The sequence below is a fragment of the Ambystoma mexicanum genome, chromosome 12, assembly GCF_040938575.1.
Source record: "Ambystoma mexicanum isolate Mex_15411 chromosome 12, UKY_AmexF1_1, whole genome shotgun sequence".
Taxonomy (NCBI): domain Eukaryota; kingdom Metazoa; phylum Chordata; class Amphibia; order Caudata; family Ambystomatidae; genus Ambystoma; species Ambystoma mexicanum.
Genome location: NC_090936.1, coordinates 757,235,762 through 757,524,119, shown reverse-complemented (window position 1 = coordinate 757,524,119; position 288,358 = coordinate 757,235,762).

Below are 288,358 nucleotides of genomic sequence, written 5' to 3'. Positions count from 1 at the left end.
ACAATGAAGGGTAACATATCTCCCGCCGGGGACAACATACATCTTTTTAAGTACACATTTCAAGGATTTATGTATAAGCTTCATGACCCCCCTAAATTGCGTTGAGTAAGAGGTAAAGTACCTATTTCCACCCCAGGATGGGGCTATACTCCAGCATACACCCTCTTTAGCATGCATCTCCTGTAGGAGAAGAACATTCACTTTATGTCTATTCACATAAGCCATCACCTTCTGTGATTTGGTGAAGTTCCCCAGCCCTCTAATAGACCAGCACATAACTTTTAACCCCATTGTGGTAGTTGTTTGGTATTAATAGACACTCCATAGTCACCTCAATGTCTATTCCACCTGTATAGCACGAGCCAACAGCACCTTTGTACTCTATTGCCAAAACTTTTTCTAGGTTTTCAACCCCTCACATATGACATGCGCAACATGTGCTCATATAGTAGACAAAGATATCTGGCAGATAGCTAGGACCAGGGTAGTCAACCTGGTGGTTGCTCAATAGCATTGTCCTACTCATGGTCAGGAATCGTGATCTGGGCTTTGATTCATTTTAGTGCTTCATTTAGGACTGTAAAAAAAGAAGGTTTGTCCTGGAATTTGAGTCTTAGGAGTGCCGGGAACAGCATTGTGTATTGTTTATTCTGGTCATGCAGCATTTTCTTGACCCCTGTGAATTGGCAATGCTCCTATTGTACTGGGAGTGAGAAATCTGGAAAGATCTGGATGGCCTGGAATCCCAGACACAGTTCCTTCTTGTCACGGGCCAGGCGCAGGATATGATCCCTGGCTCGATAGCTTAAGATTTTTGCGATAATGGGCTGAGGAAAGTTGCTGTGCTTTGGCTTGAGGGTGAGGGCACGATGGGCCCTTTCCACTGCAATAAAGGGAGATTGCTGCATGTCTCCTAGTAGGTCTTTGAGGAGCCTCCCCACTGCTAGCTTCATATCCCCAGACAGTGCATCCTCCGGGACCCCTATGATGCAGATGTTGTTTCTCCGTGAGCGTGACTCCAGGTCATCACATTTGTTTTTTTTACCTGTTTCATGTCCTTTACAAGGGCGGCCACTGTAGCCTGGATCCCCTGTATCAAATCCTCTATTGCCCCTCGATTGCCCCTATCCTCACCTCTGCCTCAGTTATGCACACGCTTCCTTTTCCAGATGTGAGCGCATAGATGCAACGTTGGTCTAGATGTTATCTAGTTTTTCACGAACCGTTTCAAAGCCTTTTGCCATGGCTTCCATAATGTGTGTGAGACCTGCAGATGGCGCTAAAGCTTGTTAATCCTGATCAGGGTGGGGCAAGCGTGACACCCTGGCCTACCCCCGGGGGGCCATCTTGGCATATTTGTCCATGGCCCCTGTTTTTTTCCCACCTCCGGCACCTCTGGCATAGCAGATAGGTATGTGGGTCCCACAGATGGGCAGTGGAGGCCAGTACGCAGTGCCACCTCCGGCACCGCCCAAGCATTATATTTAAGACTCAGTCCAGCCTCACACACTCAGCTTGGTCGTAATGTAGACCCAGGGTCACACCCCAGCACCACCGCGGGGTGGGTTGTCCACCAATATATGCAATATCAGACTCACGCGGCCCTTTACCTAGGCCACTCTTGAATTCTGGGGAACACCAGTATCATCCGAGGAGAGAGGGCCAGTCCCAGGGTCGATTTTTGTTCCAAACCTCTCTCCACCACACTGTTCGTTGGCTCAGATTCCCAGTTAGGGCGTTGTGTGGCCAGGGAGGCAGGCAACATTGAGTGTGCCTCGCAAGCCGATATATGAAAGGATGATGGGGAGAGAGTTCTCAGTTTGGGGCGAGTATGTCCACACCTACCAGTTTTCAGGGCTGCAAATGCCCTTGTTGGTCTTTCAGGGATTAAGCCACTCACCGTGAGAATCTGTATGAGGGCCCCACTCCTTCCTCTAGCCACTGTATAGATGTGTGCACCACCTCACACGCACCCCAAGGCAGTCATTGGTAGCAGGGCCGCTGCTGTGCGAAATGGGTCCTCACTCTGGCAGGAAAGACCTGACAAGCTGCCGATGCCCGCGCCAGCTTAAGTAGGACAGCGCGGGAGGAGGCGATGCTCCCTCACCGTACATGCACCACGTCACTCCGACGGGGATGGTGCGGCCACACTCGATCACCACTGCTGGTTGGCTCTGGGACGCTGCAGCAGACATTCCAACTCACACCGGACGCTCCATATCGCTAGGGACAATCACTCTCCATTTCATTTCATGACATGTATGGATGCTGATTACTGCCGCCACTAGCAGAATTGTTGGCCCAAATGCAGAGCTTTAACACTAAGCAGCCATCTTGTCGGCTGCTCAACAGCGCCACCACACATACCCTTTCTGCCTCTGAAATGGGCCTACGGGTCTTACACATGCAAGATATCAGTTTGATCTGGCTGCAATTGTTATGCACAGTGCCATGTGCCATACACCAGGCCCTAATTTAGGAATGGTTTATTTTTAGAGTTTACCCTGTCACCAGCATGGGCTACTTATAATCATCATTGTTTTTTACAGGGGTGCATATCCTGATTTCAGCCCTTGCGCTGCAGGGACGTGTTTCTCAAACCACCTGTCAAAGAGTCACCTGTGACTTCCGACTCAGAATTTGCTCTGCGCCACTCGAAGGGCTTGCACTGCATATCAGGATACTGCTGTAGATGCGCACATGTACACACTATGCCTTTGGTATGAAGCTTAAACATGGGGAATATGATCAGCAGATTACCATTTCAGAGATGGAATTACCCACATAATTGTATTAAGTTTATAAAAATAAAAACATGTCTGGGTTTCTACACACTTGCCCCATGGCAATATGTCACTTGGTTCTGCTGTGATTGTCATAAGTTGTATGTGACAGTTGCACCAATTACCATGAACATTACAACATTTGTATTGACCCATAACCACATGAGCTGTCTTTGCTCCGCACACAGCATATTGATGGCAATCCTTGATAAGTCTGTTGGTGGGGGTAGGGGACACATGGCACATGCATTTGGTGTGGCTCCACTACATCCATTGAGTGTCACAGTCATCACACTGAGACGTCCATATTCCCTTTATATTCTCAAAAGATATTGATATTTTCCATGTGTTTTCTGTGATGTGTAGGGCTTGAGACGCTTCCCATTTGCTGGTCACTGTCCACAAGCCACAAATTACATCATGTGCCCCATGATATGTCGGTACCACAACAGACCTCCCTGTGTTCTCCACATCCAGTGTCCATGATCAACAAACTTCTAGCATAACACCATCAGCTCATCTATGTTTCATTAAATGGTCTCCATGCAGGGCCAGAGGATTAAAGGTTGTATAATGCACAGTACACATGACTCACGTGGCCATGGTTTCATGGGGTTCTCATTAATCTTGCTTTCATGCACCTTTGCATGTAGCGTACCATACACAGTTTCTAACATATTGGTCTCCACATTTGGTTTGTCACAGCTTTCCCTCCGCATGAATATGTACATCTTTGCTATACCTTTGTGAGCTCATGTGCTTTGTCCTGTGTCGTCCGTATGTAGGTTTTGGGCATGTTGAACATTAATAATCATATCAAACATTGATACACCCCTTTCTTGTAGGCAATTGAAATAACTATAACTATAATTCGTTATTTGTAAGCGCTTAATACTCAGAGTTTTCTAAGCGCGGACCCGTGGATCAAACCTGTGTTGCTCCGGGTCGTGGCAAGCGCGTTGCTCCTGGCTATCCTACCGAGACAAATGATCTATACAAAGCCCTCGATAATGTACAATGGGGGAGTGCTATGAAGCAAGCAACAACAAGGGGATGAAACTGATGGTGTGAGATGATCCAAACTCAGCTTGGGTTAGGATTGGAAGGTGTGTTTAAGTAGGTGTTGGGGAGGAGATATTCCTGGAAGAAGAGAGCCTTGTGGTTGATTCTGCAATTCAGAAGTGTGGTTGAAAGTCAGATGATGAGGGTTTTCCAGAGTCTAGGTGCATAGACAAAGAAGGCCATTATTCTTGCTCTTTCCCTCCTTCCCAGAAGTGTTGTAGTCCATGTATTTCCGTAGTTCTGGTGCATTAAAATCCTAAAGAGTTGCAGATGTTATGTGCAAGGTCACTTTGGGACTTGGGGGCGACAGTCACGTAGATGCTGTTGGCAGATTTGAAAGTGAATGGTACTTTATGTGGGAGCTGAAGTTTTTCAATGAGGGGGTTTATCTGATCTGAATTTCATAGTTCTTTGAAATAAAATGCTGCAACATGTGGGACACATTTCAGCGGCACCAGGGAAGTTGCCAGAAGCTCTTCCAAGTGGACATTGGCACCATCCAGGTAGGAGTTGAAAAAGGCTAGGGCCGCATATCTGAGGTCCTTGTCCCAGACCCCACTTCCATCCTTTTGCCTCTCCAAGTCTGCCAAAGCAATGATACCCTGCCTGGAGGCAGTCCCTGCTAGGATGGCCACCACCACGATGTTGAGTAAACCTCAGAAGCCTACAGAAGAGAAAACAAAGCTTTTCAATTAGGCAACAGTGGATGAAAAACAAATGCCGCCATGAAGCCGGGAGGCGCAGCTGGCTGTTTCCGAAGGCTGGATCATAGGGCAAATGCCTTTGCTGCTTTGCCAACTGGAAACTACCAGCATGACTTCACTGCACGCAAAGGTAACCATGCATCTGGTCCATGCCTTAATGCTGCTGCTCGCAATGTAATGCCCAATGCAACTTCCGTAGTGCATCCATCTGCTCTGCAGTCAAATGCACACAGACCCTGTGACCTGCATTTCCCCACACTCCCGTCGGCATCTAGCCGGTTCAGGCAGGCAATGCCATGATTCGCACATTATTGCCCACCCACTTCCCTCCCATTGCTAATGTTTCTCGCAACTCCCCAGAGCAAACAAAACACTGGCAATACTAACAACATTGATAATAATGCGCACCAGGTAGACATACTCTCCGCTACTCTGCAATATGCTGCTCATGGTGCCTTAATTACAGGATTACCGCTAGCAGCCCCACGCAAGAGCGCTTAACCTCCAACAGCTCCAGCATAACCTTGGCATGCCTGCCTTCTGTAACAGGCCCCTGGCCCACACACCCACTGACTGTCTCTGCAAGGAACGCAAGGCTCATGTCCCACCCCACAATGCGCACACTCCCCACGCATCCCCAAACCACCCCCAACCGAAACTCCAGGCTGAAAGATCGCACGTTGGCCTACTCAGCTCACACACTAGCCTTTCCACAACGGTGTGGCTTTGAAAACCCCACTGTTCACCACCCAGCTTTCCCATGCAAGCCAGCCTCGTCCACAGACCTCCACGCGCCTAGAAGTGCCCAAGCTATTGACAGCACACATGTCAACAACCAATGCCCTCTACAACACCCAAACCAACCTTGCCCCCCAGACCCACTTCAAAGGAGCCCTGATTAATGCCAGATGTCTCCACGCCCACACCCTGGATATCCACTATATCAACTCTTTACAGAATCTCGACTTCCTCAACATCACTGAGTACTGGCTGCAAGCCACCTCTGGCCTGGCTGTATCTCTAGCCATCCCTCCATGCTTCACTATACTAAGAGCTGATAGACAGAACACCTGAGGAGGTGGCATTGCACTGATTTTCAAAGACAACCTCAAAATCAGACAATGTCCATCCAAAATGAATTGAAACTGCGACTTGCTCTCCCTAAAACTTACCACCTCCCATACCAGTACCATACTAATCAATCTAGTGTATAGACTGTCTGGCCCCCAGGCACATTCGATGAAGACCCCCTATACCTCCTCAAGGCCAACCTGAAACCCACCTCCAATGTCATCCTACTAGGAGACTTCAACCTAAGCCTTAGCGACCCCACAGATGGTAACGCTTCCGCCCTAGCAAATACACTGAATGCCCTAGGATTTACTCACCGAATAAATGCCCTTACCCATGCAAAGCGCCACAACCTTGAATGTCTTGAGGACCTCAACTGCAAGGTCCTTGTCAACACAATCTCCCCATGCCCACGGTCCATCTACTTTATCATGACCTTCGCTATTCCACTGCCCCTTGACAGCCCACCTACCAGCACCCATATGCCACCCACTTGGGGCCAAAGCACCCATAAAATCACTAAAGACAGCACCTCTTCTTTGCTTTCTGACCTCAAACTGGACCACTTCACTTCACTCACATGCGAACACCTACCTAAATACTCTGGCAAAAGCAGTGGACATGGTCGGCCCCTTAGCACTCTGTAAAGCCAAAAACTCTCCCACATCTACTCCTGGTTCACCAGTGACCACGCTAATCTGAGAACTAAAAAACATCAGACAGAAGCCACCTGGAAGAAATTGCATTCAGATGCCAACAGGACACTATTTAAATCCCCTGCATGGGCTAACAAACAAGCCATGACTCAGGCCAAAGCATCCTCCTACAGAAATCGGATCGCTGAGGCCCAGTCTAGTACCAAGAAACTTTTCTGTATCCTTAGAGAATTGGAAACTCTGGCCATGCCACCACCAGACATCAACAAAGATGCAAACACAAAAGGGGTTCCGGGTGTCCCTCTGCCGGCCATTAGTTCCGGTTTTGAGAGTTTTAGCCAGATTCTTTGGTATATTTGGTATACACCAAATTTTCGTTTACAATTGTTCGAATGAACAGTTGAGCGATTTTAAAGGGTCACAATTGACCTTTTCACAATTGGCTGCATATATATATATATATATATATATATGTGTATATATTGGGTTTCGGGGGGGTTTTAGGTTGGGTGGCGGTTTGGGGGGGGTTTCCCCCCGCATATATGTTACAATTGACCTTCACAATTCGGTCAATTGTGAAAAGGGCAATTGTAATTCGAATAGTTGTAAAACGAACAATTTGTATACAACCAGATTCTTTAGCTCCCTATCCAGCGGTTGAAGTGTACAAAAAGAAGTAGTGGAGCTATGTTCCCTGCCGGTCTGCCCCACTCTTCTCAAACCCCATTGCTACGCACCCTACCACACACAATCCATACCCCCAAACAAACACACCTATTATTTAAGGGAATGTTCAGTGCAGTGTGCAAGCTTCAACTTCTTACTACACTTTTATTTTAAAACTATACCGTTCCAGAACGGTTGCTTTTAAAAATAAAAGTATAGGAGCAGTGAAACTTAAAAATAAAAAGTATAGGAGCACCGCTTCCGACCGCTCCTGCCCACTTCGACCTCTGTCTCTATCTGTTTCAGTGCTGGACTGGAGCAGACCAGCACTGAAAAGCTAGGCAATTCTCCTCTGAACAAGAGTACAGGCAGCAACCCCAGACACGTGTTTCGGCCTGGCTGTTCCTCATCAGTAGGGTGGTAGCTGTGTCTCTCTTAAGAGCAGTGAGCAAGGGGTCCATGTCTGGATTACCCTAGTAAGTCAGGGTGAGTTACTTTAATTATGCAAACACAATGGGGCTTCTGGGAGTACCTCTGCCGGCCATTGGTCCCGGTTTTGAAAGTCTTAGCCAGATTCTTTTGCTCACTATCTCTTTCACAGAGGAGAAATATCCATAAAATATCACACTTTGTCAAGATGCCTTACACGTCCAACAGGTTGCAGAAGTTGAAGTTGAAGCCATTCTTAAAAGCCTTACAAATCCTAGACAGGGCCGCCAAATCACAAATCCAGCACTACCTGCAAATAAACCAAATCTTAGGTCTACGCCAGATGGGCTTTATACCGGGCAATGGAAAGGAATCAGCCCTGTTGGGCCTAAAAAAACAACCTGACTGCTTTAGAGATGACGGCATGCCTGCCCTCCTGCTCCTATAAGATTGCTCTGCTGCATTCGATCTGGTGGACCACAACATTCTATGACACCACCTAACCTCTACGTGAACTTCTCGCCGGAAGCCATGTCCTGGGTAGCCTCTTTCCTGGAAGGCAGATCAATAAGAGTCTTTTCTGAAACTGCCAGCACACCTCCTCCCCCATCACTTATGAAGTGGCCCAGGGCTTATGCGTGTCCCCCACCCTGTACAACATATTCACTGAGCCCTTCTCCGATCTGCTGGATGCCCTCGGCATCTCTTACACAAACTATACCAACGACATGCAAATCCTGTTACCCCTCACAGGCAACTACATGGAAGACTCCCATGCAGTAAGTACCATCCAACTTTCCATTCAAGCATGGATGGCAGCAAATGGCCTCTGTCTAAATGACGAAAAGATCGAGATCCTGGTGGTTGGGCCGTCATCGGTCACCAATAACCTCTGCCCCCAAAACACCAAATTCACCATAGATGGGCTGTACATACCTGTGTCCACCTCAGTGAAGACCCTGGGTGTATACCCTGACTCTTCACTCTCTTTAACATGCCAGGTAAATGCCATTGCCACCACAGTCGCTGACATGACTAAGTTAATCAATGCCGCCAGACCTTTCCTAACCCCTGACAACTGTCTCACTATTGCTAGAGACATCATTGGAGCCAGGGTAGACTACTGCAATGCCCTCTTTGCTAGCAACTCGGTGCACAGCATCTCCAGACTCCATGTGATCCAGAACAATGCGATCTGTGCGCCTCTCAACATCCCTCGAAGGGAGCACATATCAGAGGCACGAAGAAACGCCCACTGGCTGCCCATAAAGGAAAGGATCATCTTGAAATCACTCTCTATCACTCACAGATGCCTTTCCAATTGTGCCCCTTCCCACCTATCGCAGTGCTTCATGAGGGCCCAATCCTCCAGACCTGTGAGAAGTGCCTACACACACAGACTTGTCCCTCCCATATCCAGGTGAGCGAAAAGTGGAGATGCCAGCTTCCCCTGTGTGGCCACACACCAATGGAACTCGCTCCCTCTGCACCTAAAAATGGAACAATCATATTAAGTCTTCATAAAGGCATTGAAAACCTGGATGTTCACCTAGACCTCTGCTTTTGTTTGCTTGTACTGTCTCCATGAATGCCCTCCCATAACCTGAACACACCTGGTTGTAACATATATTTTTTTGTCTGGATGATGGGACTTGATTGTCATTGCAACTGAAAGTTGTCACAATCCATTATTTCCAATCTTTTCTAAATGCTCCTTGAAAGAGAGATGTCTGTCATTGTTGCACCCAATGTGCTTTGTGTAGGTGGTCAGCTGATGCAGGTGGCTGTCGGCCATGAGTCCTCTTCCACACCCACCTTCTTAGCCCCGTCCCTTGTATTCCTTTTTTTTTCAATATTTGATAACTGGGAATCTCTCAGCCGGGCCTCCAAAGGGAAATACAGTAGTGGTAAAATCCAGTTCCTGTGTGGATCACTTGGAGTCTGGAGGACCCACTACCAGATTACACTCTCCTCAAACATCAACTGTGCTGCCTGTAATTGTTTGAAAACACCTCTCTCTCCATTAATCCTAGACACATCACCTCCACTCATTGCCAACAAGAGTGGCCTCCCTTGCATCCAAAAGGTTGGTCCTTGCTGTATTTCTAACCCAGTAATGATGGTTATGAAAGATGTGAAGAAGTGGTCTAAGACACTCAGCGGCATTGACAGTGGAGGCAGTTGAACCATTGCTGTGGATTTGGTGTTCCGAAGCAACACGCTCTGCACATAAGGTCATCATCCAGCATGGAGAATGGCGCAGAGTCAAGTGCAGCGTGTTCTGAAGCAGTCAGTGGCATTGGCAGTGGATGAATTGTAACCCTTGCTGTGGATTTGTTGTTCCCTGGGGACACGTTGGGAAGCAACACACTCTGCACATTAGGTCTTCCGCCAGCGTGGAGTGAAGTGCATAGTGATCTGAAGCAGTACCAGTATTGGCAGTGAAGGCAATTGGTGTAGATTGGGTATTCCCCAAGGACATCTTGGGAAGCAACACGCTCTGTATATAACGTCATCCTGCAGTGGAAAGTGCGACGCAGAGTAGAAGAGAAGAGTGGTTTGAGGCAGTCATTGGCATTGGCAGTGGATTTGGTGTTCCTGGAGGACGTATTAGGAAGCAACATGCTCTGCACATAATTTATTTATTTTTATTTATTTATTCAGCATTTATAGAGCGCTCCAAACCTGGGGGCATCTGTGCGCTAGATACATCAAGGACATAATATCACAGCAGACGGTCAGGTAATTTCAACATTCAACATTGGTCTGGTGGCTGGTTACATGGGAGCATGGGAGCATGCCCTGACTCAAAGTGCTAGCAGATACACAGAAGAAGATGAACATTGGTTCCACATTCAAGGTGTTGTCCCAGGAATGTGATTGGTGTTGTGCGAATAGCCATGTCTTGAGTTTTTTCTTTGGAAGGACCAGATGGATGGCTCGGATCTTAATGCTAGCAGCAGTGCGTTCCAGTGTTTAGCTGCTGTCACTGGGAAGCTGCTGCAGCCAGACTTTTTTTGTTTGAATCTAGGGATGGAGAGGAGGTGCGAGTGGTCTAATGGATTGAGATTTGGAGAATTTGTTGGAAAGGTATAGAGGGGCTGTTTTGGCCAGGCATGTATGTGTTAGTGTAAAGGTTTTAAACACAATACGTTCACAAACCAGCAGTTAATGGGATGTACGTCCGGCAGATGACATGTGTTCTTTTTTGGGTATGTTCAAGTCTGCTCTTAGGGCATTGTTCTGTATTACTTGCAGTTGTTTGATACTGCGGGTGGTTGAGCCTGCAAAGAGGGCATTACAGTAGTCAATTTTAGAAAGATCAATGCTCTAGCTATCGCGAAGCAGCTCTCTGAGGTGAGGAAGGGACAGCTAGCATTGAAAGGTTTTTTCATGTATGCTGCCGCAGCGGCGATTGTGTTCACATGTCTTGTTAGAGAGAGCTAGGAGTCCAGGGAGACCCCCAAAGTTTTTACTTCTCTGGAGACTGGGATAGGGTTACCGTCTATGATGAAGGATTTATAGTCATTATGCAATGTATTTAGTCGTGTTTGAGTTTCTAGAAGGAGTAGCTCTGTTTTCTCATTGTTTAAGCATAGTCTATGTTGCGCCATGATTTGGTAACTTTTACTCAGAGCATCGGTGTCGGCATTGTAGTTACCAGAGATGGGCAGGAGGATTTGGGTGTCATCCACGTAGCTAATGTAGGAGATGCCCTGCTCATCCACTAGGTTGAAGGGAGGCTTCTTTAAAATGGAATTCAATGTCATGGAGACACAGGATCCCTGGGGGACTCTGCAAGTGATGAGTGCTGGTGGGGCCGCAGCAGTCTTGGAGAAAGCCCTCATTGTTTGGTTGGACAGGAAGGATTCTTTCCAGGTTGTGGCTTTGGAGGAAAAGTAGGCTGCTATTGCAAGATGTTGGTATAGTATTTTATGGCCCTCTAAGTTGAAAGTTGCTGAGAGGTCGAGTAAGAGGAGGATGGCCAGATTCCTCTTGTCTATAATTTCATCCATTCGGATTTTAAGGTCCAAGAGTTCTGATTCAGTTCTGTGTCCGGGTTGTAAGCCAAGGAGGTTGTTGGATTCAACATATTTTTGTATTTGCAGATAAGCTGCTGTCTAAAATTTTGAGTAGTAAGGGCATTGTTGAAATGGGGTGGGAGTTTGTGGGAATATTAGGGTCTAGTGTGGGCTGGGCTTCTCCAGGAGTGGGGGGACCCACGCATCTTTGAGGTTGGTAGGGATGTTGCCTGCAGAGAAGAAGTGGTTAATGAGTGATGCATTGAAGGAGGCGTACTCCACTGCACAGTACCTAATGACTGAAGCTGGGCAAATATTGCCTTCACATTTGGATGGCTTCAGGCTTCTGATGATTTTAGTGACTTCTGGCATGGAGACTGGGTAGAAGTCGAAGGGAAAGAGGGAGAGTGGAGGTGGAGGACAAGGTGTGGACAGTATTTCTGTTCATGATAGTCTATTTTTTTATTTCTCAATTTCGGTTTGGAGGAGGGCAATTTTACCAAGTAGTACCTTTTGAAGATTGGAGCACCAGGCAGTGTCTTTAAGACAGTTATCTGGGGGAGCAAAGGGTGATTTGAGTTCCCGCAAGATGGAGAAGTGTTCTCTTGGGTCAGAATTCTCATTTTGTATTTGCTCATTATAAGTTGAGCTTTTGGCTATTAGGATGGCCTATTTGCATGACTTGGCTGTTGAGATGAAGCGTTCTTTGTTGGCCGCTGTTAGGGAATTATTCCACAGGATCCTGGTGGCTCATTTGGTGGTGCGTAAGACTTTGAGATTAGTGGTGTACCACGAGTTTAGTTGGGCTAGCTGTCTGGGTTTCCATGTCTTCAGCAAAGCTATCTTATTGATGGCTAGTTGGAGAGCTTGGTTGTATAATTCTACCATGGGCATATGGTCACTGAATGAGTGTTTGTAATTTAGTATGCATTTCAGCAGTGGGAGTATTTTTGCAGGGGTGATGTTGCAATAGTTTCTGTAGAGTGAGGCTGGCACAGTTTGCGGCACCATGCAAATTTGGATTTCTTTGGCGATAAGATCATCCTCCAGCACAGAGCAGAGCGCGGAATGAAGTGCAGATTGGTCTGAGGCAGTCAGCAACAGTCTGCCAAAAGACATGTCTTTCAGGGCTGCCATGTGACCGTTGCAATGAAAATTGTGAGTATTACCACTGTATTAGATTTGCTACTTATCTTTTCATATGCCCGGATCCACATTTGACCTCCAAAGTGAATCAAACACTGATGGCCTCTCCCCCTGAGAGTTGTTGGATGTGGTTCTGCTGTCAACCACTGCCCCTCAATTCCATGTTGTGACTCCCTTAAACCTGCTTCTGAATTACTTGGAGGTGCACATGTAAGAAATTAACGATAAATCACTGCTTAATATATTATTACTTGGTTCCGATAATTTGTCTGATCATCCGGTTTCACTGGGGATGTACTAATGTTGAAACAGGAGCGGGCGCAGCTGCTGCCCAATTTTGATAATGAAATCTCACATACTAGCCATTCAAGCTCTCCTTTGTTATTTGCCTCATATTCTTCAAAATTGTGTTGTCCCTCAGCCTAATTTTACTAGCCCTCTCTACCTCCTTCTTCCGATATTCATCGTTCTACACTGGGGGATTCTATCAATGTGCTGGGTTTGACATTTCATGCCTTGAAATTGACCTTGCCTTCATTGGTGAAGGTTTATGAAGAGTTTAAGGAGCAAAAACATCTCATGGCTACCATGGTTAGTAAGTTAACATTGGTGGAATTATATATATTTGGTGCCATGAATATAAAACTGAATGTGTTAGATTCTCCCCATGTGGGCAACTTGAAGGGCTCATTGTGCAGAGAAGAAATATTGCTTGCTGATTGAAATGATATACTAAGCACTTCAGAATCAATATTGTTGAATGATCTAGGACACATTCCTGAGAGGTCTACTGACATGAGGTGGCGAAAATTATAAGTATGTTTGATGCTAATGTCCCCCAGTTTAATTCAAAAGAGGTGACATGGCTAGGTTAGCTAGACAATCTGATGACACTTTAGGGTGTGTGGCCATGATTGAGGCCTTCTGCACCACTATTATCTGACCTGACACAACGACTAGGGATGCTATTAAAATATTAACAAGGGATCCTTGTATGAAAAAAAACACTTAAAAAAGTGTATTACAAATTTACCTAAACAGTAAAACAAGGGATTTAGTACATGTTTACATAAACTAAAGTCTCATCTGATTTATAGCAATGCTGAACAAGTATGCAAGGTGGCTAACCTGAGTTTAATTCAGGAGTCCATAGCTTCTGTTGCATCTGCAACACTGACTCCTCTGCTGGATGATCCCCTGCATAAGAGATCAGAGGCAACAGTGCGATCAAAATCAAATACAAATAAAAAAAATTAGAAAGCCCAGCAGTTTGTAGAAATGCCATTACTCACTTTCTAAAACCAATTCAAGAGGATTCGGACCTACCAAATGTAAGTATTATAACAATTCCCTCTGATTCTGAATGTGAACATGTGACAGTTAACACAGGGAATGTAGTAACATACTCTGATTAGGTGATGCAGCTCCAAAAATAGTGTAGGAACATTATTACTAACTGCCCCAAATGTTCTTAAATTAGAACAAAAACGGTCAAGAGCGATGTTCTTATATTGTCAAGAGTCAGACTTTGATAGGGATGACAATTAAATAGATCACATTGATCCTTCAATGTCTAATGTCGCCTTTAATCAGTCTTCATCCAGTCATACTGGCTTTGGCTTGCATAAGTTGGAGCCAAGTCCACAATTGCAAGTTTTTCCAATATTTTTGACATTAGAGGAAAAAAGACTAAAACTGATGGAGAAAGTCCGTAACAGTAAGCAAGTGGATCAACTGCAATAGGACGTCCATAAATGGAGTTTGGATCTCATAGGTGGTATCCAAAACAGGGTTTCTAAAGCACTGTCACATTCTGTTGTTAAAAAGCGCTGTCCACCTCCTATGTTGGGCTACTATACTTTATACATGGAACATTTGTTCGCTGATCAAGGATGTAGTCGACTTAATAGACAGCAAGTTGTAGCTTAACTATTTAACTATTAACTATTTATTAATGTATTATTAATAATTAATTAATTAATAATGTATTAATATTTAAATATTAACTATGAGGGTGGAAGTCGAGTATCGCTCCTTTGTTTAATGAATGGGTTGAGGGGATGCACAGACTTTTAAAAATGGAAAAGATGAACTATAAATAGAAGAATAAGTTGACTGTATGAATTTTGGGAAAGTTTAATGATTTGTTATAATTTCATTTTTTTCTTCTTCTCTGCTGTGGGCGAGGCTATTGTTTTTATGTGATGTATTATTACATTTGTAACATCCTGTTGTAGTTTATTTGCTTATCTTGTATCTTGTTTCTGTTTCCTTATGTATTTAAAAGATAATACATTTATATTTATTTTAAAAAGATGTAGCTTAACTATTTGAAATTCCAAAGCTAAGATTCATTAGCACAAGTGATATAGCTCAGGTGGAATTGGTTGTTATTGATCGTGTGGATTTAGTGCAATTTTATTTTCACATCAAATTGATTAAAAATGCCCTGTTGGTGTAATCTCTGCACCCCTGCTGTCTTTATACTATGATGTGTTTGAATCGCTGGGGCCAGACAGTATTGCTATGCAAGGAGGCCAGTCAAAGAGTTGGCAAGGTGAGGAAGCTTTAAAATCTATTGAACCCCTGAAAATGAATATGAAATTATCTGAGAGTGACACTCACACAGTGAGTAACCTACTTGCTAGCAGTCATAACAGGAATCCCAATTATGACTAGGTGCACATTGTTAGTGCATTACATGGGGTGGTTAGTCCCAACATGGGAAATGGGATACATATATATCCCTTGCCTCATGAAACATCAGGGCTTAACATCCTTTATTCCTACAAAGAAGCCTGTTTAATAAATACCCCATAATCTGTCTACACAAGACTTGGATAGAGGATCTGCCCACTATAGATGGCTTTACCATGTTTTACGAAAAAGTAAGGCATGGTATCCTGGGAAGACTCTACATTGGTTTATTATGTGCAGTCAAAAATGATTTGGGTATGTCAATGGTATAACTATTCACAAATAGGCAGGATATATTGTTGGTTAAGTTACAATGGTGGGCATCTGTATTGAAGAAGCATCAATCTTGCTTACTGATAAATATATATCTTAACCCTGGGAATGTTGATCTAGATCTTCTTTTTAGTAGGTATATCAGATCTTGTAATACATGGGATCAAGGTTGAGGGGGACTATATAAAAGTGGTGGGTGATTTGAACAGTGAATGGTTGGACTCTATTAATTATTGTTGTGGGGATCGGAAACAGGTTGTGGACAGATCTAAAAAACTGAGGTGTTAGGATTCGCAATAACATGGAGTCTTGGGAGTTGCTCCTTTTGAATGGTGATATTTGTGGTGATTGTCCACCTCACCATACTTGGCACAATGCACTTTCGGCATCTAACTAAGATGATGTGTTTACCTCTAGGGATTTGAATGATTGCTTGCTGAAACTTAGCATCTATGAATTATCAGAGTGTGATCACTGCATGATGTCTTTAGATATTGCTATTCTACTGCAACATTCCCTGGATTACCTACTAAAATGTAAACTTGAGATAAGACCTAAAGACTGTTCAATAACCTGGAGACCTACAGTTGCTAGACGTTTTAATCATTCTGTCTATGATCAGTTCTGCAATAATAAATATGATTTAACCGATCCTCAAGAGTATGCGGATAACGTCCAGGAATTACTCAGAGGTTCTTAAACTGGTAAGCATATAATTAATAGGGCTAATTGTAACGCGCATACTCACACTTTTGAGGCTATGATCCACATTTTATAAAAGGAATTGCATAGAAAAATGAATACACAAAAAAAGTTGGATCTCCTGTAGGGATGATTAGTACACACATTTCAACCGTGCACTGATTTTAGCAGCGTCACAGACTTCAATAGTGATAATGTGCACCATGCACATATGATGCTAATGTTACAGCACATGCTAGTTGTGTGACCTAGTGTTGTTGTGAGGCACTAAAGAAGGGCTGATGTGGGATTTAGCTTAGCACAGTGTAGCATAAGATGCTAAAAACTAACATGACTAAATACTAACCCTACTAATGACTAATCTTAACAAGACTTCTAATTATTTATCTTAACAAGACTAATACCAGTGATTATTAGTAATTACAATGGGGTTGCTTAGGCCATAGTCCACACTGCAGGCTGTGGGTGCAGGGGGGCAATGCAATGTTGGCATAGAAAATACATGAAAAGATTGAAAGCTGAACTGCAGTGTAGTGGAGTTCAGAGTGAAATGAGACAGCAGAATGTATTGTTGCAAAGACAGCTTCGTTGTTCAAACAGGAAAAACACAAAGGATGTAAGGATGCTATGTCGCACAGTCATCCTGGTTGGAGAAAAAGTGCTCTGCAAGTGTCATTGAGAAAGGATAATCACAAGAACTGGAAAGTTACTGGGTGTTGGCTTAAGGGGGAGGATGGTTGACTGACGAAACCATGGCAGAAGGCACAAGAATGGGCAGTGAAACAATATGGATATTGATGAAAATATATGTAAATGTGGAGGAAGCAGATAAAGGCTTATAAACCAGAGGAGGAGGAGAGAAAGGGGCGGGTCACAGTGAAGAGAAGGAAAGAGGGAGAAATCTAAAAAGAAGAAGTCAGATGGGGTGCTGGACAGTGGGAGGACAAATGTAGCTGAGCTGGGATGTGCAGATTGGGGGGACGCATGCCAGTCGACCTCCCTGGGCTATGCAAGGCAGCTGGGAGTAGAACAGATTGTGCATTTGAGATGGAAGAGATCCCTTGTGTTGGTGGCTGAATCCCCTCTCCTGGTGAGTATGAGTTTAACACAAGAAGCAGAAATGAACCAATTAATTAGGATAACCCCTGGCCTGATCTGGGAAGTGCCAAATCGGGATAAAACAAATACAAGGGGACACAAACACATTTGTTCTTAGTTACCGAAGATCAGGTGTGTTCACCCGTGTAGAAAGATAGATTCATGAGAAAGTAGTATTCTGCAGGAGAGCTAAAGGCTGTCAGTTTTACTTCCAAGGTTACAGATAAATCAAATGCACCTCTTCTGCCAAGTGCTGTTGTATAAATTGTTATGTTTGAAGAAAAGATAAATCATTGCATGGGGTGGCAGTGTATAACCTGCAATGGATAGAGTTGCTTTCTTTCCCAATGGTAAAATATGAAATTGCATATTGTGTTTTGCTTTCTCCAAGCATATGTGGGTGAATCTTTTGGTTGTTGTGACCTTATCTGAGGACGGGGAACCAATGGAGTTGGTGGGCCAGTTCTTCACACATGGACAAGATACTAGAAGGGGGTCTGATAATGTGTTCCCATACAAACAATATTATTATCTCCCAAGGGAAAGTGTTCTTTCTGTTTCTTTTGCACATATTCAATGTGAATGTAACTGCTTTCTCTGCATATTTTCATGGTTTGATGAAAGTTTAGATAGTGATTCAGGGCATAGCTGTAGAAACCGTGTGTGTTTTTATTATTACAAAAGGCACATCCAGGCTGATGTTTTCCTAATGTTTTCTCATGGCTTGTGCATGTAAATTTCTCATTGTGTGCCTGAGTTTTCAAGTCAGCATATAAAGGTACGTGATCATGAACGCCTGTTTCCTGGTCTATTTTTTGGTGTGATTTGTTTATTTGGCAATCAGTATTACGAAGGTGAAATATTAGTGTGTCTGGCATTGTACCATGCCTGGTACTTCCCTAGTCAAGGGCCCCATGTATAAAAAAAGGTATAATTGTGAGCTAGTTCCCCATACTTTAGCAACCGAAAATCGGGAAACACATATCCCTGTACAGAGTGAGAGTGGCCAGGATATATATTTCACTAAACTCGTATCTTACAAAGTCGTAGATTCTAATTGTCATATAAAATTGGCTGACATCCCATAGGACTGTGATGGTTCATAGGGACTCGGAACATATGCTCTGTAGTATAATTCAGAAGGATGCAGATTGTTCTAGTCCATAATAAAATCACTGGGCACTCAAGATTATTTGCAGTCACAACCCATTTCCGAAGCCAGATGGACTGAGCACTTCTCGTTATTGATATTGATATTTTAGTTGTATCGCGCTCATTCACAAGTGTTTCAGAGCGCCACGTCGAAAGGGAGGGGCACAGGGGAGAACAAAAACAACAATCATACTAGGCCCAGTGACATTGAGAACGCACATGTGCAGGGGAGAAGGAAAGGGGAAGAGCAGGGGTGGAGGGGATGAAGTGGAAAGTGCTGAGCAAAGGAATAAAAAACAACAACAGTGGTAGTGCAGCCAGCAAGTTCTAGGTTTAACGCACAGACAAGGGTGTCTGACAAGTGCAGAAAAAGGGGGGGGGGGCTGTAGGGTTACAGATACAGAACCAGCTGCAGGGGTTGCCAGGAGGAAGTGCGGGTGCGTGGAAGGGTGAGCAAATGCCTGGGCACGAAATTAGAGGGTAACCAGGTGCACAATGCTGAGGCAGAAGAGAGCAGCAGGGAAGAGGAGGAGCGAAGGCAGAAGCAAAGAGCAAGGTCTGGAGGTGCTTCCGGAACCAGAGATGGTTCTGTTCAAGATTCAGAGTGGCAGGGAGGCTGTTCCAGAGGGAAGCCCCAGGCAAAGACAGAGATTTAACACCAGCTCTTGTCTTTGAGAAAGGACTGACCCTGAGGGAGTTGGAATTGGGTGAGTGAAGAGCTTGAGAGGGAAGGTGTTTACGGAGGGAGAGTTGAAGATGTTTTGGACCCAGGCCACAGAAAGCCTTGTGTACAATGAAAAGGGTCTTGAATTTAATCCTTGGAGCCACTGGGAGCCAATGAAAACATTTCAGGGCTGGAGAGATACGATCCCAGGGCTTGAGGCCAAGGACAAGTCTTGCAGGACTGTTCCCGATGAGTTGCAAAGGTCAGAGATTAGAAGCAGGTAGATTTAGAAAGAGGCTGTTGCAGTAATCCAACAAAGAGAGAACCAGGGCTCGAGAGACAGTGAGCTTCTGGGGGAAAGAGAGGAAAGGCAGACTACCTGTGAGGAGGTGCAGTTGGAAGTTTGACTTTTTACAGAAATCAGTGATGTGGGCAGAAAAGGAAAGTGTGGAGTCAGGGATGAAACTGAGGTTCTTAGACTTGCAGGTGGGAGGGTCAATGGAGACCGGCCAGAAAGTGACAAGAAAGGAGGGTGAAGGTGTGCCGATGAGGAGGATCTCTGTCCTGCCAGCATTCAGGCAGAGATCGTTGTCGGCACACCACTCCTGAATAACAGAGAGGCAATCAGAGATGACAGAAGGAGAAGAGGTGGCAGAGGAATGCCTGAAAATGAGTTGAGTGTCATCCGCATAGCACTGAAAACTGGAGCAGAAAATGGCAATGCTATAGGCGAGAGTTGCCAGGTATTGGTTGAAAGGCCACAGTGAGGGGTTAGACTCCTGGGGAACACCATAGGTAGAGAGGGAGATAGAGGAAAGGAAGGACCCAATTTGAACCTGGGAGGATTGATCAGAGAGGAAAGAGGTCAGCCAGGTGAGAGCCTGATCAGTGATACCCAGGTTTTCACAGAGACAGTTGAGCAGGATGGTATGGTTGACCGTGTTGAAGGAAGAAGAGAGATCGAGTAGGATGAGGAAAGAGGGGATGCCAGAGTCAAGGTTGGAGAGTAGATCTTCACGGATGTTCAAGAGAGCAGTTTCTGTTCTTCTGGCAGCTCTCAAGCCAGACTGATGGTCGTAGAGACAACCAACAGAATCGGACTGAAGGTTAAGCTGTGACATGGCCAGCTTTTCCAGGAGCTTGCCCAGAAGAGGAGTGATGGAGATCGGGCAATAGTTTGCCAGGCAAGAAGGGTCAGCTGTGGATTTCTTGAGGAGAGGGTGCAAAAGAGAGTGCAGAGGGGAGGAGAAGGCTCCCGAGGTGAAGGCGAGGTTGCAGAAATTGGTCAGGGCAGGACCAAGTGTATCATTGTGGTCCTTGATGGTTTTGGAGGAACAGGGAAGAACCTGTTTTGATGAGACTTTCATAGATCAGACTTGTCTAGAGACCTCATCAGGGGAGAAAACGAGAAAGGACGAAACGGATGGTGAAGGGGCAGTTGCAGGAGGGCCAGAGTTCACAGAAGGAGAAGGGGAATAGGGGGAGCTGACGCAGGCTCTCTTCTTAGTATGGACAGAGTGTCTGTATTGTCTTTGGAGCAGGCGGCAGGCCAGTTTGTCAGAGGATGAACAAAAAGCCATCCATTTCCTCTCAGCCACACTGCACTTACGTTTGAGGGTAGCTAGGTCAGAGTCATACGAAGAATTGCACTTGGCTTTGACCTTCAAACGGATCCTCATAACAGGGGCAAGAGCATCAAGAGAATCAGAGATAGAAGAGTAAAACATGAAAAGGGTTGTGTCAGGATGTGAGCCAGCCAGCAGAGGCAGAGGGGGGGGTGGGGGTAGCAGGGAAAGCCTCACTGACACACGCTTCATGGGTCGGATGTCCAAGAAGGTAGGTGGCAGAGTTGGGGTTGGCTTGGCTTAGAGGGTAGAGATGGAGAGATATCAGAGGATGAACAAGAAGCCCCCCATTTCCTCTTGTGTAGTCTGATTCATCTGCAGGGGTAAGATATAGAGGACATTCTAACAAGTATTCAGAAAAGTAAACTATCAAAAGCCCCAGACGTCGCTGGGCTATCTAATGCAATCTTGAAATCAAATCCACTTTTGTGGGTGGAAGTGCTGCTGGATTTATTTATAATATCATCTTAAAACACACACTACCCTCTTCGTACAAGGGAGCTTTCATAATTCTTGTGTACAAACATGGAGATAGATTGAATGCTACAAATTATTGACCAATCTACTTACTGGATGCCTATACTAAGATATTTTCAGGTTTACTCCTAAAAGAAATGCAAGACTGGGCCATCTCCTTGGATCAATATCAATCAGGATTCAAGAAGGGTGTGGGTACCTACCTGAATTGTCTGTTGCTTCAACTGTTGACCTGTTGACAGATCAAGCTATAGCTAAGTAAAGACTGATATATGTGGCTTTTCTGGATACATCCCAAGTTTTTTATTGTGTGAACAGAGCTAAATTATGTAATAAACTACAATTTTTATGTTGTCTTTTTGCTATGTTTAATATTTTGATAGTCCTGTATGCTTAAACCAAAATAAAAGTTAGGTTGGACCAACAAGGTACTTATTCGAAATTGATCAAAATGTTCTGGGGTCTCTGCCAGGGATGTGTTCTGGCTCTGTTCTTATTTAATGCCTATGTCAGGGACTTGGATAATGCTTTGTAGCAAGTTTGGGGACATCCCACCAGCATGGGGTGTTTACAACTCCAGCATTTAGCGTATGCCAAAAATATTACTTTGTGTGATCTCACGCCCATCGGGCACTAAAGATCTCTGACTTCATTAAATAATGATCTAGTTAAATTGGACCTTAAAGTGAATGTCGCGAAAACTAAAATATTGGTTACGAAACCGGTAAGGTACTCCACGAAGAAGATTACATTCAATTGGTCCCTTAATGACACTAAAGTGGAGGTGGTGAATAATTTTAAATACTTGGGGGTAATCTGTTACTGTGAAAAGGTGAAACAGTTGTTTAGTAACACATTTTTTGCGACTGCCATTACTGCAGCTGCTCAACTGCGGTTACTTGACAAGCGGTATGGTCGTTTTTCAATCTCCCCCATACTACGCTATTATCACAAGAATGTTCTACCAAAAATTACTTATGGAGTGGAAACCATGGGTTCTTCCCCGGATTGGGGCAATGTTGAAGCACTAATTCGGAACAAAACATTATCCCTCCCTCAGGGTGTTCCTATGGGGGTGATTCGCCATGAACTTGCCTTATTATTAATGCAAGCACGTAACAACCGGAAACTCCTACAACATTATGGTAAAGTGCTGTATCCTCCACCGGAAAGTTTGTTTTTAAACATACAGAAAGAGCTGGTATATAACTCTTGTAAGGTGTTACAGGCTTGGAGGGCTAAATGCAAGGCTAAACTATTGCTTATTGATTCATTAACTGAGGACAGTACAAAATAAGCTATTTGAGAATGACTGGATACTGAATAGACAATCATTAAGAAAGTACTATTTATTTTATCACTGTTGGAAGGACATTAAATATTTTAATTGATGCCCTTTTACCTGTTAAAACACCATTTGCAGGAATTTAGGAAAGATGTTTTAAGAATGAAACTTAATTTATTCTTAACTAAAGAGGTTTTAGGTTCTAGAAACAACATTCCACGAAGAAAGAGACTTGTTGTCGTAATTGCTTATCTGAGGTGGAGACCTTACAGCATCTTTTTATAGAGTGTGTATCATTAAGTGGATTGCACACTCAATTGTTGAATAGATGTGTGCACTGTTATGTTATGTTATGTTATTATTAAGCGCACAAACAGCCGAAGGCAACTTGGCGCTAGAAGCAGAGGCACAGTTTCTTTAGAGGCAATTAGAAGAGAAAAGTTTTCAGTAGCTGCCATAATCTAAAATGGTCAACCGTTACACGAAGCGAGAAAGGCAAGGTGTTCCAGGCCTTAGCGGCACCCACCAAAAAAACCTGATCGCCCATCCGAGACAGTGTAACACTGTGAAGAGACATGAACTGCAGTGCATTTCTGGTATCGAATTTTGAGCGCCGAAGAGATTTCATTATGTAGTGCTGCTGTTAAATTTTTAAAACTGATTGTAACTTGAGTAATATATGCTGACTGTTAACTATGTATATCGACATGTTTTACTGTTCTGTGCTGTGTGAACAGATTTTTTTAAACTGTTACACACAATGAATAAATAATAGTTATGAAACATTTGTCATTCTGGGTGCATTGTTTCACATTCCAATTGTGCCTGATGGTGATTGCAACAGTGGTGCTTACTTCTTTGAGAAATGGATGACATTCCTGATTCTTCAAAGGTACAATGGCCCATGTGCAGTTGATGTAGGCAGCGTCTTCCATGAGAACTTCCTCATGAGCTATATGGACACATCTGGATTGTTCTTTGTTGGGTTTGCAATGTGTGTATGTTTGGCTGAGGTGGTGTGTGATGTCATAGGGGATTGACAAGGGTTCTAAAATTCCAGCAAGATTGTGGAAGTGGGATGGAAGGAGTGAAGGTGTGTGATGATGACCACGTGGATGTGAGTTTTCCTGTGCATTGTGCCTTTTGTGTGGTGTCTGAGGTTCAGTTTATGGAGAAGGCAGTGGAGTTCTTCCTTCATAGTATTTGTGTTTTTTTCTGTGGTTGTTGTTTGGGTGGGTTTGTACCTTCATGAGCACAGCGGTTGGGTGAAGGAAAGTGACTATGGCAACTGCCAAATGGATGTTCTCTGTGTTATGGCTCGGTGCGTATCAAGATGTGGAAATGGGTGCTTTGGGGAAATGTATGTTGCTTGTGCTTGTTGTGTTTTGTGATGTAAATGAATTTCAGTTACATGGGATATATATGAGGGTCAATCACATTTGGGTATCCATATTTCAGGCCAGCTACCTTTCAGTAGTGAGCCATTGCCTATGATAGCGACACTACATGACTGTGCTAGCCTGGTGAGGGCAGTTTGATTTGTGAGGGGGGGGGGGGGCGGGCACTAAGTGGCAATGTTAGCCTGGTGGGAGAAAGTTGTTTAGTAAGAGGTAAGAGATTGTCTATTGTAATGCCATCCACTCACTGCCGTTGCTTGTTTAGCACTGTCTATGATAGCATCATTTTTTCACTGCATTTGCCCGTTTAGTGCTTGCTGCATTCGTCTATTTTGCGCCTCTTTTGTGGCACAACGTGAATTCAAGGTACAGTGCTAGGCTTCTCTGAAGGAGCGTTGCGGGCATGTACGGTGCTACAATTTTTACTTTATGCTGTTTTGAATCAACTCGCTCGCAATCGTTTTTAGTGGCTGTAAGGAATTGCCATCTGTCATGGGTGCAAAGCTCTGTTTTTGTCATTTTTAGTAGATATTATGATGCAGGTGATTCCTTCTACAAAGAGTTAATCTGCTAACCATGTCCCCCTGTGTCCCAACTCCATGCCAAAAGCATAGTGCACATGTATTTGTATTTATTTTATATTTATACAGCATTTTAATCCAAAACGCTTTACAGTAAAACAACAAAAATACATCCAACATGAAACAGTGGAAGCAAACAACAATATGTATGATCAAACCCATAAACAGTTAGTAGGACAATTTAAATATGAGGATGAAGAAGACAGGAGGAAGAGGGGAAGGAAAGGAAGAGGGAGAGAGAGTAAGGAGTAAAGTGAGTCAGTAGTAGGAGAGATGGACTTCGGAGAGAAGAGGAAAGGTAGGGAGAACTATGAGGGGGTACTAGAGGGAGGTAGAGAAAGGTGAAAGGGAAAAAGGTGTCAGGGTGGGGAATGACAAAGGAGTGATTTCAAGGAGGTGCGGAAGGAGGAGTAGGTGGGGATGGAGTGGATAGGAAGAGGTAGGGAGTTCCAGTGTATGAGGGCAAGAAGTTGAAAGGAGCAGAAGCGAGAAGAGGCACAAGGGGGGAAGGGGAAAAGAATGAAAGAAGAGGTCCACAGAACGAAGGGAGTGAGAGGGGGTATAGAATGAGAGAAGAGAGTAGAGATAAGGGGGAACAAGGTCATGAAGAGATTTAAAGACAAGGCATAGAAAGTTAAATTTAAGTTGAGAATTGAAGGGAAGCCAGCCTAGGTAAGAGAGTGAGTTGGAGAGTCATGAGGAGAGAGAAGGCAGAGGGTGCGGATGGCAGAGTGGTAGAGGGATTTGAGGGGGGCAAGATGGGAAGTGGGGAGACCGAAGAAGAGTGAAGAACAATAGAAAAGGCAAGAAAAGATGAGGGAGGAGATTAAAAGTTTGGTGGCATGGAAGGTGAGAGAAGAGCAGACTTTATAGATATTGAAGAGATGGTAGTGACATCACTAGCTAGATCTCCTTGTGGTGCAGGACAGGTTCAAAGATCACAAGATGCCAATTCGACTGTTGCAGCAATGGCAATGTCACTACAGGACAGGGGCAGCAAACTGGTATCTAATTACTGTTGGAGGGGTGCACTAACAAAAAGTTAAATCAGATACTTTCTTTGACATTTGCATTCCAAGTTACGTTCTCTGTGCAACTGCTAACGATATCCCTGTCTAAAGGGGTACACAGTAACAAAAGTCCAAAAATGTGTCATCTGAACACAATAAGGTGAATAGCAGTACACTCTAATAGGAGAACTAATTCTCTCAAGGTATTTTAAAAAAAATAAGAATGATACCACACATGTGTAAGTAAAATAAATGTTATTAGTTGTAGACAAAAATCAAAACACTTACATAAATTCCTCTAAATTACACATTCCTTTTGAAACCGATGTTTTTAAATTGTGGAATCTCACAAATAACCAAATTTCAACATTATTTCACGCTATATTAGTCAATCAGAATTTGAACAATGTTAGACCTTCTCCTCATGTCTTATTACAACAAAATATACTTGTTGAAAAATGTAAGCCCGATTTCATATTTTCATATTCTCATACATACAGCCTAATAACTCCTGTTATTGATTTTATTCAGGGGAGAACTTGGCACTAGCCGTTTTGAGTTCCCCCAAGCTGGTGACAGGGTAATCTCTAAGAATAAACCATGCCTGAGTTTAGACACGGTGGGTAACAATACTTAGGATCATGGCTGCAACATCCCAATTAATATTGCACATTTGTCAGCTCCTGTGAGTCAGCTCTGCTGTGGAAGGGAATGTGTATTTGGGTTAGATGGGCCGATACTGCCACTTGGCAGGACAGAATTCCAGAGGATCCAGCCTCTGTTTGATTCTTTATCAGAGAGCCGATGACCCCCTCCCCCAGAGACAGACACAGAGAAGGCAGCTGTCCTGGTCTCATGTACCAAAGAAGATTACCCATTCAGGAGCAATAGCCTCACACCAGCGTGCTGCATATCCAAAGGTATTTGTTGTCAGTAGGAGGGAAGGGGCGCAAGTAGGATAGGCAGGAGTGCTCTGGACACCAAAGGAAGCCTTCCACCACCTTGTTCTCACTGTCTTTCTTTCATTTTGCTGTCTCCTCTGGAGCAAACACTTTGTGTGTAAGATCAATAGGGCAAAGTCCACTCCAGCCAGGAGCAGGGATTGGTGCCCTAAACCAGGCTGGCTTTAGACCAATCACCTGAAGACATGTGCCATTAAAAGAAGGATTCTTGCACCCCTTTGGGGGGATACTTTAAGGCCGAAGCTGGATTTCCTTTGAGACCGCTGCACTGTCCAAAGCCCTCTGCCGGAGGCAAAGAAGGAGCCGTCCAAGACATAAGTAAGATCTGTCCCCTAACCACTCCCAGGGATGACCAGGAGTGACCGTGGACAAGGATAACAAATTCTGCAACAGATCGTGTGTGCCAAAATAGCAGAGCCTGAACTGTATCATCCTGTCCTCGATTCCTTTGCAGAGCTCCCTACTCTCCTACACCAAAACGGCTGCTCCATGCAGGGCCATCTTAAGCAATTTTGGGGCCCTGGGCACAGACATCTTTGGGGCCCCCCTCCACCAAACCAAAGGAATTAAGTGATCAAGAATATGTGCCCCCCTCTCGCCGAAATCACAACCCATAGGTTGATATGCTGCCTCACAGCATTAAATATAAGGATGTTTACTCCCTTTAAGTACCCTTACCCTCTTCATTCTTGCTCTAATCAGAATGATGAACAAGTACAATTTGAAGGCCAACATTATCAGTTTACAAAGAGGTTACTTCTGTTCTACCATAGATTCAGGAGACCTTTGATCAGTAGAATCCGGGAAGGTATGCAGCCTGTAGTATTAATGCAGGACTGTATGTAAAAGGTACATGTAACCCAGAATAGACAGGGAACTCACATTTTCTGCCTCACAGAACACAGACATGCTCAAGCATGGATAGAGGAGACCAATTGATAGGAAGGAGAAAGCTACACATATCATGGATAGAGGATGCAGATTAGAAGCTACCAGGAAGGTGTCTGTATCCAGACAGACTGAGATTATAAATGGGACATGGTTTTCAAATAGTGTTGCCATTAGAAATCAAAAGAATAAAGTGCCTGTGGTGTGCAATATATCAATGCTAAGAATTATAGTAGAAGGAACACTATAGCCAGTGAAACCATGAGTGGGGCTGTTTTGAAGATCAAACCCTGAGAAGGAAATCTCTTTGATGGGCTGTCAATTTTGAAAAGTTTAGGGCCTGGCAATTTCGAGAGGCTAGGCAATACACGATCGAATTAGATACACAGCATCATACACACTGGTGAAGGGGTGAATCTGGGATTTTGGCCAACTCTGCAATTTCTGCATTTGAACACTTTCATTACCAGTTCTTCCCATCAACTAAAATAATCACATTTTATAAAACTCACTTGGAAAGTACACCAAACACATTACAAAACATGAACATTTTTTAAAACAAAATATTATAGACGGGTGTAACACAGAATGATTCTAGATTCATTCTCCTTATCACCAAGAGAAGTATATAAGTACCAGCATACCAATCAGTGTGATTTAACAGATTTAATCTGGGTTGGTCTTTTGTATTTTAAAGCTTTACATAGCTTTTTCTTTAGTCAAACGAGCAGACTTTAAAATATGCTTGCCCGTATCCAGCACCATCAGTTCCACTCCCTTCTGCCACCTCTTCCACTCAAATGGCCTATGAAAGAAGAAAGATCAAGTAATGGGCTAAACGATGCCACCAGTATGCGAGGAGACAAACTTCACAGAAGACAGTACAGTCATGTACGAGATATTAGATGATTTGACCAGGATCACTGTATTGTCTGCTGGTAAAGCCAGGATACAAGCATGAAGGCTTTGGTTCCAAATTTGGATACGTATTCATCTCTTGTGCTAAAATGTATTGTCATTGTTGGAGGTGATTGCCTAGGTTTTACAACACCCCATCTCAAAAAACCAATTTCTAGACCTTCATCATAAGCATGACATGTTCTTTTTTTTATAACAACCCCTATCTGGTGCAGGTACATTGCTGATAATAGCACCTGTTGTTCTGCAAGACCAAGTGCATACGCAAGCAGGTTTATAAACTTCAGACATAGGAAAGGCTCAGCCAGCCTTACAGGAATGTGCTAGTTTAGTTTAGCATAAGAGCACATATCTCTCCAATGAGTGCTTAACACACTGAGCTAACTTCTGAACCATTGTCAAACTCAATTTAATAATATGCATTTCAAATGTGGCTATTGCATATGATCAACATAATTCCCACAGGAAGGAAAGAATGCTACAGGAATTGTGCTGCAAGCAACAAACAAACATCTATAGCACAGTGAACACAGAAAGCATTACACGATGAATAGATCGAGGCAGAATGTGCTTGCTAAAACAGACAGGCAATAGGTTTAGAGACTCAACACCATGCCATAAAATATCCTGAAGTGTGCTAGAACAAAGGAATCTTACGTCTTTAGATCATGCAGGCTTGTGGGGCCCCCTCCAAGGTGGGGGCCCTGGGCTAGTGCCCCCTTTGCCCTCCCATAAAGACGTCTCTGGCTCCATGTTCCCTGTGTCGTGAACAGTAGAAACAATATTGCAGTGCATTACTCCAACCAGCCAAACAGTTCCACTGCCTCTAATCCAGTCCATCACTGCATCGTGTCCTAGCAAAACACATAACTTGTTATGCCCAAAGCACCAAACTGAATCTCTGGAGTGTCATTCGCTGACTTTAAGCAGGGGTTACAACCATGGCTTGGCCCAGCTAGTCCAAGAACCGCTGCATCATTGATTGCACATTGATGCACCCTCGATCTTCACTTCAACGACCGTCAGCTGCCGACTCGAACCACTGAAGCATCACTCGTTGACCTCACCCATTGGCCAAATCCCGACTTGGCCCGACAAACTGTGAAGGGTTCTTAGTACCACCCCGACCTGCATCATTGAACTGCTGCCATTCAACCACACAGAGCACCCGCATTCAACCATACTCAACGTTGCCTGCGGCCAGGGCCTTCGCGACCCTACATGCCCAACTGAGCGTAATCAGCTCACATCAACGTTCAAACCAGGGTCTGATGCCTCAGACTACTAAGAACTGAATAAGGTACTGTGACACTGAACTGCCCTCATGGTCCACTGGACCCTAGAGACTGGTTAGGTCATGATCGATTCTGCTTACAACCCTATTTCCTTTGTATAATAGTACCTTACCTACCACCTTGGAACTACACTTAGAGTGCTACTTTGTCCAGTCTGTCACATCTTCTCTGTTCTTTTCATTGGGGTGGGGTTTTCTACAGTAATCTCGTATCGTTCCACATGCAGAGGGTGTGTTCTTTTAAAGTGTTTATATTTTTATACAACCTCGATTGGACATTCCCTTTATTTTGCACTACGATACAATGTGGTGTGGGTCACTACTGGTTCACCTTCACACCCCTCTTTAGAATATAGCCTTCCCTCAGCCTGCGTTATCAAAACAATTGAAAGAGGTATATTTCTTGATTGTCCTTGTTTTACCTTTTTGATTACATTGTGTTTTGGTTCGTAGAAGTGTGAGGGATGAGTAGGCCATTTTACCCCTAATTGTCCTTGGACTCCAGTGAGGCAGAATAAAATTCATCACAGTGGCACATTCTTATTGGCGATGATAAGATTGCACTATGTTTGCAGAATTTTTGTAATCAGGCCCATTATGTGCAAGGGTGGTTTATATGCAAATTGGCCGCCAGGGAAGATATGTGAGACTGTTTGCAGATAATTTGATCTTGTCTGATTCTTTTGAATATTCCCTCACCTCACTACCAGCTCTCTGTTCTTTTTAAATCATGCCTAATGTGCTACTAGTTTAACCTATCGTTATTTAAATGTTTGGCTAAATCACACAAAAGAGCCCATAAGGAGAATATCATATTAAATGAAATGTACACGTAAAGGAAGCTGTGGTAACTAAATCGTTTACAACAGATGGAATAACTCTGTAAGCTCATGCTCCAGCCCCAAACCTTCACTTCTCCCCTTTCAATCTATTTCTACCCAACATGACTTCTTTGGTCATTTCGTCTTACTTATAAGTAATTATGCCTTATAACATATTATAACATAGTCACACACTGTCATATCTCTTTGGTCTTCTGGTAGTGGTTAGGTGTTTGGAGAATGACATTTATGCATTATTGAAAAAGAAAAATGTTGTTCCTTGCTGAGGAAAATGCGAGCTCAGTGGCTCCAAGTGTCCGTTGTTTCTTAAATGATGGCATTCGGTTATGAGACTGCCAGCTCACAACTACAATACCTACATATTGTAATGATGAATGTGGGCACCAACCCAACCGTTATATAAGTCTTATATGGACGCATGTGTACTTTGTTCATTATAAATCATTAAAACCGTTAAAAAGTCACATTGTAAACAAAATATTACACTTCCGAATTGGTTCTCCTTCCTTCAACACGCCTAGCCTTATTCTCCGATTAATTGAAACAAAATAATTCAAAACAGTTAAATTAGGAGGCGGATAGATAACATTTGTTGTGAAAGTGCACTTCAAATTCAAATTCAAAACCATAAACATATACAATGAAAGATCGATGGTGTACGTGCTGCAGGCCATTAGCTTCATTGTGACAGTTTAGAGAAATGTGATTACATCCGAAATAAACCACTGACGCATGGATTTTGCAGATTTCCTCATTTTACTGTGTTGCTCGCAATCTAATCCTCCATGCTTTTGGTGAAAGGTTTTTACAACAGAAAACCTGAGAGTTTTTGGGGTAATTGTACGTGGATTACACGAGTAGCTGCTTGCCAGAGAATCTGTTTTGCTCATGATAAAACGTGCTCTTACTGACGTCGTTGTTTAATCGTATTCGTGATAAAAAAAAAAGACAATGGAGGGTAAGCACCAGCTGGTGCGCGGCAATGAAAAGCTCTTGGGAAAATGGCTTCTCCCTTGACAAAGAAAGTCTGCACGGTTACGCTCAAAAGCTACTGCTATTTACATATCCCAATAAAGGGCAGCCATCTTGCAATTAGCCATATAAGCGCAGAGCATAAGAATGCACATCAAACAGCCTTCAATTTCACCCACGGATAGAGAAAGTTGTAGGGAGTCATTCATTGAAAATAAATTACGGAATTTTTGGTTATGACTATAATTCTCTTTGGCTTAATAAAGGTGGGATTTAAAAGATTTGGATCTGCCCTTAAAGAAAATGTCTGGAAGAATTTCATCTGTTGCAAGTCTTTGGTTGAATAAAAACTATTGATCAATTATCACTTTAAAAAACAATAATCCAGCACATGCCCTCAAGCGTGAGAATCATTCAATAAGTGTTTAGAGGCATTATGGATGTGACGCCATTTGCAAGAATGTTTTGCTTAAAGTGAATGAAAATAGGATGTAGTTATCACAAGCAGGTGGAATGGGTTTACAATAAATACCACTGGATATTCGAAGTCCTGTCATTTTAAGAGGGGAAAGCATCTATTTGCACAACTGTTTATATGCTCCCATTTGCTGAATTTTTTATTGTATTATGAGGTTATAATCTTGCACAGAAATGTGTGCTCTGGGATTTCTGTGCATGATCACCAAGTGGTGATGCATGCAATGTAAACGCCCTCCACCGTGTACATGCATGGTGAAAGGGCATTTAAATGGTGCAATGCCTGACCCTGGAGTGAAGGGTGGGCTAGCTATGGGGCCAGGACGCTCTAGCCGCTAAGACATGTTGGGCGATGGGGGGTAGGTATGTTCCCCTGGCTTACCCAATATTACCCCAGTCATGTGACAGGGGTTGTCAAAACAGCATGCCCCTGCACATTTTAGAGAAGCTCATGTTGTGAATGGATCCTATAATCCATCATTCCACCACCTGTATAGTAGTGCACAAGTCATGCTTTGCCTAGAATTTGGAAGAACACTAGCCCCTCCTCAATTTCCATGTTGGACAATCAAGACAGTTGGTATGGGAATGTCAAGGAAATTGTCAGAGTAGCAAACTCAACGAACCCAACTTCAGAGTGCAAAACTATAATCACCTGACAATGAGCAATGGCAATCTCAGGTGCTTTCAGGAGTGATTGGGTGTTTATTTATTTACATCAGTGGAGCAGTATTGGATAATGATGGTAGTATAAGAAAATAAAGGAGGTGGAGATGGAGATGAGGGAAGGAGGCTGGTGAAATGATTCCAGACAAACAAAAAGCATGAGGCAAAAGGTGGTGCAAACTAAGTAGGAGGTAGAGAGTAGAAGGTGGGGAACATCCAGAGGAGATGCGGAGAATGAAGGGGGAGGGGCAGAGTAAAGAGACAGAGCAAGACACAAGGGTAGAGTGGGAGACAGGTGGGAAAAGTCTGTTGAGAAGACAAATACAGAGTGTTGGGGTTGAAGAGAACCCTCAGGTGAATACAGACGAGAGATATAAGGATGAGGGTGAAAACAAAGAGAAGGATGAAATGTAGGAAAAGAGATGCAGCCAAGAAATTTCCGACAAAGGCAGGGAGAACAAGCAATCATGATACAATCCTGATAGACACACATTGAGGAGTGGTAGAGGTTCAAGATCCAGTGACCCTATCCATTTATTGTCATTAAGGTATTTAGAGAGGCCTGCTATGTTTCAGGAAATTATCTTTATTTGGGGTGGCCTTGTAATGTTATGAGGATCTGCTGTCCTTGGTGGTCAATCTACATCCTCTAGATTTGGGCCAGCAACCATTAGTCCTCCCCTTGCACCCCAAGATGGGGGGCATAGTGGGCACCTAGGTCACTGAGCCCCCATGCCGCGACACTACTCGAGCCATTCTCTATATTTCTCGGGTCAGAGGGTAGGTTCTAGCTTCAATGCTAAGCAATCCCTGTACTAACCAATCATTCCTCAGGTAAACCTGGATATAATCCATTCTTTCCCATGAGTAGCTACTCGATTAGACTACATTATATCTTCTCTTATCATTGAGATACACCATCTCCTATGGCATATCCAATGGCATATCCAATGAATAACTTCACGCAGCAGCATATTTTGGCTTTCATAGCCACCCTCCAGAAACTTCAGGACAGTGATCATAACTACAAAATGTTTATGCTGGCTTAAATTATTCTTCCACTTAACCGGGCCTCCAGATGTTGCCTGCAAAGGTTCTTGCCTATTGGCATCAGTGGGTCTCAGGGCTGTGTAGATATTCTGGCTATTCCATGGGATGGGAGCAAAGGAGGTTTTACACCAGCATTGTTTCCCCCACCTTGGCAAATCCCCCTTGGCAACTTGATTTTGGATAACTTCCAATAATGGATTGGCCCAACAGGTACCCTCTCCCCCTCCCTGAGCAGGGCCATGTAAGGTATTGGGGCTATCTTATTATGAGCTCGGATTTTGCTGGGTGGAGTATAGTGCCCAGCTCCCAGCCTTTTACCACACTATACTTTCCTGTGTGCCCCTAAGCAATGAGAGCACTTCTGCGCAATGGTGGTCGTCAGGCACCCTAGTTCGAACAGCAGGTTTTCCATTGTTTCTCTCATCCTTTCCACCCCCTGCATCAGTGCATCAATTACTCCCACATGTTCATCCAGGCTCTGTCCTTTGCAACCTTTTGCCTTCCGTTTATTACCCAGGGCCACTCTGAGGGGAGTTACAAGCTTTCCGGTCAAGGTCTTCGCACACTTTGCTTGTGCCTTGGCCTGCACTCTCCCTAAGGGGGGTTGGTCTTTCCCCATGCCGCCAACCTTCCTTACCCTCTGCCCTCGGTGAGCTGTTAATATTGTGTCCTGGGCAGCTAAATGAGCAAACCTTATATTTTTATAGGGTTGGGGCAGTGGTCAGTGAGGCACTGGGGGGAGAGCAGACTAGCAGGTGGTACCTGGGGTTGGGGCACAAGTCACTGGGGATACTGGAAGGAAGGCAGAATAGTGGGTGCTGCCTTGGGTTGTGACAGTGGTCAGTGGTGTGCTTGCAGGATGGTGGACTAGCAGATGCTTCCTTGGGTTGGGGCAGAGGTCAGTGGGGATACTGGGATGAGGACGGACTAGCATGTGGCACCTTAGGTTGGGAGTTGGGGCAGTGATAAGTGGGGTACTGGGAGGATGATGGACTAGCGGGCACTGCCTTTGGGTGGGACAGTGGTCAGTGGGGTATTGGGAGGATGGTGGAGTAGTGGGTGCTGCCTTCGGTTGGGGCACACATCAGCGGGGCTACTGTGGGGAGGGCGGATAAGTAGATGCTGCCTTGGCTTGGAGGGTTGGGGAAGTGGTCAGTAGGGTACTGGGAGGAGTGGGAATAGCGTTTGCAGCCTTGGGTTGGGGTGTTGGGAAGGTAGTCAATGGGGTAATGGGAGGATGACAGAAGAGCAGGTGCTGACTTGGGTTGGGTTTTAGGGCAGTGTCAGGGGGATACTGGGAGGAGGGTGACTAGGAGTGCTGCCTTGGTTTAGTGGGAAAAAACACAGTTTCACCGGGGTTTACAGTTGCTACTTTGGGTTAGTAGGACCAGGTGCAGTTTTGCCAGAGTTTTTGGGTGCTGCTTTGAGTTAGGGGGACCAGGCACAATTTCGCTGGGGTTTGTGGGTGCTGCTTTGAGCGAGGGGGGCGAGGCACAGTTCCACCAGGTTTAGTGGGTGCTGCTTTGAGTTAGGTAGCCAAGGAAAGGTTTTGCTGGGGTTTGTGGATGCTGCCTTGGTTTAGGGGGTTGGGCAGAGGTCAGTGGGGGTACTGGGACGAGGCTAGACTAGTAGATTCTGCCTTGGGTTGGAGCAGTGAGGTACTGTAGTGGTCAGTGAGGTACTGTGAGGAGGGTGGACTAGTGGGTTCTGCATTGGGTTGAGGACAGTGGTCAGTGAGGCACTGGAGCAGGACAGACTAGGGAAGGCTGCCTTGGGTTGGGGCAGTGGTCAGTGGGGTACTGGGAGGATGGCGGACTAGCGGGTTCTCTCTTGGGGGGGGTGGGGAATAGTTCAGTGGGGTATTGGGAGAAAGGCAGACTAGCGAGTGCTGCCTTGGGTTGGCAGGGTTGAGGCATAGGTCATTGGGAGTATTGGGATATGGGCGCACTAGTGGGTGCTGCCTTGGGTTGGGGGTTGGGGCAGTGACCATTGGGGGACTCGGAGGATGGTGGACTAGCTGGTGCTGTTTTGGGTTGGGACAGTGGTCATTGAGATACAGGGAGGATGGCAGACTAGCCAGTGCTACCTTGGGATGGGGAGTCCAGCAGTGGTCAGTGGTACTGGGAGGATGGCAGACTAGCAGGTGCTGCCTTGGGTTGGGGGTTGGGGCACAGGTCAGCAGGGGTACTGGGATGAGAGCGACTAGCGGGTGCCCGCTCTTTTGTTGGGGCAGTGGTCAGTGGGGTACTGGGAGGAGGCTGACTGGGGGTATGGACTTGGTTTAGGGGGACAAAGAGCAGTTTCTCCAGGGGATGCTGACACTGGTTTCAGTTAGGGGATGAGGTGCAGTTTCAATGGGGTTCGCCGGTCCTGGTTTGAGTTAGGGGACCAGGTACAGCTCTGCCGGGGTTCACGAGTGCTACTTTAAGTTAGGGTGATGAAGTGCAGTGTCTCCGGGGTTTGCAGGTGCTACATTGATTTAGGGGGCTGAGGTGCAGTTTTGCAGGGGTTCACGGCTGCTTCTTTAACTTAGAGTGTTGCGATGCAGTTTCATAGGGGTACTGGGACACGGCCTTGTGAGACTCAGGAGAGGAGTGGATTCAATGGTGATTGCTTGTAAGTAATCCTTTATTCGTTTTTTAGATGTCCACACAAAGGTTATTTGACAGCGCTAATTTATACTTGCCATAGGGGAGTGTAGTGGGTGTTCTGGGCACAAATCATTATTGCTTATACGCTTTTGATTCTATGAATTTGATCCCGCATTATTCTTTTCGTTCACAGAATGTTCTTTCTCGCACAAAGTAATTAGCTTAGACTTTGCACTTTTTTTGTAAATGAGGCTCATAGTTGCTTCAGGAAATGGGGATATTCTTTCCGAAGGGGAAATATAATAATAATAATAATAATAATAATGATATTAATAATAACCATACTTTGTCAGCAGTAATATTGAGCTTTGCTTCTGTCAGAGTTCTCCCTCCTCTACTCATTTCTAGAAGGTGCATACAAAAGCAAGTGTTCCATTCCTTCTCTGGATAGTGAAAATGATCCTCAAATGTGCATATGGCAAGTGTTGTGGACAAACCAGGTGGCTGAAATATCCAATTCACAGTCAATTCTATACCCGTTCTTGATTTGCTTTCCAGGAACTGCCATCAAAGTAGTGTCCAGACAAAGATGCATTGCATGACGCTGACTAATATTATTTTATTCTTTTGGAGACCGTATTTTCTTCATATGCTGTATTTTAACTTGAAAATGTCACTTCAAAAGCTTACTTACAAATGATTTAAACTATAAAGGCGCATTGTGCTTTAATGTACCATGTTGCTGTTTTCATATTGTTCACGGTTGCTGTAGAGCTATGAAGCTAGCAGATGGTGACTGAAGAAAGGACACTTCCAGGTTATTGTGTTGACCCCTAGCTATGCAGCATCTTGTTATGTCCCCGTCGGCGTAAGCAATATCATCTTACCAAACTTCCAGCGTGTTTTCTGCTGCTGCAGTTGAATTCATTTCACAGAACATACATTCTAGCGTGAAACTAATATCCTGGAAAGCTGTTGGTGCGCTCGCATGGCGTCCTTGATACGCTGCTGAAATTCTTCTTCCAACTACCCAAGAACAGTACCTCAAACAACCGGATGTTTTATCATTTGAAAGCACAAATATTATGTGTTTTGTTTTCTTATTTGATTTTTTAAATTATTCGTATTATTATTATAATTATTATTTGTATTATTATTACTATTTTTACCATTGTTTTTTGTATGCTTTTTGTATAACTTTTGCCTGATTAATATGATGTAATGTTTTTATTTTTATTTTTTATTTTTTTACTTCTAACCAATCTATAACTGTTTAAACAGGCAAGGTGAGTGCTTCCAAATTTCTATATCACAATTTGTGTTTTTGAAGCTCTGTTGTTTTTGCTGAACATTAATATTAAATGGGCTCTCTAGCGAAAAAGTCAACGCAGCTCTCAAAACGCAACCAGGTATCATCAATCAAAGTTACTATTTGACTTTTTTTGTCTTTTTGTCATTGCTGATGTTGCTTAAACAGGTAAGAGAAATTCTGTTGTTTCTTTCCACTGGATTGACCCTTTGATGATCATGTACATAGGCATTTCGATTTCCCTTAAAATATATGATATCAAAGTATAACATCTGACGAGGTTATTAAGGAAATGGTGATGTGGAACTAAAACAAATAAATATTGAATCTCATTTGTAAACACCTGGAATCTATTTAAAAATGTAGCATTTGTAGACACGCAAACTATTTGATGTAACCTCAGTGACAAAACATTTCTTGGTAAGTTACATATATTTTCTTAAGCCTGTATTCCTTAACTTTTTAAAAATATATATATTTTATTGGCTTGCAAAACCACTTAGTTATATTTCATGACTAGAACATTGTAGATTTGGCTTTCCATGCCTCGTGCTCTGTGCACAGGACATCCTGCTTGGAAGGGTTCTGAGGCAGAGTCCTGTGAGCAGAGAGACGGTTGCAGCGGAGTAACTGAGCCAGAGTTAGCAGAGCTCCTTCCCTGACATGTATATTCAATATATATTCTTAGCTTACCTTCAGTCTGGTGTTCCTCCTGTTTCTGTACAATACAGATTGGCGCGAGCGATGAACGTCCACAGAGTGTAAGCGCCGCTGCAAGGAGCCCTGTTATGTTATGTTCATTTATAAAGCGCACTTACATCCATAGGCCACATGGCGCTAAAAGGATTGATTTTAACTTAGGAGCAGCATAAGGACCTGACAGCAGAATTTAGTTGAACAAAAGAGTTTGGAGTTGGTGCCAAAAAGCCAGATGGTTAGGGATTTTGCGAATGTCCAGCGGAAGTCTGTTCCAGGTTAGCCGCAGAGACAGAGAAGGCTCAGCCACCAATTTCTGCTCGATAAACTCTAGGCACTAGAAGCAGAAAATCTGATGATCGGAGCTGACGAAGATAGACATATCGCAGAACCTTTCCTGTAAATAATCAGCCACTAGTATATTAAAAGCTTGATGGACTAAGCATAATGCTTTAAAGTCCACTTGGCGATAGATTGGCAGCCAATGGAGGCTGCAAAGTGAAGATGAGATGTGATCACAAGAATAGAGCCGAAAAATGGCACGCTCCACAGTGTTTTACAATACTTGAAGTCGATGCAACAGATAAGCTTGCTGTGAAAGATACAGTCCATTGCAGTAATCTAGAGTGCTAAGAGATTAAAGATGCTACCACTGGGGCATGTACGGGAGATGGCAGAGACTGTAATATCTTGCGTAAGGTTTTAAGCTTAAAATGTCCCTGCTGACAGATTGAGCTTACCTGGGCTTCCATAGAAAGAGAAGCCGTGATTTTGATGCCTAAATTATTTTTCACTGGGAAAGGCCGTGGAAATGCACCTGGGGGGAGATCAGGCGTCTACAGGGAAACAGCGGCTGGTGGCCCGATAGTTAAAACCTCAGTTTTTCACCATTAAGTTTGAGCTAATTTTGGCCCATCCAGTCCCCAACAGCCTTTAAACAATTATTTAGGTTGGAAGCACCAGCTGGGTTGTTAAAGGTGAGGGGTTGAAGGACCTGTGTATCATCAGCATACATATAAAACCACAGACCGAAAGATTGGATCAGATGAGCAAGAGGTTGGACATAGTGTGGGATGCATTGACCCACCAGGCTCTGCCCTGCGACACCACTATGTGCTGGTGGCACCGGAACCAACAAAATGGCCACAAAAAGCCCTATGCGCTAAAACTCTGCTAAAATCTGTCATTGGGCTGCCCACAGATTGAAAATGGAAACTACATGAAAGGCAGTGCTTCATTGCAAGGAAACCCAGAAGTGCACTGACATCTGTTTTTCCTTGGTTGCTGAAATTACAAAATAATGGTTCCCAAACATCAGAAAAGATCCAACATCCTTGCTGGGTGTTACCCGTCACTTTATTTAAAGAATCCACATATGCAAATAATGTCAGGAGAAGCAGATTTCATCACAAGAATATCCACATTAAAAAAGGTGCCTGTCTGCGAAAATCTGTAAAATATGGGTGCAGTACCGTCGGACGCCTGTATGAAAGCTGTCATTTAATTACACTGGAAGCTTAAACTTGTACAGTAAAATCGAATGGTTGAAATTAAGTGACTTGCTATCAAAAACAATATAGGTTGGCACCATTTAATTTCATTGTTTAAAAAGACTGGAATTGGAGATATGTTTGCCTGTTTTAAAAATTGTAACTTTAATTTCAACAAACAGCAATGTAACAATTTACTTTAAAGTAACCTGATTCAGCAAAACTTCAAAGAAGCTTCCCCCACTGGGAAACCCACCACCCTTCTGCTTCCCACCAAAAGGACAGGAACTCCTATTTAGGTGTTAATGAAGGGGGAGGAGATTTTGCTCTGCTGCTCTGGGGAGAGACAAAAGACTCCCTTGATTGAAAAGATATGCAGATGCAACTGTCAACAGAAACTCCTGCCAGGGGAAAGAGGCAGGTATTGCTCTTGAACCACCAAAACATTGGAGGCGGGACAGACAGGTGTATTCTTAAAGCACAAGAAAGTATATTTTTGAAAAGGACTGAGAGGACTGTGCCAAATTGTAAAAATGTGTAAAATGACAGTATTGTTAATATGAAAATTCTGGTCAAGGTTTAAAACTACTTAGAACTCTGTGCGATGTTCAGGGACATGACTACAGAATGTGTGGTTTTGTAGCAATTGTGGTGATGCCAGAAACATGAAACTTCACATGATTATGCCCAGATGTCATGCACACATATGTGTAAAAATGTGGACAAATCTGACATTGGGTACCAGACCAAAGTGTGAAAAATTGCCAAATCTAGACCCAAGCTCTCACTGTGATGGGGCTCGGATGAATACTTGCTCCAAAAAATATCAGATATAAATATGCTATTGGTATGAAGGTTGCAAAATTGTAAATATGCCTTGTATGAAAAATAGATTTTATGTGCAGAAACAAAGGGGAGGTTCTCCCTGGATTATAAAATACAGCGTCATCATAACACCAGGTTTTCTTCTCAAATCAGGGGAGAGGAAAGACCCTAACCAATAGAATCCCTAGGGGTGTGCCTAGTAGAAGTCAGCATACCAACCCTTTTAGAAAATATATAAATAGAGATAGTTTAGGACCTAGACACACATTCATCCACCATTTGATTGCTGGCGAAGCACTTTTCAAGAGAAATCCATATTCCAGACTCCAGAACTTTGAAAGCAGAAAGGCCCATTTCCAAAGCCAAACCATTCACAGCTTGGCCTTTAATAAATCCTGAAACCAGATTTTACCCCAGACCTCTAAGGCGAACAACCAAAAGAACAGCCTGGCTGAGCAGTGCTGCTGTATTGCTAAGAATTCTTGCCAGAATCCAGAGATCCGGCACAGTAGGGCAGAGCAGTGACCAGATAGTAGCGAACCAGAACCGACCCATCAGATCCAGTCCAATTTCACTGTGCAGTGTCCAGAATGCCGTGCTGAGTGCAGAACCAGAGCACCTTGAGTCCAGTTCGGTGTGCTAGCAGAATTCCATTCCAGAAAGTATCCCCGACCAGATCTCTGATGGGTCCATTCCAAACAGTGGTAGTGAGTATCCATAGCATAGGATTGTCTCTAGCATATGTAATATCCATAAGTCATCCCTATCCAAACCCGCTCTCTTATATACAGAAATGCATTGTAGAAAATCTTTGGTCTTACCTGAATCTTTCTCTCATCCCTATAGTCCTTTGGTAATAGTAGTGTTAAAATCATCTTTGCGCTAATATATTTGCTGAAGAAAGACAAGCGTCTCGGCAGGCAAAAACCAGCCAGAGGCGTTGATGGTCTGGTGGCTCTGCTGTTGAGTAGTTTGTGGCTTCATAGTCTCCCTAGTATAAGAAACCTTGTTTGTAATTTTAAAAAACGCAACCTTGTATTACAAACTTACTCTTTCTGAAAAAAAACACCTCTACAAAAACCTTCATAACTTCTTCACTGTGTATGATAGAAATCCTGAGCTTTCCAACGAACCTAAAACTGCATCCTTCTAGTTTTTCGCAATCGCGCTTACTGCGCATGGAAAAGTTTGCCGCAAATGTTTCGTTTGGCTCAAATCTATCATGTGTGAAACAGCTGTACACAGCATCCGACCTCAGAATTAAGTTTGCAATCCGCTAATTACTCAATAATCATTGCTAGTGTTTATCTGAAACTATACAAAGTGGCTCCCACTAGTATTGAATCCATTTTAGTGAATTAAATCCATTTCAGTGTTTTTACCGTTCCATTCAAAGCCACATTCAAAACCATTTTGACAAGTTGCAATCATTCTTTTTTTTCTCTGTGTTTGCTGGGGGGAAATTGGGATTGATACTGTATTTGTTGAGTGTGTATTCCTGAAACCTGATTTCTCTCCTTCCATCTCTTTATACTGCATATTGGGGGGATTGAGTAGTGTGCAGGGGGAAAGAGTGTCACATTGCATTTTTGATTGAACCCACACAAAAGTATAATTTCTATGCTACATAATTTTTTCTACCAATACTCTGTGTGATTAAAGAGATTTATTGTGACATCACCCCATTGGTGATCATTGTATAACCATTAAAATAGTGATATATATATATTGTGCAAATCCATAAATAAATATTTTTAACTTTGCAAAACAGCCTGCTTCCTGGTTCAGTGTGACCGGAGGGGATTCAAATAGAGGGGCGTGATATAAGGGTTCATCATTCAGAAATAAACAAACTTATAGACAGAAATAAATAATTAAGGGTTCCATCTGTGTATCACACGCTAGGCATTGACTTAGGTGGAGTGCCGGGTTGAAATCACTTACAAGATTGGGGGCTCGTCCGGGATTTCTGAATTAGACATACCGCTTGTGACAGTCTAATACAGTGTGCTAACTAACGGGGAACATAATCCCTGTTGGGCTACCACACTGTGTTACACTGTGAAAAACACCCCTCAATAGGAATGCTCAAAGGAATTGGTCTGTTTTGCAAAAATAAAATAAACTCCTGTAAGTCAGAAAGGAAATAAATATTTCCAGAATGGCGACCTTGGTAGACATCTTTATGGCTAAAGAACATCTACTGCATACATTATTTGTAAGGAGTGAATGGACAGAGCAGGACGAGAATGTGTGGTTGCAGGATATCACAAAACAGACCACTGCAATAGGATTAGACATATAGCAAGATCAGGGTCCATTACATGTGGCCCTGAGTGAACTGTATATGGCCCCTAAGGCAAAGGAAGAGCAAAGCAAGATTGCCAAAATAGCGGCATATCTGTACCTCCACATTGGAGCCATACAGGACAAATATGCCGAGGGCCAAGATCGGGCAAACAAGAAACTGCAGACATTAGAAAAGGCCCAAACTGATCTGGACTCTGTAGAGCAGAGGCTGCAGAGAAGCCATGAATCAGAAAATGAAATTAGGCAGTATCTAACAAAAACAAAATACGACATGGGTATCCTGCAGCAGGAGAAGGTAGAACAGGATACCAGAATGCTGACCTTGCAGAAGGTGTACCAAGAAAGTTTGGACCCTCTACTGCAGAGCCAGAAAAAGCTGGAACAGCAAATACATTTTAACAGGGCATGCGCAGAGCAGGTAGTCACCCTGCAAAGCTGCCTAGACAAAGAAAAAGAAGAGAATAATAAACTAATTCTGAAAGACCTGGACACCCAGGCAGAATTTGATGAAAAAGAGTGCCAGAAAGCTGGCGCGCTCCAAAGACAGAGGGAGGACCTGGCAACACAGAGGCATACTCTTGTTCAGGAAAGGACCACCTTAGGCCAGGAGGTCAGTTACTTAAAAGAGAAGATAGAAGAAAATCACCTGGCCCTTCAGGGACTGGGTGACCTCCAAAAAGACCATGAAAATTTGCTAGAGAACACCAGGAGGGTGGAAGATGCTCTAGCAAGGAAGGACCCGGCCAGTATGGACAGAACTCAGGAGGTAAACCTCCTGAAGCAGAAACTGGCCCAGTACTCTAAATTGACACAGGAAGCACAGAGGGACAATGAGGCTCTCTGTGAGAAAAATGACATGCTCCACAGACAGGTAGCTATGCAAGAGCAATTGATAGAAACTAGCAAAGCCTTGATAGAGGAACAGAAAGCTCAGGTTCTTGCATGGCAACAGGGAGCAGGGGCTGAGAGGGATGAGGTCCGTTGGGAAAGGGAAACACCTGAGCATAACCTCAGGAACCCTAGTACCAGAGGCCTTCATCTCTTCCTATCACTGGACTCTGCCACCCCCATGTCCACATGGCGCACATGAGTCAAGGGCCACAGGGATGGCAGACTTCAATCCAATGAGGAATATAGGGCTCATAGACCAGCACCACCCAGGAATGGATGGGCGGGCATCTGGGTATGAGTTCCCAAGTACTGTCAAATTTAGTGGGGAACTCCATGAGAGTAGGCCCACTAAGGGCATCCTGAAAACCTCTGCCCAGCTGGGACAGTGGGGGGGTACTTCAAATCCTGGGAGCAAGGAGGAATCAGAAGACCCCTCTGAGTGCCCCAGGACACAGGAGACTAGGTCCCCACATTCTGCCAGCCATTGCCAGGCTCGCAGAATCAGGGAGAGCCTAGAAGACCATACGGGCACCTCTGGGAGCAGTGCCTCTGAGTCAGAGGAGGAGTGGACCAGGGTTACCCGAACCAAAAAGGCCAATAAGGTAAAAAGGGCCTTGCTCAAGGATCCCCTCAAGGATCCCCTAAAACAAATCAAAGCGATAAGGAGCGTCATAACGCACTATCATAAGAACGCAAAATATTCTATTTGGGAGCACCTAGAGCTCTTTGAACAGATGATGGACACTTTCCATTTGAAGGACAGCAAAAGCTGTATTCAGTATGTGAAATGGACCTTCTGTCCAGAGTACTCCAGCTTCTTTGCGGGGCTGGAGGACCAAAATCATTCTAGATGCTCCACCTATAGGGTGGCCATCTTGAAATATTTTTCTGTGCACAGAAATCCTCAGGAGGCTCGCAAGGCAGCCTACGACTTGCAATGTGGGGAAGATCAGGCCCCACAAGAATTTGTTCATGAATTAAAGCGTGCCTTTGTGCAGACCACCAGAAGGGTGCGCACTAACAGCAAAGAGTTTGTGAATACTTTCTTCCACGCTCTCCCCAAGTACACCATGATCCAGCTAGTGAGAGATTTTCACAAAAAAAGATCACTAGACTGGGTCATTGAACAGGACACACAAATGTATGAGGTGCAAAAGCCCATAGAAAACAAAAATACTCCAAAAAGCCCCAAAACAACCAACACCCCTGCTGCTGCTAAGGTGGCAGAGGTGAAGCTTGCCCCCATTTTAGATTTGGAGATGGGGGGGCGTAAAAACCTGCCTGCACAGAATCAGAATAATCCCAAACCCAGAAGGCCCTTGGGCCAGTTACAAACAGGGAGCCAGGGAGGCAATCCCACCAATGGGACCCCTAACTCTCCTGACTACATCAGCCACAAGGTGAATAGTCTCATCCCGGGTTATCTGTGGACTCCTCCAGCCCAAGGGGCGGATCCAACCAAACAGCAGCTAACCCAGGGAACTTCCCTCCTCACTTCCCCCAGGAGAGCAGTAATTCCCCAAATACTGGACAGAATTTCTTCCCCAGGTACCAGCAAAACCTTCAGCCCCAGAACAATCCATCCTTCTTTCCCCAATTTCCTGAGCCCAGACAACCTAATCCGGGAGAGGGGAGGCCAAGGGTGGAGGGGTATGCACATTTTCCAAACCTGGGGTATTTTCAGAGAAGGGATAGCTACCCTACCCCGGATCAGCCCAGGGGAGACAACCCTGTATCAGCCTGAGTGGGTGTCACAACTGGAGCGCTAGGTCCAAAGCATGGCACAGGATCTGGGTCGCATGATGAGGGCTCAACAGAACCCTCAGATGAGCATGCTGGCCTAGAATGCCTCAAACTCCGGACCTGGTGTTCCAGAGCAATGACGGGGGAAGAACCCCGACAACCCACCGGTTCCCAGGGAGGAGGCACAAGGGGAAGGGGGGTGTAAAGCCTTGGAGGAAGCTTCCTTCCCCACTTGTAAAAAGCGCCTGGAAACCCAGGAACCGGAACTAAAATCTCTTGCCCCTGAAAGTCTGCAACCCAAGGAGCAGAGGGTGGTAGGAGAAACAAAGAGCCCGAACAGACCCATTTTGAGGAGGAGGTACAAATATTCCAATTTGAAGGAGAGGGATCCTCAGAGGATTCGGGGAAAAGGATATTCTCCTTCAGAGATGAGGGAACTCCTCCCAAAGAAAAATGGGTCCCAAAAGATCCAAATCCAGACTGGGTAGATGTGGGGATTGAGTTAGCACCGCCCATCATCCATCCCCACATTCATCTGCAGGAAAATCCCTGGTTCAAACCCATCCTGGCAACTGCCTCCAAAAAGGAGGGGGCAGCCCAGAACCAGAACCAGGGGAACCAAAACTTCTCCCATATCTAGCTGTCACCTTTTCTTTTCAGATTCCTAAGACTCCAATTCTGCCCAAATCTCTTCTCTATCAGTGTCCAAAACCAAGAAATTAACCCACCAGTTTTCCAAAAATGTACATTATCTGTGCCCCCTTGAGGAGAAGGAGGGAAGATTCTATTCCCAGGTCCAAATACAGGGGCAGTGTACAATTTTGGCACTTGTGGACACTAGATCCCAAGCTACCCTTCTGTCAAAAAGGGCCTTTGATAAACTGAATTCAGGAAGGGGGGACAAATACCAAATTCCTCTCACGCCTCTTCCTGAACAACTTCAGAACTTCGACAGGAAGGAAATTCCTGTCGAGGGGACTGCGGATTTAGATATTAAAATTGGGCAACACAAGGTGAAGCACCCGGTCATAGTTGTAACTCCAGGGGGCACCCCTTGTTTACTAGGGAATGACCTCCTGCGAAGGCTGTCACCCCTAATAGATTGTGTAAACTTGGTCCTCTGGACCCAGACTAGCCGACCAATAAAATTAAAACAGAGTGTCAACCATGTTAGTTTAAACGGCACCTGCCACATGGTTGAACAAAAATCTGTCCAAGTAGAATTTCACTTCAGAACAACCAAATCTCAGACGTGACAGTAATAGCAATAGGACAACAAACTGGTGATGGGGGTCCTCTCTATTTCTGAAAATCAACCTTCCTTCCAGTCTAATGTGGCATTCCACACTGGAAGGAAACCCTCTGAAATTCTTTACAAATTCACAATCAGAAAATCCCACTCCTATAGTCCAGAAAGATGTGAAATCTGCTCAAATCCTGTTTGATATTCAGAAAATTGGAGAACAGTTGTTCATCCCTATTCAGTTAAATGAAGGGAAGGACTTGGTTTCCGCCCAAGTGTGTGTGAACAACGGTAAGAGCTTCATCAGCGAAGCCATGTTCCACAAACTCCCAAAAGATCCAGCCATTCCCACATTTAAACTGATAAACAAATGGGAAATGGATCTGGAAACACCCAATTCCAAACATCTCCTGCCAAGCAGGTGTATGCTCAAAATCTTCATAGGCAACGAGAGCATATTCCATAATTGTTGGGTCGTGCGAGACGTCACTGCCGCCTTTTACTTAGGCAGGGACATTCTCAATCACTTTGCCATTAGTTTGGACCTGATAAACTTCAAAGCTTGGTCCTGATTAGCGGATAACCCCATGGGCTTTGATGACCCAGAGAAAGCATTCAGGTCAGCACAATTGCTGCCTTATGCAGTTGAAATTCAGATTGGAGAGGAAGTCACCATCCCAGAAAGGACCCGGCAATTCTCCCTGGAAGTGAAAGTTAAAAGAGGACAGAAATTGAAAAACCCTGACGCCTATATTCATCTAAATGCTTACTTCCAACAGCAAGGGTTGGGGGTAAACCCAACACCACTAGTCAACATACAACATGACACCATTCCAATAGAGGTGAATAATAGCGACTTAAAGAGTATCACTCTAGCCACAGGTACCATTATTGGAATGGCGCTTGATGAGCGACATTTTGCCATAGATTTAGGTAGTGAACTGTTAGGATCAATCCCCAAGGACTGTTTTGACAGTGATAGTGATGATAACACAACACCAGACAGGATCATTACCCGGCATGGGGGGAATTTCCTAGTGTACACTTCCTGCCCTTATGCTAAGGAGGATGTGACCTGTGACTTCAGGAGGGATGAGGTGATTTTCCAGGTCCGCGAGGACTGCCTTCCCCACCTGAAGCCATCCGTCCAAATCAGCACTTTGACCAGGGACTTTTCCACCCAGCTGAAGGAGGCCGCTGAGATAGCAAAAACAGAAGTCTTTCCAGGCTTCCGGGAGATGGTTGAAGAGAGAGTCAACCTAGCTGATGCATGTGAGACTCTGGAGCAGAAGCAACAATTGAAACAAGTTTTCTTAGATTTTCAGGATCTCTTAGCGGTGGACTCATATGACTGTGGTAGCACCGACATCCACACAACAAACATTCCCACAGACCTTGGCATGACTCCAGTGTTTGTGAAGCAATATTGCTTGCCTCTCGCATCAATGAAGACCCTTACCAAAATAATTAAGATCCTTGAGTCCCGTGGGATAATCCGTCCAGTCCACAGCACCTTCAACAATCTGGTGCTGGGGATGTTGAAGCCAAATGGCCAGTGGATACTCTGCGACGACATAAGGGAGCTCAACAAACGGGTACATACTTCCCGATGGCCTCTTCCCTACATAGACCCAGGGCTGGCCCAGATCCAGGGGTCAAGGGTATTCACTGCTATTGACCTGACCAATGGGTACTGGACTGTACCTGTCAGTAGGGAGGACCAATACAAGCTGGCCTTCACCTTCTGCAGGCAGAAGTACACATGGACCCGTACTCCCTTCGGATACATCAACTCCGGCAATGAATTCAACATCTTTCTACATAAGGCCATGCCCGAACTGGGTGAAAGGGGTAACCTGGCCTATGTAGATGATGTTTTCATCAAAAGCTCAACTGTGGAGGAACACAAAGCGGAGATCCGTTATGTGCTGACACAATTGAGGGCTGCCAGAGCAACACTTTCCTTTCAAAAGGCACAGTGGTGCAGGACCCATGTCAATTTCTTGGGGCATGAGATTACTCCTAAGGGTCTCTGTCCCCAGGAAAATAAAGCAGAAGCACGCCAGAAATTAAAAGACCCCACAACTCTGCGGGAACTAAGGAGCCTCCTTGGACTGACTAATTACAGCAGAAAGTTCATTGAGGACTACGCAGAGATCACAAGACCCCTGATCCATCTTTTGAAGGGGGGGGGTCAAGTGGGAGTGGGGTCCAGAACAAGCTGAGGCAGTAAGATAACTCAAAAGAAGCGTCTCACAAGCGCCTTGCCTAGCTTACCCTGTCAAAAACAAGGAGTTCTTCTTGGCGACAGGGTTCTTAAATACATGCTTGACTGCCGTATGATACCAAAAGCATGACAAGGTCAATAAAGTAATCTCCTATGCGAGTAAAACTTTATCCTCTGTAGAGGAAAAATTCAACGATTGTGAGAAGGCACTCCTGACAACGGTGTGGGCATTGAGGAATTACCACCCGTTTATCCAGGGGGAACACATCATAGTGGAGACTCAACACCAGCCTCTGCAATATATCCAAAGTGACAGAATCCGGGCTGGAAATGTGAGTAATTCCCGAATTACTTCCTGGATACTGTCAATGCAAGGCTTTCCTGTAGAGGTCAGATACGGCCAAAACAAGAAGAGTCCCCTTGCGCAAGGTCTGGCTGACTTGCATGATTGTGCCAGAGAAAACTGATTCGAGGACGAAAGTCTTAAAATCAAGGACAACATGGAGGCATACCTTAATTCCTCACACAAAGTCTTTGAAGAAGACAAGTGTGAGGGAATGCCCACTGTCTATGTGGATGGATGCTCCTACCATGTTGACAACAACGGGGAAAAAGAACTTGTAGCCGGCGTAGGGAATGCATGGATGAATGATGCCCCAGAACCCTCTGCTGGGTACAAGATTGGTCCCCAAAGTAGTCAAGTGGCAGAGTTGATGGCTGTGCATCAAGCCATCCTCACTGCTGTCCAACACCAACTCCACGAATTGGTCATAATCACAGACTCGGATTATGTACGGAATGGGTTCGTGGAGCACGTGGTTAACTGGAAAACCAAAGGCATGCTATGTGCTAACAACAAACCATTGAAACATGGAAAATTAATTCAAAATATTTATGATCTGGTCACCTCAAATGGGATGACCATCTACTGGAAAAAGATCAAGGGTCATTCTAAAGTAGAGGGACCAGACAAAACTGGAAATGACCTGGCTGATCAGCTGGCCAAAACCGGAGCCATCCAAGGGGATCTACTTGAGATCAAGTCCCTGTTGGGGGAAATCCAGGTCACTGCTATCACTAGGTCCCACACAAATGCTCACAATGAACTCTTAACTGCACAATGGAGTAAGGAGACCCCAGATGCTGATTTGATTATTGCTCCAAAAGGGGATACAATAATTGGTAAGTTTTATCAACACATCGAGGACCCTGAGAACTTTCCCCTGACGGATACCGATTACATTGGGAAAGAGGACCTCAGAGTGTTGATGAAATGTCCCAAATGTTCCGAATCCAAGACGGTTTGTTGGTAAGGAGATCCCTAGCTGGCCATGATCAGTGGGTGGTCCCTACCTCATTCCGAAGCCTGATGTTAAGTCACGCCCATGATGTGGCCACAGCCGGTCATAGGGGGTTTCATACACTTGAAATCTTAAAAGAGGTTGCATACTGGCCACACATGCGGCAGGACCTCGACCAATACTTGAAGGGGTGTCTTGTGTGTGCACAATTTCAGCCATCAACCCTCACACACCGTGCACCTCTCCAAAAGAGGGGGATGACACTGCCATCGTCAGATTTGCAAGTCGATTTAATCGGGCCCATGATTCGCTCCTCTATGGGGAACAAGTACATGTTGATCGTGACATGCTTGTTTACTAAATGGGTGGAATGTCTCCTGGCCCCAAATTGCAAGGCAGAAACAGCAGCTGCCCTGATGAACAACCACATCTTCTCACGTTTTGGACTAACACAAAGGATCGAGTCAGACCGAGGTAGCCACTTCACTAGCGAAGTAATGACAGAGATGTGAGAGATACTTGGGGTCAAAAGGAAATTACACATTGCCTACCGGGAGCCTCTAGTGGTGCAGTAGAGAGATACAACAAGACAACTGTGAGCATATTAAAAGGGTTTGTGGCAGATTCTGGGCCAAGTTGGGATATTCGATTACCCCTTGTCCTGATGGCCATCAGATCTACCCCTTCATCTGCAACTAAAATGTCACCATTTGAGCTGATGACTGGACGCAGGATGGTGCATCCCCAGCATCTGATCTACAGAACCCAAGAGCGGACATTGATCAATGCCTCCACAACTCATGAATATGTTGAAAATCTGAGAAAACACCTTCAACATGCTTTTGCCTATGTTCAGCGAAATCTAGAAAGATATGCAGACAGCATGAAGACCCACTATGACTTAAAGACAACTAGAAAAGAATACCATGTAGGAGACCGGGTCTACTTATACAGTTTCTAGAGGAACCAGGCCAAACAGCGCAAACATTTGCCTGGCTGGAGGGGTCCTTTTGAAATTGTAGACAAAATCTCACCAGTCGCCTACAAAATCCGCATCCCCAAAGGCTGTTTGGCAGAGGGGGAAGATAAGTGGGTCCATATCAACCAACTGAAGTGTTGCCATCCTAGGCACACTCTGCAGCAACTAGGAGATTCTCCTGGAACCCCAGAGGGGTTCACTCCAGCTCCCTAGAATTCCAACCATTAATATTCCATCTATGTAATCAATAAATTGCCGATAGAAAAAAATTGTCCTGATTTGTCAAAATATGTGTCCGCCCCACTACATAAATAGTGGTGGGGAAATGTCTACAAATATGCTTTTGCTTTGTCATCCTAGAATTGGAAACCATGGAGACTAAAACAAGGAAGACTACCCAGGGACTGGAAGGAAAGATCCAAGGGGCCCGGGGTATCGCTCAAACTCACTTCAGGAATCGGCGAGGAGAACCGGTCGATCCACCACTGATGGGAGAAGCTGATGAATTTTGCCCTTTGGACCAGAAAGAAAAGAAACTGATCATCCCAATCTCGCGACTTCCCATTGATGGGCGGTCAAGCCAAATCGCGAGGGGGGGCTTGTAGGATGCATTGACCCACTAGGCTCTGCCCTGCAACACCACTGTGTGCTGGTGGCATGGGAACCAACAAAATGGCCGCAAAAAGCCCTATGCTCACTAAATCTATGAAAATTGCGCTGTGAAACCTGAAAGTTGGCTGCCAATCTACTTTGCCTGTGTCAGTAGTGGAACAGGAGACCGCACTGCTAACATCTGTCATTGGGCTGCCCACAGAGTGAAAATGGAAACTACATGAAAGGCAGTGCTTCATTGCAAGGAAACCCAGAAGTGCTCTGACATCCGTTTTTCCTTGGTTGCTGAAATTACAAAATAATGGTTCCCAAACATCAGAAAAGATCCAACATCCTTGCTGGGTGTTACCTGTCACTTTATTTAAAGAATCTACATAAGCACACAATGGCCCTCATTACGACCCTGGCGGAATTCGGAAAACGATGGCGGAAATGCAATACCGCCATCGAATATCGCTCGGTGCGACTATGACCCGTCACCGCAAAGTACGAAGCCATTAGCGACACCGTAGTGAACGCCAACGCTAACTGCACCAAGCACGCGTGCGCGCGCCATGCCAAACCGCAAACACCACCATGGCGCAAGGGTACGCCAATTCCGACCCTAGCGGACATGTACCTAACGCCATCAAGCATGGCGGAATGTACCATTCCGCCATGGTGAGAAGTACGGCATCGCGAATCAACCGTAAACGGCCCCACTGAGTGCCTGTACACCGCTCCCTGCCCACAAAGTACAACTCCCCGTAGGTGCAATGAAGTCACAATGCAACCAGTGAAATGTACAAGTCACCCATGCATGCCAACGAACAAAAGAAACACAAGAGGGGCCAATGGGAGCTGCAGGGCACAGATGGCACGAATACAGAAGCCATCCCAATGGACATGACCACAGTCCCCCACCAAGAAACGCACGCAAACACAGGCACCTGTGACCAGCAATATTCCGAGAATCACATCATTCCACCAGTCCACCTGGCTGGCCGGCATCTGTTACACAAAACCCAATCCCCCGCCCCTGAGCATGACAACATTCAAACTGTCATATTGGCAGCCCCCATCCCTGACCACACGGGCTTCGTAGGCAAACGCGCCCAGTACAGTACCACGCAACTAAACTCCGAAGCTGGAACCCAATGCAGATCTCCTCACAATACATCGCCCCCCAAATAGGCATATGCCACATCACTTGCAAAGAAAAACGCTACACGGGCCAAATCAGAATAGAAATTTAATGCACATCAAAATCACCAAGCCCATACAGCCATCAGGCCATGAACTCCAAAACACTTTTCACCATTGTGGGCTGCATCCGCAAGAAATGACCAGCCACTACTTGTGTGACGCCCTGTTCCATCATGGTACACAGAGCCACATTCACGTACGAAAAGGCAACATGGAAGCGCACAGAACCGCAGGGCCGTCCCAATGGGGAGGCACTAGTCCAGCTGAAAGGCCGAAATGTTGCTCCGAGCCACCAGTACTGCGTAAGGGCATGTGGGCCATTGGCGATCGTCCCATAAGATCGTAATGCTGCTCCACTGATTAACACGAAGCAGCAGGTGTCGGGAGTAAAACCCATCTGCAGGAGTGGCATACAGATGGCAGTGGCAAAAGGGGAGGAGATACCTGTCAACCAAAAGAAAAGAAAAAGAACAGAATGGCCATCAGAACTACATTCCAACAACTCACTCCAATGATCACACTAAATCCACAGCCATATGCATGCTAGCCCACTCCAAAGGATCATCACCACCCCAAAACCACTTGCGACTCATAACCATCTATATCGAGGTGCAAACACCATCACAAACGAGTGTACCTGTGCATGCGTCTGTCAAAACAGAATCCATCAGATGGGAATGTCAACGTGCATGGACACAAGTGTCTGAGGGCGCGTCGAGACAGGGAGGGCTCAACAAGGCCAGATAGACGATGGTCCCACTATGGCAGCCCTGCATCACATAGCGTAGGGGAGGCGGATAGATCCCAAGAAGCCCTGTACATGGCAAACTCTGTATCAAATCACCTGCCCATGCATCCATTCATCATTCCCTCATCCCGGGATTAAAACGCCTGAATATTTAGTCACATAACATTAGAAATATCCATTGAGTCTGTGCGTTATGCAGCCTGCAAAATCCACAGTGCCCCAGCCCGTAATTCCAGTGTAGTGAAGTAACATGTATTTGGGAACGTCCGGCCTCATCGCCCACGTCGCAATTGCGCATCCCAAACTATTCATATCAATCATTGCATCCTCGCCATGGCCCCTGTCTCAAGGACATTGAACAATAGTATGTTATATTTGCAGTCAGACCTGTGGGCATTTCCTCGCCGCTAGCTGAAAACCGAAAGCGCCGCCCTTCGAATTCCTCATTTGCAACATCACGTCGAAGAGGCATCTGTGGCCGTTTGAAATCACTAATTATTCCATCGAGTGCGGCTGTGTGTGAAAATGGCAACTGCCTTCACCCACAAATGGGACGCCCCGCCCGTCGTTGCAACTCGGTACAGTGATGCATGAGGGCCCACCGTTACTCGAGTACTACGTTCCACTGACCCTTCACAAGTCTGTTTGCGACTGCACAGATAGTATGTGAAACAATGGGACCACAGCAGAATGAACATATCAACCAATCTTACACGGCCATCGGGTACAAATACATGATTGCAATAGCAAGATGCCATTCCCCGAATTGCAGCGTTGTGCGCGGGACGTGCTCGGCCAAAGGGGAGAGCAGTTTGCACAGGTGGAATGAATCACCACAGGTGGAGGCCATACAGCCTGAAAACACATAAATTGCACAGCCAGTCTCCTCCCACAACCACACCGAAATGCTACCGGCAGGACTCGCGATGTTGGCCCTGGGGGACCTGATAGCACTGCAAGTACTCCAACTCCAAGAAGAAGACGAACACCAACTACAACCGGCCGCACGGAGGAGACGCAGGAGGAGGAGGAGGCCAAGGCAGGGCCAGCAAGGGCCGCCAGCACAGCCACTACCACCACGCAGGCAGCCCGCAATCCCACGCCTCCGAGCACATCCGTTCAACCTCACTGATGAGCAGATCCACACCCTCTACCGCCTGGACCGGGACACCATAGCCGCCATTGTGGACATGACACAGGCTGACCTTGTCAGCATGATAGATAGCCCAACCGCCATCCCACCCCTACTGAAGGTGGTGTCTGTACTCCACTTCCTGGCCACAGGCACCTACCAGCACACAGTCGGACAGTTGCATGGCATTTCTCAGCCACTGTTCTCACGGACACTATTTCAAGTGCTCGATGCCCTCCTGCAGCACGCAGACGACTACATCTCTCTACCACGCTCGGAGCAGGAAATTACCAACACAAAAGTGGGATTCCATGCACTTGCCGGCATACCGGGTTGCATTGGTGCCATCGACTGCACCCATGTGGAATTGGTCGTCCCACATGCCATGGAGGCCCAGTACCGCAACCGAAAACAATTTCATTCCCTGAATGTACAAATGGTGTGTGACTCCAACAGGATCATTACACATTGTTGTGCCCGATTCCCTGGATCAACCCATGATTCTATGGTCTTGAGGAACTCTACAATACCACGCTACATGGAGCGACACGCAGGGAACAGATCCTGGCTACTCGGTGAGTCTCATTACATGCATGATGATGTGGGGTATGTGATGCGCCAATGACCTGGCAGGAAGGGGGGGGGGTGTGCGTACGTAGCAATGGCATTCCACATCATACGTTTCTCGTCCACATACAGGTGATGCTGGATATCCACTGAAGAGATGGCTCCTCACACCAGTCCGGAACCCACGGGACCAGCATGAGGAGGACTACAACCATGCCCACTCACGTACCCGTGTAGTCATTGAACAGGCATTCGGCCTACTGAAGGGTCGTTTCCGCTGCCTCAGCAGGTCTGGCGGGGCACTCCTGTACCGCCATGTGAAGGTTGCAAAGATGGTCATGGCATGTGTCATGCTCCACAACATGTGCGTACGTAGAAATGTGCCCATGCCCCCTGACGCAGAACTGCAAGCACCTGATGATGGTCATGATGAGGGTGGGGATGTGGCAGCACCTCATGGAGTCTGCGAGGCACCGGAGGCCCGTGACATTCGTCAGCATCTCATTGATGCATGCTTCTAGCACTCACGCCTGGTGGCTGATACATGGACACGGGACTCGTGGCACTGTGTGTGTCTGGGACATGCACAATATGGACTGTACGCCTATGATGGCCTAGTACACAAAGATCAATGTCCACACATCTCATTGGTTGATCGTGCACTGTTTATGGCATATGTGATATCATGTTAAACACCCTATCGACCCGCCACCCAAGTGAGCCCAACACACCCCCTCCACCCTCCTACCTCCCCCCCGAACACCAGTGTCCAAAGATGCTCATTGTCAGTGGGCTGTCGCTATTGCAAGCCCCCTCTGCGGGTGTCAGGGGCACCCCTGCCTGTGGAGCGCAGGTTCCTCCCAGATCTACGTTGGGGGCTGCCCTGGACGGAACTTGCAACGGATGATGTGTCTGCCTGCTCACGTCCATGCATGTCCCTAAGGGTTTGCGAGAGCTCAGTGAGCACACGGCGCACTGCGGCAAGTTCGGCACATACGTCTTTGGACGTCGCATGCAGTTCCCCCCTCAGACTCTCGGTGCTTCTCTCCATTTGGACTCTCAGGCTCTCGGTGCTACTCTCCATTTGGACTCTCAGGCTCTCGGTGCTACTCTCCATTTGTGCCCTTAGCGTCTCTGTACCTCTCTCCATTTCTGCCCTAAGTGTCTCAGTTGATGTTTCTATGTCTGCCTTAGTGCCCCCACATTCATCGGCATGGTCCTTGAGGAGCGTGGCCAGTTGCTGCTGTTGTACGATTAACTGGTCGAGGGACTGTTGCCTCTGCTGGGCCATGGCCATTTGCGGGGGTGTCACAGAGGGGCTGTTGTCCTCATGTTGCCTTGCCACAGGGCTTGTGGGGGATGGCCAGTCGTCGTCTTGTGGGTGCCCCTGCGTGGTATCCTCATGTTGTACGGGATGGGACAGACAGGGGGATTGGGACAGGTCATGGATGGATCTGACTTCGACATCCCTGTTTTCTGTGTCCGAGCATGCTGCCATCAATGGGGTGTCACCTATGGTGCTGCTGCCACCAGAGGCAGTGCCTTCTGTGGCATCCATTGGGGGGACCTGTGGTGGTGGTGTTGTGGGCATGCTGGCTGCTGGGGTGCCTGTTGATGTTCCCTCCTCTGTGCTGCCACCTGATTTGTGCTGCTGCCGTGTCTTGATGCGTGCAGCTGAGGTGGAGGGTCTCTGGCCGTTGGTCTTGGCCCTCTTTGCAGGTGTGCTGGTAGGGGTGTCCTGTAGCTCGTCGTTTGGATCGGACCCTGTGGTGGAGTAAAGGAGGGCGAGGGTTATTGATGGGTCTGTGGGAATTGGAATGGCATTGTATCACATGCATTGGGGTGGTACCTGAGGGTGATTTGGGTCGGGGCCTTGGAGGTGCTTTCATTTGTGTGTGGAGTGAGGGTGCAGTTGTTTGGCAGCCTGCAGTTAGGGTGTGCCTGCTGCACGTGTAGTGCGTGTTTTAGGGGTTTTTAATTATTTATGTATTTATTGTGGGTTTTAACGTGCGCTATCAGGCCGATGTGTGTGGACGTTCTCCTGGACATGTGTTTCTGTTGCACTATGTGGACGCATGGTACTTCACATGGATGGACTGTGTGGATTTGGCATTGTTTTATTTGGCCCACCTACCTGAATCTTCGGATGTCTGCACTCCTTTCTCCATCCCTCCGACTCCCTCTATGCTCTCCATTCCGATGGTGGAGGCACAGATTTCTTCCCAGGGGGTCAACTTGATGGGTGATTCAGGACCTCCCCCGGTGGCTGTGGCAATGTTGCGGTTGGCAGAGAGTATGCTGCGGACGCGTATCCGCAGGTCGTCCCATCGCTTGCGGCATTGCTGTGGGGTGCGGGGTGCGGTCCCCACCGCACTTACCCGCTGTGCCACCAGAGCCCATATGGCCTTCTTGTTTGCAAGTGCCGTTCTGGTCATTTGCGTGGAGAAGACGACGGCAGCATTCTCCTGGAGGGTCTCTGTTAGCACGGTGAGTTCCTCACGGGAGAAGTGGACCTGCCGCTTGCGGTCGCACGCTTTCTTCGCTACTTTTCCCATTTTTCTTGGTTTCGCTAGGGTGGATGACGGGTTGGGGTGTGTTTCAGGGTAGTGATTTTAGTGGTTGTGTGGTTTTAGTGGTTTTATAGGTGTACGGCGGGATGTTTCCCGTTCCGGGCCCATGTTATTGCTTCCGTTTCCGTATATTTCCGGTCACCGTACTTTCCGGTAGGCGCACACTGCGGTGACCGCTAAGAGGGGTGGCGGTATTGCACCTAGGGCGCCGTACGGCGGCGGTGTGGGCCGTTTTGGGGTCATTTCCGCCATCGCGGACTTTGCACTTCCGCCATGGCGTGGTGCTCGTGCCCGATGGGTCGGAATGGGCCGCACTTTGCTCCTTCGTGCAATGGCGGAAACGCTATTTACGCTGTGGCGGTCCGGTCAGTCACTTTCCGCCAGGGTCGTAATGAGGGCCAATGTCAGGAGAAGCAGATTTCATCACAAAAATATCCACATTAAAAAAGGTGCTTGCCTGTGAAAATCTGTAAAATATGGGCGCAGTACAGTTGGCCGCCTGTATGAAAGCTGTCATTTAATTACACTGGAAGCTTTAACTTGTACAGTAAAATCAAATGGTTGAAATGAAGTGACTTGCTATCAAAAACAATATAGGTTGCCACTATTTAATTTCTATGTTTAAAAAGACTGGAATTGGAGATCTACTTGGAGATATGTTTACCTGTTTTAAAAATTGTAACTTTAATTTCAACAAAGAACAATGTAACAATTTACTTTAAATTAACCGGATTCGGCAAAACTACAAAGATGCTTCCCCCACTGGGAAACACACCACCCTTCTGCTTCCCACCAAAAGGACAGAAAGTCCTATTTAGGTGTTAATGAAGGGGGGAGGAGATTTTGCCCTGCTGCTCTGGGGAGAGACAAAAGACTCCCTTGATTGAAAAGATATGCAGATGCAACTGTCAACAGAAACTCCTGCTAGGGGAAAGAGGCAGGGATTGCTCTTGAGCCACCAAAACTTTTGAGGCGGGACAGACAATTATGTGTATTCTTAAAGCACAAGAAAGTATATTTTTGAAAAGGACTGCTAGAGGACTGTGCAAAATTGTAAACATTTGTAAAATGACAATATTGTTAATATGAAAATTCTAGTCAAGGTTTAAAACTATTCAGAACTCTGTGCGATGTTCAGGGACATGACTACAGAATTTGTGGTTTTGTAGCAATTGTGGTGATGCCAGAAACATGAACTTCACATGATTAGGCCCAGATGTCATGCGCAAATATGTGTAAAAATGTGGACAAATCTGACATTGGGTACCAGACCAAAAGTGCGAAAAATTGCCAAATCTAGACCCAAGCTCTCACCGTAATGGGGCTTGGATGAATACTTGCTCCAACAAATATCAGATATAAATATGCTGTTGGTATTAAGGTTGTAAAATTGTAAATATGTCTTGTATGAAAAATAGATTTCATGTGCAGAAACAAAGGGGAGGTTCTCCCTGGATTAATAAATACAGCGTCATCATAACACCAGGTTTTCTTCTCAAATCAGGGGAGAGGAAAGACCCTAACCAAAAGAATCCCTAGGGGCATGCCTAGTAGAAGTCAGCATACCCACCCTTTTAGAAAATACATAAATAGAGATAGCTTAGGACCTAGAAACACATTCATCCACCATTTGATTGCTGGCGAAGCACTTTGCAAGAGAAATCCACATTCCAGACTTCAGAACTTTGAAAGCAGAAAGGCCCATTTCCAAAGCTGAACCATTTTCAGCTTGGCCTTTTATAAATCCTGAAACCAGATTTTACCCCAGACCTCTAAGGGGGACAACAAAAAGAACAGCCTGGCTGAGCTGTGCTGCTTTCTTGCTAAGAATTCTTGCCAGAGTCCAGAGATCCGGCACAGTAGAGCAGAGCGGTGACCAGATAGCAGCGAACCAGAACCAACCCATCAGATCTAGTCCAATTTAGCCGTGCAGTGTCCAGAGTGCCGTGCTGAGTGCAGAACCAGAGGGCCTTGAGTCCAATCCCCGGTGTGCTAGCAGAATTCCAGTCCAGAAAGTATCCCTGACCAGATCTCTGACGAGTCCATTCCAAACAGTGGTAGTGAGTATCCATAGCATAGGATTGTCTCTAGCATGTGTGTTATCCATAAGTCATCCCTATCCAAACCCACTCTATATTATCCAGAACTGCATTGTAGAAAATCTTTGGTCTTACCTGAATCTTTCTCTCATCCCTATAGTCCTTTGTTAATAGTAGTGTTAAAATCATCTTTGCGCTAATATATTTGCTGAAGAAAGAAAAGCGTGTTGGCGGGCAAAAACCAGCCAGAGGCGTCGCTGGACTGGTGGCTGTGCTGTCGTGTAGTTTGTGTCTTCATAGTCTCCCTAGTATAAGAAACCTTGTTTGTAATTTTAAAAAGCGCAACCTTGTATTACAAATTTTGACTCTTTCTGAAAAAAACGACCTCTACAAAATCCTTCATAACTTCTTCACTGTGTATGCTAGAAACGAGTCTTAAGTGTCAAATTGAAGCTAACATCCACATCCTTCTAGTTTTTCTGCAATTGCACTTACCGCGTGCGGAAAAGTTTGCCGCAAATTTTTTGTTTGGCTGAAATCTATCATGTGTGAAACAGCTGGACATTGCGTCTGACCTCAGAATTAAGTTTTCAATCTTCTAATTACTCAATAATCATTGCTAGTGTTTATCTGAAACTATACAAAGCGGCTCCAACTAGTATTGAATCCATTTTTGTGAATTAAATCAATTTTCAGTGTTTTTACCGTTCCATTCAAAGCCACATTGAAAACCATTTCGACAAGTTGCAATCATTCCTGTTTTTCTCTGTGTTTGCTGGAGGGAAATTGGGATTGATACTGTATTTGTTGAGTGTGTATTCCTGAAACCTGTTTTCTCTCCTTCCATCTCTTTATACTGCATATTGGGGGGATTGAGTAGTGTGCAGGGGGAAAGAGTGTCACATTGCATTTTTGATTGAACCCACACAAAAGTATTATTTCTATGCTGCATTATTTTTTCTACCAATACTTTGTTTGATTAAAGAGATTTATTGCGACATCACCCCATTGGTGATCATTGTATAACCATTAAAATAGTGTGATATATATATATTACTTGTGCAAATCCATAAATAAATATTTTTAACTTTGCAAAACAGCCTGCTTCCTGGCTCAGTGTGACCGGGTGGGATTCAAAGAGAGGGACGTTATATAAGGGAACATCATTCTGAAATAAAAGAACTTATAGACAAAAATAAATAATTAAGGGTTCCAGCTGTGCATCACAGTCTACGCATTGACTTAGGTGGAGTGCCGGGTTGAAATCACTTACAAAAGACATTGAACAGAATGGGTGAATGAGCAGAGCCTTGAGGCACACCCCAAGTGACAGAACTGGGAGACAAAGTGAAAGGCTGGAGAAAGAGAGTTTGAGAGCGTTCAGCATGAAAGGAGTCAAACCATTTCAGAACCGAGCCAGAAATGTCAACCGCTGATCAATGGTGTCAAAGGTGGCCGACAGATCTAATAAAATCAGCACGCCTCCTCCACCCCGTTCTGCCAGCCTCGCCAGATCATCCATGACTGACACTAACACTGACTACGTGCCCCTGCCGGTCATGAAACCAGATTGGAACAGGTTGAAAAAAGACAGGATTTCTAGAAAGGAGCTTACATCGGTGTGACCAAGGATTCCAATAGCTTCATTGAATATGGAAGCAGCGAAATAGGGTAATAGTTAGCTGGAAGAAGGGGGTCAAGACTAGCTTTTTTCAACAGAGGAATCACCAGAGCATGCTTGAGAGTGGCAGGGATTGAACTAGAAGAAAGAGAGTGATTTACCACAGCTCCAAACAAGGGTGTCATTTCCACAATAATTAGTTTCAAGACAGAGGGAGGAATAGGGTCCAATGGGAAGAGGATTTAAGTTTGAGTGTAGCCTGAATTATGATCAGTGCCTATGGGAGGAAAAACCTGTCATAATAGCATCTAAGTATGAACAGTCGGAGGAGCATATTTACCAGCCAATTGATTTGGAGAGCTAGGCGTAGAAGATGCCACAATGATTTAACGAATCGGGCAAATTGTTATCAATAAAGCAGTTGGACAATGAATCACATAGAGATTGAATTGGAGCAGTAGAGCTGGGAGGAGCATGTCTGACTGCCAGAGATCTCACAATTGCAAAAAAGATCTTTCGGTTGATTTATTGCCTGTTGAATTTGGCCAGAAAAATAGGAGCATTTAGCTTCAACTATTGCTTGTTTATAAATACGTGTAGCAGTCCGAAAAGAGGACTTAGCAGAAGTGGAATGGTTAATTCTCAATTTCCATTCTGCTTGCCTTCAGCACAAGCGCAGCTTGGCCAAATCAGTGGAAAACCATGGCTGTGAAGTGTGGGCTCTAGACATGGATGGCTTAAGGGGGGGGGGGGGGCAGGAGATCTGCTGTATTACCGAAAGCAGAGGACCGCTGAGATAAAATGTGTAATCCTGCAATGTGATTGGCGGCTGTTGGGGACAGGATTCAGCTGCATGTGGGTCCTGTATTAGCAAGGTTAGGGAAAGCTGTGGGCTGAGGATGATCCCCCTCTTCACACTGTCCTATAAATTGAAAAAGATTTAGAGGACACTGAGCAGTGTTTTAAAGTGCTGGAGACCAGATTAAAGGAGTCAGCCATAAGGACTGAGTTATCCAAATAGACAGTTACTGCAGTGATTTCCACTGATGTGATCACGACCGTGGGTGTCAGTAATTCCTAAGAGAGGAAGAAGTCCTCCAATGACAGTCCATACAGGGGCAGAAGGATCTTTGACGCCAGAGGGAGTTTCAACGCTCGAGGGAGAGGTTGTGGTAACACAAGGAGGAGTTTCAGGTGTGACAGTGCGTCACACTGGGTAAAAAATCTGGATTGCCCGGCTCTAAGGATCATTTTCAAACTTTTCAAAGGTAAAGAACAGCTAGCAAGTTGCTGCCATGGCAGGAGAGCCACGACCAACTGGATTGGCAGAGACTATAATGAAGGAGAAGAAGAAGAGTGTGTGTCATTGGTAGTCGATGAGGATGAATATCTGGATAGCCTGAAGGCTCCAGTTTCTGTCAATGGAGTCAACACAATGATGATGAATGACTCAGGCACTAGGTACACACTAATGCCTTAGAGAATTTGGGAGAATATGGGGCACGAATATATGAATGAAGTGGATATATGCTCCAAGGCTTATGGGTGCATGACCATAGAACTCTTAGGATGGTTCAATACGACATTGGGCCTCATTACAAGTATGGTAGTAAGGCAACAATGGTGCCGGTAGGGCTACCGGCACCAATGCTACCGTACTGCCATACTACGAGTTCTGCTCGTGGGTGCCCTTGCAGCCACCAGGTCTGACCTTGTGGCCGTACCGGCACCCGCAAGCAGAACACAACTGTAGCAGCGGTACCGTTATTAACAGTACCAGTGCTACCACCATCTCCATTCCCATTGAGCCCTACGGGGCTCAAATGGGAATGTGTATGAACGGGGCCCGGCACCCGCGAAAGGGCAATTACCGAGTCCCACTGGACCGGGATAGCCCAGTAATTGCCCATTCGCGGCTGCCGGACCTGGATGCAAGTTTGGAGGTAGCCTTGCTGGTTTTACCGGCAAGGCTATTTCCATCCTCGCAATGAGGCCCATTGTGTTTCAAGGGCAGAGTTACTACCAGCAAAGTATTTGTCTTGAGGAAAGGAGCTGTGCCCATACTAAGTTAGTTGCACCAAAAGATGCTGCTTGTCAAACTTGATCCCAATGCAGAAAATGTGGTACTGTTGGTGGGGGGATTGTTCGATGGGAAGAATTTGATTAAAGTAATTTTCCAGGACAGAGTTGGATGTCTTCAGGGATTTGTCCACCAGATAATGTTCAGAAAAAAACAGCCCACCTGTAGTGCAGAAAATGCAGAACATACCCGTATCAATGAGAGACGAAGTAAAAGCGGAGACAAAGAGGTTGTTAGAACAAAAGATAATTGAGAGCATTGATACTTCAGAGTGGGTCTCCCCTTTTTCGTTGTGAGGAAAAGCTCTGGGAAGATAAAAATGTGTGTGGACATGAGAGAATTAAATACATGCATTTGCCAAAGAGGCATCCATTACCCAACATCCAGGAAATCATCTCGACCATGGGGCCAGCAGGTTTTTTCTCCACTCTAGACCACACCTCAGTCTATCATCAGGTGAAACTGCATGAGAAGTACAGACACTTAACTGCCTTTATAACCCCAGAGGGTCTATTTCAGCATCAGCACATACCCTTTGACCTCATCTCTGTGGCTTCTGTCTTCCAGAATATTATGTAAAAGATCTTTGATAGGGATCTGGGTGTTCTTTACTTTCAGGGTGACATCCTGCTCTATGCTGACAACTTGGAAGAATACAGCAAAAGACTTGAGGGTGTGTTTCAGAACCTACATGAGGAAGGAATGACACTTAGCATTAAGAAGTGCAAAATGAATGGAGGTGAAATTGAGTACCCTGGGCAAGCCACCGCCCGAAGGGGAATTTGCCAGTTACGAACAAAGGGATGCCTGCACCAAGTGGCTGAGAGCAGCTACGGACATTTTTGGGAATGGCTGAATATTATTCGAAATGTATTACTAATTTTACTATACACGCTGCAAGCATGAGGGAGTTACTATAGAGCAAAGGTGCATTTATTTTGAACGATGCCTGTAGGAAGGAATTTGTGCTTATAAAAGGTGCCCTAGCAAGAGCTCTGACTTTGCAAATCTATAAAAGAGGAAGGGCCACCATCATCACGACTGATGCTAGCAACTTGGGCCTGGGGGCAGTGATGACCCAAATGGAAGGCAGTAAAGAATACTTAATAGTCTTTGTCTCCAGATTGTTGAAAGTAGCTGAGAAGAATAATGCCATGATTGAAAGGAAGCTTTGGCCATTAAGTGGGTGGCAGAAAAGGTTTTTGAACCTTTGTGTGGGGAACAAATTCGAATCAAAAGGATTAGAGAAGTTATTGGGCAGGATTAGGAGATGAGTCTCTCAACTTCAGGAATATGACTGTGTCATTAAATACATACCAGATGTGGAGAATTACACTGTCGACTATTTGTCAAGAATGTCGTACATTGAAGGAAAAGAAAGCAAGGAGGACCAAGAGGTGGTTCTGGAGATCAGTGACAGCAGAATCATGAGTGCAGTGTTGGAAGAGAGGCTCAAAAGAAACAAGGCAGATGATCTGGGCTTCTGTGTTTATGGGATGTGAAGGATGAGCTGTCTATCCAGAATGGATGGCTGTGGAGAGGTGGAATGGAGATCAGGTGGGCACCACGGATGATCCTGTTTTCTTCTTTTTTTCTTTTTTGCAAATAAATCTTGGTTTTATATTATTCCGCAAAGTATTTGCTTTTATGTGGAGCTTACTAGGTCAAAAAGGTCCAATGACACCCGGGCCTTAAAACAACTGTAATGACTTGAAAAACGGAGTGGAAACCACCCCGTAGCACCCAGTGCTCACTGATTGCCTCCTGCCTGGAGGCTAAATTCAATATTTAAAGATGTTTTTAATAATTAAATGAGTTTATTAAATCCTGTGAATACGTATGGTCATTTAGCTTGATTAGTTCAAAGATGCGACTTAAGCCATTTCAGTTTTCAAAGCTTTACTTAGATAATTGTGTTTGAGTCACACAATTCATTAGACGTTTTCCCAATCCTTCTACAGAACATCACAGCTCATGCCAATGCATTCTGGTGACTCGCACCATCTTCAGGGCTACTTTTCAACATAAATGATTGCAACAACATATATAAATAAGTTATAAATGTCCAATCATGGACGTCGGGCGGTGCCGTTAGCTCCTTGGTTACGTGGTTACTAAGCCACACACAAGCAAGCACAGCTGCTGCCCGTTCTATGAGCAGTCTGTTTGAGAGCAGCGTCAAGGTAAGAAGCTTTGCCGAGTCACGGCATTCCACTCGTATGGTTTCCAAATTAGTTAGTAAGCTTATTACATCTCTCTCTCTCTTCTGACAGAGACACTGAATTGAAGTATCCATACATATGAGGGATTCACATGTATCTGAGTCAGCTAAGGTAACGGAGTATGTGCATGGCTGAAAGTAAAAGTGCATTAGATACGAACTGCAACCTATGACTTTTTGCAATAATGAGATCACTAACGTTGATGTTGCATCATTCTTTTTTGTATTCCTTTTATGCGATGAAACTTAACTTCTTGCTGGTATGTACATTTACCATTTATAACTTATTTATAAATGTTGTTGCAATCATTTATGTTGAAATGTAGCCCTGAAGATGGTGTGAGTCACCGAAATGCATTTGCATGAGCTGTGATGTTCTGTAGAGGAATTGGGAAAACGCCTAATGAATTGTGTGACTCAAACACAATTATCTAAGTAAAGCTTTGAAAACTGAAATGGCTAAAGTCGCATCTTTGAACTAATCAAGCTAAATGACCATGCGTATTCGCAAGATTTAATCAACTCATTTAATTATTAAAAACATCTTTAAGTATTGAATTTAGCCTCCAGGCAGGAGGCAATCAGTGAGCACTGGGTGCTACGGGGTGGTTTCCACTCCGTTTTTCAAGTCATTACTGCTGTGGAGAGGTGACAAGATTATTCCACCGGAGGGCATCAGAAAATGCCTGGTGGAACTTGGCCATGAAGTACATCAGGGCATTGTGAAACCCAAACAAAGGATCTGAAATTACTACTGGTGGTCGGCCTGCAATCTCCAGATTGAGAGAGCTGTCAGGGATTGTATTCTTTGTCATAAAAGTAATAAGGTGTGTGTCGGTATTAAGTGTCCTATGGTGGTGATGGACATCCCTACGCAGCCGTGGGGCATGATTGGGATGGATGAAAATGGTTTAATCTGGTGTGATGGGGTTCAATCATTCTGTCTTGTGGTGCTAGATCTGCTCACTACATGGGCAGAGGTATTGGTGATGAACATTATGACCTCGAGGAGGATGGTTGAATTCCTGGAGGAATTATTGGGTAGGGAAGGTTACTCCTGAGATAATGGTATTCAATTCAGATCTAAGGAAATTAATGACTATTGCTGCATGAACTCCATCAGGGATAAGACCAGTGCCATCTATCACCCAGAGACCAATGGGTGGTGTAGCGCTTTAACAGAGTGTTGAAGGAAGCAATAAGGTGGGCATGGACAAATGGGCACAACTAGAAGGCTGCAGTGAGGGAGCCTGTGGTAGCTCACTGATTCACCCCACAGAGCAGCAAAGGTGTGTCGCCCTTTGAGCTCAATAGGGGGTGAAAGGCAAAAACAAAGCTGTTTCCCCCGTGGATGGGTCGACCTGTTTGGCGGAAGGAAAGTTGGACAGTGTGAGAGAGGATATTACAAGGAGTCATTTGAGAAACAAGGATATGTATGACCAGAGTGAAGTCAGAGTGAGGGCGCCCCCGAATGTAGGGGACATGGTGAGGATCAAGCTTCCCCTAGCTCTTTGGGACTGGGTGTGTTAGTGGTTGAGTCAAGTCAGAGTAAAGGATGTGTTCAGGTTTGCTGTTAGGATTGAGGACAACAGGGTACAGAACTATGAGCAAGTGATGGTTGAGAGAAGTGGCAACTCTGACCCGTCTGGTGTATCTTCCTTTGTAGGCAGCACAGATGGGGAGCCGTTCAGCTCTGCAAGTGGAAGGAGGTTCCACAGATCAGGTTACATCATAGACTATGTACAATGAAGTTCTGAACCAGAGGAAATTTCTTTGAGGGTCTTTGAGGAGGGGATGTGTGGGGTCTGCTTCCCACATCTTGTGCTACCTGCATGAAACATCCTGCTTGGAGGGGTTCTGAGAGAGAATCCTGTGAGCAGGAAGACGGTTACAGTGGAGTAACAGAGACAGTTTTATCAGGGCTCCATCCCTGACATGTATACTCAATAAATGTATCTAGTTTACCTTCCCTCCGGTGTCTGTCCTGTTTCCGGACATTACAAACATACTATTTAATTGAATTCTTGTAATGCACATGCAACGGGTGAGGATGGATTTACTAGGCATCCCAGCATTCATCAGTACTCTTCTATGAGCATTTTTCAACCTTGGATAAGAATGACACCACACAAGGGCTTAGCATCACCCGACTGGTCTGGTGCTGGGCGCTGCATGACAGCACATGTTGTCAGGAGCATCATTGTTGCATTCACCACTTTTATAATCTTGTCAACATAGAGCACTGAGATGTGCTTAACACCTGGATGTATATGGGCTATAATGAATTTAAGAAGCATCTGGTCCAGGATGAAGGTGTGTGGAACTGGTGATGTTTCACTCACTATACAGTTTGTTGGTTTTTGTGTCCCTGTGTGAGATTTGGTCCTAGAAAACAGGTTTGCCCAATGTTGAAGCAATGGAACACCTACATTTGTTTTTTAAACTTATTCAGAAATTGCCGGCATGGTGCTGTACACTGAGCTAATTCCATTGGATTCTCGCAGAGAAATTATCCACTCGCTATTCTAGTCACACAAGATTTTAAGTCACCTGTGCAGTGATGATGGTGAATTATCACAGCTCTTCCACTTTGCATGGATGCTAGAATTATTAGCACTGATGAAGATTACATAGGGCCAAAAAATGATGTGAGAATCATTTGCAAAGATAGGGCTAAAAGGCTTCACAGAAAGGAAGAAGGGCATCAATTGAGCACAGGTTATTCAGAAGTGAATTCCAAGGGTGAGATCTGAAGAAAGAAAAACGCCTGTCCCCCCCCATACGCAAAATGAGATCTTGGGAAAATCAGCAGATGTTGTCAAGCAGAATGCAGAGTATGTGAGGGCTGATAATCATAGATCAATTTTGAGAGTTGAGGTGATTCTAGGCCATGCAGTTATTTAAAGACAAGCCACGCCATTTTGAATGCTGTCCTTGCTTCACCATCAACCAATACAAGGTTCTATCAACTGAGAGATGGAAGAATGTTTAGGTACAGGAAGGTCCTCAGCTTCACAGCCCAACTTCATTTGCCAATAGCAACAAAGGTTCCTAGCCTTAAGAGCAAAACTGGGTAGAAGTCTAAGTAGAACAGTTGGCAATGGTAGTCTAGATTGGTCATTAAGTATATACTTGGGAACGAATAAAATAATCTCAGTTTTTAATGGATTAAACTTTAGTCTTTTGAGGGCAATTCACTGTTTAACTTCATTCATACCATTGCAGATGTTCTCTAAGGAATCTTTGGCATTAATGACACATAGGTAAATATGAGTGTAACCAGCGTATGAATTATAATGAAGACCAAATTTAGAGAAGAGGAACATCAGGGGCTGATGTCCATCCGAAGTTCATAAATAAGTACCCATTTTGGTTAGGAGATCATTTTATGTAACTATTTTCTATGTGCAATAAATAAGGCATACTTATTCCTTCTGTTCACATCCTTGGTTGCAATACAGGACCACTGGATGCTTGTTCTGCCAACAAGTCTACATTGTCATGAATCCCTTCAATCCCAGTAGTAACTCTTGTGCTGAAATATATCTTCCTAATGCCTGGAAATCCAGAGGTTAGAATATTTTGTTTGCCAAAGAGCAAAAGTCTGCACTACATTGAATCCTTTTAAAATAACGTTCTGATTCTTTTGCTTTCAACTGCATGGAAAACCTCATAATCACAAAGCTAAACCGTAATTACTCTTTCCATCCCCCAGTTTTGACAGTTTTTCGTTCGTCCCCATGGAACACAGGAGTTCCCAGTATATGCCTTGCCAAAAATCACAGCTATAGAATATTCTGAGTGTTCATATCTCTTGTGTTTTTGACTTTCCTCTTTATTGAACTCACAGGCTAAGGATCTATAGGTGACTGCTCTACATCACCCGTCTCCCCTGCTGTGAATCCCTTGATCTGCAGGTGCTGACTCGTTCCATTCATCTCCATTAATACAAGAGCTATGAATACATGATTTTTTCAAGATCACTAGGGGATACACTCAAATGTTAAGAGTCAATCTTCTTTTCAGACACCTTGCATTGGAAAACCGTCAATCCATGACTTAAATGCAACACCAAATAATACTTTTGATTGTAAACACCAGTTGTATAATATGAGTACTGTTCTCATGTAAACATTATCTCTTAATTGTTAATATGTTGGGGAGGATTTATGACTAATCACTGGTTTACATTGTATTGTATTGTACTGTATTGTATCATATTTGTCATTTGTATAGTGCTAATGTTACCATTATTATAGTCTCAATATGCAGGTAGTGGAAACACACTTGGCGGATCGAAGTTCTGCATGTTGGAGGTCCTGGGGCATGAATATGATGCATGTGCACATTTGGCCGAAAAAGGCTAAGCTGAACTGGCCAGGCTCCGGTAGAAAAAAAGCAACGCATGTAGTCAGGCATGTGAATGATTGCTGAGAAGAGTAGGGGTGGCATCAGTGATAGAGAATCGCTGTGTGTTCAGCGTGCCTGAATTTATCATAGGACTGTGCCACATTCTGCTGTCAGAGGTGTTGAGGGGTAGTGAAGTGTAAGTAGGCGGATTTATGTGAAAGGTACAAACAAACGTATGTCATAGTCCTTGCTGTGTACTGATGTGTGTGGTTAGCCATGCCTGCGGCCAGTGGAGTGGTGTATTAAACATACCTTGCCGCCATTAGAGGTCCTTTGATATTAGGGCATCCGCTAAGGTATTAGCATCTTCTTTTGGTTCTTGCAGCTGTAATAAAAACATCTAGCAGTAACAACAGTCTATGCTCCAACTAATCAGTGAAGCCACAAACGCAATCAGCACCACCTGGGCAGACAGTTCATATCCTTGGGATTTATTGGGGTTTCACGATAATGCAGTAAAAAGCCAGGTTTTTAGGACTTTTTGGAAGGAGAGGTAGTTTTTGGTCCAGTGGATGAGCAAAGGAAGAGTGCTCCCGATGGTGGGTGCTAGGATAGAGAAAGCCGAGCCGCCACCTCTGGTGGAGTGGTGCAGTGGAATAGCCAGGAGGAGAGCTGAGCTTGATCAGAGATTTCTGAGTGGCTGTTAGTGGATGATTTTGTTCTGAAGGAACTCGTGACCAGAATGATGGAGTACTCAGTATGTGATGCACATGGCTTTGAAGGTTACTTTTGGGTATTAACCTAACCAATACCATATTCCAAGTAAAGCCTTTGTTAAGCAGCTTCATAACTATATAATCAAAAGTAATTGCTAAAGTTATGAACAATGTGTATATGTCGACAGCTTGTTCCCATTAACATAACATACACCTACTGTAGTTTTATGTTCTATTTTAAGTACTGCTTCCTTTCAAAGAAATGTTTAGTATGTTTTAAGTTACTTTTTGTCTTCTTCTATGTATTTTAAACACATACTTGATGATTTGCAAACCTGTTAAAATTACTGTCTTGCTTTGATTGCTCTATTAAAGGTATAGATCAAACTACGAGCAGACATCTCCTTATGGTAAAACGTTGGGGAACATGAGTTGGAATCTGGCCCGCGGATATGCGTTGTAAAGCATTGAATTACACTGTCTTGCAAAAACAATCTTTAACCAAACAATTATCCTATACATGTGGAGGATAACTAAACTATATTACTAGATTACATGCAACAGACATCAATGTTAAAACTAACACAGCAATGAGGATCTCCAATAATATGATGTGACGATTCATTCAATAGAACATCATTACATGCTTCAGCTGCAATTCATTACACACGAGGAATTATGTAATATGTAGTATTCTGCGTACATGTATTAGTTGGTGTAGAAAACTGCCTTTTTCATTGGTCATGGAGGTCACTATTTTATTCTGATGTCATTCAAATGTTAGTAATTAATCCACGTTTTCAATGTACTGACATTGTTTATTATAAAAACAAACAATTGTGAACCAACATTTGATTGGGACTGAAAATGCAAAGCATTCATAAAATAGTGTTCCCTATTTTTCTTAATATATGTTTTTCAGATCTGTCAATAGATCTCACTGCAGACAATATGCACACAAGTAACTATGCACATACCCACATTAACACTAAAACCTTGAATCACTTGATTTTCAGGTGGTTCTACAAGGCCAAACTTCAGACGAACCTTTTATAAAACCATTACTGAAGTTTTACTATATAACTGGAAGGTGATTATGTTCAGTAATAGGACACCTTCAGAGAGGCTGGAGGTTAGGATGGAGTCAGGATAGGAACATTTAGGGAAAAGGGACAAAACTGAAGTGGAGGTAGGGTAGTTGATTAGGGAGTAGGGTGTAGGGTGATGGTGAATATCTGAGTACTACATTTTGCTTCTCCACTGCTCACGAGGCACATTAAGTGATTTGAAGTGGGTGAAAATACAAGTGCCATCTCATGTGAGTTTAGGGATTTGGAATGCATGTGAGGGAGAGCAGCTGAAATGACTATGAGAGACACCCCCTTGTGACTCTTGATTGCCTGAGGGGAGCTTGTGTGAGAGTTATGCACACTAGATTTAAGTGTGGGCAAGAGCAGAGATTTAAGGAGACCAGTGACAGGCCAGACAGTCTTTGGCTATTGAAGTCCCTCACCATTGGGTGACACCTGAAAGGCAGAACGGGAGAAGCTGGAAATACCTCAGGGAAAGCTTTGAGAGAGTCATTCCCGATCATTGTGGCTGGAAGGAGCGGCAGAGATTAGAGGAGATGAGTGGCACACCAGTCAGTGTACATCCCAGGAAGTGTATTTATGATACACATGCCATTGGGTGACACCTGGGAGGAGGAAGAGGAGAAGCTGGGCAGATTGTGGGAGATGCATGCATGAGTCATTTTATTGGGAGTAAATAGCAGAGATTTCTAGAGTGAGGTGATACATCACTCAATATTCATCTCTTGAAGTGAGTGGATGAGACATGTGACATCAGTGTCATCTGGGAGGAAGGAAAGTGAATTGTGAGGGCTGAATTTTGGAAGAGTCATGCTCATGTGATTTTTGTGGAAGGAAGTATCAAAGATTCGGAGTAGCACTGGGGCAACATCGAAGTACCCAAATGAGCCAGAGTTGTAGCTATTGGCCACTTTGCACCTTCAGTAGCAGTATCTGTATGGAATAGGGAATCCAAAATTGTATATGGTTAACTGAAGCTATTATCCAACTCATATTCCACTCCATCGCAGGTATCAATGCGTTATATGCCAGGACAATTACATGCACAAGTATTTCACCACAGTGATGAACATCCTATAAAACTAACATAGGAGGCTGCTCTTTCAATTCACGCACTTTGGTTGAGTGGTGAAGTTGAGGCCGAGCTCAGTCTGCAATGTTGTCACTTGGCACAATATATTCCAATTCTAGTCAAGTAGGATGATACTGTTGTTTGTTTGTTTTGTAGATGCAACGTTGGAAGTAAATAAATCACCTGATAAACCAGCATGGCAATATTTAACATAAATTCACGTAGGAACATGCAAAAGGATAATTATTGTACCTGTATGTGTTTATTATTGCTTATAAATGAATGTCTACACATACCAAAATAGTAATTGATGTGAGCATGAAATATCCAAGGTTTACTACTGGGTTTAAAATGTTTAAATACACCCCAAAAAAGAAACTGTGTGATAAGGTAACCCATGTGTAGTCATTGTTCCAACAACCTGCAACTTGCTATTCAGGAGATAAAGAATATTTGAAATTGTTAAAAGAAACATAGTGTCCTTTGTGTCACGTAAGCAGGCCTAGAGATAAGCCTGTCAGAGGCCTGTGACATTTGGTCAGATAGATCTTTCTTGTCTCCTACTCAAGTAGCTCACGTGAAAACAAAACTAGGCAATGTGCCTAATAATGTCACCATTAAATCATCTATAGGTAGATTGCCACCTTCATAGATTTGAAGATCATAATTTACATCTTCTGGGTGACCCGCAATGTTGACATTTGTAAATGCCCATTCAGCTGCTGAGTAGGCATTTACAGGTTTTGGGTGTGCCTTGCCTGCCCAGGCCCTGCCCTGTCTACGTTTCTGGTCAAGAGATCAATGAAGAGGAAATGTCTTCTCTTTGGTCTATGAACAACCTCTTAAACACTGTGATAGAGAGACCAATCACCAAACTCCATTATTTGTATTTGCAGCCTCAAAACAATTACAAATAAGCATTGATTCATGAAAAGCAAATGAATGGCCAAGATGTTAAATCATATATATTGGATTCTACATGGGTTCCTGTCAACAACAGGAATTTAGTCCAATGAGGGATTCCAATTGTTAGCCTACAGGCAATGAGAGTGGCAATTGAGTTATTTATGATGTGACTCGGGTTTCAAAGATATTATTTATGCCTCCCATGCAACTCTTGTCTACCTATCCTGTCCCCATGGCCTAAAATTGCAGGGAGCTGTGGGAGGCATGCATGTACTGTATGAAACATACAACATATGAGTTTCTCTCTAACTGCACCCCCACAGAAACCTAAACATGAAAAATAATGACTGAATTCCTTAATCATTTCACATTATATCAATGCAGTAGATTTCCACTTTAAGAAGGGAACTAGTTGCTAATGGATTTCCATGTCAGCCTTACACACAGAGCTTGTTCCTCACAGCATTGTTCTGGACAGAAATCTAATTTTAAATCAATGAACTTTGGGCTCAGCTTACAGATAATGTAGCCATAAATTAAAACGAACTGATTCATGTGTTGGCATTCCCATAAACAGATTTGTGTTACCTCCATGGACAAAGAAAGTAATTATCAGCAGCCCAAGCCATCACTGTTCCTTTACTTCTGTAACAAAGTCAGGACTGAACTGGTTGCAATTTGTTAGTCAAATAAATGTATTACATATAATCAGATGGATACTTAAATAGAAATATTTTTCACTGATTGAAATTGCTGACATGTGGCATAGCACACTCTGAAGTAAAAGCTTAAGGAGAGGGCTGTGCTCTTTTTCTCCACTGAGGAAATTGACACAATCACTGCTGAGGGGAGCCGTTTGTCACTAGAGTGGAATATGCTTAGTTGGACTGTATCAAAATTGTCCAGACATTCCACTGTAAAACTGTACATTGTTCCTGTGTTTTTACTTCTTTGTCTTTACATAATGATCCCCATAGACCCTGATGTATGCATGTTGTGGTCTAGAATATTTGGGTTTGAATCCAGACCCAGGATATTTCTCTATTTTCAAGATAGGAATCCCAATCCTCTGCTGTTTCATCCTCACTTATTCTGACATGTTGTAATGTGCATTATAAAATTCAGCGCAGATTGATAAACTGATTGCAATAAAGATGTTGGCTATGCTATCATTCGTCTGGTTATTTGATATTTCTAAAAATGATAATGTCTTTATTCATCTGTTAAACGTGTAGCACTTAAGGCACTATTTGACCAAATGGACCTTAAACACTTCTAAGTAATATTATTTCCTGTACAAGTGGAGTAAACAATGCAATCTCATCAGCTTCGAGGCATGATCCTCATGGCTCTCTGGGAACCCTTCAAAAGAAAGATGAATATAGACAAAATAGTTAAAGGCATTTATTGAAATACATTGCTCCTGACCTCTGGTAAATGTTTTGTCGTGGGGATGGCCAGAGTTGGTCAAAATGAATGTCTTTTTCCAGAGGTTTTCTTCATTTATTTTTAATGTAATCCTGCATGAGTTTTGAAAGGCTGTTTTTAGGCATTCCCAGCTCATCGACTGCCAAGCCAACAATGTATCCTACTGCTATCAAAGGGGAAATGGCTGAGTGGCTGCTTAGCATAAAATTAATTTGTAATGAGACCAGTTTTAACACAAACCCAACTGTTGTTTTTAAATGGTATTCAAGAGTATAAACCTCCTCACTGCCACCTCCCTTGACTCAGGTTCCTTTTTGGAACATATTCATGTGTGTTTCCAGAATCATTCTCTTGGGTACTTACAAGCAGTATTCCACAACTCTAGTCCAAGCCTACACAGTGGCACAGGCTTTCACAAAATGGTGGATCCAGTGGAAAACTGTTTTGCTAACTTTAGAGGGATTTGCAATCTTCCTCATAGTGTATATCTCCCTTGTTAACACCATGAGTTGGTTTAGCATGGGACAAGGTAGGACAATGACACATTGTTGTTCTTGTCACAGAGGATACACAAGGCACAGCTGGGGGTGAGCGTGGGGAATGTGTAATGGCCTCTGCTTCTGGCTGATATGCTATACAAACCATACAAAAGCTGCATAGTTATAGGGAAAACATATACACTAATTCCCCTCCTTATTTTCACGTTATTCAATCGCGTTCCTCTGTTATATAGCCCATGCTTGATGGGGCGCCTTTCTGTCTCTCTGTGATCTGATATGGTGCAAGGATAAACCCAATTCAAATCAAGGCCTTCTTTCTTTACTTTCCAGCTTGAACACACCTCAGGCCCATCAAACACCCAATCATGCTGGGCCTCAACTGGTTTTTCATGGTAACTGCCAATCATTCCACCAATTGTTTGCACTACTCATAGAGACACCAGTTTCCTCATGTGATTACATCGGGCCCTCCAGTAGACCACACGAAAACACATTGTCACAAACATACATCTTCCTGGGTACATCACCCCTCCTGACACCTGTCAAAATGTGTGTACACTTTACCATCCCTTTTTCTTTTCCCCAATCCTCTTGTTTCCTCAGACTAAGATCCAGCAACTTGGTGGGGACAAAATAGGCGCAAATCCCAAACAAGCTAAGTCATCTGACATTGCTTCTGTGGGAAGTTGGTGCAGTATAAAAGCTTAATAAGTTAACATGACATGCTTGAACAAAAAGCATTAAAGATATTTCTGGGACAGCATTGCAGTTTCACTGGAGCTGAGACACGAATATCTGACATTTATTCAAATTCCCCAAAAAATTACAGGACTGTAAAGTTTTATTATGTCAAAAAGTAAAAACTATTGAGTTGAACTAAGGGTGCAGCCCTTGAATCTGATTTGGTGCAGTATAAATGCTTCAAAACCATACATAACATTACATGCTTGAGCAAAAAGCACCAAAGACACATTTGGGAAGGCATTACAATGGCCAATGATTTGGTGATGGAGTTGAGATATGAAGATGTGATATTTATTCAAATTCCTCCAAAAATTATGGAATTCAAATAATTCATTATGGTGCAGTGTGTTCCGTGTGAGGAGAGTCAAGCAGAGCCAGTGGATTTCTTTCTGGAGTCTTTCTTTATTCTTTACTGCCAGGAGGCAGACCATAATGGCCCTATTCTACGCAGAGAGCTCAGTGTGTGCAGTCTGTTCCGTGTGAACAAAGCCAGTGATTTCTTTCTGGAATCTTTATTTACTCTTTACTGCCAGAAGGTAGACCGTAAAAGCCCTTTTCTACACAGAACGTGTGGTGTGCGCAGTGTGTTCTGTGGTCCCGTGGGCTCTTGGGCGCCGAACGGGTGACTGACTCCGGCTGATTTTTTATTGCTGCTTAACATCAGCTTTTAAGTAGGTGTGAACTGCTTAGTGGTAATCGCTTGGGATCAAATCATGATCTGTCGGGGGTGCCGAACGAAGAAAGTCATATTGCTTCTTTTCCATAAAAACGGGTACTCATACGGCCACGCCAGTTCTTGAAAAGCCGGGCCAAACTTGTGACTCCCACCATCCGTGGCCAACTCAAACTCCATCTAAGGGACCGAGTGGACCCCTTGTCTCCAAATCCTCTGTAAATCCTAGTGCACAGATTCCTCATGAGGGCTCTTGTTCTGTCACCCATGTGGATGCTGAATACCTGCTGGACTGCGCTGATTCCAACTTCGTCTCTGATGTCTCAATCTTTTACAACTGGCTAAAATGGTCTGTCTCTCTTTGGGCATTTGCACACAGTACCAACAGGGTAGCCCAAGCTGTGCTGATTGAGAATTGAGGGAGGTCCTGCTTTACAGATCTACCCGGAGCTTTAAGCCAGTTCCCCTTTTCCATGATGTTGACTCTGCTATGGTCTCCCGAAACTCTCCAAATCATGTAGAGGTAGAAAGGTTTTCTGGCCAGCCGGGTCCAAACTCTTCACGCTGCCTGTCCCCTATGTCTCATGATACTCCAATACATCAACACAAAGAGTCAACTTCTCCCCTGACGCTTTCGCATGCCTCTCAGAGCCCATGATCTAACCCTATTTGAACTGCAAGAGGTTTGTTCCATATTGAAAGGTTTATGTGAGAAAATCCATGTCATCGAAGGTTGTACAACCATGTTGGGAATGTCTCAATCTATTTGTAACAAATGTGGTGGAGTGTCTGTCCAGAAAGTTGTAACCTCCGCTTCTGCTGCTTGTCAAACATCTTTTGTAGTCCCACCCATTGAGCGTGGGCTTGAGGACATCTTAGAAGTATTATCTGTTAAAACAGCCCTTATGATACAGGTGGGGGTTCAACCAATGTAATTAGATGGTGATAATTGTCCACCTGCAATGAGTAATTGTGATGGTCTGATTTCAAGTGTTAACACTTTTGAGGTTGTTGCAGGCATTGAACTGGCCCCTGCTGGGTCCCCTTTGCCTTTTCAAGAAATGGGTGCTAAAAAGAAAAAAAAGTCCAAAAACGCTAATAAAGCAAATTCATTGCTTTCTCAGAACAAAAAAAGCTCCTTAAAATGTCTACATTCAATTAAAGCCCAGACAAAAGTCTTCCCTGAAGATTGTGATGTTTCGGATTTGTCTGCTGTTCAGAAAACTGCCCCAGTTACTACTGATAAACTGAAAGTGGTAGTTAAGAGTAAGAATGGGAATGGCATTAACAACTTTGCTGTGATTGGGAGCAAGCAGAACTATCCTACTCTTTTTGTAAATAAGAGCAAACCACTAATCACGGCATATTTAAAACCTAATCCTAAAGTCACTACTGTTGAATCCTTATACCTAACCTCTATTTCTACCTATTCAGCTGGTTGTGAGGATGACAAGTTTGATCCTTCCCACGAGACAACAATTTATGCCATGGTTGTGATGGATGCTTTTGGGAAGGGACTTGAGAGAGTGGTATGTAATTCCTCTACTTCTGTGCCTTCCGCAGCTTCGGTGGCCTTACAACCAACATCAACTTGTATTCCATCTAATCAAAAATTCCCAGTGGCATTGGAGGAATTCTCATACGTTTGTACACTCCAAGGAACTTGACCAACAGTTTGTTTTGCCTGAGTCAGGGGCACACACAGGGAATGATTTGTTTTATTTATGTTTGAAGTGCACTTTTAAGATTCAGGAGTTTTATCCTCTTAATCACCAATATATTTTAGCCTCGTTTAGAGAAATTCATACTTGACATTCATTAAAATCCAAAGATATTGCCAGAATTTTCTTCCTTGTCTTTAGATGAAGGACATGGTAAAAGTGGGCTTTTACTCCCTGCTAACTAAAAATCTAGTGGTCGCCGAATCGGCAAGTGTATTAGACTTAGGATATCAGTTGACTGATGATTGGGTGGACAAAACACTAAATGCACCAGTTGCAGGTAGAGGTGCTGGGCCCGAATGTGATCCCTGTGTACTCCTGATCATTAATTTAAAATTGGATACATCAAATACAGAGTGTATATGCTGTGCCCACTCTGAGAAGTGCTCAGTGGCCTACAATCGGTCTCACAATATAAACTCTCTCCATTAACACAAATGTGTTCCAAGGGGTTCCAATTGGATTCATTCTGTCAGGTTACTCTCATGGAACACACACAGGTTCAACCACCTCTGTGGCAATGATGCCACATGGAAATCAGCGGACTTGATCTGCCTGCATGTAACCTTTATGTTAGATACTCCTCTTATAGATGTAGATGGTTTCCAATCATGTACGAGCCCGGGAGAAAATGCCCAAGTCGAAGGCGCTTCGGGGGCCTGATTAGTGCCTGGTTCTAATGTTGAAAATGTGTTCCTGGGCCTGTCTGACATCTTCGGTATTAAAATTACATGGTGGGATTTGGGTGGACGTTCTTGGAGGTCTCCAATGGTGTTCAATGTTTACTTCAATCCCGCTGTGCAAGCTTATAGAAATTGGCTAAAGGGTTGCCAACATGTATTGTTCCAAAAGGAAGTAGAGATTCTGTGCATTTCTGAAAACCAATAAGAGGGCTCATTTTCAAACTTCTATGCATCGACAGTTTATACCTGGCTCCCTCTGGGAGACTTATTTTAGAAATCTGTATGCTGCTAAGCCATTGGTGGCAACTGGTCGGTGGAGGGCAGATTTACACCTAATGAGATACCACCTTGGGAGATTTTGGAAATTGATATTGAGGGTATTTTGATGGCCATTGATAGGGCAAAGTCTTCTAATGTCCTATAGTTGTTGTGATCTTCAAAAAGGGAGACTGATCAGAACCTGCAAGCTACCACCCAATATCCTTTCTTGATGCCTCCTACAAGGTTTTTTCACATTTTATATTGCACACCCTCGAATGTTGGGCTGAGAACTCTGGCATATTTGACCAAAACCAGTCAGGTTTCCGTAAGGGCACAGGCACTTCCTTGAATTGCTTGCTTATACAACAGCTTTTGTCAAATCAGGTGGTACCAAACTTAGCTTATACCGGGTCTTTCTGGATATCTCAAAGGCGTTTGACTATGTAGACCACTTAGGGTTGTGGGAGATATTGATGCGTGGGGCTTCCCAGAGCCTCTTGTTAGCATTTTGGAACATCTACATTAAGATATCAGACTTAAAGTTAGGCTGGATCAAGGGGGTTTGTACTCGGTTTGGACCTATGTCGAACGTGGCCTATAACAGGGGTGTGTGTTGGCCCCATTTGTACTCAATCTTTAGATTCTCAGCATAGGGGCAGCTCTAGCCGGTATTGTGGTCATCCCCTTCCCCCCAGACTGGGCTCCTTGAAGTTACACAAACTCTTATATGCAGACGTTCTTGTCCTGATGGACTACACCGCCATGGGCCTCCACAGATTGATTGTGGCTGATTAGTTTGGGGATCTGGGCTTGGACATAAACGTGCCCAAGTCAAACATCCTCATCATGAATCGATGTAGGCTTCTCTCAGGTAGGCCTAAGGGGTCATTTCGAGGTTGGAGGTAAGGGAAAAACGATGCCGGTAAAGGATTACCGGCATCGCTTACCGCTACGGGCTATTCTGACCAGCCAGGCCGCTATTTACGGTACCGTAAAGTACGATACAGCAAATAGCAGTCTTGGGTCGCGCGCACGACACACCATGCCAATATTAGCGGCATGGCGTAAACCGGAGCTGATCACAAGTAACGCGCACATGTAAATAACGGCCTCCTCAAGGCTGTAAAGTACCTTACCGGCATGGAGTACATACAGGCATCCCAGAGAAGGTGTAAAGAACCCTGAGCAGTGATTCCCAGAGCCACAGGTGCACACAATCAGCACAGGTGTAGGCAATGGAGTCTGCCGCAGCAGAAAAGGATCACACCCACACACCACACCCTCTCCCACACCAAGATGATACCAATAGTGGTAGCAGTACATGAAGCAGGAGGCGCTACTTGCAAGGCCACAACTACAATAACAACACCAACAACACCAGGCCCCACCACAGAGGAGACACAGGAGGAGAAGAATGGTGAGACTGGCCCAGCATGCAGCACCAGTGCAGCCACCGTCACCACCCCGGCAGCCCCCAATCCCACGCATCAGGTCCGGCCCCTCAAGCTAACCCCTGAGCAGATCAACACCCTGTACCAGCTTGACTGTGACACCATCACCACCATAGTTGACCTGAGAAATGACGAGATAGTGAGCATCATAGAAATACGCACCACTATCCCCCCTCAACTGAAGGTGGTGTCTGTGCCCCATTCCATGCCACAGGCACCTACCAGCAGACAGTGGGGCCCATGCATGGCATATCACAACTGTACATTTCACGGACACAGAACCAATAGCTGGATCACCTCCTCAAGCACACAAGGGACTACAAATCCCTACCATGGACTACCCATGAGATATACGGCACAAAAGTTGCCTCCCATGCATTAGCAGGCATGCCAAATTGCATAGGTGCCCTTGACTGCACCCACGTGGAGTTGGCGGACCCGCATGGCATGGAGGTGGCGTATTGCAACCGAAAGCAATACCACTCCACCAATGTGCAGACTGTATACAACGCAAGCAAGATCATCACACATGGCTGGGTCCGACATCCAGGATCAACTCATGACCCAATGGCCCAGCTGAACTCCAGGCTACCCCACCACATGGGGCGACATGCAGGACGACGTGCCTGGCTTCTTGGTGAGTTGTCTGACTGTGCCATGCCAGTGCATCGGTGTCATGAGGTGGGTGCCTGCATACTCAAACTGGGTTGAAATGTTGACGCCAGTGCACGATGTGCGCCCCACCAAACACTGTGCCACAGAGCCAGTGTAACGGCACATGAGTACAGAATCCCACATTGATGAAGTAAGGCACACACCTAACACTACATGACCAACATGTGACAAGGCCACATCCCACAACACATGCACCACTCATCGGCAGCCCTCACACACCGTAAGGGCATATAGGAAGACACACTGCATATGCACTATGTGGCTGCCTCCAGCATATCACCACACCGGAGAGTCATCCCTAGGAGCGGATCGAACTGAGGCCAGCAGGGATACCACACCCGCATCACCGGTTCGGCACACCCATAGGAGTGCTGGAAGTCACCATAGTACGGATCTGTGCAGTATGATGAATATGCCATTGACTACAGCCAACACACCCTACTACGGATTCTCACAGTACACAGCACTTCATGGATCTAACACCAAGACTGCTGCATGCATAAACGATGCTTGCACTACAAGATGTGCGTGTCATAGTTCATAGACCATCTCGAAGACGCTACCCCCTACATAATTCCATTGCACAGGACACAAAGCGGGGCCAGGAATGGGGTAAATGCATCCATGGACATGTGCGTATGGGCATACATGACCTGCTGCCATGTAAGACTAGTTCAGTTCTCCACCATGACAGTCCAAACACTTACCTTCATTGCCTACACATGCAGGTGATGGTGGCTGTCCCTTGACACCGTGGCTCAGGACCCCAGTCAGAAACCCACAGAACAGGCCCGAGGAGGCCTACAATACTGGCCATACCCGTGCACGTGTGGTTATGAAGCAGGCACTTGGCTTGTAGAAGGCACAAATGAGTTGCGTAAGCTGGTCGGGTGGGGCACCCATCTACTGCAATGTGAAGGTGTCCAAGACCCGCATGTCATGTGCAATGCTGCACAAAATGTGCATCCCTTGGAACGTGGCCCTGTCCCCTGACATGGGACTGCTAACACCAGATGATGATGAAGTGTAGGAGGCGGAGGAAGGGGCAGGACAGCATCATGGTGCTGGTGCACAGGAGGGACATGTCGTGTGGCAAACAATGATTGGACATTGAAACCGAAACACAAGTCAGGAGAGGGTGGCATGACATGGGGACATAGGGCACTGTGTGTGGGGATACTTGTACACCATGCACTGTCAGATATCATAATACAACGCTCAATGATGAATGTCCACACAGGTTTAACTTTGCAACACAAACGGTGTATTGACATTTAAAGTGCATAAGTGTAAAACATACCCTCCACCACACCACCCCCCTCCCCCCAACTCCCCAACACACCCTCACCCCCCTCACCCTCCCCCCAACTCCCCAACACACCCTCACCCCCCTCACCCTCCCCCCAACACACCCTCACCCCCTCACCCTCCCTCCAACTCCCCAACAGTAGTCCCATGGTGTCCATCAAGGCCACATGTGGCAGCTATGCTAACTACTCCGTGCTCCTGGGGCCCGGGGGTGGTATGTCGTGGCGGCGCTGTGAATGTAGTGAACGTCGCAGTGGGCTTGCCGGGGGTGAGCGACTAGTTGAGGGGGTGTCCTCTTGCTGAGCCGGCTTAGTAGGACGCGCAGCCTCAAGGGCATCAGGAATGCGTCCGAGGACTTCGCAAAGGCGGTTTGTACTGTCCGTCACCACCTGACGCATTGCCCTTACTTTCTCAAGCCACTCCACCCTGCCCTGGTGATTGTCTTGCATCACCTCAGTGATGAGGGCAGTGAGCTGTGCTGCACGCTGTGCATCAGTTGACGGGTTGTCATGCCTGCAGGGGATTGGGCTTACATGCCCTGACAGGGCTTCGACTGAGGGACTGGGCACGGGATTGGCATCTTCCTGTGCTTCTCCACGTGCACATCGGCCAGGTGTGTCAGGCTCCCCTGAGTCGATGCACGACACCTGTGGGTAATTGCTGGGCTCTGGGGTGTGGACGGTGCGGTATGAGTCCTCCTCTGACGCTCCACAGATGGACAAGGGGCTGTCCACGGTTTCCAGGGGGGCCGTGGCTGCCACCTCCCCAGCGATGCTGGACTCCTCGGCTCTTGGGGTGGACAATGTACCTGGCGCCGATGCAGGGAGGGATAGGGGTGGTGCACCCTCTATGGGCCTTGAAGCAGCCGGTGTGGGTGTGTCCTTCCTGGCTGGTATGCGGCGGAACCTGCCTTTGCCCCTGGAGGTGGTGGGACAGCTGGTCTCAGGCTCCTCGCTGTCATGCTCAGTGCCTGTGGTGGTAGAAGAGAGGGATGGCATGAGTGATTATTTGAGACGCAAATTACAATAATGGCTACATTCACATATTCAGTCATTTGGGGTTTATCGACTTTTGGGTATGCAACAGCACTACTTTCTATTCATGTGTGTGATATGTAAGCAGGTGTCGGAGTCACTCATCCTGGCCTGGTACTGTGCAGTCTGACTCGCACACTGGCCACCCAGCTGCACAGTGTGCATCATGGTATGTGCCAGTTTGTGCACTACGTGTGATGTGCGTTATGACCTTGCACTTGGGCCTTGCTTGGGTGGAAGTTGGTTCGGCATGATTTGGATGGGGGGAGGACACCGTGACAAGGTGCCTTGGCCGGCCCTTGGGAGTGTATATCATGTAATTGGCATTGGCAGTGTTGACTTTGGACACTCACCTCCAATAGTGGACGACGGTGCCCCACACTCCATGTTGCCGACGCCCTCTATGGATTCCGTTCCGATCAGTCCAGCACAAGTCTCCTCCCATGGCATCAGTTTCATTGGGGAACTTGTGCCCCCTCCGGTATGCTGTGCCTGACTGCTGTTGGCGGAGAGGATGCTCCGCACCCTCAACCGCAGGTCATCCCATCGCTTGCGGCAGTCCCTAGGGGTGCGGGGGGTGGTGCCGACTGAGCTCACCCTCTGGGCCACTAGTGCCCAGATGTTCTTTTTCCGGAGCACCGGCTCTCTACGCATGTCCCCTCTGAACACGGTGTCAGCGTGCTCCTCAAGGGTGTTTACCAAGGCCTGCAATTCATCCGGGCTGAATCGCTGCTTGCGGAGCCGGTCTGCTATCTTCTTTGCGGCTTTTGGCATTCCTACAGGGTGTGATGGCCTTTTCCAGGGTTCAAAATGCTCCCAAGGGTGCTGCCTGATGAGGATAGCAATGGATTGTGTTTTTAAAGATGGCCGCCGCGCTCCTTCCCGTTCCTGTGCGATGACGATATTTCCGGTTCCGTTATTTAACGGTGGCTGTAATTTACGACAGCCGTAATTTACGGCTTTTACTCTATTCAAGCAATAGAACATTCTTTTTAAACAGGGTTACTCTGCCCCTTTGAATGCTTGTACAAATAGTGTGTTATCTACCTTGGAGGAAAATGGTGCATTGTTGGAAGATCTCAAGGTTAAAAAGACATTATATGAAAACTCCTGGATCGCAAATAGACATTACCTTGAGTACTATAAGATCTTTGAGCACTTCTGCTTGTATATCAAGCCTTATAATTTCATGCAGAAAATTATGAGAAGACACCCGTCCAAGTAATCAAGGGAGTTCTGGTTACATGTAAAATTAAATCTGTTGTTAACCAATTATGTGCTAGGTGCAATGAATAGACTGCCCAAGGAACAACAGGTGTGTCATCTCTGTATGATGTCCAAAGAAACTATAAAACACATCATTATTGAATGCTCAGCACTTTAAAATCAGCTGAGGGAAATAATTGACCTATCTTTAAAAAAACGATCATTGTTTACATGGGAAATGTTGTGCTGGAATTTCCTTTTAGAGCCGATTGATCGATTGGTTATAACTTCAATGAATTTTGTAAAAAGTATTGTAATGGAATCACTAAGTCTATTTTAACGTAATTTATTTGCTAGGGGTTTTTTATGTGCTCGTTAATGTTATTTATTTCTCTTTGTCGTATATGTACAATCATTTGTGTTCTGTTTTCCTGCTGTATGTGTGTAAAGTTTCACTTGTTGAAGCTATGTCACACAATAAAGAATTGAATAATGAATTATGTCAAAAAGTAGAACCTATTGAGTTGAGCTTGGGCTGCAACACTTAAAAACTCTCCCAAATTATACATCAGACGAAACATGTTAATGTGTTATGGCATTGCTTGATGTCTATGTGGCGTCATGGTGCAAGTGACTTTTAGAAATTAAATAGAAGGAAGTATGTGCAGTCTACCTGTACTACCGCAAAAAGGTCTCTGACACGTTCTCATGTGATGGTGAAATAGGTTACTGTGTTTCCATCAATTCTTTTCCATTGAAGGTAAGTACCATCACATTTTTTGCAACTAAAACATGTGCATTGAATGCATTTTTTTTTGTTTTTTAGGGGGTCCCTCCAAAGCCCTGTTTTAACCCTTAAAAACACACCCCAAACAAAATGAACCCTTTACCCCACAAAAATGTGGAAAAATATGCATTTCATGCACATTTTATTGTTGAAAAAAATTTGAGAGAAAAACCCTCAATGGAAACATTTTTGATGGAAAGTCTGCATACCGGTGAAATACTGTGACTAATTAAGTGCCAGTAATACAAGCTATATTTCTTTTAAGGATGTATGATACAGACATGATGTAAAGATAGTATATAGCGAATGTACTTTTTATACTTTAAAGCATGTTCTCAGCCGTCTTTGATAGTATTGCAAACAAATATGTCTGTACTGTGTATTTGTAATGTTAAAACATAGATTTTGCAAAACATTTTAATATGTCTCAATGAACACAGGAAAAGATAGATGTTTCAGTAGTATCAGTAAAAAATAGCCAGACTTGGTTAATGAAGAACAGGGTTTTACCAGACATGAGCAACGGGAACAACATGCTAAACACAAAGGAAACATTTTGTTAGGATACAGCCATGTGTGCTTATTTATTTAAGTGTAAGAGTGGGCGGAGCTTACTGGATTCTTTATGGAAATTCAGGATGAACATACACACCCATAGCACTTAACGGGCTAAGATTCGGCTGTTTTAATCTCTTATTGAAGTTTCTTCTCTGCCATACCATGGGGCAGAATGAGTAAGGACTCTGGCAATGTCAGGGGTGCAGAATTGCACACACTGGCCCTCATTACGAGTTTGAGAGTTTGGCGGTCCAGAAATAAAGGCGATGGTAGCAAGGTACCAGCACCCTTTCAGACCGCCAAACTTTAAGTATGCCAGTAGGGAGACTGAACTCCTGGCAGGCCTTTTACTGAAGAACTATCCCATTTCATAGGAATAGGAAAAAACCGTGCCACCGCTGCCTGTTATATCCCGGTAGCACTGGCACATCAGCCGGTGGTAACAGTGTTACTGGGTTGCAGTTAACCATCCACCTGCCAGCGAATTTTAACGGCAAACTCAGAATGAGGCCCACCAGTGTGTTGGGGCCAGTTTTTTCTGAAAGAGACAAGGATACCAGTGAGGGGTGTGGGTGTGATGGCCTCAGATGGGCACACAGAGCCATATGACCATGCATGGTGATGGGAGTTATCTTCACTGTGTTAGTAGGTAGAGTTGTGGATGGCCTTTGTGTTTTAATCTGTCCAAAACTTCTTTTTTCCTTTCTCATATTTTGACGTTTTTTAATGTAACAACTTGCAGTACAACCATTCTGAAGTGCAACTGAAAATAGGGTGAAATGGGATGAAGGGCAGACATAGTAGCCAATCAGAACACAAGCAAGTATGCATATTCCTTTCATAAAAGGAAATAACACATTACAACATGTCAATCAATTAACATCACACACAAATCAGAACAAAGTTTTATGGGATCCAATACTCTAAGTTGCCACATGAGGTGTTCAAGTTCAATGATTCAGCTGCTAAATAGGTGGTTTGAGATGACCGCCAAATACCTGTTTGAGCAACCAGGCTTTAGTCGCACCCACAAAAATGTTGTGGCTTGTCTCTGCCTGATTTCTGATGATTATTTGTTTTAACTCTTGGAAACCACCACTGCTAGTGTGTGGCTGCTATGACTGTTTTTTTGGATAACACTGTGAACCACAAATTGAGATTTTAGAGCACAGGTTCAGTCCATCTTGTATTTACATGGGCTGTTTTTTTAGATAGAAAGGTCCTGTATTCAGAACAGATTTGTGGACAATGCACATTTTAATGAGATTAACTCTTTTGTTGATGCGGAGCCGCAACAATTATTTCAGAGCCAGTATCATTGCATTCTGTTGTATCATAGCAAATATCCTTGCTGCTTAGCTTAACAGTAGTTGCAAATGGTGAAGTAAATATTTACTGAAGCCCATATAAACTGAGTGGCAAACTCCAATCTTGCAAGTACGGTGAAGTATGCACGAAAGACGATTGTCAAAAACAGTCCATATGTTATTTGCTGTCCAAGTAGGGCTGAGTAGGGTTACCTTTGGGGTTGGTCAAGTAGTTGGGAGGGATCTTGGATCAAGTAACCTACATCAAATATCTCTTCTGTTGCCCAGTCTAGAACACCTTGAAAGAAGGTGTTGCTATGAGTATTATTTAATTCCTTTGGTGAAATGTCTAACACAATCTTAGAATCAAGGTGGGGGTGAACAATTCGATAAAGTCTGCTGATGGTTTCATACAAGCATTAAACAGCAACAGGTTGATCATAGAATCCTGCTTGACCAAATACTTTAATGGGTTTGTACGACAATCCATTGGCAAGTAATTTAGGAATGACAAAGACAACTGACAGACTGTCTGCACATTTTTTATGGTCCCATATGGGAGAAAAAATATGAGAGTTTATCCGTTCCTGACACACTTTCCGGGCAGCCAGCAGGGTAGGCAGAGCCTTTCAGGCCCCCTTAATTCCACTGCCTGTGGTTGAGAGGCATTTCAAAAGAACAGGTATGGACATTGTGGATCCTTTGGATCCTCAAACCACGTCAAAGAAACAAACCATCTTGGTAGTGGTGGATCACGCCATCTGGTACCCTGAGGCTGTACCTTCGAGAAGCCAAGTCCCCCATAGGCATATTCTCTCGTGTAGGTTCCCAGAATAAGTAATTTCTGACAGGGGATTCAACTTCATATCTGCATATATGAAGGTCATGTGGGATGAGTGTGGATTAACTTACCAGTTCTCAACAGCCTCTCCCATGCAGACAAATGGGCTTGTTGAGCATTTCAACAAGACCCTGAATGGCATGATAGGTGGCTTGGAAGAACCACTGAGGACAAAGTGTGATGTTCCCCTGCCATGCCTACTGTTTTTCAACTGGGAGGAGCCACCCATGGTGTTGGGTTCAGTCCATTTGATCTCCTGCTTGGCCACCCTGTTAGGGGTCCACTAAGTCTAGTGCAGGAAGGATGGGAGGGCAATCCCTAAACTCCTTCCCATGACATAGTGGTCTATGTCCTTGGTCTCAGATCCAGAACGGCCAACTACAGGGAACTGTTCACATGTCTGTTCTCCCTGACTCCATGAAAGATTGATTGGTGCACCCATGACATCAATACTGGAGAGAGCAAGCTGGTGAAGAGTAGGAGTCACTGGATATTTGACAAGGTCATGGATATTATCAAAGAGGAAGTCTCCAAGATGTTAAATTATGTCAAAGCGAGTAGAACGCTCCCTTTGACATCCATGCAGAGCCTTCTGATGCAGGTGCAAATCCCTGCAGGGCCAAACTCAGCCTTTCATCCTTCCAAGATAATTAGCAGCGCTCACATTCATGAGGGTTCATAGCACTATATAAATTCATATTATTATTATTATTATTATTATTATTATCCCATAGCCCATTGATTAGTCCAGTGGTACTGGGTACTGGTCCTTAAAACGTCTAGTAGAGGGTACTTGAATTCTGCTTTTTTTGGACTACAGAGGGTTCAGTTCTTTCACTGAGACAGATGCACACCCCATATCTCTGGCAGACACATTAATTGATATATTTAGTGCTGCCAGGTTCATGAGTGCCTTTGACCTCATGGCAGGGTACTGGCAGTACTCAAGCAAAGAAGAGGTTCAAATGTTTCTCTCTAGAAGGGCACTATCAGTTCACTCTTATGTCCTTTGTGTCAAAGAATGTTCCTGCCAACTTTGAGAAGATGATAAACCAGGTATATTGTCACAAATTGAGGATTTCTGCATTGCCTCCCTAAAGGAAGTTGCAGTGTTCAGTCTTACCTGGGAGGACCATCTTTCCCATCTGAACCAGGCAGAAGGCTGGCTTGAATAGATAGCAAGACCTTCAAGTGCTAGATAGTACAGGGAACTATACCTTACCAAGTACACCAGGTTGGTGGCAGTAGGTATCAGCCTCCCCAGGCCAAACGCCCAGGCAGTGGTGATTGGGCATGCCACTACACAGATTCAAGTGAGAGACATCTGCACCTCATGTGTTTTTACAAGCCTTTTATGAAGGGATATGGGACACTTGCCCTTCCTCTTAATATTTAATATTGCCACCTTTGAAAAGTTGCCAAAGAAGGTCACCCGGCCTCCTGCCTGTCAGACAAACTGTCAGATATTGAAGGAAGGTCTGTGCAAGGCACTAGTTCTCAAGATCGCAGTAATTCATCATACAGACAGATGCCTGCACATTTTGGAATTGGTGCAGTGCTAGCAAAGATGAACTCGGCAGTGGCAGAACAACTTTATGCATACTGAATTGACTAAGCGAGAGCACGACTAGGCCACAATTCATAAGGAGACATTTGCAGTAATTTCGGCATTCTGCGGCTGAAATTCTATTTATTTGGATCTCACTTCACCATTCCGATGGACCACAAACCTCTGGGGTTGCTTATAGAGGGAGGGAGATTATCACATGTTATTGTGTCGGGCAATTTCCCTAGAGGGAGTGGATATGGACATCCAACAAAAACCTGTGTCACAGCACTCCAGTGCAGGTGGCCACAGTAGGTATTTTCACCATGAAGATGAGCCAGACTCTTAGAAAGGTGAGTCTCAACTGTTGTGGTTTGGGTGTGTGTGAGTTATTGGTATCTGACAAGGGTTTAGAAGCCCTGACCTTTTTAGTTTTACTAAATATACAATGATATGGGTAATTCTCTCTCAGAGAGGGTGGTCTGCTGACCAGACTCCCCTCTGAACAAACCCCATGTCAAAAGCATAGTATACACCTTTGCCTGGTGAACCAGTAGTCTGATATTCAGCTCCTGCTCTTCCATGGCACAGAGCAGGTTCATGTCACATGTGCGCTCTTGACAGCTGCAGGGACAGCCAAGTCGCTGCAGCACAGGCCTGCATTATTGATATTCACCTCTATTCCAGCACCTCATAATCATGAGTGTTAGTGCCCTAGTGTCATGTTGAACGTTAAATATAAGCCATACCCAAGCTAGGGCAGGGTGGATGGTATCTCTCATAATTTTCCAAGCTACCTCAATTTGATATCACACATGTTTCAGAACTTTGAGCCCAGCTCAGCTGTGGAAGGGTTATGTGTATTTCCCCCAGACTGTCTCTGCAGCTCCTAGCAAGACAGTAGCCTTGAAGGTTGCCTCTTTTTGATCCTTTGTGAGGACAGCCTCTACTGTGAGACATCCCCTCTGCAGGAATACGTTCTGGGTACATGGATCAAAGGGAATACCCTTCCCAAAAGGACTAGCCTGAACCCAGTGTGCTGCATACCAAAAGGGCTTTGATGATATTTCCAAGGGAAGGGGGCGGGGTCAGTTTAGAAAGAGGGAATTCTACAGAGGGATCTCAGACCAGCATGAGGAAGGTTACACCACCTTGATTTATCTCTTTCTGTCTATTCCTTCCTGTCCCATCCACTTCCTTTAACACAATTCCTTTCCATATGCTCTGGATCCGCTTTAGAATCACTACTAATATAAGTATGGAAAACAAATACCTATTTCTAAGACACTGTAAATCATATTTATTTGCTTGGGAATGGTGGGCACTGATGACACAGGGTAACGCAAAATGCTTATGCTTTCTTTCCCCTCATGTTTAGCTCTTCAGAAATATGTGGAGATCTGTGTGCAACCTGCATGCTGTGTACACATGTATTTCCCTCTGTTATCTTTTTGACGTTGCAATAATGTGTGCTGTGTTCTTGGCAAGGAATATGGCCTCACTTTGCACCTGATCCTTCATTGAGCAGGACTTCCCTACCCATTAGACGTGTATTCTGCAGTGTGCCCTTTGCCAAGCAGTCTTCTCTGATTTATTTGCGGTGAATGGACTCTTAGGGCCTCATTACACGGTAGGCGGTAAAAATCGGCAATTACCGGCATGGCGTAATTAGCGTGTCCGCCCTCGCAAGAGACCGCAAATTGCATGCCATTACGAGATTGCGGGCACGAGACTACCGCCATGCCGATAATGAGCCTACCGCCATGCCGCTAAACTCCCCAAAAAGTCCCTTAACGGCATCCTCGAAAGCGCTGTTAGCACTTCCGACCTGCCGCCACATGCAAATAGCGGTGACCGCCATTAGCGGTCACCGCTAATAGCGGTTACCGTAATATTGCGGAACCGGAAATAGCGTCATCGCACCGGAACGGGAAAGAGCATGGCGGCCATCTTTAAAAACACAATCCATTGCTATCCTCCTTATCCAGGACACCTTACCAGGAACCACGTTGGGAAATACACCAAGGACACCGTGAAGATGCCCAAGGCCGTTAAAAAATCGTCTGAGCGGCAACGCAAGGAGAAATTTTGCAAGGAGGAGCTCCTTATGCTAACGCAGACACTAGCAGACAATGCTCATGTCGTCTTCAACAACGACATGCGTCGGGAGACCATTGTGAAGAAGAACGCCATCTGGGAAGAGGTAGCCCACAAGGTCAGCGCGGTACGCACCACAACCCGCACAGTCAAAGACTGCCGAAAGAGGTGGGATGACCTCTGGCTCCGTGTGCGGAACATCCTATCCGTGAACCGCAACCTGGCTACGGGCACAGGAGGAGGCAGTGAATCGCCAATCAAGCTCACTGAGTGGGAGGAGACATGTGCATCAACCATCGGGGTGGAATGCATTGAGGGTGTTGGACAAATGGAGCATGGCGTGGCCGTTTCGTCCGATGGAGGTGAGTGAATGCATCAAACAATGCACAGTGAAGTGTGATGTTCCCCCCAATCATGTGTCCATATGAATGCCGTGGCTCCAGCCACAAACAGACATGCATGCATCACCACATGCCCGTACAACACAGACCCATTCATGCATGACCCACCCAACATCCCCATTACCTGCATCCACACTAAAGAGCCCGGAATGCATAGAACGGCATGACGTATTCATTTTGCTCAAGGCAGGTCGACCCATTACTGATGGTTGTCAACATTTCTCACCCTTGCAGGATCACACACTGACACTGAGGAGGCACGCACTTCCACACCTGCTCCCACATCCAGCAAAAAAGCAAGGAGGGATGCCACAGGGGACACCGCCACATCCACAAGGGCAGCCAGGACGAGTGTCCATGACCACAGGGACAAAAGCAGCCGGAACACCAGTTGCACGCATCCACAGGCCATGGCTGCTCCCGTCGTGGCACCCACGGAAGTGTGTCTCCCAGCAGGTGAGGGCAGCATCGAGGGAATGCACTCTGCTGCCACCAGCTCAACGGGTGAAGCAGCAGCCACGGCCCCACCTTCAGATGAGGAGGACACACCTGCCATTGATGCTGATAGCCAGAGCCCCAGACCAACAAGCCCCTTACTGGCAAGCCCGAGGTACTCCTCAGGTCCGGGTAGTCATGGAGATTCACCCACCCCTGAAGGGATATGGAGCCCCCAGATATCCTCTCCTGATGCAAGTGCAATGGGACCAGGTGCATCAGCCATCCCACCAGCACCCACCATGCGACATGACCTCTCGACCATCTACCAGAGGCAGACCGAGATGAGTGGCCTAGTAGGTCAACATGTGGCAGAGACAGCCCGCCTGAGGGAGGACATTGCTACACTTGCACAGCAGACAAGGGAGGGCATGGAGGCATGCACCAGCCGAATCTGCAGTGAAATGGCCCAACTGCGGCAGGCCATGAACCGCATAGCAGACGCTATTGAGCGTCGGTGCCCACTCACGGCCCAGGAAGAACCAGGCCCCTCCTCGTCTGGGAGTTCACGCCAGACTAGTCCCCTGCGCCGGTCTATGCGGAACCTGCGGCGCATGGCTTCACAGCCACCAGATGACGATGCAGGCACTGGCAAATAGGGCCACCAGGATTCGTGTGCCACATGTGGCAATGGACACATTCACGTCATGAGACTCACATGGGAGTGTTGAGGGGGGAGGGGGGTAAGGGTGTGTTTGGGTGTGTTGAGGGGGGAGGGGGATAAGGGTGTGTTTGGGTGTGTTGAGGGGGGTGAGGGGGTAGGGGTGTGTTTGGGTGTGTTGAGGGGGGAGGGGGGTAAGGGTGTGTTTGGGTGTGTTGAGGGGGGAGGGGGGTAAGGGTGTGTTTGGGTGTGTTGAGGGGGGAGAGGGGTAAGGGTGTATTTGGGTGTGTTGAGGGGGGAGGGGGTAAGGGTGTATTTTGGGAGTTTGGGTTATGCACTTTAGTACCACAATATGTTCAATATACACTGTTCAGAGTTTGAAACCCAAGCGTGGTCTCCATTATTGTGTATGTGTCATTCATTGTGGACAGGGTCCTTTGTGGGCCTCGAAACATGCACCCGGGCAACAATTCCCATCTACGTCCATGCTATTTCACCTTGGTGCATGATGAGATTACAGAATCAGATGCTGATGCACATCGTGTGCCTCCTTGGCACTGCCTGTTTCATGTCCTGCTGGGGCATTCCACCCGCACTCATCCCCAGCCACATCATACTCTTCTGGTGGTTGCATGTCAATTTCAAGTGGCATAGGCACATTCCAGCATATGCACATTTTGTGATGCTCTACACATGCCATGGTTGTCTTTGCCACTTTGACACGGCCGTACAGGAGTGCCACACCCAGGCCGCTTAGGCAGCGGAGCACTGTCATTGGAAGGATGTACTATATTGTTGTCCTCTTCCTGATGGTTCTGTGGGTTCCGTACAGGGGTTAGGAGCCACCTCCTCAGTGGATGGCTGTCTTCGCCTGTATGGTGTCAGTAATGGGTGCCTGTTACGGCTCACCTCTGGTGCTGGCTGTTGTTGTAGGTGCTGCACTGCTATCATGTAATCAAGGCTGTCATGTCATGCTGCTGCTATTGGGACCATCTTGGTGTGGGAAGGGGTGTGGGTAGGGGTGTGGTGTGCTCTTTTGTGCTGCCTGTCCCCATTGCATGCACCTGTGCTGATTGTGTCCACCTGTAGTTGATGGGTACACTGCTCAGGTCTCTTAACGGGTGCTTTTCGATGCCGTTATTAGCTCCATGCCGGTAAGGGGTTTTTGGGTGTTTTACATGCCGCTAATACCATGTCCGCATGGCTTGTGATGGCCTGGTATTAGCGCCATGGCGCTAATTCCGGCATGTGGGTCGCGCGCCCGCGGCCTTGCCGCTATTAGTGGCACCGTAATTAACGGGTGCGCAGATAGCGGTGGGTCCGGGTCGTGATTTGCTTAGGGAATTAATGGTACCGGTAAATCATTACCGGTAACGGTATTCCATTACCGCACAACGTGTAATGAGGCCCATAGTAAGTTACTTTTCTCAATCCCTCATCCTTCGATTTATTTGGGGCAGTCCATATCTTCCAAACGCACCTGCCTCACTTCTGATTTCTTAGTATAGGGGGCATCTTTAGAAACAGAAAACACAACGGCCCTGATTTTTATGTGATAAATGGCCCATTCCCGTGATGTAATTTCCAAAATGCCCCTGCCACCAGCTGGACGTGGGAAAATCCATTTGGCACACACGGCGCACACTGAAAACGTCATAGGAAGTTTGACATATTATGGCAGAAATATTATCGAAGTAAAAATGTACATTCTAAATCACATAAATCATATGTTTATTCAGGTCATGCGGCTCCAAGCGTTGCTTTTAGTACATGAAACACTGCACACTCTACAACTAAAATCACTTTTTTGGTTCTGGCGATTTAGTCAATTGCAATTACAGTTCAGTAGCTGCATCTTTAGCGTTCTTTGTTTACTCGTAGTTCTTATTTGATGAACTCGTTGCAGGTCGTGCGCCGTCTCCTACTTCCTTAATGTCATGTTCGCTTCATTACATCTCCCCCTTTCGGCAGACATTTTTCTTAGACTCGAGTCAGGATGTTTCAAGAGATATTATTTCCCACCGGGCGTAATACTACTGTCTGTATGTCCTTATTTGCGCAACGGGTAATGCCAGATAATCACAGCTTATTGAATGCCCACTGCTGCTTGCACGAGGGTTCGCAGGGGAAGAAAGCTGGGGATAATCTCTGATTAATATTCTTAATTCAAGCATCAATAGGTTTATTTCCCTGGGGGACGTGTAGCCTAACAATCACTGTACTATCGCTTTCTTTTTTCCTCCCCTCCAGAGGTCAGGACCTGCGTAAAAAATGTTTATGATCGATGTTTATGTTTCCAAATCCCTGTAGCGAAAACGAACCAAGGTCAGTTGTCTGCATGGGAGTAATTTCATTCATTAGGCTTTGCCTTTTCATCCATTGCACTGCTCCACATCGCTCCGTGTTTTCAGAACCTCACAGTGGTTGGTGGAACATCTATAATACAGCAAAAAGCCAGCCGAATAACCGAGAAGTCCAATTGCGACACAAGTGCCCATGGGAGAGGACACCAACACCGACATGCGCCACCAAAGTCTGGCGCAGTCAACCGGGCACGTACAGACTGTAGACACAGGAGGCTCATTTTGGTTTTCCCCATAAAAAGCCTGGGCACCTGCTACATATCCACTTTCGCGTACACAGGTCCCTGCTGCCTTATTTTCCCCATGTGCACGGCGCAGTGGAAAAGTGGAGGGTAAAAGACAGCGTACATGCCTATATGCTGCCCTTTTGCACTCTGCCATGCAAATATAGTAAACACAGATTGCCAGGTCCACATGGCAGGCAGGGTTTACAATGGATTCCACACAACATTTATATGTACATACACAACAACACATGGAAACAGAGGTGCAGTGTCCATTGAGCAGACCAGGCTTCATCACGCCCTAATCCCTGATATTTTGAGCTACATTGACTTGACCTAGCTGAACTACAAAGCCATCGCAGAAGGGAACAGATTCATTGGAATGTCCGCAATTCCCTTGATTATTCCATTTATTCAAAGGCAGAAGCCATCGGTTAATGCAGTGCAGTGGGCGTCCAAGTATAGTTGGCACAGAATTTTAAATGCCACATATCTCCAAACTTGGGTTCTGCATAGCACCTTATGTGTGTACGTGCTAATAGATGTTTTCTACAAGATTCTGACTGATTAAAATTAAGGTATGTTTTCCAGTGTCCAAATAACCCCAAGCAGTGGAGTACTGAGCGGGAGAGGCAGGGGGGACACGCTGCCCCCTGTGGCTCTTTTAGGAGCCAGGACAGGATATTTGTCAGTGGGACACCTCTCCCTTTCGGCACCTCAAGGAGGGTGCCCAACAGGAAAAGGTATCCCACTGGCAGGGTAATATCTGCCGAGCAATTCCAGCTCAGCACGCTCATTGTCCTGACAGCAGGACACCTTACCCATTCTGAACGGTAGAGGTGTCCCACAGCCAGGACAATGTCCCAATGAGCTCCAGGCAGCAGAGTGCCCTCATGTTTCTCTGTGTCAACAGAGCATTACAATATGAGTCATTAGGCGCTGATGGGAGGGAGGGGGATACTTTAAGCAAGGACTTTTGTCCCTTTAGAAATGGGAATGGGGGGGAGTGATCGGAAATGAGAGGCGTGCATAATGTTGCATTCTTTATGAAAAAAAATACTATGGCTTTAAAACCCAAGGGGTATTTGTTAGACTCACATTAATCGCCATTGTCCTATTGTGACTTTGCATGCAGGATGGGGGAGAGTAAAACCAAAGCCATACTCTCATTGGTAATGGTATTGTTTATTTGTAAAGCGCCTATAAACAGGGCAATTGCTCAACACATTTCTATGACAATGTAGATAAGATATGGTTAGTTTACTATGAAAGGCTAGTTTATTATGTAATGTGGTTTGCTTCCAAGGCATTGCTATGAATATGTATTTAAGCACATGAAACTTAAAGCAAAACCTTAATAAATATCTATATCAACTAAACCTGGGAAGATGTGCACAGTTGCTTAAATTGTCCACATCCCAGTTTCATCAGTTAACCACAGTGTGTGATCCTGGGAAAATCATTTAATCACATTGTGCCTTCTCTGCAGCTCTGTAGGTGATTCTGGGTCACTTCAAAGCTATTGTTAATATACCATGCTATTACAATAAAAACGCCTAATGAAGATAGAGTTGCTCCATATATGACAATAGTGCGATTTAAGTATTTTGCAACACAAATGTATTTGCCACTTGCCTTACTTATGACAACTTATTCTAAAGTCACTTCCATGCTGCCTCCAAGTATACACGACTGATGATGCTCCTTGCAATGTCCGTTTCTGTGAAGTCACTTTTGTTGGTGCAATCCATATGCTAATCTGGAGGTGTTGAAGTATTTTGCCCCAGAGGTCTTGGACAGAGCTCTAATAGATGAGTTTCCTGCATCTGGAATGATCCTGCAGTTTGATTTGTTTTAGTATGTGTTAAAATGCCACCTCACACTAATTTTACCAAACAAAAAAGTAGATTCAGGCAGGGGTAGCCGGTTTGGGGGCACGGATGAGACCATGTGGAATTGCACGCACTGCATTTCATCGCTCACCCCCCCCACACAAACACTCTTACAATTCTGGACATGCCCCTGCTTAGTTTGGTATGTGAAGCAGTTTTTGGTGGTCTGTAACCTGAACCATGACATCCAGTAGCCCATTTAGCACAGCACATCTAAATTCAAATACAATGAACTTACTTACTGCGTTTCAGGAATATATTACTCTCTGGAATATCGTAAGAAACCCCACAAATTCAAAACTTGTACTAGGGCACAAATTTGATTTAATTGTAAACATACAAATGAGCAGAATTCCAACTTTGTTGAAATGTGTTTAAATAGGGATTATGCAGAAGCGCAGTCATAGTTTCTAATTGATTTTATGGTTAGGTACTTTCATGATCTAATTGGTGGTGTCACAGATTTAAAGATACAGCACACTCCAGACCAGGACTCTTTCTACTGGCCAAGTTTATTACATTCAGATTCTGTTTTTGAGAAGGCAGCCAACCCGTCTCACACCCCCCACGACGTACACCCGGTGTGGCAATGGACCATGAACCAGGCTGGTGTTTATTAATGGAATATTTATTTACTTTTAAATTCAAATGAAAATCAAACAGATTAAATGTAGGGCAGCAATCACCATTGTGGTGATATTTACATAGCAAAATGATAGGATACACTTAATTTAACTTTCTAACATTAGATACATCAAGACAAAAATAAATGAAACAGGGTCAATTCTGATAATCCTTTTAAATGGGACAACTGTTATGCATTTCCCCTGCAACACTCCCTCAAACCCCTGCTAACCAAGTTTTGTGTGGGTGGAGAGGAGTAGCAAAGAGTCAGGTATAGTAGTCAAAAATCAGATCGGAATCTGAACTACAGTACCTGAATGGAAGGCCAAAATCAGATTGTACTCTTGAAAAATTTGCAAAAATGCACTTAGAATTCACTGAAATGTTATTTTACATGTGCAGTTGAATAAATAAAACAGGAACTCGTGTGGCTGTACTAAAGAAGCAAGAAACTTAGAAGCTGCAAGGCAAGTTACTAAACAACATGGAAGGAAAAACAGTGCAGCAAGTATCACACGTGGCAAAGTTGCAATTTCTTAGTTTTCAAAGGTTTAAAACAAGCAAAACGGTTTAGAAAATTAGCTAAACAGTCAAAATCATGAATCGGTTTTACTGATGAGGTACAAAGGCACATAATAGGAATGATACTAAAGTGAAAGGGTGACTCTGGATGGGTGACAGTGTGGGATTTTTTTTATAGGGAAGGAAACTCGGATTTTAAACGGGAAACACTTTCACAAGCAAACTTGGTTTTGTTAGAAAATTAATTGGTTCTACTGCAACTATATTTTACTGGCTAAATATTTAAAGAAAGATATGGTACGGAAGAATGTTAATTTACAAGGTTAACCTATTCACGCAACGTTCATCTCTATGGGAAATTAATACTGAGGATTTACACAATGGACTGAAATGATTTGGAAAGAATTGCGCTAACACATGGAGACTAGCTGACATGTCCCTTTCCCCTGGCCCTCACTGGCAAGTCAGCCTTCCAGTTAGGGCCAGGTCAAAGGCCTTAAAACCTCATCCAATGCTCTCTTGGAGTCAGTCATGGCACCTTTGGCGCCAGGCTCATAACCATCATGAAGACCAACATTAGAATGGGACTATTCACTTGGGATTATTTAACTTGGGGGGGTTCAGTCAACATGGAGGCACACACAAGGAACTGAGATATGCGGTCTAGTCTTTTGGGTGTGGCAGGACTGGGACTACTTTACCTGGACTACTTTGGGTGTGGCAGGCCTGGGACTATTTTAACTGGACTACTTTACCTGAGACTATTTAAACCGCACCCAAACAGCAGAACATGATTTGCATTATTCTGCTGTGGGCAGCGTAACGCTCACCGTGTCCAGTTCTTTGATGCCAGCTTTCCTGAAACCAAGGACCTGCAGAGAGAGAAAGAACACTACGAAACTTACTTGGAACAGTATTCTGTCTTCAATCCATTGGCGACTTCAGTTCCACTCACCTGAAGGTATGAATTCCATCATCCGGCACCACATGCATCCGGGAATACCATAACCTGGAAAGAGGAGAAAGAAAGACAGCATTATTAAGTGTTTACTCACGTTTCCTCCCGAATGAAGAAAGCCACACAATTCTTACCTGGTTAGTCATCGCCTGGTCAGTATCATTCTGGAACATTACGGCACTCAGCGAGGAACATCGCAACCTGCAAGGAGAGAATAGACACAGGTTAGCAATATAAAAGGCGAAACAGCACCGCGCATCACGCATTACTCACCGGACAGCATCTCGCACACCGCACTTTCGCCTACCGGCCCATGCTCATCTTCAAACTGCATGACAACACCAAAATACCTTTCCATACCTAAAAGGAAAGAAGCAAGACATTATTATTCAAACTAAGAGGAACATAAGAACTGTATATAAAGACTGTAAAGCAGCAAACCTACGGAGTCGCAGCAGGCCTGGATTCCCACAGGGGGGCTTGCACCAGTGAAGTAACTTGGTCGCTGCCCGCCCCTCCACACATACATGCCCCTGCCACGAGGAGCAGGATGGAGAATCCACCTTTTACAATATTAAGGTGAGGAGAGGGCCCAAGGGGGAGGAAGGAGTTGAGGCCAAGGGAGGTGGGAAAACACAAAGACAATCTGGTATTGAATCCAGCTCTCCTATATTGCAGACCCTTCTTTAACCAGAGGCCTTACCAAGGCACCGGGAGAGGGTTCGAGAGTGCAAATCATCCAACCAGGGTTGGGTGGTGTCCCCGTGGATACCAGGTGAGCGTAACAGAAAGCAAAGCCTAAATAATATTATCTACCTGGGCGTCATGGAGACTTCAGAGACTGACCAGTTAGTTCAGTTGTTGGGACAATTACGCATGGAAGTATATTCAGCCAGCCAAGAAACCAATGCTCTTAGGAGGAATGTGATTGTTACTATGGATTGTACCGACGAAATAAGTAGACAATTGCTCCAATCACAGGCAGGACAGATCACATTGCCTGGTAACATTCCGCCAGCACCAGTACCAACTTCTTCCCTCAAACCAGTACAAATAACCCTTCCTGGGGCAGTTCCTTTAGCTCCACCTGAACGATTTATAGGGGACCCCAAGAAGTACGCAACGCTTAATGAACCATTGTCGTCTTCATTTCCGTTGCAGACCTGGGGCTTTTCCTAACGAGCAAGCGTGGGTTGGTTTTGTCCTGTCATATCTGAGTGGCAGTGCTGCGGATTGATCGGTACCATTGGTAAGTCAGGCTAACCCGTTGTTACATGACTTTTGGGGTTTCCAAGTGGAAATGGAAAAACTCTTAGCTCGTCATACCCAAGGCCAAGCGTTAGACAATGAACTTTTGTCACTCCGTCAAGGAAGTCAAGACTTGCTTACATATATAGCAACATTTAACAGACTAGTCGTTGAAGCTGGGTGGCCTGAGGAAAAAAGGACCACACTATTTCATCGGGGTCTACGAGAGGAACTAAAGGATGTCCTTGCTCAAGTGATTAACCCACCTAAAGACTGTGGAGAATTCATCAACCTTGTGGTGCAATTAGATCACAGATTACAAGACCGAAAAGCGGACAGGATAAGGTTAGACATTCGAGCTGTGTATGTCCGGTCAAAGGATAATGTTCCACGTATATTGGAAAACACGGTAGAACCCATGCAGATCGGAAGTGTATGGCCCCCTTTAACTAAAACTGAAAGAGACAAGAGAAGGCAACAGCAATTATGCTTATATTGCGGAAAATCAGGCCACTGCCTCAAAGAATGTCCAGTGAAACCACCAAGGAGAACTGTTGGAGCCACAGAGAAGGAATATTATAACAAGGAGTCAGAAACTACCAAGCCCGGTAAGCGTAGAGGTCCGCTTGTCGAGCGAGAAGGATGAGCAACAGACCTCACACTTTGCATTACCAGTAATTTTGATCAATCACCAGCAACCATCTCGGATGCATGCTGTCGAAGCATACATAGACAGCGGAGCATTTGGGAATTATGTAGACCAAGATCTGGTAGCAGAGATTGAAAGGGGCCCTCAGGGGTCCCTTACGTCTATGGAAACAAGGCGAGTCACCACACATGATAGATACGCCAGACACGAGGTTGTATTCCCAAAGCTAGGGTTTATTGCAAAGCAAAAGTCTCAGTTGGCCAACTTGGTCTCACGCCCCGCGACGTGTATCTCTAGACCTCGAGGGATGCAAGAGAGTGAATTACGTACATCAGTTACATATATACAAAAAGCATATCAAACAATCAGCTATGACATGTTTAACACCCCCCTTCATTGGGTTTCTTTGAACTTGGTGTGATGATGGACATTTTTGACAACTATGACACCTTCAAACATCCATTCTAGTAACAATTTGCAATTTGTGAGTGCGGAGGCATCTTTCAGTTGTTGAACAGAACACAGCGCTTCTGTTCTTGGAAGCGAGCTACATACGGGGGGAAAGTTGCATTCCAGACCTTGCTATCTATGAGGTGCTATTTGTGTCCTGGGAGCCGACGCACTCTAACAGGGTTCAGCAAAGGGGGGCCGTAAGAAGAGCATAATTCAAGACTTTATCTGCATTACTCTAACATATTCTACCATATAACGAGACTGGCTGGCAGCTGCGAAATGATTAAATGCCCTGCAGCTCTGCTTCAAGGCTACATTCAGGAGGGAGCCGGGCATTCTTCCTGGCGCTGCCTACGTTGTGTTTCAATGAACTCTTGTTATCCTCGTAGCGCTGCGGCCTTGTCCTTTTACGTGCAGACAACAATGTTTTACAGTCGAGCAGTGTAAGCAGAAAATATACTGCGAAGCAATAAGAACAGAAAGCAATGAGCAATGGTTAGAAAACAAAATGGCGATTCTTGTTACATCAAAATGGCCGTTTATTGGCAAACTCGAAAACCTATATTCTGCCATATCGTGCATGAGACGGTTGGCCCATGGCCATCAAAATACGTTTGCAGTCACACAGAGGAGGTATCCATTTTTATAGACTGACAAACCCTCCTTTGGCCGTATGCCAAACTTCTCATCTATTTATTGAAACCTCTTCTAGTGATGAGGAGTCTGAAGTACTTATGTCTGAATTTTGCATGCTATCGTAAACATCATTGTCTTCATTAATATCTATAGCCATCAATTCTTTTACCATTTTCCTCTCATTTGTGTCTTGGTCAGCTTGACCATGAGGTTGTTTTTTCTTTGTCATCATATGCATACATCCCTCCGTACATCCCTCAGTTACCTCAGCGCAAACTATTGCTAGGCTATGTATGCAACAACAGCACGTTAGGAATATTCCAAACACCACTAGCAATATTGAAATCAACTTCCATCCCCAAGAACGTAGTATTCCCCAAAACCATGACCCTATTCCCCAGCCTCCTTCTCCAGTGGGGAGTTCGGAGCTTAGGACATGCATTTTCTTTATCGCTTCAAAGATCGTAGGGGAATAGTCATCGACATATACGCAACACGCTGATCCCACTATTTTGCAAATTCCCTCACGATCAACCAGGATTACATCGAGAGCCATTCTATTTTGCAGCGTCATTAACCTGATTCCTCTTTCTTCCAACGTCATATTAAATAGTATATCTGTCGTTGTGTTTATGGTATTTTTTAGTATTCTGGACAGCTGCTTTATATTATAGGAGTTCACTATCTGCTCTAAGCCTGGAATCAGTGATTTTGCTACATCAGTTGCTATCAAAGCACCCTTGTCAGTCCTTTTGACTCTAGTTCTGGATAGTCTGGCCATGTCTGCTGTTTCTAAGAGGAATACTCCTGGGAACAGTAGACCTAGGTAACATGTACCTCCCCAGTTTCTGGGCAACCAAGGTTATGTTTTCTCTCCACATATAAAATAAACTGGATCACCCACATATACTGGTTCTACCTCCCATTTCAATACTACTGTATTCATGCACCCAGTATATGTTCCGACTGAAAAAGAACCTTTCTTTTTTAGACAAAAAGGGACAGTTCTTGGGCTATAATTCACCGTGTAAAATGGGGGGATTGCATCTTTGTCCCCTTCTGTTCTTACACGAAACGTCATTACAGATGTCTTTTCTGGTGGGGAAAATCTATCTCGTCTATTTTGTCGTGTTATCCTTCGTGTACTTTTCCTCGTGGGCTCTGGGGCCATTACTTGTACTTCATGGAAAATGGAACAACCCACAGGCTTCATTATTACTTCCTCAAACTCATTCATGTTGGTTCTGTCTAATTGACCCGTACTACTCTCATTCCATTTCCCATAGAACATTGCACCTAAAGATGCACTACATGCAGAACTAAATGGTAATGGCTGTACATACCACCCTATTCCTTTCCCAGCATGCTGTGGTAAATGGGCACATACCCAGCAATTTGTTTTCTTCAGAAATGCATGTGTCATGTTCATGATTAATAACAACGTGTTATTCCCGAAACCTTCCCTGTGTCTTTCTTCCATTGGGGGCAGGGTATAAGTAATCACCTGAACCGGGCATTCAGTAGTGGATATATTAACTATCGGTAAAAGCATTTCTAATGGGTGTATCGATTCCACATACCATAATATTAAGTCTGTCGTTATTGGTGATACCACGCTCATAAAGCACATAATTATTGTCAGTGTCAGTATACAATTCGTTTTACCATGCGTTTTTCTTAAGCTTACAGTCTTTATAGTTGACTCATTCTCAGCAGTGGTGCAGGAGGAGGCTGGAGCCGGTCCCGACATGTTTCTCATCGTCCTTCTTCTTCCTTATTACAGTTTGTCGTGGATATCTCTCTTTGTCGCGCTTGCTCTGATGTCAATAAGTTCAACGGAATTGTCACAGTTCAGTTCTGCCAGTCCTTTATAGCCTGGATTTGCTTATTTGTTTTTAGGCAAGATCACTTGTCCTTTCTCATACTGCTCAGAGGACCTTTGATCAGTTATCTTATTGCCTTAGTACCATGTGCGCCCAGCTTGTCCGCTCTGGTTCCTGACACACGTACTTTTTATGATCGCACCGAGGAGCCGCGAGTCTTGAATTGTCCGACTTGCACAATTCTCACGCTTCTCTCCTCTACACCTCTAGTTCCTTCTCTGTCCATGAGCAGAACCAGAGGTTGACATAAACACCAAAGAACTGTGGATCACTTTGTCTTTTGAGGCTGCAAATTGTATCGCCTCGCTCCTGGTATCGTGTGATCCGTGAACAGTGCCGGTGCACTTCCACATTCAGGCTCAAAGTCAGCCTGTGGCGCTACAGCAGCTGCTGGTGTGCGCCGCGCCAGTGATGCAGATTCGGTCTTTGGTGTGCTGGCAAGTGCTGGTGGGCGCCAAAGGGGTACACGGTTTGTTTCTGCTGGTATTTGCAAGGCAGATTTTGTGTCGGCCAAAAGTGATGTCGGTTCTGCTGGGCAACGTTGGGACACTCTTTGTCCTTCCCCCTTTTTGGCAATCGTCTCAGGCTTTGTTTCGAGTTTCACTTCTCATTTGGGAAGATTTTGTGGCTGCTTACTGGCAGCAGTTTCTTCCGTTTCTGGGACCGCTGTCTCTTTCCGGTCATCTGAGTCAGGCAAGCCTTTCAGTGAAGTTGAAATCTTTTTGGCATGGGTGGCATGGATCCACGACTTCCTCCAACCACCCGTATTGCCGTCTGCATTGCCAAGAGTACTTGATAGGGCCCGCGCCACATGGGTGCTAACGATAACTTTCTTTCAAAATTCTTTAGCAGCACCCAGTCTCCTGGCTCCAGCGCGCGCCCCGGACCGGTGTATCTCACTGGTAATGCCTCCTGCACCTGCTGATGAATCAAACGCAATTTCTGCATTAAAAGGCCACAATAAGTACTAAGCACAGGATGTTCTACCTCACTAAGTCGTTTTGGCTTTGGTGAGCACCATACATTTGCCGGCCTCCCCATTACGATCTCGTACACGGAGAGCCCAGTTTTAGCCTGTACAGACGTACGCATGCATAATAATGCTATTGGTAATGCATCCACCCAACTCAACTTGCTTCCCGCACATATTTTACTAATTTTTGATTTGAGAATCCCGTTGTGCCTCTCCACAAGACGGGCTGAACTCCGATGCCTTGAACTATGGAATCTCTTATCAATCTGAAGACCCACACATATCTGTAACACCACTGCGCCCACAAAATGTGGTCCATTATCGGACCATAGGACACGGGGCAAGCCAAATCTGGAAAAGTATTCATTAAGCATTACTTTTGCCGTGCTCATTGCTGTGCATTCCTTCAAGGGATATGCCTCCACCCACTTACTGAATGCACAGATCTCCACTAAGACGTATTTTAAGTTTTGGCATCCCTCCATCTCTATGAAATCAAAATGGATCACCTCAAATGGCATAGAGGGCGGGGCAAAACTGCCTATTGGAGTCACTGTTCCCTTTCCTACATTGTGTTGTAAACACGTAATACAGTTCTGCACCAACCTCTCTGCATTCTTCTTTATGTTTACATTCTGCCATACTGTGGATAGGTGCTGTATTATCTTTTTCGCACAGATGTGGGTAGGGCTGTGGGCCATTGTGACCATTGCAGTCACATAGGAATTTGGCAACATCCAGTTTCTAGTTGCCTTGTCAACCAAACAACCTTCCAGATCTAACTCAGCAGAGCCCTCTGCCCACCCTTGTAGTTCATCGGCCGTAGCTTCGGCCTGCATTTCTTTGGCAGTGGCAACTCCATTTTCTATCATACAGGGTACTTCCTCAGTCTGAACCGTCATCATTTTGGTATTTAAATCAGTGGCAGTTTGTTTCGCAATTCTGTCTGCAAACGCGTTTCCCTCTCCTACTTTGCATGTTACCTTTTTGTGTGCCTCACATTTCACTATTGCTAGGCGTTTTGGAAGCGTGAGTGCAGACAGCAATCGTACAATCAAAGGGCCATGTTGAATTCTGGCACCATTTGATGTCAAGAAACCTCGCTCAGCCCAGAGTCGACCAAAGTTATGAACCACCCCGAAAGCATACTGGCTATCAGTATATATATTCACATTCAAATTTTCAGAAATCTCGCAGGCTCTGGTTAATCCTATTATCACTGCGGCTTGTGCCGAATTGTAGGGGATTCTTTTGCTTTCTACAACGCTCTCTAGGGTAGTGATAGCATATGCGGCAGTTGTCGTGCCATCTGGTAATTTAAAACATGAGCCGTCACAAAATAACTCTCCATCTGGCTCTTTCTGTGGGGTATCACTTAAATCAACTTTCCCCTTGGTTTCTTCCTCAGTGACCATTAAGCAATCGTGGGGGGTGATTCATCCTCCCTAATTTCTTTTATGGGTAGTGGCATTAAATCTGCAGGATTCAAAGCGCTACACCTCATAATTTGGATATGGGCCGCAAACAAGATAATCTCATATCTTGTCAATCTAGCAGAGGTGAGGTGTTGAATCTGTGTCCTATTTAATAGAACGTCTATGGCATGCGGCACAATCAGAATTAAAGTGTGCCCCAATACCATCCCTTCCGTTTGTTTCACTGACGCAGCAGCCGACGCGACAGATCGCAAACATCGTGGTAGTGCGCGCGCTACAGGGTCCAGCGCAGAAGAAAAATAGCCGCATGGCCTATTTCTTCCACCTTGTTCCTGTGTCAAAACCGCCAATGCACATCCTTCACTTTCACACACAAACAGTCTAAAAACCTTCTCATAATTCGGCGTGCCCAAAACTGGAGCCGTGCATAATGCAGTTTTCAATTGATCAAATGCTTTCTGACATTCCTCATCCCACTGTAACTGTATCGGTTTCACAATTAACGCAAAATTACCAATCCATTGTCGGCAATATGAAGCCATGCCTATTATGGCTCTGACTCCTTTTTGTGTCTTTGGAATAGGTATCCAAGAAATACTTTCTATGCGTTCTGGCGTTAGCCTACTCCCATCTTTCGAAAGTAGGTAGCCCAAATAGGCCACCTCCTTTCGAATACATTGAAATTTCTTCAAACTAGCCTTATGGCCATGTGCCGCTAGGTGTGACAGTAGTAATAGAGTGCTTTCTTTACAAATCTCCTCTGTGTCTGCAGCTAACAATAGATCATCTATGTATTGCAAGAGTACACAACCCACTGGTAATTCTAGCATGTCTGGCTGCTCTTTTAATGCTCTACTGTAAATACTTGGACTTTCCGTGTAACATTGCGGAATCCGCGTGAATGTAAATGATCGTTCTCCTAATGTGAACGCAAACAAATATCTGCTATCCTTGTCCACCGGAATGCTGAAGACGCGTTTTTTAAATCCACTACACTAAAATATTCTGCTGAAACAGGTATCATTGTCAATATTGTAGTGACATCTGGCACTAAAGGAAATTGTGAATCTACTACCTTGTTTAATGCACGCAAATCAATTATAAAACAGTATGGTACTTCATTGCCTCCTTTTTTATAAACTGGAAGAATCGGGCTGTTGCATGTACTGCCTGTAATTTCTTCAATTACCCCCAGTTTCACCAAATCTGTAACAATACTCTTCAATCCTTTCTCACCTTCAGCCGAAATTCTGTATTGGGGAATTCACGGTAGGGTAACACCTTCTTTCAAAATTATCTTTACTGGCTCTATCTTTAAGCATCCTACATCATTGTCATGCATTGCCCATATACTGGTTGGCACGTTACTTAGTTCTCCTGATAAAGTTTCGGACATGAATTCTGACACAGGGGCATTGTGTGGCCAAATCGTTAGGAACACCCCGTCTGCCGTGCAATGTATAACGGAACCTAATTTTTTCAACAAATTTAATCCCAACAGGTTCTCCCCACAATTTTCTGTTAACAGGAAAGGACAATGTTCAGTAAATGGTCCTATAGTAATTGGGACTGGTTTGGACACTGGGTTTATGACTGGTGTACCTGCGAACCCTACGGAAACATTCTTTTGCCCCAACAGTGGTATATCCGGAACCAAGTGGTGGTCTTTTGAACACTTCTGCGCTCCTGTGTCTACAAGAAAGCGGTGCTCCTCATTCCCGACTCTCATTTCTACGTAGGGTCCTCTCTGATTCACGGGAATAGACACTGGTTCCGACCCCTGTCCTGGGCTGTCCTATTGGGGAAATAACACATCGTCCGATGTGTAATCATTGCTGTTACTGTAGTACGTGTTTGGCTGTGTATCGAAAACGTTCCCACTCTTTCCTCTATTTCCCCCACTCTGGTTTCCATACTGTTAGTTTTGCTGTCCCTGACTCTGGTTAGGGGCATTTTGGTTTTGGCCTTGGTTTTGATTACCTCCGTTATTGTGGTGCTGCTGCATACTATTCCTATTTGGTCCATTCGCTCCTTGGTGTCCTCTATGCTGTCTCCTCTGACCAGAGCCATTTCTATTCTGCAGATGCGGACATTGCGCTCGCCAATGACCTTCCTCCTTACAATACGCACACTGATTTGGTCCCACTGTACCCCCATGCATATTCAAATTACTCCTTCCTTTTGCGTTCCCTCTCCCTCTATTGTGTCCTACTACTTGCTGCAGTAGTACCCGTGTTTTCAAATTTACCCTATCCTTCTCCTCTTTCTCTTTTGCCGCGGTCACAGTGTGCTCATAATATTGGGCCATGTGCAATACTTCGCCCAGCGTTTTTGCTTGCCATGCACTCTCTGATGTCATTATTAGATCATGGATTGGAAGTTTTAACCCCCTCACATATTTATCAACAAATAACCTTTTCCCGCTTCCGAGCCCACATCCTGCCCACTGAAGTCTGTAAATACTTCTTCAAATCTGTTAAAATAATCTGTAGCTAACTCATCCTTGCCTTATACACATGCAGTCAATTTGTCCAATTGAATGTTTTTCTCTGGGACAATTTCTTTTAATTTCTGGACTATACGTGCTGGTAATGCTACCAGGTTCGGTCCCGGTGTTCCTCCAACCGGTTTATTCCTGTCTTCTATTATCAAGTCCGCCCATGTGGCACCAAAGGTCGTTGCGTCATCCACCTTTCTTACTTGTTTCCATATGTCTGCTGGCAGGATCACTGGGAATATTAGGTCTATGTCACCCATGGTAAGCACGGATGATTGCAGGCAGTACTCTACTTCCTTGTAAAACCCTGCAGGATTCTTTCTTATATCAGGATTCGTCTGCTTTATGTTGTTCACCTCCTGTCTGGAAAAGGGGACATGCACATATTGGGCGGTATAATGGGCTGGTGTTACATGCGCTTCTATATTGCCCGCTGCAGGAACCTCTACTTTGGGCACAACGGTAGGTGGGACCTCTCTCATTGGAAATGCCCCACTCACTGTCCCTCCCCCTTCTCTCAGGTGTAACAATATTCCCAGATCTAGCGATAGGGCTGTTTCTCCTGTCCCTCGCTCTAGTGCTCTTCTTTATACTGCCATTATTTCGGGTGGGCTGCCCTTATCATTTTTTATATCTTTGTCTAATAAATGTTCAGCCATCGACTGCAGTGCTTTTCTTTTCATGGGCATGGAATATTCATCAAATATCTCATGTATTTCCATTGTGGGGATACTGGAATCCGACATCCATCTAAACGCTTCTCGTATACATACTTTTAACTTGTCGCCCCTCTGTACTGAGGACATTGAATGTCGGCGTTGTATGTACGGCTCTACAGTTTCCTTCCTATGTCTCCCGATATCCCTACTCCTGTACCCAGGTGTAGTAAACTTTTCGGCATAATCATTGTCCAAGTTCAAAAAGTCCATATACATGTTCTCTCACTTCTTCCCCCCTCTCCCTACAGCGTGCTAATGCAGTCAAATCTAACAATCGCTGCGGTGGTAATTTCCCAATTAACTGTTTCCATTTCTCCACAAAATATTCAACCATGCATTCCAACACTACCTGTCTTTCGTTGCTTCTTCGGAAGTCATACATCGAGGCCAATGCTGCCGTCCCATCATTCCCGTCTATATACATCTCTGCCTGTTGCTTCGATTCCACCTTCCTTTCTTTGCTGATCGCGCTGCGAGTTACCCTTCGTGCATCCCCGTTGTTCAGTCCCGCCTCTTGCTCCCGTGGTTTCAACTTCAACCCCGGGAGGAACGGACGGTACCGAGTTTGTATCTGAGGCGGGAGGTGCGGATGGGACAATGGGAACAGGGAGTGTGTGTTGTGGGCCCTGTTGGCTAATAGGAAGTGTTACGTGCGCGTTCTGTGGCTGTGGGAGGGCTTGAGATACCAGAGGGAGAGCTTGGGTTACGGGCGCGGTTTGGGCAATAGCTACTGATGTGTCTGGCCTCACTTCTGATCTTGGGCCTTGTTTTGTATGGGTCAATATGTTTTCTATCAATTGATCTGCTATGTGTAATTCTCGTTGTGGATATATTTTTTCTATATTCAACTGGTCGCGCCTACCTGCCCTTCTCAGACTCTCAGTCCACTCCTCCTCTTCTTTCTCTTCCGCTACTTCACCTTTCGATTTATGCCTGTGCGCATGCTTCGCTCTGCTTCTAAATTGGAGCATCGCTTCCCTTCTCCAGTCTTTAATAGTCTCAAATGCTGAAGGACACGCTTTCTTTCTTATCAACACCCTTTCCAAGTTATCTATTATCGCTATCTCAAAACTAACATTAATCGGCCACTGATGGTCTTGTTGCTTTCTGGTTTGCATATGCCAAGTCTCACAGAATATTATCGCACCCACTCCATACTTCACATACATCTCATACGCCAGCGTTCCCCTAGGTGGTACAATTTGGCCATCTTCCAAAGATTGTCTACCACAGCGGAAAAACCCAGCTACGGTGGACAATACCCCAGGCATGTTTCAACCTTCCCCCTGGTTAATCAACCTTACCTAGGGAGTTTGATTTTGCAAAGTCAAATATCAACCAATATCAGGATTACTTTGAATCGGGGAATGACTCACCTGATAAATCAAGTCATCCGTATACTGACGCACCAAATGATGTTGTGTCTGCGTTTCTTGGCTTCTGCCTCGTTTCGGGACCCTCGCCTCCTTGTTCTCTAGCCAGGCACGTCGATGAGGGATCAGATGTGTGCAGATCTGCAAAGGAGTCTCTCATCACTTCTACAGGGCGCCCCGAACACCTCTTGATACCGGCTCGATCGTCCCTTCCTCGCCGTTCTCCGCCTTACTCAATTACAACATTATGCGATGGAACAAGTGGGGGAGGGTCCCTATTCGGGCACCATCTTGAAAGGGGTCCCTAGGGGTCCCTTACATCTATGGAAACAAGGCGAGTCACCACACATGATAGATACACCAGACACAAGGTTGTATTCCCAAAGCTAGGGTTTATTGCAAAGCAAAAGTCTCAGTTGACCAACTCGGTCTCACGCCCCGCGAAGTGTATCTCTAGACCTCGAGGGACGCAAGAGAGTGAATTACGTACATCAGTTACATATATACACAATTCATATCAAACAATCAGCTATGACATGTTTAACACCCCCCTTTATTGGGTTTCTTTGAACTTGGTGTGATGATGGACATTTTCGACAACTATGACACCTTCAAACATCTATTCTACTAACAATTTGCAATTTGTGAGTGCGGAGGCATCTTTGTGTTGTTGAACAGAACACAGCGCTTCTGTTCTTGGAAGCGAGCTACATACGGGAGGTAAGAGTTGCATTATAGACCTTGCTATGTATGAGGTGCTATTCGTGTCCTGCGAGCCGACACGCTCTAACGGGGCTCAGCAAAGGGGGCCATAAGAAAAGCATAATTCAAGCCTTTAGCTGCATTATTCTAACATATTCTACCATATAACGAGACTGGCTGGCAGCTGCGAAATGATTAAATGACCTGCAGCTCTGCTTCAAGGCTACATTCGGGAGGGAGCCGGGCATTCTTCCTGGCGCTGCCTACGTTGTGTTTCAATTAACTCTTGTTATCCTCGCAGCCCTGCGGCCTTGTCCTTTTACGTGCAGACAACAATGTTTTACAGTCGAGCAGTGTAAGCAGAAAATATACTGCGAAGCAATAAGAACAGAAAGCAATGAGCAAACGTTAGAAAACAAAATGGCGATTCTTGTTACATCAAAATGGCCGTTTATTGGCAAACTCGAAAACCTATATTCTGTCATATCGTGCATGAGACGGTTGGCCCACGGCCATCAAAATACGTTTGCGGTCACACAGTAGAGGTATCCATTTTTCTAGACTGACAAGATGGGGCTTCCCTTATGCTCTAAGTCGACTACTGAAAAAGTTACTACTGTTAATGGGACAGAAATAGCTTCTGGACCAGTAACCCAATGCACAGCAGCACTAACCCTACTGTGCCAGGATGGACACCGAGAATCTATTACATTCGATCTCATCAAAGCTCTGCAGTTTTGACTAATCTTAGGGATGCCATGGTTGGTAGCTCACAACTCTCTAATAGATTGGCGTGCCAAGAAGTTGCCCTTTTCCGATGACTGTGCTCGCACCTGTTATTACCAAGAAAAGGGGAAAACAGATTTATGTACATCTGCTACTCCCAGTACGGCGGCGATCATACTAGGTGTGACTAGCACTCTACCAAATGAATACCAAGATTTTCAAAATGTTTTCCAGAAAGAACAAACCAATACTCTACCACCGCACAGGCCCTACGATTGTCAGATCGATCTCATAACTGGTGCGCAAATTCCTTGTGGTCGAATCTTTGCACTTACTGAACCAGAAAACCTCCATTTGAAATCTTATCTTGATCAGTACCTGGCAAATGGATTTATCCAGCCATCTAAATCACTGGCAGCCAGTCCCTTATTCTTCGTACCAAAGAAGGATGGAGATTTGAGGACTTGCATCGACTATCGCGCATTAAAGCAGATCACAGTAAAAAAACGTTATCCACTGCCCCTTATTCCTGAATTATTGGATCAAGTCATAGACGCCCGAATCTATACCAAACTGGACCTAAGGGGGGCGTACCATCTTGTTCGAGTGAAGAAAGGAGACGAATGGAAAACCACCTTTCATACCAAATACGGCGTGTATGTATACCAGGTAATGCCTTTTGGACTTTGAAACGCTCCTGCTGCATTCCAGTACTTTATGAATTATGTTTTGTGGGAGTTAATCGATGTTTGCGCCCTGGTTTACATTGATGACATCTTAGTGTAGTCTGCTACAAAAGAAGACCATGTCAGGCATGTCCGCTCTGTCCTTACTAAACTCCGCCTACATAAACTGTATGCAAAACTAGAAAAATGCCTTTTTCATGTCACCGAAGTGGAGTTCCTCGGTTTTATCCTCACACCAAAAGGTATCAGAATGGATAGGCACAAAGTAGATGCCATTCTTAACTGGCCGTCACCAACTTCATTTAAAGGAATCCAGAGTATGTTGAGCTTTGCAAACATTTACCGCCGATTCATCCCAGTTGTTTCCCAAATAGTGCATCCAATTACATCACTATTGAGAAAAAAACAATAAAAAGTTCCATTGGACCGAAGAAGCAGAGAAGGTCTTTCAAGAACTTAAGAAAAAATTCACTTCTGCTCCAGTTCTACACAATCCTCGTCCAGACCTCCCTTATATAGTTGAAACAGATGCCTCTAGTATGGCCATGGGAGCTGTTCTCTCACAAAGGGACCCAGGACTGGCCAGTTACACACTGTGGCCTTCTGGTCACGAAAATGTTCACCTCCCGAACTCAACTATGCTATCACAGACAAAGAGCTTGTGGCTATAAAATCAGCTTTCAAGGCATGGCAGCACGATCTCCTTGGTGCTAGACATACTATCACGGTCATAACTGATCATCGAAACATGCAATACCTAAAAACAGCAAAGGCTCAATCATCCCGTCAACAGCGTTGGGCTCTTTTCTTCGCTGAATATGACTATGTGATCACCTACCGACCAGGAGTCCGAAACGGAACGGCTGACGCCTTGTCCCGCATGGGTGTTGATGAAAAGGCATACATAATTCCAGATACAGTAGCCATCATTCCAGAAGACAAACTCTTGTGTCTTATGACAACATTGACACAGGGTGAACTCCAAAACAAGATCCAACTCTTAATGGATCCCACTTTCTCACAAGAGTGGTGTACTCAAGGAGAACATTACACCATTAAAGACCAGTTACCATATTTTAGGAACCGTCTATACTTGCCAAGTAAAGATTTACAAGAGCAGGTTATTTTGGGTTATCACGACTGACTGATTGAAGGTCATCCTTGAATTGCCAAAACTCTAGCTAAAGTAAAACAAAACTATTGGTCGCCCACATGGCGTAAAGACATCACACAATTTATCCAATGTTGCGGTGTGCTGTACAAAACAAGTCCCAAAAGCAGAAACCAGCTGGTCTTCTCCAACCATTGGAAATCCCTCCTGCACCATGGCCCACACTGTCCCTTGATTTCATTACAGATCTACCTATCAGTCAAGGATTCAACACAATCTTAGTAGTTGCAGATTTGTTTTCTAAAATGGCACACTTTATTCCTTTTAAGGGTCTTCCAAATGCATCCAATTTAGCAAAAGTATTCCTTGAGGAAATCATACAGCTACATGGCTTTCCATCGGTCTTGATCTCAGATCGAGGTAGTCAGTTCGTATCCAACTACTGGAGGAAATTCTGTTCAATGGCCCAAATTGACATTCAACTATCCACAAGTCAACATCCTCAAACAGATGGCCAACCAGAAAGAACAAACCAAACCCTCAAGCAATACTTACGTTGCATGTTACATCAAGTGGAAGGAAATTGGAAGGACTTATTATGGATAGCTGAATATACCTACAATAATTCATTACATACCAGCACTGGACAAACCCCTTATTACACTCTATATGGTAGACATCCACGTACTTCAGAATTGGATCTCCCAACCCCTTTTGAAATGCCAGCGGTTAAAACCCTACATATGACTATTTCCCAGGTCTTCAAAGAAGCAGCAGAACATTTACTCCAAGCCAAGAACAGACAAAATAAATTTGCTGACCAACATTGTAGTAAAGCCCCCGACTATCAAATTGGAGACATGGTCTGGTTAGCATCAACATATGTTCCCATAAAAGGGACTCAGACCTTTCGTCCCCGATATCTAGGACCTTATTCTATTGAATCCATACTAAATCCAGTGGCAGTTAAATTAGCCCTACCACCCACTATGCAGATTCATCCTGTGTTTCACGTATCACTTCTGAAACCGGTACAACCCAGTACTCGGGTTACAACACCACCAAAACCAGTATTAGTTGACGGAGAACCAGAGTTTGAAGTAAAGGATATCCTAGACTCAAAATACACCAGATCCAAACTATACTACTTAGTTGATTGGAAGGGATACTTTCCTCAAGATAGGTCTTGGGAACCTAGTGAATACATCCATGCACCTCACTTAATTAAAAAGTTCCATCAGAATTACCCAGCCAAACCAGGACCTGGCGCCAGGCTCATAAGCATCATGAAGACCAAGATTAGAATGGGACTATTTACTTGGGATTATTTAACTTGGGGGGTTCAGCCAACATGGAGGCACACACATAGCTCAGTTACAAGGAACTGAGCTATGCGGTCTAGTCTTTTGGGTATGGCAGGCCTGGGACTACTTTACCAGGACAACTTTGGGTGTGGTAGGCCTGGGACTATTTTACCTGGACTACTTTACCTGAGGCTATTTAAACCACACCCAAACAGCAGAACATGCTTTGTGTTATTCTGCTGTGGGCAGCGTAACACTCATTGGCCCTCATTAGGACCCTGGCGGAGTGGGTTTCCGCCAGCGCTAATCGCGGCGGACCCGTCCGCCGTACTACGAGTTCCCTTAGCGCCATGGAGGTTTTCTCCGCCTGGTTTTGCCGGCCGGAGAAAACCATGGCGCTAAGGGACCTCGTTGATAATTACGCCGCCGTACTTTACGGCGGCGTAATTAACTCCTTCCCCACTCCCATTATACCCTATGGGGCAAGAATGGGAATGGGGAAGGGTAAAATGGGGATTGGGGATTTACCGCTCCGCCAAGGTCGGCATGGGGTGGTAAATCCGCCAACCCCCATGGCGCTATCGACGGCTTTCCGCCGTGCTTCGCGGTGCATTTAGCACCGCGAAATCCGCCAGGGTCGTAATGAGGGCCATTGTGTCCAGTTCTTTGATGCCAGTTTACCTGAAACCAAGGACCTGCAGAGAGAGAAAGAACACTACAAAACTTTCCTGGAACAGTATCCTGTCTTCAATCCATCGCCAACTTCAGTTCCACTCACCTGAAGGTATGAACTCCATCATCCGGCACCGCATGCATCCTGGAATACCATAACCTGGAAAGAGGAGAAAGAAAGACAGCATTACTAAGTGTTTACTCACATTTCCTCCTGAATGAAGGAAGCCACACAATTCTTACCTGGTTAGTCACCTCCTGTTCAGTATCATTGCTGGAACATTACAGAGCTCGGCGAGGAACATCGCAACCTGCAAGGATAGAAAAGATACAGGTTAGCAATATAAAAGGTGAAACAGCACGGCGCATCGTGCATTACTCACCGGACAGAATCGCGCACACCGCGCTTTCGCCTACTGGCCCATGCTCATCTTCAAACTGCATGACAACACCAAAATACCTTTCCATACCTAAAAGGAAAGAAGCAAGACATTATTATTCGAACTAAGAGGAACATAAGAACTGCATATAAAGACTACAAAGCAGCAAACCTATGGAGTCGCAGCAGGCCTGGATTCCAAAAGGGGGGCTTGCAGCAGTGAAGTAACTTGGTCGCTGCTCGCCCCCCCATACCTACACGCCCCTGCCATGAGGAGCAGGATGGAGAATCCACCTTTTACAATATTAAGGTGAGGAGAGGGCCCAAGGGGGAGGAAGGTGTTGAGGCCAAGGAAGGTGGGAAAACATAAAGACAATCTGGTATTGAATCCAGCTCTTCTATATTGCAGACCCATCTTTAACCAGAGGCCTTACCAGGGGACCGGGAGAGGGTTTGAGAGTGCAAATCATCCAACCAGGGCTGGGTGGCATCCCTGTGGATACCAGCTGAGCGTAACACTAACATGAATTCTTCTAAGGATAGGATACACAGAGGATTCTGACAAATTAAGAATTTACTAGGGTACTTATAGGATTTTCATAGGGTTGGACAGAATGCAAGATAACAGAGCAATGGATGCAGATTTTTGATTACTGGAGAAGGGTAATACCTCCAAAAAGCACTTGAATTTGGTAGTTTGGACAGCTAACTGGGTCTCTGGTTAGCGGGACAACGGTCTGGTCACTGCCCAGCAGCAAGGCTCTCCTTTAATGCAACAGCGGGGCACCAGGGTCTGGTCACAGTGGACAGAGGGGTGCATCAGCTGGTCAAAGACAGGTCTGGTCACTGGATTCTCCCAAAGGGTCAGCATCCTTTCCCCCTTTCTCCCTGAATTATTGGGATTTGTGTAGGGTTTAATTCTGGATAGTGGTTCTGTCTGGATAGGAGGTTATGCCTGGATATGGATCAGCTACCTCTGACCTGGCTCTGGAGTCGTGCAGGGTGAATGTGGAATGTTGAATGTCTGCATCTCTGGATTTTGGATGTCCTGAATTTTGAATGTCCTTCATCTCCCCATGCCTTCTCCTTATATAGTCTGGGTGACATAAGAGTATTTTTACTTTGTGGGAGGAAATAACCATGACATACCTCTAAGATATGATAGGTCAGGCTGTGGATGTTGCTGCCTCCCTGTAAGAAGATTGGACCAGGGAAGTGACATCAGTTTTAGTGTGGGTGTTTTTATGATGTGCTTTGTTATACCGCAGTTACTTTTGCTAAAATAAGTTATTAAACAAAACCCTTACATTTACAATTGTTAGCCTCCTGAAAATCAGATGGGTAGACCCCATATTTTACAAAAAATATGCCATTCCAAATACCAAGTTTGTGCGAAGCTGTTTTGTCCTTCTAGCAATCTTTTGCCATTTCTATGGAAAACATTTCCCCTGAAAATTTACAAATGGCTATGCACAAGCCAATTAATGTTGGGCATATTTCCATCAACTTTTACATCTGTGTCAAGTACGCTTTCCTCAGAAATGCCTCTTCAATGCCATTCACGTCCTCTACATGCTAGGATAACCCACATAGTCTCATTTTAATTGTGCAAAAATTACTTTAACACCCATCATAATTTCACATTGCTGCGTTTTCAGATTACTGAAATAAATGTCTTAATATAAAAGTCTTTTAAATCAAGTGGGCTGGTTTTGTTCTTAAATGTGGGCAGTCTTTCCAAACCCCCATCCAAATGTCTTTCATTGGTCTACCTTGCACAGAGTTTGCCATGGATTCTCCTTTGAAGTCCTTCAGTTTGAATGCAGGGGATTTCACACTTCTGAGTGAAACACATGGGTTGGAATTCCCCTTTGTTCTTGGGAACTTCTCTGCCACGCAGTCTGAGACACACACCCTGTAATTATCACACCTAACATTCAATAGAGCAGGGCCCTTGCCCTGGCCGTATCAAAATCACAGGGAGGTGTGAAATTTGGACTTTAAGGCAAACTGGTCTAACATGAATGCTTGCCTCAGCGAGGCTGTTGAATCTCTTTTTGTGAAAAATAAATATGCAGAGTTAGGTATACCTATATTTTTCCAGCTTTTCTTCCCCAAAAGTACTGTTGTGTCTCTGGGCATTTTACAGTATTCTTTACCATTTAGCTTCCATATGTCATTTCATTTCTCTGGAAGGCAAAGTAACACAGGTTCATTTTATTTGTATGTGTATTTAACAAAATGTGGTTTTCCTCGCATTTAGCTGTCTGAAAGATTTCAGAGCTCTGGTCAATTTCTACACACAGGGATATGTTCAAGAAATGGGTTCTTTTAAACTGACACCAAGTGAAGGGAGAGAGAGCTTCTTTTGAAGAGCTTTGTCTGTCTTAATTTGTTGCAAAAAAGAAAACGATTGGTCATGCGGACTGAAATTAATGTCTCTGCTCTTCACAGATTTTACTTGACACAACAATGCCGTTCAGGGAGTAATGGCCCTCATTTGGTGATGTTCAGCCTGAATATAGATGGACGTGGCTGTGTTTTACTGGAACCAAAATGTGTAATGTTTAAAGATGGAAATAGTACCAGTGCAAGGTCATTTTAAACACAGAACATTTTCTTTTTCAGTTTGAAGTTTTGAGCAGGAAGCATAGCAGCGCCGAGGCATTCTGCCTTGGAAGCCTTGTTTTTGGTTCACATGTTCACATGAAGAAAATAAATGCAACCATCCTCAGGGTGTCTATGTTCCATCTCTACCCATATGTGCTCAGCAGACCCATAGCAGCAATTAGTTTTGTAACTGCTAAAAACATAGTTTTGTGATGCAGCCGAATATGTGCTCAGCAAACACAGCACATCCATTATTTTTGTAACTGCTAACATGCAGTATTGTGATGCAGGGATTTCTGTTGGGCTGGTAAATTTACCCCACAGTGGCGAGTCGAGAGTCTTTGTGCAAGGGTTTCCAAGTATCATGGTCCAAAACAGAATTCAATAAAATATTAAACATATAGAAGATGAAATTCATGTTTCCTAGTGCTGGAGCATACATCAGACACAAACACGAAATAGTATTTGAATTGATTTTGTTTGTGGACACATTTGTTCAGATTGTGCACAGTGCACATGTTTGACGAACATAGGCAGTGCTCTGTAGGCAGACATGGTGTTCACAGATTTTTAAATGCACAATTGGGAATGGTGACCTAATTGAAGGCTAGTTGGTCCTGTGCAACTATTTTCCAAGCCCTTAATGATATGCCATGGAAACAGGAGGACCCAGATCACTGTGTAGAAAGAACGAAACGTGATGATTCATTTTGATGCCAGTTGAAGAAATTTAAACAATAACTGTTTTACCCTCAAAAGATCTAAAATGGAACTCCTGCAGGTTGGTCCAAAGGATTACTATTGTTTACCAGCCGCTTCACCAAGGTCGAGTGAGTCACCTGTGAATACCCTTCAATATGGATCTCATTCATATGACATTTTAAATTGTTCACAAACACATTCTGGCACTTACTGTTCCTCAATGTGTCTTCTGTTGACTACAAAATACCCACAGAATCTCACTGACCCAGCAGTTAGCATGATCTGCCTTCATTACAGTAAAGTTTAGTGATCTTTTTCGAGTTCCCTATAAGTATGCTCCATATAGAACTTTGCAGGCACCCTCATTTAAACCAAGCATTTGCCATTAATATTTTGCCATTCTTGACGCCACTACACTGCCTTCTCATGAATCATCAAAATGATTTCCAGATACTGAGGACAAGCAGTCAGGGACGTCAATTCACCGAAAAGCTTGGGGTAGCAGAAGTGACATCACACTTCCGATGACAGTGCAGGACGTGATGTCATATGGTATTTCACCCTGATGACATGACGTGAAATGACATCACATTTAACTCTGATGACATCACCTGAAGTGACTGGATGGTGTAAAACATGAATAATCTTACATTACATAAAATACCAAATCGATACAAGAGCAGACTTTAGACTTTTTTAAATATCAACCACATTTTAAATAGGGTGCTGCCTTGATATGCCATGGGGGTTATTGTATGACATAGCTTGACCCAGTAGAACAAATATAGGCTAGGGGCAATGTCATGCATATTTCTACTGCAGACTCACATGTACATTTTCTGCCATCTTATACCAATTATAGCTACACATGTCAGGTCTAGAAATCATATGTGAAGTCCCAGGTGATGCCATAATACAGCATGCTAAATGTAGCCCAAAGTGCAGAGTCAGCATATTTCATAGACCCCCAAAGATGTGTTCATGCACCTGCTAAAGATATCTACTATCATACTCCATACCAAAGGCCACTGTGCCTATGACACAACTCAGTAATTAAAAAGGAACTTTTGAAGAGAATTTTCAGTTATATTCAGGTCACAAATCTGAAATCTGGTAAAATATCATAGTAGGTTAGCGCGCCTGCAGCTCAGTGGCTTAACACAAAATTCCCCCCACCCCCTGTGAACCATGCTGATCTCCCCCATACCCTGTTCAAGCTCCTCAAAGCATGGGTTGCACCACTGTCTGGGCCGTCATGGACCATCATGTGTGCGCAATTCCCATGATGATCATGCCAGGGGCATGTGCTTGCTGCACTAGGTGAAAGATGTGAGTACGTTTTTGAATCAAAGCTAACATTTTTCACCCAAATTAGAAACAAGGAGGTCATGTCTGGCTTCTGGCGGTTGGAATTTATTAAATGAAGGGGCATACACATTTGCCACAAGTATGCGAGAGCGACCAAGCATAGCGAGGGAGCACAATCTAACAGGAGTAGTGCCCCCCCACCCTCCGAAAACTTATTTTTCATAAAGGATTTAATGGTGCATTATACAGTACACGTTCTGGGGGAGAAAGCCACGCAGTTAGTAACCAGTTTTGCACGGTACCTCATGAACAATCCAATAGATGCAATTCGCCAACAGTGCACAACAGCACTTCCTCCTTGACTCTACAAAGAAGCCAAATGATGCAACAACCAGGGGCCTCTCAGAGCCTCCCCCAACATCACAAGGATCTGCATTGTTCTGGGGTCTGCAGCCATCTTTTTTCAACAGGTAGGCGCTGTTTGGAGCTCAAAGCTCATGGGGCGCTTTTTTAATTCCAAATAGCAGTGCTCACTAATATAATTCACTCTGATCTAACCCAATCTTTTTTTTAATCAAACAATTTTTATTGATTTTTCACATTCATTCTAAACAGCACAGCTACTCATAATCCCTATGTGTTCCCCCCACTTCCCCTTTCTTCTTGGGTGTCAGTAAACCAGCCATAGTCTCAGAATCACTATCAGTGTTAGGCAATTTTCCATTGGCGTTTGCATGATTCGCACTTTCCTTCTAAGTGTAGATACCGGTCTAGGCAGCAGACCAGTCAGTGAATGTCCTCCCATTTCTGCCATATTTTCATCGCTTTGCCAGGGCAACTTCTTGCGGTATACACCCAGTGTTACATTGTGGCACATATGTCGACGTCTGTGACCCACTGATCGAAATTGGGAGTGGCCTCCGAGCCCTAAAGTTGCGCAATGTTCCTTCTGAACACTGCCGTGGCAGTAGACAGAAACAACTTTTCATATCTTGACAGATCGCTTTCGTCATACACCCCCAGCAATAGCTGCTTTGGTTCTTTTGGTATTGTTTTGCCTATGACCCTAGATAACTCGTCGCAACACACCTGCCAATATTGCTGTATGTGGTCGCATTCCCATAAAATGTGAAAAAAGGTGCCTTCCTCGTGTTTACAGCGCAAGCACCGTGGATCTGAGACTTTTCCCCACCGGAAGAGGGCCACTCTCGGGTCGTAGGTACGGTGTAGGATCTTAAGTTGGATGAGCCGGAGTCTGGATGAGATTGCGGTCTCCCTGTGGTACATTAACACAGTAATCCAGTCTTCTGTTTATATTTTCCTACATTGCGTTCCCATTTGGCCTTGAGGCTGACTAAATCCTTTGTGCCAAAGGATGTGATTGCATTGTAGATGGTTGAGGTGTCTTTGTGTTTGATCTGTTCTGGGATCGTGTTGCGTTACATTGGGGTATATTCAAGCATATTGTTCATGTCCGGGAGATTGGATCGTAGTGCGTGCCTCATTTGGGTGTAGTGATAGTGTTCTGTTGGTGGAAGAGAGAAACTGGACTGCAAAGATTCAAATGTGGCTATCTCGCCCTCTTGTATGACATCTTTGATCCTTGTTATCCCGTGTGTTAACCAGGTGGACCATTTTGGGAGCTTGTTGATTTCTGGGAGATGTCTATTGTTCCATAGTGGTTGCTCTGGTGTCAGTTCCATGTCCCAGTCCATGTATATGTGTCTCTACCCAGATTCAAGGCAGATGGGATAGCATGGATGGTGAGGCAGCTCTGTTCAGGGTGCGGTATAGGTGTTCGATGGGGGTTGTTCCCCTGCTGGTGTTTATTGCTCTGATATGTGGCAATGTTGCATCCCAGCTGGATCTTTGGAGCGTGGAAAGTGCTATATGCGGATGACCACCGCACCATAGCAGTTTCTGAAGGGCGCAATCTATTTTCTGAAAATCATGCATTGGGATATGTAGTGGGGCATTCGGTAAGACGTAAAGGAAGCAGGGAAGGGCAATCATTTTGAAGAGGGCTGCTCTGCCCAGTAGAGTTAGCGGTAGCGAAGCCCAGTGACGCGTATCCTCTAAGAATATCGTTGTGATGTGATGTAGGTTTTCGGTTATGTAGTCTGTGAGTCTATTCGTAATCTGTATGCCAAGGAACTTGAATGGATTTTTTCGATGCGGTATGGGCAGTTTGCAGGGGTTATGTTGTTCGTCCTCCCTATCGGGAATAATATAGATTTAGACCAGTTGACTCGTAGTCCACTGAAGGCTCCATACCTCTCTAACAAGTCTTTGATTGCAGGGCTTGAGTTGACCGGGTCCCTCAGGTATATTAATTGGTCGTCTGCATACAGTGAGATCCTGTCTTCCCAAGTATCTGACCATCGGAAGCCCTCCCACATCTCTGACTCCCTCAGAAGTGTTGCGAGGGGTTCTATGGCTAGCGTGAATATCATGGCTGATAGGGGACATCCTTGTCTCGTTCCCCTCCCTAAGGTGAAGGGTTCTGACCTCCAGCCATTGACCCTAGTTCTCACCCTTGGACAATTATATAGGCGTTTCACCCATGTCATGAATTGGTGACCGAAGCCCATGCGATGCATTATTTCCCATATGGCCTCCCAGTGCACCGAGTCGAAGGCTTTTTCAAAGTCGATGGCAAGCAATGCCATGGGACCCCGGAGTCTGTCCGCTCTTTCTAGAGAGGAATGTAGTCTGTATATGTTCATCTGGGTTGACCTCTGTGCAGGGAAGTTGCTAGGTCTGGAAAAGACCTGGGGCTAAGCTGTTGTCGGAACTGTTGGGACTGGGGGCTAGCTAGTCTTTTGGCTGTAGCTCCTGAGATTCTATCCGGGGCTACAACCAAAAGATCTGGGGCTATAGCCCCCTTAGCCCCCCGCTAGCAACGCCCCTGCCTCTGTGGCATGAAGCCGCATTCGTCTGGGTGGATCAGGGATGAAATGACCAATTGCAGTCGATCGGCTAATACCTTAGAGAGGATTTTCGTTTCGCCATTTATGAGGGAGATGGGTCTGTATGACCCACAGTATTCGGGGGGTTTGTCTGCCTTGGGTAGCGCTATTATCGTGGCTTCTCTGAGGTCTGGTGACAGGAAGCCCTGGTCTTGCGCGTGCCGATACATGCGTAGTAGATGTGGGGCAATCTCATTTGCCCCTATCTTCTGAAATAGTTCTGTTGGGAAGGCGTTCGGGGCTGGGGATTTCCCGGATTGGAGTCCCGACATGGCTGCTATCACTTCCTCTTCTATGATCTCCTTCTCTAGAAGGGTCTGCTGCTCTGTGGTGAGGGTGGGGAGGGTAATTTCTTCCATGATTGATTTGTCTATGGGGGAGAGGGGTGCTCTATACAGATCTGCATAGAATGTGGTGAAGCCCTCTGCTATGTCTCTGTCTGTTGTTAGTGGGTCAGAGTCATCATTACTGAGTCGTTTAACATGGTTGCACCCTTCATCCCAGCGATCTAGCCATGCTAGCATTTTGCTGCCTTTGTCCCTAGTCTCATACACTCTGCCACGTAGGGCTCTATGCGCCTGTCTGGCATTGTCCAGAGCTATGTTTTGGAGGCGTTTCTGCACCAGTATTAGTGCCCGGTGTGTTTTGGGCGTGTCCTGGGACTGCTGAGACTCTTCTGTGTGTTTGACCTGCTGTTCAGCTTCATTCAGCGTGGCCATATGCTTTTTTTTTTTTGCACAGTTGTCCAAGAAATTATGTCGCCCCTAAGTACTGTTTTGTATGCTTCCCACAGAGTTCCAGGGTCAGCTGTGGTTTCTATGTTTAGTTCAAAATATGTTTTAGTGGTATCTTGGAGCTTTTCTACCAGTTCCGGGAAACCCAGGTAATAATTGTTTAGGCACCAGCAGGGAGGGGGGTTCGTTCTGGAAGTGCTGATTTCTAGTACCAGCGGGGAGGGGTCAGAGATTCCTCTGGGGAGTAGGTATGCCTTGCATATTTTGTGTGTACCTATGGGTGGAATGAAGAAGTAATCTAGTCTCGAGAGTGAGGCGTGGGCCCCGCAGTGGTAGGAGTATTCTCTGCAGTCAGGGTGCACAGTACGCCAAGCAGCCTGCAGTCCTAGGGCGTTTATGAATGTGGCCAGTTTAGTATTTGTGGCAGGGTTTCTACCTCGTAGATGTGTCCAATCCACTTCCACATCACATTCATGACTTTGTTGAAGTCGCATCCTGTGACCTTGACATCCGATGTGTCCAAAGTGATCCGGGGAGAGATGTCAGTAAGTAACACGGTTAGTAGGGTTGGTGGCGCATAGACTGCTAGCAGTGAAAAAGTTGGTTGGGGAGTTTCTTGTTGATTAGTGCGGTGGCAATCCTTCTTGCTGGCTTGCATGATGCTTGCCACCGGCGTGTTATCAGAACCGCACGGTGTCTACTGGTTTTGGGAATGAGCAGCTTCTCACTTCAGGCAGATGGAAGCCCAAGTTTGGTTTTACAGGGGCATGGGCGCACAATGCATCCGCTGTGGGTGCCGGTGCTCCTGCAGGCAAAATCCTCCCCAGCAACGCTTTCCAGGATGGGGGCTCTCTTGGTGTTGGGGAAGGATGGTAGTGGCGCTGTCAGCCTCGCCCCCACCTCCAGTTCGGTGTGTTGGAAGGAGCAGTGCACCCCGCCAGCCCCCTCTGATGCTCGGGTCTCCGCTGTATTTCGTGATTTGGCGCAGGCAAGATGGCGCTGGGAGCTCCCCCGAGGCGCACCACTCCTCACTTGATCCTCCTCCACCTCGCCGCAAAGTGGGTGAACCCCCGGTTCCAGGAGCACAGCCTCCTCCATTCTAAATGGCTGTGTGGCTCAATGTGCCCCGGGGTGGGGGGGGGGAGGGCAGTCGCCGCTGCTTCTCGCTGTCTATGGCCTCCGGGCTCTCAGCGCTACGGCACCTGTGTAGCCTAAATGTGGCTTCCTGGCTCCGATTTTCGTTGGGGTTGGAGCTGCCGGTGCACAAGGTGCTCTGCCACCGAAACATTCCGTTTCCTTCTTAAAATGAGTGCTGGGGAACAGGAGTTATCAGGATATTCCTCACGGCCTCTGGGAGCGAGTCTTTTCTAGGTCTTCATGTGCGGCTCGCGCATGAGCCGAAAAATTATCTACCCCAATCTTTGATCAATGTGAGCGCACTTCAGGGGAATTTCTGTGTTCATGTTTGGCCATATTTCATGCTATTTGACCATCTTCCAACATGGCCGCCCTAAGATTGTCCCTCTGAGAATAACCTGAAGCAGCCTGATTCTGTTGCATGATACGTTGCCAATCCTGAAGCTGGCAGGCGAACACTGGCCCCCCTCTCCAAGGGCCCATTCCTAAGGTTCCTGTCTGTACGTGTCTGGACTGGATACACCTCCCCATTTTCTTCCACCAACTCAGTACATCTTGTTGAAGTCACCTAGACGTGGGTGATGACTCATGGCACACTTGCAGACTTACTTGTGAGTAGGCAGCTCACTTAATTTTGTTTCCTACTGATCTTAGATCTGCAGCCACTTTTTGGTTTTCATTTGTTCAGTGTGCCTTGCTTAAAAATCGAATTTAGGCATGATTACATCTGCAGCCACTTTCCGTTAGGATGTTCACAATGTGCCTGCCCCTTCCCCTCTAACACCCCTCCTCTCCTCTATGTGTCTCTTGCACTTATTTGCTCTGTTCGTTTTACCCTACACCCCCACTCTCTTTCTTCATGTATAGCTTTTTCATTACTGTAACGACTGTCAGGCACGTGCAATATTTGTAATCATATGTTGTAATAGTTTGTATTCCTCCCGTCCTATGTTGTACCACTAAAACCACATCACTTGCCCATTCTGAATATACCAATGCCTACTAAGAATGTTAATCTTTGTTTAGCGTCTCACCCTCCCTGCGTTGGAGCACTTTTAAATGCTTGTTTGATGTATAGGCACTATATAAATGACCAATAAATACAAATAAATACATTTCCCAAAGCATATTCATGCCTTTTTCCACAACATATGTCATTAAAAAAAAAACATGTTCACGCTGGCTCTGTCAATACATTTCCATGCTGGCTGAACCAATATAAGTAAGTTTTCCCATGTAAGCACATATTCATTGTTGCTTTGCACGTAATACCAATAAAAATACCATAAGAAAACATGCCCAATGTGACTCTTCCATTATATGCCAGTATGCCCACATAAGAACACAGGCCTTTTGGCTTTGACATAAAAAATGACATGATACAATAAGGAAACCATGTACAACACTGGCAACAATGTAGGCTAGTCTAGACACACAAGAACACTTATCATGCTTGGTTTATCATAGATGCTCAGTAAAACATCTCATGCAACAGTAAGACATTACAGGATTGGCTTCACCCAAATGCCAGTCTAGCCACGTAATAACACATATCATGACTGCTTTATCAGGAATGCCCATTAAAAAAGCTGTAGTGCAAACCCCTCACACCTACCCCCTTCACCCTCTAACCCATGAACCCACAAAAATCAGCTTCTTGACCCAGCACAACCAAACACAGTCACACAATGTTCACTCCCTCATATACATGCATGCCAACCCTCCCGATTTAGGCAGGAGACTCACGATTTTTCAATTACAAATATTGATATTTTTTACATTATCCCTCCTAAAAAAATTCCTTCCCCAATGCAATCCACAGGGAAAATTACATTCTCCTATTTACTGTGACAAAAGAACCCTTTCAGGTGCTCCAGAATGTTGTCATGTATGCATTTATGCTTGCCATACACTGAACTATTCACAAACATTGTTTGCATAATACAAACGAGTGCATGCATGCAAGCAAACATGCACAAATATATCATAAACATGTGACACTCACGCACACACACACTTTCATTTTTTTTTTTTTAATCTAACCTGTGGTCTATCAATATTACATGTGTGTCTGAACTTCTTGTAACAGGGCAGCTGGACCCTTGCATTAGATAGGTTTCTTTATTCAGAAATTGTATTTTGTATGTGTTCTGCAACTTATTTATAATGAGTGTCTTCACACTCATTGCAAATTCTTACAACATATAGTTTTTCGGTAGACTTTAGACCTTCCATAACTTTAGTGAAACAGGTGTACCTGAAACAGATCATAAAAATTAATTGTTTAAACAAAATTAAGAACTGTATGTATTAAACTAGTGCTGTAATTCCATATCTATACTATAAATATGGACATTTTCTGGGATCTATTGACTTCAGAGTAAATGATGTGATGACCGCCATGTTAGGCGTGACGATACTTTTCAAATGAGACATTCAAAATTAAAATACAACTATAAATTACATGAGATAATGAAGAATGTATGTACTTTATCGGTGGTCATCATGATACTATATGGCACACACCATGAAGTGACACTATGATCAGTTTTTAATCGACATCTAGTTTCTGATGACACAAACCGAGTTTAACTTTTGCTCATCAAAATTGCCATAGACAATGTTTTGTCTACATATTCTCGTGAACTAAGAGCTTTGAGAACCATGTTTAATCACTTAAACTCCTAAAAGAAGTTAACAACTTGGATGTTTTCTCAGGAGAGCATTCCTCTGTAGTTTATGCCTGACTTGCATCGGGAGTTTTCAATCATCACCAAGACGATATTGATACTACTTAGGGTCCGATTCATGGAAATGGGCGCAGAAATCCTGCAAGGGCCGCGCACTGAGAAGGACACAGCGTTAGCCTGCGCACAGAAAGAAAAATGTGCACCCTGTGTATTCATGGAATTGACAGCGCAAAGTAACTGTATTCGCAAGTCGTGCCCGGACCGTTGCCAGCACGCCCAGACGCAAACCATGAACAGCCAGACCAGTGACCTTTGTGCGCTTCACCCGGCCGTGAATACATGCACCCTTCAAACAGTGCGTGGAGTCCACCGTAAGCAGGCCTGCATGGGGTCCTCTGTAACTGTATCCGGCACCCCGATAACATGCATATAAAAATAACTCTGCAATAACTCAGGAAATCTGTGTGCAAACCCACATAAAACATGCCTACAGCCTGCTACAGTGCTTACGTGCACCCCTAAGTTACATCGGAACCCGGATTGAGTACAAGCACCCCGAAATCTGACTTGTGACCCCAACTGCACTCTGAAAATCCTACGTGCAAGTGTACTTACGCCTGCCTTCAGGTGGCAGATTGTATGAAGGACTTGCGTGGCCATTTCCAAGCCGTGACACTGCGCGATCGAATCCATGAATATGTCTTGTGCCGTGCAACAGTGGGTGAGCGAGAGACTGCCTGCAGTCCATCCCTCGGAAGGCCCACTTGTTTGCAAGTTCTTCCCCATTTGTCATGTTCCGCCCCCTTCCCAGCCCTCGGACAGGCCACACCCACGCTTTGCTCGGAGTTTCGTGCAAGGCCATAGATGGCTCGCACAGATGTGCCAAGCCAGCACAAAATCCACGCAAGTCCAGGGAAAGTATAACGCATTTGGTTCCATGAATTGCCGAAGATGGATTTGCGTGCAGTTGCGTGTGCAAGATCCCTCTTTTCCGTGCAGATACTTCCTTTAATATTTCCTTTAAACAGGCCCTTAATACATTTAAAGTACATCTTCAATATTAATGTAAAAGTCTGAGATAAACAATATTCTAATGTTGAGAATTAAAAAGGTAGAAGTGGTTTAGGTGGCATTAAGTTCAATCCCATGAACAATTCATACAAGGCACACACAGCACAACTATTTGCAGTCATTTGGTAAGGCATGGTTTAGTCTTAACAGTTTGCAAAGGTATCAAAACATACAAATATTAATTTTTACAGTTACCCGATTATGCATAATTACCAGATTGGTGAAGTTATATGGCACTGCTATGGGAATCCAACTTAAATGTGATATATGGGTTAAATTCTTTGAAAATCCAAGTGATCCTAAAGAAATACTTTTGAGCAGTTCAATAATATGAAATATAAAACGCAGACTACTGTGTGTAATTGTTCAAAGTTGATTTCATATAAAAATACTACTAAATTGACTGTCCAACACAGAATTTATGTATATGTTTACCAATATATATCTATGTCTTTTTTTATTTATGTCTTCATTTATTTATACATTTGTTTGTAGAGCATGGGTCTGGCCCCAAAGATCTTCAGAGTGCTTTACATACTAAGGCATACCTATAGGAGGCAGGGGAAGGGTGTAACTGTAGCATCATAAAGAGGAAGGCAGGAAGAAGAGCAAACAGGGGTCTGACAGCATACAAAAGATAAAAATGCAAGTGATAAACTAAGTAAATTCAAGGTGAGTAAGGTGATCCCCAGGTATGAACATGCAGGGGGCAGTGGGATGCAAACCAGAGTGCAACAATCTATAAGTGAGTAGGGAAGGATGCCCTAAGAGTGAAGAACAGAACATAAAGTTGTATGAAGTGGATGGGGTGGGATGTGATAGCAGATTATGTGAGCAATCAGGGTTGTGTAGGAGAGGGTTACATGACAAAACCAAAGCACTCTAGAAAGGGAAAGAAGGAACCAGAGAGGAAATTAATGTGACACACTGGCCCTCATTAGGACCCTGGCGTTAAGGGGTTAACGGCGCCGTAAAATGTTGGCGCCGCCAAACCCTTAATGCCTGATTACGAGGTCCCTTTGCGGCTCCCGACCTTAACGGCTGGTCTAGACCAGCCATTAAAGTAGGGACCCGCAAAGGGATTTCCGAGGTAATTACGGTACCGCAATTTGCGGTACTGTAAGTACTGCCTTCCCCAGTCCCATTGAGCTCTATGGGGCAAAAATGGGAATGGGGAAGGGCCAATGGTAAATGGGGAATTACCGCCCCGCCAACCTTGGAATGGGGCGGTATTTCCCCATTTACCATTGGCGGACTCATTACAATACCAGCAGCAACCATGGTGCTAATAGCGCCATTGGTTACCGCCGGTGTTGTAATGAGGGCCACTGTCTTGATTTCGTAGTGGGTTGAAAAGTGGAAATGATATAGGACAAAAGAGAGAGCAATTAATCAAGAAGAGGCAGGGAATGAAATACCTTCAGGGGCTGTATGCTCAATAACCAAAGAGACAGTCTAGGTGCTGATCTTTAGAATAGCAAACCTTATTCACATAGCAAGAGTAAGATTTAACTTTAATTAATGCCTACAAGATGAAGAGCAGGAACTAGCGGAGATCTAAATGTATGGGAAATGCGACACAGGAAGGCAGGAGCCATGGTGAATGAGGTAGAGAAGATACTTGTAGAAATATATCAATGCATGTCAAGACATAAAGCAGGTCAAACAAAACGTTTTCAAGCAAAAAAAAGACTTTAAGCAGGGAATAGAGTATAGAAGCATGTGTCTATTTGTTATCTGTTCCTTTTTTTAATTAAAGTTTTTAGTTGCATGAAACCCAAACACTATTAATTTAACAAATCATTAACAACAATCATATAAATCACAATACATAGTATACCTATAGAATACAAGTTGCACCTATATAAAATACAATGGTAAAACTGTTTCATATTCAAATGTCATTACAATTAATTAATCAATGCAGGCTAAATAAGGGCTAGTAAAGAAAAATGAATGTCCCTATTTACAATATTTCAGAGGTTTTTGATATCCAACCATATATAGTACACAGTATAATGCAATACCAGGCTAGTACCAGAAAAAATGAAAGTCAATGTTTTGTCAGAGTACAAGTTGCCTAAAGGGAATAGTATAAGACAATATCCCTTATCTGTTATATGGGTGGTCACTGTGCATTGCGTAAGTAGGTGTCGATCTGTCTCCACTTCCCATTTGCACAGCCTACCAATACGATCAGCAAGAGGTATGTTCGTCCACGCTCCTACTCTTGCCAAGGTAGGTAGTAGTCCCAGGTGTAGCAACATTATAAATGTCTAGTTTTTCCATCTCTGATCATCTGAAGGTATTTAAACAGAGTGTTTATAGGGAAGGACTGGAATACATATATCTCTTGTAAAGGGTTATAGCAGGTAGGTGTCTAAAATTGTTGGCTCTATCCTATACACAAGCTTTTTCTTTAATTTCTTTAAAGCTATGCCAATATTATAAAAAGATCTTACATCACAACCAATCTGATCTAAAAACATAAAAACTTCCTTTAGCCAGCATTTTATAGCAATCATAGGGCATGACTCATAAATAAAATGTTTAGAATTGCAGTACATTGTATTTTGGTTATTTTCCCCTGCCCGTATTTTAACAAATTGCACTGTGCTATGTATTTTATTTAAAGTGATAAGTGCAATAATACCTAATTCACTTTGAATGCTTTCTGCATGTGTACATTTAGGTAAGCCCAAAGTTTGTCGCCACAGCTTCCCTTCCAACAAATCCAGCCAAGAGGTCTCCTTATCAGAAAATATCTCCAATCTGTGTAACAATGCTAGCCTTGTACACTTTCAACAGGCCCTCAACAGAGAGACCAGCTTTGTATTTTATACAATTCTTTACCGCATTAAACTTTCTGAATGATTTAACAATAAAAGAGTTTACAAATATATCTCCATTGTCCATTTCGATGAAAGCAATGCCCAAGTAAATATAGCTGTCCACTCTTTCAATAGGTTCATTTCCGATTTTCCAATTATAAGTGTAAGGTGCCTGTCCCTTGATGGTTTGATTTCTATATAAGTATGAGTGGACTGCAACCTGTAGGAGAACTGAGCAAAGGAGTCTGGCACCCCACTGCACACATGTGCATACCAAAAGTACCCAGGGGGAAATGTGGATGGACCCTAGTAAGGACCAAGGGGAGGTCCACCCATAAGAGAGACAGCTCCATCAGTGCCCCTGGTTAAATAACCAGACACAGTCTGGCTTCTTGTAACAAGCGAGAACCACTTTCATTTATATTTTTTTATCAGTCAAACCAATCTTTATTACACATTAGCCATATTATATTACTCAGCTCCTAACTGAGGCTCTATCAGACAATACAGGAAAATAACAATGTTCAACAGTTTTCAATTCATAACCTTTGGTATCATTAATTACACGAGTTCTGCCTTCGGTTTTTCTCAGTGGGTCCTGAAGGGCACTTGGGACCAATTTCATTCCCATTTGTTGAATAACTATTTATTTATTTAAGCACTGGCACCTGGGAATGTATGCATACACATTAGTTCAATTCATCATCATATATCTCGGAGAGATCCCCTGAGAATGTGCATATTTACCTTGTTTAACTAAATATGCACATATTTAACACTGAAGTCACTTGGAAAAAGTGCACATTCACCTTTGGTAAATAAATATTCAAATATATCATGTGGGTCACAGGAGAACGTGCACATTCACATTGATTAAATACCTATTCCTTTACACCAGAGTGGTCACCTGGGAAAGTGCGCATTCACCTTTGGTAAATAAATATTCAAATGTATCATGTACATCCCATGGGAACATGCGCATTTACTTTTGGTAAATAAATACTCAAATATATTAGGCACGTCACATGGGAAAATGCGCATTCACCTTTGGTAAATAAATATTCAAATATGTCATGTGGGTCACAGGAGAATGTGCACATTCACATTGGTTAAATAAATATTCCTATACAACAGAGTGGTCACCTGGGAAAGTGTGCATTCACCTTTGGTAAACAAATATTCAAATATATCATGTAAGTCACATGGGAAAGTGCACATTCACCTTTGGTAAATAAATATTCAAAAATATCATGTAGGTCACATGAGAATGTGCACATTCACATTGGTTAAATAAATATTCGTATACACCAGAGTGGTCACCTGGGAAAGTGCACATTCACCTTTGGTAAATAAATATTCAAATATATCATGTACGTCATATGGAAAGGTGTGCATTCACCTTTAGTAAATAAATATTCAAAAATATCATGTAGGTTACATGAGAAAGTGTGCATTCACATTGGTTAAATAAATATTCCACTTGATCAGTCCAACTCCCCCTTCACACAGGTAGATGCAGACTACCACTAGGAGATACCACACTCACACCATTAAATATAAAATATTCCTAATAGCGTCACTGTAGTATAGTTGATTTTAGAATCCAAAATCTCCACTGTACAAAGTTGAATCTAGACAGTGCACCTAATACCATTCACTGTGCTAAAGCTGAATCTTGAAAGTGTGCCCTTTAGAGTAACTGCGCCAAAGTGTGTACTTAGAAAGTGTGCCTAACTAGTGTAACAGTGATACAGTTGAAATTAGAAAGTGTCCCTTACAGCCCCACTGTGGTATAGTTAAAACTAGAGTGTGCCTAATAGCGTGACTACACCAATTTTGAACTGTGTAACTGTGATATAGAAGAATTTAGAAACTCTGCCTAAATTAGCGTCACTGTGCAAAAGCTGAATATAGAAAAGTGTACCTAATAGCATCACTGTGGTATTGTTGAATTAAGAAAAAATGCCAAATATCACTGCTGTGCTAAAATGTTTAATCTATAAAGTGTGCTTAGTATCATCACTGTGAAAAAGCTGAACCAAGAAAATATGCCTAATAGAGTCAATGTAGTATAGGTGATTTAGAAAGTGTGCACAACTAGTGTCACTGTAGTTTAGTTGAATCTTGATATTATAACCAACTCTCTGCCCTTTGCCATGCCATCAATCCATCCCCGCCAGCTAGGTCCAGAGAAAGAGCCTTACGCTGGATGAAAAGGATGAAGTGGATGGAACGGATGAAGTGGATGGAACAAATTAAATGGATGGAACGGATAAAGTGAATAAAATGGATGAAGTTGATGGAACAGATGAAGCAGATGGAATGGATGAAGTGGATGGAACGGATCAAGTGGATGTGGATAGATGGAGTAGATGAGTGGATAGATATAAGCAGATGGAGTGGTTGGAACGGACGGAGTGGATGAAACAAATGGAGTGGATGGAACGGATGGAACGGATGGGGTGGATTGAATGGATGGAGCAGATGGAGAGGATGGAACACATGGAAATGATGGAGTAGATAGAATCGATAGAATGGAAAGAGCGAACGGAGTGGATAGAACGAACAGGGTAGATAGAACGGACACAGTGAATTGAGTAGAATGGTTGGATGCAATGAATGGAGTGAATGCAGTGGCTAGAACGGATGAAGCGAATGGAACAGATGAAGGGGGTAGCATGGATGAAGCGGATGGAACGGATGAAGCAATAGAACAGATGTCCTTCTCTCGTGCTTGGTCTCAGGTGCATTCCTGATAATCACCATATCGCACTACTACGCTTACTCACCCTGTACACCATCACTCAACTAGAACAGAGCCATGCTATGACACATTCGGCCTAGCTGTTCTCATACTAACATGACCACATGTACACCTCATCACCCTAATAAAACACAGCTATCTGAAGCACATAACGACTAGCTTAGGCGTCTCCTCAGGCATAACACAGCAAGATCTCAGTCTGGGTGTCCACCCTCCAGATTGATCACATCCCAACTGATTTCCTCAGCACCACCCCTTCCACTTTAAAGCATCTATCATGCAACAACCACACCAGCTGCACACATATCCAGTGCTCCTGCGCACCATACGACACTCTCTCTCGCTACTGACGTGAACTGTGGTTCCTGAGGGCGTTCAACCTACCAGCACTTTGAGGTCATACCAATGATACATAAGGCCCTATATTAATGCCAAGTAACATAACATAACACCACATTACGTCAAGCTCCCCAGTCAAGATACCAGACCGTAACCCCTCTTCAGCACAGTGTTCGGAAAGGCCCCCTCGGAAAAATCATCCCAAAGATAACTATCACATTCTGCCCCCAGAGCGGGTGAAGTGTACAAACTACGGGCATGTCAAATCAGTGTACCCCTCAGGGATAAATTGTCACTAGACACTGGATCAATCCCACTATACCAGCATGGGTCTAAGACTGGCCACATGAGCAATGAGAGGGATCCCTCAAGTATACGGGTGGCCCCAACCCCCTCCGGGCACCACAGCGACTTCTTCACAGCGTCTCCAAAAGTCAGCCAAAAACTGGTTCTTGGGACCGTAGGTTAACTTACATGCCTCTCAATGTCCCTCTGGAACAGGAGAGGAGAAGATTATCATCCGTCCAGGCACTCCACGGCCCACGTGTATGCCGGCAGGCAGCTCACAAAGAGCTCGGGAGCCCATTCTTAGAGTTTCCCTTTCCTACCTGACTCAATATTCTTAGAGCACACACCGCCCCATTCTCTCTCTCTATCTTGGTAGCGGAGGCTTTCCGGTTGAAACAGCTGACAAGTGCACTCTTAACTATGGCCCCGGCACACTCCCTCGAACCCGAGTGGGGGAGAGAAACTGGCTTTCACCAGTTGGGCGGCCTAACAGGAGGCACTGTCAATGGACACCAGAGGGCCGGGATGCCCTCAGTGGCAGACTCAAGCTCATGTCTTCATTCGCCTCTCCCCTGCTCTGCCTCAACCAATCCCATCCGGCCACTTATACTCTGCGGAAACTATACAAATGTATCTGCCACCAGGTGGGCCTGCGACAGTCCTGAGGTGAAATCACCTCACAGACAACCCTGCTCCCCCTGCTGGTGGAGGCTACCATCAACGTTCTAAACCCTCTGTGCGTGCCAAAAAAACCTGCATATGAACGTACAATGATACGAGAGTGTACACAAACTTGACAGCCATAACAACGTGACACACATCCCATGCCACACAAAAAGAAACACACAGGGAATGCGGGTTTACATAAGCTTTTATTTTTCTAATCTTTTTGTGAAATATCATTATTTTAGTTTTCTTATAATTGATTTATAGACCATTTTCTAGGGACTAGCTCAGTAGGGTTGTAAGTGTGTGTTGTATCCCCACAAGGGTGTGTTCTAATATCAAAGTATCATCTGCATACGCAAGCCAAGTGCACAACTCTGTTTAAGTCCATGATTAGTTGGTATAGTGTCACTGAGAAAACCTTCTTGATTAATTTGGACTCTCGTTGAGGTATTTGAATACATTTCTATCACAAGATGGAATAAACCAGGATTAAGGCCCCAGACTTTCAGTTTTTTTCAGAGGCAAGATCCGATTACTGTGTCAGAGGCAGTGTTATCGTCTACAAAGCAGACATATAAACCTTGCTCTTTGTCAAGTTTGGCCTCTTTTATCAAATATGATAGTGCCCACAAATTGTGCACTAAAGCTCTTCCTGAAGCCCACTTGAAAAAATGTTGTGAGTTTTGATCCACTAGTTAATGTGTTCCATTATTACTTCCACAAATAATTTAGAGCTGGAGTCGACCATAGCTAATAGCCGATAGTTGTATGGATCTGATCTGTCTCCCTTCTGATAGGGATACTAATGGATTCTTTCCTGCTTTGACGAACAACACCAGTGGAGAATATATTGCCAAAGAGAGCTTGTAACACAACTGCCCACAAGTCAGGATCATCTTTTAGGATAATATTAGGGATGCCATCGGAGCCATGGGCTTTAGAAGGTTTTAGTTTCACTATTAGGGTTTTAATGTCATTCATGGTCCAATGATATTGGAGAACATGAGCAATAAGGTCAATGTATTTGTCCCGATTCTGAAACATCCTATAGTGAGACTTTCAATATTATCCTGTTTTTGAGAACTTCATACAGGGTTTGGGCAAAGCTTTTTGGGTGGATTTTGCTCAAATTACATAATTATGGAATTCATGGTTCAATTTTATTTTAGATCTCATGTTGACAGAGGCAGGGGGTTGCTAGGGCATGTGTTTGAATATTCCTCCTTATTGCCTCATCTTCTTTCACATGGTTAAGAAATTATTGATCACGGTTAGATTGCTCCTTTTCCATATGTTTGACTTATTGTTTCTCTTCCGGTTGACTCCTTCAAACTCCATTTTTCTAATAAGTGGCTTTTGTCTCGTGGCTATGTTTGTCCATGTCTCTGTTATGGCTGCTTGAAATGTGTAGACCTTTGTATGTCAAACTGATTTCTGGAACTTTTCTGTGCATAAAACAGGTGATGGATGGAAAATTAACAATTAATCTTGCCTTTGCCCCGTGAGTGGGACATATTCTGTATGCTTAATTCCACCATACATTCTGCGTCAGATGTAGTATTTATATCTGTCTTGTTTAGAAATGTAGAGGCAGTGCCAGTGACATTACACAACACACAGACCAAACCTGGGTAACACACAAGTACACCCTGGTTCTCAGACTTCGAAGAGTAATTGAATTCAATGTCTTGCACTCTGTGGTTTGCTCACTACAACAAAGCAGAATGCATCAGGAATGCAGGGCGAGTTAAGATTAAGGTAAATTACTCTAAATGGTTGACCAGAATTACACAGTATCCACTACTCACAGAGGCTGAGGATCGTTTGGCTTGTGTGCTAGACTCCATATTAAAATAAGGCATAATAGGTTTGTTCAGGTTTTTAAGACAGTTACTGCAGTGCTGATACATACTTTCCCACTAGTTCCTAACGTGACGATTCTAATACCCTGTGAACCTCCAACAGCCACATACTTAACCATGATAGAGTTATGTGGAGCAACTTCCTCAATACCCAGACACCTAGAAAGGCAACATTTATTTTCCTTTTCTTGTAAATTCAGTACACATGGACTAGGCTCTGTCATGGACATACAGACTCATAAAATATGTTTCTCATAGCATCTTAAGAAGGACTTGTATGGCATTGAATTCCATGACCAGTATTTTCAGGTTCGATATATAGATGATCATGTACATGCCTCATACATATAAAAAAACAAAACCAACAAAAAAGGAAACAAATGAGAAATAACAGCCAATGTTGGTTTGAAAACCTCTACTAAGAAGCCTAACACTCTGCCTAATATCTGATGAGCCTCCTTCTGTCAGGCAATCACTTTAGTTAGAAAGACTTTTTCCATCATGAAAATCAAATTTTCGGTTCACATATACAGGGTCCATTTGAACTTTTAAAACGTTACTTATTTAATTGTGTCAATAGAAAAACAACAAAGTATAATATAACAATTCATAGGGCCTCATTAGGAGTTTGGAGGTAACCATGGCCCTATTAGCACCATGGCTGCCTCCAAATCCTTACTGACTCCGCCCTGGTGAACAGAGCTATTACCGACCCATTCCAAGGTTGGCGCGGGGTAATTCCCCATTCACTAGGGCCCTTCCCCATTCCCATTTGAGCCCCCATAGCCCCCATCCCCATAGGGCTCAATGGGAATGGGGAAGGTGCTAATAACGGTACCACAAATTGCGGTACCGTTATTAGCACCAAAGTCCCTTTGTGGGTCACGTCCTTAAAGCCTGGTAAAAGCAGGCGTTAAGGGAGGACCGGCAAAGGGAACTCGTAATAGGGCGGTAAGGGATTACCGGTACCGGTGCCCTTACCGGTACCGGTAATCCCTTACCGCCCGCTTCGTAATGAGGCCCATAGTGTTCCTAGATTCAACATAATAGATATATTCCCCCACCATCCCCAATCCTTCATAATATGCCCTCCAGTTCTTACATTATTAATTCACCGAAACAGATCCCATAGACTTGTCCAACAGAAATTAAACATAAGGTCCGCACACATCCAGGGGACAGGCATGTAATGGTAGGGTTTGGATGTAAGCCGCATCAAAGTAATCACAGTAGGCAATGTCCTCCAACCACTGAGAACGACTTGGTGCCGGCCCCTTCACCCATGAGATAGCTATACTACGTCAAGCACAAATCAGTAGTAAACTCGTTAGTCGACGACCTTAGGTAGTCCCATGGTTAACCTCAGGAGTCCCTTCAGAGGATCCATCCCCACCTGCTTCCCGACTATGGCAGACAGGGTCTCAAACACATCTACCCAGAATCGTGCAACACAGGGGCAGAGATGTTCATAATCTGCATCATTAGCTTTACAACACAAGGATTCCCCACTCACTTCTGGGTAGTATTCATGCAGTTTCGATGGCATCTAATAGGTCTCGGGTAAGTAATTAAAGTGAATTTGTTTATACCTTGCATTAAGTAAAACACAGAGAGTTTGGGCCCTCATGTATATCCATGCCTCGGCCTATATTTCCATTTCTAGGAGCCTTTCCCACCTCAGTTTCGATTTATGCCTGTTTTATGGGATTGTGCAATTTAGCTTATTATAGAACTGGTACACCAACCATCCTTACCCACATGCTTCCATACTACTAATGGGAAGATGGGTGGTTGCTGTGGGAACATGAGAAAAAAGGCCTTTAATTCATTCCTAATTCAGAAATACAGGAATATGTATAGGGAGGTCATCCCCTCTCTTCCCTTTAAGGACATCCAGACTTAAAAAAAAAACATTGTGTAACAGTCTCCCAGAGCTGCAATTCCCAGTTTGTCAACCAATATGACATATACCCGTTCACTCGGTACTCCTAAACGCTGAATATATTTGTCTGAATGAGCCAGAGAATGCAACATTGTTACTCTATTTTGTCTGCCATTCCGCACCAGGTCACACACGTGCAACAGACCACCCCGGTACCTGTTTTCTTGTAGCCAGTATATGCCAAGATTGCAGAGGGAGAAGATGCTGTGCCACAATTGCTCTTTTAATGTGAGCATTGGGTCGGTGACGCCTCCCTTCATACAAAAAGGTCAGAAAGCGGATCTGTGCCACCCAGTAATACTGTTTAAAGTCTTTGAGAGCCAGACCCCCCTGAGGATATGGTTGTGTAAGTGCCTCAAGTTTCACTCTCAGGATCTTTCCCACCCATATAAAACCACCAGGGTTCCCTGCAACATAGGAGCCTGACTGTCTAACTTGTCAATTGCAAAGCCATAATTTTCCCTGAATATCACATCCGGGTCCCTTACTACTTCTATGTCTAAGTATCTGGCATTGGTGAGTTCCCCCAAAACCAAAATCATCTTGAAAGTGTGTTGGACGGGGAGTAAGAGGGAAAATCACAGATTTGTCATAATGAATTTTTTACGCAGACAATTCTCCAATCTGGATTATACGCCTCATCACTGGATTAAGATTATCTCGTGGGCCTTTTATGAACAAGGCTGTATCATCGGCGTAGAGCGATAGAATTACTTTATGAGAATATAACTGGATGACTCTTTGCAAATGTCACTCCCTCAGTAGAGCAACCAGAGGCTCAATGGAAAGTGAGAATAAAAGCAGGGAGATGGGACAGCCCTGCCACATCCCCCTCCCCATTGTTAGGGTTTCAGACAGTGATCTGAGCAGAGGGTGATTCATAGAGTAAAGACACATAGTCAAGAAACCTGCTAACCAAACCCACTTTCAAAAGAAACCCGAACAGAACTGTCCATTCAATTGAATCAAATTACTTTTCGGCATCAAACAGGACCGCAACGACCAGTACATCTTGATCCACTACCTCCAGAAGGCCAAAAAATCTCCTTAACCTGTATGAAGTGTTCCTACTGGGAATTAAACCTAATTGATCATTCAAAACCAGGCTTTGCATAAACGGGAGAAGGCTATTCATCAGTAATTTAGCTAACATTTTATTATCCAACTTATTGAGCAATATGGGCTATATGAGGAACAATTCTTTGATTGTCTTCCCTGTCTTGTGCAGGATCGCTATAGTGACCTCCCAAAGTGTTGGCAGGAGAGTGCCATTGCACACTGCTTCCTCATATAACTGGAGTAAATATGGAGCCAGAATATGCCCATAGGCCTGGTAGAATTTGCTGTTAAACCCATCATCAATACTTATTTTTACATTTCTGTTGGTGCCACCAGGTGTTGTGCCTTCCACTCCCCCTGCTCTTGTCTCTCTTCCTTGCTGGTGTCACTCCCGTTCCCTCTTTCCCACCGCACTTCCATTGTCCATCCGGCCCAAAGTTCAGTGAGGGTTCTGTGGTAGCAAGGATGGCCAGGAAACGTGGATATGAGGAGGAGGAAAGTTTATTAAGTCAGAAGACCCCCGGAGCTCCGGGTAGTAGTACCCTCTTCAACCACAGCTCAGTGGTCTCACTCTGTGGCGTTCCAGAACCAGTGGGCTCCAAAGCTCCACGGAGTGACACAGAGGAATACATAATGAAACACCATAACATATTCCTCTTCCTTTTCTGCCCCCAGCACCATTTCCATTCCTCCGGTGCTGGGCTGAGTTTGTGCCTGCACAGGCACTGCAAATATTTTATTTTTACATTTCTGTTGATGCCGTAGCGCATTGTGCCTTCCACTCCCTCTACCCTTGTCTCCTCTTCCTTGTTGGTGCCACCCCTCTCCATCATACCCGCCACACTTCCATTGGCCATCCTGGCCCTTATAGACATACACTGTAGGCAGCCCCTGCTGTGGCAGGCCCCCTCAACGAAAGACCCAGAGGGAAAGGACAACTCCCACAACAGCCCTAGATAGTGTCTGCCAGTGTCTTCCAGTGAAGCCTCGAATCAGCAGCCATCATCCTGCTGCTGTGTCTAAAAAACAAGGCCTTTTCCCCCCTTTTAGGAAAGTTCAATATGGGTGTTTTGCATTGCTGCTGTGTTTTAAAAACTGAGCATTGTTCCCCTTTTAGAAAAGTTGAATATGGGTGTTTTGCATTGCTGCTGTGTTTTGAAAACTAGGCCTTTTTTCTCCTTTTAGGAAAGTTGAATCTGGGTGTATTGCATTGCTGCTGTGTTAAAAACAAGTAGGCCTTTATTCCCCTTTTAGGACAGCTGAATCTGTGTGTATTGCATTGCTGCTGTGTTAAGAAAAGTAGGCCTTTTTTCCAAATTTTAGGAAAGTTGAATCTGGGTGTTTTGCATTGCTGCTGTGTTTTAATAGCTAGGCCTTTTTCCCTTTTGGAAAGTTGAATCTTGGTATTTTACATTGTGATAACTGTGATATTGTTTACTATTCACCATTAGGGTCAATCCCTCTCACTGGGTTAAACATCATGCAAAGGGTGCCGTTGTAATGTTGTGAGTCACTTGTGTCTCACCTTCTGTATATTCCCCTCTCAGTTGTCACCCACCCCCCTCTGCGCATCCTGCGTTGTGTGGCGCTAGGTTGTGCATCTCTCTACTCTCATGCCCTTCTCCCCCCACCTTTCTCTTTCGCACCCCTATGGTGCTCTCTGTTTCTCCCACCTTCTCTAACTGCTGCATTTCTCCTACACTTTCCCGCCAACTAAGTCTGGAAGGGAGAAGTTCAAGAGGGACATCCTGGTCTCTAACCCCGGCCTCCCTATTGCTGATGCCTACATCAGAGCTTCCTCCAGACAGACACTCACCGACATCCTCTTTGTCCTCCCTCCACCAGACCCATGGACCCTTCATATGGTCTCAGCTGTCTCTAAGGTACAACGTCCTTTCATCGACAGTCGTTATTTCAATGTTTTTTTTAACGACTATATTTTAATGAAAAAACTCATCGAAATATATAGGGGGGTTGGCAAAGTGTATATAAGAGGTGGGGGGGCGGGAATAGTTAAAAAAACAATAGGGCATGGGGGGCTGACGGGGAGTCCCCGACAATAAAAACAAATACATTTTGATGAGTTTTTCATTAAAGAATACTTGTAAAAAAAACATCAAAATAACGACTGTTGACAAAATGACATAGAACCCACTCTAATATCTCTTCCTTTCCCATTAATGGTGGCACTCGGTGGGAGGCCCTCTTGGCCTCCTTCCACTACTCCAAGGTCATCATTAATAACTATCGGAATGGCACCATCTTGGTCCAGGGCCCTCAGCCCAATCTCCTTCTGTTTGATAGGTGTCACCCACATCTTATCAACTTCCTTCCTTCTCCTGCTACTCCTACTAACACCACGCTGGCTCCTCCGCTACTTCTCACCTCCACCTCTGCCCACTCTCAGGCCCCTCTTCCACTTCCACTGATTGCACCTCAAGCCTGTACCCCCTGAACCCCAGAAGTCCGTCAAATGTGACATCCCGCTCCACGTCACTTCCCACAACTCTCTCTCTGCTGTCAAACACTCCTCTGCTATCTTTCTCCTCCTCAAAGAACTTGACCTGGTTGTCCTCGCTCATACTGAGACATGATTCATGGCCAGCTCTGTCACAAGTTTTGACACTCTCCTCACTGACAGCTACAAGATCCTCTCCAAGCCCAGAACCAACCGACCCGGAGTGGATCCCTGCTCCGGTTTTTCCTACTCAGACCTACTTCTCCCTTTTATGCCTGGTATGCAGGCTCTCTATCTCTCCTGGCCTCTCTCTGATTGTGGGCACTTTCTACAGGCCACCTGGCCAGGTTGCCCTCTTCCTCTCAGAGTGGGCTGACCTCTCCTCCTCTCTCCTTGCCTCTACCTCTCAATTTCTCCTCCTCAGAAACCTCACCATCCACCTGGATGCTTCTTATCCCTCCTCTGGACTTTTCCGCACCCTCTGCAACACGCTCTCTCTCTCCATTCTACCCTCTAGTGTGACACACTCGGCTGGGCATACATTGGATGTTCTCATCTCCTCAGACATCCTCCTGTATAATCTGCTCACGTCTCTCCTCTCATGGACTGACCACTTTCTACTTTCCTCTCACCTGAAACTCTCTATCCCTCAAACAAAGCCCACCCAGCACTGTCACCTACCTTCATGGTCATTCGGCCCATGAAAAGTGTATCAGTGGATGCCTTTGTCTATACTTTCTCTGCTCCTCCTGCTCCTGTGGCTGACTCAGACTCTGACACAGCCCTCTCTAATCCGCATCTTTCTATCTCCAGCACCCTGGACATCCTTGCACTTGTCATGAGAATCCAGTTGAAGCATACCTCCAAGTGCAACTCTTGGTATGACTCTGACCTCGCTGTCCTGAAAAGCAAGTGCAGGGTGGCTGACAGGAAATGGAGGGCTTCAGGCACATCCTCTGACAAACTGGCCTGCTGCCTTCTCCAAAGACAATACAGACTCTCTGTCCTGCCCAAGAACAGAGCCCACATTCAAGCTTGCATCTCTGCAGCTTCTAACAACCTGGCCAAACTCTTTAAAATCTGCAATGAACTGGCCAATCCTGCTGCAGTCTTTACCTCTCTGGTTCCCTCTCAGGACCTCTGTATGACTCTGACCTCTCACTTCACCACAAAAACGCTCCTTCTCCTCCTCCTTTCTCCTTTTTCACTCTGACAGCACCTGATGAGGTTTCTAGACAAGTCGGAGCTATGCAAGTATCGTCCAAACATATGCTCCCCAGCACTTCCAGAACCATCAAGAAGACACCCTCCCTCCAACCTTGACTGATTTCTGTAATCACTCTTTCGCCACTGGAACATTCCCCTCTTTCCTCAAGCACTCCCCTGTTCACCCCTTCCTCAAGAAGCCATCTGTGGATCCTACCGGTCCGGCAAACTATCGATTGATCTCTATCACCCCTTTACTGGGCAAACTGCTGGAAAAGCTGGCCATCTCCCAGCTTACTCTCCACACTGAATCTGTTAGTTGTCTCCATGTCCATCAGTCTGGCTTCAGAGCTGTCAGAGGCACATAAACTGCTCTCCTGAACACATGTCAAGGTCTGCTCTGTAACCTTGATTCCAGCACTTCTTCTGTCCTCATCCTCCTTGATCTTTCCTCTGCCTTTGACACAGTAACCTCGCCATCCTGATCAATTGACTCTCTGAGTGCCTGCGCATCACTGGTCAGTCCCTGGAGTGGTTGACCTCATTCCTCTTGGACCACCCCTCCCAGGTCCAACTTGTTTCCTTTCTCTCCACCACCTCTCTCTCCACCATTTACATTCCAAACTGATCTCTCCCTTCTCCTCTAACTTTCAGTGCTATGCAGACGATACTCAGCTCTCCTTCATGTTCCCCTCAGCCTCCTCCACTCCCTTGCTCATTCCTGATTGTCGAACTGCGATTCAGGACTGGTGCGCCTCCAATGATCTCTGCCTTAATGCCAGTAAGATGGAGATCCTTCTCATTGTTACCCCTGCTCCCGCTTTCCCTCTCTCACTCTGGCCGCCCTCCATGGGCTCCCTTCCTTCACCTACCTGTGAGGCAAAAAACGTTGGTGTCATCTTCAACTTCACCCGCTCTTTCTCTTGGATGTCGCCAAGTAGTGCCACTATCAGCTGCACCTCCTCAAAGGTACTCTTCCCTTACTCATCTTCCAATAGAAGTTCACTGTCTCCAGGGCCCTGGTTCTTTCTAGGCTGCTCTACTGTAACAGCCTCCTTCCCAATCTGCCTTCTGCTGCTCGCTGCCCTCTGCAACTAATCCAGAACAGGAATGCAAGAATTATACTTGGCCTCAAGCCCAGGGACCATATGTATCTCTCTAGCCCTGAAATCACTCCACTGGATCATGGTGGCTGCAAGGATCATGTTCAAGACCCTTTGCATTGTCCACAAGGCATTCTGGGGCTAGGTTCTGCACTACATCCAATGCTCTCTACCAAAATACCTTTCTTCTCAAGCCCTTCGATCAGCTACCTCCAACTCTCCAAGGGTCAGACGCTTCTCCATGCAGGGAGTGGGGGTTAGATCTCTCTCCTCTGCAGGTGCCTCCCTCTGGAATGACCTCCCTGCATCTCTCAAACTTGAACCGGACCACCTGAAGTTCCAGAAGCAGCTAAAAACTTCCCTCTTCTCCTCTGTGTTCTCTCTCTCCCTCCCCTACTGACCTACCTGCCTGCCGCACTGACAGGTTACTTGCCCACCCTCAGAGTCTCACTAGGTACCAGACTCCCTCTTGATCATTCACCCCTGCACTGCCTCTGGGCTTCCAGGAACTTAACGGCTGTAACTGTAACCTCTACAGTCAGTCCCTTGCCTCCTTGCACTTACCCAGAGCCATGCTGCCCCTGTGCTGCACTTATTCTGAGGATCACAGCCCTGTTCGTATCTCTCCCCTGGCACTTGCACCCCTTCCTCTTGTAATTCTCGTTCTCACACTTCCCCCTCCCTTTTCTCCCCTTGCACTTCTCGTTCTCACACTTGCACAATCTGAATGACACAAGGCTTAGTGAGATTGTTTGTCTTGTCCTCCCTCTGTCTTCCCCCATGTCGTGTTGCACTTAGAAACACTTGTGTACAGGCGCTTTATACATTACTTTTCATATCATATCAGGTCCCGGAGAATTGCCCCTGGGTAACCCTTTAATCGTCCCTTTGATGTCTTCCAACGTGAAGTCGCTATCAAGAAATTCCCTCTGTTCAGGAGACATCCAAAAGAGCTTGGTCTCCCCCAGCTACTGCCAGAAGCTATCTTCAGAATGTGCCACTTTCAACAAATATAGGGTGCTGTACTATTCACAAAATACCTCTCCAATATTGGCTGTCTCAAACGTATTCGACATGGGAATTTCTAATATGGTCAATTTCAGTGGGTTGTCTTTCCACTACTAAGAGTCGTGCCACAAATGCAGCTGTCTTCAGGCCCTCCCCATGTTGTTTAATCAAAGTTGACCGACTTAAGTATCTAACTTCACAAAGGGCATTCGCCTGAAAACCATCCAGTTATTTCCTAATGTTAGCCAATATGTTGTTGCCACCCGTCTCCTGAAATGCACATTATAATTATTTTAGCTTATGTTCATTAGGCTCCAGCTCACCCCTAATCAGCCTCAACATATCTACCTCTTTCCCTAAACAAATCCCTTGAATATAACATTTCAAGGTCTCCCACAATATCCCTGGAGAGTCCACAGTACTACCATTGGGGGCGAAGAAGGCCAGTATTTCAACTTGTACCTCATTGTGAAAAACAGTGTCCCTTAGTGCCTTGGACTTAAATCGCCAATTTACCACTTTTACTGCCGTTCCTGGGATATGGAATTCCAATGTCACTGTGGAATGATCTGACAAGGTTCTTGGTACAATTTCATAGGTCGATTGTCTGGAGGCCAGAATTAAATCAATATGGCAAGCCATGTGGTGTACCCAAGAATGAAATGTGTATTCACGTACCTTGTCATGCTGTTTACGTCACACACCTGATAAATTGTTTAAGGTGCACATATCCAGTATTTTCAGACTAGCCTTAGACTGTCTGTGCATCCCGCTAGTAGATCTTCGCAATTCTTCATTTAGGGTTGTGTTGAAATCGCCCCCCCTAAAGAATAAACAAGTCCGATGTTGGAGACAAGTGTGAAGTGATCAGGCCATAGAATACTGCATCATCGGTATGTGGGGCATACGTATTGAGATGTGAGACCTTTATGCCTTCTATGTTTATCCTTGTGTATCTCCAGTAGGCGGAACCTGAGAGAGCTGTCAATTAAAATGTCCATCCCTCTTGCAAATGATGAGTATGATTAATAATATATATGGCATCCCCACTGTGCCGACCATTTCCCTACGATGAACCAGTTAGGCGAGTCTCCTGGGAAATGCCAGTTTTATGCCATGCCGCCTCATATACAAAAGCATTTTCTGGACTTTATATGGGCGGTTATCCCCCCACACCCTGTATATTCCAGGTGATCACCCCAAAACTTTTTTTCATGCCTGTGCCTCGACTACCAAACTTCGTCAAGGATGCCAGTATATGCAGCTCCCACCCCCGCAGGGTTCTTGAAAAATGCAAATTGGCCCAAACTTCCCACTAAGGAATGTATTATCCAGTTCATGATAAAGGACACTTTGAATGACATACCCAACCCCACAATACTTAGCCTCCCCTTTACTCTCCTCCCAACCGAACAAAACCCCAACTAGTCCGGATATCCCCCATGGTCTCCCCCAAACAAACTAAGTGGAACACACAAGGGACATTTGTGCCTCCATCCAGCCTCGATTTCCTTGAACAGTCGTGCAGATTCCCAGTAGTACAACACCCTCCTGTAGTGACCTAACAACAGCATCCCCCAGAAAAGCCTCCAACTGCATGAAAGCTCCATATCCTTCACCAATCTTATCACCCATGCATCAAAGGAATTACTGGGCCCCTGATTTTTGGCCTGTTTCTTTTAGCCCCTTCCCCTCTCCGTCCCCATAGTGAGAAACCTGGGGGGTGAAGATTTCATCCTCCTTGGCTATGACCGAGTAGGTGGGTGCAGTCTGCAAATCTGGCCACTTTAAGTTGCGCACCCTGTAGAAGATTCTTCCCTTTATTCCGGGTCACTTTCATGCCCCGGTGGTAGCAGCGTTGGTTCTCAGTACAGTTGATTACTGTTACTCATTATGCCTCGGCCAACCACGCTACCTAATAACCGCATTCAAATGCTTCAGAATGCGGCAGCCAGAGTAGTCCTGCGCCCCTGCATGCACGCATATGTTTCTGCTCCTGAAACAACTGCACTGGCTCCTGATCGAAAAGCAGATTTTGTTTAAATCCATGTGCCTGGTGCACCGTACTTTCTATAAGATAGGAGCTGAATATCTTCAAGAAAAATGTGTCAATTATGTTCCTGCTTGCCCCTCCAGTCCTAGGCTGCCTTGCTATTATTTGTCCACCGTGTTAGATGGACTAGGACTGGTGGCTGTGCCTTCTCTGTGGCTGCCGCTACTGCATGGAACCAACTGACCTGGCCACTGTTTGCGACCTCCAACCATGTGGCCTTCCAGCGTGCCCTGAAGAGCATTCTCTTCTGATGATCTCCCTTTAATATGGCTGTTCTGGGACACCCACCTCTGCTCAGCGTGTGCTTTAGAAGAACATATAACATAACATAACAAAGGAGATGTTCCCCCTTCCCCTGGACAGCTAGATGATGGTGTCCCGATCCCTATAATTAAGGAGTCATGCAATCGTGAGATGGAGTGGGGGTACCCGGATAGGGCATGAGGCTGGAATTCATTGAGCCCTTTTCACAATGAACAAGAGTGAGAGTTCATCCCTGCCGATGACCGTAGTACACTGTTTTATGATAAAGGACCTCATTCCGAGTCTGGCGGCAGGGGATACTGGCCACCGGTAAGGAGACCGGTGCCAGTAATCCCTTACTGCCCTACTACAAGGTCCCTTAGCGGGTCCCTCCAGTAACGCCTGGAATGACCAGGCATTCTGGACGGGACCCGTTAAGGGACTAGGGCGTAAATAACAGACTTGACATACGCTAGCCCGTTATTTGCGCCCTCCCCATTCCCATTGAGCCCTATGGGGGCTCAAATGGGAATGGGGAATGGCATTTTCAATTCGGACTTACCGGTCCCGCAAAGGTCGGACTACACCGGTAAGTCCCCATTGTACTAGACCAGTGCCGGACCCCTTATTGGTGGCAGTCATGGTGCAAATAGCGCCATGACTACCACCAATCTCGGAATGAGGCCCAAAGTCCTCGATGCGACCTAGACCCTGCCGGGATTCATTGAGCCCTTTTTACAATGAACATGAGTGAGAGTTCATCCCTGCCGATGAGCGTAGTACAACATTTTGTGATAAAGTCCACGATGCGACCTAGACCCTGCTGTTCTCAGACCCTGTCTCCACTCCAATATGAAGTGTGTAGCCAGGCCTCAGTCAGTAATGCACACCAATCCACATACATATTTTCCAGGCAACAGTATGCAGGCTCCCTACCAACTGAATACGCTGGGCTGGCAAAATGTCATCCACCTCAGAACCAGAAACTCATTATAGTTGGTAGGCACAGAAGGTTTTACTGCTAGAACATCTTCTAGCTCATGACACAGGACTTGATAAAATATGGCTGTTTTCTAGCTTTTGGCCATGAGGTTGAGACTCCCAAATGATTGAATTTTGCAATATATTGAAACAAATGAAAGCTGCTTTGGTGTAACTCCAACGTGTCTGGATCTGCTGCTTGGTTCTGATGACATATGTCAAATACCATATCCAGGGCTTCCATCAAACACTAACATGTCTGTCAGAGTGGATACTTTTTCTCTAATCGGGTATTAGCCCAATACACTCAATGCTCCAGGATATGGCAGAAGAAGCCCTGTTCTAAAGGTAGAATCACGAAAAAGCAGAGGACTGCAAATGAAATACAGTTAGCATTGATTCAGAAGGGTTCTGTATGTCCTGGGCTTTCCATGAAATCATTAGGCGGAACAGGGGAGGGTGGCTATAGGAAATGTAAGTGCTGAAACTGCCCATGTAGCAGGATCTGCTACTGGAACTGGGTTGTTCTGTCAAAGTTTCACATCCACCTGATGGGCAACTGTCCCCAACTCAGGGTGCTTTTATGGCAAAGAATGTCCATGAGCTTGCAATTGATCGAGAATGGCATTAATTGTGTTAATGTATGTTTGAAACACTGTCAAGGATTGAGTAACAACAGCCAAGGGGCTCAGAGCCTGGTCCGTGATAGTAGCATGTCACCCTGACCCTCACTATGGCAGGAACTTGAAAATATTGTAGGTCATCCCGAAATGTGATATACTCATTGGATGGGTCCCATTTGTATTGGCTTCTCCGTTGTTGTTTTACAAACTGATTTATTCTGGTGCTCCCACTCTATGATGCAGTCAGTGCCTCCTTTTAAAAGTGCCGTGCTCCTGGGAAAGGGGGGCTCCTGAATGATATATTATAATATGATATTATACAATTATAAAATTGTTGCCTCTCATCCCAAACCTAAACAAGTTGCAGTATGTTGCAGAAATAGATATAGAGAAATGATGTGACTGTATGAGAGAGGGAGATAGAGGGGGGGGATAGAGACAGAGAGAGAAAGAGAGAGAGAGAAGGGAGGGGGAGAAAATGAGAGATGTAGACATGGAGTATACATAGAAAGATATTGAGTCATATGGATGAGAGAGAAAAATACAGAAAAAGAGAGAGAGAGAGAGGGAGAGAGAGACAGAGAGAGAGATGTGTGGGATGCATCCCATTGAAATAAAACAACATAATGAAAGCAGAATGTACAATATGCAATGCCTCAGATTGTCAAAGTACAGCCAATGTCCTGCTGCTGAAAAAAAAAATATGTTTCCATTTCCTTCCCACTCTCCCCCACCCATTCTTATCTATGTCTTAGCTCTTGCACTATCTGAAATGTTATCAGGCCGAGTACAATAGTTAATTTCACATCTTTACTGTTCATGGCCTGTAAGAATGTCATTGTATTTTCCCTTGTTCCCTCCCTTGCCTTGAAGCACTTTGAAACACATTGTGTTTAGGCGCTATATAAATTAACTATCATATCATATCATCATATCATATACTATTATGTTATAATAGTTGAATGCATTGCACCATGGCAGAACACATGGCAGTAAGTTACATAAGAAATGGTTAGAGGCAGGGAGCGAGACCAAGTGATTGGCATTTTCAGACTTGCATGATAACTATTCTATTAATACTGTAACATAACACATTAATGCAGAATGTATGCAGAACGAAAGAGGAAAAAGAAAGAACCTGCATGCTGTACAGTGCATTGCTTATTTGCGTATTCAGTTCAGTCATGAGCATCTTGCTCTTACTTGCCCACTTTGCAGATTTGTTGGGTGGCTTTATTCAGGGGCTTTGGCATCCGTTCCAGATTCCGTGTTTGGGCTTGGGTCTTGATGAAGGTCTGTGCTTCCATGCTCAGTTGGCAATGCAAAACTGAGAGCAACAGTGGTGAATTAGATTATTGCAGAGACCTTTAAGCTCACACAGGCCAAGATACATGCTGCAGAGGAATTAATATGCTCATTGTGATGCCTCCACAGGTGGCAAAAAATGAAAGTAAGTGCAAGCATATCGGGGGTTGGGCCAACGTAGGAATGTATGTGCTATAATTGTATTCTGCTATTCTGTGTTCTGAACTGACTGAATAGTTTGATACAAAAGGTCAACACGTACCGCACTTTCGTTGTGCTGAGATATTGTTGGACCCCTTCTTTTTTCTTTATTTGAGGGTCCCTTATTGTTTGTGATACAAAATGAATGCTTGCCGGTGGTTGTCTGATCTGTTCTTGTCTAATATGATATAGGAAATTCATTGCATTACATTGTACTGCGGCCTTCTAGTCTATTAAGAGGCACGTGCATCTCTGGTATGCTTAATGTGCAGTTTCTGTAATGGTACAGGCTTGCATCTTTCCATGGACATGCACCCTTTAGCAACATTTGTTATACAGGCTGAGGAATTGCACTTTTTCAAGGCAGCACTTTATTTGAGGCAAGGTGTGCACATTTCAGATATCCTGTCAAGAATCCCCAAATGCATGCATCTTTTTTTAAAGGTTTAATTAGTATGGACAACAGACTAAACTCTTACTAAAAGAAGTGTATCATAATCAGGTTTTGGGGAATTTAGCTAATTTCAATGCCCGGGGAGAGTAACCTGTGAGAATTTGAGCATTAAATGCTCTGTTGGGCACAATCCCTATCTGTATAGATGGGAATCGAAGGAGCTTACCCTTATTGTCTCTTTTTTTGTTTATGTATTTATGTATATAGTGCACTAAACCCGTAGGTATCTGGGCATGTGGAAGGTCACATACAAGCGTGAAACATTACAGATTAAACATATATGCAGGATAATTTACATTGCATTATACAAATTTACAGTGATTACATTGCAGATATTTACAAAGATGATAGAATGATACCCTATTATACATCGTGAGAGAGGAGCAATGTTTTCGTTTCTTTTATAAAACTGTAGTAGGGGGGTTCCGCTCTTAGGTCGACAGGCAGGGAGCTCCAAAGTGTGGCTACCAACACTGGAAAACTATTTCCACCTGCTTTCTGAAGTTTGTATCTAGAAACCTTAAGGCAGTTTTAGTATAAGGTTCTAGTAGGTCTTACTGATGTACTTATGGAAAATGTGTCTAGTAAATATTTGGGTGCTACGTTGGAGAGGCATTTGTGTTTAAGGGTTAATGATTTGAAGTTGAGTCTGTCCTTAACTGAAAGCCAATTGGTGCTACGTCTATCAACTGAGATATGCTGCATACTGGGAATGTCTTAGTGTGTTATTTTGCAATACTTGTAATTTGTTTATATTATATTTGCTCGACCATAGGTATATGGTGTTACAATAGTCTAATTTTTTATCAAATTAATGCTTTGTCCAGGGTGATACAGCTTGCTGTTGAAAGGAATGGTTTGAAAGCATTGATTAATTTACAAGTGTATGATGTAGCAGAGGTTGTGGCATTGACTTGTCTGTTCAGATTTAAGGCTGAGTCAAGATAAAAGCCTAAGGTTTTTACCTCCTTGGATACCTTAAAATGGATGCTGTCAATGGTTAATGAATCAAATTGGTTACTTAAATTATTTAGTCTTGCTGTGGAGCCAATGAGAAGAAGCTCTGTCTTTTCATCATTAAGACAAAGACTGTTAGTGGCCATCCATGCTTGGATAATAAGGTAACTATTGTTGAGCAAAGTAGAGTCAGTGGTGGTCATTACGAGTTTGGAGGTAGCCTTGGCGCTATTAGCGCCACTATTAGTGCCATGGCTGCCTCCAAACTCATGTCCGGGTTATCAGAATGGGGACTTACCGGGTCATTCCAACCTTGGAGGGCTCAATGGGAATGGGGAAGGAGCTAATAACGGGCCCGTTATTAGCTCCCTAGTCCTTTAGCGGCTCCCGCTAAGGACGGCTGGTTTTACCAGCCGCCTTAGTGGGACCCGCTAAGGCACCTCGGAATGTGGTGGTAGGGGGTTAACGGCACCGGCATCCCTACTGGTGCCATTAACACAATACCACCGTACTTGTAATGACACCCAGTATCATGATTGCCATTGATAGGAATGAGAATCTGAGTGTCATCTGGATATTTATTTTAGGTGGCACCCAGATTGTCGAAGTCATCGAAAAGAAGCTTAGTAAAAATATTATACATTGTGGGAGGGACACACGATCCCTGTGGTACAACAAAGGTAATTGGTGCAGGCTCAGCTGATGCAGTTGGAGAAAAAAACTTGGTGGTACAATTCTCCAAGAAGATTGTATCCAGGCAGTGGCTTCTGTGGAGAAATGAGCGGCTGAAGTCAGATGATTGCATAGAACTTTGTGATTAACTAAATCAAAAGAGGGTGAAATAAACATTTCCCAAAAGGCTTGTACGACCAGTATTAAATATGTAATAGGTTGTAAGCTTTAACCTCTTTATACAATGTAGATGGTTCACTTGATAAAGAAATATGTACAACTGTTACGTATAGTTATTATTCTGTGTTCAGACTTCAACTGACATTAATGGTGGCATCTGTAATATCTAAACAATTTCAATTGTTCAATTGTCACAGCAACCTTGTCATGCCAGATGAAGTGCTATCAATGTATTGTTCTGTTGGATGTATTACCATGCTATTGGAGTGGGTCCCCTTGAGCTCACTGGTTCCTACATTATGTGGAAGGCATAAATGGGCAGCAATTCAGTGACTACTAGCAATGTTGGGCCAAATTCTGTAGCTCTCTGTAATGAGTGCAGAGTGAATAGGTGGGGTGGGAAGCTTATGGTGACCAATTGTTTTCAGAAGATGCTGCAGTTGCTGGGGAGGGCGATTCACTGAGAAGATCAGCTACCGATTCTCTGAAACTGTGCCCAAAAATCAGTTTTGTATGGACCATGGGAATATACTGTGTAGGAATATTTCATAATATAGTCTGTGATGAATGACAGCCAAATCAGAGAAATCAGATATTGAACAAATTAAATGTACAGATTGTTAGGATCTGCACCACGTGGTGTGAGGAATTATATTTCCTGCAACCTGTAACTAGAAAACTGATCAAATGTATATTGCAATTTTTTTGCAAATATTTTAAAACAGGTCCCAACTTTAGCCTCATCCAGGTCCTTTTTCAATATGAATGCTCACAATATTGACCAGTTCTGTTTTTTTTATGCAGCACCTGAAGCTGAAATAATAGTATCAATGCTGGTGGGCAGAATTGAACTGGCACCAGTTGATGGAAGCATTTCTGTGCATGTGCCATATTATAGACCACATAGATGCAATGGGAATCACATGGTCCAAATGATTATGCGCCTGACAACAGTGTGCATGTGTGTATTGTGGACAGGTATACAGGTACAGACAGACCTGTCAACCCAGTAGATAAAAAAAACTCAACTACTTCAGTGCTTCCGGTGTTTAATGCTCTGTATATTGAACACATTCACTGGAATTAAGCTCAGTGATTGCATTCAGAAGTGGAGTGCACCATAAAATAAATCTTTCTGAAAGTAAAATTTAAATGTAAAACAAACTCAATTGTCTGTGGTGAAATACTGTTTGCTATGATGTTATGCAGGAACCAAAACCACGCTTGTGTGGGTAATCAAATTGACATTATTTGGCCCTGGTTGATCAAGGTGTTTCTAGGTTTCTAGGTCTCATCCTCATGGCCATGTATGCAAACATAGTGATTTTCACCAAAACACTTACGTGCCTGACAATGGTGCAGGCATGTACGTTGTAGACAGGACTGCCAGATGCCTATGATAAATTATTAGAAGACACCTTAGAGCAAAGTGATGGGAAGCATTTTTCAGGTCTACATTGGCTGTGAATCAGAGATGGTTTATGGGCAAAACACTGATAATCCATGGTGATGATTTCAGAATATAAGATAAATGTGTGCAGATGTTGCTCTCAAATACCATACTCTTTAATATAATTAATCTATGCCAGGATTTCAACAGATTACTCATCTTCCTCCAACATATTGCTTGCAAACGGGCAGGATCTTACTAAACAAGAACACTGAGTAAATTCTTGCACCCTTCTAATGGAATAAAACTGCATCCTACCCGACAACTGAACATACATTAAATCCATTTACCTTGGCAGTGGGTAGGAAATAAAACGGATTAATCACCTTATCAATCAAGCACTGTAAATGGAACATACATGGAACATATTTACATGGAATTATCATCCAACCAGATTTGGCACTCATTTATCAACCTTAGAAGGATGAAAGGCTGAGTGGGCCTTTCTGGAATTCAGACCAGCAACCTGCAGATCACATACAGGTTTCAACAGCGAGTGCCCAACCTGTTGAGCTATCTTAATGCATATAGCTATCTTACTGACATGTAGGTTAGATCATAAAGAGAGTTACATACAAACAATCAAAAATATCATGTTTACCATTCAACCAAATTTCTTCTCAAATTAAATTCAAAGTGAAGAAGCTGTGACAAGGGAATTACATACAGTCTTTCACAATATCACAGCTGTATGGAATTTAGTTAATTTATTTCTGGTACTGTTTAACCAGTATCTTTGCTGAACTCTGAGTTTTGGAGATGTGGAGGGGTTTGGTGGATTGCTGCTCAACAGTGAAGGGTTGTTTCCTGTTATTTTCTTTCTTAGATTGTTTTTTTTTTCGGTCCGGAGATGGTGCATCTTCTGGAAATGTGCTTACCCCGGTAGATGAATAAAGTTTCAGTGTGGTAATGTCGGTTATTTTGGAAATTATCTTGTTGGGTATCAGCAGCCAAAACAGCACCCTGAGCATGGTGTGAGATATTGAATTTTCGATGCCAGCGATTGGACCTTCTGCTACATGATGCACTGTTTGAGTGGTGTAAATGTTTGGGCTGGGGCACTTGCAAGGAGCATGCACCATTTGTATAGATAGGACAGTTACAGCAATTGGATAGTCATCCAGGTATCGGGGGGAAATTGGATTATGAAGAGCAGTGATTATTGATACCAGGCTGTAGGTATATTTATGTAGATGTGCTGACTTACAAATAAGTTACAGTCAATGGTAAAATCAAGGACATTTGCACTAAGGGTTAGCTTCAGCGTGAATCACTTGAGATGCATGCTGGATAGCCCGAATTGAATGAGTGCTTGTTTGACCAGAGAACCAAGGAGAGCAAACTCAGTTTTAATTGTCCAGGGATAATTCATCTTGCAGTTACCCAAAATGAATTTTGATACAGGAGACACAGATAATTCACTGTTCTGTATCTGAAGTTGTGGAATGCACTAGTTCTCAGCATTTGGTACTTGTATGACATCATTGCCTTTAGAATCAAGTTAAAAACAAGGCATGTCTATAGTTCTACATTCCATTTCAATATTCATCAGCAAATCATCAGTATGGTAGGGGCAGTAAGCACCTAGTGGAATCCTCTTTTTCAAAGGCACCTTAGAAATATACCTTCTCACTAATTCACTCAAAGAGCACCAATACTCTCACTGCTAACAATGAGCACCCAAACCTATCACCAAACTCAAACTCAGAGACCATGTGAAAACTGACTTTAGAAACATGCAGTTGTACCTTCAAACAAATATTATTAGAATTAAGCAATATACCTTCTGGATCCAAGTCCATCTTCAAATGTGACACTTTGTTTCAAGGCACATTAGGCCAGACCTTGTTAACTGTTGATGTAAAATGCATATTAATTCCAACTATCCTTTCTCTACATCGAACCAATAGCCAAGGACACAACCAGCCTTGAAAAATGCTGGAATCATTCATTCTCACTTGTTTTAGTTGGGTTTGATACATATGGCATTATTTTAACACCACGTTATGGCCAAAATATTGTCACAGAGAGAAGATAAAGGTTTTTGAAAAGCACAATATTAATATTTCTTTGTTTTGCAAGAGGCAATGCAATTGACAGTCATTGGCTCCATCGCCGATTGTTATTTTGTGTCCTTATGCTCACCATTGTTTCTTCTATACTGTCATCCTAATCTTTGGTCATAATACTTCACTTTTATCATAATTCCTCTCCTGCATCATAATCCTTCTACTTCATCATAGTATTTCTTTTCATACAACTTCCTTTTCATCCTCATCCTTCATCATAGTCTGCATCTGTGAACACAGTCCTGTTCTTAGTATTTCTCCTTGATCATCATTTTTTCCCTGGTCCAGCTCCTTTCTCCTAATCCTTCATCATGGCTTTTCACCTTTGTCCTGGTCCTTCATTTTGTTCTTAGTCCTTCGTCACAGTCCTTCATTATAGTCCTTCTCCTTTGTCATAGTCCTCCTTCATCCTAGTCCTTCTTCCTAGGCCTTCACTTATTTGGTTCTTCTATACATCAGGTATAACAAGCATGTTTATGAGAATGTTGATGCCCTCTCATGGATGGCTGGAAAACTGGTGCTGGGTCTTGGCACTGTATAATATCCTCATCATTTTACAAAGAATAGCTACTAAGCTGTGCATGCTATTAAGCTGGGTTCCTGGCCAAGCATGACAATGACACCACTGTAGGAACGGGAAACATCTCTACTGAGTTTGAGCGCCAGGTACAGGGTACAGGAATATATTTAGGCCACATCAGCTAAATTACATGGACTGAACATTCACTGGCATCTTCTCACAATCAACCCATACTCTCAACTGACATTCACAGAACCATTCAGAACATAACATTCTCTCACACAGCATTCCATGTCAGTCACTTATAAAGGGCAAGGTGCAGGGAAAGACAAGAGATTACAAATCGTCCTCCTTAAACAACACAAGACACACCCAAGCAGAAAAAGTCATACATACACACACAAACCCAACAGATGTACATCCCTCAACTTCCCAAACAAATCCTTCCAACAGAGCACCCACACAAAACCTTGAAACTGACCTCATCCCGTGGGACAATCAGCACCATAAGATGCCACTACCTTTCCACTACCCCTAATTGATAGGTCCCAACCCCTGCAAAAAGTGTACCACAACCAAATGTTCAGGTTATTTCAATCTTCCAGCCCCCAACACAGAACTGAGGTAAACCATGCCATACAAGCATGCAAAGTGTACCCCTGAAGGCACAGAGAACTGATCTCCCAAAAATCAACTCCTCTACAACATAACCAGGTACCCCAGAGGACACAGAGAGTGGATCTGCCAAAACACAACATACCACAACCTCGTCATTCCAAAACAAAACTCAGCCCCCAAATACAATGTTAACCATTCCACTTGCAACTCACTGGTTGCTCACCATAACATGTGCACCATTTTCAACACAGCGGGGTTCTCCAAGTAACCCAGCTCACACCCCATTGAAAGAGCATTTCAATTTGTTTTGTGGGATGTCAACACCCCACAAAACGGATGCGCAGAAAGACCACATTGAACAACTTCAGAAACTCCAATTCAGAAAGCCAAACCCAACTACACCTCATCATTACACTCGCTCGTACCAGACAGCGAAGCACAAATTATTCGAGACATTTTCAGATTCCACTAAACAGAATAACAGTTCACTAAACACATTAACATAAACCTCCCTCACAGTTTTACTTAAAGCATTGCAACCATGTATTTGAAATTCAGATTCTAATTCACTGTTCCTCAGTAAAAATCACCCTGTAACAAAAGGGTTAACAACACATGGATCATAACCTGCACATTGCCATACTACCTTAGGAAGTCCATGCCCTGATAAACTTTATAACTAATTTAAAAGTATATCGTCCAACATGAAAAGAAAAGCGTTAAAACAAGTATATCATGACTTGTGCATCGCACCACTAACTTAAGCAATCCATGCTCTAACTAACTTTAAAACACAAGTTCCAACCTGTAAGAAAAATATTAAAACACTGCTAAAATGTTGCACTCCAAACCTCGGGAACGCATTACCAAATGTACTTAAATCTAAGCTAAACATAGGGCACAACTTCCAAAACTCAAATACACCAACAGAAGGCAAAATCAACAGGCCACACATGACACCATAATTCCAACTTGAAAATTCCTTAAAAAAATAATCTCGGATTAGGCAAATCAGCTCCAATGAAACCACACCTTCTTGTGTAATGCAACTCAGACCCCACAAAATAAGCGTCTCTGACTGCCGGTAATATGCATAAGCATGTCTCACAGTACCTCTGGGGAACATGGCCCCCTTGCTCCCATTGGGACCAACATCCACACACTTCTCTTCAGCAAACTTTGCCTTTTTTTCAAGGATCCTCCTTTAGTCCACCCTCTGCTTCATTGTTCTTTCTTCCTCAGAACCTATGACTCTCCTGATGCTCCATATGGCATTGCTCCTGTCCCGATACTCTGGAAACAGAAAGGTCACTTTGAAAGAACCTGCAGACGTGAATGCTCTGCTCTTCTCCTGCACCTACTGGTTTTCACATCCAATCTTCTGTCCGCAGTCTCCTCTACTCTGGTGCTAAACAGGCACCATGGCTCCCTTGAGCCCAAAGTGCTCTGAAGAGCACAGACCACTTGGACTGCCACTGCCCCTCAACAACTCGGCTACCAATGAGATGCCCCCATGAGATGAGATGACAGGACTCTGAAATATGCTGGTAAGCGGAATTTGTACTATTATCCCTTCTCAGCCCAGCAAAGCACTCAGCGCAAATCTTTCATCAGTTTCTCTACTGTCCCATGCATGATATTCACTGTTAAGGGCATAGTGCAATCACTATCCCTTCCAGCGCTCACTAATGTCCTTTGAAGTTCTGACTGGCAACCACAGCTCACACCATGGAGAGTACTTCTGCCCCCATGCATCAAATTTCACTATTTGCCTGTTACTCAGCTGCCATTTGCAGAACTATTCTGTCTGCCCCTTGCAGACCTGATGGGCTCTTAGCCCTACACTGTCTCTGTCTGCACCTTGCACACCCATCGAGCCCCTACCCCCAGAATGTCCCTGTCTGCCCCTTGCAGACATGCTGGCCCTTGGCCCTGGCAAAGTCTCTTTCTGCCCCTTGCAGACCTGATGGGCCCTTAGCCCCACAATATCTTTCTCTCTGCCCCCTGCAGACCCGATAGGCCCCCAGGACCTGGCACTGCTTCTTACATCAATGGCTAGCCCTCACTGGCTATACTGCAGCCCACAGCCCTCCTGCCTCGAGAGAGCATCTTTTCATTGTTTGGGGGGCAGTGGATGTCCTTCTCCTGCCTATGTGCTGTCCCCCCAGCACAGCTAGCATCCTCATCACCAATGTTAAGATGGGTACCTGGCCAAGCAGGACACTGACACCAGTGCAGGAAAAGGAAGCATCTTTACAGAGTTCCAGCTTCAGGTACAGGGTACAGGAATACATTTGGGCCACATTGGCATAAGTAACATGGACAGCACATTCATCAGCATCCTCTCACAGTCAACCGATCTTCTCAAATGACCTTCACAGAACCATTCAGAACATAACATTCTCACACAAAGCATTCCAAGCCAGTTACTCACAATATGCCATGCATACAGGGCAAGCTGGGGGGAAAGACAAAGCATAACACATGCCCTCCTACATACAGTATGATAAATCAAGTATGTCTTTATTTTATGTCCAAGTGGGATATTCATACATGTTGGCCCATGCTATTGTTGTTTACATATGTGCTGTTGAACACGGTTAATTGTTGAAGACCTTAGGCAACTGGTGTTTGTAGTTGTGTTTTGGCATTATTGATGATGCTACGAGTGATGGTACAGAGATCAAAAGCATCATATGGAGCTCTATAGCAGAGTGTGCAATCTTTACGCTTTGAGCCTCAACCGCCATTTAAAATGTTTTAAATGTATTTAATCATACTGCAGATGCTGACAGTTCACATTAATATTAGTAACGTAAAGACCGTCCCTCTAATCTGTATGTTCTTTGAGCTAGGCCGGTCTTTATCCAGCCAACACAAAATCGTGCCTAAAAATATCAAATTAAAAGAAGACGCAGAATCCTTTTTTAAGGTGTCCTCTGAAGACTACTAACACATTCTGTGCCATGATCTCCCCTCATCTCTTATCCCAGCTCTTCTGGAGGATGCATTTTAATTTGGTATTTGACTGCATGCAGCACTTTTTTTAAAAGAAAACCACTCTCACACACAGCGTAGATGAGTGCAGAATGTAATATACATCGTTTTGAGATGGCCCATACAGACTGTTTTATGGTCAGTCATGCGTGACTTCATCCCACCATACGCGGAAGCAGGCTGTCCCCTGATGAAGCAAACAATGCCGAGTGAGACTTATGAACATGAGCAGGCCCAGACCTGGGAACGACCCTTGCTTTCAGGCCCCAGGACACACATTCACTGTCCAATTTAAAATACACTCTTAACATCAGGCTTATTAGTTAGATCTGTCACAAGCAACTTGTCCCTGTCCATTGACGTGTGGTCTTGTTGCCGGATGCAAACTGGCATTTAGCATCTATGATTTATGGAGGAATATCTATTTAAGCAATATGACCCGAGCGGCGGGGGCATTACCGACTCAGGTAATGCCCCCGCCGCTCGGGTCATATTGCTATTAGTACCCCGGCCCGCATTATATGCGAGTCCGGGGCACTAAAAGCATTTTTTTCTGTCCCGAAATGCCACAGTGTTTCGGGACAGAAAAAACAAAAAAGAAACGACCAAGAAAATGGCCGCCGGTAAAGGGAAAAAGGGAGTCCGTTTTCTCTTTCCTTGGCGGCCTTCGGGAGCGGATGCGCTGGGAACACAAGTGTTCCCAGCGCATCCGCTCCCAAAAAAAAAGAAGCAGAAGGTAAGTGGGGTTGGGAGGGCGGGAGGCAGGGGAAGGGGGGAGAAAAAAAAAAAACATACCTTCGTCCCTGGCAGGGGACGATGGAAGCCTCCAGCTGTGTCGAGGTGTGGAGTCTCCACACTGCTGGAGGCTGCCATCGTCCACCACCAGGGAAGCAGGAGGTAAGTGGGGTAGGGAGGAGGGAGGGAAGAAAAAAAAAAAAAGCTTACCCGAGTCCCCAGCGGGTGGCGAAGGCAGCCTCTCAGCCGTGGGGAGGCTCGGAGCGGGGATGGCCCCGCTTCGAGCCTCCTCATTGGCTGAAGGGCTGTCACGCCCCCCCGCCGAGGACAAGGCAGCTGGAGTCCCAGCCAAGAATCGAAGTGAATGATTTTAAAGACGGGAAAAACTGGTGGTACATATATAATTTAATTACCTTTCAATCCGACCAGTAAAAAAATGCCTACAAGGAAAGTATTTTACATCTGCTGTAAATAACTGAAAAAGTGTTTTTAAACATTAATTATTGATAATGCATCAAATACACTGTTCACATTCATGACCAGATTCGATATAGACAAGGAATGTTAGTTTGTGGAAATGTCGATTATTCTTGTGTATTTTGACTCTAGCCTGAATCAGTGTTTCTTTTTTATTTTATCTTACTATACTTGCGATCCATGTGTGTAGATCAATGTATATACAGCATTTTCTCTCGCCTTTGGCAGAATTCTTTTTTTAATGCATTGCTTTCCTGGAAAGTATACGTTTGCAACACCACTTCAAACATGCACATTGCTCTGTACTATTTTTCCAGCACATATCTCCAGGACAGAACTGCAGAATTTCGTTCCATCGTGTACCACTCTATTTTTGTTAAAGGTGGGTGGCTGCGCATAAACTCTTTTCTACCTGATGTGTGGTTCAATCCACTTCTGTGATCAGCCCACATTGCATTTCATCAGTCCAATTTGACTATATTGTACTAAATTGTAAAGTTTTGAAACCTTTGAGATATTATGGGTAACCATTCCCAACTGCTGTTGGTACCGCAACTTGCAGAACATGGATATACTCTTTGGGGTTAGCTTTTTAAATATTGCTGTGCGCAGTGACTCGGGTACAAATCACACTTCTTACCATCCACAAGTTCCTGCAGTATCATAAACTAATCCAGCTGCTGCTCTGCTTTGCTCTCTCTTCCACCCTCTCTTTGTCTCTCCCGCTTTGAACTTTTTCTTCTGTTATCTTTCTTCTCGCACGCTCTCTCTCGCTTTTCCCCCCTCCCCCCTCTCTCCCTTTTGTGCCACTTTAAGTCTCTGCCTCTCGTTTTTTTGGAAAGGTTGTATTGGCAAGTGTGTGCTTGTTAGAGCCACTGTAGGTGGTGCTGATAGCAGCTCACCTAGAGACAAAATACAGAAATCTTGAACATGGGGCTGTTCTTTTAATGGTCAAAAGAAGAATGAGAGCCACAGAGACAGACCCATCACACCAAGTGGGCACTTGTCTGGTATTTTCCTTTAAAGGAACCAGATGAATCAGCAGAACGGTCTACAACTGCATTTGTTTGCCGTTCATAGAGAAATATGTGACATGTGAACTTCCAACAGAGGCTGGAAATGCAGAGTTGCACTTGAAGCTCTTATGTTTTCAAATGCACAAGTGAGGTAAATGTTACCTAAGAAGATATAAGCACAAAGGAAAATATTACACAAGGTGTAGATTTGGATTCCCCAGTATTGTTTGTTCAGCCTGTCCGTGCTATGTCTTCCGTGCAACACAATGGGCCTCATTACGAGTCCGGCTGTAACCGGGCATCTCAATGCTATTGCGAAGTAGCGACCAGACATGTGCTCCGTAGCTCGCGGTATTGTTTCCCTTGCTTCTTCCACTCTAACCCAATTCTAGTCCCTTTCCTTCCTTTCTTGATTCCTGGACACGTGTGCTAGTTGCGCACCCTGTTATTTCCTGGATTCCTGGGCCCCTGCTTCCCGGTACTTGAACGCAGGCTAGAGTCGGAAGAGACTCGTGCAGCCTTATTCAAGACTCGAGCAGTACGCAAGAAGGCATCGATCAAGAAATCCAGCAAAGATTGAACTCAGGTGAGAAGGGGGGGACTCCTTGACAGTTTGAGACGCCACCTGACCGAACTCGATATGGACATGGAAGGGGCTGTCCAGGACCTGATGCGTGGCATGCAAGAGTTATCAACCGAGGTGCAGAATCTAAAGGCGGAAAACGCCGCTCTCTAACAACTAGTTCTATCCCGCGATTCTGCCACAAAAGAAACTGTATTGCTGGGCCGTATAGTGGACAAATATGATGGCTCACCAAAAACCCTTTGAGGATTCCTGGATTCATGTCTGGTTCACTTTACTTTTAAGCCCTACTACTTTTCAACTCCCAGGGCTAAAGTGGGCTTCATAATTTCCCACCTTTCAGGAAACGCCTTAACTTGGGCTACGCCCCTCGTTAATTCCGGCAACGTTCTTCTAGATGACTATGATGGCTTCATACAGGCCCTTATACAGGCCATATTATATTAATATTAAAATTATTAGAATATGATGCCCTTTTTGCAATTCAGACAAACTCACATGGCCAATATGTCAGGCCAACGCTTCTATGGTAAAATGAAGATGGTACCAAAAATGACTGTAAACTCAGTAGCTTCACACACAAGCAAGTATCTCTTGACAAGAAAACGTTCACAACAGCGGGCAGAATCTACCACACTGGTGGCACATCCACTCCAGGCCACTATACTGCAAATTTAAAAAATGAAATGGTTAGTTTGAATGCAAAAACACATCTGTTACTCCAAAATAAAGGTTAGCAGCTAATCTAACAATCATGGCCAAATTTAGGAGCATCTTTTATCCACAAAAGCATGTGGATATGTGGTGCTCCTCTGGATTGATATTCTTTTCTCAAAAAAGTGTTGCACTTATCCGAGCGGAGGGGTAGTTTTATTGCCGATCAAATGCATGATGACAATGAAGCAATGCTGAAAGTACTTTGAAACACTGAAAGGGTCAAGAGAACAGAGTTCTCCTGGTGCTTTTATATCTATTGCATCTTTATTTTGGTTTGCAGTGCCTAAGAAGGCATGCAAGTCATTCCATGTGCACTCTGCAACACTTAAAGGAACAAACCATGTGGGAGGGCCTATGTTCCTTAGCATACAACATACATCAGTGTGATGTCAGAACGAGTATTCTTTTTACCACACATGTTTGCCAAGAGATTTGTGATACTTTACTGAAAAACGTAATCTTTGTCTTTTCTTTTTTGAAGCAGTTGGGTAGCGGATATGTTAAAAAAGTTAGAGCCTGTTTTTATTGTGTGTGCGTAACATAGATTTGCTAGTTCACTTTCGAAGGGGAGGTGGAAAATGTATTCAACATTTTGTCTGAATCTCGGGTCTTCAGAATATATTTTTAAGAGTGATCTTCTGATGCAATAAGTTGTTCGGACCTTTCATCATTTCGTCCTCCTTTTCCTGTAAGAAATAGTAGAGGAAAAGAGCATGCTTCTACGCTTTTTTTCCCATATGCTCATTGGGGACCATTAGCTTGATGCAGTTGATATGTTTCTAATGCATCGTTAATTTTGTCTTGGGAGTCTAGTGGGTAAATTTTACACAGGTCTACAATGTTGGCTGCAGTAACAGGATGTACACATTCAAATTGGCCACTTGCTGGTGAGTCTTGTATAAAGTGGGTGGTTTCTCCTAAGTGTTCCTCTATGTTAATATCTTTGTACTATTCATTTTTTTCTTTAAGATATTGTACGGCTTGCCTAACTTTGTTTAAGAAGAATAGTTGTTGCCAAATGCTTTGGCCCTCATTACGACCCTGGCGGAAATCGAAAAACGATGGCGGAAATGCAATACCGCCATCGAATAGCGCTCGGTGCGACTATGACCCGTCACCGCAAAGTACGAAGCCATTAGCGACACCGTAGTGAACGCCAACGCTAACTGCACCAAGCACGCGCGCGCGCGCCATGCCAAACTGCAAACACCACCATGGTGCAACGGTACGCCAATTCCGACCCTAGCGGACATGTACCTAACGCCATCAGGCATGGCGTAATGTACCATTCCGCCATGGCGAGAAGTACGGCATCGCGAATCAACCGTAAACGGCCCCACTGAGTGCCTGTACACCGCTCCCTGCCCACAAAGTACAACTCCCCGTAGGTGCAATGAAGCCACAATGCAACCATTGAAATGTACAAGTCACCCATGCATGCCAACGAACAAAAGAAACACAACAGGGGCCAATGGGAGCTGCAGGGCACAGATGGCACTAATACAGAAGCCATCCCAATGGACATGACCACAGTCCCCCACCAAGAAACGCACGCAAACACAGGCACCTGTGACCAGCAATATTCCGAAAATCACATCATTCCACCAGTCCACCTGGCTGACCGGCATCTGTCACACAAAACCCAATCCCCCGCCCCTGAGCATGACAACATTCAAACTGTCATATTGGCAGCCCCCATCCCTGACCTCACTGGGCTTCGTAGGCAAACGCGGCCAGTACAGTACCACGCAACTAAACCCCGAAGCCGGAACCCGATGCAGATCTCCTCACAATACATCGCCCCCCAAATTGGCATATGCCACATCACTTGCAAAGAAAAACGCTACACGGGCCAAATCCGAATAGAAATTTAATGCACATCAAAATCACCAAGCCCATACAGCCATCAGGCCATGAACTCCAAAACACCAATCACCATTGTGGGCTGCTTCCGCAAGAAATGACCAGCCACTACCTGTGTGTCGCCCTGTTCCCCCATGGTACACAGAGCCACAATCACGTACGAAAAGGCAACATGGAAGCGCACAGAACCGCAGGCCCGTCCCAATGGGGAGGCACTAGTCCAGCTGAAAGGCCGAAATGTTGCTCCGAGCAACCAGTACAGCGTAAGGGCATGTGGCCCATTGGCGATCGTCCCATAAGATCATAATGCTGCTCCACTGATTAACACGAAGCAGCAGGTGTCGGGAGTAAAATCCATCTGCAGGAGTGGCATACAGATGGCAGTGGCAAAAGGGGAGGAGATACCTGTCAACCAAAAGAAAAGAAAAAGAACAGAATGGCCATCAGAACTACATTCCAACTACTCACTTCAATGATCACACGAAATCCACAGCCATATGCATGCTAGCCCAACCAAAAGGATCATCACCACCCCAAAACCACTTGCGACTCATAACCATCTATATCGAGGTGCAAACACCATCACAAACGAGTGTACCTGTGCATGCGTCTGTCAAAACAGATTCCATCAGATGGGAATGTTAACGTGCATGGACACAAGTGTCTGAGGGCGCCTCGAGACAGGGAGGGCTCAACAAGGCCAGATGGACGATGGTCCCACAATGGCAGCCCTGCATCACATAGCGTAGGGGAGGCGGATAGATCCCAAGAAGCCCTGTACATGGCAAACTCTGTATCAAATCACCTGCCCATGCATCCATTCATCATTCCCTCATCCCGGTATTAAACCGCCTGAATATTTACTCACATAACATTAGAAACATCCATTGAGTCCGTGCGTTATGCAGCCTTCTAAATCCACAGTGCCCCAGCCCGTAATTCCAGTGTTGTGAAGTAACATGTTTTTGGGAACGGACGGCCTCATCGCCCACGTAGCTATTGCGCATCCCAAACTATTCATATCAATCATTGCTCCCTCGCCATGGGCCCTGTCTCAAGGACATAGAACAATAGAACGTTACATTTGCAGTCAGACCTGTGGGCATCTCCTCGCCGCTAGCTGGAAACCGAAAGCGCCGCCCCTCGAATTCCTCATTTGCAACATCACGTCGAAAATGCATCTGTGGCCGTTTGAAATCACTAATTATTCCATCGAGTGCGGCTGTGTGTGAAAATGGCAACTGCCTTCACCCACGAATGGGACGCCCCGCCCGTCGTTGAACCTCGGTGCAGTGATGCATGAGGGTCCACCGTTACTCGAGTACTACGTTCCACTGACCCCTCACAAGTCAGTTCGCGACTGCACAGATAGTATGTGAAACAATGGGACCACAGCAGAATGAACATATCAACCAATCTTACACGGCGATCGGGTACAAATACATGATTGCAATAGCAAGATACAATTCCCCGAATTGCAGCGTTGTGCGCGGGACGTGCTCGGCCAAAGGGGAGAGCAGTTTGCACAGGTGGAATCAATCACCACAGGTGGAGGCCATACAGCCTGAAAACACATAAATTGCACAGCCAGTCTCCTCCCACAACCACACCGAAATGCTACCGGCAGGACTCGCGATGTTGGCCCTGGGGGACCTGATAGCACTGCAAGCGCTCCGACTCCAAGAAGAAGACGAACACCAACTACAACCAGCCGCACGGAGGAGACGCAGGAGGAGGAGGAGGCGAAGGCAGGGCCCGCAAGGGCTGCCAGCACAGCCTCTATCACAAAGCAGGCAGCCCGCAATCCCACGCCTCCGAGCACATCCGTTCAACCTCACTGATGAGCAGATCCACACCCTCTACCGTCTGGACCGGGACACCATAACCGCCATTGTGGACATGACACAGGCTGACCTTGTCAGCATGATAGATAGCCCAACCGCCATCCCACCCCTACTGAAGGTGGTGTCTGTACTCCACTTCCTGGCCACAGGCACCTACCAGCACACAGTCGGACAGTTGCATGGCATTTCTCAGCCACTGTTCTCACGGACACTATTGCAAGTGCTCGATGCCCTCCTGAAGCACGCAGACGACTACATCTCTCTACCACGCTCGGAGCAGGAAATAACCAACACAAAAGTGGGATTCCATGCACTTGCCGGCATACCGGGTTGCATTGGTGCCATCGACTGCACCCATGTTGAATTGGTCGTCCCACATGCCATGGAGGCCCAGTACCGCAACCGAAAACAATTTCATTCCCTGAATGTACAGATGGTGTGTGACTCCAACAGGATCATTACACATTGTTGTGCCCGATTCCCTGGATCAACCCATGATTCGATGGTCTTGAGGAACTCTACAATACCACGCTACATGGAGCGACACGCAGGGAACAGATCCTGGCTACTCGGTGAGTCTCATTACATGCATGATGATGTGGGGTATGTGAATTGGCATTGACCTGCCAGGAAGGGGGGGGGGGTGTGCGTACGTATCAATGGCATTCCACATCATACGTTTCTCGTCCACATACAGGTGATGCTGGATATCCACTGAAGAGATGGCTCCTCACACCAGTCCGGAACCCACGGGACCAGCATGAGGAGGACTACAACCATGCCCACTCACGTACCCGTGTAGTCATTGAACAGGTATTCGGCCTACTGAAGACCCGTTTCCGCTGCCTCAGCAGGTCTGGCGGGGCACTCCTGTACCGCCATGAGAAGGTTGCAAAGATGGTGATGGCATGTGTCATGCTCCACAACATGTGCGTACGTAGAAATGTGCCCATGCCCCCTGACGCAGAACTGCAAGCGCCTGATGATGGTCATGATGAGGGTGGGGATGTGGCAGCACCTCATGGAGTCTGCGAGGCACCGGAGGCCCGTGACATTCGTCAGCATCTCATTGATGTATGCTTCTAGCACTCACGCCTGGTGGCTGATACATGGACACGGGACTCGTGGCACTGCGTGTGTCTGGGACATGCACAATATGGACTGTACGCCTATGATGGCCTAGTACACAAAGATCAATGTCCACACTTCTCATTGGTTGATCGTGCACTTTTTATGGCATATGTGATATCATGTTGAACACCCTATCGACCCGCCACCCAAGTGAGCCCAACACACCCCCTCCACCCTCCTACCTCCCCCCCGAACACCAGTGTCCAAAGATGCTCATTGTAAGTGGGCTGTCGCTATTGCATGCCCCCTCTGCGGGTATCAGGGGCACCCCTGCCTGTGGAGCGCAGGTTCCTCCCAGATCTACGTTGGGGGCTGCCCTGGACGGAACTTGCAATGGATGATGTGTCTGCCTGCTCACGTCCATGCATGTCCCTAAGGGTTTGCGAGAGCTCAGTGAGCACACGGCGCACTGCGGCAAGTTCGGCACATACGTCTTTGGACGTCGCATGCAGTTCCCCCCTCAGGCTCTCGGTGCTTCTCTCAATTTGTGCCCTTAGCGTCTCTGTACCTCTCTCCATTTCTGCCCTAAGTGTCTCAGTTGATGTTTCTATGTCTGCCTTAGTGCCCCCACATTCATCGGCATGGTCCTTGAGGAGTGTGGCCAGTTGCTGCTGTTGTTCGATCAACTGGTCGAGGGACTGTTGCCTCTGCTGGGCCATGGCCATTTGCGGGGGTGTCACAGAGGGGCTGTTGTCCTCATGTTGCCTTGCCACAGGGCTTGTGGGGGATGGCCAGTCGTCGTCTGGTGGGTGCCCCTGCGTGGTATCCTCATGTTGTACGGGATGGAACAGACAGGGGGATTGGGACAGGTCATGGATGGATCTGACTTCGGCATCCCCGTTTTCTGTGTCCGAGCATGCTGCCATCAATGGGGTGTCACCTATGGTGCTGCTGCCACCAGAGGCAGTGCCTTCTGTGGCATCCATTGGGGGGACCTGTGGTGGTGGTGTTGTGGGCATGCTGGCTGCTGGGGTGCCTGTTGATGTTCCCTCCTCTGTGCTGCCACCTGATTTGTGCTGCTGCCGTGTCTTTATGCGTGCAGCTGAGGTGGAGGGTCTCTGGCCGTTGGTCTTGGCCCTCTTTGCAGGTGTGCTGGTAGGGGTGTCCTGTAGCTCGTCGTTTGGATCGGACCCTGTGGTGGAGTAAAGGAGGGCGAGGGTTATTGATGGGTCTGTGGGAATTGGAATGGCATTGTATCACATGCATTGGGGTGGTACCTGAGGGTGATTTGGGTCGGGGCCTTGGAGGTGCTTTGATTTGTGTGTGGAGTGAGGGTGCAGTTGTCTGGCAGCCTGCAGTTAGGGTGTGCCTGCTGCACGTGTAGTGCGTGTATTAGGGGTTTTTAATTATTTATGTATTTATTGTGGGTTTTAACGTGCGCTTGCAGGCCGATGTGTGTGGACGTTCTCCTGGACATGTGTTTCTGTTGCACTATGTGGACGCATGGTACTTCACATGGATGGACTGTGTGGATTTGGCATTGTTTTATCTGGCCCACCTACCTGAATCTTCGGATGTCTGCACTCCTTTCTCCATCCCTCCGACTCCCTCTATGCTCTCCATTCCGATGGTGGAGGCACAGATTTCTTCCCAGGGGGTCAACTTGATGGGTGATTCAGGACCTCCCCCGGTGGCTGTGGCAATGTTGCGGTTGGCAGAGAGTATGCTGCGGACGCGTATCCGCAGGTCGTCCCATCGCTTGCGGCATTGCTGTGGGGTGCGGGGTGCGGTCCCCACCGCACTTACCCGCTGTGCCACCAGAGCCCATATGGCCTTCTTGTTTGCAAGTGCCGTCCTGGTCATTTGCGTGCAGAAGACGACGGCAGCATTCTCCTGGAGGGTCTCTGTTAGCACGGTGAGTTCCTCACGGGAGAAGTGGACCTGCCGCTTGCGGTCGCACGCTTTCTTCGCTACTTTTCCCATTTTTCGTGGTTTCGCTAGGGTGGTTGACGGGTTGGGGTGTGTTTCAGGGTAGTGATTTTAGTGGTTGTGTGGTTTTAGTGTATTTATAGGTGTACGGCGGGATGTTTCCCGTTCCGGGCCCATGTTTTAACTTCCGTTTCCGTATATTTCCGGCCACCGTACTTTCCGGTAGGCGCACACTGCGGTGACCGCTAAGAGGGGTGGCGGTATTGCACCTAGGGCGCCGTACGGCGGCGGTGTGGGCCGTTTTGGGGTCATTTCCGCCATCGCGGACTTTGCACTTCCGCCATGCCGTGGTGCTCGTGCCCGATGGGTCAGAATGGGCCGCACTTTGCTCCTTCGTGCAATGGCGGAAACGCTATTTACGCTGTGGCGCTCCGGTCAGTCGCTTTCCGCCAGGGTCGTAATGAGGGCCTTTGTCTTTTGTTGGCACACCATTAACTAGTACAATTAAATATTGGTCTTTTGGCAGTTGTACTCCTAGAGATTCTACATTTTCTTTTAGATCTAATGGCAAATATACTACTTGGCCACGGATGCCCTTGAGTAACTCGGATGTAGGTAATTTGGCTGAATTCGGTTAAAGGCATATTATAGCTTGAAATGGGTGCACTGTTTGTATTATCATGCTCTCACACAAGTTAAGCTGTTGGAGAGCTTTCAGAAGTGGGAATATTTCTAAGGTATTAGTGATAGCACGTGATGGCATTTTGTTATTGTCAAGATTTTTGTTGCAGTACATGCAAAGTGTTGAGGGGTTAGCTATTTTCTATTAATTTCTGCTGTTAGACATAAAGCTAATTGGAACCATTGGGATTGTTCATTGTCTTCTATTTTGTAGGCTAGATCTGCTATTGTTGAGCTCTTTTTATAAAAAGTTCTGTGACAACAGACACATAGTTGGCCTGGTATTTCAGCAGATGTGTTCTGAAACATAGCTATGTCTTTTTCGTATATCTTTATTAGGATGTTGGTGTTTATGAGGTTTTTGGTACAGGTACAGAATTTTCTAACTCAACTTCTGTTTCAAAGTATTTATGATTGGATGTTCTCTATTTCTTGAAGCAGTTCTTTGGCTGTTCCATGTAGGAGAATGTTATTCAAATTGTGCAGTTGTAGAACAGGACTTTTAGCATCGTATAGTTGATGCGCAAGATTCTGTGTAGTAGAATGTTGTGTTGCTAACATTTTGATGTTGTGGAAAGTGCTTTTGTAAGCTGTTCCTTAAATTCAGGCTAATGAATGTCCTTGCAGACCAGTGTGGATGTGCACTGGACAGGAGTCTATGGTTTGTAAAGTTTTCATTTAACTTTTGTCTTTTAGTTTCACATAGTGATTGAGGAACTGTCGTACAGATGTAATGGATTGTTGGCCTAGATAATAGATTGATCTGCATTTACACTCTGGATGGTTTGTTTGGGTGAAAGGAGCATTTGGTTCAAAGTGTGTTGGGTACTTTTGTTCTATAAGGGTTTCTTTTGCCACAATGGTGTTTTCCACCATTTCATACCCTAAACCATTATTGTATTTGGCAATTGATATGATATTATATGATATGATATGATATGATAGGATATGATATGATATGGCATTTATAACGTGCCTGTATACAAGTGTTTCTTGGCGCAACAAGGCAAGGAGGTGGAAAAAATAGGGAAAGAGAAAACAACGATCGTACTAAGCCCTGGGTCATTCAGATCGGGCAAGTGCGGGGAAATAGATGGGGAGAAATGCCGAGGGAGGGAGAGAAGTACAGGTAACTCAAAAGTGCAGCTAGCATGTGGCTCAGTGCAGGTAACTCAAAACGTGCATCCAACTGGTCGCTCATATGTCACAAGAGAAGGGACTGTAGGGTTGCAGATACAGACCACAAGTGCTAGGGGAGCCGGGAGGCAGTGCAAAGTGCAACTGGACATGCAGGAGCCTGGGTTCAAGTTGAGAGGGTATCCAGGTGACCAGTGCATGGGGCAGTGAAGACATCAGCATGGGAGAGAAAGAGAGAAAGCAGAAGCGAAGAGGAAGGCCTTGAGTTGCTTCCGGAACCGGAGGTGGTTCTGCTCAAGTTTGAGGGAGGCAGGGAGGCAGTTCCAGAGGGAGGCCCCAGCCAAATATAGAGATCTACCATTAATTCTCTGCTTGGAAGAGTGACTGACCCTCAGAGAGTTGGAAGTGGATAAGCAGAGAGCTTGAGAAGGACGGTGTTTAGGAAGAGAAAGTTGGAGGTAGCACTGTCCCAGGCCCTGGAAACCTTGTGGACTAAGCAGAGGGTCTTGAACTTGATCCTTGCTGCCACTGGGAGCCAATGAAGAGATTTCAGAGCTGGAGAGATACGATCCCTGGGCTTGAGGCCAAGGACAAGTCTTGCAGTCCTGTTCTGGATAAGTTGTAGAGGACGGAGAGTAGAGGCAGGAAGAATTAGAAAAAGGCTTTTGCAGTAGTCCAGCCTAAAGACAACCAGAGCTCTGGGGACAGTGAGTGTCTGGGTAAAAGTAAGGAAAGGAAGAATACCTCTGAGGAGGTGCAGCTGATCATTTGACTTCTTAGAGATGTCAGAGATGTAAAGAAAGAAGAAGAAGGTGGAGTCAAAGATGACCCCAAGGTTCTTAGCCTCACAGGTTGGAGCAGGAAGAGGGCCCCGAGTGGGAGGCCAGAGATAGAGAGGAAAGAGGGGACACATGCTCTGATGAGGAGAATCCCAGTCTTATTAGCAATAAGGCAGAGATCACTAGCAGCACACCATTACTGAATTGTGCTCAGACAGTATGGAATGAGAGAGGGAGAAGAGGCAGCTGAGGGGAGCCTGAAGGAAAGCTGTGTGTCATCTGCATAACACTGAAAGTTGGAGCAGAAGGAAGGAATTTGGTTGGCAAGAGGTGCTGGTTGAATAGCCACGGAGAGAGGTTAGACCCCTGAAGAACACCGCAAGCGGACAGAGCGATAGAAGAGAGTAAAGACCCAAGTTGGACCTGGGAGGGACGGTTAGTTAGAAAGGAGGTCAGCCAGGCCAGGGCCTGATCAGTGATACCCAGGTTATCATGGAGGTGATTGAGCAGGATGGCATGGTTGGCCATATCAAAGGCAGAAGAAAGATCAAGGAGAATGAGGACAGAGGGAGGGTTAGAATCATGGGTTGAGAGCAGATCTTCACGGGGGTTCGGAAAAGCAGTTTCTGCGCTGCTGGCAGATCTGAAGCCAGACTAATGGTTGTGGAGAAAACCAACTGATTTAGTGTGCAGAATAAGCTGGGAGATGGCCAGCTTTTCCCAGAGTTTGCCAAGGAAAGGGGTGATGGAGATTGGGTGATAGTTAGCCGGAGAGGACGGATCGGCAGAGAGCTTCTTTAGCAGCGGGTGCACACAGAGTGCTGAAGGGCAGAAGGCAAGGTTCCAGTGGCAAAGGAGTGATTGCAGTAATTGGCCAAGTCTGGAGCAAGGGTGTCAATGATGGTCCAGATGAACAGAGAAGAACCTGTTATGATGAGATGTTCATTGATCAGACTTGTCTAGAAACCTAGTTGGTGGTGAACAGGGGAAAGGAAATGAAATGAGCAGGAGAGACAGCCACAGGCAGACCAGGAGCTGAGGGGAAGGGGGAGGAGGAAGAGGAAGAGAGAGTGGAGAGGATTTTCTGATTTTTAGAGATGACATGAGAAGCCAAGGCCATACAGAGGGCCTTGGAGGGAACAGAAGGTCTAGAGACTGCAGCAGGATTGGCCAGCTCCTTGCAAATTTTGAAGAGTTTGGTCGAATTGTTAGATACCGCAAGGACACAGGCTTGGATGTGAGCTCTCTTCGTGGCAAGGAAAGATAGTCTATATTGCCTTTGGAGCAGGCGGCAGCCCAGTTTGTCAGAGGGTGCACCTGATGCCCTTCACATCCTCTCTGCCACCCTGCACTTGTGCTTGAAGGTGATGAAGTCAGAATTGTACCAAGAGTTGCACTTGGATTTGGGCTTCAAGCAGAAACTCATGACAGGGGCAAGTACATCAAGAGTGTTAGAGATAGCAAGAATAAGGTTAGATAGGGCTGTTTCAGAGTGTGAGTGAGACAATGGCACAGAAAGAAGAGAGAAGGTAGTGGTGAAAGTCTCAGCTAACACACGCTTCATGGGTCGGATGAACGAGAAGGTAGGTGCCACTGCTGGGGTCTGCTTGGCCAAAGGGGTACAGAGAGAATGAGGTGGGAGGAAAGGAGAAAGTGATAATTTCAGGAGAGAGGAGTGGTGAGAGAGTTTGAGAGGTAGAGGTCTGAGGAGATCAGAACATCCATTGTGTTCCCTGCAGAGTGAGTTGGGCCAAAGGGAAGAATATGTATATATATATATATATATATATATATATATATATATATATATATATATATATATAGAGAGAGAGAGTCACAGAGGTTGAGAAAGAGTCCTGAAGAAGGGCAGGTAGCATCCAGGTGGGTTTTGTGGTCACCTAGGAGGAGATGTTGAGAGGCAGAGGTGAGGAGAGAGGGGTAGAGGTCAGCCCACTTAGAGAGGAAGGGGGTGACCTGGCCAAGATGCCTGTAGATAGTGGCCACTGTAAGAGAAAGGCCAGGAGAGATCGAGAGCCTGCAGACCAAGCATTCAAAAGGAGAGTAGTCCTGCTTAGGAATGATAGAAGTAGCGATCCACTCCAGGAAGATCAAGGCTACACCCCCACTGGGACAGTTGGTTCTGGGTGAAGAGAGGATCTTGTAGCCATCAGGAAGGAGAGTTTAAAATCTAGTGACAGAGCTGGCCATGAACCAAGTCTTGGTCACACCGAGTAGATTCAAATCAAGTTCTTCCAGGAGATGGCAGATGTCAGAGGAGTGCTTGACAGTTGTGTGAGAGTTAAGAGTTCAATGTGGAGCAGGTTGCCCCTTTGAAGTACTTCTGTGGAGGGGTAGAGATCAGAGGTATGCCATGTGGAAGTATTGCAGGTGCCTGAGGATGGGCAGAGGAGGAAGGAGAAGGCAAGGTAGCCAAGGAAGAGGAGGTGAGTGGCAGAGGGGTGGTGGAGGAAGAAGGCAACAGGGTGGCCAGAGAAGCAGCTGAGGCAGCCCTAGAGGTGGCAGAGGATAGAGGTGGCAGAGGAGGCAAAGATGGGCAAGATGGAACAGCAGGAGAAGAAAGGAAGTTGATAGGTCATGGGAAGTGTCTATCAAAAAGGAGGAGGTAGGCCAAAAAAGGCCTTGGACCAAGATGGTGCCATTTAAGTAAACATTAATGATGATCTTGGAGGAGTGGAAGGAGACCAGGAGGGCCTCCCAACGGGTGGTACCATTAATGGATGGAAAAAAAAATGGAGAGAGAACAGAGACCATATGGGGGTCCATAGGGCTGGAGAGGGAACGACATAAAGGGTATCGGTAAGGGTCTGTCTGGAGGAAGCACTGATGTAGGTATCAGCGATAGGGATGCCTGGGTTGGAGAGCAGAATGTCCCTTTTGAGATTCTTCCTGCTAGACTTAGTGAAAGGGATATGATAGTTGATAGAAAAGCAGTTAGAGCAGATAGGTGAGACAGAGAGCACCATATATGGTGGGGGAGAAAGAGGGAGAAAGAAGAGAGCGGGAGGGGATCACAAGCAGGGAGAGTAGGGTGAGGGGGCAGCACTGGGAAGAAGGCAGGCAGGAGGTGGAAACACTAGTGGGGGCATAGAAGGAGGGGGACACAAAAGGACAGAACACAGACAGAAAATCAGATGCACTGCATAGGCAAAGTCAGTCACCAAGGAAACCTAGAAGTGAGGAATGAACATACAGGAATGCTGGCAGTACAATGTAAGCAAACAACCCTGGAAAAAACAAAAACGCCAATGGAACAGAACAATAAACAGAGGAACATAGAAGTAAGGATGGAACAGCAGGAATGCAGGAAAACAACTGCAAGGAACAGAACAATCACCAAAGGAATCTCAAAGCAAGGCAGAAAACAGCAGGAACGCAGGCAATGCAATATAGGCCAACAACCGTTGAGGGCAAAACTTCAGAACAGTACAAGAGAAAAGGTAGTGGAAAGGCATGAAGGACTACTACTGCTTTAATGGGGTGTGGCCCTCTCCGTACTATGGGAACCGCATGTGCCACAATCTGAGGTCTTTACATGGTTGTCCAATGACCATGGGACTTCCGTGATTATCCAATCAGGTACGGTGGGTGTGGTTCACAGGAAGGGGCATTGAAACTGCTGTACATTATTCTCTGCATAGTGAGGCTACCGACATGGCAAAACCCATTGTGTTGCCTATAGGTGATGCCTTTCTACTAGATCTGCACAAGTATGCCCAGCAAAGAAACTTTGATGGCAATTTCGGGTTGGAAGAAGTGGTCACATTGTGGAACTGTGTCTACAAGCTCAGTTTCGGCAACATGGATGCACTTTACCAAGACCTGGCAAGTTTTGGTAGAGGCAAGGTTATCGTGATCTACTACGGCGGCATGCACATGGGTTACATGTCTTGTTTAGGCTTGTTCCGTTGACTAAAGATGTTGCTAAAGCTAGTGAAGAGGCTTTTTCCCAATGCCATGGTGCTGTTCTCATAGATAACACCACGAAGAGTGTGGGCCACTGCACATGGATTTTGTTCCGAGCCAGATGCAGGAAGGTGTCTCGTCAACAGAAGCATGTATACTTTTTTGTCCGCTGCTGGGATGTTTTTCTGCAAAAATAACCTAATTAATTCTGGAAATGCAGAATTTTTCCAACCAGATGGCATTTCTTTGTCGCCCATTGGTAATGCTGTTTTGTTTGTCTGTCTACAAGATCCAGTGAAGAGTTTACTGTAACAATGTCCGCACAAGAAAACAGAAAAGTAAAGAAGAAATGAAAAAAGGTGTTCCTCTAGAAGCATCTAAAATACAAAGAGTAACAAAGCTCTTTTAAGAGCTGTCCCTTTTAACAACCTTCCCCTACCCTGGTTGCACGTGATGCCCCCACAGTCGCACGCAGCACGAAAGTCACATCTGGGGATTTGCAGGATGGCAGCGATGGAAATGGGACTACGGAGCCACAGGTATTAAGCAGTAACATTTCTGGGTGTGCTCTGTACCCAGAGGACTGAGGTACAGAACTGATACTGTTACATGGAGAGCGGTTCAATGTCATTGGTGGAAGCGTGTGGAACTTTTAAACAGTATGCAATGACAGCGTGCTGCAAAGAACAAAGTAGAAATGGAAGAAGGAATGTTTGTGCTTCATTTGGACAAGGCCGTTGCCATCCTTTGGTACACGCACGTGTGTATCCTCTCATTTTGTGGAAGATAGCAGTTGCATTGCGACAATGGGGACTATCGCTGCTGCAGGTGTGGGTGTCACCAAGGCCCGTTCATAATTTTGCCACTGGTGTGCGTACCTAGGCACAGTGGCATGGCTGGTACTAGTTACAGAGAGACTGTAGGTGACCAGATGTGGTGCACCATTACTTGCAGAGCAAACCTATGTGCCGTACTCCGCTGCTCAGAAAAGGCGGAAACACATTACACAGCACTTCTATGGTGTGCCTTTTGGGCGGATTGTTGTGTCAATTTTTCACCCGGAAAGCAGCTGCACATTGTTCGCAAACATGCATGCATGTGCAATGGGACATGGGAATGTGTTTGTAAGCCTGCCCTTTCCTACACATACTGCATACATTGCTCAATCCTATGCTTTGCCGCTGTCGGAGAGTCCGCCGGTTGCCCCCGAAATGAGGGCCCATGTGCACCGTTGGTGTGGTCGGCTGGTCACGGTGGCACTGCTGTCGTGACGCAGCTCAAAAGGCTCATCCGGGAACTTTGTGGATGGTGGCTATGTAAATGGGACTGTACAGACACAGGGATTGTGCAATTACGTTTGTGGCCGTGGTGTTTACGCAGAGGGTTGTTGTAAACAACTAATACTGTGACATGGAGAGCTTTTCAATGTTATTGGTGGAAGCGTGTGCAACTCTTTACGCATACGCAATGTCGCTGTGCTGCAAAGAAGACACTGCAAAGGGAAGAAGTAATGTTTCAGCTTCATCTGGACAAGGGTGTCGCCGTACTTGGGTAACCGTATGTGTGTATACTCCCCTTTTCTGCAAGCTGCCTATGACATTGGAACAATGGGGACTGTTGCTGCTGCGGGTGAGGGTGACAGGAAGGGACGTTCATAATTTTCTCCACTACTGTGCGTATTCAGCCAGAGTGAAATGGTTGCTGGTAGTTGCAGACATACTGTAGCACACCACTTTTAGCCATTCTACCATGGCGAAAAGTGAAATACACCCAATTTCTTCTAGAAATGGTTTCAAGAGACACTCTTTAACCCTAGCCTATCCAGGCCTGTCATATGCATTTGTGACATACTGCTCAAGAACATTCAGATGCCCCCCACAGTGCTTGTGTACTGTTTGCGGTCTGACTGATTGTGTAGGAAACTGAGTGATATCTTATGAAAGTCGCTAATGCACTTTGCACAGACCCCCACCAATGTTCGTGTATCTTGTGAGGTCTGAGTGACTGTGTAGGAAAGTCAGTGATATGTTCTTTGAGCCTCTATGCAAGTTTCACAAACCCCAAATACTGTATGTGTTCCTTGTGAGATCACATTGCCTGTGTAGGAAACTGAGTGATATATTATATTTTATTTACTTTTTTATTTATTTATTTGTATTTGTAAAGCGCACCAGCAGCCCAAGGGCATCGAGGCAATCTTGCATGGCATTGTCTTAGTTACATGAACTTGTCATAGTTATATAGGACTACTTGGCTCTTGGTTACAGTGATATAATCTTATAAAGACCTTTTACACAATGCAATGCTTTAACCAATCCGAGCACACAAGAATACAATCAATGTACAAAAAGAAAAGTACATTTAAAGCATAACCTGTCCTAACAAAGAAACTCCTGCTCACGGCCATCAAGGAAAGAAATAACTCCTTCCTCCTCTCCATCAACGAAACATTGGATTATGAAACCCATTCCATTCAACCAGTACAAAAAGCATTGATCCATTGTCTGGGGAAATTATAAAAAGAAACTACCAAATTATGAATAGGATAAATCAACATAAGAGTACTTTTCACCTCCTGAATATCCACACTTTGTGGTGAAACACATATAGAGGATTTTTTCTTGCATAACTAAGGATTCTTTTCTGGAATGATTTTGATGTAGATCTGTCATGTTTAATTACACATTGTCCCAAATTGACATAGTTTGCTTGTTTGGTAGTAGTTGGTGTCGGAGTCAAATGTAGCTCCTGCTGTCAAGTGTTAAGCTAGGCAGGCCCTTCTTTGCTACAAGTAGCATCTACATTGCTCCCAGCTCCCCTGATTTTGGAACCCTGTATTGTATGTTTGCTCATATTTTGGCCCCATTTTTCTGATGCTTACTTATTTCAATGTAACATTATGGTTTGTAACACCAAGTACACTTGTTTTTTGTTGAAAAATATAGGCTTTGTTTGATGTCAAGGTGCACTTTCATCAAAATATGTTTGATGTCAAGGTGCACTTTCCTATTTAAAAAGTTACTGCATTTACCTACTGAGTACACTATTGTCACTTTCTTTACTTGCTCGTCTTTACTCAATGACATGTCGTTGTTTTACCAAGACCTATTAAAATGGTTAATTCGTAGAGAAGTAATACATGTGTCGTGATCTCATACATTGTTCACTAGGTTTCATCCAGTTCTAAAAATCGAAAAAGAATGGTGAATTACATTGTTGTTAGAGATACGTTTCAAGAGGAAAATGTGTTCTGCTGAGGAAGAAGCTGGTGACACGATGTACACATCACTCGTTTCGTACTTCTGTTTATAATGTGTGTCCGAGGATATGGGATGGAGCACACCAGGCACTCTGCTCCTGTGATCTCTTGAAGGCCATATGCCAATTGAGGTCATTTCCTGTGATGTCATAAGGTCAAAGTTATGTGAAATAATTGTTTGTGATGTTATGTCCTGTCATTTGATTGGGTGAAGTTGATGTGGCATCATTTCCCGTTAAGTCATCAATCAATCAATATGGTAGGAACAATTTTTGAAACATTAACATCTGTACACATTTTTGGGCACGGAATGTTGGCATCTACGCTTTTGGATGACTGTCTGCTGGATGCGTTTTTGGGCACACTGTGTTGTTCACATGTACGTAGGTGTAGACTACTAGTGTGCAACACATGCGCCGACTATTTTGGGAAGATGCTGGCTACTTATATGGTGCACCACGTGGGATGCTTATTTGCATACATATCTGTAGGACGTGGGTGCACATCCCAACCACATTAACATTACGTTGCATATGCTACAGAGTGTTCATGTTACCAGGACACATAGGCACATATAGACATGCCTGTACTTGCAGTACGCACAAACGTCTGTTCCCACACACAATGCTAGGTGGTGGACAACATGCGTCCATGCAGAGCCTGCTGCCGTCGTATGGATGTGTACATTGTGATTGTGGGTATTCCGTAGGATACTTATCTTTTGGTTGATTGCTTAATTGCGTGTGTACCGCAGAGTCTGAACGTCATTTCAGTAAAAAAAGCATACCACCCAAACACTTAGCAACACTATTATTATTAATGTTCACTTTTGTACATTCCTACTACCCATTAGGGAAGGGAAGGGGTAGCACAATTCCATACGTACAGTGGGGAAATGTGGATATACAGAACTTGGTTGTTAGGATATGATATGATATGATATGGTATTTGTAACGCGCCTATACACAAGTGTTTCAAGGCGCGACGAGGCAGGGAGGGGGGTACAAGGGGAGACAGAAAACGATCCTACTAGGCCAGGTGTCATTCAGATCGCGCAAGTGCAGGGGTAGGGGAGGGGAAAAGTGCAAGGGGAAGGGGAGGGGGGGAAGTGCAGTACAAGGTAAGAGGCATACGTAATAAATAAATAAATAGGGCCAGCTGGTGGCAAGTGTGAGGTAAGTGCAGAACAAGTGCTGGGGGAGGGGGGGGCTGTAGGGATACAGAGACAGACCCGCAGTGCAAAGGGGTTCCAGGGCATCAGTGCAAGTGGAGAGTGGCAGGGCCCAGGACCGAGGCCGTTTAGAGTGGTCCAATTGCAGGATCAGTGCAGCTTCAGTGAAAATTAATTAGCCGCTCAGCAGGGGAGAGGGAGAGGGAAAGCAGAAGCAAAGAGGAAGGTTTTGAGGTGCTTCCGGAACCGGAGATGGTTCTCCTCAAGTTTCAGGGAGGCAGGAAGGCTGTTCCAGAGGGAGGCCCCTGCCGCGGAGAGAGATCTACCCCCAGCTCATTGCTTCGAGAAGCGGCTAACCCTGAGGGAGTTGGAGGCGGATGAGCGAAGGGCTCGGGAAGGAAGATATTTGGGAAGAGAGAGTTGAAGGTATTTAGGACCCAGGCCCCAGAAGGCCTTGTGGACAATGCAGAGGGTTTTGAACTTTATCCTCGCAGCCACTGGGAGCCAGTGTAGAGATTTCAGTCCTGGAGAGATACGGTCCCTGGGCTTGAGGCCAAGGACAAGTCTCGCAGTTCTGTTCTGGATGAGTTGCAGAGGGCGGAGAGTGGAGGCAGGCAGATTAAGATAGAGGCTGTTACAGTAGTCCAGCTTCGAGAGAACTAGGGCTCGGGAGACAGTGAGCTTCTGGGGGAAGGAGAGGAAGGGAAGAATACCTCTGAGGAGGTGCAGCTGGTAGTGTGACCTCTTGGCGACGTCAGAAATATGAGGAGAGAAGGAGAGTGTGGAGTCGAAGATGACCCCAAGGAAGAGATTGCTGTGTCACTGTCACGTCTGCCATGACACGATTTTTTGAGGTGATGTAGGTCTGCGACATGGGGAAGGAGTGCCACAGCCATTTCTTTTTGTGCAAAACATTTGTTTGTACGCAACTTGTAAGGGGGCACAATTGTGCCCCATTTTTTTTAACTTTGCCTTCCAGCCTCTCCTTTTTGCTATTTGCACAGTTTCTTTCCTTTGCTATGCGCAAATGGTGTTGTGTAAGGATTGCAGCTTCTACTGACTTACTTTCCTTTCCAATATGTTTTCTTATGGAAAACAGAATGTGTTTGCTGTAAATGCAGGAATATATAGTACATAATGTACACTTCACACTACAGTGCGTATCAATGGGGTTACTGCAGAAAGTCATTCTGTGATGAGGGACATTTATTTTCCTGCAACTCGAAGGTGAGCTACAAAAAGACACATTATACATATGTACTATTGCATACTGCAACACCTGTGTAATCATTTGAGACTTGCTACATTGTACCAAAGTGTTGCTCTAAGCTCTTGCCAGTCGTTAATCTGCCCGTTAATTCTGTTGTTGATTTTTCTCCTGTTTGCTTTGTACGTACACAATTTCTGCACCTACTCCATTTTCTCTTGCCATTCTTTCCCATGCTGCTCTTTTCATACAATTTTGTGAAAATGCAATATTATGTAAGCAACAAACTATATCCCAGGCAGAAATAATGTGTCGCTTTAGTCATGAAGAGACTGAGGGGCCGATTCATGGAAGAAACGTGGGCCGAAAAATCTTGGCGCAAGCAGGTGTAAGCATGAAAAAACAGGCGCATGCGCACGTGTGCGATTCATGGAAGTCACCTGTGCGTGATTTCCTTGGGATGTGTGCCAAACCCGAGCGTGGCGCACACGGGCGCACACGTTGTTGCAACAGCTCAGACGCGCACAGGGAAAGCACACAACATCTGCGTACAAACCAAAAAGGGTGCGGGACACTGGACGTAACACGCGGAGTGGGGAACAAGGCGTGAAAAAGAAGGCGGAAGTACTGCTGGGAAGTACACGGAATGCCCACATGCACGCAAACCACACATATTCATGGAATCGAATAGGGCAAACCCGTGCACGGGCAAAAACACGCATAGGCCTAAACACGTCCTCCACACGAAGGCAGGCGGTAGCGTCCCTGCACATTTCAAAAGTGTGCGCAAACAAAAAGCCACGTATATACAGCTATGATGAATGTCCCATACTGTGGCCCCCTAAGATAAATGATGTGCATGCAAAACACAGGCACCCCATAAAAAGAAGAAAAAGAGACAAGTGCCCCCCAGTAGTCCACGTGCATGCAAAAATGACACACGTAGTACGGTGTGGCAGCCAGGAGCCCAAAAAAAAACGTACATGATCAACAGGCAGGCCAGTATGCCCGTAAAAAAAGGGGTATGCGACAAACACGGACACATGTTGTGTGAAAAATAGCGTGTGCGTGTATTTCGGGGGTTCACGGGAAGTTTCATACGCGATTGGCCCTGTGCGAGTGGGGTACATGTATTACTTGGGTTCACGGGAAGTTTTACACGCGAAAGGGCTCTGTGCGAGTGGGGTACGTGTATTACTTGGGTTCGCGGGAAGTTTTACACGTGAAAGGGCCCTGTGCGAGTGGGGTACGTGTATTACTGGGGTGCGCGGGAAGTTTTACATGCGATTGGCCCTGTGGGAGTGGGGTACATGTATTACTGGGGTTCCCGAGTAGTTTCACACCCGATTGGCCCTGGGCGAGCGGGATACCACTCACCGTCTGCCTTGTGTGTAGAAGAACACGTAGCCAACACCCACTCGCTGTGAAGTAATAGCGTGTGAACCACAACGGCTGGAAAACACACGCCTGCACCCCACAAAAAGCACGTACAGAGCAATGGAAAGCCAAATGGGATCTTCAACCCGTGCCAGGGCAATGCCTGTGCGCGATACGTCACAGACGCGCTTACGCGCTAAGGGCCTTTGGTCCAATGAAACCGCATACGTGTGCTGACGCGCTTAAGCGTGAAGGGCCTTTCCTCGAATGACATGCTGACGTGCAAGATTTTCACATGCCAAATCACTCCGTATCAAGCTGGCCATGCAACAACACACGGAAGACCATGCTCCTGTCCAGAAGGCCGATTTACTGCCCCCCAGAGCCCCGAGCACGCTCCCACCTGCCATCTGCTGCTGCCTGACTGCATGCTGCCCACGTGCCCTGCTATTTGCTGCCTGCACGTCAGCAAGGGGTGCAGTTGCTGTGACCACCCCTGCTGGAACCAAAAACTCCCGATTGGGATACCAACGCTCCACAGCCCAGCCCAGGACCCAGTTGCCCGCCCACTCCTGCCTCTGGGGTTGCCATGTCGGGCACAAAACCATCTGGCACCACTGGCAACCGCCTGCCAGAGAGGCAGAGGGCCACCAGCTTCAGTGCCAGGGAAGTTGGTGTCCTGGTGGAGCAAGTCCTGGGGCAGTATGGTGCCCTCTTTGGAAGTTCGCGCACCGACAAGGAAGGACGGACAAGGATCTGGATGGACATTGTGACTGCCATCAACGCGGAGGGGGTGGCAGTCCGTGACTTACATCATGTCAAGAAGCGCTGTGCGGACTTCAGGTCCAGGACCCTCAACAAGACCCGGCCCCTCGCTAAGGCAGCGGATGCCAAGGGGCACCGGGTCCAGATGTCGGACTACCATATGAGGGTCCTGGAACGCATATGCCCAGCACTCTACGTCCAGATCCTTGAGAGGCAGACCCGTCTGGAGTCGAGCGGTAAGTGTACATGCATGGTGATTGGACGATGTGCATGTCGTGGTGTGCCTGTAGTGTGCAGGTTGCACATGTGTTTTTGTAGGGCCCTGTAGGGATGTGTATGAACATGGGCGTGAGGCTGCCACATGTGAGTCCTCTCAGGTGTGAGACACATCGATGGTGTATGCGTTGGTAAGCATGCTGGGCAAATGCCCAGGGAGCACACATGTTTGAATTTCTGTGTATGTACATTGGCATGGTTGTCGCATGGATGTTGGTTCATTATGCATGTATCTGCACTGTGTACATGTGCATGTATGTGTATTTGACAAGTGTGCAACTGTGATGCAACATGGATGCACATGAAACTAATATGTAGAAGGCTGAATGTCAGATGTGACATGTATGGCGATCTCATCACTGCGATAGTTGGATATGTACACATGCATGTAAGTGTGGTGGCGTGTGTGTATGTCTAGTGCACTCCCATTGTTTCATGTGATGTCCGGCTCACCTTTGGCTGTACATGCTGTTGAATGTGTATGGATGCTGCTGCCTGGTGCAATATTGCTGTGGAAATGCTCATGTGTGTGAGTTAAAATGACATGTGTGTCGTGGAGTGTGATGTCGTGTCTGAATTTTGACTATGCCACTCATGTACAACTGTCCTGTGCGTATCAGTCCAATGTACTGTGCCCTGATGCCTGTGTTTTATCTCTCCCTGTCTGCAGCGTCGACTGATGAAGAGGGCGGAGAGGGTGCTGTGGAGCACAGCAGCAGGGATTGCACCACCAGCCGGAGACGCAAGGCCCGGCTCCCCTCCCAGATTGTCATCTCGTCGGGGCATGAGGAGTCTGGTGCCGTGTCCCAGGCCGCAGCTGCCGAGGGTAGGTCCAAGAGGCGGAGGTTGGAGGTGGACTCCTCTGCAGCAGAAGGGGCAGCTGAGACCCCACAGGGTCCGACAGAGGAAGATGGCATGGAGTCATCCAGGTTGGTGGGGGGTTTGTTGGAGGAGGAGGCCATGGAAGGGACACACACGGGGTCTGGAGGTGGGGATTCCACTGGTGCTAGTGGTGCTGTGCAGGACCAGGGACAGGAGGCAGCACAGGCCGCCGCGGAGGTGCCTGTGTGCAATCCTGTCCGTGATCCTGTCACTGCATCATTTGGCTCCAGCAGTGATGCCTACGTCCAGACCCGTTTTCAGGGAGGGAATGAGCGCACAACAACTGGCCTTCCTCTCCCTGCGGACGTGGCTATCCCGGACTGGGTTGAGCCTGTCCTGAGTGGGGTGGCGTTGCGTCAACGGGCCATGCTAGGTGACCTGCAGTCTTTTCATGTGGAGACTGCACGTCATCTCGAATGGCTCGTTGACTGCGTTGACCTACTGGGACAGCTCACCAGGGCCAGATACCTCCGTTTGCTGGACCTTGTTCCGACCCCTTCCTCACCTGAACCCCCTATGCGCTAGTCCTCCATGCCATCTTCCCACCCATGTATCACCTGGGTACCCTGTGGAGCTCCCTCTGACCCTGCGGCCAGGCTGGTGGAGGACACATCACTGCCACAATTGGAAGTCGGACGTCCAGCAGGGGTGGCCACCTCAACAACTGCACCCCAGCCGGAGGAGGATGTGCAGGCAGCTAGAGCCAGGGCACAGCAGCAGCAGCAACAAGGTGGGAGCCATGATGGCTCGGGGCCTTCAACATTGGAGGGGCAGGCATCGGTCATAGGGCAGGAGGACCCGGGATTTCAAGTGTCTTCCGTTTGGCTGCAGTTGGGCCACGCCATAGATGCGTAGCGGCAGCGGGCAGAAGAGGCACGGCTCAGAATGGTCAGGGCGGAGAACTCCATGCGGAGGGCCCTGAGGCGGGCCAAGTCCCTTGAGGCAATTCACAGGGAGTTGAAGGAGAACATGTCGTCGTCCCTGCGAACCATCAGGGCCATGGAAGAGGACCGCCTCCAGGACATTGAGCGGAAGTTCGATGATGCCCTGGCCTGGGACATCCAAAAGTGAGCCGTCGGACTAGCCCACTGCCATTGTAAATAGTTTTTAGAGTTAGGCTTCCTTTTCCTTTTATTTGTGGTCAATGGACAATGCCACACACATTTGTAAATAGTTTTATTTTTAGGTAGTTTCTTAGGTAGGTTTCATTTGTTTGGTTGGGCTCATCGACCCTTTACATCGTTGGACAATGGATTAATTTGATATCTTTTTTGGAATTTTGCACATGGATTAATGGATTTTTATTTTGGACCATGGACTGTATATAGTTTGATCATGGATTAATTTGGGAATTTTTTTTTTCATTATGGACATGGAGAAATGGATTTTTTTTTCCGGACAATTTATTGTAAACAGATGGACTATGGATTGATTTATCTTTTTTAGTTTTCATTATGAACATGAAACAATGGATATCATTTTTTTTACCTTTCCTTTGGATTTGCGTTGGTGGAGGGAGAGTTATGAATGTTTTCCTTTCAAATTTTGGATTGGTTATCATTTTCATTCACTCATTTTTTCACATGCTTTTCATTTCATGTTTGATATTTTGGTATGCTTTCATTTCATTTATTTATATACATGATACATTTTAATATGTTAGTTCCATGTGTGGGATTCGCTCATTGGGTTGATGCATGTGAAAATGTGGGTTTACACACGCAATGCCAACCAGTGTATGTGTGTGATGGACATGTGTTGATGTACATAGTTGAGTTTTGGTTTGTGTCTTGAGATGGGCATGTCAGTGTGGGGTGGATTGGGAAATCATTGCGTCTCAAGAATGACGTGGCGGCATATGGTTTTTTGGTGTAGAAGTGGGCCATGATTGTCCATCTTTATTTCGTGTAGGGGGGGACATGAGTGGAACATGAGTGGGGGCCTGCTGGCAGGTGCCCGGACTGCTGGGGGTGGGGGTGCAGGGGGACATGAGTGGGACATGAGTGGGGGCCTGCTGGCAGGTGCCCCGCACTGCTGGGAAGTGGGGATGCTGGGGGACATGAGTGGAACATGAGTGGGGGCCTGCTGGCAGGTGCCCCGCACTGCTGGGGGGTGGGGGTACTGGGGGACATGGTGGGACATGAGTGGGGGCCTGCTGGCAGGTGCCCCGCACTGCTGGGGGGTGGGGGTGCAGGGGGAAATGAGTTGGTGATCAGTATTGCAAGCTGACATGTGGCTTGGCTGGGGGGCATGCCCATGGTGGATGGGCTGCCTGCGGGACATGACCAGGGGTGCAGGGTAGTCCCCTGTGGTGTTGGCTGCCTGCAGAGGCCATGGGGGTGTAGAGGGAACACCTGGGAGGTCCCACACTGCCAATTCACGTGAAGGACTCCCCGCGCACCCCTGAAATACACGTACCCTGCTCAAATCGCATGTGAGACTTCACGCGAACCACAGTTACACACGTACCCCGCTCGCACAGGGCCATTCGCATTTGAAACTTCCCGCGCACCCCGAAATACATGTACCATGCTCAAATCGCGTGTGAGACTTCCCGCAAACCCCAGTTATACACGTACCTCACCCGCACAGGGCCATTCGTGTGTGAAACTTCCCGCGCACCCCGGAAATACACGTACCATGCTCAAATTGCATGTGAGACTTCACGCGAACCCCAGTTAAACACGTACCCCACTCGCACATGGCCAATCGCATGTGAAACTTCCCGTGAACCCCAGTTATACACATACCCCACTCACACAGGTACAATCGCGTGTGAAACTTCCCACGAACCCCAGTTATACACGTACCCCACTCGCACAGGGCCAATCGCGTGTGAAACTTCCTGTGAACCCCAGTTATACACGTACTCCACTCGCACAGGGACAATCGCGTGCGAAACTTCCCACGAACCCTAGTTATACATGTACCCCACTCGCACAGGGACATTCGCGTGTGAAACTTCCCGCGCACCCCTGAAATACACGTACCATGCTCAAATCGCATGTGAGACTTCACGCGAACCCCAGTTATACACGTACCCCACTCGCACAGGGCCAATCGCGTGTGAAACTTCCCGTGAACCCCAGTTATACACATACCCCATTCGCACAGGGCCTTTCGTGTGTGAAACTTCCCGTACACCCCCGAAATACACATACCATGCTCAAATCGCATGTGAGACTTCACACAAACCCCAGTTATACATGTACCCCACTCGCACAGGGACAATCGCGTGTGAAACTTCCTGCGAACCCCAGTTATACACGTACCCCACTCGCACAGGGCCATTCGCGTGTGTAACTTACCGCGCACCCCCGAAATACACGTACCATGCTCAAATCGCCTGTGAGACTTCATGCGAACCCCAGTTATACACTGTCACACACACTCTTGTGCACACACCTGACAATACTGCCACTCCTGCCCGTGCTCACCATGCCCAAAACTCTAGAATTAGTATAGCTCGCCCCGCTCCCTCTGTCCCATCTCATTTCCCCTTCACATCTCGGCACTCAAGTGGGCCCCCTGATGACTCGCCGCAACAGCATGCTCTCCAGGTTGCGTCCTTTCTTGCATTGGCAGCTTCCTTGGCGCCTAGGGTACCGGCAGAACGCTACTATGCTTCCGCGTCGCGGGTCCAGCGCTGTATACTCACGTGACCCGGAAAACCAATCACGTGATGCGGAAGCACGTCATGTCATGGGAAGTAATGCCAGAACCACGAGTATTTAAACACGGCTTTCCGTGGACTCGTTGCTTCACAGCTGTTCTTTGCAACCTGGTTGGCGTTACGTGTTCCTTTGGATTACTTGACTTTTCTGGATTTTGACCTCGGCCTGTTTACTTGGCCTTCTCTAGGATTATCTTGCTGGCTTTGTTACTTTGGATCATCCTGTGCATCGAACTTGGACTGTTCATTGATTTCCCTTTTTGCATCTGGCCTTCCTATGAACTTCTTGCTTCAAGCTTCACCATTTTTGGGACTACTGTCTATTTGCCCATGTGAGTCCTGGACCCCTACCTCATAGGTTCATTACCTTTCTCCTGATCCCTCTGGTAAGACCTTTTCACATTATTTGGTACTGTCATTTACTGTAATTTGCTTGGTACTTAATCAGTATTTTCTTGCAGCGGATTGGGGTCCCAGAGGTTCGCGGTTCCAGAGTTGACCATCTCCACCTGTGGCCTCAACCGTCGCACAGGGAGTGACTTTGAGTTCTCTCTGTGTGGCATTTGGGGACAGAGGACTCTTCTGCCTACACGACATACAAGTCTCAACATACACATACCCCACTCGCACAGGGCCATTCGCGTGTGAAACTTCCCGCGCACCCCCGAAATACATGTACCATGCTCAAATCGCGTGTGAAACTTCACGTGAACCCCAGTTATACACGCACCCCACTCGCACAGGGCCAATCGTGTGTGAAACTTTGCGCGAACCCCAGTTATACATGTACCCCACTCGCACAGGGCCATTCGCATGTGATACTTCCCGTGCACCCCCGAAATACATGTACCATTGTCAAATCGCGTGTGAGACTTCACGCGAACCCCAGTTATACACGTACCCCACTCGCACAGGGCCTATCGCGTGTGAAACTTCATGCGTACCCCAGTAATACACGTTCCCCGCTTGGCGTTTTCTGTTTGGCAGCCCTGTGAACTGGTCTAGGGTTAGCACAGCCTTTTGCGCTGGATTAGGGATTTTGATGGCTTTTCCTTGCGCGTTCTTGGGGGCGTAACTGGCGCTGCTGCAGGGTTGCTGCTGGTTTTGGTAGCTAACATCCATGAATACGCAGTGCGCGGAAATGGATTTTAGCGCACGCGGCTGGTTCAGAGAGTCGCACGCGCACACTGTGCGCCAGCCGCGTGTGCCACTTGTGCGTTAAATTCTATGAATTACCCCCTGAATGATAGATTGCGAGAAAATATTACCACAAAGATGTATTCTCTTTAAATGTCACTTTGTGGAATATGTGAATGTAATCCATTATCAGCTGTGGCATGCTTTATTTCACACAAATCGAAAATGCGTTAGATATGCAATCATTAATTATCTTTGGACATTAAATTTAAAGGAAGACACATATTAGTTGCCATTATCACAATCAGGTGGGGGAAACTGTAACTTAGTTGTATCTTTTTTCATTTTCCCTTTCATCGGCCCAGTTCTCCCCTCTCCCTTGATTGGGGAGCTGGGTTGTGTGTCATCTTTATGGCTTACAGAAAGACACTCCCCTTGTCAATGTGCACACAAATCTATTTCTGATCCAAATACATATTTCCCAGATACACAATTTGTTGAAATTACAGGTACACATTATATATTCCTTATGGTCCATGCTTGTCCACCTCCGATCTTCCTGGGGGCTTGCATTTAAAAATGACAACATGTTGCGCTTTTTGACTGGTTTTGCAATATTGGATTTTCATAAAAAATAACACAACTGTACACCCTCCTTCTCCACACATTCCAGCTATTTACTAGGTTTCTAGCATAAACCTGGTGTCTGTAATATCAATAAATAGCGGGGTTTGGGTCTAGAACACCGTAGAAATTGGAGTTTGGACTCAAATCGTGAGGGCATTTTTCATACTAAGAATCTCAAAGTTGTACATTCCTGTTATTTGGTTACAATAAGTTATTAATGTTTCTATAAAATAGATATTTGCTGCAATAGGAATCCACACTCAAGTCTGTCCCGCCCCTTGAAGCTGGGTGGGCCAGGGACCACATGTCTCTGCTCACAGGCAGCTCTTTTTTTACAGCCAACATTCAAAATTAACATACCCCATTCAACTGAAAGGGGCTATTGTCTCTCTCCTCCAGGCTGAAGGCAAAACCCCCTGCCTCTCACTCAGAAGGGCCATGTGATATCCTGCCTCCTGTTGTGAGTCCCTGGGGTGTTAAGAGTTCTCAGCCTCTTGGCCTCTGGGAACGGCAGGTGGCTAAGATTTCTAATTAACCAACAGGCTTTGAAGTCCCTGCTAGGCTGGATCCTCTTGCACTCCTGAGATACAGTCCTACTGTCAGAGTTTAGACTGCTAGCGCCGGTTTGTGGACAAAGCTGGTACTGCACCCATTTTTGGGATCTGTCTTGAATTACTGCATTTCAATAGAGTGGTCTTTTGCTTGATAGAATAGGACCCTTGCTTAACATTGTTTAAATGGCATCCTTACAGTAGAGTGGTGATGTGGAACCCCCCACAAGAAGTTTGTATCTTTGGAGTGGTCTTGTGCCAAATGCGCAGTTCTCCTGGATTCTGGCGTGAATGTGGGCGGCGACAGCTCATCCCCACATCCACCCAGTCTATTGATTTAGTTTGTTCTGGGACAGAATAATGGGCGGCGACAGCTCATCCCCACATCTACCCAGTCTATTGATTCAACATGGGTCAAAACCCTTGACAGGATGCCACCCAAAGTGAGCAACCAGACGCATAGTCTGCGACTGCTGTTTGCGTTACCATGCTGCCAGCAGTTTCAGTATGTAGGAGGGGTCTTCTTTACAAACTAAGGATATCCTGCTAAAAAAACAATGCAATTCACTGGCAAAAAACGTTGTTAAAAGAACGTTATGGTTAAAATGTACTAGCAAAAACCTATGTAATTCAATGGACAATTGTTGTAACAGGGACGTTATGGTTACAGGTAAAACCAAAACCCTCCCCAAATTCGCCAGTTATGGTAAGCTAAGCAACTATAGCTCGCACCACCAGGGTACACTGCAAGGACTAAAACCAATGAGATTTGTGATGGCATCTTTGATGTCATGGCTGTTAGTCCTTGCAGTGCACACTGGTGGCATGAGTTATGGTTGCTTAGCTTACAATAACTGGCAAATTTTGTTTTTTTTTCTCGGTTTTACCTGTAACCATAACGTCCCTGCAACGTTTGTCCATTGAATTACATAGGTTTTTGCTGGTGCAAATTAACCATAACGTATATATATTTGTGAAAGAGTTGAGTAAAACATTTTTTTTTTAAATATGCGCATACCTGGACTATGCTTGTTAGATGCAGATCTTGTTGAATCTGGAAATAGAAATCTTGGACAGTTGCACAGTATTTTATGATACAGATGCCTTTCATTAACAGTCGATAAGTACTCTGAGAGTTCAAGTGTACATCTGAAGTGTTGAAGTGAGATGACAGGATTAGGTGTAGAGGTTTTGGATTTGAAAGCAGTCAATGAGGGAGTGTTGAAAACTTGATGTGGAAAGGGTAGAAGAGCTCCCCTGTGTTACAGGGCCAAATCCAGGTATTTTGTGGATGCCTGGCATGGAAAGGGGTAACGTGGGGATTTGCCAATCAGGATTGCTGACAATGGCTATGGCTATGTGTTTGAGAAAGCAGACTGTGTGGATTCTGGGGGACGCTTCAATTTAGTCATTGAAGGCGTATGCTGAAAATCATGTCATCCTTGGAAATATTGGATTGGCACAAGTGGATGTTTTATGAATGCTGTTTGTGGCTTAAACTGGGCAAGCTTGTTTTCATTTTGTGAGAGTATAGCTCACTTTAAATGTCCAGACTTTGTAATTGTGCATTGTGGAGGGAACAGTTTGGGTGTATGACCCCAGTGTGTTTGCAGGTTGCCCTAAATGATTTCCTTAAAAGCCTAATGCAACATTGTCTGCTGCCAAGATTATGTTTCTGAAATACATCAGAGGCAAACATGGAGATGTCCAATTAACGTTTTCAGTCCACACATGGAAGAATCAAGGCAGCTTGTCAATAAAGAAGAATCTGCATTTTTATGTTGCAGGAATGTCATCTGTTTGGAATGACACTATATATTCTGATGGTGTGAATTTCTTTTGTCAAGATGGAGTTCACTTCACATGTCAGAAGTGCAATTTTCCTTTACAATGTTAGGAATGCATTGAAAATGTTCCTGTAATACAATTGTATAGGAAGATGTAGCGTGTACAATACTACTGTAGATAAAAGCAAAAAAGGACAAAAAAACATATTTGTTACAAACACCCCAAAAAAAGAAAGAAGTTATTTTCAGAGCCACCACTAAAGATATTATTTTAGTAATGTGTGTACAAAATACATTATTTGTTTACATTAACATATCTATTGTATACCCTTGGAGATGTTATCATCGCTCATTTATTCTTTTGGAAAGTTCTCTAACCATTCAAGTATGCTTGCAATTTTTGTGAGAAAAAAGGGCTTCTGTCTTATAATACATGTTTATATAATGAAAGCTATTAATAGACAAATAAATGCAATACACTTACTGTTTAGTGAGAACGTGTTGTCCACTAAGCACCTGATGTTTCTCAATCTGTATGCAGAGTTGTAGTGAGGGGATCATATGAAGTGAACAGTTATGGTTCGTGATTGGTGCATTCCATTGTAATGTGTGTTAAATAAAGAAATAATTTGTATTTTTTAACAGAAGTGCGTACACAAAAAGGTATATTTTCATATTGTAAACATTAGTTGTGATTTTATGTAAATATGTTTGTTGGTTGGTGGGTACATATTTTTTGGTTCTCCCCTATGATTCTGAGCCTTGTAAATGCTGCCCACCATCCGTGGACTACCACACTGTCCGTGGCCTCCATATCTGACATATTGGGGGGGGCATATAATATAAGGAACTTTGTTAAAGGGACATTACGGTTAAGTTGCACTAACAAAATCCCATGAAATTCACTGAAAAAACTTTGTTAAAGGGATATTATGGTTAAGTTGTACTAACAAAAAGCCATGAAATGCAGTGAAAAATATTTGTTAAATGGATGTTATGGTTACAAGTAAAACCGAAAAACCCTTCAAATTCACCTAGTTATGGTACGCTAAGCAACCATAACTCGAGCCACCTCCATGCACTGCTAGGATTAACACCCAGGACATCAAAGATGACATCCGAAATGTCATTGTTGTATGAACCATCGCTCCCTCCGGCTTTATAATAATCAGAACAAACAGGTGATACTTTTTGAAGTGGGTTTGAATCATCATTTTTTAAAACATAAACATCTGGCATGGGAATGGGGACACATTACTTAAAAATTATTAATTATTTTGTTATTTTGTTGAACACTAACTGCTTCTCCTGCATTGAAAATAGTAACTGCTTGGCATTGGGTGTTATTGATGGTCCTTCGCTTTCCCAAAACAGCACTAATGAATGCAATTCATGACAGATGTAAAACAACAGTTTCATAGCTGTGTCTCCCAGTGAGAATAACTAATAATATAATTCAAATGAGTAATTCTCAAGATAAGTAAAATATTCAAAAAAATTATAAATCACGTGACATTGTATACACATTTAAAACATTTGCCTCACATTTAACATTTGTTTCTCATTACATTTACATTATTCTTCACTAGAATAAGTGTTGGGTGCCTTTGTGGTGCTTGTTTAAGTTAGATTTTCAAACCTGATGATCCTGATTTTCTCAATTAAATGATGCAATTCTGCCAAAAATGTAAACTTGTAAAAGCATTGTTGCAGTAGTGAATCTTTTCTCTTTCCAACAGACTTTCAATTTCATAATGTTCTCAAATAGATGCTTTTCTTTTCAAATCTGTATGTTAAATTCTTCTTCAACACTGGTAAATTTTAAATTTAAATTGATCCAATGTAGAATCATCAATAATCCCAAAGTTACTTCATACCTTAGGATACTATGATGTGGCTTCTAATTGTTTCTCTCATGGGCTCTGTGTTTGAAATATCTCTGTCCTTTGTAAAAAATTAAAAGGTTTGAGGGGTTGCCTTACAGATATAACGCTCACTGAGCTCCACCAATTGCCCAAAAGAAGTGACTTTCTATGAGTGTTGTGACATATCTCAGTTGTGTAGCATTACACAGGTTTTCTCTACACTCTCCGGCATTGCAGGTGGAACGTAGGCATCATAGCATTTTCTTACAGGTTCCACACTAACTACGATGAACCCATTAGAGTGCCTTCACACTATGCCCCACTCTAGTGTGCAGTAGACAAGAAAGAGTTGTATTTACTTTAGTACAGATATTGGACTGGACATATATGGTCTCCAGTACTATAAGCAATACAATAATAATGACCACATGATTTAGACACTGTAACCTCGTATGCATTGTCAGGAATGGAACACCAAATTATGTGTTACCCATGCAGCATTCAGAGATGTTGTTGGATCAAATACTAATGGCAAGGCCCATCAAAAGTGTAGTCTAGGCTTAGTTGACCACCCCACCCTGATCGCCCGGTTGTATTTTGCGTATCTGTCAGTGCAGGTTCTTATCTGGTACTTCGCCTTTCTGGCTGATCACTCATAGTCAGTCTATCTTTCCCCTTTCTCTTCTAAGCCTTTGCCCCTGTCCTGTGGTGCCCCTGAAGGCTCTACCTTATCCCCACCTTGTTCAACATCTATATTCAGCCACTTCTCAGCCTTATTCACTCCCACGGCTTCATGTGCTATCCCTATACTGACGACACGCAGATCATACTTCATCTGGATCTTGCCAGAGCGGATACTGCTGCTCGGCTTAGGGGTTGCCTGGAGGAGGTGGGTGGGTGAGAACGGGCTGAAGCTGAATTCTGAGAAGATAGAGGTTCTGGTTGTTGGCACCCCTTACCCTTTTTTCTTTTGGAGCCCTGATTTCTGGCCCGCTATTCTCAGTCCCCTCCCTTCTCCTGTGACTGTTGTGAAGGATTTGGGGATTAAAATATTTTCCGCCTATGTGATGCGCGACCAGGTTACCTCCACTTGCCAATCGGGCCATTTCAAGCTCAAAATTCTCTGCAAGGTTTTACCTTTTATCCCCTCTAAATTTCACGCTCCTGTGGTAGCTGTCCTTGTGCTTAGCAGTATGATTACTGCAACACACTTTATTTGGCCCAACCTTCTTACCTGTTTCGCCACTTGCAGCTATTACAAAATGCATTGGCTAGAGCAGTATTGCAACCTCCTTTTGGTGGACATAAGTCACCCCTTCTTCGCCAGCTCCATTGGCTTCTGAATGAGAAGCGAGTACTGTTTAAAACCTTGTTTTTTGTCCATAAAGCTTTTTATAAACTTGGAGCTGAATATCTTCAAACTAAATTCTCCCTGTATGTACCTCTCAGAAATCTTTGCTCCCAATCTGCTCTGATGATTCAATACCTCGGTAAGACTTTTTTGTATGGGTGGTCGTGCCTCCTCTGTAGTAGCAGCAAAGGCATGGCATGCACTTCCTTTTTCCCTGTGGGCAACCACTATCCATCTTTCCTTTTTTCTTGCCTTGAAGATTTTTCTTTTTTAGGAATACTCCTGTTTGTTTCTTCTCTGGCTTCTATCTATTAGGTGAGCGGCATGATCCCCATGGGTGTATGTGCGTTTTATACATTCTAATAACATAACTTAGTTGATAAACCTTGCACCACTGTGCCGTACATCGGTTAAATAGGGCCAAGCAGAGGCCAGAGTTATAGGGAGTCATACAGGTGTCAAACAAAATCGTAGAGGAGCATCAAGTTTGCAGATAAGTGAGGGGGAACACAATGGACAACTGTCAACATGATAATGGGACCCAAAGAGGCATGAAACCATAGGCCTGAGTTAAATTCTGCATTTTTGGCCACGTTGCATCATGCCATTATGTGCCGTGTTTTGGGCGCACTATGTGACTTCCAGTAAAAGAAGTAAGCTAATGCTCTCCATGGAGAAGCACTGCTTCCATTTTAACCAGATTCAATGCTTATACCATGGAGAGCATGGTCCAAAGGAAATAGTTACTTATATGCTTCATTTTAATCAAACGTGCTGCAAGATCAGCAATTTCAGAATGGTTTCTAATAAAGCTCGAATGTTCCTTGATGCATAGAGTAAGCCGCTAAGTCTTTATTTCAATGTCAAACTCAGTAAGAGCCCACACAAAAGTACAATGTTTAGACCCTGGGTGGTGGTGTTGAAAATCATGTTAGATTGTCATACCACAGTCTAGGCAAGTGCATGTAAATCAAGGCAGAGCACACTGTTAGGCAGTTGGTGAGCAGGTGCAAGTGGATCTAGGCCACCAGGCCTAAACCCTGCCCACCTGTCAGTCACTGCTAAACTGTTGGTGCCTTCCTGTTTTGCCACCCCTTTTCACTTCTTGAGCAGCCCTCCAGCCTCCTTTCCTTTGCAGTTGGTGACCAGCTGCAAACGGATCTAGGTAATGTGGCCTATGCCCTGCCCAGTTGTCAATCACCTCTAATCTGTTGGTGCCTTCATGTTTTGCTGCCCTTTTTCCCTACTTAATCAGCACTCCATTCTCTTTTCCTTTGCAGTTGGTGAGCAGGTGCAAGTGGATCTAGGTTACATGGCCTAAACCCCACCCACCTTCTTAGCCATGCCTCTTCCTTTCTGCTCTTAACTCGTAGGTCAATTGAACCTCTCGCCCGGGTGTCTGAAGTGAAGGACAAATGAAAAAAAGGGCAATTCCTGTTTGGACCTGCACACAGGTAAGCATGCACTGACTTGTGTTTTCCCCCTCCGCCCCACAAGCCATCCCCACCATCACCAGGCAAGACCAATGTAATTGCCCCTCCTCTAATGCATGGACTCCACAATGCAGCAACCTCACCCACATCAGCGTCAAGCTCATCAGCACCCCCTCACCATCCACATCATGGATGTCGATGTTCGCCAATATTCGCTCACCTATCACCCATGCAGCAGACCTCGCCAAACTCATCACAACACACAACCATGACGCCATCTTCTTCACCGAGACCTGCATGACACCCACATCCTAGATGGCTTTGTCCCCAACGGCTACAGCATCCAACACAGAGACCTGCCAAACAAGACAGGCACAGGCGTGCAGTCATCAGCAAGAACTCATGGCCCTGCACCGGACTTGACATCAACAACGTTGGCTCCTTCGAAGTCCTCTCCTGCCACTGCCCGCTTTCCACGATGGACACAGTCACCTTACATCTCCTCTATAGACCACCCAAACCCAACACTGCCTTCATTGGAGACTTCTCTGACCTGGTCACCACCATGTCCATCAAGCACGCCAACCACATCTTCAGAGGCAACTTCAACCTCCCAGGAAACAAGGCCACCAAACCGATGAAGGAAACTCTCCTTGGACTTCCTGGCACCCTCATCCTCACACAGCAACACATGGAAGACTTTGCCAACCCCCACCTCACATGGACCAAACACCCAAAACCAAACTGTGACTCGCTACTGTAAGCACTCAACTCCACTGTCACAGTCTACATCCACCAACACGCACCTCTGAAACAATGCACCTGGGAACCAAAACCATCAGCAGCCGTGGGCATGCAAGTACTCAACCTCAGCAAAACAGTTATCAGGAAAGTAGAGAAACCCTGGTGCCACTCCAGGACCACATCTGACCTGGTGATCCTCAAGGATCCCAGAGCAACCTGCCGACCACTAATCAACAGAGCCAAGGCCTTCTACTATCAGAACAGCATTGGCAGAAGCCGACAACAAAAGCAGAGACCACTTCAAAGCGATCAAGCATTGTGTCAACCCACTAGCCGACTCTGCCATAACACACTTCATCAAAAAATCCCCCATCATGAACACCATCTTCATCAATAAAATCAGCAAGATTCTCCAGCACATAAACATAAGCTATGCATCCACAGACCTAGCTCACGTCCCCCCGAGTGGAATCTCCACAACCTGGACAACATTCAAGAAACACTCTACAAAGGACCTGGTAGACACCATGGCCCCCTCAAAGCTACATCGTATACAGACGACATCCAGCATCCATCCTCAAGACCCACCCCTCAGACGCTCTCCTTCCCTACCTCGAGATTATCAACAGTTCCCTAACTCAAGGCACCTTCCCATCGACCCTGAAGACAGGGAAAATCCTCCTTCTACTAATGAAACCCACTGTGGATCCCGACAACCTAGGCACCTATTGAAACATCACCCACCTTTTCATTGTTTAAGGAATTTAGGTTTAGTCACCCTACGTTTCCTAGGGTCGTCCAGATGTGGACCCCTTGCTCGCTGTGCCCAGAGAGGCACAGCTCCAAATCACTGATGAGGCCCAACAAGGCTGAAACACATGAAAGGGGTTGCTGTTGGTACTTTTGTTCAGAAGAGAATTTCCATAGCATTTCAGTGCTGGACTGCCCATGAAACACTTGTGTACGAGCGTGATAGAAATAAAATATCAATATCAATATCAATATGCAAATTAATATTTCCCTTCTGTGAAAAGTACAGTGACCTAAAGTGTGGCTGCGGACTCTCGAGTGGATATCTTCCCAAAGAACAGGTCATTTAGCCATATTCGTTCTCCCAGAGGGGCCACTATGGACTATTTTTTAATTGTTCGAGGGACTTAGGTTTAGTCACCCTAAGTTTCCTACGATCATCCAGATGTGGACCCATTGCTCACTGTGCTCAGAGCGGCACAGCTCCACCTCACACTGAAGCGCAGCAAGGCTGAAACACGTTTATGGGGTAGCTGTTGTTACTCTTGTTCATAAGAGAATTGCCATAGCATTTCAGTGCTGGACTGCCCATGTGGGTGGGACAAAGACTGATATGCAAAAAGATATTTCCCTTTTGAGAAAGGTACAGTGAGCTAAAGTGTGGCTGGGGACTATCGAGTGAGTACCTTCCCAAAGAACAGGTAATTTAGCCGTGTTTGTTCTTGCAGAGGGGCGGCTATGGACTTTTGTTTCATTCCTTTTCTAGGTATGCTGATGGTGAAAGCAGTAGCCAAGCAACTGCAGCAACACATCAACACCAACAATCTCCTCCAAACCTAGTAATCCAGGTTCAGACCCAGATGCAGTACAGAGATAGTAACCATTCAGGTGTTTGACAACGCCATCAACATCCTTGATGATGGCCACCCCTGCCTCCCTGTTCTACTCAGCCTCTCAGCCGCTTTCGACACAGTAGACCACCAGGCGCTCACAGACAACCTACATCGGTGCATGGGGATCAGCGACCTTGTCCTACGCTGGATCAAGTCCTGCCTCTCCAACCGCCAGCAATTTGTTCAGATGGGCTACTCTAGATCGCCAATACTACCTGTCATCTGTGGAGTCTTGCAGGGTTCCATCCTCTCCCCAGTGATCTTCAATCTATATATGGAGCCGCTGGGAGCACTCCTAGACACACACAACATACACATCCAAAATACACTGATGACTCCATCAATGTCATCCACAGGCTCAAAACGTGCCTATCGCTGATCCAGTCTTGAATGCCCAGTGCATGCTTGAAGTTCAACCCCTCCAAGACCAAATTTCTACTCCTCACCAACACTGAAGGCCCAGACATACAGACCTGTGTAAAGGCCCATCCCTGTCTTAAACGTGCAATCCAAATAAATAAGACACACCCCAAAGGGGAATGAGACTAAGAGAACAGGCTGCGAGAGTTAGTTTTCTTTTATGTAAAATTGGCATCCAGAGAACTTTGCTGCCCAAGAGCGCTCTGGCAAACATTACGATTACATGAACTTATCAAGGCAAAAATCGTCACTGGTGACATCATCATATAAGGGAATACATGGACACAGGATTGGATACAAATTAAGTAACATATGTAGCTGTAGGTTGCTGCTCCCTCCGGATTGGTTGTTCAGTTGGCGGGAGGGTGAGCGTCACAAGGTCCATCTGCCTGTGTCCGGGTGGGGTGAGGGTCAGGTCGCTGTGGAGCAGGGTGGCCACTAACTAAGCTAACATGAGATACTACCATTAGACATGCACTAAATAATAGTCACTACAGCACCTTTGAGCAAATCATTATAAGCTTATAAATTGTATACATATAATCACACCATCACTCGTTGGGACTTATATGGAGTACCAGGCTTAAGGGTCTTGGCAAGTGTGATAGTATTGATCGTGGGGTGGGCCTGGGCACATCAAAGAAACTAGGGGGCGTGTTGGCATTTGTTAGTTCTAGGGTGCAATATACTGTGACAGAGGTCTGATTTTAGTTGGGGGCACACTGGGGTGGGCTTCATGGCAGAGTCGTGTGTCTGGTACATTAAGAGAATACCTTTCAGGGACACAGGGTTATACTGGCAGTAATTCTCCAACGGCGGGTGTACGAGGGCACAGGCAGGTTTGTGCAAATGGATGAGCTACAAGGCATGGTTCAGGCTGGTTCACACACGGGACAGTGATCTCAGAGAAAGGGCGAGATGTTACATGTGCTTTTGTTGCAATTACCTCCGGCTCGAGCGTGAGAATGGAGCTGCAAAGCTTTCAGGCACAGTGAGAAAAGGTGGGTACCATGTGTGTGCTGTGTGCAGCGCTGCAGAGGGGAGAGAAGCCTTTTCATATTATCGCAGTGAGGCCTAGGCTAAAGATGGAGTCGAGGGTACACAAAATGGATGCCAAGTGTCTCTCGCAACAGCCCCACCTATGCCAATCCCAGCATAAAGGCTGTTGTTAGCATAAGGGCAATGGAGGCGTCCCCCACCATTGGTCGAGCAAGTGATCCACATTGTGCTGAATGTGTGACGGGGTCCAAACAACCCCTCACTCCCACACACCTGGCTATCAACCATGAACCTTAAGGGATTCACACCTGAGCTCACCTCCTGTGCCAAATCCTGAACACCTAGGCCATCACATCGCCCCCCTGCGCAACCTTACTTACTAGATGATATCCACCCCCTCCTCCCTGTCACCTGGTACAGCTGTACCCCGCCTCTGTGCCCCTCGTTATCCTACCTGCCACTTTATATCTGTTCCATTGTTATTGCTGAAAAGCGGTCTGTTATGAACCTGTACTGTTGCATACCTCTGTAAAGCACTCTGTTGCTTCTCAAAGCGAGATCCACGCTCAAAAATACAATATTAATTATATATATAACTTGTAGTTATGGTTAAATTGGTGTTTCCATAGGAAGAGCATTTTTTGGGTGGCTTATAACTTCGCTCCCTCTGGACGAATCCTCACCAAACTTTGCGAAAAAAGTATATGGCCCACTCCGAATTATTCTGCAAAGTTTGGAGAGGTTTGGTCCAGGGGGGGCAAAGTTTTCGAGGGGGGCCCAAAACTTTTGTTTTTCCCATAGACATAATGGTAAAAAAAAATTGTTCACGCCTAAAGCCCAAATTGCTGGACGGATTTACACCAAATTTGCAGCAGGAGCGGGGGCTTGCTCCCAAAAGTGTGCTTTTGCAAATTTGGTGTAAATCCGTCCAGTCGTTTTTTTTAAAATGACCAAAATGTAAGGCAAAAAAATTAGTGATATCTCCGTTCGCTTTGCGGACGGACTTCCCGGTTCGCCCAGCGGACAGTGCCCTGATGGGCCGGGCGGCTTGAGTGATGTCCGCGAACATGCGATGTGTTCGCTGATTGGACGGCGTAGGGCATGGAGCACGTCAGATTTTTTGTGGCGCCCGCCATCTTGCATTCGCCGACGACCGCGGACAGCGCGGTGAAACTTGGATTAAAAATTGTATTTAGTGGAGTGTGTTGATGTGTAAGAGTGTTTGGGGAGGGTGGGGGAGTATGAGATAGGTTCAATATTCTGTTTATGTGCTAGACGCTTTTGTTGTGTTTGATTTTTCTGCGGACAACACGGCTGTTCTGAAATGTTTGTAAATAAACAGAATGGATTTGGTGTCAAGTTGAAAGTGTTCTAAGAAGACTCGTGGAGTCCTGGAATGTTCGCAGGGGGTGTCCTGAAGACGTCTGTATTTTTCGTTGTCAAGCTGTAAGTGTTCTAAGAACACTCGCAGTGTCCTGAAATGTTCGTACATAAAGAAAATGGGGGTGTTCTGAGGACGTTGTCCATATTGTTCGCTGGCAAGTTGAATGTGTTCGAAGAACACTCGCGGTGTCCTGAAATGTTCAAAAATAAACAAAATGGGGGTGTTCTGAGGACTCTGTCCGTATTGTTCAATGGTAAGTTGAATGTGTTCTGAGAACACTCGTGGTGTCCTGAAATGTCCGTAGGGGGAGTGCAGTGGAAATGGTAAAAGGGCTGTCTAAGAGGTACGCGGCTCCCGGACAGGGCGTGCTACATCCAGGGTTTTCTGGCAAATCCAGCATGGAAAGAAGACTTCAGGAATCAGCCACTCAGATGTTGAGGTTGTGGATTTGTTTTCAAAGAGACTGTGTGTAGTGAAGATGGCAGAAGTGGAGAAAGTCAGGGTGTTGGTGCTTGGAGATATGTTTGTGCATGGTTTACAACAGTATGCTCAATGCAGGCATGTTGCAAAGAATGTTGATGTTAAAGGAGTGGCAGTGCACAGTGGCACGAGTTATGGTTGCTTATCTTACCATAACTGCCGAATTTCAGGGGTTTTTCGGTTTTACTTTGAACCATAACGTCCCTTTAACAAAGTTTTTTTACTGAATTTGATAGGTTTTTAGTAGCGCAACTTAATCATAACTTCCCTTTTAACAAAGTTTTTTCATTGAATATATATATATATATATATCTTTTATTAGCATATGGTTTAAAACAAAACCTTTCACCATTTCTTTTAGAAAAGAAAAGGAAAAAAAAACACACAATTTTTTTGTTGTTGCAAAGAACAGAACGTTAAATCGTGGCATTGTCAGACAATATATCAAGAAAAACAGTATATCATACACATACACGATGAAAAAGAGTAATGAGTTTGGTAGAAATTCTTAGTTAATGGTTAGACCTTCTAATTTCTCGAAGATGGCCGACACAATCTCTAGCAATGCAAGCGTAACTGAAATGCTTGTGCCTTGATATGATATGATATGATTGTTTAATTATATAGCGCCTATACACAATGTGTTTCAAAGTGCTTCAAGGCAAGGGAGGGAACAAGGGAAAATACAATCACATTCTTACAGGCCATGAACAGTAAGGATGTGAAATTAACTATCGTACTCGGGCCGACGACATTTCAGATAGTGCAAGAGCTAAAACATAGATAAGGAAGGGTGGGGGGAGAGTGGGAAGGAAATGGAAACAGACAGGCAACTACCGTACTAGGCCTGACGACATTAATGGTAGAGCCGGAGAAAAACAAAACGTGAGGGATAGGGGTGCAGAAAGGGAGGGGAGGAACAAAACAAGCGACTATCATAGTAGGCCTGACGACATTTCAGATAGTGCTGGAGGGGTGGTGGGGAGGAAAAAAACAGTAATGGGAGGGTGGAGGAAACAGACGAGGTTGTTATCATATTAGGTCCAGGGACAATTCTGATAGAGTAAGTGCATAGAAGAAAGTAAGGGGAGGAGATAGGAAAAGGGAGAAGGGACATGAGGAGAGAACAGAGAGTAAGCAGTCAAAAAGAGTGGAGAAGCAAGAGTGGAGAGCGAATACAATTGCAGAAGTCAGTAGTAACACATAATGTTGAAAGCCAGGATACAATATGAAGATGGGAATAGAATGATTCAGGGCCACCATGAGTACAAGATGCAGAGGAAGTCCAGCATGAGAGTTGAGAAAGAGTGATGCACCGTGAATGAATGAAGTCGTAAAAGTCAAATCCAGAACAGCCATTTGTCCTTTTCACTCACTGTTTGGTAGTTCCGAAAGAATTTTCCTAGCAGATTGATCCTTCTGTGTTTTGTTTCTGAACATTTCATTACAAGATGGCATAAGGTGTCCATTTTGGCCTTGCACTACCTGCAGCTAAAATCCCTTAAAGTAACTTTTTTCCATGATTTCTTTTGTGGCTATCAGATTGAGACGGAGTCATGGAAACTGTTGGTGACTATTGTCTGATGGAAATTTTACCAAGTAAGGGAGCAGCAAGCCTCTTCTTCTTGGTTCAATCTGTCCTTTGCCATCAATCTTATGTTGGCGAGCTGCGTCTAAGGTATCAATCCAGTCTCTGTCAAATAGTTTGCGCTTTACCTGGTCCGGATTTTCAAGTAAGGTTTTTTCTGTGAGGCATGTCTGCTTCAGCTGGCTTTTGCACATGTCACTCCATGCATTGAGGATTGTTTCCTTTCCTTCTACAATTGCATGTTTAAGTGTAGAGAATCCACCATCAACCGGAGGCAAGGGACACTTTCGATAAAAGGAAAGGGATTTCCATGTAGATATCACGTACATTGATTTTAGTCCAAGTTCTTTTCTGATTATGGCTACAAGAGTACAGTTTGGAAGACTATGACCATATCTCCAAAATTGACCTTCCAACCTGAGCCATACTTTCCAAGACAAAGAAAGGCAGGCTTTAGCCCTGTAAGTCAAAATGGTAGGACCTTCATCTTATACAATTTTAACGCTGGGGTGATCGAAAACTTGCAGTATTGGTGTTTGATAATTTTAGCCTGCACAGCCAAAGTGTGTGTTTTGCATTTTAAGCTTAAGATTCTTTGGCAGTCCACTGAGCTTTCATTAATGGTTAGACCGAGGTACGACATTGAGCTTACCTCCAGGATTTTCTCAACTCCCATTGTCCATCATCTATGTTGTGGTCTTCTTCCACCTGTTCTGCCCAAAGTCAGAATTCTAGATGTTGACTCATTTATCTGCAGCCCACTCCTTTTTTCATATGCGGACAGAGCGTCGAGTTTGTGTTGCAGACTGATCTCTGTTTGGTCCATGATTACTAGGTCGTCTGCATACAACAATCTGTTACAACAATCTGTTCACTGGAACTCCTGACAGTTTGGGTGGAAAACATCTTGTGCCTTCAAAGGCGTTTTCTATGTTTGACATGTATAGATTAAAAATTGGCAGTGCCAGACGACAGCCTTGCTTCAGGCCTATTGTTGTAGTAATATCGTCCGTGAGATCCCCCTGGTTTTTCAACCTTACTTGTAAGTTGGTATTAGTGGGCAGGGCCGGAATAGCTTAAGTCTTGAGGACAGCCCCAGGCTTACATTTTTTTCCACAAATTTGAACGATTGACCAGGTCAAAAGCCTGTGATAGGTCTATGGACGCTAAGTAAATTAAGTTTCCTTTGTTTGACATGACTATTATTTAAAAGTAATTGATTAAGAAGGGGTTCAAGGATGTCCCTGTACCTTTGACGTATCCAGATTGTCATCGGTCAAAATGGTGCATTGAAACACTCCACTCGTTCAATTTATTTACTACCAACGCTGGAAATATTTTGCCCATCACGTCAAGAAGGGCAATAGGCCGATAGTTTGCTGGTATAATAATAATAATATGAATGCCTACCCCAGAGATGCCAGATGATGATATCTGATAATCAGATGTAACCCCCACGCTTCTGTGAATGTTTTGTTGTTGTAATGATCAAGCTATTTTGACAGTGCAAACTGTTCTTTGGTGTTAAACTTACTAGGAGCAGTTATATAAATCTGAAGTCACCATTCTTCTGCAAAATTCAAGTACAGGAGCAATTAAGGTGCTATATTTATACACCAAAAAAATAAATAATGTTTTGTGATGCAGTTTATATGAAAGTGTCGTTCATTTATGGTTTCCATTCTGACGTGTTTTCCTTGTTGTTCTTGTGCAGATCAAAACCTGATTCTGTGACACAATGCGGGATACTATCAAATTGGAAATTGTGTCTCGGGCCTTCTATTTGTACAACTGTTTAGGCCTTCCAAAATACATTTAAAAAGTAAGAAAAAATGGTGCGATCAAACCCGTCCTCATGCTGTAGCGATGAGCCCCTTGAAAATTAGTTATCGGTTGTGTACAGATTTCGGATTTGTATTTTAAGACTGCACTTATTGCAGGCGCTATGAAGGCAACCACATTAGCCACCGCCTCGTGCCTAAGTGTGTCTCGGAGTGAATAGGGACTCTTTGACAAGAGGAGACAGGTGCACTTATGATCACGTGCCCTGGATTTAAGGGCAGAGTAAAAGACATTTCCAACAGCCATAACACTGTAACAATGCGGTATGCTGCTACGTATGCTCAATTCTCAGAGAATTAAATATGTCTGAGTCACAAAGGATCAAACGCCTTTTTGCATACCACATTTAACAAATGCTTACAATATGTGCGGAACGGGCTGCTAATTCAATCATGGCAGAGTTCCTGTCACTGTGGGATTAATGACAGACGCTTTCCCTCCTGGAAGGGGGTTGACTGGCCTAGTTCTGTAGACAACCAGACATAACACTGCCATCATGTGACATTGCCTCCCCGTCAAAACAAAGCATCGAAAACAGCTGCTTCGATTTGATTTAGAAGCCTCTGGTCTTGAAAGAGTGGCTTTTCTTTTGATCTGCTAACCGATCGCAGGTGGATGAAAGCAGAGCTTTGGAGACAATTAACTGTGAACTTGATCGGTTCGGTGCTCCAAAGCCCGGACCTCCAGTTTCACATTACGCTGGAAAGAGCTGCATAAAGGGACTATCCCAGAGAAAAGGAGAATTGCAAAACAAACATTAACAGCTGCAGTAACACGTATTTTAGGATTTCTTACGTAGCAGAAATTGTTACTGTATATACAGGCATGGCTCTCCTTATCATAACATGTCCAGTACCCCCATGTAAATATTAATTCCAATTGTCTATATTGAACATATTTCTACTGTTTTCAGTTGTGGCGTATGGGATTTTGGACGAGTGGGTATATGTATACATTGAGCAAAAACTGTAAGCCACACTTTTATATTTTTGATAAGAGTTAGTATTTTACTGGAGGATGTCACAGACTTTAATGTTCCACACCTTCGACTTCATCACTGTGCAGACTTAAAATGCTGTGAACAGTTTACTATGCACTGACCTTCCATTGCACCCTCCACCCACTGAATACATAAGCAACTATCCTGCGTGGCAAAAAGTCATCTCCCTTAACATAACCAATACATATAACCGTTACCAGTCATTTCTTGCCTTCTAGCCCCCATATTGAACGAGCTACTGTATGCATTTTAAGTTTTTTTTTCACTAGAGAAACTTTAAATCTTGAACTATTACAGTTGAACTCTTGAACCCCTCTACTCGATTTTCCTATATTTCCGGCTCCCAGGAAAAAACTATTTTTTGATGCTCTAGACAAAACAATCCACAACAAACTCATCCCTGAACACACATCTCCCCTTAATTAATGACTGCATTCTACCCCTGATTAACAACAGTATCCACAGGTTCCATCATTCTAGGCATACACAAAGTAATGATACATTAAAGGTGTCCTGTCGGTATACATCCACCAAATTGACCTTTAAATCTTCTTGGTACAACCAACTAATCCATAGTCTCCGAGACCACATATTACTCTCTCTAGTCACTTCTTTCGGTGCCCTTGGTTTACGAGTCTCCCTTTCCCATACTCTCATGAGAAATAAAAGTTGCCATGCAAGCATTCATATCCTTTTGCTAAATCCTTCAAGTGATCTGTGATTACTTTTATCAAGTACAATTACACATTTGGTCACCCACCTGAACTGAGATATCCTCAAAAGCATCTGGGTCCCTTCCTATCTTTGTTATGTACCTGGGTATTATTACTAGCAGGTGTCTGCTCCCCAAAGCTCCTCCAACCTCATGACGTAGAGATAGTGTACGCTGTACAAGATTCCCTTTCACGTAGATCCTCGGGACCCAGAACAGGCAAGCACAGTCACTCTGCAAACATTCATATTGTGACACCTATTCCTTGCTGATGTAGTTTAGTTCTTCTCAACCAAATGATCCCAATTCCCCTATTGCAAATCACATCGTTTTTTAAAGCATTTTTGACACCTAAAACCCTACTTTGAAACAGTAACATAAATCCAACATATGCAACAACTCTTTGAAACATAATTCTAGCAACCGATATAATACATCTGTTATTCTTCTCAGAAGCTCAATTGTAATTGCGTTTATGGCATCTTTTTTCCTGTCACTTGTTCTAGGACAACTTTCCAGTTTCCTGCACCCCATCTCTTCTCAGAAGGATTGTCATCATTATGCCATTTGTCATAATATGTTACAATGACAAACGTAGCACTGCTGTTTGTGCTGGTCGATTTCTGCTTAGTTAACTCCAACACTTTTCTGATGACATCATATTTATGCTGACCTCACCCTCAACTCTCGTTACCCCACTGTCTAAACATGCACACCACCCTTGCAAATATTGTGTTGCTGGAGCACATTCTCACAGCTTTCAGAAATCATGTGACATCCTCACAGGTAATGAAATCAGAGGCCACTACATCACCATTTCGCTCTCAATATCAACAAGACACAAATCCCCTAATCCAAAGCAGGTCCAAAACAACTGAGGTCAGATAGGAAACAGAGGCTTTCAGAGCTGACAAAAAGTGAGGAAAGATCCATTGAAGAAAAAGAGACAGCAGACCTGGGTCGACTAGGAAACATGCAGAGGAGAATGTCCCAGCAGATCTAGGAATCGAGTTAAACAGCATCGAGTGGAAAGCAAATCCACAAAGGCAACACTGCTAACAGTGCAGGAGCCATTGAGGGACAGTTATGTTATTGAAACTTGTAGAGTGCACGGTCACCCTGGGTTATCATGGCGCTAGAGAGGAAGGGCAGTGAGCCATAGGCCCAACAGCATTAGTCATCTTAAACAGGTGTGTTTTCAGAGCCTTTCTGAAGGCCAGGTGGTTAGGCAGTTTTTTTTACTGCCACCGGAAGATCATTCCACAATTGTGCAGCACCTACCATAAAGGCACGGCCACCAAATCGGGAACGGCGGAAGGGAGGAACACAAAGCAGACCTGCTAAAGCTGATCGCAGCGAGCGGTTTGGAAGATAGCGAGTACATTTAGTCTGGAGATATTCTGCCCCTTGGTCATGCAGTGCCCAATGGACAATGCAGAGCGCCTTAAAGCTAATGCGCTGGGCCACCGGAAGCTTATGCAAAGAGCGCAGAACTGGTGAAATGTGGGCCCCATAAGGTGGCCCTGTTTCCACCGGCACCACAAGATTGTGCAAGCATTGGAGCTGTTGGACTATCCCCTTAGGCCGAGCCAAATAGAGGGAGTTACAATAGTCCAATCGGCTCAACACCATGGCCGCAACCACCAACGGATGAAGGGAGGCTGGTAGCATGGGAAGCATCTTATTCAATGTTTTGAGGTGGAAGTGGCCGGTTTGACATACCACTTAAACTTGGGAATCCATAGAAAGAGAAGCAGGCAAAACCACTCCAAGGATTTTCACCTTAACCGCGGGAACGGGAAGGGGCCCAAGAGAAGAATGGCAGAAAGAGGACATCCCGAGTGAAGGATCAGGGGGGAACCTGTCACCAACACCTCCGTCTTGTCTCCATTCTGTTTTAGCAAATTGTGGTTCATCCACTCCCCCAGGGCTGTCAGGCACTGATGAAGGAACAACGACATCTCAGCCTGATCCAGATCGAAACGGATCTGTTACGCTCACCTGGTCTCTGTGGAGACGTTGGGGCACGGTTGCAGCCCTCCCTGGAACCGACTCCTCTTGGTCAGGTTTATTCCCCTGCTCCCATGTTGTGGACTGCGCTGGTTGTGGTACTGCCCCAGCGAGAATACGAGAGGTTGTGAGAATGCTGTGATATGGCTGTGGTCTCCCTCGGTTCTTCCCAGAATGTGGTGAGCATGCGCCTACCCATATAGTCTCACCTGTTTAATTATGATGACGAGCTATCCGTCCTGTGTCTCACTGCGGTGGCGCTTTTCAATAGACAGAGTATCTTCACTAGTCCATGTGCGTGGCAGCCCAAACCGGCTTTGGCTGAACCACTTCAAAGGTAAGTATCCTTCGATAATGATTATCGTCCGTATTCTTTTGTAATGTCTTTTTCCTTGATTATTATCCGTATCTCTTGTAATGTCTTTCCTTCTTCCCATTAGGTGATATGAGGCCCAGCGGAATTGCCGTGCAAGAAGCGCGCCCCAATGGACAAAAACAGAGTTCATGATGTCCCAATAGGTGGTAAATTTGGTTCTTAGGTCACGTGCGAGGATTGGTTTGAGCGCGACCTTAGCGTAATGTCTTTATAGTTTTTCTAACCTTGTTTGTCTTTTTCTCTTGCAGGGATGTTCTGGCGAATTCAGACTGGGATGCTGTTATCCGAAGATCTACCAGTGGGTAAGGATGCGCTCAGACTGCGGTTGCTGCTGGAATCAGGTAAGATGCGCTTTAGGCGGCGGTGAGCCTTGCGCTGCTATAAGCAGACTAACGCGAAGCCATTGCATGCGGGCGTGGGCAGGCTTGAATAGCCTGGTCTCGGCCACACCCTTTTGTTCTGACTTGCGGCCCCACCCTGCCACTCCCAGAAGATGCTGCACGTGAAGCCTAATGCCTTCCTATGGCCACTCCCGACCTGGAGGCACGTGGAGGCCCTGCAGGGGAGAAAATAGCACGTGCAAAAGAATAAAAGTGTGCAGAGCACACTTTCTCATGGGCATGGCAGCAAAGGTGCCAGAACTAGGTCCAAATGGACCCTTTATGTGAGACATGGCAAAGCCCTCCTGCACCCTGCAGCTAAGGTAGCAGGAATCTGAAGAAACGGGAGAAAGGAAAAGATTTTGAGTTCTATCGGCCAGGAACGAAGAGAACCAGGCCAGCACTTCACCAGATATTCCCATCTTAGCCAGGCAGGTTAGCAGGGTGGGATGGTTTATGGTGTCAAAAGCCGATAACAGATCTAGTAAAATCAGGGCACCCAACCCCCCCTGCATCCACCAGCCAGGCCATACATTCCTGGACAGAAACCAAGATGCTGTTAGTGCCCCTGCCAGGCCTAAAGCTTGACTGGGCAGGGGCAATAAGTTCAGAAGACTAAAAAAAAAGATTGGAGGGGGTGAAAAGGATGGGTGGAACCAAGGACTCCAGAAGCTTCATGGGAAACGGCAAGGGAGATTTAGGACGGTAGATAGAAAGAAGTGAAGGGTCCAGCGAAGGATTTTCAATAGAAGGATCACCATAGCGACCTTAAGCTCCGGAGGGACACAACCGTACTGGCAGGAAGTATTAATAGCAGTAGTTCTCTGCCTCAAAAGTTCGGGAGAGACATCTTTCATGACTGCCAGTGGAACCATGTCTGAAGGAGCATTAGACTTGATTTGTTGATTGGCAGTGGATACCATTTCCTCAGAGAAAAGAGGAAAGTTTGAGCAGCCCCTCAATACATCCAAACCTCTAGGGTCAGGAAGTTTACTCTCAGAAATAGATGGTAAAACAGCTGCTAGATGTTAGCGTGGATGGTCTCAATTTTCATGATAAAAAACTGTGGCAGAGAGTCACAGAGTTCCTGAGAGGGCCCGACAGCATATTTAGTCGAGGAGGACAGTGACTTAACCACTGCAAAGAGAGATTTTGGCTGACACAGAGAGGACTCAATTTTCTGGGACAAATAAGATTTTGTGCAGCTATATTAGCCGCAAACTAGGCTGCTGAACAGGATTTATATTGAGTTCTGAGATTAAAATCATAGGCTATATGCCATTTTCGTTCAGCCTGCCGGAGTTTAAGTCGGGCAGTTTTCAGCTGTTCAGAAAACCATGGCTCGGATGGAAGCCTATGTGGTTGAATGAGCCGTAGTGGGGCAACTTTGCCCGCTGCTTTTTGCAAAGCATGAGAGAGCAGCGAGAAAGAAGTGGCAGTAGCCACCTTACACTGTGCTTCCATTGAGGATACAAAGCCCTGCAAATCGGCAGAATGCCAACAGCGCTGCCTGATTCTAAGAGGAGGGGTCTTAGGCTGTGCCCGAACTGGTTTAAGCATACAAGTCACCAAATAGTGATCTGTCCATAGTACAGGCTCAACAGACTCAAAGGTGAGCAGGACCTCGCTCGACAGTACCAGGTTAAGTGTGTTTCCCAGCCTATGGGTGGATCCTAAGACATGTTGTTGAAATTTAAAATCAATCAAACTACCAAATATTGAATCAAGGTCGGGGGCCCTGGGACAGTTGAATTTCAAATTAAAAAAACCAAGCACAACAAGGTATGCATGTTTTATTTGGAGGTCTGCCACAAAATCCAATAAAAACTCAAGAAAACCAACATGATGGTCTGGACGGTGATAGACAATCAGACAGTGGCAGGTAAATGCAGGAGAAATCCCCATCCCAATAGCAAGGCTTCCATAGCCAAGGAATGGACACAGGGGAGCTGGGTGATGAAGAAATTTGATTTAAGAATCAATGCCAGCCCACCCCCAAGCTGAGGTGAGGACTGTTCTTGATGGATAATGTCATAATTATCAGGAATAGCATGAACCAGGGCAGGGCCGGGGCTATGCCTTCCTGTAACCACGTCCCAGTGAGGCAAAACAGCGCAGAGCGATGATCAGACAAGAGATAGTGAATATGAGCCGCATGTGCAGGCAGTGAACGGGTGTTAAGCAGCAAGAGTTGCAGATCCGTCATATTATGAGCCCCTTGGGGCAGCTGAAGCAAGCATGATGGTATACCAGTAACTGGAACATCTTTCCAGCCACAAGGAAATATGGTGCTAGCGGGAGCTAGCAGTAAGATTTTCCTCCCAGTGTAGTATAAGAGTCCACCCTGCACGTCCGTCGAACGGACGTGCAGGGCTTAAGTGTGCCTCTGGAGCGCTGATGGTGCGCCCGCTGAGCCCATCTGCTGCAGGGGCAAATGAACCAGCATATATGATGAGGTGCAAAATGCAAGCGTGGCAAAGAAATGCCCATTAAAAGAAACAAAAAAAGGACTGACCGCAGCAGCATGGTCCTGCAATCATATATCAATCTGGAACAAATGCGGCAACTGTATGCTAAAAGCTGCAGTAGTAATAGTAAAAGCACAATATAATGCAAGACACACTATAACATCACATCCTGCAGTGCTCTGTGTGTTGCTGTATCCTTTACCGATGTCCTGAAGGTGACGTCTGGCAAGCAATGATCACATGACACCAGGCACCATGGGAGTTGTAGTCTGCCAGGCAGCACGGAAAATGCCAGAATTCATAATTCGTCTCAATCAGCCCTTTTAATCTCCACCTTTCCTCTACCCCCTTCACTATCCCTCTCATATATATAGTTGACTCAAATCATCTCCTCAACGTCCAGACTGTTCCTTCACATATTCCTGATTCCACCCTTGTCTTAATGTTTTCTATGGTCGCTTGTACTTCTTCTGTCTCTGCCCTACCGCAATACTCATCTGAGAATTTACCTCCTTCTTTCTCTCTCTTGCTCACTCATCTGTCCTTCCCTTCCCCCTACCATTCGCCTTTCAACATCATTTACCTCCACCATTACCTCACTTCGTCCCTTGATAGACACCTTATTTGTCAGATTTGGCTGTGACCATCTTTTCTCCTGCTTTACTGAATATTGCACACCTTCAACTTTTTCTCCTTCTCATAAGCCATCCAAGTCTTAGATGAACCCATCTCTTTGTCTCACTCGATGTATGTTACATAGGGCTAAACGTTGCTGTCCCAATTGGCTGCTGAGCATTCATTCCTCGCCTCCCTTCACTGTACCTGATTTTCATTTCTACTTTTCCGCAAAACTGTTTTTTTCAATATTCTTTTAAAATCTGTTTCTTCCCACCGACATCACTTATTACACACCTGAACTACATTCTCTCGCCAACTACCCTTGCACCTTGCATCTGCTACTATTTCTCCTGTTACAGTGCGTGAGTTTTCTGAATATTTTTCCTCAAACATTTTTCTTCTACACTCTTCTATCTCTCTTTTTCCTATTCACCTGGTCCTGCTTTTTTCCACCCGCCCTCTTCAAGCTCTACCTTTTCTCTTCCATCTTCCTGTAATGTTTCCTCCTATCTTGCTAAGTCCCATCCTACTGCTGTGCCTTCTGATCCTTTTCCCTCTTTTCATTAGTCAATCCACTTCTTACTTATAGTACTGCCCTCATTAACACTTCATTATCTATTTCCACTTCCCCTTTTCTTAAAAACATACTTATATGCTACCTGTTCTAATGAAACCATCCTTTGACCATTCGCACCCTGCAAAATGTCACTCTATTTCACTACTACCTTTTGTCTCAAAGATTTTTGAGTTTACTGTCTATTCTGGGATGTGCACCCATATCAATGTGAATTCACCTCACGCATCTTGTCAATCAGGATGTCGCCCATTTATTTCAACTGAAACTGCTCTGCTTACAGTCTCTCTCTTCTAACAACTCACAACTCTCAACTTTCCCGATTTCTTATACTATTGGATTTGTCAGCAGCTTTTGACACTGTCAACCATTCCATTCGTATGCCTTCTCTTTATCATTGTGGCCTCTAGGTTTCTGTCTTTGACTGGTTTATCTGCCCACTATGTCTGACTATTATGTGTGCCAATTGCAGCCTTTTGTATCATTGACAACTTGATTGCAACACTGCACTGTACACTTAGTTTAGAATTAATGTGCCAGAGGGAGTGTCCACAGAAATAAAACATGTCCATAAAGGACACGTGTTTACTGTAATCCCCTATTAACCAGTTGAACCCATTCTTATTTTGTTTGTCGTCTAAAAACTCATATTAGCATTGACACCTTGGGCCTCATCACGACTTTGGCGGTAACCCTTAAAATCGGCGGTAACACTATTAGCGCCGATTTTAAGGGTCCGTTGTATCACGTGTCAAAATACCGCCGGCACAAGTACAGCCAGCGCAAGTACAGCCGGCTGTACAAGCGCCAGCCATAACAGCGCCAGGAATCATTTGCGCTAAAACTTAAGCAAACACGAGTCCGGCGTAGGCGCTATTAGCACCAGAAAACCGGCGGATAATCCGCCGAAAATACCGCCAGCAAAAAGCTGGAGGTAACAGAACACATGCCACAGCAATAAGGGCCCAGGTGGAACCAATGCAAATCAGAGGCCTACGAAGGAGCCACCCATGCACAACACACCCTCCCCAACACCATTACACCAGCAGGGAGGAGAAAGCAATCAGGGCCCAGGTGGAACCAATGTAAATCAGAGGCCTACAACGGAGCCACCCATGCACAACACACTCTCCCCAACACCATTACACCAGCAGGAGCAGGGAGGAGACAGCAATCAGGGCCCAGGTGGAACCAATGCAAATCAGAGGCCTACAAAGGAGCCACCCATGCACAACACACCCTCCCCAACACCATGCTGCCATTTGGAGCCGGGAGCCTTGATGTTGACTTCTACCTGCTGCGCCTGGAGCTACAGAGGCCAGCCAACCAGGCCAGGGCCCTGGGAGTGCAGGGGGTAGTGGGGATGAGGAGAAGGAGGAGGAGAGCAGCACCAGATAGGCAGCCAGCCATCCCCAGGGTCAGGCCAACACCCTGGGCCCTGACTGATGGTCAGTTGGTGACAGAATATCAGCTGGACATGGCAACCATCACCCAGTTGCTGGACACAATCCAGGGTGACATTGGCAGCCACATAGCCACCAGCACTGCAGTACATCCCCTAGTGAAGCTCATGTCTATGCTTCAATTTCTTGGGACTGGCAGCTACCAACATACCGTTGCCATGATGCATGGAATGGCCCAGTCCACATTCAGTGCCATGCTGGGACAGGTGCTTGATGCACTGTTGAATCATGTGAACGAACACATTGCATTGCCAGCCACACAGGCACAGGTGCACCAGCTGAAGGGTCAATTCTATGCCATTGCCCAAGTCCCGAATGTAATAGCAGCCCTGGACTGCACACATGTGGCACTCATACCACCCCAGGCGCATGAGGCTGCCTACAGAAACCGTAAACAGTACCATTCCCTCAATGTGCAGATTACATGTGGACCTAACCTCACCTTCAGCCACTGCTGTGCCCACTACCCAGGATCCACCCACGACTCCATGGTCCTGCGCAACAGTACCCTGCCGGCGTACATGGAAAGGCACAGTGGCCAAAACACATGGCTACTGGGTGAGTACAAATGTATACCATAAAGCATGTCAATCCACAACTGATGGTGCCTGTCACAGAATCCATTATTCCCAATAGGCTGCAGCATTACTGCAGCATTCATATTCAAGCACCTTGCACGATAAACCTTGGACATGTCCAACACAGCAGAACACACCCATGCATGATGTAAGACATGTTGCGGCACAGTGAAATATGGAAGCCCCACCACAATACAGTCTCCTGTGTGAGTAGCACCATGGCTCCCAACACTGAGACAGTACAGAAATCCCACCCTGGCCATCCGACAGTAATGAAATTCCAAACCATAAGCTGGCACATCCACAAATGCACCACATATAAGTAGGCCGAGTAATGACAATCTATATCCCACGAACACTGTCCCCAAAATGGCCAGGGAAATGCATGGCGAACAGTACAGAATAGTGACGACCAGCAAATGCAACTGTAGCCAAATGGATTTGCAATGACACCTGAGGCAGCCACTTCTGTCATGCAGAAGTAGAAGGAAGGGCCACCTTATCCTGCAACAAGTGAATGAGTACTGTTACATACAGAAACATAGGCGTCCCAAGTGGAGAGTACCCCATTGATTCAATCGTGCCCGTAGGACAGCACACTCCACAATGTCATAGGCCAAATGACAAATATGGCAAAATCACACTGATGACAGAGCACTGTACACCCACTGGACTTACCTTGTCCCCATACCGGCTTTCTCTCCCCTGCAGGTGATTCTGGATATCCCCAGTACACGTGGCTCATGACCCCTGTGCGTCACCCATACACAGCGGCGGAGCAGGCATACAACCTTGGCCATGCCCATACATGGATCTGCGTGGGGAAGGCATTTGGACTGCTGAAGGCACGCTTCCGGTGCCTCGACCGCACGGGAGGGGCAATGATGTATGCACCAGAAAAAGTTGGCAAAATTGTACTGACATGTGCCAATGCTGCACAACATCTGCTGTCGCAGAAATGTGCCACTGCCCCCTGATGCTCATGTGCAGCCACCTGAGGATGGTGTTGAGGGCGATGAAGTGCCAGAAGGTGTTGAACATGCACAAAGGATTGGGGGGGAGGTTGGCAAGACAGGGATTGATAGATGGATTCTTTTAGAAATGGGTAATGGGTAAATTGGAAATATGTCACTTCAACATTAAATTGCATTAGTAACAATCACTACTGTCCATGCATTGTGATGTTTCTAACGTGATTTATTTTCTGTCCAACAAACCCCCCTCCCCCTAGTAAACACCCAGCACACAATCCCCCCTCCCCCCAGTGAACACCCAGCACACAATCCCCCCTCCCCCAGTAAACACCCAGCACACAATCCCCACTCCCCCCAGTGAACACCCAGCACACAATCCCCCCTCCCCCAGTGAACACCCAGCACACAATCCCCCCTCCCCCCAGTGAACACCCAGCACACAATCCCCCCTGACCCCCAGTGAACTACCCCCAACTGTGCAGATAGGCACATGTGTCTTATCAGGGCACCAACAACGATGCCATGCACCACTAGGATGGTCGTGGGTGCTTTCCTTTTCCGGGCCCCTCTGGTGTGCGTGCCCTTAGGTGGCGCATGGACCGGTGCTTAGGAGATGGCTCGAGGGATCCATCCGTGGGTGTGGTCGATGTCGAAGGGACTGAAGGGCGGCCATCATGTGCTGTCGCATGAGGTTGTTTCCCTCCCTTGCTTGCTCAGCAAGTGCTGAGACTGCCTCCGTCAACTCCCTCACTCGTTGCCCGAAGCCTGTCAGGGCAGCGGTACATTGTTCAACGACTCTGCGTGTGCACGCATTGTCCCGCGCTATGTATTTGCACCCATGCTGTATAGATGCCCTGACAGCCTTGATGTGCCGGCTCTGCACCTTGGCCATTGATTCCACCCTGGCCTGTTTTGCCTTAATAATGTCTAGTCGGCCCATCACTGCTACCCCAATGACGAAGGGCACCCCTCGTGTGTCTTGTGTTGGCCTGCGACTTGTGTGCTGTCGGGGGGGGGGGGGGCTGCATGGCGACATGGCGCCAGCTTGGACTGGGATGCCTGGCTCAGAGTGCCGGTCTTCTGGACAGCCATATGATGGCGTGTCCACGTCCGGCTGTGGTGTGTAGACACGACGCACAAGCACATGTTGACTTAGTGCATGGTGTGTGCCTAGGCTTGGGCCTCCCTGGGGTGTGACCATCCCTTCGACCTCACTGCCTCCGGGAGAGTGCTGTCCTCCGGCATGATGGCCACATGGAGGTGTTGCTCCCACGTCGGGCTCAGATCCAGACCTCTGTCCCTCAGCATCGGGGCTGTGACTGGTGGCTTGGGGCGAGCTGGTGGTGGCCTCCCTGCGGCCATGTGGCTGCTGCTGCTGTCTGGTGGGGCTGCGTTGGGGTGAAGTAGGTGTTGGCCTGGGTCGTCTCCCTTCCGTACGGCCTCTTTGTGGGGTGGTGGTGCTGGTGGAGGCGCGCTGCCGTGGGCGCTGTGTTGGTGTGGCCTCCTCCCCGTCATCTTCGTCCCGTTGGGATCGACGTGTGCCTGTGGGGTACATAGTGTGTGGTTTGAGCTCAATGCTACATATATTTGTGTGATGCAGTTCATGCCAACAAGTGTGACTGAGGACAGTATAAATCACGCATTCAACTTGCATTCTGTTCAGTCGCCATGTGGTGCTTTTTGTGAGTGTGTATGGAGGTACACAGCATGGGAATGTTGGAGTGACAAGATTGCATGCGTGGTTGGGGTGCACTGCGCTCTGGGTTTTGGGGGTGTATTCATGCACACTCAAACTCTATGTAGCTGTCCTATGGCTATGGATGTCTATCCCCTGCCCCTGTCATTCATGCACTGCACGTGCAGGGTCGTCTAGGCAGCACTACGGTTCAATGGATGTAGGCCTCACTTATGGGTGTATGCAGTACCTCACACACATTTCTTCGCATTCATTCACTCAGGGTCTGCATGTGTGGTACTTTCAGCTGCATGCATTCGGGGTGGGACTCACCTGCAGTTGGGTCGATGCCAGTGCCTGCCTCCGCTCCACCAATGCCCTCGATGGTGCCAACATCTACCAGGGCTGTCATTTTCTCCTCCCAAGGTGTGAGTTTGGGTGGGGGTGGTGGTAGGCCTCCTCCAGTGGCCCTACTTGCACTGCGGTGCTGTGACAGGATGCCACGGACTCGCACCCGCAGGTCGTTTAGGCGCTTGCAGCGATCCTCCCCATCCCGGGCTCGTGCCCCACATCACTGACCCTTTGGCTGATTGATCGCCAAATTTGTGCTCTGCGCTGGCCACTTGTTTTGCGCTGCTGCAGCTCCTCGTGGTGTATCTCGGCCTCCTCGACCAGTACAGTTAGCTCCTGGTTACTGAATTTGGGCTTTCGCACCCTATCCAGGGCGGTCTTGCCCCTAGTGCGCTCCTGAGACATGTTTTGAGGTTGGATGGTGTGGATGGCTTCCAGGGGCTGTGATATCCGACGGATTGTGATTTCCAAGATGGCCGCCGCTTTATTTCCCGTTCCAGCGTTGACACGTTTCCCGCGTGCTATGAGGGCGCTCATAGCGCGCGCTATGAGCGCGATATGGTGGTAGCACAAGGTGCGCCGGATTTAAAGGTTTGCCCTATTCGCGATACCGCCATGGACCGGGGCGCATGCACGATAACTCGTGATCTGGCGGATGATCCGCTGGGGGCCTTGGCGTTAGCGCTATTTACGTCCGGCGGATAATCCGCCGCATTACCGCCGAAGTCGTGATGAGGCCCCTTGTGTTTGTTCTGAGACTATGGCATTCGAACACCATGTGAGCGTTATGTGAGAATTACGAATATGCCACCCAAACTGCTACTTTTCTCACACAGTAAACTGCATTTTTGGAGGCACATATGTTCTCACTTCCCACTACATTCGTTCTGAAGGGTTACCTTTCATCTATTATGGCGAATAGCTTTGGCCCGCTACCTTTCTATTAACCGTGTTGTAAATCTGTGCTGCTGAGGATGAGCACTTGATTTTGGCTTTACTGGAGGCGAGAAGCATTTCTCAGCTGCCTTCGGTGCTGTATTTTATTTCTATTGTTAGTGTATGGGTGGATGTAGAGATACAAGATACACTACTGTGTGTGATTGTTTTACCAATTGCGGCCTTTTTGAAGCTTTAAATGAACAATGACTAGAGAATTACATATTTAGCATGTAATAGACAAAAATGTATTTACTTTGGTGTAGGTTGCCATAAAAAAGTTATAGAATCAAGTGTGAAATGTCAGGCCATATGAATACAAACTGAGAATACAGTAATGAACCATTGATTTGCATGCCGCATTGTTTAACTATTTCATCCAGGAGTTTTTTTTTTATTTGTGTGGACATTTGCAAGAACATGTTTAATGAATTTTCTTTCGCAAATACTGGATACACTTGCATATATGACTTTGATAGGGAGTAATGCTGAATGTACGTATCTTTGAGTTTGAGTTTTTTTGCAAATGTATTTGCTTTGCAATACTATTACAGAGATTTTGACAGCACATTAGTTCTTCCATTAGATGGTATGGACATTTGAAATATCACAAGACACACTATGTCACATTTGCCGTGATAAGTGACACTTTATTTCATTCATGAGTGATGTTTGCTGGACCTATGTCATTGTTCCCATCAGAAATAATATGGAAGAGAAACTACTGTTACCTCTCAACTCTCTGCATAGTGTTGGACTCGATGGAAACCATGCTGACCCCTGCCAAGTCTTCTCTGAGCTGGGCACATGATGTTATATAATGATGTGTTAATGTTTATCTACAGGTGTGTGTCTTTGGGTCTGTGGGATTGGTCATGAACTATTCTTGAAGAGAGAGCACCAACGTAGGCTCGGTTCAGCTCTCCCCCCTCTAATACCTTTTTTAACTTGGGATTTGTTTTGACAAGTACAAAACAAAACACTGATAATTGGATGCATCACGTCAACTTGCCTTACCATTTGCTTAGCGTAGTCTATCTAGCAACCATTAGCTCCTGCTTTTATCGTGGCAGTAATTAGTGTCATGGCTCTGTGGCCAAGGGCCCAATTAAGGTGCCAAGCATTGATTTCTGCATTTGTGACTGTATTCTATGAAGAAAATAGAACTGAAGACATGTACGTACCTTGTGCCACTCCTCATCCTCTACTGCCATTTATAAAGCCCCAATTCTGGAGACACTTATACAGTTATTCATTATAGATTGAAACGGTTAGGTCACTTCATCTGCAGCAAATGCTGCATCTTCTCTGCAAATACTTAAAAGATAATTGTCAAGCTGTGCAGGCTTTTTTTGCTGCTGGATATTCGACGACAGAAATCCATCAATGGCTCTTCACTCTCAAGATTTCACTGACATCTACGTGGAAAAACATTGCATCTACACCTTGTGACTTTTGGATCGTGCAAGTGCAGTAACAAGAAGTGTGGGGCAATTGGAGGGGGGAGTGCAGGTCAGGGCGGAGGGCCTGTGGGGTAAGCAAGTGCCAGGGAAGGCCAGGTGGACAGAGCCAGGGGAATGCAGAGAGTGCATGAGAAGAAAAGTCCACATGCTAGGTGCAAGGTAAGGGGCTGGAAGGGCTCAAGGGGTGCAGGTCCAGCCAGGCTAGTGCAGGACAGGGGACCCGGAAGGGCAAATGCAAGCTGGGGGGGTCAGGGGAGACCAAATGAAGGGGTTGACTGGTTGAGGGACAAGGAGGGCCTGGTGCCATGCAAGAATCTGAAGGAACCGGGCAGCCAGTCAAGTGTCAGACAGGGAACATTAGCAGGGCAAGGAGGAAGAGAAAAGGAAGGTGTTGAGAAGCTTCTGGAACTTAAGGAACTCCGGCTCAAGTCTGAGAGGGACAGGGAGGCCATTCCAGAGGAGGCACCTGCAGAGGAGAGAGATCTCTTCCCCTACTCTCTGCTTTGAAAAGTGCATGATCTGCAGAGCATTGGAGCTAGAATAGAGAAGGGCTCTAGCAGTTAGGTATTAAGGGAGATAGAGTTGGATGTAGCGGGATCCCAGTCCCCAGAAATCCTTGTTTATGATGCAGAGGGTCTTGAACTTGATCCTTGCAGCAAGCACGAGCCAGTGGAGAGATGTTAGGGCTAGAGAGATGCAGTCCCTGGGCTTGAGGCCAAGCATAAGTCTTGTAGTCCTATTCTGGATTTGTGGAAGGGGGCCAGAGCTCTGGAAACATTGAGGGCCCAATTCATAGAATCCTGCGCAGAAAAGGCACAAGCACAGCGTGCCGAGAAGGCGGGTGCACCACCCGTGGCACAGAGAAACCATTGTGCGCCACGCGTATTCATGGATTTCCCGAGGCATCAGTAGCCGTGGCGCAAGGAACATCAAGCTGTGCCAGTAACACCCCCAACAAGCCCTCACACACAGTAAAAAACAAGCAAAATGACTAACACGGTGGAAGCCCCCGCTCCATCCCTGGTCCAGCATACAGCCCCCATAGCGAAATTGCGTGAAAACCCTGCACGATCCCCGCCCGCACCCCAGAGTAATTGCACGTAAACACCCCACAATCCCCGGCTGCACCCCATTCAAATTGCATGAAAACTCAGCGCGTACCCCTGCCGCACCCTGTGGAAGCAGACCCCTCCTAACGGGACACCCACAACCTAGTCCACATCACCGCTGCCTGCAGGCAGCCCCTTCCACATGGGACACCCCAGCCCCCCTCACCTGTGATGCCACACTGCAGGCAGCCCCCACCACATGGGACACCCCAGCCCCCATCACCCGTGACGCCACCCTGCAGGCAGCCCCCTCCTCATGGGACACCCAAGCCCCCATCACCCGTGACTCCACCCTTCAGGCAGCCCCCACCACATGGGACACCCCAGCCCCCATCACCCGTGACGCCACCCTGCAGGCAGCCCCCTCCAGACCGGACATCACCTGCATGCTGGACGCTGACATAGTGACACCTCAACACTCCATCGCAGTTTTGTCGTACACCTTGTCTGCCGTGTTGGCCTGAACGTCCACGGCCAAATGTATCCTATCCCAACATACACTTCAGCCAAGTTATTGGTAAAGTGAGGCCCTGCTGGCCATGTGAGAATGTCATGTCAACAATCCCCATGGGCAAAAGTCACACATTGTCAGTAAAAAAGCAGCCTCAATGTGTGCTACACAAACAGACACTGCCCACGCGTGTCACATCCTGAGCCCCAATGAGCTGCCATTACCAGAACAGATATCACCATATACACATCAATGTTCCTCCCATGTGTGAAGGACCTGACATGAAATCACATCAAATGCCATGGCAATCATAATCCACATATAGACAAGTATCTGAATGTGCAACTAGTCCAGAGAGGGGGAACAGACTAAAGACAGAGACAACGATCTTGGTAGGCCAGGTGAGATTGAGATGGGGCCAGTGCATGGGAAGTGGGGAAGGAGAAAAGTGCAGGGAGAAGGGGTAGTGGGCAGTGCAGTACATGGGAAAGACATGACAACAAATACAACAACTAAGAAAATAATCAAACTGCAGCCATCTGCAGGCAAGTGCAAGGCTAAGTGCCCACATCAGGTGTGAAGTGCAGCTAGGGGGCTGTTTGTACACATGAAAACAGTCCAAGTGCGGGGAATGACATGAAGGCAGTGCGGGTGTGCATGTGGCGGGTGAGGGGTCCTTGGTCTGAGGTCATGGGGTACCCTGGTGACCAGTGCTGATTCAGACAGGAGTTCTGCAGTGTAGACGAGGACATAAAGCACAAGCAAAGAGGAATGACTTCAGTTCAGATTGAGTGTATGGCAATCAGACAGAGTGCCACACACTGACGCTGCTGCATTGGTCATCTGATGTGTAAAAGCAAAGTAATGGCAATATTGCATGCCAATGTATGATACAGATTAACACAAGAGCCAATGATCACTGCACAAAGACATGCTGGTGAAGGGCAAAGCATGACACGTGTGTTACACAGCATCAAGCAAATCATGTGCAAATATCGTGAACATGTATTTATTTATTTATTAGCATTTATATAGCGCACAGCAGCCCTGAGGCATTGTGGCGCTGTTACATTAAAACATCTCTGGTTACAGTGAATAAACTGTCAGACAGATACATGCAGTCAACCGACTTAACTACAGACATCTGTTTGGTTATGCATACTTGATTATAGTAAAACAGGGGGAGGGAAGAGGGGGAGTATCAGTTGAAAAGTGTGGTTTTTAGACTTTTGCGGAAGGTGGTGATGGAGGCTTCAGCTCGGAGGGCGTTGGGCAAAGCGTTCCATAGTTTGGGGGCTAGGCAGGGGAAGCCTGTGCTCCCTGCATTGGCTATTTTGATGGGTGGGATGCGCAGTTGGTTAGCGTGGTGCACTCTTTTGGGGCACGTTGAGGTGTCTCTGTTGATGGTTTCGGATAGGTAAGAGGGGCAGAAAGGCTAAGGCATTTATGGGTTAAGGTAAGAGTCTTAAATGTAATTCTTTCCTTGACTGGGAGCCAATGGGCATCTCGTCTGGCTTGTGCGATGTGTTTTCTTTTAAGGATGCTGAGAGCTGCTCTGAACACGTTGTTCTGGACAATTTGGAGTCAGTTTAGATGTTTTGCTGAAGTGCCTGCAAGAAGCACATTGCAGTAATCTAACTTGGCACCAATGGTGGCTCGGGCGATAGAGAGGCAGTTTTGGTTGGAAAGGAATGGTTTGATTGCATTTATTAGTTTAGTGGTGTGGGCAGAGGTGAAGGCAATGGCATTAACCTGTTTGTTCATGGATAGGGTGGAGTCAAGATGGACTGCAAGGGTCTTAACTGAGGTGGAGATGGAGATGGTGGTGTTGTCAATGATGAAGTTGCTGTATTTTTGGTTCAATGTGTCAAGTATTTCTAAGGGGCATAGGAGGATGATCTCCATTTTGTCTTAGTTGAGGCATAATCCCTTGGCTGCCATCCAGGCTTGGCTAGAGGAGTATATTTGAAGAAGGGCAGCAGAGTCATGGTCATAGGAGCCAGTGAGGGGAAGGAGGACTTGTGTATCAATGTAATAGTTGGTGTAAGCTATGCCGAGGGAGTCCAGTTTGTCGCAAAGGGGCTTGATAAAGAGGTTGTATAGTATGGGTGCAGTGCAGGAGCCTTTGGGACGCAGCAGTGGATGGTGGTGGGAGCAGCATTGGGCGAGTCTGAGAAGACCTTCATAGCTCTTCCTTCTAAGAAGGAGTATTCTGAGATCCAGGAAGTCAAATGCATCAGATAGGTTTTTTTGAAGTCCAAGAGGGTGATTTCGGTGTACTGGCCTTTGCGGAATCCAGATTGTCTTTTGCCTAGGATGGAGTTGGATTCAAGTTAGTGCTGGATCAGGTTGTGGGTGGCTTTATCTAAAATCTTAAGCAGAAATGGGATGGTGGTGATGGGTCGGTAGTTGTTGGGGGAGGAAGGGTCCAGGGAGGGTTTCTTGAGAGGGGGGCAGACCCACGCTTCTTTGGGGCTGGACGTGACGATACCTGAGGTGAATGATGCATTAATGAAGGCAGTAATGAGGGGGGCAAGGGCTTCAGTGCTGTCTTTAATGATATTGGGTGGACAAATGTCCTCTTTGCATGTGGATGGTTTAACGTGTTGGAGGAGGGCAGTAATAGAGACGTCTATGAAGGAAAAGAGGGGTGGGGCTTCTGAATGGGGGATGTGAGTGTGGCAGGCAGGTGGATTTAGGTAAAGCATTGCGTTGGGCTTGTATTTTGTCTTGGAGAAGGGAGATTTTGTTTAGAAGTACTGCCTGAATACTGTGCACCAGGCTTGATCTTTGATGATTTCATCGGGGCTGGTGGGTGGGGTGGAAAGATCTTTGAAGGTGGAGAACAGCTCTTGGGACTTGGAGTTGGCTTTAGAGATACGGCTATTGATGTCATTGGATTTATCTTGGAAGATAGCTTTTTTTTATTGCTTAGAGATTCTTTTAAATTCTTCATTGGTGGAGTCACAGGGGTTGGACTGCCAGTTGGTTAAGGCTGCGCGTTTGTTTCCGCAAAGGACTAGTAGGTCATCCATAAACCATGAGTTAGTGTTCATGGATTTCTTTTCTTTTTTAGCTTCAATCAGGGCTATGGTGTTGATGGCGTTGGTGAGGGTCCGAGAGTAGATGTCAACAAGGGTGTTGGGGTCAGTGGCGAAAGGAGGTTTAAATTCCTTGACATCTAGGAAGGGGCGTAGGTTGTCTGCTGTAGTTATTTGGAGCTTCTGGCCAAGGTTGGGGGGAGTAGGATAGAGGTTTGGTGGTGGGTTTATTGGGGATGGAGAATTGGATGCAGTTATGGTCCGTCCAAGGGTATGCCACATTGGAGGTTATGGTGGAGGAACTGTTATGGTCTGTGACCCAATCAAGGGTGCAGCCTTTGAAGTGGGTAGGGTGAGTGATTTTTTGTGTGAAGCCAAGCTCTTTGAGATCTCTGACGAGGGCTGAGGCTGCTTTGTCTTTGGGGTCAGTGAGATCAAGGTTTAGATCGCCGAGTAAGATTGCTTCGGTGGAGTTTTTTAGATTATTTCTTAGGACATGGAGGAGGTGCCCTTGGAAGTCAGGGGCTGTTCCGGGAGGCCTGTAGATAGGGATAACTTAGCTAAGAGGAGGCCAGAGTTGCCTTCCCAGGTGTGGTGGCATAGTCTGACGGGGAGCTCCCAGGCACCCCACCCACCCCCTCACAAACACATTGAGGGCCAATACACAGTGATGTTGCACATGTGAAAGCAAATGGCACTTGAGCGCACACACCCAAACTCCCCCTTCACACTCATCCACTGGTCAGCCACATCTGTATATTCAGCACACGAATGCATAGCAAACATGATGCATGCAAGTAAGCACACACATGACCAACGATGGTCAGTACCAGGGACACTAAACAGACTAACAAAGCGGCACACTGCTAAAAAGAAAAAAGCAAGAAACAATGACTGAAAGCAATGAAAACAAATTATAATGTACAGCTGCATTGTGAACATACACACTGGAAATGAAATAGGAAAATATGTAAATGCATAAATAAAAATTCAGTAAAAATGTTCATGTCCATAGAAAATATTTAAAAAGAAAAAATCATAACCGCATGGTGTCCAAAAATGTAGAAAATTCAAGTAAACCATGTACAAAAAAAAAGCCATGGAGTAATGTCCAAACTGCACTCCAAATTATAATATGAATAAAAGCAAAACCACACATTCACAACTATGTACAAAAAATGGAGCAAAGTCCAAAAGCTCCAAAACATAACTAAAAACAACGGAAACCTATATCTAAAGAACTATTTGCAAAGGCAGCGGGCAAGTCCTTCTCCTCACCATGCTCCCTCAATGTTTAGGCCAGGGCATCATCGTACACTGCGTACACTGCGTACACTTCCCCTAGGCGGGCCTAAACTCTCCCCTTGAGGGCTTGCCGGGACTTGTTGGCCAGAAGCAGCAAACAGCTCAGCCAGGCTGTTGAATGGATTAGGTTAGGCCCTGTGGAAGTTAGGGGTTAAATCAGGTTTGCAAGGTTTTTAAAGGCCTGCTGAAAAGGGTTCAGCTTTTTGGATTAGGCCTCTGCTTCAGGATTCTAGAGTCTGGTTCTGAAGTCTGGATCTGGAGTCTGGTTCTGGAGTCTGGATCTTCCTGCAGGGTGCTTCGCCAGTGGATCAGTTGATGAGTGAAAGTGTTTGTCCTTCTGGGTCCTCAACAGTCCCTATTTATCCATTTTCCAAAGTGGGTGGGGAGACTGATTGTTTATGCCCAGCCCTCTAAGGATCTGATAGGTCAGAGAATTCCCTGTCCCCTGATTTGAGAAAGGAGCCATGTGTCATGAGTTGTCATCATGTGTCAGAGTGATGCTGCCATTTACAATCTAGGGAAGAACCTCCCCTTTGCTTTTACCCAGAAAATCTATTTTTCCCAAAAAACATATTTTCAATATGCACAACTTGTTCATAATACATATAGACATCACAGACTGCCTAAGGTACGTTTTGTACAAATCTAATCTTCCTACGAGTTTTGGTTCAGAAATGACAATTTTTCACACTTTTGGTTGGTTACACATTTTCGGATGGGTACAATTTTTTATACATACATGCACATACCATCTGGTCATATTCCTGTAATTTTTCATGTTCCTAGCATAATCACAAAAGCTACAATATTAAACATTTTGTGGTTCAGTCTCTGAATGTCGCACAGATTCCAGATTAGTTTTAAACTGTGAGCAAATTTTTCATTTTAATAATCTCTAAATTTCATATTTTTGTCAGTTTGGTACAATATTTTATAAGTCTTTTCCTTGAACATATATTTAGTCCAATTTCAAATCCACATTTTCAGTCTGGCCCGCCTCCGAAGCTTGGCTGAGTCAGAGAGTCACTTGGCTTGTCTTCCTGCCAGGGCAGTTGATGTCAATCACACCCGAATTAGCATTTCCATTCAGTTCAAGGACTCTATTGTCTCTTTCCAAGAGCCACATGCCAGAGTGCCCCTCCCATTTCCTTTCACACTTGCCTGTCAGATACTCAGCAGAGCACAGGAGAAAAGATTCCTTTGTTTAGGGAGGAGGTGTGGAATGTGTTTGAAGCTCAGTGTGGGAAACCTCTTGGAAGTTTAGCTGAATCAGGTTACCTTATAGTCCATTTTAACATTGTTCCTTGTGCAAAATTATAGTTACAAATGTAAAATGAGCAAACATATCTTCAATTCCAGTCTTTTTCAACATGAAAATCAATGTGTGGCACCCTATATTGCATTTGATGGAAATCCCTTCGTTGGCATAGTTAGCTTTTGAGACACAGTTTCTCCTGTCAGATTTAGAGATTGCCAGCGTCTGACAGATGCGAGTGATGAAATTACACCCATTTTTGACAGATTTCTTCCCATCTTCAAAAGTGGGTTTTGTTCTGATAACATATACTCCTGGTGACATTATATTTATGTGGATTCTTGAAGTAGAATGATGTTCAACACCCAACAGGAGGTTGGATCTTTTGGGTGGTTTGTGAGCCATGAATTTTGCAAATTTGACAACCAAGAAAAAATGGATTTTCACACAGCTCTGTGTTTCTTTGGCAATCAGCCTTGCTCTGTGGGCAGCCAAGTGATGGGTTTTGGCAGTGGTCTCCTGTATTACCACTGACAAAGGCAAAAGTGGATGGCGGCCTATTTTTCAAAATTTTCCTGCACACTTCTGGATGATTTTTAGCTAGCAAAATGCTTTCCAGCGGCCATTCTGATGTTCCTGATGCAAGCAGCGCACAGAAATGTTGCAGGGCCTGGACTAGTGGGTTGAAACATCCCACAGCAGGGCACGTCGGCAGCAGGCACACACAGTGGGCAGGCAACAGCAGATGTCTTATAGGAAGCAGCTCAGGGCAGTAGGAGGCAGGTAAATTGGCTGGTAGGCAGGAGCGTGGGACTTCTGTGTTATTTGTATGGGAAGCCAGAAACAGAGTGACAGGTACTCCGCACGTGCAGATACAGCAAATTAGCGTGAAATCAGAGGAAAGGGCCTATGCGCGTAAGTTATGTGACCTGTGCTGAACGTTGGGTGTTCGTATTCAGAATCGGGATAAAAGAGTATGTAGGAGAACATCACACGCTTGTGCAAGTTAGAGCAGACGGACACGTGGACTTCGTAGATATTCACTACAAGCTTTTTGTTTTGGTGGAGGGTGACTTTACTGCCTATTTTACCCTGTTTATTTTAGTTGCCATTCTTGTGTCCTCACTTGTGCATATGTTGGTCCTTACTTCCCAGTAATCTCTGTACCTGCCCTTCCCTTGACTTGCTTGTGGTGTAATAGGAATGTATGTGACAGTGTGTTGCTTTGTGTGGCATCTGTGGGGCATCCACTGTAGGTTCCAGCTGGACTCATACCGGCATGTCTCATGTTGGTACACTCCTTGTTTGTGCTTGAGGGTCCAGACAAATATACCACTCCTGCTTCCCCTTCCAATGGCTTGCAAGGAGTGCAGCATTTAAAAGCAACTTACACAGAGGCAATGGGCTTCCATTATATCTGTGGGAAGTCTGAAGTCTGACCTGTTTATACACCCCTAGTGGGATTCATCATTGTTTGTCCAGTGCATGGTTACCATCCATTTTTGTTGGACATTGAGATCCATCCTTTGTTCCTGTTTGTTCTTCATGTATTACCTTGCCTATCTCCAGTATTGTTTGCCTTCCTGCTGTATGTGCTTACTTGCCCCCATTAGTAAGCAGAGCCGCAGAAAAAATACAAGTGTGCCCTCTTCAAGTTACGTCACATTGCGGCACTTGTGCTAATATGATGAGTCACTGTCAGACAGATTCACTCTTGGGTCCTGTGTTTCTGGTATGTTGTACTGGGCAATTGATGTTCCTGTATACATTATTATTTTGATGTGTGAGAGTGTGTTATTTCTGAACTTGTTGCATTTATCTTTGAGCTTTATGTGACAGTAGCGTTATGGGTTGCCTATTTCTTTATCTCTTTTGACATTGCATGCCATGGCATGGTGTGGCATCCAGGTTACATGAAGTGTGGCAGGGTTTAGGTGACATACCTGCATTTAGATGTGTACTTTGGCATGGTGTTAGTGCCATACTCCATCTTCCATGTGTTCCTTTTGTGCATAACTGATTGAATTAGTTTAAGTTGTAAGGGATGCACACAATGTAGCAGTTGCAAGGACACATTCTCAGGATGGTAAGGTTGGGACAGATGATAGTCCCTTGTCATCATCAAATGTCAACTGGAATGTGCCAGGAATGTGTGCACTCCGCAGGGGTTGGATTTTAGGTGAAAAATTGTGCCACAAGCTGGGTACAGGCAGCAACACCACGTGCCCTTTCCCCTCCCATGCGCAGCCGTCTTGCATGTGGTTGGGGATATGAGGGCATCACCATGTCCACCGGTACGCCACGCAGTGTTGCAACGTTGTGCAGGACACATGCTGCCACAATGATCCTGCAGACTACTGGTGGTGCAAATAGTAGCTGTCCACCGGAGTGGTCAAGTGAGTGGAAGCGTGACTTTAGACGCCGAATGTGCACTCCACTATGGCCCGAGTTGCAATATGGGCTGTGTTGTATCTTACCTGTGGTGGTGTGGTGGGGTTCCGTATTGGCGTCATCATGTAGGTGCTCAGAGGGTAGGCACTGTCTCCTGTAGAGACAATGACATTGGGTTTGTCAGTGGTGTGGTTTTGTCTGTGTGTGAAATGCATACATTTCCAGGGACATTTTATTCTCACCAATAAGCCATGTGTTGCCATGCCTCCCAGCTTCCAGAGCCTGGTGTGGTGGTGACATTCTGAATATGAAACTATCATGGGTGGACCCTGGATAGTTTGCATATACAGAGGTAATGATTCCATTGGCATCGCATACAACCTGCACGTTGATGGAATGCCAGTACTTGTGATTGCGATAGATGGGATCTGTGGCCGTGGACGTAGGGCCACATGGGTGCAATTAATGGCACAAAGCACTTTAGGGAAGTGCGCCACCCCATAAAAGTCATGGACCACATCGTGCCTTTCTGCGGGTGTTCTGGGCATGTATATGTGACTGCGGACTGAGGGGCGTGCAGTAATGATTGCCAACACCTGGTGTAGGCATCGTGACTGTGTGGGCTCTGAAATGCCCCTGACTATGGCAGTTGTCTGCTGAAATGACCCAGTGGTAAGAAAAATGCAGTATATTGAGCACCTTTTCCAAGGGGCTCTGTGCTTGGGAGCACAGGGTGGGTTATGTGAGGTCATCTTTCCACTCCCTGACCAGGTCTAATTTGATATGAGGTGGAAACCTATTCCTGCCATAGTCCTGGTCATAAGGCATCCCAAAAAGGCTGGTTCTGGGTAGAAAAATGTGGGTGCTGGCCCCATCCTCCTCCTCCTGCGGTGTCCTTCGATCACTGCTACGAGAAATGGTACATTCATCGTAGCTGTATACGAGCGTTGGTTGTTCGTGCGGCCTTTTTATGCATTGTTTTTCATGTTCTGTGACGCTTACGCCTGCTTTCGCGTGTTGGACGTGTTTTTGTATTTGCGTGTCTTTTTCCACACCCGGAGAGCCCTGTTTGATTCTATGAATACGTGTTCATAGCGCGTGTATGGGCGTTGCAAGGATTTGACTGTGCTACTTCCCACATTATGCCCACATTTCGCTTGTTGTTCCCCATTCCACCTGTTCCACCCCCTTTTTAGGTTACTGCGCAAGACGGTATGCCACATGAAGTCTCGCGCAAGGCATTCTTGGTGTCACGCGGGGATTCAGCGCAAGTCTCGCGTAAGCCCCGCACATTGTGTTCCATGAATCGACAAATGGGCGCTTGCGTGTGTTTTCCCGTACAAGTCCACCATTTCCGGTGCAAATAATTCCATGAATCGGTTCCTGAGTTTCTGGGGCAAGGTGAGGAACAGGAGAATGCATCTGAGGGGGTGCAGTTGAAAGTGGGTCTTCTTGGCTAGGTCTGTGATGTGAGGAGAGAAGGGGAGAGATGAGTCAAAGATGACACCAAGGTTTTTTGTCTCACAGGAGGGTTAGGGGAGGGGGCCCAATGATGGCGGCCAGAGTGTGGGAAGGAAGGAGCGAGCAGGGGTCCCAATGAGAAGGATATCTGTCTTACTGGCGTTAAGGCAGAGATTGTTAGCAGTGCACCATGTATTCAGTAGCAGTCAGAAATGAGAGAGGAACAGGAGGAGGCAAGATTGAAGGAGAGCTGCGTGTCATATGTATAACACTGGAAGTTAGGAGAGAAGGTCGAGATGAGATGGACTAGAGGGGCCAGGCAAATGTTGAAAAGCCAAGACAAGAGGATAGAGCCCTGAGGGTACCCACAGGTGGAGAGTGAGATAGAGGAGAGAAAATCGCCCAGTTGATCCTGGGGAGGTCGGTCAGAGAGGAAGGAGGTCAACCAGTCCAGAGCCGGGTACGTGATGCTAAGGGTATCACAGAGCTGATTTATAGTGGTGTCATGATTGACCTATTGAAGGCAGAGGAAATGTCAAGAAGGATGAGAATGGAAAGAGAGTTGGAATCGAGATTAGAGAGCAAGTCTTCGCAGGAGTTCAGGAGTGCAGTTTCCATGCCTCTGACAGCTCTGAAGCCAGACTAGTGTTTGTGGAGACAAGCAACAGATTCATTGTGGTGGATAAACTGGAAGATGGCCAGCTTCTCTAATAGTTTCCCCATGAAAGGGGTAATTGAAATAGGGTGGTAGTTAGCCAGACAGGAAGGGTTGGCAGAAAGCTTTTTGAGGAGATGGTGCACAGGGAGTGCTTGAGGAGTGAGGTGAATATCCAGTGGCAAAGGCGTGATTTCATAAATCATCCATGGTTGGAGCAAGGGAGACAATGTTGTCCTTGATATATCTAGAGCAACGGGGGAGCACCTGTTTGGATGAGACTTTCATAGATCAGACTTGTCTTGCAACCTCATCAGGTGATATGGGAGAGAAAGAGGAGAGCAGGAGAGAAGAGAGAGGGGAGCCAAGTTAAGACTCAGAGGGGATGAGGGGAAAGGGAGTGGTTTAGAGGAGAGTGATGACAAAAGGTCCTGAGTTTTAGTGATGAAATGAGAGAACAGTGCAGTGGAGAGGACCAGGGAAGGTAGAGAAGAAATGGGGACTGCAGTAGGATTGGCGAGTTCCTTGCAGATTTTGAAAAGTTCAGCCATGTTGTTAGTGGCCCCAGAGATGCTGGCTTGGATATAGACCCTCTTATTGTAGCAGATGGAGAGTCTGTGTTGCTTTTGGAGCATGTGGCTACCCAGTTTGTCAGAGGATGTGCTCAAAGCCTGCCACTTCCACTCAGCAGCTCAGCACTTGTATTTCAGAGAGGCCAGTTTGGAGTCATACCAGGTGTTGCGCTTGGAGACAGGCTTTATGCAGATCCTCATGACAGGGACAAGGATGTCGAGAGTGTTGGAGATATATGGTTGAAGGTTAGTAAGGGTGTGTCAGAGTGAGAGTCAGAGGAAGGAGACAGGGGAAAGAAGGTGGCAGCAGAAGCAGCTTCTGCTTCATTGGTCAGATGACTTAGAAGGAGACTGGCAGTGCAGGCGGGTGCTTAGCCTGGGAACCCAGGAGGTCCAGATGAGAGGCAGGAAAGTATGATCAGACCAGGAGAGAGGAGTAGAGAGAGGGTTGGAGATGGGGATGTCAGCAGAGATGAGAGCATTCAAGGCGTATCTGGCTGAGTGTGTCAGACCAGAGGGAAGAATGGAGAGGGAAAGAGTGTCACAACAGTTGTGGGAGAATCCAGAGGCCACATCAGGGGAGTCAAGACGAACAGTGAAGTCTCAGAGGAGGAGATGCTTGGAGGTAGAGACCAGGAGAGAAGAGGTGAGGTCAGACCACTCTGATAAGAATAGGGAGATCGGGCCAGGTAGGAAGGTGGTACACCCGTTGGTGGTGGCAGAAGGGCCAGAGGGGAGGCAGAAGAAGGAGTGGCAGGAGAAGAGAGGACGTTTATATTGCACTATCTACAGTACTAGCAGATGTACCTGTGCTGTGCACAGTCATTCCAACTTCAGTCCTAGTTTGAAGTTTATTTACTGAACTAAACAAATGCTTCTTTGTAGACAATATTGTTTGTCATTCCTGTAGGCGCTAGTGTGAACAAATTGACTTTGTTTTCAACTCTGGAGCAAGCCACATAAAGCTGACCATGAGAAACGAATGAATCCCTTAAATTGGGTCCAGCTACATTGAGTTGGAGCATTGAGATTGTGCAGCAACATTATTTTGTCCCGATCTGCAGCTGATGCAGCAACGGCCTCATCACAAGTGCAGTACACATAGGGCTGAAGAAGTGCTATATCTGTATGTGTACGGCTGAAGTAGGTAAGCTTTGTACTGTTGAGATGGCATACATTCATCGACTGTGGGAAATTAAGTTTCTGTAATTATCATGAGAGATTTGCCACGATGTGACAGACAATGTCATTGCAGACACTATTGAGGAGACATGCACCGTTTTCTGTCACCCGCATCACTACAAAAGCATTGTATTGTGTAACTCACATGACTTCAAAAGTAAGTGCTGCTAATGTCAGCTAGATTGCTGATAGTTTGGAAAGTTTTGGAACAATGAACTGTTGAAGTTTTTATTAACTGCTGAACTTTACAAACAATGAACATAGAACTACGGCATGAAGAGCCATGTGGCATGGGTGAGCATGGCAGACTACTTAAAAAACAAATCATAAAAGGTATCTTTTCTCATATTACAGTGTCTACACCATAGAACCTATCAACAGGACAAGTTTCAGGTCTGTAGCATGTTGGGAGGTATGCTGAATATTTCTAACAGACACACATACACACACCCACATCCACACATTTCCATTTTATATATAGAGAGATATAAAGCATCATGGGACACAATTGTACTGAATAATATGTCAGAAATGGTTGCTCTGGTACATGCTTTTTTTCTACTGCAGATCGTGTGTGTGCCATATCGGATGATGTATGATTAATAGACTAATTAGGGCTGAATCACCTGATCTAATGCCCTGTAACATAATCCCACCTCATTCTGGGACAAGAAACAGAAACAGATTGTATTTGGGCTTAATATTCTGATTTACACCACACCAAGGAAACCAAGTCAGCGAGCACCCACGACTGCCCGCGGTCTCCGCAGTCCCCTTTCCATGCCAGGTATCCTTAAAAAAAACAGATGTGGCATGTCCCATCTTGTGGGACACTTGTGTATAGGCACATTATGAATGCCATATCATAAAATGCAATATCATATCCGCGGAGTACAGCAGTGTCCATGGATGTTGTGTCCAATCAAAGGGGTAGGTGGGAGTGTAAACTAGATTTCAGTCATTTGTTCTTCTGTGCTGACTCTGAAAATAACCTTTTTTTGGGGTGTGTTACCAAACACATGTTTTCATTTTTTTGCATATGAACTGTACACTCAACAGCTTCCCTGACAATTTTCTTACAGGAACTTTGTCAATGCATTCCTAACATTGTAAAGGAAAATTGCATTTCTGAATCAGTGAAATTAACTCCATATTCACTAAACAAATTCACACCATCAGACCACATATTGTCATTCTGAAAAGATGACATCCCTGCAGCATAAAAACAGAAGATACTGCTTTATTGACAGGCTGCCTTGTGGACTGAAAACATTTATTGGACATCTCCATGTTTGCCTCTGATTTATTTCAGAAAAATACTCTTGGCTGCAGGATAAAGTTGCATTAGGCTTTTAAATAAATCCTTCAGAGCAACCTGCAAATAAACTAGAGTCATATACCCCAAATTATCCCCTCCACAATGCACAATTACAATGTCTGGACATTAAAAGTGAGCCTTTAAAGTGAGCCATACCCTCACAAAATGAAAACAAGCTTACCCAGTTTAAGCTATAAACTGCATGCCACAAAACCTCCACTTCTGCCAATCCAATACTTCCAAAAATGCCATGATTTTCAGCATATACCTTCAATGACTGAATTGAAAAGTCCACCAAACTCCACACCCTCTGCGTTCTCAAACACATAGCAATAGCCATTTTCAATGCTCTCACAACTCCTGCAAATAAACATACTGATGCCCTCTCTTCCTGTACACCACACCCATCAAACCCACTGTCCCCTTTCCATGCCTGGCATTCCCACAAAACCCAGATGTGGCACGTGACATTCACAGATTACTGCAGTGTCCACGGACCACGTAACACAGGGACAGCCTTTGTAGCCTTTCCACTTCCATGTAATCAACACTCCCTTATTGGCTGCTTTTAAAGAGTCACACATCCATTCACCAATCACATCCAAAAACTCTACACCTAACCCTGTCATCTCAGTTCAACACTTCAGATGTGCACTTGAACTCTGAGAGTAGATATCTCCTGTTAATCAAAGGCAGCTGCATCAGAAACTACTCTATAATTGTCCAAGATGTCTATTTACAAATTAAACAAGATCTGCATCTAACAAGACATAGTGCAACAGTTATGCTTATGTTTGAAAAAATATTTTCTTCAACTCTTTAACAAATATATATTAAATGGACGCGGTAGCATCCATGTAGTTATGGTTAAGTTGGTGTTTCCATAGGAAGAACATTTTTTGGGTGGCTTATAACTTCGCTCCCTCTGGACGAATCCTCACCAAACTTTGCAAAAAAAAGTATATGGCCCACTCTGAATTTTTCTGCAAAGTTTGTAGAGGTTTGGTCCGGGGGGGGCAAAGTTATAGGGGGGGTCCCAAAACTTTTGTTTTTTCCCGTAGACATAATGGGAAAAAAATTTGCGCACGACTACAGCACAAACCGCTTGAAGGAATTTACACCAAATTTGCAGCAGGAGTGGGGGCTTGCTCCTGAAAGCGTACTTTTGCAAATTTGGTGTAAATCTGTCCAGTAGTTTTTTTTTAAAATGACCAAAATGTAAGGCAAAAAAAATAGTGATATCTCCGTTCGCTTCGCAAATGGACTTCCCGGTTCGCTCCTCGGACAGTGCCCTGATTAGCCAGGCGGTTTGCGTGATGTCTGCGAACATGCGACGCGTTCGCTGATTAGACGGCGTGGGGCTTGGAGCGCGTCAGATTTTTTGTGGCACCCGCCATCTTGTATTCGCCGACGACCGCGGACAGCGCAGTGAAACTTGGATTAAAAATTGTATTTAGTGGAGTGTGTTGGTATGTAAGAGTGTTTGGGGAGGGTGGGGGAGTATGAGATAGGTTCAATGTTCTGTTTTTTTTATGTGCTAGACGCTTTTGTTGTGTTCAATTTTTCTGCAGACAACACGGCTGTTCTGAAATGTTTGTAAATAAACAGAATGGATTCGGTGTCAAGTTGAAAGTGTTCCAAGAAGACTCGTGGGGTCCTGGAATGTTCGCAGGGGGTGTCCTGAAGATGTTGTCTGTATTGTTCGTTGTCAAGCTGAAAGTGTTCTAAGAACACTCCCGGTGTCCTGAAATGTTCGTACATAAAGAAAATGGGGGTGTTCTGAGGACGTTGTCCGCATTGTTCGCTGGCAAGTTGAATGTGTTCTAAGAACACTCGCGGTGTCCTGAAATGTTCGAAAATAAACAAAATGGGGGTGTTCTGAGGACGTTCTCTGTATTGTGTACCTGCTTAGTTGTATCCAATGAGGGAATGGCACAGAGAGTGAAGTGGAAATGATAGAAGGGCTGTCTAAGAGTTACACAGTCCCCGGACAGGGCGTGCTACATCCAGGGTTTTCCAGCAAATCCAGCATGGAAAGAAGACTGTAGGGATCAGCCAATCAGATGTTGAGGTTGTGGATTTGTGTTCAAAGAGACTGTGTGTAGTGAAGATGGCAGAAGCGGAGAAAGTCAGGGTGTTGGTGCTTGGAGATATGTTTGTGCATGGTTTACAACAGTATGCTCAATGCAGGCATGTTGCGAATAATTTTGATGTTAAAGGAGTGGAGGTGGTGTGGAGCACTGTGCCTGATTGCAATGTACAGGGAATTGTACAAGTTTGTGAAGATATGGGCAGGATGAACAGTCCCCATGTGGTAGTTTTGCACTATGGTGCTTTTCATTTGGGCTATGTCAGTGCCCCTACTTTGTTGGCAGATTTGGAACACTTGCAAATGCCAAAGTAATTTTTTCTGGATTAGTACCTAGGGCAATATGGGACAATAGTTCAGTTTTTTGTCCTCAGCAAAACAATGCTAGGTGTGTAATCAACCGAGGCATGTGTGCCTTCATGCTTAGAGCTGGTATGTTCTTCTGTAATAATGAGAATATTGATTCCAGTAATGCTGTTTATTTTAAAGAAGATGGCATTTCCTTATCTTTCATGGGAAATGCCATTCTGTTTTGGAATGTAAGGGTTGCTTTGGAGAAGGTTATGTGAAGATTTTAGGAGTAAAGTAAGAAAAAAACAATAACAGGTGTCTGTCAAGCATCTGAAAAAAAACACAATAAACTGCTCTTTTCAGAGCCAACCTCAGAGGGGAAATGGGGCACACTATTTAAATTTACATTCACGACGTTCAGATTTTCGATATGTCCGAGGACATGGCGGTAGTCCGCGGACATCGAAATCACTAGCTAGGGGTTCAGTATGTTCTATGTTATATGTATATAAAGTCAGGGATATTATGGTTAAGTTGTGACACTAAAAACATATGAAATTCAGTAAAAAAAACTTTGTTAAAGGGACGTTATGGTTGAGTTGCGCTAATAAAAACCTATGAAATTCAATGAAAAAACTTTGTTTAAAGGGACGTTATGGTTAAGTTGAGCTACTAAAAACCTATCAAATTCAGTAAAAAAACTTTGTTAAAGGGACGTTATGGTTCAAAGTAAAACCGAAAAACCCCTGAAATTCGGCAGTTATGGTAAGATAAGCAACCATAACTCGTGCCACCGTGCACTGCTAACACTAACACCCAGGACATCAAAGATGACATCACAAATGTCATTGATGACATCACTGATGACATCACATGGCTGGCTCTCCCTTTTTTTCCTTTACTGACATATCTAAGCCACATAGTTTTCTTCAGTAGCAGTCAGGAAGTAAAAATTGAAAAGGTAATATATTTGTAGACTTAGGGTCAAGTCATATCATATGAAACATATATATAGCGCAAGACACAGGCAAGTGCTCATATTTGTATACATTGTACTCACACTCCTTTCCTTAGGGTTCACTGACATCATTTGATACACATACATACAGTAAGTAGCAGCTTTGAAACAGAGCAATCATTTCTCTGCATAAAGATAATCAGTTAGGTTATGAACTCTTTCTGCTACTACTTCTGCTTTTTTGCTTACTTCTCTGTCCCTGTATATACTCATATTTGTATGTGTTGTTGTCTCTTTGTGTTTTGTCTGTAATAATGTAATTATGTATTAAGTGGGTTTTATTAGCTACTTATTACATGTTTCACAGTATGCACAACTCTAATAAGAAAGCAATTATCATTTCATTATTCTACATGGCAAGATTATGAATATTGCACCTTCACCATGTATACTGCACACACTGCCTAAGTTTCTGCATGAGTTGCTATAGTATACTGGATCGAAGTTCATACTACAATGCTATTTATATCAATGCATTGCTTAATGCACTAATTAGCTCATGATATTTATTCAAATGATCCTTGACACTTTTTGGTCAACATTATAAGAATCCCTCCTACAGAGTTTTCATGAAAAGTAAATGCACATGTGATGTCATCAGTGATGTCATCAATGACATTTGTGATGTCATCTTTGATGTCCTGGGTGTTAGTGTTGGCAGTGCACGGTGGCGCGAGTTATGGTTGCTTATTTTACCATAACTGCCGAAATTCAGGGTTTTTCGGTTTTACTTTGAACCATAACGTCCCTTTAACAAAGTTTTCTTACTGAATTTGATAGGTTTTTAGTATTGCAACTTAACCATAACGTCCCTTTTAACAAAGTTTTTGCATTGAATATATATATATATATATATATAGAGAGAGAGAGAGAGAATGTTCCAGCTACTTACCCTTATATAAGCTTCTCAATAAGCATATTTTTCTTTGTAACCACTCTATCAGTAAATGCAATGCATTGCAGCATTCAGAGCCTGCTCACATGAAACAGAAAATATTTACAATGCTCTGCATTTATAAACATGTCTTTCTCATAGCAATTTCATGAAAGTAAAAAAATGCATATCTGCATTTACAGCAGCACTGTGTGCCACATTTTCATAAAAAAAGGAAAAGCAAATAAAATAGATTTGTTGACCATTTTAAGTGGCAGTTAGTGTGGGCCAGTTTAATATGTTGGCAGTGCATGCATACATCCCGACATCACCCATTGCAATCTGTAGGTGCTTATCCAGTCCTGATTTTTTCTCTACAATCTGGAACTTGTACTCCAACTTTTATAATGTGAAAAGTGGAACTACAAATCCCAGAATGCAAATAAAAAATCTAGCACTACATAACCACCTACAGATTAGAATGCATCCTGTTGACTAGTATGCATATTCTTCTAACATATAACTTCGGCACACCAACTTCCATTTAAAATTGTACTACAAATCTATTCCATCAATTGTTCTTCTCTTTTACAAAATGTTACACACAGAACTTCTATAAATGCACATACGTATTTCTTAACGTTCACGAAAATGCTCCTAAAAACAAACATTTTTATATGTCCAGCAATTTCATTAACATTTTTTCCCAACAACACCTCCTAACTTGATATATAAGAAATGTGCTTACTATAAGTACTTCGCCATTACCACATATCCCCACTAACTTTCTTTTACAATTACAGGAAAGAAACACATTTCTGAAAACAAGAATTGAAAAAAGAATACCCTTCACATCCTACAAAGTAAGCACATTAATGTACCATGTATATGTATGTAATTAAAACAGCACATTTCCACTATATATCACCCCAGACTACTCTTTTCGAATGAACATTTATTTCACTCTAACTCACTATACTGCACCATTCACACTCTTCCCATTCCCATCTAAACACCACCACTGCAGCACCAACTGTTTTCCTGAAAACAGCACAATGTCCCCATGGATTCAATCACACCACCACTCCCTTCCTCACTAACCCAACACCATCACACCTATAAAAACTCTTATTCTCCCAACCTTTCCAACCATACCTCATATGCCACCACACAATCAAACAGCACTGTATTAAGCTTGCCAGTCACACCCACAAACCCACAAACCCATTCACAATACATGCATATACATTGCACAACTTTCAAACCCAAACTCTCTTTTCCCAAAAGAAACAACAAAATGCCTACTAAAATGCAACTCCATAGAAAAGAAAGGAAAAATAGAGCAAAATAAATACTTATCTACCTCTAAAACAATGTATAGAAAACATTAAATCAAAAGAGTAAGTAACTTCACTCAACAAAACTAAACCAGCCATGACCAAAAAAGGTAAGGCCTCTCTCGCAAAAACTAAAAATAAAATAATATGTACATAGAAAAGCAGACCTACTTACAAACCTAACACTGTGTCTACCAGTGTTAACATACTCATGTTAAAGCAATGAAAAAATGTATGTTGTCAAACATTTTTCACAGTAGAGTTCTTCACATACCTATTTAAACAGCTGAAAAGTCATGATCTACCCTTAAAAACTACTGCAGGATACTAATCTTCAAATCTCTAATTGACAGCGGTTTTCTACTAAAAAGAAAATTGTTTGAATTGATTTTAAACAGAATGAAACCACTAACTAAAATAATCAATTCACTACTTAAAGTACTTCTAAATATGTGTATTGTCAATCTAGACACCTTTTCAAACTTCTGTGATGGTGAATGGATCCACACAAGCAGAACAGAACCATGTTTCAATGAAGAAGCTTAAAACAAGAAAACAAAAAACAGTAGCCATAGACAATAATGGTCGAGGCTATAACATGGTAGAAGACAGCATTATGGCAAAAGAAACCCTTAGAGAAAGAAAATCCCCAACAAACATTCAACCAAATTCTCCTTTCACCCAAACAAACCATCCAGTGTACAAATGGACATGCAGCTTAATGTGTAACATACACCAACAATCCTTTAAATATTTATGACAGTTTCTCAATCACTATTTGAAACTAAAAGACAAAAGTAGAATGAAAACTTTACAAAGCATGAACTCTTGTCCAGTGCACAGCCACACTGGTCTGTATTTCAAGGACTGCTTGAAAAAGCACTTTCCACCACATCAAAATGGTAGCAACACACCATTCTGCTATAAAGAATCCTGAGCATAGACTATACTATGCAAATTTCCTGCTCTAGAACTGCGAAATGTAAATAACATTCTCCTACATGGAACAGCCAGGTAACTGCTTCAAGAAATAGAACACATCCAAAGTAAATACTTTGGAACTGAAGTTGAATTAGAGCATCCGGTAACTTCAGAAAACATTACCGAAAACCTCATAAACACCAACGACCTAAAAAAGACGTACAAAAAAGAAATAGCTAAGTTTCAAAACCCATCAACTGAAATACCAGGCCAAGTATATTTCTGTTGTCACAGAACATTTTATAAAAACAGTACAAAAGTAGGAGATATAGCCTACAAAATAGAGGACAATGAGGAATCCCAATGGTTCCAATTAGCTTTATATCTAAAGCTGAAACTAAATATAAAATAACTGACCCCTCAATAGTTTGCACATACTGCAAACTAAAGCTTGACAATAACCAAATGCCATCATATGCTATCAATAATAACTTAGAAATATTCCCACTTCCAAAAACTCTCTAACAACTTACCTTGTATGAGAGCATTATAATCCAAACAGTACACCCCTTTCAAGCTATAATATGCCTTCAACCGAAATCAGCAAATTACCTCCATCCGAAAAACTAAAGGGCATGTGTGGCAACATAGTATATTTGCCATTAGATTTCAAAGAAAATTTAGAAACTCTAGGAGTACAACGACCAATAGATCATTCTTTGATTATACTAGTTAATGGTGTACCAACAAAAGACAAACACATTTCACAATAACTAGTTGAATTAAATAAATTTAGACAAGCCCTAACACTATCTAAAAAAACAATGAATATTAATAAGATATAAACTTAGAGGAAAATTTAAGAGAAACCACCAAAATATTGCAAGACTCACCAGCAAGTGGCCAATTTGAATGTGTAGATCCTGTTTTTGCAGCCAACATTTTAGACCAGTATACAATTCTCCCACTTTACCATTGATGATGCATTAGAAACATATCAAATGCATCAAGCCAAAGGATCCCCAAAGGGGATATGGGAAAAAAAAGTGTAGAAGCACGTTCTTTTCGTCTACTCTTTCCTACAGGAAAAGGAGGAAGATATGATGAAAGGTCCAGACAAATGAGTGCATCAGAATATCGCTCTTTAAGAATGTATTCTGAAGACCCCAGATTCAGACAAAATATTGAATACATTTTCCACCTACTGTTCGAAAGTGAATCTAGCAACTCTATGCTGTGGAGTTTCAAACATATTAAAAGCAGGCTCTAACTTTTTAAACATGTCCACTACCCTACTGCTTCAAAAGATAAAAGACAAAGATGAAGTTTTGCAGTCAAGTATCACAAATCCCTTGTCAAACATGCATGGTACAAAAGAATACTGGTTCTTAAGTCACCCTGATGTATGTTGTAAGCTAAGGAACCCAGACCCACCCACATGGGTTGTTACTTTAAGTTGTGCAGAGTACGCATGGGATGACTTGCACGACTTCTTACACACAGCAAACCAAAATAAAGATGGAATAGACCACCAGGAGAACTTGGTTTTCTTGACCCTGTCAATGTATCAAGAAACTTTCACCATCACTTCATTGCCATGCTGCTCTTTAGGTGCAATACAACTACCCATCCTCTCTGAGAAGTGCAACACTTCTTTTGGAGAAAAGAATATCACGTCAGAGAAGCTCCACACATCCACATGCTTTCGAGGAGAAAACATGCTTCTAAGTTTGGCCATGATTCTGATGCCTCTGTTTTACAATTTATTGAAAAATACATTACCTGCGACATCCCTTCAGAAACCACAGATAGTGACCTACATACATAAATCTTATGCTTCCAAAAACATAAGTGTAGCAGATACTACAGATGTAAGTATAAAAACAAAGGCAAATATTATACCAAATGTTGCTCTTTCTTCCATAGACCAGTTTGCACAAAAGTACAAGTAAATTGCTTGATGTCTTCTGTTAGACACATAGTAAAAGGCAAATCCCCTAAAAACACATACAACATTAAAAGGAACATACCATCCAAGTACATCAATGATTACGATGCAATCATTGCCCTCTTGTGGAATGCAAACATAGACATGCAGTACACTGCAGACAATTCCGCTGAAGCTGCAAGATATCTCACCATAACATATCTAAAATACCTCTGGGATGACATATCATCTGACAAAACACTAACACAAAAATTGTACAGATTCAGTACAAAAATACTCTTCAATAGAGAAAGTGGGTGCTACGAAGCTGCAGACCGTTTAACAGGTACAGCCTTATATGGAAAATCTGAACTCATGGGGCCTCATTACAAGTCCGGCGGTAACCGCAGCAGTAAAACCGCCTGGTTACTGCCGGTCTCTTATTACCATTCCGCCTCCGTGACTCCTGGGAATACCAGGGCATTACGACCCTGGTGTTCTGGGAATTCCGGAGGCGGAATTCAGTAAGTCCCCATTCCCATTGAGTCCCATAGGACTCAATGGGAATGGGGAAGTGGAAACACTGGCACCATCTTGTGATGGTGCTGGTGTTTCCACGTCCGCCTGCAGGCGGGTGGTGTTCAACCCGCCAGGTCAGACTTGGCGGGAAGATCACCTCCCGCCTGCAAGACTTAGGATCGGGCGGTCCGGAATTAACAGTGGTGGCGGGTTTACCTCCACTGTTAATTCCGGACCGCCCGACCTGTAATGAGGCCCATTGTCTGGCTAAACCTTGGTCCAGATTCATCTGAAAAAAGAATACTTAAATTCGACCAAGAAATGGAAAATATAGCCACAAAAGATACCAACAGCCAGGGCATATTAAAAAAACAATTTAATTGGCACATACTACCCAAACAGAACTACTGCTTTGGAAATATGTGTCTGTACGACATTGCCCAAAACTACACCTACAAAAACAATGTCACACCAAATGAGACAACTGGCAAATACTCAGTCTCATCTTGTGAAGGAAGCCTATTGAAACTCACGAAACCCAGTCTAATTAAGCATATAAAGTTATCATTTACATCTCCACAACATACAGAACTGAATTACATGGTCCTGCACCAACATTTTAAACCTTGGAGAAAAGATGAAGAATTATTAGGTGGCTATGACTCATTTGAAACTGCATTCAAAGCAAACCGGAGCAGAATAACAAATGACAATTTCAAACAATACAAAGAAATGTTCGACAATGAACAGCAACAAGAGGAAGACATTGAAGCTCAGCTAGTTAAAGACACTCATGAAGGCAGTTACAGGAAGCCAAGAACTATTTGGAGAACCACTCATTCTAAATCAAGCAGAACTAGCCATCACTGAGGAAGAAAATATCATGTATCAATATAAACAATCTGAGGAAGACTTCTAAGGAAGCATTGACAGTGCTTGAAACTAAGCTAAATGATGAACAACTCACCATTTATGTAGAAGTCACCCACAAAATTGAACAAGGTTTTAAACATTAAACTAAAACCTGTAGTTTTAAAAATTATAAACTTTTACTGCTGTATTTAAGTGATGAAACTGGTTCTGGTAAAACTGTCTTAAAATAACCAGCACATTTCTACAAAACTTAACAAGCAACAACCTTTGGACTGTAGTAACAGCCCCCACATTTTTAGCTGCCTACAACTTAGCAGGTGTAACTTTGCACTGACTACTGCTCCTCCCTTCCACTGAAGTATGCAGGATTCTGAAACAAATTAAAGTGCTCTTGATAGATGAAGCAAGCATAGTTTCCAACCTAATGTTGGCTTTAATTCCGTTCAGAATGCAAGACATTCTGAAAACCAACTACTAACAACTGTTTGGAGGAAAACATGTTATTGTTTTTGGAGACCTCCTACAGTTAACACCAGTAAAATGTCAACCTGTTTCAAAACATTAGGACACAAACAATGCCGCAACATGCTCAGCAGCATTGGAAATGTAAATCTCTGGCAACATTTTCACTACAAAGTCCTTACAATGTGTCAATCTGCAGACCTCACCTATGCTAACATGTTCTAAAGCATTAGAACTGGTCTGTTTACTAAAGATGCAAAATCCATCTTAAATAGTAGACTAATCCATGAGCTATATGGATGAAACACATCTGCTCCTGATGTCATGGAACATTTAACTCAACAAAATATAACATGCATATCCTTAATACCAACCCTTGTAAGCTGCAGTAAATTCAACAAAGCAATGTTGAAAAAAGAAATGCAACCAATACTGCACATCAGCTCCAAAGACAAACTAGAAGTGCACAGCATGAAACTTCCTTTGTGTCAACAAGCAACAGCACCACTAAAGAGCTTAGAAACATGTATCTCCAACACAGCTGGATTGGAGGAAATATTGACTTTGGGCCTCATTACGACCCTGGCGCTAAGGGATTACCGGTACCGGTATGTAACGCTCACCTGATTCCCGTAGAGGCGCCGGTCTTGACTGGGCGTATACCGTATCTGCAAAGGTGATGTGTAACACACGGCTGGCTCTTTGGGCTGGACCTCTGTGCACTGTATGTCTGACTTGAAGGGTAGGATGTCTGCAGATAGAAAATATGGGATTAAGGAACTGGGTTATTGAATGTCTCTCTCTTCTTCCCTTTCTCTTCTCCTGTAGAACCCCAAAGGTTAACGCTCTCACCTTAGGTAAGTGAACGCCGTGCTCTCCATCTGCCTCGGGGCAGGGTGCTGTAACCAGTTTCTTCACTGGATAAGGGGAGCAGGCCTCTTGACTTCAGAGGACTGCTGTCCGTCGTTTACTGCACGAACGGTAAGTTTCGAGTAATTCTAATGTCTTTAAAGTCTTTAGTAATGATGTTTCTTGTTTTGCAGGGTTCCGGCGATGGCGGATGACGGGCTGAAGTGAGTTGAAGATGGAGCCCGTGTGATGAATAGAAGCACCTGGAAGCACGTAAGTAAGCGCTTGTTGCCTGCTTCACGATGCGCTCTAACTGTCTTTTTATTTTGCAGGTACAAGTTCGGAGCGGCTGCAGGGTGCCGGAATACCCACTGGGTTAGATGTGGAAAGGAGTAATGGCACGTGAGTATTAAAGTTCCCCAATGTCTTTAAACACACCTTGTTTTGTCTTTCAGATGCGGGATGCAGCGCTGAAGGCCTCCGGAGCGTGCGAAGAGTTGGTAAGCTTTTGTCTTTCAGATAACGGAATGCAGTGTGAAGACCTCCGGAGCGCACGAAGAGTAGGTAAGCCTTTGTCTTTCAGATGCCGGAATGCAGCGCGAGGCGTTGGTGACAGCCGATGGACCAGATAAGTGAAGAGCTGTCACTGAAGACCGTAATGCTAACCTGTTCTTTCTTGTCTTTATAGGTGTTGCTGAAGACTGGATTCAGGATGGTAAGCCTTTTTCCTTAGGCCCAGGATCAGATGCAGAAGACACGATGAGCGTTCTGCTGCAGAGGATGCAGAATAACGCAAAGCAAGATTCATCCATCGGGTGTGGTTTAAATAGCCTCCTGTAGTGCTTAGGTGTCTCCTTCCACAGCCACGCCTAGGTAAGAAAAGAGTTCCTGCTTTCCAGAAGAGTTCCAGTGTTCTGAATCTAGGGAGTGGCTCCTGCCCCACCCAACAGGAAAAGTAGTTCCAAACAGAAGAGGATCAGAGGCTCAACTGGCAGGCAAGTAAGCAGCATGGTCTGCTGCAGGTAAGTCCACCCAAGCATTATGAGCCCGGCGCTTCCAGCGCTGGGACTGGGCATATTTATGAGCCTGGTGCCACTGGCGCCAGGACTGGGTCCAAAAGGTCCCAATTGGGACTGGTTGGCACTCGGAACCTGGGTTATGGATCTGCTTCCAAGGGAGTTGGGAAAACCCTGACCTTTTGGAAGCAGAGATCATGACACGGTAAGGGTACCCATACCGGTAATCCCTTAGCGCCTGATTACGAGGTCCCTTTGCGGGTTGGAGACTTTAACACCTGCTTTTTGCAGGCGTTAAAAACCAACCGCAAAGGGACCTTGGTGCTAAGTACGGTGCCGCAATTTGCGGCACCGTTCTTAGCGCCTTCCCCATTTCCATTGAGCCCTATGGGGCAAAAATGGGAATGGGGAAGGGCCATGGCGGCATGGGGAATTACCGCCCCGCCAACCTCGGAATGGGGCAGTAATTCCCCATTCCGCCATGGCGTAGTCGGTAAGTTCCCGGCATGGACCATGGTGCTATTAGCACCATGGTCCAACATCAGGGTCGTAATGAGGGCCTTTGTGTCTGAACTGCAGAGTAATTCTAAAACGAAACCTTGACATAGAACAAGGTTTAGTCAATGGAGCAATTGTTACAGTGGTTGGCTACCAATCATATCCACATGACAACAACATTCAGTTTGTCAACATCCACTTTGACAAACTTGCAGAAGTTAAACACATAGGCCACACAATAGCATGTTTCCTTCTTTTCAAAGACATGTACGTACGCAGAGAACAATGTTCTCTATCTCTTCTTGCTTGTGCTGTTACTATTCACAAATCACAAAGTCTAACCCTAGATCAAGCATTGATTGACATTGGCAGCATAGTCGTTAAAGAAGGTATGAGTTACGTAGCACTTTCACGGCTGTGTACACTCAATGGTCTATTCCTAGTTAACTTGATTCAAATAATGTCAACCCTGACATTCCTTGCATCCTGGAATACAACAGGCTACATGCATTGTACACCCCATTTAGATATGTACCCTGTATCACAAAAAAAGGAAACCTTTAAAAAGAGAACTAATACAAACAGAGTCTATAACATTTCTCCCAAAAATACTCTTAAAGAAACAACAACCTACTCCTTCTGCATCAAAGAATACAATAACAACCACAAAACTAGTACAAATTCAACTGCACATCCATAATAAAACAAATGCACAAATGTCTCTTCTCCAGAAAAATCTGTAGGCCCATCTAACGATCCACAAACAGAACTCTCTGGTCCATTTAAATTCAGCAACACAACTAGAGTAAATTATTATGCTAATGTAACAATCGATATTCTGTTCCAATTTCCACCAATTGTTCACAACATTTACTTAAACGGCTCACACCTGTTTTGTTTGTAAATACTCATCCTTCATGAAAAAGCCATAAACAGCACTTAGTGTATCAGGTATAAGTTAAGAATTTGACTACTGTGCAGGAATGATAAAATGTATCAAAAACACACAGGAAGATCCACAATAATTCCTAATGTACTTGCTACAAGTACTGGAAACCAAACACATCCATATTATTGAAATCTTCCAGATTTCATTCAAATGTAAACATACATGCACTCTCTGCAACCATGTTTCACAAGAGCACATCCCTAATGAACGATTTGTATATGTATCCATACCAAATTCTGAATCCATTGCATTTCACCAGCTTCTGCAGAATGCAAATCATGGCATATTATTCCCTTTTTGTAATTCAGACAATCGTTCCACCATACAAATGATCTCACATAGCCAATATGTCATAACAATGCTTCGAAGGTCCAACAAAGATGGTTCCAAAAATAACGGTGAGCTTACAGGATTCACACGCGGCGATGTTTCTCTTGGGAAGAAAACCTTCACAACAATAGGGGTAATATACCACACTGGTGCCACAACCACTTCAGGCCACTACACTGCAAATGTCTAAAAAAAAAAAGAAGTGGTTGATTTGAAAGTAACAACACCTCTGTTACTCCAAAGCATGGGTTACCAATAAATCATACAAATGCCTACTTAATATTTCAACCCAAATTTAGTCAATAAACTGTAGCACAATTAACAGTTAGAATACACCAACAGGTATCTAACTACATCCATACTACTACAATAGTACTTTTAAAAGTCAATATAGTTAGAATACGCCAACAGGTATCTAACTACTTAAAAAATACCCTCCATTGCAAAACACTTAAAAAGGCGAAAGATTTATTCGGTTTGAAGAGAAACCAGAGCAAAACACTTAAAATACACCATCACAATTCTTATATGACAAAACATCTTTTAATCTGTAATGTAGTTAGAATATACCAACAGGTATCTAACTATGTTAAGCATTCCCTTAATCACAACATACTACAAACAAACATACTACCACACTTACACTCACATAATTGTAATCAGGTTTTTTTTTTTTTATCTGGTATGAAGAATTGTCATCTGGCAAGGGTGCAAAGCCCTGGCTTTTTTATTAGTACATATCATGAGTGGGAGATTCCATCTCCAAAGGGGTAATCTGCTAACCATATCACCCTTTGCCCCAACTCCATGCCAAAAGCATAGTGCAATTGTGCCCTTCTGCATCAGTAGCCTGAACGCAGCACCTGTGTTGCTCGTGGGGCAGAGCAGTGTCAAAGGTCACAAGATTCCTACTCAATTGCCACAGCGACAGCAAAAGGACTGCATCACTGGGCGACATTTAAGATGGGTCCCCTGTACCCAAACTGCAATGATCGTGAGTATACCATGCTGATGCAGGGTAATCTCTAATAATAACCTATGCCTGAGTTTAGGCATACAGCATGGTGATATTTATTATCATGGCAGACACATCCCAGTTGATATTGCACATATATCAGCTCCTGGAAGTCAGCTCTGCTGTGTAAGGGAATGTGTATTCCGGTCAGTTGGGCTGATACTGCCACACGGCAGGACAGAAACCCAGAGGGCCCATCCTCAATTTCATTCTCTCTGCCCAAGTATGAAAGGAACAAATGCATTCAGGAGGAGTAGCTTCACACCAGTATGCTGCATATCCTAAGGCTGTTATTGTCAGTAGGAAGGAAGGTGCAGGAATAGGATAGGCAGGACTGCTCTGGGCACTGAAAGAAGACACCACTATCTTTTTGCTCACTGTCTCCATTTCTCATTCCTGTCTCCTCCACTTCCTCTGGAGCAAAGCACTTTGTGTGCAAGATCAACAGGGCACAGCTCTGTTCAGCTAGGAGCAGGGATTGGCAACCTAAAGCAGGCTAGCTTTAGATCAATCACCTGAGGACCGGTGCCATTAAAAGAAGGCTTCTTGCACCCCTTCAGTTCTTCAAGGATCCTTTAAGGTTGTAGAGACGTCCTGAGCATTGACACCTGGATTTCCTTTAGGGCAGTTGCACTGTGCAAAGCCCTCAGCCTGAGGTGAAGAAGAAGTCATCCAAGACACAAGGAACATATGTCCCCGATCCACTCCCAGAGAACATTGGGAGTGACCAGTGCTGTGGACCTGGACCAGCAACTTTGCAACTGATCTTCTGAGCCAGAAGAGCAGACCCTGAACTGGAGTAACCTGTCCTCAAGTCTTTTGCAAAAGCCTCACAGCAACCGGTGGGCCAGACCAGCTGAATCTCCCTGCTCTATTGCAACAAAAAGGTAGCTATGTGTTCTCCATATCCTGAACAATAGGGAAGGCACTGGTGCTGGCGTCTGCATTCCTGCAACCAGCCAAAATATTGCACTTCATCTAAATCAGCTCAACACTGCATTGTGTTCTAGCAAATCACATCACCTGCTAGACCTGAAGTGACTGCTCAATGATGGAATCCAAACAGAATCTATGGAGGGTCACCCTTCACCTAATTATGCATTACAATCATGGCTCGCAACAACTAGCCCAAGAACCAATGCTTCATTGATAGCACATTGACACACCCTTAATCACCACTTCAATGACTGTTGCCCGCTGACTCGAACCACTGCAGCATCACCTGACCTCTTCCAGTGGCTAATGCTCGAATCGGCCTGGCCAACTGCAAAGCATTCTTGGGACTGCCCCAACGTGTATCATTTCAACTGCCGTCATTCGATTGCACAGAGCCCCCACCTTCTCACCTCCTCGATGCCACTTTCTGCCAAGCCCACATGATCACATGTGCCTTAAATGTGCCTGATCAGTTTGCATCATCGTTAGACATTGGGTTTCATGTGTCAACCCACCACAAACTGAATCCATGTACTATGACACTGAACTACCCCCACTGTCCGCTTGGACCCTAAATCCTGGTTAGGTCACGATCCCTCCTGTGTTCAACCAAAGATATCCTTTTTATGGTAGTACCTTACCTACAACCCCTGGAACTATGCTTAGAGTGCTACTTCCTCCAGTCTGTTGCATCTTCTTTGTTCTTTTCATTGGGATGGGTTTTTGGATAGTAATCTCCTTTTGTTCTACTTGCAGATGGTGTGCTTTATTAAAGATTTTATATATTCATAGAACCATTCCATTTATTTTGGACTGTGATACTGTGTTATTTGAGTCACTGCTGGTTCACCTTCACACCCCTCTTGAGAGTATAGCCTTCCATCAGCCCGCATTACCACAAAAGGTGAAGGAGGTATATCTCTTGATTGCCCCCTCTTTTAACTTAAGGATTTTATTGTGTTTTGGTTTGAAGAAGAGTAAGGGCTGAGTTGACCATTTTACACCTACTCTTCTTTCCATGGTTGACTTTTTTGTTTGATGTGTCTCTATAGTCAATACATTTGCTGTCTCATCAACAATGTTCTGGCAATGGTGTGTTTCTGTATTCTCCTTGCCTTAGTTGCTAAAACAAGGACTCTATTGTTTATTTTCCAGCTGTGATCATCACCAAAGTAAGAGTTCAATATTATTTACACATGCAGCTGACCAAAGAAAGTGTTACAATTCCAGCATAGTTGCAAGTATATAGTAAAAATGGCATGAAGAGACAAAATGGTAACATTAATTTATTTATTTATTTGCATTTTTGTTCAGCACTGGCCCTACCCAGAGGTTCTCAGAGCACCTTACACGGTTTAAGGGGTGAAAAAGTGGGAGTGGAACTGAATTTACAAAATATTTTTTTCATGATAGCATAGAAAGATTATGATAGACAAGTGGTAGCAGTCGGGAGGTGGAGAAAAGGAAACATGGTAACATAACATTGAAAAAGTCAACTACGGCAAAAAGGAAAATCACAAAATAATGCACCACAGACTGAAACCTAAACAGGACCCAACGTTACAAGTGAACGAGAAAAACAGTAAAGAGCTCCTCACATGAGTGAAGCCTATGAAGGGTTTCCAAGCAACAATTCTTGTAAAACCCTGGTGGATTAACAAAGCATTGCATATGGTGGACTTCATCACTTTACATGAACTATTGAGGACAGTTTCTCGTAGTGACACATGAGGCCTCATTATGAGAGGGGCGGTAAGGGGTTAACGGCGCTGGTAAAGGCGCCAGCATCGTTAACAACTTACCGCCCCATTACGAGGGCCCCTTGTGGGAACCACTCTGGACGTCTGGTTTTACCAGACGTCCTTAGCGGGTCCCGCGAGGGAGCCAGCATGCTCACAACTGGCCCGTCATTAACGGGCCCGTTTCTTAGCATATTCCCTATTCCCATTGAGCCCTATGGGGGCTCAAATGGGAATGGGGGTGGGCCGGGTTCCCTGAATGGGGAAATAGCAGGCCCTCCAAGGTCAAAATGGCCCGGTATTTCCCCATTCAGGGAACCCGGACCTACGTTTGGAAGCAGCCATGCCCTTATTAAGGGCATGGCTGCCTCCAAACTCATAATGAGGCCCATGGTCTTTTCTCTGAATTGCTTCCGTTGTCAGTGTCAGACTACATGAAGTGGGTTAAGGAGGTTAAGGAAGACAGACAGCCCTGCTGGGACTGTTTTCCCATCCTTAGACACCCATCTGCCACCAGCAAATTAGTGAAAATCTATTGGTCCGTGCTCCACAGGGTGCCCCTCAACCCAGTTTATTCTCCAATATCTGCCTCTGGCCCCGCTATTCTATGAGAGTTACTGGATCTTGCAGTGTGATCCTAAAAGTCGCAGAGGAGCAAGTCACATACCCACAGTACTTACCACAATGATCCTTTACATGAACTAGGAAATTATGTATTTTAATACAAGGCCCAGTTGGAGCTCGAATCTGGCAAACAATTTCTAGTCCAGACATTGGGCCTCATCATTAGTCTGGTAGTAACCATGCCGGTAAAATCAGCAGGTTGTCACCGGACTTGCTAATTTTACCGGCGTCTGGCTTGCCGGAACCACCGTGGGATTGCAACCCCAGCATTCCGGGAAGTCAGGCGCCAGTAATTGTAAATCCCCATTCCCATAGGACTCAATGGAAATGGGGACCAGGGAAGCACCAGTACCTTTGATAACAGTGCTGCTGTGTTCGTGAAACTCTGCGGGCGGGTGCTGCTCTGCTCACCAGGTCTGATCCTGGTGGGCGGGACGGCATCCGCACGCAGGGTCGTACTGTGCCAGTCCGGTAACAATGATGCTGGTAGACTTACCGACACCGGTTTTACCGGACCTGCATAGTTAGAATGAGGCCCACTGTGTCCACAGGACTGATGAACAGCAATAGAAGCGCTAGTAGTTAATGCGCTTGTGTGTTGGAAATCGAAAATCAATAGTAAAACGATAACCATGTTCATGCTTTTCTTCACTGACCCAATTCAAACACATTTTAATATCTGTAGTTAATTATCAAACAAATAAGCCAATAGGTAAACAAATAACGACAAACAGATACAATAATAATTAACCAAATTATCAGTTTCTGAAATAGAATGAAATTATTGCACCAATCAGATTTTACAGATGTGTCTTCTTGTTTGTGTAATCTTTGGAAAAGCATGAAGAGTCGAACCAGTCATGCATGAATCTGTTTCAAATTAATTCGGTGTACAGTGTTGAAATGGCTGTGGCGAGTCTTGACATGTCCATACTGTCGCTTTGACACGCATTTATATCAGAAGGCTAAAGGCTAAAGCGCTCCCAATGTCCTAAATATGTTTGCTTTCACCTATTTATCATATTTATTTTTGTGATAACTCACTGCTTATCGCCTTAATCACCTACTATGAGGAAGTTTGCAAATGCATTAACAAAGCTGAAGAGAAACGAAAACAGGACCTTGTAAAGTAAATACGTAATTCAAATGATTGAAATATTATTTGTTATTTTATTTGCTGCAAAGGTCAAAAACTTACGATAAAGTTATAATACCTTTTTAATATACATGTTTTTTTTTTAAATCACTGCTTGACTCATGCTTTAAACGCCTCACCACCTCAACTCACAGACTGAAGCTCTTTGTTAAGGCTAAGTTAAACCTCAGACCAGACAGCCTTGCTTTACAACCGCTGAGTTGCAGTCTCAGACAGTGATGTCTCCTTTTGTTGAGTTCGCCCTTTCATTTAGTCTGCTGTCCAGGAAGTGGCCTGCTAAGCACCAGATCCTTTTCAGTTGCATTCCACTAACAGGGAATTTGAGAAGGAAACCGCTGAATGTGTAAGGGATACACAACGAAAACACAGGATTTTAGAAGGAGGGATTGGTCTTGCAATTCTGCTCTCTTCTGAATATAGGTAAAACGTCACTGGTAAACAGGTTTCTTCACAAATAATGTAGCTTTTTATAACGTCATTTGAATGTTGATAGACTTTGCTTCTTTTCAGTACATTTTCAAATGGAAATAGTGTAGCCTGAAATGTCACTGTGACATGCATTTTTTTTAATAATAATCAACGTTCCAATTGTTAATTTATTTTGGCGCACAACTAGCCAAGGTTATCTTACCATGCGCATCATTTATTTTACTCCCCTGCCCCTAATTGATGAAATTTTGCAAATCAGGGGATTGAAGTAGCCATTTTTGTGAATTCAAGAGGTAATCCCAAATTGACAAATGAGATGTTTTTTGAAATGCATAGAAAATACAAGTATCCCCCTGCACCTGTTTGCCTTTTTTTTGTATAAATTGGACAGCAGCTTTAAAGACTGCTTCTGTGCAACATCAATTTCCATCTTTTGTATAGGCCTTGATGAACTTGTGGGTTATTCGTAAAGGACAAAGTTTCAGAAAAGTCTATATGAAGTTCATCCACATGGTTTAAAGGGGGATACCTGCCTATAGCTCCCGTTCATCCATAGCCAACTTTCAGAGCAGCAGGAGGTTATTGAAGGAGGCATGTTACGGATAAATTAAGGGACATGTAGGGATATTTTCCGTGTTTGTGGGACGAAGGGTAGAGGGAGGTAGTGAGCAGGGGTGGACTGGCCTATAGGGAACTCTGGTGATTTACCAGTAGACCCCTGCACTCTGGGCCTCTTTTGTTTGGTAATCTATTTTATTTCCAAATGTTCTCATAGGAAAAGGGTTGGGCTTGCTACAAATGTGTCATATGTGGCCACTTTGAAAATTATTTCCAGGGCCTCTTTTATCTTTTGGTTCCCAGTCCACCACTGACCGGGAGGCATCAGAAGGGATTCAGGTAGACAAGGTGACACACCTGTCAGGGTCCATCTCTAAACACAACTGAGTGCGATGTGTGAAACCTGGGAGAAGAAGTTGGGGGGATCCAAGAATACTTTATGGCAGCTTGTGGGAGGGTCAAGCTCACCTGAGTTTGCTGGGAGTAGGCAGAGATTCAGGGAGGCAGTTCAAATACAAGTCAATCTCCATCCTTTGAATTGAGTGGACGAGACACAGGTCATCGGGTGACACCTGTGTGGGGCGGGATGAGCTGGGGACCACTGAGGTCACCTTGTGTGAAAATTATGGTTGCCTGATTTTGATGGGAGGGATCAGAAGAGATTCAGAGAGGTGGATGAATAAAAATTAGTGTCTGTCCCCTGAAGTGGCTGGGTGACACATGTGCCATTGGGTGAAACCTTGGAGGAAGAGCAGGAGGATCAGCAACCATTGAGGGCAGATTGTGCTCCCTAGAGTTTGCTGTGAGGGAGCACCAAAGATTCAGGGAGACAGGTGACACACCAGTACGTTTCCGTTGTTTAAAGAAAGAGGACAAGGCACATGCCATTGGGTGACACCTAGGAGGACGATTGGGAGAAGCCTGAAATCCCTGAGTGCAGATTATGGGAGACTCATTATCACTTTACTTTCCTGGGAGTAAATAGCAGAGATTCAGAGATGTGACACCCTAGTCAATGTATGTCTCTTTAAACGAGTGGACAAGCCATGGGCCATTGGATGAAACCTGAGAGAATGAGCAGGAGGAGCTTTGAATCCCTTTGGCCATCTTGTGGGAAAGTCATGCTCACCTTATTTTTCTAAAAGGGATCATATGAAGTTCAAGGAGGTGGGTGACAAGCCAGTCAGTGTCTGCCGTTTTTAAGGGAGTCGACAAGACATGTGGCCTCATGTGACACATGAGAGAATGAGCATGAAGAGCCTGGAATCCCCAAAGATAGTTGTGGGCGATTCACACTCACATGATTTTTCTGAGGGAATGCACCAGAGATTTAAAGATGTGGGTGGCATACCAGTCAGGTTCTGTTCCTTGAAGCAAGTGGACGAAACATGTGCCATAGGGTGAAACCTCTGAGACAGAGCAGAAGGAGCTGAAATCTCTAAAGGACAGCTTGTGGAGGAGTCAGGGTTGACTAAGGTTTCTGGGAGGGATCAGGGATAAGCATAGATTCAGGGTGGGGGGTGACACATCAGTCAGTGTCTAGTACTTGAAGTGAGTAGAAGAGTAATTTGCCATTGGGTGACATTGTGGAGGAGGAGTGGCAGGAGCTCATACTCCATGATGGTTGTTTGTAGGAATGTCACACTATCCTGATTTTGCTGGCAGGGAGCAGCAGAAATCCAGGGACAGTGGTTACAGAACAGTTATTGTCCATCTCTTACTGTGGGTGGAGGAGAAAACAATCACCTGATTTTGCTAGAAGCAAGCAAAACTGATTCAGGGAGGTAGATGAAATACCATTTAGTGTCCCTTTGTGGAAGTGTGTGGCTAAAATATGTGTCATTGGGTTACAACTGGAAAGAGGAGCGGGAGACACTGGGAATCCATGAGTGATGTTTGTGGGGCTTTGAAGTTTGCCTGATTTTGTTCAGAAGAGTCAGCAGAAATTCAGGGAGAAATGACATGCACATAAATGTCTGCCGTTTGAAAGAAGCTGATGAGGCATGTGTCACTGGTTCACTCCTGGGAGGAGGATTGATAGGAGCCATGAATCCATGAGTTGCGATTGTAGGATAGTCATGTTTGCCTGATTTTGTTGGGAAGGATCAGGTAAGAATCAGCTAAAGAGAGTGGAAAAAGACACATGCCATTGGGTGATATTTGCCAGAAGGAGCAGAGGAGCTGAGACTCATACTCACCTGGGTTTTATGGGAGGGAACAGGAGAGAGTCAGGGAGGGGGTGTGAGACAGTAGTCAGGGTCTGTCTCTTGAAGTGAGAGGGTGAGACACATGCCATGGGGTCACATATGAGAGGAGAAGTGGGAGGAGATGGACATTCCTCAGTGACACTTGTCAAAGGATCATGCTCCCCTAATTTTGTTAGGAGGGATCTTCAGAGATGTATGGGAGTGTGTGAAACACCAGTCAATGTCCATCCTTAAAGAACATGGGCAGGACATGTTCAAAAGTGAGAAACCTGGGAGGAGGAGTGGGAGAAGCCGAGAATCCCTGAAGGCAGCTTGTGGGAGTCACATTGACTGGATTTTGCTGGGAGGCAGCACCAGATATACAGGGAGTCAATGTTTATTCCTTGAAGCAAGTGAATGAGGTGCATACCAAAGTGTGACAGCCTACTAAAAGGAGCTGGGGGAGCTTAGAATCCCTGAGGGAAGGTTGTGGGAAAGTCCCACTCTGTCACACGGTCAAAGCAACTCTCAAAGACAGTTCAAGGGCTTTTATTTGTGAATTTGCAAAGGGGTTCACTAAGGATGGTGCCTGTGTATCTCATCTAGAAAACAGAATTATCTCCCAAAAACCAGGCACCCATCAACCCCTGTATTGTTGCTTGTAATTAGTAAAACTTTCTTTCTAAGAACTGAGTAGAAAAGACAGACGGCGTAAACACAAATGTTTTATCTATCTAAAGCTTCTAAATCTAGGTCAGGGTTGTCAAACTCAATGCCTCGAGGGCCGGAATACTGACAGGTTTTCAGGATATGATATGATAAGTCATTTATAATGCACCTGTACATGTGTTTCTAGGCGTGACAAGACAAGAAAGGGAAGACAAAAAGAGTACAAAACAACAATCTTACTGGGCCTTGTGTCATTCAAATTGTGCAAGTGCAGGGCAGGTAGGGGTAGAAGTGCAAGGGTGGGGAGGGGAGAGTGCAAAGTCATACCAGGGAGGAGGCTCATATGTGAAGAGAGTCAGGGCACTGTAGGGTTGCTGCCAGGAGGGTGGCTCATAAGTGCAAAGAGTCAGGGGACTGTAGGGTTGCAGATACAGTCCCTAAGTGGTTGGGAGTCCCAGAGGTGGTGCAAGGGCAATTGGTCATGCAGAATCCTAGTCCTGTAAATTCAGCGGGTGGCCAGGTTACCAGTATGCACAGAAGACAGGGACATCAGCAAGGGAGAGGGGGAGAGAAAGCAGAAGCGAAAAGGACGGTCTTCAGTTGCCTTTGGAACCTTATATGGACTTGCTTAAGTTTGAGAGAGGCAGGGAGGCTGTTCCAGAGGGATGCCCCAGCCGAGGACATAGATCTACCCCCCACTCTCTGCCTGGAGAAGTGTCTGACCCTCAGAGAGTTGGGAGTGGATGAGCTGAGGGCTCGAGAAGGAAGATGCCTAGGAAGAGAAAGTTGGATGTAGTGTGGCCGGCACCAGAAAGCATTGTGGACGATGCAAATGGTCTTGAACTTGATCCGTGCAGCCACAGGAAACTAGTGGAAAGAATTTTGGGCTGGAGAGATGCAATGCCTGTGCTTGAGGCCAAGCACAAGTCTTGCAGTCCTGTTCTGCAGTAGTTGTACATGGCGAAGAGTAGAGGCAGGCAGATTTAGAAAGAGACTGTTGCAGTAGTCCAGCCTATAGAAGACCAGGGCTCTGAAGACAGTGAGCTTCTGGGGGAAAGTGAGAAAAGGAAGAATACCTCTAAGGAGGTGCAGCTGATAGAGTGAGTTCTTAGGAAGGTGCAGGTAGAGGGCCGATGGTGGGCTGCCAGAATGAGAGAGGGAAGGCGGTAGCAGGTGTCCCAATGGGGAGGAGGATCTCAAGCATACTGGCATTAAGGCAGAGATCATTAAAGGTACACAATTCCTGAATTGCCGACAGACAGTCAGGTAATGGAGAAGGAGCAGAGTAGGCTGAGGGGGGCCTGAAGGAGAGCTGGGTGTCACTCGCATAACAATGAAAGTTAGAACAGAAGGTAGAGATGCTGTGGGCCAGAGGTGACAGGTAGTGGTAAAAGAGCCAGGGAGAGATGTTAGACGCCTGGGGAAGACCACATGTAGAGAGAGATATAGAAGAGAGGGAAGACCCACGTTGAACCTGGGACGGTTGATCTGAGAGAATGGAGGTAAATCAGGCTAGGACCTGACCAGAGAATCCTAGGTTGTAATGGAGACGATTGAGCAGGATGGGGTGGTTGACAATGTTGAAAGCAGAGAATAGATCAAGGAGAATGAGGACAGAAGGAAGGTTAGCGCTTAGGTTAGAGAGCAAGTCTTCACAGGTGTTCAGGCGAGCAGATTCCATGCTACTGGCTGCTGCAAAGCCAGACTGATGGTCATGGAGACAACTAACATATCCCTCATTAATTTTCATGAGAGAAAAATGTGCATACATTTAGAATCAGTGTTCACAAATATATCTCATGAATATTAATGAGGGGTATCCTGAAAATCTGAGTTGTTTCCAGCCCAGAGGCCTGCAGTTGGGCAACCCTGATCTAGGGGTCCCTGCTCTAGGTTCATCAATGTAATATCATTAAAGTGATTATGCCTTTCAGACACCCAGGCCCCACTTGGTCTGATCCTTCCACTCTCTGACTTTCCAATTGCTATATCTATCAGCTGTTCTCCTTACCACCTCCTATTCTTTTCCCTCCTACTCCAACCGACAGTAACTCCTCGCTCTCTCTGACACTTCCTCCTGTAGCCCTCCGATGTTTCTCTCTCTATTATCTACATCCACCCTCCAATCTTACTCTGTTCCACTCTCTCTTTCTCCCCTCCACGCTGCTACTACTTTCCTCTATCGACACTAATATTACCCTCCCCTCTCTACTACTCCTCTCTCCTCTCCACACTCCAACTCTTGTTCTACCACCACCTTCTCCCGTTAACACAATCATGTCACTTCCCCAATCACCTTTCATTCAATCCCTACTCTCGCGTTCTATTAATCTCACTCAACTTACATGGACACTAAGACTCCAGTGTTGCTCACTCCCGTCAACCAATACCCACACTGCTTTAACAATTCTCCTCCACACTCCTCTGCTCCATCCTTCCTCCACCTGGTCTCTTGGTCCACCTTCTTCTCTCTTGACCCCACCCAAACAACTCACACCTTTCAGATTCCTATCCTTCCTTTTATCCTGCTCTGATGTATCCATTGGCTCTCTCCATCTGCTGGTTCCCTGGGCCAACCATTGACTGTTCACATCCCCAGGAATGTGTTACAATCAAGGAAACATTCAAAGAGATCTTAATCCCTGCATCGTGTTCATACATGGGTCTTCTAGTCCACAGCAATGGTTGCCTGCAGCATTCAATGTCCCAGTCCATGTGAGGGCTTCCTATATGGTAAGGATGCCAGCTTGGTAAGGGTTCTGCTCTGCATCCCCCATAAAAATGAGTGTGCAACTACCCAGAATGGTGTTGTGCAGGCCTGGGGTGATTGAGCATGGTTGTTTTCTCGAGCAAACAGGCACAGGGCAAAGGTACATGCGCAGGGACAATCCCAACTCCCACTCCCTGCCTCTGGGATATGACTGTATCCGGCTTAAACCCTGGAAGGCTTCCCACCCAACACTTTGCTGTTTTGGAGCAGTAGAAATATAGTGAGACACAATTAGACACATTTGGAACAACATGTTGACACTTAAATGAGTGAGAGGCAGAGGAAAACATGCTGCTTCTGGTCATTTCACTCATGCAGAAGCACTTGGTGTGTGCACTAGGGAGGTCAGAATTGTATGTGGTCAATTGAAGCTGTGATCAAATTCACATTCAACACCCTCTGATGTGGAACTGGGGAATGGCAGCACCACAGATACCTGAACATACAATGTCGGTGTGATGCTAAACTGTGTATAATGTTAGTGTTCCAAATTAGATTCTGCCTCGCTGGAGTAAAAGGATGAGTAGGGGTAAAATGGCCCACTTAGCCCTCACACTCCTACAAACCAAAACACAATGCAATCATAAAGGTAAAACAGGAGCAATCAAGCGGTATACCTCCTTCGCCTTTTGTGGTGTGTAGGGCGAGGGAAGGCTACACTCTCAAGAGGGGTGTGAAGGTGAATCAGTAGTGACCCAAACATCACAGTATCACAGTCCAAAATAAATGGAATGTCCAATAAAGGTTTTATAGAAATATAAACACGTAAATAAAGCACACCATCTGCAAGTAGAACAAAAGGCGATTACTATACAAAACCCAACCCAAAGGAAAGACAAAGAAGATGCAATAAACCGAAGAAAGTAGCACTTTTAGTGTAGTTGAAGGGGTGGTAGGTAAGGTCATAACATAATACGTTATTGGGTTGAAAACAGGAGCGACCAAACCCTTACCTGTCTCTAGGGTCCCAGCAGACATTGGGGGCAGTTCAGAGTCATAGTACCTGAATTCAATTTTTGGTGGGCTGAGGCACAAGACCCGATGTCGAACAATGATACAAGCTGATCAGGATCAGTACTGGCACGTAGTATTGTGGAGGTTCTGTCAGCAAGAGGACGTCAAGCAGGGTTGAATGGGGATGCTCTGTGTGGTTGAACAGTGGCGGTTTAATAATGCAGGTCAGGGCGGTCCTAAGAATGCTTCACAGTTGGCCAGGCCGAGTCCGGCTTTGGCCGCTTGGAGAGTTTGGCGAGTGATGCTCCAGTGTTTAGAGTTGGGAGGCGACAGTCGGTGTTGATTGAGGGTGATTGAGGATGTGTCAAGGTGCGATCAATGAGGTGGAGGTTCTCAGGCTAACTCAGCTGAGCTGGGGTTGTAACCCCTAGTTAGAGTCAGCGAGTGACCCACCAGAGATTTGGTTCAGGTTCCGGGGTTGAGCAGATTCTTCAGACCTAACAAGTGGCTGTCTTCGCAGGGACACAATGCAGTGTCAAACTGGTTTAGATGAAGTGCAATAGTTTAGCTGGTTGGAGAAACACAGACAGCAGCACCAGCATCTTCACTTTTGTTCAAGATGCAGGTAACATGGAGCGACCGATTCAGTACGGCTGAACAGGGAGCTTCGGCTGGTCTGGCCCTCCGGTTGCTGTGAGGCCTTCACAAAGGACTTGAGGACAGGATACCTCATCTGTGCTAAATGTAGCCTGCAAGATATTAAGGCAGGTTCTGTTTTTGAGCACCCAAATGCAGCAAAATATGTGCCAAAGGCCTATATTGATCTGGAAGAAGCCATGAAGTAAGATGCCAGCCAGCCAACTGTGCTGCTTCTTTTGTAGGCAAGCTTTAATGAGATGGGTGGTTGAGCCAAATTAAGCACCTACTCTCCAGACCATAGCTCAGGCACTCCTGCACTACCTAGAGCTCACATTCATTGCCAGCCAGCCCTCAATCAGTGGAGGTAAGGTCACTAAGGGCTCTTTTGCATCCCTACCTTTTGGCCCATATTCAATCCTGTGCCTCACCATTTGGCTGGATTATATTTTGGTCAACTGCCTCTGTGATATTGTGCCTTTGTCATTATCCTCCACCTTGCCATCAAATTGCACTGCAGTGGCATGCATTATGATATGTTATGTTATGTTAACACATGTGTATACTGCATCAAATCACCAGCATAGCAGTTTCAGAGCACCCAACCTTGTACATGCAGTGGTGTAATGCCAGGGGTGCCAGGGATAGCCAGACCATAGTCTTCTCCAGGAAATACAATCACCAAGGTGAAGATGAGAGGATGGGAAAGCGGAAATAGATGCTGCAAATACAGGGAAGGAGAGATGCAGCGGGGGAAGAATGATTTGTGATGGCATGCATTGATATCGGTCCTACTAGATAGAACATCATTTTTCAAAAGGGAGTAGGTGGATATGCACTAATGTGCTGTGATAATTGGGTTGTCCTTGCAAAGCAGAGTTGGAGAATTGAAAGTTAGTACACAACATAGTGTTGAAATCATGTGAGGCTCAAGAGGGTGATCAAGCAAAACAGAAAGCTCAGTGAATTGTTTGCCCAGGCGTCTCTCTACATTGTACCGCAGGTCAGATGGACTGCCGAGCCCGAGCCACAAGTGGCTTAGCCAGGAATGGGCTTTGTTGGTAACAGAAGGTAAGCCTGACAGTTTAGGACAACTTCTCTTTGTATTCAGACTCATAGAGCAAGGTCAGAAAACAAAGCCAGAAATTAATTGAGTGCCAGGTCCATTCGTCATTACATACTCTATCAGCCATGATTCTTTGGTACTCCCAACTATCTGGGAATGTATTTAGCAGAAATACCTATCAGGGATACTGTTTAGCAGAACTACCAACCAAGGACGACTCTAGCACCTATACAGTAACATCATGAGTTGGGACAGATCTGCCTGTCACCACCCGTCAGTCTTCACCAAAGCAATTTGACCCAACAAGACACAGGGAGGAACTTAGCCTAACAGCCCGAACCCAATGGGAGATACCACCCCGTCGACAGGCGCTGTAAGCTCAACAGGGAACATCAATCCCTTGAAAGCAAACAGACACTCAAACACACCATTATGCTAACTCTCTCTTCTGCACCAACAAACAATAGAATGCAGCTATACCTCTCGATTACTTCAGCCTAGCTGCACAAATACTTATACTCCTCCACAATTACATCGACAGTCTTTAGAATGCAGCAATGCCCCTCAAAATCGTCCTAGCTGCACTCATAATCTCATTCACAAACTTGAGTGCCGCCAGAATGCAGATACCCAAGTCCATTGGCCTTGCTGCACACATTCTACTGATCTCACACAACCATTGCACCACACATAGCACTAGTATGCAGCTACACACCACTTATTCCACACTAGCTGCACGCATACCGAGGGCACCCAAGCATGTTTACTACATGCCATACCATAATGTAACATAACAAATCAGTGGTTCAGTGGATCCTGTTGGTTCAAAGGCTTTTGAATGAGGCCGACTCGACTTTGAGTTTGAAGCAGGAATCTAGCTGTTTTTACATCTTCTGATGCTGTGAGAACCAATCGAGTCTCAGAGACAGGATTGATCCATTTTCTCTTAACTCCCAGTTCAGGGAGGTCTGTTGTCAACTGCAGTAGTCTATCACGTTTAATGAGGAGCCTGGACACTGGTGCAACTGGCATGGAGTGCAGATCTTGGTCTATCAGCATCACCGTCAATCTTCCCTGGGTATAGAGAGTGAGCACAGCTTGTCTCTCCCTTGGAATACCTATCTTCAACTCTGGCAGAGAGCTTTGGAAAGGACTGCTCTCCCAACATGGTCAAATCAAATTCTTTTGTACTTAAGAATCGAAAAGGAATCAAAGAAGGAGTGGGATACCCCTTCCTTATAAACATCAATGTGCGCAGGTGATTGGATAAAGCAAGCATGATACAACCGGTGTATTTCCTATCAATGTAACAAATGGTGTGTGCCTTCTTGCATCATACTAAAAGTGCTTTGCTCTGCAGGAAGTGTAGGAAACAAGAGGGAAAGAGAAGCACACAGAATACCAATATGGTGGAACCTTTCCTCCAGCCCCTTCTGCTTTGTCTGACTGATCTAACGCCAACCTTTTCCAAGCTTGGAGCTTCAAAGGTCCTTTGGTATGCAACACCCCGGTGTGAGGCTAGCCCTTTTGTGGTGGGTGTGCCTCTTTGCAGCTTGATTTCCAAGAGTCTTCCTAATTGTTTTTTACTGGCCTGGATATGTGTTACAAAATCTCCCAAAGAACCAAAGGAGACACAGCCTTACTGACTATTATCTTCCAAGCTGAGCAGAGCTAGGCAGTCTGGCTGGAACCCACATAGCCTTTCCATGGCTGGCCTAGGGTCACAGGTTTGAATTGTGCATGATATTAATGAAGATGTGTCTAATACATTCTGTATTCTGTGGAGACTGTACGATTAACGATTCACTCTTCGCTCCAGTACACGTCTCTTCTCCCATAATACCTTGTCTGAAGCATGCTATAACACAGAACAGTCAAAATCTCATTAATGTTACACTTTAGCCAAAAGTTGGCAAACAACTAATTACTCAGAATGATCAGATTAAGTGTCTACAGATCAATGCATGCTCCACTGTGCCTCATGCTGGTGCTATTTCTGATGCCATTATTTCATATGAAGCTGATCCGAATTGTATTACTGAAACATGGTTTTATGTGCGCTCTGATCATATTTTAGATGCTCTTTTACCAAATGCTTTTTCAATTCTACAAAAGGACCGTAGCAATAGAGCTGGAGGGGGAATTGACATATTATTTCACAATTGTTTAAAATGTATACAATTGGCTATTAAATCACGTTTCACATTTCAATGTATTGCTCTCAAAGTTATTTGTTGATGTTTCATTAACTTTACAGGTCAATGTGATCTATAAACCTCTGGCTATTAACACATTACTTGCATCTGAATTGATGGATGTTGATACCAAGGTATGGTTGCTGTCTCCTTTATGTCTTTCTGTTGAGGATTTTAACAAAATACTGCATGTTCTCATTTTAACTCTTCATCACAGCAGATCTCCATCAAAATTATTGTTTTCTGCCTCGATAACCTTGATTGGGTAATTAGTTGTGATGAATTGCCATCTGGCATGGGTGTAAAAGCCCTGGCTTTTTTATTTTTTATTAAATAATGAAATTATGCAGGTAATTGTATCTCTGAAATCGAAATCTGCTAATCAGATTCCCCTGTCATAGGCATCATGCCAAAAGCATACTGTGTACTTGTGCGCTGCTACATAAATATACCGATTCACAGCACCTGCTCTACCAGTGGCACAGAGCAGGTTCAGAGGCCACAGTTGCCCTCTTGACAACTGCAGTGACCACCAAGTCTCTGCAGCACAGGTGCAGCATAACATAAATAAGCACCTCTGTCCCAAAAACGAAATAATCCTGTGGATGTTACCCTGGTGGCACATAAAATTGTTAATATAAACCATACCTGAGTTAGGGTATGGTGGCAAGAATCATTCAGAGTAATCCCAGCCACATTAAATTGATTTCCCACATATGTCATCCCTCTGTGCCCTGATCAGCTGTGGAAGGATTATGTGTATTCCTCCCAGGCAAGGACCGCCCCTGTCCACTGTCAGGACGAGCCATGGGGGATTGATTCTCTCTGTTCCTGTTCCTTTGTAAGGGATGCTAACACCCTTTCACCAAGGACTGCCATTCCACGGGATGCTGGCCTCAGAGCCGAAACCAAGAAGCACACCCAGTCACAGAGATCCAGGCCTCACACAAGGTTGCTGCATTTCTCTGAAGGTCCTCTGATTCTAATGAGAAAGGGAGGGACGATGTTAGGATAGGGGTCTGTGCAGTTTTTGCAAGGTCCTGTCATCTTTATTCTCTCTGCCTCTCTTTCTCTTTCCTGTACCCTCCACTTCCTCTGAAGCAAAGCACTTTGGGTTTGACATCAGAAGGGCAAAGTCCACTCATTAAGAGGGCATGGATTGGCCCCCTAAAGCAGGCTGCCTTTAGTCCAATCACCTAGGGATATTTGCCTACCATTTCTTTTAATCATCTGGACTCATCTTGAACCATCCTGAAGATTTCATTGGACCCTGCTGAGAGAGCAAATCTTTCTAAAGTCCTCCAGTGGGGATGCAGGAAGCAGTTCCAAAGACATAAGCAAGTTCTGTCCTCTAACCATCCCCAGCGACCCATGGGGGTGATCTGCTACTGGAACAGGACTGTCTCTCTGCCAGCCACAATGGTAGCCAGGATTTCACCGTATTGGAGGACCCCTGCAGTTGTGTGCCAGCCTCCTCTGTGTTTGGGAGCACGATAAAATGACTCATCTTGTCCCAGAGCTCCTGGATTGGGATGCAAGGCAGACAGATTTTTAGTGTATAACTGCTTGGAGTGTGTTTCAGGAACTTTTCAGCACATTTGAACCAGCAGCACCATCCAGTGCTGTATTTTGCTCTCTTCTGATCTTTTCTCAGCGCCTAGAAGTCCGGCTCTGCACTGCCAAACAACCAAGAACTGCAAACACGGTACTATTGACTGCTAACTGCCCCCTCGGCCCATTTTGTGCCCTAGAGGCTGGTTAGGTCACTCTGAACCCATTTTGCTCACAAGTGCATATCATTGTTCAAGAACATTGCTGCTTTTGCTTGCCTTTCACCCCTGATTTACTACCCAGTGTGCTGCATCTCCTAGCTTTGCTTATTCTGTGTTCTTTCCTCAGGGGTGGGGTTTGTGTAGTTATTTTGTAGTTAGTTATTATTGTGCATGGTGCATTTGAGTATTAAAGTGTATATATTTTTATAGAAACTTAATTTGACATTCCTTTTGAACTGTTACATTTCGCTGTTTGGATTGCTAATCAACCACATCCACACCCCTCTTAAAAGTGTAGCCTTCCCTCGGCCGACATTATCAGAAAAGGCAAAGGCGTTATATCTCTTGACTGTGCCTGATTTAGCTTTATGATTGTGCTGGCTCTTGGTTCGTAGAAGTGTGAGGGCTGAGTGGGTGTTTTATCCTCTACTCACTCTTGTGATCCTGCAGGGCAGAAGTCAATTAATCACACTGGCCCACAACATTATATTTTGAAATCTGAAAGTCAAACTGTTGACTGTCTGATGACTTGCTGATTGTATTTAATGTGGCTGTTAAACATATCTCTATTCCAAAACAAAAAAAGAAATGATCTGTGTTAAAATGAGATACCCAAAAAATTAATGCTTTTTCTATCGCCTCTGCATATTCACAAGTTGTGGTATTAAAATTCATGGGGATGTCTGGTCCGCCAAACATGTAATTGAACTTTTGAGTGTGAAAACAGTTTGACCCAAACCATCAGCCCCTTGGTTTTCAGAAGAATTGTACTCCCAATGATAATCATTTTGACAATAGGAATGCGTTTTGCCTTCATCTTCCTTGAAAGATAATCTAAGGAATGTAAATCAGGCAGGTCATTGTTACTTAGATAATACCTCTTAATCTCATTACAATAATAATAATTTACCCATTAAATATGAAGATAATCCATCTAAAGCACTTTTTGACCTGCTGAAGGTGATGAAGAAGCACCTTTCACTCAAGCAATTGTCTTTACCTGACATGAAATATCACGATTTTGCTTTGTTTTTCTACAGTAAATTGCAGATATTCAGAAAGCAATACCATTGACATCTACTAATCCTAATGTCATGTCTTTTAAACCATTTTCCCCTTTTGATGCAGACAAACTTGTTTCATTGGTGTCAAAGGCTGAAAGCCACTTATTTTGCTGATGATCCATGTCAAGCTTCAAACATTAAAGATCATTTTTTATCTTTCTTTTTTTCTTCAGCTGGTCCATCTTCTTCTCGGCTCTGGATGCTTTTATGATTTTCGTAAAACAGTTAAAATATCTCCTTTGTTGAAAAAATGAATTGATGCAGAAAGTCTGTCAAATTATCGACCATTATGTTATTTGCCATTCACGGAAAAGTTCATAGAAATAGTGGTTTCTGACCAATTGTATGAATGTATAATTGATGAAAAATGTTAATCTTCATTCCAGTCAGAGTGCCCAATTGACTGCACCATGGAAACAGCCACCCCACCTATCCGAGACAATGTTTATAGAATATAGGATGACGGTTGTTCCTGTTTATTAGTGCTTCTTTATCTTTTAGCAGCTTTCCACATGATTGACCATGAGGTTCTTCTTGAGATTTTATCACATCTAATTTGAATCGGGGGACTGGTTGGTTACTGGTTTTAATAATTTCTGAATGCAAGAAAGCAAGTAGTAGTTATGGGCCATGCTGGATCTGACCCCTTGTTATTACCTTTCAGAGATCCTCAGGGTTCAATCCAATTGCCATTTTTTGTTTAAGTTGTATATTAAACCACTGGGTCATTTGGCTGTGAAGCATGGTGTAAACATTCATCAATATTCCGATGATTCTGAGATCTATCTCAGAATTACTTCTCAAAGAGATATCACATGACTGTTTGATTGGCTACTGGACATTGATGATGCGTGGATTGCTTCATATTTCTTGATTACACATAACTGAAACGGAGTGTTTTATTGTCACACACCTCTTGTTTGCCACCAGCTTCAGTTTGACTCATTGGTTTAAAGATTATCGAGGCCCCTTTAGATTTTTTATATTTTGGGAAATCATTCGGGTTTACTCTGTATTCCCGCTTATTTTAATACCACGCAAGAATGTGGTGGTTAAATCTGTGAATTTAACATTTGTCAATAGTTGCACACTTTCAGTTATTGATGCAACCTCTGGTTGAATCTGTGATCAAGTTTGCCAATTCTGTTTTAGTAGGTCTTCCTTAATCCTCATTTTCTCTATTAAAAGGTGTCTTTCATGATGCTGATTGTTTTAAAGTATGGAGCCAAGCACTTTGATCATATTATTCCTATTTTAAAAACTTTTCAATGGCTAACATTAGATGCTAAGATTGATTTTGAATGAATATGGATTGCATATAAAGCCATTCATGCTCAGACCTCTTCTTCTTTGAATGATAGACTAAAGTTCTAAGGGGGTTCGAGAGGTCTTTACATCAGTGACACTCTTCAATTAGAAGTTCCTAAAAATAAAAGTGTATTTGCTATGAAAATATATATTACAGGTGCTACAGCTTCTTGTTGGAATTCTATGTTTATGTTTATTCATTTATAATGTACCGGAGCCCATGGGCATCAGGGCACACCATATTTGACATAGACAACACAAGCAGCTTACATTTAAACAAACAATAACAATAACAAAAAATAACTTCTTAAGACGTTTCCTAAAGATGGTCATATTTTCTTTAAGGCGCAACTCAGCGGGTAGTTTGTTCCAAACCAGCCCTGTCTGTACCGTGAAAGAGTGTCCGTTGCCTCTAACTCGTTTACATCTAGGCTGGGTCAGTAACATTGAGCCCTTAGACCGGTTAACTGATATGTTTTTCAGGTATCAAATGTTATTTCAGGTATTCTGGTGCTTGCCCATATAAATATCTGTGCACAATAGTACCTCATCTTGAAGCACATTCTAGCCTCCACTGGAAGCAAGTGCAATTCCCTCCTATGTGCAGACACCGGGTCCAGTCTTAACATGCCTTCAATGATCCGGGCTGCTTCATTTTGGAGTGTCTGAAGCTTTTTGGTTCAGCCTCTAATTGCTTCAGCCACTAACACACTACAATAGTCGAGCCTAGGCATTATAACAGCTCGAACTAGTGTAGTGATGTCCACCAGAGAAACAAATGGCTACACCAATCTAAGCAGTCTTAGATGATATTGGGATGTATTGATTATGCTGCCTACATTATTTATTATTATTATTATTATTATTATTATTATTATTATTATTATTATTATTATTATTAATGAACATTTATAAAGCATGCATCAGCCCGGAGGCATCATGGTGCTGTTACAGACAAAAGAAATTGTTGCTGGTTACAGAGAAAAGAAACGTAGTTACAAGATGATGAGGCAGAATAGTCATACATGGTTACAAGGAAAGGCAGAAGTATGCAGAGTGCAGAGGTGGAAGGGGAAGGGAGGGGTTGGTGTTAGTTAAAGAGTTTGGTTTTGAGGCCTTTGTGGAATGCAGTGATGGAGGTCTCAGCCCTTAGAGCATTGGGTAGGGCGTTCCAGAGTTTGGGAGCTAGTTGAGGAAAACCAATCCCTCCTGCTTTGGCTCTTTTGATAGGCGGGATGCATAGTTGGTTGGCGTAATGGCTTCTCTTAGGACGTGAGAGGAATCTCTGGTGATAGTTTCTGATAGGTAGGGCGGAGCGGAGAGGCTGAAGCATTTATGCGTTATGGTGAGGGTCTTGAATGTGATTCTCTCTTTTACAGGGAGCCAGTGGGCGGATCGTCTAGCCTGTGTGATGTGGTCTCTTTTGGGGATACTAAAAGCTGCCCTGAGCGCATTGTTTTGGACTATTTGGAGCCTATTTAGATTTTTGGCTGAGGTGCCTACTAGGAGGGCATTGCAGTAGCCTAATTTAGCTCCATTAGTGGTTCGAGCAATGGAGAGGCAGTTTTGGTTGCAGAGGAAAGGTTTAATGGCAGTTATTAGTTTAGTGGTGTTGGCAGAGGCAGAGGCAATGGCACTGACCTTCGTGTCATAGACAGGGAAGAGTCCAGGAAGACTTCAACGGTCTTGACTAAGGAGGAGACAGGAATAATGGTGTTGTCGGTGGTGAAGTTGCAGTATTTTTTGTTGAGTTTGGACAGGGTTTCTTTAGGGCCTAAGAGGATGATCTCTGTCTTGTCTCCACTGAGGCAAAGTCCATTGGCAGCCATCCAAGCTTGAATGGAGGAGAACATTTGGAGAAGGGCTGCTGAATCTTGGTCATAGGATCCGGCGAGAGGGAGGAGGACTTGCGTATCGTCGGCATAGTTAATATGAGCTATGCCGAAGGAGTCCAGTTTGTCAATGAGTGGCTTTGTAAACAGGTTGTAGAGTGTAGGTGATGTGCAGGAGCCCTGGAGGACTCCGCAATGGATAGTGGCGGGCGCAGCATTAGCCTGATCCGAGAAGACTTTCATGACTCTGCCTTCTAAGAATGAGGTTATCCATGAAGACACTTGTTTGGAGAAGTGAGCTGCGTTGGTGAGATGGGAGGTAAGGATTTTATAATCAACAAGGTCAAACACTGCTGAGAGATCCAGTAGCAGCAGAAGGGCTGGTTTGCCCATGTACATTATCTTGGTTATTTGATTTTTAACATGTAGGTCAGCGGTTTGCCTTTTGCCTAGAATGGCATTAAACTCTATGAAGTGTTGGATCTGGTTGTGGCCTTCTTTATCTAGGATCGTGAGCAGGAATGGGACGGTAGTGGTAGGGTGGTAGTTATTAGGGCAAGTGGGTTCCAGGGATTTTTTTTAGAAGGGGGTGGACCCAGACTTCCTTTAGGTTGGAAGCTACTGAACCTGTGGAAAAAGAGGCATTGATGAATGGCATGATGAGGGGAGCTAGGGACTCAGCACAATTTTTGATAATGTTGAGGGGGCAGAAGTCCCCTTTACACACGGATGGTTTGAGAAGTTGGAGGAGATTTATGACTTCTGGTTCTGAGATGTTTCTGAATGCAAAGAGAGGGTCGGAAGGTTTGTGAGGGGCGGTACTGGGTGTGGGCTGTCGGGTGGGTTTGGGGAGTGCTTTATATTGAGATTGAATTTTGTCATGGAAAAGTTTAATTTTGTTTAACATAGCTGCCTGTATGCTGGAGCACCAGGCTTCATCTTTGATTATCTAATCGGGGCTAGTGGAAGGAGTGATGAGGTCTTTAAAGATAGAGAACATTTCCTTTGATTTGGAGTTAGCATTAGTGATACAGTGGTTGAAAGAGTTAGACTTGGCTTGGAATATGGCCTTTTTGTATTGTGTTGATAGCCTTTTGAATTCTTCCAGAGTGGTATCACTACGCTAAGCCTGCCATTTGGTTAGAGCTAGGCGTTTACTGCTGCGAAGGGCTAGTAAGTCTTCTGTGAACCACGTGTTGGTGTGCATGGACTTATTTTCCTTTTTAGCTTCGATCGGGGCTATAGCATCAATGGCTCTCGTGAGGATGTGTGAGTAGATGTCAGCGAGCGAGCTGGGGTCGCTTGTGAAGGGAGGTTTAAGTTCAGGGACATCTAGGTAGGGAAGAAGTTTGTCCTTAGTTAATTTTTTGGAACTTCTGACCTTGGCTGGAGGGGCGGAGGAAAGTACTTTAGTGGTGGGATTGGTGGGGACTGTGAATTGGATGTCATTGTGATCAGTCCATGGGTAGGCCATGTTGGAAATAACAGTGGATGAACAGTTAAGGTCAGCCACCCAATCGAAGGTGCAGCCTTTTCCGTGAGTTGGGCTTGTGACTTTTTGTGAGAAACCAAGGTCTTTGAGCCCTTTGGCTAGAGCTATGGCTGCTTTGTCTTTTGGGTCATTGAGACCTAGATTGAAATCTCCGAATAGGATGGTTTTTGTGGAGCTTTTTAGGTTGTTGCCTAGAATATGGAGGAGGTGCCCTTGGAAATCACGGTTGTGCCTGGGGGCCTGTAAATGATGTGTAAATTTACAGTACAGTTGGGGGACAGGGACAATTTAGAGGAGGTCGGTGTTACCTTCCCATGGGTGAGCATACCGCCTAATGGAGAGTGTATCCTTAGATATAAGGGCTACACCTCCACCTTTTGTGAGCAGGCGGTCCTGTCGAAGCATAGAGTAACCTTGCGGGAGGGCAAGGGAGATGGCTGGGCTTGAAGCCTCGTGGAGCCAGGATTCCATGATGGCAAGTATGTCTTAGGGCCTCATTACACGGACGGCGGTGGACCAAGGTGCTATTAGCACCTTGGTCCATGCCGGTAAAATACCGGCACCGCCTTGGAGGAAAGGGGAATTATCGCCCTATTCCAAGGTTGGTGGGGCGGTAATTCCCCCTTCCCCCATTGCCCTTCCCCATTCCCAATTTTGCCCCATAGGGCATAATGGGAATGGGGAAGGTGCTAATTACGGCACAGCAAATTGCGGTACTGTAATTAGCTCCCTGGTCCCTTTGCGGGTTGGTTTTTAATGCCTGCAAAAAGCAGGCGTTAAAGTCTCCAACCCGCAAAGGGACCTCGTAGTAAGGCGGTAAGGGTTAACGGTCACCGGTACCATTAACGGTAACCGTTAACCCTTACCGCCGTCCGTGTAATGAGGCCATTAGTCATGGATGTTGATGAGTTCATTTATCTTGAGTGCATGGGTGGGGAGGGAACAGGCGTTAATGAGAGCACATTTAAGAGCCTCGGCAGAGATGTGTTTTTTGGAGGTGGTGGTGGGGTGGTGGTGCTGTTGGGGAGGGGGTGTGGTGGCTGAGGAGGGGCTGGGGATGCGAGGAGCAGCAGTGAAAGGCGAGAGTGTGCATGTGGTTTGGGTGGGGAGACCCAGGGGGGTGGCTGGTGTGCATGAGCTTGCTGGTTGTGAGGGAGCTTGGTTGTGGAGTAGTGGGATGGTGTTTATGTGATAGTGGAGGCAGAGCCCAGTTTGTAATTTCTAATGGCTGGGGGGTGGGCAGGCTGGGCTGCAGAGTGGGCTTTGTGCAAACCCTGATCCTAGAGAACCTATATCCTAGGTTGGATTGGGAGTTGGCCGTGGGGTTGCTTGCGATGGAGGTGTTGACTGAACATGCTAGCTGATAGAGAATGTGGGGCGAGAGGTGTGTGATGGAGGTGGGCATTATGGCTAGATCAGTGTGCCAGAGGGTAGCTAGTTTAAGGGTTAGAGCAATGAGGAGGTGCCAAATGAGAGTGATACTGTGAGTGTGCTGGTGATTGGGCGTGAGAGGTGGCAAGGATAGAGTGGCAGGATATATTAGTGAGCAGGTGCTTCAGCACTGAGGGATGATTAGAAAATCACCCCCAAGGTCTTCAACTTGGCCGCTGTTTTGATATAGTGCCCATCTATGGTAAATCCTTTGTACTGTATCACTAATTTAGTGCGTGCCTTTGTGGAACCAAAGAAGAGGAACTCTGTTTTAGCTGTGTTAAGACAAAGTCTGTGTGCTGTCATTCAAATTTAGATATACTTATACATGTGTTCAGTGTTCCCCAGGTCTTTCTCATACTCCCCAATCAGCTCCATAATGAGCTGAGTATCATCAGCATAATTCGAGAATCGCACGCCTAGTGAATCCAAAAGATTACATAATGGGTCACAGAATATATTGAATAGTGCTGGGGAGAAACAGGCCCCCTGCGGAACACCACAGTTTATTAGGTCAGGCTTACAGCATGCGTTACCCCAAACTATTCTTGATTTCCTGTCATAGAGAAAGGAGCTGATCCAATCTATCGCTTCACTAGACCACCCTCCATGATCCACCAGCCTGCTAATCAATTTCTCATGATCCACAAGCTCAAAGGCAGCTGATAGGTCTAATAACATCCCTGATTTGTTCCTTCCAGTTATCCTTACTCTCTTGTGTTTGTAGTTTAACCCAATTTCTCTCCGCTTTCCTTTTTTCTTGCTTACGCATTACCTGGGTTGGTGTAAACCATGTTTGTCTCTTTGTCCTTTCTCTAGTGGACTTAGACTTGGGCCACATTGTCCAGTAGTGCAGTAAGGACCCTCTCATATTCCAATGCTAGAGAGTTGGGGGATTCCCCTTCTGAAGTAGAAGCCATGAGTTTATTGAGACAGCATTCCAAGTTAGCTGTCTTGATGTTGTTAAAAGGTGACACCTATCTTGCTGTATGCATCTGAAACTAAACCAGTGCTACAAGAAGGCAAATGGACTAAACTTGAAGGGAAATTTTGGGATAGTTTATTGAATCTGCCACAATGTGTCCCAGTGTCACTGATTCTGCACGAGTTGGGGCTGATTACATTGTATGCTCGATATCAGTGGCAAATTATTGCAATGTTTAGGAAATGCATCTTGGCTTTTGAGTCCCCTACGGTTTTGAGTATGTTTGCCAAGTACATATTTTCTTCCAGAGATACATTTATTTTAGACTGGTGTACATTGGCTGTATGTGCTCTGGCAACTTCTGATGTCACATTGATAACCTTGATTCAGACTCCAATTCATGTAAAGACGAAGTTATTTCAGATGGACTGGATTCAGATGAGAACAAAATGTGAAAAATATTGTGACTTTGCTGAAAACATACTTACTAGGAAGCAATATGGTAATCCTGAGCAATACTTGATGTGATATCCATCAGTATCCCACAGGTTTGACTTTATTCGGCTACGCTTCAATCTTTGGAATACGAGAGAAGTCCAAGCTAAGCATTTAAAAATCAAAAAAGCTGAAAACGTATGTCGTTTTTGTAATCAAGTGGAACAAGAAGAGTAAATACGCCACTTGATGATTGAGTGCTCAGCTTTGGTTAGTGTGAGAATTAAATATTTCAAGAAACTTTTCAATGATTATCATGAGTTAACGCCAGACCATCTGTGGTTAATGATTCATGCAGGATATTTAACCCATGTGCACATAAGTGCCATCAATTTTTTGAAAGAACTAAAAATGTCTGACCTTGAAGTAGTAAGTGATATATAGCAAGGATATTAACAAGAAGAAGTAACAGGATATGAGAGTGGAATAGACCATATTTATTATGATTATTATTTGATAAATTATTTAGCAATTTTCCTGATCTGTTTTATTTTATTTTATTTGTTTTTTTTCTCTTACTCTGTTGCTTCTAAATTAATTGACTAGGTGTTTATTTAATGGATTGCTTAAGATGAAATACTTTGTATTCATGTGATCTTTTTATATAAATGTATATTGTAAAGTTGACTTAGTTCAGCTAAATCAATATAAAATATAAAACGATATTGTTAAAGTTCCTAATGATAACTTTCTTAACAACATTTTTTCTTTGGGTAAAAATGCTGGGAAGCTGAAGGTTGAATTTAACAAAGGAATGGTTGGACCAAACACACCATTTAATATCCTTTGTAACAACAGGTACATTCCTGACTGCAATCCAGTCCAAAATATTGCCCTGTTTATGAGTAGGTTCTTTATTAAAGACCGTAAATTGGTTGTTCTGTAGTAAATGTTTCAGGTCCGAGGCATTAGGACCCGGGGACTTCCTCAGATGTCTGTTAAAGTCCCCCAGGACAATAGTGGAACTATTAGGTTTATTCATTAATGCTAAAATGTGTGACATCTCTTCCAAACAAAAAAAGCAGCATTTCATGGGGACGTCGAGCATTTCAAGCTCGATGAAAAATGTTTGAGAAGCCCATCATAATACTTGAGACATTTTCAATCACAAATGTGGCGGCAGCTAAAGCTTGTTTGCAAGGATAATGTCCTTGCATTACTGGGTCTAAAATCCCAGTGTAATTTGCTAATGGTTTGTGCCCATGTCCTAAAGTTGTTTTTTATGTGTAAGGACTGCTGTCATCACTACTCCACTTGAATGCGAGAATAAATAAAACTTCATTAAAATATGGTATTCCTAACACAGGAGCTGTGCAAATTGCTCCTTTTAATTTGCTCAGTCCACATTATCTTTTTCGTGTCCATTTTGCTTCCTTAAATCCTTTTAAAGGTGTTTGAATATATGTGCTGCAGTCAAAAACCCAGGCCCTACAATATTTACATAGGCCTACAAATACATTCATTTCTTTTAATGCCTATGGTTTAGAAGCTGTTTAAATTGCTGCCGCTCTCTCAGGTGTCACTTTTCTCCCCTGTTGAGAAATCAACTGTCCTATGTACAGGACCTCTTCCGGACAATATTGTAACTTCTTTTTGACTACCTTATATCCTTTTTCTGGCAAGATGGACATAGGTTGAACTGAATATTCTCTACATCTTGCTTCTGTCTCACTGGAAACTAATACATCATTTATGTATTAAATTATTGCACTCTCGAGCTGTATGTTACCTCTGCCCACCTGAAGGACTCAATTGAAGATTGAGGGGGACTCACAGTACCCCTGATGCAAATTAGTGTGTTTTAGATGCTGGTTTATATATGTGTCCTCATGAAGGGTAATTGGGAAGAACATGTTTTTTAAATCTATTACTGTGAAATATTTGGCTGTAGATGGGATATTGCCCAATATAGTAGCTGGATTCGGAACTAAAGGAAATTCAGCTTTGGCAATATTATAAAGAGGGCTAAGATCCTGAATAAATCTCCATATCCCCTTTTTGATTTCTTTACAGGGTAAACCGCTGTGTTGCATGGGGAATCTGTTGGTACTAATGTTTTTTTTTTTTTTTTTTTTTAATTTATATTTATATAGCGCGCAAGTAACCCACGGGCATTGAGGCGCTGTTACTTGCAAAAATCTTAGTTACAGGCATATAGTCATTCATAGGTACATTATGAGTTCGACAAAGTATAGAGCTGACATTTTGGTTGGTACAGTATGTCATTACAGTACAGTTTATGCATTAGGAATATATGAGATGTATTCGACTAGTGCAACGCATCTTATGTGAATAAGATTGTTTTCAAGGTTTTGCGGAAGGTGCTGAGGGAGGACTCGCCTCTGATTGTGGGAGGTAGGGCGTTCCAGTGCGTGGGTGCGAGATATGGGAAGCTGGATCCGCCCGCTCTGACTTTTTTTACTAATGGCACAGAGAGCATGTTAGTATATGGTGATCTGGTTGGCCTCGTAGAAGAGACGGGGTGGATCCTCTGGGAGAGGTAGTCAGGGGCAGTGAGGTGAATGCACTTGTGGGTCAGTGTCAGTGTCTTGAAGATGATTCGTTCTTTTATTGGGAGCCAGTGTGCTAGCTTTCTGGCCTCCGAGATGTGTTCCCTTTTGGCAATGCCTTGGGCTGCCCGGAGAGCACTATTCTGAATGATTTGCAACCTCTCTAGGTTTCTGTTGGAGGTGCCTAGAAAGAGTACATTGCAATAGTCAAGCCTGGATCCAGTGATGGCTCTGGCTATGTTAGTGCAGTTCTCTTTGGAGAGAAAGGGCCTGACTGCGTTGATAAGTTTGGCATGGTATGCAGCTGCAGAGGCTATAGCGTTGACTTGTTTATCCATGGATAGGTTGGAGTCCAAGTAGACTCCAAGGGTTTTGACTGATTCTGAGACAGGTATTTTGATAGAGTCTATGGTGAAGTGGCTGAATTGGGAGTCTAGATTTTTCAGTGTGTCAGGTGAGCCTACCAAAAGGAGTTCAGTCTTGTCAGAGTTGAGGCATAGTCCATTGTCTGCCATCCAGGCTTGGATGGTGTTGTAGAGGTTGTTGAGGGTCATGGAGTCAGTGTCATAGTTACCAGTGAGGGTTAGGAGGATCTGTGTGTCGTCGGCGTAGTTAGTGTATGAAATGCCCATGGCGTCGAGGATGAGAAAGAGTGGTCGTGTGAAGATGTTGTAGAGGGTGGGTGAGAGGCAGGAGCCTTGGGGCACACCGCAGAGAATGGTAGTTGGAGATGCGGATGCTGAGTCCGAGAATACTTGCATGGTTCTGCCTTGTAGGAAGGAAGTGATCCATGCTGTGGCTTCAGGGGAGAATTTGGCAGTAGAGGAGAGGTGGTGGCATAGGACGTCATGATCCACGAGGTCGAAAGCCGCGGATAGGTCAAGAAGTAAGAGAAGTGCTGGTTTGGCCATGTCTCTGGCATCGTCCATTTGGATTTTCAGGTCAAGTAGGGCGGTTTCAGTCCCGTGTCTGGGGCGGAAGCCTGATTGGCGGAGTCCTAGGAGTTTGTTCTCCTCAATGAAGTGTTGAACCTGCAGGTAGGCTGCTTTGTCCAGTATTTTGAGGAGGAAAGGGACAGTGGTGATAGGTCTATAGTTGTTGGGGGATGTGGGGTCGAGAGTTGGCTTTTTTAAGAGAGGGCGGACCCAGGCTTCCTTGAGGGAGGCAGGGACTTTCCCAGTAGCAAAGGAGGCGTTTACAAAGGCTGTAAGGAAGGGAGCTAGCGCTTCAGAGCAGTCTTTGATAATGGTGGCTGGGCATGCATCACCTTTGCAGTTGGAGGGTTTGATGTTCCTCATTATGTTGGTGATGTCTTTTTCTAGAATGGGTTTGAATGAGAAAGGTTGGGGGGGGTCCGGGGCTGGTGGTGGGGCAGGGGTGTGTGTGTTGGGTAGGGCTTGCTTAGTGGCTAGTATTTTGTTTTGGAGCAGGTTCAATTTATTTTTCATGGCTGTTTGTATAGCATCACACCAGGCCTTGTCTTTGGTGAAGTTCTGGGGGGCGGGCGTGGGTGTTTCAAGCTCCCTGAAGATGGCAAAGATTTCTTTAGTGCTGGATTGTGCTTCAGAGATTCTGGATTCAAAGGATTTGGCCTTAGCTAGGGTGATTGCTTTTTTATATCTAGTGGAGCAAGATTTAAAAGTCGTCTTGTCTTTGTCGGAGTGAGACAATTGCCACTGAGTGAGAGCGGCCTTTTTTTCAATGCGGAGTGCGAGGAGGTCCGGGGTGAACCAGGAGTTGGAGTGGCTGGTGGGTTTGGGCTTACGGGGCTTAAGGGGGGCAATGGAATTAATGGCTGCTTTGATGGCAACTTTGTAGGCTGTTGCGAGTGTTTCTGGGTCTGTGGAGAAAGGGGGTCTGAAGGCTGGGCCTTGGAGGAAAGGCAGTAGCTTTTCCTTAGTGAGTTGGCGGGAGCTTCTGGCAAGACAGGGTGGCAGTGGTTGGGGTGGGGGGGTGGTGGAGCGGGTAGTGAGGATGTTGAAGGTGATGATGTGGTGGTCTGACCATGGGGTGGGAGAGTTGCCAGTGATAATGAGAGGGCAGTTGTGTTGCGCAATCCAGTCGAGAGTTCTGCCCTGGGTGTGGGTTGGGCTAAAGATGGTGTTATTGTACCCCAGAGCCTTGAGGGCTGAGTCCAGGGATTTGGCTGCTGGGTCCTTCCTGTCCAGGAGACCTAGGTTAACATCCCCAAGGAGGATGGCTTTTGATTGTTTTTTGAGGTTGTCAGAGAGGAGGTGGATGAGGGAGGCTTGGAAGTCACCTGTTGAGCCTGGGGGGCGGTAGACAATGTGGACAGTAATGGTACATTGGGGGGATAGGTTGATTTTGACTTGGAGGTAGTCACTGTTCAGTAAGGATTTCTCTACCTTTCTGATAGAGAGGCAGTCTTTGGCAATAATTGCTACACCTCCACCTTTGGAGAGGCGATCTTGTCTAGTGATGGAGTATCCAGGTGGTAGTGCGAGGGCGAGTGCTGGGCCAGAGGCATCGTGTAGCCATGTTTCAGAGATCATGAGTAGATCGAGGTCATGGGTGGTTAGGAGGTCATGGATGTCTAAAGCGTGGGCGTTGATGGACCTAGCGTTAATCAAGGTGCATTTAAGA